The sequence below is a fragment of the Chelon labrosus genome, assembly GCF_963514085.1.
Source record: "Chelon labrosus genome assembly, chromosome: 9".
NCBI classification, from domain to species: Eukaryota; Metazoa; Chordata; class Actinopteri; order Mugiliformes; family Mugilidae; genus Chelon; species Chelon labrosus.
This window is the reverse complement of record NC_140359.1, coordinates 12007906-12277861: the sequence shown is the minus strand read 5'-3', so window position 1 is coordinate 12277861 and position 269956 is coordinate 12007906. Positions and strand designations below refer to the sequence as shown.

At 41.2% G+C, this 269956-nt stretch overlaps 7 protein-coding genes across 14 annotated transcripts; 2 read left to right on the top strand and 5 right to left on the bottom strand.

Annotated features, from left to right (window-relative positions):
- Positions 1-4: 4 nt before the first annotated feature.
- Positions 5-13949, bottom strand: lzts1 (leucine zipper, putative tumor suppressor 1; the record flags this gene model as incomplete). Its single annotated transcript, XM_084551746.1, has 9 exons — positions 13722-13949; positions 5513-5850; positions 5280-5408; positions 2643-2802; positions 2138-2538; positions 1862-2035; positions 1557-1688; positions 333-527; positions 5-46 (listed from the first exon to the last, which is right to left on the bottom strand). Coding segments are annotated over exons 2-9 (1464 nt in total), but the record flags the coding sequence as incomplete, so codon positions are not given.
- A 16723-nt stretch (positions 13950-30672) lies between these two features.
- Positions 30673-82237, bottom strand: LOC311493088 (GDNF family receptor alpha-2-like). Its single transcript, XM_084551627.1, has 8 exons — positions 80452-82237; positions 78860-79216; positions 69589-69675; positions 57838-58216; positions 46190-46302; positions 45146-45286; positions 39551-39693; positions 30673-34697 (listed from the first exon to the last, which is right to left on the bottom strand). Exons 1-8 carry the CDS (start codon positions 80501-80503, stop codon positions 34572-34574), a joined length of 1398 nt encoding a protein of 465 aa, XP_084407753.1. The 5' UTR covers positions 80504-82237; the 3' UTR covers positions 30673-34571.
- A 2576-nt stretch (positions 82238-84813) lies between these two features.
- On the bottom strand, positions 84814-95133 carry bco2l (beta-carotene 15, 15-dioxygenase 2, like; the record flags this gene model as incomplete). The annotated part of the gene is made up of 12 exons (XM_084552035.1): positions 95092-95133; positions 92876-93053; positions 92398-92609; positions 91799-91914; positions 91553-91655; positions 91178-91318; positions 89479-89639; positions 88997-89167; positions 88503-88640; positions 87630-87812; positions 86081-86191; positions 84814-84930 (listed from the first exon to the last, which is right to left on the bottom strand). Exons 1-12 carry the CDS (start codon positions 95123-95125, stop codon positions 84814-84816), a joined length of 1665 nt encoding a protein of 554 aa, XP_084408161.1. The 5' UTR covers positions 95126-95133.
- Positions 95134-98839: 3706 nt separating this feature from the next.
- On the top strand, positions 98840-101718 carry ela3l (elastase 3 like). The gene is made up of 7 exons (XM_084552394.1): positions 98840-98894; positions 99114-99202; positions 99400-99497; positions 99831-99959; positions 100384-100520; positions 100832-100977; positions 101333-101718. Exons 1-7 carry the CDS (start codon positions 98855-98857, stop codon positions 101510-101512), a joined length of 819 nt encoding a protein of 272 aa, XP_084408520.1. The 5' UTR covers positions 98840-98854; the 3' UTR covers positions 101513-101718.
- Positions 101719-117695: 15977 nt separating this feature from the next.
- fam219ab (family with sequence similarity 219 member Ab) lies at positions 117696-124441 on the top strand (the record flags this gene model as incomplete). Of its 3 annotated transcripts, none has more annotated exons than XM_084550640.1 (6): positions 117696-117817; positions 118772-118871; positions 121062-121167; positions 121733-121813; positions 121939-121993; positions 124286-124441. In XM_084550640.1, the coding sequence occupies 6 exons, from the start codon at positions 117740-117742 to the stop codon at positions 124439-124441; spliced, it is 576 nt and encodes a 191-aa protein (XP_084406766.1). The 3 variants fall into 3 exon arrangements, with proteins under 3 accessions (XP_084406766.1, XP_084406765.1, XP_084406767.1); XM_084550639.1 differs by having other exon boundaries at positions 124283-124441; XM_084550641.1 differs by having other exon boundaries at positions 117740-117766.
- A 2647-nt stretch (positions 124442-127088) lies between these two features.
- On the bottom strand, positions 127089-131456 carry klf9 (Kruppel like factor 9). Its single transcript, XM_084552308.1, has 2 exons — positions 130681-131456; positions 127089-129153 (listed from the first exon to the last, which is right to left on the bottom strand). Exons 1-2 carry the CDS (start codon positions 131075-131077, stop codon positions 128873-128875), a joined length of 678 nt encoding a protein of 225 aa, XP_084408434.1. The 5' UTR covers positions 131078-131456; the 3' UTR covers positions 127089-128872.
- Positions 131457-138449: 6993 nt separating this feature from the next.
- Positions 138450-258823, bottom strand: trpm3 (transient receptor potential cation channel, subfamily M, member 3; the record flags this gene model as incomplete). Of its 6 annotated transcripts, none has more annotated exons than XM_084552029.1 (27): positions 138450-140070; positions 140552-140684; positions 140831-141024; positions 141710-141857; positions 143411-143539; positions 144049-144223; positions 145209-145460; positions 146094-146222; positions 147358-147498; positions 149702-149905; positions 152882-153110; positions 154392-154684; positions 157550-157579; positions 159708-159848; positions 160027-160062; positions 163617-163667; positions 163766-163900; positions 164045-164145; positions 168028-168100; positions 175261-175384; positions 176544-176718; positions 187262-187433; positions 188831-188955; positions 190573-190786; positions 192482-192683; positions 194080-194159; positions 258620-258823. In XM_084552029.1, the coding sequence occupies 27 exons, from the start codon at positions 258821-258823 to the stop codon at positions 138450-138452; spliced, it is 5511 nt and encodes a 1836-aa protein (XP_084408155.1). The 6 variants fall into 6 exon arrangements, with proteins under 6 accessions (XP_084408155.1, XP_084408160.1, XP_084408158.1 ...); XM_084552034.1 differs by lacking the exon at positions 258620-258823 and adding an exon at positions 234208-234312; XM_084552032.1 differs by lacking the exon at positions 258620-258823 and adding an exon at positions 234208-234297 and having other exon boundaries at positions 143411-143529; positions 144045-144223.
- Positions 258824-269956: the final 11133 nt, after the last annotated feature.

The following is a 269956-nucleotide window of genomic DNA, read 5'->3' as shown; positions in this document are numbered from 1 at the left end:
GAAAATCCGCCTCATTCTTTTTGCGCTGGAGTTCGTTTTGGCACACCTGAATTAAAAATTGAAAATATTCAGACAAAGGCAGCAATTAAGGAAATTATTTTGAGCGAAATGACGGGCCCTAATTATGTGTCAAAGTCAAAACTCCCGTTTAAGACTGTGATTAGTCCCAGTAAAACATGGAAATTAAATACACTCTGCGCCACAGGTTGCAGCTGGATGTAGAGCATAATAGCAGGCATCCTTCCTAACTAGTAGTAGTGTATAGGCACCATGTGAGCATTTTATACACATCTCATCTCTAATACGGAATGAATCGGTAGCAAGGGACTAACCTCAACTTCTATAGTGCAAGAGTGGAGTTTGTTCTCATGGTCTCTGTTCTGTTTCTCAAGCATCTCCATCTTTGCTGTATTTTCCTTCAGCGACACCCTGAGGCTTACAATCTCGTTTAGCTTGTGGCTGACATCTGCTTGGCAATCCCTAAGTTGCTGCTTCAACAAAGAGATTTCTCCAGTCTTCTGGCACACCTACATTTGGACAGAGACAATTATGCAGATGAAACCTTGACTTACTGTCAGGTATATGTACTGAAGTGAGCAGTGAAAGGAAAAATGAACATGACACCGTTCTAGCTATATTTTCATTTTGATGAAAAAATGTATTCTGTCTCATATACATTTTTGCAATCATGTATTTCGTGTATTTCCATTTAAAACAACATCCATAAATTCCAGTAAACTGCACATTTGGTTGTGTAATCAGTCTTATAAAAAGCTCCTAAATGGTAAATAAAAGTAGTGAAATTTGAATATTATACATTGCAGGACAAGACAGGGTCATGTGACATTAATGTGAGATGTCAACATTTTCACCTCATACCAACAGCAAGCTGATGGTTTTGTTACATAAAATAAGTTGAGAATAGATTTCCCTTTTTGGGCCATGTGATGGCAGTGCAACCACCTGTAAACTCAACATTGGCATATTACCACCATACAAATTTACAGAAGTCCAAAGTGACAGTTGGCCATTTACACCTAACAGACACAGAGCAGCAGTGTGAGTCCAGTATTCATAATTTTAACATTCTGGTTTATAAGGTGTTAATACTCTGATCAAAATGAATCAAAACAGTATAGTTCATAAAATAATGAATATATGATTCCATATAATCATTTACTTAAATCCTATTTAGATGTCATTAAATATTGTTAAATGTTTATATAAGAAACCAATTAGCCCATCTCACAGTTTTATTGGAGCAAATTCTTGCAGCCGAACTATAGTGATACCCCTGCAAAAGGTTCGCAATGTAAGAAATAACGCTGCTGATGTAAAAGGGCAACAGCATAAACTACTTAGCAAAATCTAAAGTGACTCTTGTGACACATTTCTTTCTTATTAAACATGATGCAAAATGATGGATTTCTCCACTGGCGAAGGAAGAATGGATTTTATCGCGCCTCAGCACAGTCACTACAAGATTGCACCGCACAGTTTTGTATGCTACACGGTTTCATATCCAATTTATATCACATTTGTGACTCATGACTCACCTCCCACTGAGTTTCCTCGAGTGTCGGCGCGAGCTGTGTGCTCTCTGTCTCATAAGACCTCAGTCTGAGCTCGAAAAGATCCTTCTCCCGGGTCAGCCTGGAAACATCCTCCTGAAGTCTTTCTTTCTCAGCCTGCGCAATAGTTTATTTCTCATTTCACTTATTCATGCAGGTGAATAAGATATGCATCTGCTATTGGTTCAGCAACTAAAATGAAGGTAAAATATTGCATCTAATACGGATATTGGAAAGGAAGAGGACAATGAACCAATAATATAATAGTAGTGAATAAAGGGAGGGCTGACCTGGAGCTGGCTGACCTGCAGCTGAAGTGCTTGATGTGTTTTTGCTGCCATTTGAGACACTTGCCGTAGCTTTGTGGAGCACCGCTGCTTCAACCCTTCCATCTCTTCAGCACAGTACCTTTGTCTCTCCTCAAACAGCTGACAGGTGTCTTCCTCCTTCTCCTCAAAACTCACCTGTTGCGAAGTGAAGAATGATCAGAGATGTACAGTCAAACTATTCATGAGAAGCAGTCATATTGGTTTCTTCTTTTTTTTTGTCACATGACTTTTTGATACCTGTAGCTCCTGCAGTTCAGATTCTCTCTCCAGCAGCCTTTGTTCCAAGCGTTCAATCAGTGACTCATCTGTAGTAATGGGGGACCGAATCCCGCCTGTAGTTTCAGAGAGGGGGCTTGGCTCATGTGCAGAGAGAGAGAGAGCCGGAGAGCCAGCATCCCCATTAGCCTTAGATGCCAACCCGCTGCTGTTTAAACCAGCCGTATAACCACAGTCAAGGTTGGCGCTGTTCCTATTGACCCATGGAGGTATATTGGGTTGTTCTTTCTTGCCGAGGCCATTTGCGAGAGCTGAGCTGCCATCACTGTGACTGACAGGGCCCATGGAAGCACTTAGGCTGCCGCTGGTGCTGTGGGTGGGTATGCTTGACATAGAGTTACGTCCAGAGTCAGAAAGAGTCCCTGAAAGAAAAAGAAATGGCATTGTACTTTTGAGCAATTTATCATCCAACCTGAAAATTCTCATTCTTTGGCAGCAGTTTAACCAGGAGAATATAGACACAAACCTGTTGTGTCTTGCTTGTGCCTTATATTTGGACTGCTGGTTTTCTTCAGAGGATAGAGGATGTGATCCAGGCTGTTGTGGCCTGTCTCTGCGGAGGAAACCCTCATGGGATTCACAGGCTTGAATGCAGTGGAACGGACCAATGACTTCTCAGCAGAGGTCTAAAAGAGTGAAATGACACACAGTCAGGGGTGCTTTTCCCGATTTTTGTTTTTATATTCAGTGGCTCCTCTTAGTTGACAGCACAGCGAAAGGCAAGTCCCCTCGTACTACTACAGAGGGAAGAAAGGGCTGAGGATGTGTCACATTCTGAAGCTTAAAAATCATAATGACTGGCTTTCGCAGAGATAAATATTGTCACATGCTGCAAGTTGGTACAAATCAAAGGGATAGATTTTTCCACTTGTGTCTCTTCATATTAGAAATAAAAGCAGTGAAGCGTGCAGAATTGCTTCACTACAAACTGCCAGTATTAAAAGCCAACCAGCAGTAGTTGCAAGTAAAATTCACTAGACTGTCATAAAAGAGGGAACTCATTTCAAAGATGAACTTGTACTCCACATGCCCCATCTGTGCTGTCCAAGAATGTCACACGTAGTGCCATACCTCCCCTTCTTCCTGTCCTCTTCTCCCCTCAGCATCCCACATCTCTCCTCCATGTGCTGTCTGAGGGAAGATGAATAGCCCTTCTCTGTGATATTAATAATATGAGCTATTGCTGAAGTGTAAGAGGTAAAGCTTGTGAGCTCAGCATTCCTTCTCACTGACTTCATGGCTAGGAAGCCTCTCCCCGTTTTTTTTTCTTTCTATCCCTCAAACTCTCTTTGGCCCCGATCTCTCTTTTTCAGTTTTCTCCCTTATTCTGTGCTCTGTCTCTTTCGCAGCTGCCCCCTCTCTGTCCCTGAGGAATAAAGGCCCATTGAAGAAGATGCGGTCTGCCTACGTATTCTTGGCATAGAAATGACTTCTCTGAGAAGATCAAGGCATTCTTAGGTCATTAATCTGGGAGGGGGTGATTAATAAGCTGGGAGGGTTCAACAGAGGTTATGAGGAATAGCTGCTACCTATTAAACTACCTGCTGTGCATGTTTTATCCTCCACTTCGGTTTGAGCATTTCAAAGTCTGTTGCAGTTACGCCGAATGACTTCTTAATGGTTGTGAGAATAACCATAGCAACTGTTCCAGTTCAAAGCACATTGAAGCTGTATTCTATGAGGATGTGAAAAGGGACATAACACCTTAAGTTCAGTTATATCTAAATGTGGTACTCTTAAAGGAAATGTTCAGGGAAATGGGGTGATTGATGAGTTCATGGCTTCAGGTAGAAGGAGATGATTTATACAGTTTTGTGCAGCTCAACTCTTTGAGTGATCATGCAGATAGTTTGAAATTAATAACTTTTGTGGTATTTGTGTTTCACGTAATTGAAACAGTCTACACGGTCTGAGAGAATGTACAGCCATCTGTATCAAGGGCTTAGCACCCAAAGAGGTCCACAAGGAGATAGTGGCAACACAAGACAAGAGGGCCCCTTCTTACAGCTAGGTAAAGAGGTGTAAGATATATATAGATAGATAGACTTTATCAATCACTAAAATGGGAAATTTCAATGTAATTCAAAAAGTAAGAGGCTCGTGGTCGCCATTTTGACACGGATGGAAGATGTTATTTCTGCTGCGGATATGGACGACTTTCTGGATATCCAAGGCGAATTCTGTGCAGAAGGGATCCATGATTGCTTGACCAAGTGTAAAAGTTAGAGGGGTCTATGCTGAAAAATAGCTGTGTTGGCTTTTCTAAAATGTACTCCTCCTACCTTAGGCCTCAAATTTAACAATCACTCCCAGTACATTTAATCCCTTTAGAAATAGCTCAGCGAGGATATAATGCTCCCTCAAACATTTGGTTTGCTGTAAACAGGAAGGAAATGCTAGCCTGGTAACAAAATCTGCTCACGTCAGCATCCATGAATTTTAATAATGAGTGCATTAAAAAAACAACAACAGATCTTTTCCCGTGGCCGACATTTGACTGGTCACAGTAGGGAGAACACGGGTGAGTTAATGATGGCTGCATTCCACTTTGAGGAGGTTCTGCTTTTATACAGACTGGTTCACTGTCATGTCTTACTGGGGCACTTAATGAAATTAACCCATTATTAGTACTAATGTTATTTCCTGACTATGGCAAGCCAAAATGTCTGGAAATATTTTGTGTTTTGTGTTCTTTGCAGAGATCCCTAATTTCCTGGACTCTTCGTTGATTGCTTCCCGACACTTTCTCCATTTAACCCTTAAAACGATTAAATACCGCTTTAAAGCTTTTTTCTGTGGATTTGACGAACAGAGCAGACCATATTAATTTGTCAGATTTAAATGTGAATTATGGTGCCTTCGGACAGAGTCAGGCAGAGTCATTTCCGATCTTTATGCTAACCTAAGCTAACCACGCTGGCGCCAGCTGCATGTTTAGCATCAGATGTCCGTTTGCCATCAATCTTATTATTTAAATCTCAGCAAGAACGCAATTATGTACTTTAGCAAAATGTCAAAGCATTCTTTTAATGTCTATTTTATCTATATCTATCTATATTTTATCTTGCATGAGTTAGCATGAGAGAAGAAATACCACTCTCACCCTTTCCGTCATTTTCCCCGACTTAAATAGCAGTTTAGGTTGCAGCTGGCCATCTGATTCCCCATCTCTGTTCACCCAGTCCTCCATTGATCTTTCTCTGTGGTATGCTGCCCTTGGTTTATGGCTCACCTTGTGGGAAATAGGATAAATATTTTACCCAAGAGCAGAGCAATATGCCATACATTCATTTAAAGGAATATTACTGAACATGTTATAGGGAAACAGGATCTCACCTTGATGTAAAAAAAATCTTCACTTCTTCCTGAGCGGGAGTGGGAAAGTCCTTTAGAGGGATGAGTGGAGGATGAGGACCCCTGAGTGAAGCCGCACTTCAGTAACCCATCAAGGCTGCAACCTCCAATCTTCCTATGGTGGCTTGTTCTGTCTTTTAACCTATACTCGGATGCCTTGCAGTGTTTGCTGTTGAGGCTGTTGCCATTAATGAGGCTGCTGACACTACCCATGGTCCGGCACACATAGGTGAGGGCAGGACGGGGCTGAGGTCCAGACGATCGCGTTACAGAAGAAGAAAAGTCTCATGACCCCGGAGGAGTTCTGTCGGTGGCTTCATCTGCAAAACATGAAAGGGATGATAAATATTTAACACAGAGAATATACAGTATCAGATCCATAAAGGCATTTTTTTTTATGGGGACATGTCATATTTTACTGTGATGCTTATAGGTGTTTGAATTTTATTGTTTCCCGTTCAGTCTAGGCATGCACTGTTGAAGCAGGTGGTTCACATTTGCTAAACAAACAAACTGGAAAAAAACCTCCGTCTTGGCGCTCTGCCTGGCTTTGTGTGTCTAGATTTATGGCTCAGCCGTTGAATTTGACAAATAACCCTTTGGGCGCCCTTCCTCTAAACAAACTGACAATTAGGCTACTTACTGCCCACTCAACACTTGGCTGCTACCATCTGAATAACACTTTACAATCGTTTCCCATCTTGCTGTGTTACTTGATCACATACAGACAAACCGTGCTCAAATATTAAGTTTTACCGTCATGACTGATTGCAATTATGACAAAGATTTAGCACAGAGAGCATGGGTGGATTTATGTCATTTCCATTCACAATCATAGTCTACGAGGACATTTATTCATAGAGTTACAAGTGATGCTCCTCCTCCTTTGAAAGGAAAAAAGACCCCATATGTTGCTGCCGTGATCTCTAACCCACAGGGGAGAAGTCGCCTCAGTTGTGACTTCTAGTGGCAAAGGCCTCCATGCTGGCTGATCACTGTGGCTCTCCCAAACCACCTGGTCCTCAGCCTTTAAGCACTTTATAATGGGCACAAGAGCAAAGCATAGGACTAACTGCCTGTTATATGTCACACATTTGTGTACATCGCATTTGGCTCGGCTGCACTGTTGTGTCTGCAAGGAAGCACAAAGCTGTCATTGTCCCTTGCCTGAGCTGTGTGATGAGCATGCGTGAAGAGAAAAATGCTGAATGATGGGGGGTAGTGCTGATCAGGGCTGTCACATTTTATCACCCCGAAAAACCAATAAGTGAGATGAGACATCTACAAAATAGATGTTTCATCATGAGGAGAATAATAGTGGCATCAGAGACAGCAAGTGATGATAGAGCGCTGCTTAGAGACGGAAGAAGAAAAGTCTATTCTATGTGAATACAGGAAAAGAACATCTACAAAAAAGCCTACAGCACAGTTTTGATTCTCTGTTTTTTTCCCTCCCGCATTGAAGTTCAAAGTATATTCTACAAAGTAAACAGTCAGTGAAAATGTTGTGTAATGGCATATGTTGTTGAATTTGTACCCGCACATGTACAAAGCAGAGCGGTCCCCTGTGTCCCTGCAGTAAACAGTCTCTGACATGGCCCTGTCTGCCTCTGTGTTATTGTGCCTGGATGTCTGCTGCTAAATCTAAACTCCAGCCTTCACCACCACTTTTAAATATTAGCATCCACCACTGACGTGGGACTAATGTTATGAAACAATAGATTTTACTTACTGCCAGGTCAAACTAAGCATCCATCTCTAGCAAGGCCCCTGCAGAGTCATCTATCCAGTCCTGAAGAAAATAAACAGGCAGACGTGTGTATGTCTGTGTGTATGAATGAAAAAGGAGCAAATGCAAACACTATCACTGGAGCCAGGAGGGTCTTCTAACTGCTCTGTGGAGGGGGTGGGTCTTCCTGCTTTTCTAGCTGGCCTGTACCCAGCTTTGCATCATAACTGACATGTAAATGTGTGTGTTTTGGGACCTCCCTCTCCTCTCAGGGGGGCCGGTGTACAACATGTGCTCCCATAGAACCGGCGTGTGCCGCTCAAGTGATTAACTCCCAGCCTTCACAAAAGATCTTTTACACCCCCCCGTGCACCCCCCTCCTCTCCGCACAATCACCCTCAGACACCCCACATTTGTGCATCGACTAACTGTGTAATAACCATTCATCCTTCCCACTCTCCCTTCCTTTATCACTCCCTCCCTCCGTACGTCCGTCCCACTTGGTGCCCTGCACCCACCCTGAACAAACAACACTTCATCTGAAGGATGAAAAAAAAAAAAAAAAAGGCGCTCACCCTCTATCTTTTTGCTCTTTGTCTGTTGAAGTGTGCCTTCTTTGTGTGGACTCTCGGGTGCCAGTTGATGTATTCTCCCCAAACAGCCCAGGACCATATTTGAGTGTTAAATAAATGACTAGTGCTCACAATAAGAGGACTGGAGAGCCTCAGTTCTAGAGCGATTTACCACAATTCGGCCCTTATGGTGTTTGTTCAAACCTACACCCACAGATACACACTCTCTGTCTCTGTCTCTCTCTCTCTCTCTCTCTCTCTCTCTCTCTCACACACCTTTGCATGTTCACACAAATTATACACACTTTCACAGTGTCATTGCAAGTCTCTCGACGGTAGTAGAGCGTTCAGCATCCCACAGAGGACACACCGTTGACAAAACACCTTGTGGATGAAATACAATCACACACCACGACAGGAAAAGTTACAAGTCGCTGTGTTCCGACTGAACAGTTCATTTGTTCAGCTGCTGACAAAACAACTGTAAATCTTACACGCCAGTTTTGTCTCAAGTGAACGTATACTTTCTCTTAATTTGAAAAAAAGAGAGGTCCATTCCATGCATCCAGAGACGGAGCACAAATGATTCAATGATAGCATCGCACGAAATCAATAAACAATCAGTCTGTCAACGAATAAACTGTAAGAAAGCAGCATGACTCTACAGACAGAAATGCAGTGAAGTTTACATAATATTACATCATACTGTCTGAAAGCTCTTACCATGAAGTGTTTTCGGTCTTTCGACCCACATATAAAATATACAGCATCCCTGCAGATCTGGAATAATCTTTTTTAGAAGCACTGTTCACTCATCCTTTGAGCTGACGCCCATTGTTCCTCGATTAGTTCTATTCTGACCCTGAAGCCTGTTTGTCAGAACAATGCTCCTGACATGTCACTAGCACGCTCTCCATCACTTTCTGCTTGGAAGTGGTCAATCCTACTTCTATTTGATGCAAATAAAGAAGGGATTTTTATTGCTAAAAAGCTATTTATTGCTCCATCATTGCACATTTTAATAAGCAGTACAAACGATCTGACCTCACAGCTTTCGGGTGGACAGCGTGATTTAAGACCTTTGGTGAGGCGGGACGGTGGGGGCGAGCGTGTGTGGGTGCATGCATATGTGTAATCTTATATCTGATTGGCTGCATGTTTTTCAGTGTCTGCACAAAAGAGTGTTGTGCACTCACTTATTGAGAGTGTGGGTGTGTGTGTGTGTGTGTGTGTGTGTGTGTGTGGTTGTCGGAGGAGGTGTGTGTGTGTGGTGGGGGTCCCAGCTGACCCGCCTGACACAAAGCCCTGTGCCGCGCAAGACCAGCTGACAATGCCCCCACCCCAATCCACCCTAAAACACACACACACACTGAGACACACACTCACAGAGCATAGCCAATCCATTAGCATAGCTAGAGGAAGGCAGCAGTGTGTTATAAAGGTCCAGGATTTATACCTGTCACACAATGACCATGAAACTCTCCTCTATTCTCACTGTACCTCCACACTGCCTCTGTGCCAGATGGCATAATTTTAATTCTCACTGTCTACATGGTAATTTCAAACAGATGCATGTGTAATCTATCTAGTTCACTCTCTGTTTTTTTAGGTCAGACTTGGGCAGCTTATTGTTCTTTGTTCATGTGTGCAGTCTTAAGCACTTTTTTTTTTTTTAACTCTTTATTTAAGAGGCGCAGCCTGCTTCAGTTATGTAAATTTTCCACTATGGTTTATCTGTGAGGTTAAGCTAAATGCGTTTTTGAATCTCCCAGGTAAAAATATGTAACTTAAACTTGGATCTAAACATAAAGTTGAAATGGTTAGAAGATCATATATTCTGACTTTTAGTGCAGGGAAATTTCCAAAAACACTTCCAATAATGCAATGCTTAATTTTTTCTTTAAACCTTCCATGTTGGCAAAGGTCAGGATTTCTATCAAACAGTGAAAGTCTCAAAGCCCCAGCTAATCTGTGCGAAATCACTAAGGTTTTGTTGAGACTTTATCAAGAACCAAAGTTTTACAGGATATGAAACGCTGTCCACAATGACTAAATTATCTTGATGTGTAAAATTTCCCCTCATGTATTTGCAGTTTGATATTTCACTCAATACTTTTGACTTTTTTTTAAAGTCAAGGTTTGGTTGCAATAATAGAAGAGAAAGCACAGTTGTCTGCTTTGCGAATGCCTCCTGTCTCTTGTATTTAAGGCACACTGAAACTGACATCATCATTTCTACAGCATTTCAGGACAGCGTTTTAATGTAAAAAGGATAGAATTACAATGTGCATCGCACCCCTAATTCTGGAGGAGACATTAGTTTATATCATTCTTTATAGTGCTCCGTCCCATAAATGCAAAATAGTGAACATATTCCTCTCGGTGTGATGTAACACATTAGATAACTGGAATCGATCTGTGGTTCACACAAAGTAAGTAATGATTCACAGGTAATGAAGCAGGCACTTCCTATTATCCCTGGCATGACAGTGGAAATTAAACTCACAAATTACGGCGAGGAGAAGAAGAAACAGCTCGCATATGACAGGAGTGAGTATATTTCCAGAGAATGATGGGTTGGTAGGTAGAATTATTGAAAAGTAATTCTCTCTTTCTCAGTCATTCTGTGCAGCCTGTCAAGGACTTAGTAACACACGAGCACACACACACACACACACACACACACACACACACACACACACCGTCTCCTTCGTGGATCTTACTCACGAGGCTGTGAGTTGTGGGGATGAGTAATGTGGCCTCCAGCAGAACATCAACCAGGAATGAAGTGTGGGCTAGAGACAGTCATCTATCTTTCACTTTCACTGCTAACACATCTATCTACTGACCGAGCACACACATACATACACAATGACATCCAATAGCAGCTAATTGGGTAATCCTTTTAGTGCATTGTAAAGGAGATTGAGCATGAATAGGGCTTCAATGCTGAAGTGCAGAATACCAGACACTCATTACTGCCCGAGTGCAAGGAGATGGAATACCAGGCACGGCGTGGGATGCACGAGCAGAAAGAGAAAGAGACAGACATGAAAAGACAGAGTGAGTGTGAGAGAGATTTATATTCCTTGGAGCTAACATTATACACTGATAACGGTTGTATTGTCCACCATACAGCCAGTGTATCCTCTGTTCAAGGTATGAGGGATTCGGATGCGAGAGAGAGGCGTAATCATGAATCGTGCGAATGAACTTTTATTAAAGCAATCTCTGTGTCTTCTATTTGCAGCTAAATGTCTGCGTCTTTGACTAGAGGCCATCCTTTAGTGAAGGGTCCCTGTTGAGGTTAGATTGCATTCAGATGCTATTATGCGCATCCGAATGAGACATTAGGTCAACCAAACAATCGACCTCCTTGGGTTTTAATAGATAAGGAGGTTGTCTGTGCTGCTCGCTGGGTTTGTATGGCTGGCCAACTACTGCTCCTGTAGTGCATGCATTTGCATAACCTTGGCAGTTGGAGTATAGAGGAAAATGTATTTTTAATGGAGTCTAAATGGGGGCCTTTAGTGCCGCGACAAGAATTGGAATTGATGCTCATGAATTTAAGGAGTCCTAAAATTAAATATTTGAAATGCCCTTTTATATTTTCTTTATTAAGCTGCATCTGCCCGCGTAAGATTGATCATTCCCTTACAATGTGTTTCAGTAGCATTTCAAACTTGTGCAGTGCCTTGGAATCTGACCAAAAATGGTTTTAAAGATTTGTATGTGTCTTCTACTAGATACTGCAGTTCACCGGCCAGCTTCAAAATCATAAAATATTTACCTCTCGGGCTTTTATTCCACTCAAACAGCAGAGTGGTGAAAATGTATTGTAAAAAGTGGAAGTATTTTTAGACGTTTTGAATTATTGCTGATCCATTACCCATTAGTTTATACTTTTTCTATTACCCATTACTTGAGCGCTGTGTCATTTATGCATGATATGACAGCCTTGTTATCATGAAATTTAAACGTGATGGATTGCCCTAAAAGCTTTGTTGTCAGATTATTATTTGTTCAATTATTGAGCTTGCAGCAAGAAAGGCACGCTTACACTGATGTCAGATCAGTTTCAGATCAAATTCCTTCTTTAATAGAGTGCCACATCATAAAATTGTGTTCCAAATACAAATGAGAAATGTACATTTTAAAATTCACCTAGCCTGGTAACACATAGTCACTGCACCATGTATTTGATATGGTTTCACAGCGGGATGACATGCATAGGTAGGTGGAAAAGAATGAGGCTTTCCCTGGCACTGGGGCCCATTGACCCTGCAAGCTGAAGACTCAGTGATAAGCTTGTCATTCTTGAGCATAACCATCCTCCCATCCTCCTAATCTGCTGTGGCTGTGTGAGCGTGTGTGTGTGGATGGTGTAATGTGGGAGTAAGAGAAGACACAATGAGCTCACTTTAAGGGGTCTATATCATCCTGAAAGCAGCTGGAAATGTGTGCTTCGGGCGATACCTGTGCTCAGCTCCAAAATGAAAGCCCTCTGACCTTGTAATCCCACATTTTCCATTGTAGGAGAAACTGCATGGTTCTTTTAAGCAATCTAAGGTGTCATAGCGGACAAAAGCCACACCTGCTATTACAGAAAGAGTGAGAATCGTTACTGAGAAGTTGACGACTCTGCAACATCATTGTGCCGTGAGACTCGCGGCGACGATGGGATGCTGCGTTTCCCTGTCAGAGCCTTCATTCATGAGAGGATTCTGTATTTGGGTATCTGGGACAGTTATTTTAAGAAGCGTCTTCTTTAGCAGGTCATGACAGCTCCAACTGATTGTCACGTGGTACAGATGTGGAACTATTCTCACAATAAAATAAAAAGATATACAGTAGAGTGGCCTGCGAAGTCTAGATGTTCGCACCCAGAAAGGATTTCTGTGTTACGCATGAGGAAAAAAAAACAAAAAGCCGCTGAGCAAACCCAGAACTTAAGTTACTTTCATCCTTCACTGGTATTCATTGTGATAGTGTCTGTCCCCTTTGGCTTTATTTATGTAGTAAGTTAAAACGCAGGGCAAAGCTGAGCATGCCTTAACATGTACCTTATACTTACCCATTCACCTTGTCGCCAGCATAAATGGACAGTAATTCATGATCGCTGCAGGTCTCAACACATACATAACTGTACACACAGGTGTGACAGGAATGAAACTGAGAGGTAGTGAAGAAGCCAGTTTTTCCACTACAGAACTCCTCCTTGTGTCGCAATTTATTTTAAAACAAAATCATAAAAACACCGGGCCCACTTTGGAGAATCATAGGGCGGGACGTATACAGATGGACACTCTACAAATTCAGTGTTAAAAGACCTATAACAACAGTCTGTAGTTCAAAGGCATTTATTTTCCCAAATTGCTGTGTGTAGTGTAACATTTAAATTGAGCCCCAATGCCGGCCCCTGTGATTTTGCACTGTTCAAAACAATGGTTTGTCCTGTAATGACGGAGCCGAAAGTAAAAAAAAAATTAAAAAAATGTGATTGGCAGTTTCTGTAGAGAAACAAAGATAAAAGCAGACGTTTCATTAAGAGTTGGCACGGATATGCTTTTACTTTGAAATTCAGTTTGCATGTTAAAAATAGCCAAAGATTTGAACTGCTCCCATGTTGGGAAACTTCTGTCAGAATCTCAAGTCGTGTAAACAACAGGCATGATTCATCAGGATGCTAAAATGAACTTCAGCATTTTGTTTCCCTCTTAAAAAAGTGTCTGCTTAACAGCTCACAAATCTGCAGGATCTGCTTGTGTCAGACTGTCTCACCCCTGCTTGAAGTTGCAAGGTTGTGAGCCCCATGTCTCCCATCATTTGTCCCAGCCCACATCCAGTCAAACATCCATACTTGTTTCAAGTCTCTCTGGAAGTGACTTACCTCCATTATAGTCTGCCGGCCCCCACAGCCACAATCACTGCCGCTGCTGCTGTGTCTCCCAAAGCTGTGTGGATCAGTGTGGACAAACCACTGTTAGCTGGATTCCAGCTTGCAGTTCTGGTGTGGAAAGAAAAGAGATGTCTGCTTGTGTTGCTGATGTGCTCTCAGAGTCTTCTCTTCAGGTCTCTTCAACACCTGGTATGGCACAATCAGTCCGTCCCATCTCCCATACACTGAACACTGTCACATTCCTCCATAAACACTCTCTTTCTCTCTCTCTCTCTCTCTCTCTCTCTCTCTCTCTCTCTCTCTCTCTCTCTCTCTCTCTCTCTCCTCCCTCTCTTTACACTGTATCCTTGTTTCCTCCCCCCTGAACTCCCTCCCACTCTCTCCTTCACTCTGAACATCCACCACTCCGTCCCACCCTCCCTCGCTTTGCCGTGTGGCTCGTTCACCTCTTAAATGCAAGTTGTGCGCTGTTTCTGTTGTATTTTCACCCTTTAATCCCTTGTTCCCTGCATCCCCTCTTTCCCAGCATGCTTCTCACTCTCTTTTGTCTCTTCTCCTGGCAGTGAGTCACCCCCTTCCCTCTGTATATGGTACATCATTCCTGGCCACACAGTTTCTGTGGTATGTAACATACCTCTGTTACAGTATCAAAAAGTGTGGGAGGATGCACTCATTTTTCCTTGTAACAACACAATAAGGTGATAATGTGCAGCCTATATATATGTGCATGTGTGTGCACCAGCAAATAAGTCAGTCAGTGGCTGCTGGGTTGATGACTCACTCGTACTATTACCCACCATGCTCTGCTGCTGTAGATTTAGCCTGCTTCACTGCTCCAGCTGACTTCGGTGGCACACATGCACAGACACACACACACACAAAGGAAGCGCTGCTGTGTTTTGGTTTATTTATGTAACAGATGAGTTGAATAAATCATCGGGCTGGTGCAGGTTATAACCTCACAGTGAAGTCTTGGCAGAACACCCTTTTGACGCACACGTAAATCCTTGCATCTCCCTGCCTCAGCTCCCGTTTTCTCTTTATGTGTCCATCATGTTCCTCTGTGCTCCGTCGCTCTTGTTATTTTCCTCTTTCTTCTCTCCTTCCTCCTTTGCAGTCGAGTCTTGTCTCTCATTCCTAATCTGTAGCCCCAAAAAAGTTCGGCGGCTTCATAATTAGAAGCATCCAAACTTTCTGTCTCTCTCAGAATTAACGTAATAAAATAAAGTTTGGAGTTACTTTGCAGGCTGCGAACAAGGAGTACAATATTCCTCTTTGCTGCCTGGGCATGTTTGTTGGCAATATAAAGACTTCCCTCAGTGTTCCTGGTGTGCCAATTTGTCTCAAAATGATACCACCCCCCCTTTAGTCTGGATAATGATATGTAATCAGCAGCCAGGAACACAGTCAAAGATGTTGCCTTTAAGCTCAGTGGGTGCCAAAGATGTGCATGTCTGTATTTAGCTGTGTGTTTGGGTGCTCGACACAAGCCTGTAATTTTTGCTGTGACCAAGGTGCATGTGAATTATCTCATCTCAATAGACCACTGTATCATTTCCCCCCTTTTTAATATTACCCAGAGCAGCAAACATCCCCATATTGTTGTGTGTGCGTGTTTTATAATGACAAAACAAAAAGCTGTTGTCTTAACAAAGCACAGCCTGCTTTTGTACCTTAGTCTAACGGCACAAAAATGATGAGCACGGCTGTTAAAAATAGTCATTGACTATTGATGTACTTCAGCACACTAGCGTGCACGAGTGTGTGTTTTTAGGTGGTATATGCATATATGGTTCTTTGTGGATTAACACTGACTGTCATGTAAATCTTCTAGATTTCATCACAGGAAAACAATTAAGAGATGTTCATGTTTTCTGCCAAAGTGAATGAACAAGGATGAGTACTTGTGTGAGTTTGGCGTTTGGTGTTTTCTATACTTGGAGGAGCAGCTGAGGCTGTCAGATTGAGAACGGGCTGCAGCAATTGATTGGATTTTTATGTCAAATTTGTTCTTCCAGAACATGCCTCCTTTTCTTGGCCTGGCCCAGCTTGCTGCTTGCACACCCACACACACACACACACACACACACACGGAAGAAGATCAATACTTTGTTGAATAAAAAAGACCCAGCATAATGTTGTTGACCCAACTGACACAAGAAAATGACCCTAGGCATTGTTCTGTGGCAATAGGCGGGACAGAGCCGAGTTGCACACGCACACATGTCACCCTTGCATGCGAGTTTTCTCAACTAATGTACACATGTGAAGTAAGATATGCACATGCATGTGGACCATTTTGGACAACACGCACACACACACACACACGCGCAATCTCAAAATCCAATTTCTTATGTAAGCCTGCTCAATATTTGCACACAGGCCTCATTGGCAGCCTGGTGGATGTAGGCGAATACGATCCAGTACAAATCCATATTACATTGGTGACAAAATAGACACTGTCAAGTCACGATAGTATCACACATGGAATGGAACAAGCTTGTACAGTTGCTCCATGATTTACGACCATCTCTGTAAGCAGCTCTAAGTCTCTTTCAGAAATAGAGTGACAACAGCTTTGACAGACATTACTCTAATATTAAAGCTGTCTAAATGTTAGTATCAGTATCATTGTTTAAAAATTTGTGACTTATTTTTAATCTGATAGACAGAATAAGTGATAAAATAATGTAATTATACCAGAACAAATGTAAAGGTTTTTAGATTCCATCCCTTAATCTACACTTTACAGCTTTACTGTAACTATTATCTCTGAAGAATCATATTCATGGGGAATTATTTCCAAGAGAGATATTTCCCAAAATAAAATCCAAATAAAGTCCTTTGGATATCACAGCGGTAATCGACAGTCATAAATGAAAGCTGAACCTCTTCGCCATGGGAAACTGTTGCTCTTTTGGGTTGTAAACAGACAGCATTAACATTGACACTCCAGTTTAATTACTGTGAAATACTCCCCAATGCTCCTTCTATCTCTCTAATAGCGTTTCTACTGCTGTCTGAAATGGTTTGTGGGTACTACACAAGGTCCTCCATCATTTAAACTGTCTTTTTGGGGAACATTCAACCCTCGAGAACTTGAATCACCCTCTGAAAAAATTAAGTATGCATTTGTCTGATGTAGGTGCCTGTGCACTAACAAGCTGAATGGCCTTCGGTAATCCTCAGGCCTTGGTCTTTTCTTTCTTTCTGAAGTGCTTTTCTCTTTTTTTCATCTCCTGTCAAGGCCTGACAGCTCTGCTGTGTATCAGTATGTTCACCCGGGGCTGAGCAGAAGGGCAGATAGAGATAATATTGACAGAAGTTGTAGTCCGACACAGATAAATGATGTCACCTGAAAACGACAGAAGTGGAGAGAAAATTGGACAAGAAATTTAAGACGTGAAGAGAGAAAGAGATGGAATTTTTGAAGAAGAAAAAGAAGGTAAAGAGGCCAAGGTGAGGTCTGAGAGCATAAGAGTGGGGCTTGAGCTAAGGCTTTATTGATTCTGTTGGCTTTGTCTGTCACTGCCTCGGAGGACACAGTTGGCCTATGATGTATGGCTGCTTCATTCTCTGCCATTGCAACAAGGGACACGAGTCAGGGAGTCAGGCGCTACAGGGACCTTGTGTTACGCTGCTGGTACAGCAGGGCCAGGGCAGCCCTCTGAGCCATGTACATCAACTCCACTGAGAGCTGGCGAGACCCAGAGAGAGCCAGAAAAAGAAAAATTCACCAGCTGTTTGACCTGTAAGAATGTGGGTTCCTGATAAACTTGATTAATCCGCAGTTCTCATCTTGTGACAACATAAACTTGTCATAAATAGATTTTTATTTTTTCCCTGAGATAAAAATGTGCAACTTAACCCACTGCGAGGGATGAGGTGAGACTGAGCGCGCGCACACACACACACACCCACCCACACACACACACACACACGGATGCTCACACTTCAAAGCAGTGATGGCTGTCTCTCTCTGTGCAAAGGCAATTTGCTCTCCCCAAGATCTCTCTCCCCGGTAGCATATAAATAAGCTTGGCACCAAGCGGTCAGAGAGCACAGTCACAGCCTGTCAGGTTAGATGAGGACAATGAAGTTGTCTGTCTGTCTGTCTGTCTGTACAACCGATGAGTGACACGAGTTGGGAGTATAGTACGCCCGGATAGTGATGTTGTCTACAAGACACTCACACAAACACAGGGGGTATTAGAATTGATTTAATGTTGCTCAACACCGCTAAGCCACAGTTTGATGAAGCTTTAAGTCATCATCATACACTCTGTGTTTAAGGCATTGGGCTCAGAGCCAAGGAAATGTCTTCATAGAGGATAAAGGATTAGTTGAGTTCAGAGGGAAGTATAGGTCCAAATACGTACACATCTCCTCACATCAGTATACATCTTAACCCCTTGGAAATGTGTGGACATGAGAGGTTACTTGTAGGACAGGGATGCCTCTGGCACATGCTCAATCTTTGTTTGCAGCCTCCAGCTGATTTTCACCCTCATTTTACCTTTCACACTAGATTTGCATGTAATCCTATTAAGCCGTCTGGTTAATAAACAAACTGTTGCTGATAATTTAAGTTTCTGATGCTGGAGCACAAAGTTGCAGATTGACTGCCCATACGCAGCGCTCGTGTACCGCTGCTGAAGTCACTGTCATCTGCTCGTTTTGCCCTGCAGGTGTTATGTGTGCATTAAATTTCACAAATAAAGTCATCTATCTGTCCCTGTGGTTAACACTTCAGAGGCTAACAACAGTTAACTGTTTTGAGAAGACTTAAGCATCTGCTTATGGGGATTATATGGAGTGTAACTGCGCTATAAATTGCACCGAGGTGCACAGTCAAGTAGCGTGAACTGAATACAAGAATACGCACCACTCTACTACAAAATCTGTTTGCCTCACAGAGCATGGTCAAATGATGTTAGGTCAAGCTTGCAATTTTATTGGTTTATTTAGTTTCTTCCAAAGATGTATGTTATAATATATGTAAATTACAAGAGGCTAATAGCTAACCTGTAACTGCCTATTTGGCCCCATGCCAGCTCTCAACAACTGTCTCAATTGAATCATGAAAATAGCCGTCTGTAAGCCAGTAGTTATTACTTTGCAAAGAGGCCAAGCTGGTGAAAAATGGCCTTCTCTATCCTATAATCAAGCCTCTGCGAGCACTAGCGCAGCACTAAACAAATGTGTTAATACTTGCAACACTAATTAAAACTGAGGCCCTGCTGCACTAATGCACTTATAAAAATCCTGCTACGGACATAATGCCAGCTTGCAATTGCACTGTTCATACTGTTATTGTATCCGTATTTTATTCAGTGCCACAAGCTGCTCATGAACTTGTGTCTTAAAATAAACCCACTCCACATAACCCATTTTTCGTCAGCCGTTTTGCCAGTCCTGATCTTTCCTGATCACTTTATCCTTTTTGGCAGAGCTTAAGTCACTAAGGTGTGTTGACAGTATGAGGCTGAGAGCGAAAGAAAAGGAAAATTTGGAGCCACTGCAAATCTTTAGCTTTATAATGTCACTGAATGCAGAGAAGTAGCTTGCCAGTTTCACAAGGGGGCACTGTTGCCATTCACTTCATGAACCCAGGTCTTCCCATGCATTATTTTTCATTTGCTCTTCCTTGTAGATGATATCATAGACGAAATTAAATTATGTTATTCCTTATAAGCAGTAGGGAAGTATTAACAACAGCTTCCCCGTTTCTCTCCTTGGTTAAAATTAGCTGAGTGCTGATACAGGGGGCAGTCCCTCCATTGTGCTTGCAGCACACTGGGTCCCTGTTAATTTCCTAGCTCAGTGGTGAGGCAGTCATTATCTGAGGATGGGCATCTACAATGGATAATTATCCTGGGAAAAGGATTTCAAACTGTGGAGAAAATACTGCTTTCAGTAAGGGGGCCTGAATGCACAAAAACACTGGCCAGCAGTTAGTCACTGCCATTATGTCTTTCTATCTGCGGTTTTCCAAATGCCCAGTTGCGATTTGGACCAACCCATGTCAAAATAATTTTAAAATCACTCCCTCCCCCCTCATTTTTTTTTTTCTTTTTCAACCTTATTCCAAATTTGTTGCTGTTTTAAATCTCATTTCCAAATGAGCTGGCTGGCTGGAGAGACCAGATAATAGAGTGTGTAATTTGAGTGGACCACTAGGCAGAAAAGGAGACACAAACACAAATACAGGCAAACCAGTGAACACAGGTGCACACACATTAACATACACACAAATCCACTGCAACAGCTGTGACGTGTTTCACTCACTGTTGAGCTAATATCAGTAATTACTTTCTTTTGTTTCCAATTCAGCTTTTCGTCGGGTATGTGAGTTGTTTTAAATTATCTCTAGCCTTCACGAGAAAGTATGGTTAAATCCAACATCAAACATTGTCTGAGAGGGTGCATTTATCTGAACAGACACTCTCACTTTCATGCAGTGGCTTATAATTGTGATGAATAGGAAGCCTATGCAACCATGATAAGAATCCCTTTCTGCCGTCAATCATTTTTTACAAGTTGAAAGATAAATCACTTGACATAATGTCATGCCAATGTTATCTCTGTCTGTTACGTGCAGATCAATACTGTGGTCAATTTCCTTTTGTGTGAGGGGACTCTATTATTAAGCTCAGAGCGAAGGCTAAAAGTCAAAAGTTAAAAAACGGACCCTGGATCTGAACTGTTTAACCCGACAGTGCAGAGAGAAGTTCAGTTACCTCACATGAACTTGAATAAAAAGTACAATTTTATTCTGCTGTGGATTTTGCATCTTGCTGGGGAAAAAAAAAATCATATTGAATTGATGCCCGGCTGTTCTGTGTGGTATACCCAAATAAACTCAATCATATCAGAGCAAAAGAACATTATTAATGACTTGGAGCAACATCACACATACACAGACAGACACACACACACGCTCTACACTATTCCCTTTTCCATGTTGCAGTGGTGGTTGACCCTAGCGGGCGAGTGAAGAAGAAGAAGAAGCCAGATCTTGAAAAATACATTATATCCTAATAAGGTTATCCCCTGTAAACAGATATAGGTTCAATAAAATAACAGGAATTCTCTCTGGACTGGGAATACGCGGATGACAACACTGCGCTCTGATTTGTTTGCAGTACTAGTTTAGCCCTTTATAATTGGCCATACGGTCTGCAGAACACAGGTGATTTACAGATAAGTGGGTCTGCATGGGGCCTGGTTCAAGCTAATGCTCAGCCACTAACGTCAGCAGTTGGTCTCTTTTTCGTTTCAACTCATTAGACTTGAGTGCTTCAGAGGGATGAGGCTGGGAATTGTAGAGCTGCAACTCTTAGAGCAGCCTCGGAAGTCCAGATCTGTAATTTTTTAAACGGAGTAAAACTTTAGAGGGGGACTCGGCTCACTTAGTGTATTGTAACTCGCAGACGTGGGAGTTGGGAGAGAAAAAAAATGAGAAGAGACAGTGAGTGAAAATAAATATCGTAATAAATTTAAGGCTCCGCCACACTAAACCTGCCACTGTCACTTGAATACTGTAGTTAGGGATGTTTTAAATTTCCTCCGCTCTAACCTCCTCACAGTTTCAATCCCTCTCCCAAGATGCATCGATATTCTGGTGTCAGTGGATTACACGTCCCAGTTGGCTGCAGATTAAAGAAAGGATATGCAGAAGAAAGACAATTTCAGCCATATTTTCTTGATGTCTGATTATGCATCGTATAGTTTGTGTCTCTCCACGCTAGAGTCTTCTGTGCTGTCGTGTTTTTATATCTAAATGTTCCCGTATTTCTAAAGGCTACTCATTCACTTAAATGAATCACTTAGATAAGAAGACCAACCAGGCGTATGTAGGTTTTTGAATGCCACGGCCTTCGATGATGTGGTCTGCAGTGTGCTAGCTGTGACAATACTTGGATGTTAAACAGAAGGAGGCTTTACGCTGTCGTCTGGCCAGAAAATCTTTCTTTTAAATCAGATACAAGCACAACAGAGGCCTGCTTCTGTTGACAGGAAGCATTCAGAGGCACCATTTCTGCGAGAACACATCATCAGCCTTACGTTTGTCCATTATTGTCTCGCTGTCTTCCCCATTAACTGCAAGCATCAACAAGCATCTTCTCTTTCAGTCTACTTGACCTCCTCAATTAATCACCCCTCCTCTTACTTTTTCCATGAAATGTTTACGCCCTTCCTCTCTTCCTCTGTCCAGCTCTGTTACTCTTTATCTTATCTTTCCATCTCACCGAGTCTCCAGTGAGGTCTTTGTAAGAGATGGAGCACTCATCATGCCAGTGATTGAGAGCCAGTCATTTATGGTAAAGGCTTGTAGATTTGCCTCTTAAACACACTTAGTTTTCCTCCCAGTTGTGCATGTGTGTGTGATTTTTCTTCTTTTCTTGTAAAGAGTCACTGAAAAATACAGATAACAGCACAAAGCAACTAGCCTAAGTGGTTACAAAATATGCCCACAAGCCCTTTAAAGCTCACTACCAGATTACTACCAGATTACTCCTTGCCTGGGAATTGCCTGGGCGGGAAGATTATACTTCGGACTAGTTGCCTGTTTCCCTGTGTATGATAATATCCAATTGTAAATTATAAGATACATATATATTAAACTCATGAGACATCGCATACACAAATTGTTTGGCAAGTGATAACGTCGGCTGCTGAGGCGACAGTTTTGCAAAACCAGCAGGTGACGTAGGAAATGCAAAGACATGATGATCGTACGGAATGTGAGCATTTTCCTCAGGCATCCTCGGTTTCACGCATCACATAACTCGTGAATTCAGAGCGTTCAGAAAATGTCCACTTATGTATGGGGTTGTTTCATAAGAGGAGTGTGTTCATATGGATTGTAAACATGGCAAATGCTACCTGGCATCAATAGAACAAGCAGTTCCTGCTCCCAGTCTGGCAAATTCTTTCTGCTTTTGTATAGATTAAATAAACTCCACATAATGTGTTGTGTGCTTTTGGACTTAGCCGGGTGACACATTTCCCTCTGCATTCAGTCACTGTGCTGGAGTATTGGCTGATGGCTGGATTTCTCATCTAAATCTTCACCAGAAAACAAATATTTCCCTCCGTGTTGAAGTAATCCATTAACAACTGTGGTTCAAAATATTTCACAAACGTGATTTTCTTGCAGCTCGAAACTGACCATTACATGTAAGGCACAGTTTGTATAAGGTATTAATGCACCCCATCTTCAGCTGCAGAACTGCAGCTCTCATTGCACATGTGTGCTGTATCAGTATTCACCAAGAAACTGCTGTAGTCGAAGAAGGAGTCCAGAAAACTGACTTCTTCAGCCAGGTTTGTGATTTCCCACCTTTTTGTGTGTCTTTTTTTCTCTTGGTCTCTGCACATCTCTCCATATCTATCTCCCCCTTTGCTGCCTTTCTCCAGGACTCCACTTCATGCATACATATACACCAAACCACACACGCCCGCATGGTGTCCATATAACACTCCCCCTCGTCATCACTATCGAGCCGTTGCCCCCCTCCCCCAATGCACCTTTTATTTTTCCTCTGTTTCTCCAACTCTCTCATTATTTCTCAGTCTCTTTTCTTCCATCCTTCCTCCCTTCACTCACTCCCTCCCTCCCTCCTCTCTCTCTCTCTCTTTCTTGTGCTCTCTCTTGTTCCCCCTATCGCAGCAGCCTGGCGTGTGGTTGTAAGAGGAGGTGTTTTGACCTGACATTGGGTTTGTTCAGCACGTCTGTCCACAGCTGCTGGAGGCCCTTTGGGGTCCTGTGGGGTCGGGGTTTGTTGCTTGTGGAGTGCAGCTCTCCAGCCACTACACTCATTCAGAATACAAACCTGGAGCTCACTTCTAAAGGAGGGAGGCAGGGGCCGGGGTAAGCGCGGGATTTCAACACCACCTCTCCTCCCTCCATTCATATCTCTTCGGCACCCCTCTCTCTCTCTCTCTCTCTCTCTCTCTCTCTCTCTTTCTCTCACCCCACTTCTCCGTTCACCCCGCTCTCTATGCCTCAGTGCATACATAAAGTACACAGACTCAGGGTAGTACAACGGCCCTGGGCAAAGACCTAAAAATACAAGCTTCAACACACCCTTACATGAGGCTACACACACATATACATGAACTTGCGATATCACAGAGATTCCCAGAGCTGCTCTCTACAAATGCACCGGGCTCTGTATAATGCTCACCTTTACTCAGGCTTGCTGCCATTAAAATAAATCTCTGTCCACTCTTTCACTGCAGTTTTTGATCAAAACTTTACTCCCTTGTGTTTTTTTTATCCGCACTATAAATCAGACATAGAGAGGTTTTAGATGTCAGAATGGCATCTCTCCCTTTGCCGTTTTTTAATCCATCCAACACTAAAATGCTGCATAACTGTTTGAATTTTTTAATTTGTTAGCCTCGGATGCCAACAGTCCTGTACTATAATAATGCTTTTTTTATCATTACAGTTTGATATGCTGACATATCACCTCACTCATGATGAGGGATCTTCTAATAATTACCACCTTGTTCCAACAAGTCAGCTTCTGTAGGTTTTTCCCCTGCTTTTGGCGGTGCACCATACTTAAATATTTATAAATCATTAATATTATTTGCAGTTGTGATATGCCAGTTAACGCGGAGAAATAAATAAGACCACCACCACAGTTGCGGCAGATTTGCCAGAGCAGCAAAATACTCAGTTTTGCAATAATTGATGAAGCACTAGCGTACAGTATTTCATATGCTGAGTAATTTTCTAATTGCAAGTTGTTGTGCAGCCCTGCAGCACTCTCACTGAGGGGAAACTCTTGCTCGTCAGAGGGAAAGAAAAGGTGGAAAGAAAGTGTAATGAAATGTGAATCTCCTTAAGATATGCAGAGTGAACAGGGTCTCTGAATTTTTAATGAAAGTAATTTTTTTCTGAATACTCGTCGACAGATACAAACTGCCGGACTGCTCGCTGTGCCTTTTTTTCCTTCATTTTTAACAGTGATCTTTTTACTTTCAATTGGCCTACAAAGTCTTTCCCCACAGAATGGATCTCGTATAAAATTCCTGCCGGGATATGTACATATTCAGTTCATGTAAATATGATTACAAGTCTGGCAGAGACTTATGTCAGGTTGTACGCAGTATGTGATGTCCACAGAGAGAATGCAGAACCGCTCCTATATGTCCCCTTCAACATAGAAGTATGGACTGAATATTTTTGCATAATGGATTTTCACACTTATAGTGTATTTAGTTTTTACATACAGGAAGTTGAAGAGGTGCGACAGAATGAAGAATACACTGTGTGCTATCTTATGGAAAGGAGGGAAAGGCTGCAAAGGAGCGCAAAAAATGCAGATTTTTAAAAAGGTTTGCTGTCTGACAATACCTTGCAGAAACCAGTGTTTGTTAGTTTGTTCGTAGTTTTAGTTATTTTTTGCACTGACTTTTGTGCATCCTGATGGGTCATCCTCTTAAAATTCAGAAGTGAGGAAAACCAAAGCTTATTCTTTTTTTTAGAGCTCCTGAAATCCAAAAATATGCCCATGGCATTTTAAATCACCACGGGCCGCAGGAATAATGAATCTTTCACTATGCATGGACGTCATAAACATGTAAACGCACTGGACCGGAGGGTGCAAGAGTAATGAGGAGCGGTCTAAACAGTCTGTCATCATCTCTGCCTTTAGAGTGGGTCCTTTACCCAGGCTCCTGCAAAGTATATTGGTAGCATTATAGCATAGCGGTCCTCAATTTATCAATAAAAGAACCAATGTGTCACTCCAGCAAACACACAGCCAGCATTTGCATTCAAGATAACCAGACCTGTCATGTGAATTTTATACTCTGTCTCCTCGCTCTGTTTGTGCTGTTCCTCTTTCTCGCTCTCTTGCCTTTCATTTTTCCTCCCTTTGGAAATTCGGATGAAAGCTCGTCCCGTAGCCGCAGCGGCTTTTCATGGACCTGAGTCCACTGTAATATTCAGATTTCATTGTAGCTTATTGCAGATTTCGTGTGTTGTTTATTGTTTGTTTGTTTTGATTCCATTTTATCCGGGCTACTTTCCTGCTCCTCTCCCCATAATGCCACTTGCAGAACTCTTCCCACTTAACCGTCTGTTTTCTGATGCTTCCTGATACCAGCTCATTTCCTAGTTTCCACTCCGACTCTTCTCTGTCCATTATGTCTGGACGCTGTCGTTCTCTGTTGTGAGAGTCATACGTTTTTTAGAAATAGCAAACACAATTTAACTCCTGATTCAATTGCCACCATTCTTCTGAGAATAAAAAAACAGTATCAAAATGCAGTAAAATGCACTGCTGACAGACCAGCTCAGGGAGGGCAAACAACAGCTACATTGGTCAGAAGCAATGCAATCCCTATGAGCCGAACGCCATGCAGCACTGCGTCTTGTGTGTGTGTGTGTGTGTGTGTGTGTGCGCGTGTCTATATGTGACCGTGGCTGTGCAATAAAGACCGGGCTACAGCTGTGAGAAAGAGACAGAGATCCCATCACCAAATCCAATAAGAGGAGTAGAATTTCATAACAGATGTTCAGCCTGGATATGACGGCTCCATCAATAACCACTCCACATGTGAGAGGCAGAGGATTGAGCATGACGCAGTCAATGTCGTGCAGCCATGGCAGAATCCATATCTGAATGTTTCACAGTTCCACAAGCTCGAGTCCTTGTCTCCCTCCCTCGTTCTTTCCGAGGCTTTTTTGTTCATGCTGATGCCTCGCTTTCGGGCTCTGTCTTTTTTTTCTTTTCACCTTCACTTTTTTTTTTTTTTTGTTCTGTTGACAATTGAAATGTCCAGTCTTTCTTCAATGAAGCAAGGAATTACATCTCAAGTGGCCTGGCTCAATGCTGCTGTTTGCTCTTCTCACAAGGCAACGAAGATGTTAGTTTATGCGGCCATTGTTTTGATCTCCATTACTTTCTCTCTGCTTCTGAGTTCCTCTCCCCTCGACTGAAACAATTTTCACTTGTCAAACACGGCGTCTTAAGTAACACTCTTTCTTGTGTAGCAGCTAATTAGTCGTTATCAGAACACCATTATTTAACGGGAAGAGAACAGCCCTTTTTTGTCTATATGCATGTGCTCTTCTTTCTTTTCCAGCACCTTACATATTCAGGATGCTTCGCTTCTAAAACTGGTATTTTCTGCATATTCGAGGATAATGCTGATAAATATTTGAATAAATGTGTATGACATTTGCTGAAGCTTGGTAAACAGTCAATTGTGTTAATGCAGTCTCCCAGGGATACTGGAGCTCGTATGTATGAAGGTCCCCACAAGGTTAAACAAACTTCAGTGGAGACAGAAAGGACAGCAGCATCTGGCAGAGTTGTCATCCCACTCGAAACTTTTTGTTTCAACTGTCAGATGAAGTGATGAAGAAGCCTGAAGAAATCTTGCAATTTTTCCAACTCATTTCACTTTATTTTTTTTTTAAACGCATCAGATGTTCGCTTTTGTGTAGAAACATATATCTGAAGGATTTCAACTTTTTCTTTCAAAACCGTCTGTCACAGAGAGCCCTTTGTGTTCACTGTGATTTCATTCTTAAATCTATATTTCACAAAGCGGAGAAGTACTTGTCATTGTATCATGCTGTTGTCATTACATCACGAGTGACCTCCAACCAAATACGGCTTTAGTCGACTTGATTAAAAGTTTTTTCTTTGGAAATGACGTGGGCACATTAAACAGAAGTGGTCTTTTCAGCCGGTTAATACATATACAATGTGATTTTGTTAACGTGTCATTTCTATTGATCAGATGCGTCTTGTCATGCAGCAAATCTACTGGGAAGGCAGAAATATTTGTGCAGCCGTCGTTTTGGTTGCATGTGTGCGGGGGTTTGAGTTCACACTTTTCCAATTAACTATCGCTGCCATCTGGAACAACCACTGCACTGGATAGATCATTTGTTTTGTATGATTTGTGCTAGAAAAATACATTTAAGTAAATTAAGTAAGTAAAGTGCTGAAATTCCACAATGCAGTGTTTTGTAATTTATAGCCACCTGTAGCAGCAGTTAACATCACAGACTTTCCTATGTGGCGTGAGACTTGCGCTTGCTCTTTTTTAATTTCTATACAATTCCATTCATTGTTATATGCAACCTTTGTAGAAAAGATTGCTCAAGCAGTGTGAAGTGCTCTGTTCAAACATGACAGCTTCTAAATCTATCTTTATTAACCTTTCTGAAAAAATTCCAAAAGACTCGGTCTCTAATCACTTTATTTACCCAAAACTGCCATTAATACTGTTTTGTCTTCCAATCTGATAAGCCATACAGGATTTATGACATTATAGAAAAATATCATCACCTTCAGGGGAACAAATGAAGCCACAAAGAAACTAACATGGCTTATTGCTTTTGACAATAACATCTGAACATTATTTTTTTTTCTGCTGCCATTAAATGCTATTTAATCTCACACGAATAAACCATCACATCATCATTGTGAGCATTCCATTACACTAAATTTACTTGTCTGCTGCTCTTTCTTTTCCATTTTCTCCCTTTGATTTATGTTATGATATTCACAGTACTACTCAGTGCTAAGACTACATGCTGTGGCTGGGATATTTTTTTTTCTACCCGGGCATCAAAAAAAGGACTGTCATCCTCAGTTCCTATCATGTTGGTTTTGAGAACCATTAGTGCATGCCATACGTGTTTATCCCAAATCAGCACATCCAGAATGCGTATCGAACTCGATAAACATGAGTTTATATCAAACATCCAGTTCTGTCAAGCGTGAAAGTGATATGTTTTCGAGCACATCTCTATCTGTCACCAAATATTTTACTGCTGGATCTTACTCAGCCGTCAGTGCGCAGCCTGCTATACTTCGTCTGCTGCATGATGACATGAGCCACATTAACAACTTATTACGAGCGTTTACATCAGTTCCTGTGGTAATCTCCAAACAAAGAAAGTGATTCACACAGTGAACTCCACAGCCTCAGATGTATCCCACGTTTCTCTGACAAAAGTCACTGGCTCTTTACCGAACACAGGGCATAAAGGGTTCGGTTTCATCAGATAAAAACTGCTGCGGAGAGGAGAAGAAGAGAACCCCACAAAAACAGGTGGGCGAGCTAAGAAAGGGATGATGGGACGGCAATGGGAGCCATCTGTGATTGGAGCATTCCTAGCCCCGGTAAACCTTTCTTCTCCCTCTGCCATGTGCACAGTGTTGATAAGAGACATCATCCCACTGACTCATTAATCAACTGTGAAATGTACAGCTACCTGCCGCTTTCTTATTCCCGTGCCCCCAAAACCTCTACCTGCCTCCTCCGCTTCTCCTCTTCTAGTCGTCTATAAAGAGAAGAAACAAACTGGACTCCGCAAGGATTCCTTTTGAAAAAAAAAAAAGAAGAAGAAAACTGCTCTCCTAGCACATTTCCTGATTCAAGATTTTTTTTCCTCCCGATCATATCCACATGTGCGCCAGCTTTGTTTACACGTGCATTTGCACAGAGAGACAAGGCAGCGCACAAACACACTTTGTGTTTAAACACAGGGTTGCAAGGAAACTGGACACAGGACACAAGGCTGTGCAGGTGAGAACTTCGTTTTGCACACGGAGACACGTAGCCTGTGTAGTTTTGTTGCTTCAATTGTGCGTATGTAGACATATAACCAAATAGTTTTGACTTTATGTTTGACACTCAAACCCAGCTACAGTTCATAGTAGCACCCTTCTCCAGCTTTCACAAGGTGTCCCACTGCTGTTCGCTCTCACTGGTAACATGTCCAATGAAATCCCTACATTTCCAAATGGTTCTGTGTGATGTGTGGGTCTCCTGTATATACATTATCTTAAGCTGTGTAAGAAGTGCTGATCCACTGTCTTTTTTACCCCAAACTCAGACCCTCACTGGGGATGAGGGTATAAAGGGAGGGGAGGTTTGAATTTTGATGAGTTTATTTGCATTTTCAACATGTCAAAACCTCTAATTTATCCTCCGGTTTTGATCGCCTTTATGGGAAGCTGACTGCATAATCACTCACAGCGCGTCATCAATTTTTTTTTGAAAAGCAAGCAATAAACTGACCAAATCAAACTTTGATTTATAGGCAGAGGGTTATGGGTATGATTGTTCTGGTGACAGCTGCCTAAAGAGAGCTTTTAGCTCTACATTTTCTCATTGAGCAGAATGTAAAATATACACAACAGGGCAGAAGTTCGCTTGAATGTTCTATTTAATATATACTGAATATGTAAAGGGTGTCATTTTTATGCACACCAGTCAGGCATAACATTATGACCACCTTCCTAATATTGTGTACCAAATACGGCTTTAGTCGGCTTGATTAAAAGTTTTTTCTTTTGAAATGACGTGGGCACATTAAACAGAAGTGGTCTTTTCAGCCGGTTAATACATATACAATGTGATTTTGTTTATATAAATGTGTCATTTGTATTGATCAGATGCGTCTTGTCATGCAGCAAATCTACTGGGAAGGCAGAAATATTTGTGCAGCCGTCGTTTTGGTTGCATGTGTGCGGGGTTTTGAGTTCACACTTTTCCAATTAACTATCGCTGCCATCTGGAACAACCACTGCACTGGATAGATCATTTGTTTTGTATGATTTGTGCTAGAAAAATACATTTAAGTAAATTAAGTAAGTAAAGTGCTGAAATTCCACAATGCAGTGTTTTGTAATTCATAGCCACCTGTAGCAGCAGCTAAAATCACAGACTTTCCTATGTTGCTCTTTTTTAATTTCTATATATATTCCTTGCTTCATTCATTGTTATATGCAACCTTTGTAGAAAAGATTGCCCAAGCAATGTGAAGTGCTCTGTATTGTGTAGGTTTCTCTTGTTCTGCCAAAACAGTTGTGACACATCAGAGAATGGACATGGGCCTTCTGAGGGTGTCCTGTGGTGTCTGGCAACAGGATGTTGTTAGTGGGGGCTTTTGGGTCCTATGGGTTGAGGGGAGGGGTCTCTGTGGATCAGGCTTATCCAGTGAATCCCACAGATACTGGATCAGTTTGGGATGTCAGGAATTTGGAGTTGGAACTGTTTTTGTGTGTGTGTCTGTGTCAGGCTGCATCCTGCTGGGGATGGCTGCTGCCACCAAGGAGTGTCATTGCTATGGGGTGGGGGTGCCTGGTCTGGTCTAGGTGGGTGCTACATGTCTAAGTAACATCCACACAAATGCCAGGTTCAAAAGTTTCCCAGCAGAACATTGAATTGTCACAAGATAGTCAATGTTATTTACTTCTCCTGTCAGTGGTTTTAATGTTGTGGCTGACCGGTGTATGGCATAATGCAGGGACATAGAGTACTCTGTTTGGTTCCACATGGGGTGAATAGGGTGAAATCGTTGAGGTTGTCAAACGGATCGAACACGAGGTGTCACTCAGTCACTACTCACGGCACAAAAAACAGAAGTTCTTGTTACCGTCCAGGTGTAAATGCTGCAGTCTGTTTGCATTTTGACTTCTCCCAGTAATAAACCTGCTCTAGACTCCACTGAGCTCTAAATTATTCAGGTATAATGTAAAATACATAGAGGTGTAAGTGACTGCGGGCAAAGTAGAGGCCCAGTGTCAAACTGGACAAACACACCTTCCCGTAGTCAACTCACAAAAATACCGTGTATGTAATTTAATATGAAAATCCAAGTATATAAATAAAGAATTAGATTTTCTAGCTATAAAAAGAGCTTGTGTCTGTTGGGAGGAAAAGGTCTTGAGCAGTTGTATCTGTTATGAGGTCTGGACTCTATTAAGGCTGTATTGCATTATGGACTACTGAGGCTGTTCTTGCTGGAGAATTGGCAGCTCTGCTTCATCTTTGATGGATTTCTCCCTCTGAATGCTTTATTATTGATGCAAGATAAGAAACTGTTGCTGTTGTTTCATATTTTTATTTTTCAGACCGTCACGCAGCGTGCCTGACTTTTACTGTCGATGTGGTGGATATGTTTTACATTAGATAGATATTTATCTTGAACTATTTAGCCAACCAGAATTACTTGGTATTTTTTCTGAGGCAACCATATCACCAAATGTCCACGTTCAATTTTACAGAGGAACGAGGACTGTAGCAAGAGAAGAAGCAATAGCAGATAAAAAGAAGTACGTGTGTGTGGGTTGTGCACATATTTCTATTCTTGATACATTCTCTGTCATTTTATCCTTCAGAATATTTGGATTGTTTGAACTACTGACTGATGTGTCAAACGTGGGCCTGCTTGTTTTGAGACTGGTGAAAATGGATCAATCTGTACTTTTTACCTCATATAGCGTTACGAAAATGATACCGAGACCAAACATCAAACATGGTGTCACTATTCAAATTTGCTGAATGCAGAGCTCACAGAGAAAAAAAATATACATGCTATATTCAAGTCTTTGACATTTTATATTCTCCGAGGCCCAGAGTTGCAAACTCACCCATTTGAGGAAATGACTGTAATTTCTGCCAGACCTGACCGCAACCACAGTTAACGATAACATCGAGCAGAGTTTAATTTTTACATCTGTGACCCATGACAGTAGTAAACCTTTTTTTTCTAAATCAGCCGGTAACACAAGGCTGTTCGGTTCTGTAGCATGCATTTATGTGGCACAGCACTATACTTGAAGCGCTGCCTGAAGATATAAACATTTTGGGGAAATACTGGTTATGAGGTAAAAGTCAACATTCATTCACTGCATGGAGGGAAAAAAAGCATAAACATACAAAAATCTCTTTGTCATCTGCAAACATTTTTTTTCTCAGTGTAAGAAAGGCAATGCATCATGATTGAAATACAGTGATTATGGCCCAGTATTATTGATTGTACCTCATCTTGTTTGCCAAAAAGCGTGGTTTAGTCGAATGCTGAACTGTATGAGTTACACAGAAACACATCCTCAAACACATCAGCCCCTCTGGTTCAAAACAGTGAAACCTGCCTCTGGAACGCTTCCAACTCAAATTTGCCCATGTGACCCAATTGCCAGTCAGTAGGGAGGCCATTAAAAAAATAGCCTGACATTTTGTCTATCTAATGGCAATTATCTACCTCAATAAGGCCCACATGTAATACAGTATGTAGCACATCTATAAGCTACATATGCAATTACCAAGCCTTCCTGACAACCACCTGTAGTTACTGGTGGTGGCAACAAATGGACATTACTCTTTAGGTTACATAACTCTGGAGACAACAAAACTGGTATTGGGTAGTAAGGAAGTCAAGTAATGATGGGCTGTTTTAAATCATCCTGTCAGCAATCATTATCTAATTTAATGCCACACATGCCGTGATACTCTGAACAGCAGGACACAGCGAAAGGAGTTGGTCAGTGTGCAGCTCTTCATTTAATAGATCATTGTAGCTAGCTACTCCTTCTTGCTGAAACAAAAATGGCAGTAGTTTTGTACACTCAAACACAACCACAGATGCCACCAAAGACACCCAGTTCGCAATGATGCAATTATACAAATAGTGAAATTCTTCCATCGGTAGGCAGTCGTCTCAATCCTGATCGTATCACCTCATTTGACAATTTTTAACCGATGTGAGTCCATTAAAATTTGGAACAACAGAAGCAGTTCTTTTGGTTGGGATACGCAATCAAACACTCTCTGCTAATTACAATATGCATCATGACCTTTGCACTCTGAGGGGGCTAATTCAGCCTCCACAACCTTCACACAAACGACTTTTGTCCTGCATGTAAACACATATGCACATTGTGACAAGTGAGCGCGCGCACACACTCAGTAAACACAATTTGATGTTGACACACAGATTATGGCTTTCCAAGCAGTTTGAGCTCGTTTAATCTCATCCCTGTATACATTCTTTGTGATCAAACCTTATTAGACAAATATAAATGCAGATAATGGAGGCCTTCGTCAGTACCAATACAGAACCATCGTAGCTTAACAATAACGTCCTTTCAAGGTACTAGATATCATTAGATTGAATGAAATAGTAGTGTCGTTTATATACATAGAGCCAGAAATATACACATGTGCAGGTGAGCGTATGGCGAACACCCACAGTCACCAACAACAACATCTTAAATGACCACAGAACCATCAAGTGTTAACATCGCCGAATTTAGTTCTTTTCACCGCCTGCTTAAAAAGTATACTGTAGCACCCAAATGAAAGATCTGTACTGTAGATTGATTATGGTCACGGATACTATACCAACACTTAGAACACTGAGTAGGCTTTACAGTTTAGAGTTTACACTAGTGCTGAAGAGACAGAATGTAATCATCCCCCATCCCCACCCTTAAATTTGTCGTCCGTTCGTCCGAGAAAAGATTAAGTCAAGAGCCAGTTCAAGACAAAACAATGTGTTTCTCTCCTTTTTTTCGCTCTCACTATACGACATTTATCTCATGCTCATTCCGTTTCTCTCAGCAACAATTTCTTTTCTGTCAATCCCGTCCTCTTTTAATTATGTTGTTCATTTCCTCTCTTCCTCCTTTGGTGAGAAAAGTGCAGAAGTCTTTGACAAGAGCGGCTTCAGTCCTCCTGGAATCGGTGTCTCAGTAAGACGGAGAGTTGTTCCCAGAGAATGTTCTTCATGCCTTCTCAAACCAAGGGTCCTTTGTAAAGCCATGTGCTCTATCACAGTTGTGGTCTGCCCGAACAACACATCAAATGAACAACAAATTCACAGTTGTCAAAATTTCAGTAATGTCCACCTCTCTTACTCTTTTGTTTTCCTCTTTCATAAATGCCGTTCATGTCAACTGTCCAGAGACCTTCTGCCTTCTTAGTATCAGTCTCAGAAATAACACCTTCTGCATTTGGGATCAGCTTGTGGGTGGATGACCTCTTTTTTTTCTCCTCCTGGCACTTCTATAAGGCATGCTGGGCCAGGACCAGAGCCAAAGCCAGACTGGGAAGCAGAGCCCAGACGTTGGCACAGAGACAAGGAGAGTGATCCTCTTCCAGGTTCAGGCCACCGTTTATTGGTTCAGGATACTGGGCAGAGAGAGAGAGAGGGACACACAGAGGGAGAAAGATGTGTAAAGGTTAGACATGACTCAGACGCTCGTGCTGTTTTCCTGTCCTGGCATTTGATAAGGACGGGTAGGAGACAGGAGGGAGGTGAGACTGGACAGGGTCAGAGCTGAGGAAGAAAAAAACACAAGTCATAAAGTCAGGGTGAAAACACACGTATGCATGGAAGACCCACTTTGGCACGAACGTTGAGTGCTTGATCCACCAAATGTTTTGATATGTTAAGTATATTTTGAGCCCCTGCTGCTCAGTATGCTTCCTGCTTCTTAAACAAGTTGGCAACAAAGGAAAGCTTCTTGTGAGCACTTTTTTTTTTTCTTAAACTCTTTTAGGTCGTGCCAGCCAGTCTCTAAACACTTTTTAAAGCTATCATTACAGACTTTATTTACAAGAAAAACACGCTACGAAGCCAAACACATGCTACAGAAGCAGTGGCTGTGGAATTCTTTCAATATTTCATAAGGCATATCTTACAGCAAGTAGAGGCTGAACAAAACAGCTGCAAGACCCCTTGAACGCAGTTTGACTGTGCACAATCAAAACGCTACAATGTTTGTTTTTATGCACGAGAGAGGGAACTTATGTGCAGTGCGCAAACTGAGAGAAAGAGTTTACCACACTGGGAATCAGTCCAGATATTAAATTCTATGGCCTCCAGAGTCCCACTGTTATATCTACGCTAAAAATTGGCTTTATTATGTGGTGTTCCATAAAATTGTTTGCATTTTGAATACTTTTTCAATTTTCTCGGATTCTTGTCACACGAAGCATAACCATTTGCCTTCAAGTTAAAGTAGTCTTGCTCAATTTGCGGAGGCACCATTTTCAGTCCAGCACAGCAATACAGAGGCACATCATAAGGAACATGAAACATTTTCCTCCTCCTCCTCCTCCTCCTCCTCCTCCTCCTCCTCCACCTCCACCACCTACGCCATCCCCACACCTCATCTTCACCAATGCAACCTTTGCAGAGATTGCACTTTGGTCCATTTTCCTGAACATGGGAAAAAAACATGTATTTGAATGTTATCTACCAGCACCTCATCTTCCACCAGGACTAGGTAACACATAAAGGAGGAAATAAATAACGAATCAAGAAAATATTGTTGAATTATATTCACAAGACAGCCATATTTATTTTTTTTCCTGTAAAGGGAAAGAAGGAAGAAGACACACAAGGAAGAGAAAAGAAGGGTATCTGAAATAGCTGCAGTTATCACAGTACCTGGGCTTCTGCATTCACACTTTAGAAAGAAAAAATTAAAATGACAGCTGCCAAAAAAAGAGGGGTGTGTGGAGGGGCAGCAATGGGTAGCTTGACAATGCACCAAACACATCCGCGACTAAAAGCCAATTAATTAGCAAGGGCAGTGATGTGTGGCAGCAGCCTGTTGACATGAGTCCAGATCTCTGGCTGCAGCCAATATCCACACATATACCCAGGCTTGTGAGAAAGGTGCACACACACACGCACACACACAAGCGATGGATCCATAAACCTACACTGTGACAGAATACAGACAATGCTGAAACATTTTCTCATTTACTCCTGCTTTAACATAGCAGAGACAGAGATAGAGGATGGAAAAAAAACACTTCAGTACCCATTGAAACTGTTAATAATATTTATCTTGTCAGTGAACTGGGAGGACATGTTTCTATTATCAATCAGCTCGTTGTCAAATTTACAATGAAACGAGGCTGCGTGTCCCAAGGCTAGTTATTGAGTAACCCTGAGTTAGCTTCTGCCCACAGTCAATTCCACTCAGTCGAGCTGAAAATCAACCGTGTTACATGGAAACACAGACAACAATAGTTTGCTTCTGGTTACAAGGTTGGGTGGGGTTCACATACACAGGTTGATTTATATAACATCGTGATGAATGCAATCTGTGAAGTGAAGATATTAACATTCAGATCAGGATTACAATGTGAATACAGCAAATACATAATTGGGAGTTCAAGATTCCCTTCTTCAAACGTCATAGCAACACAGGTATATTGGAAAACATTGATCTTTCAGGACTTGTGACTTACACACGTATGAGTGTATCTGAATACGTTGAGCCACTGAGTGTATATGAAGATGGATGAACCCTAAGTGATCAGTACAAGTTCCCAAAGAGCAGATCTGAAACTCACTTAGGTTGGTTCTGGCCATCACCATTTTGCCAGTGTCTTAGTCTTCCTAAGGTTTGAGTGGAATGAGTGACGCCTGGGCCCACAGCTAGCAACCTATGAGAGCACGCAACTGTTACTCAAAGCAAATGATTCATTTATTTTCAACCAATTTGTTTTCCATACCAGGCTGGAAACAAGTTTATTTCTGCTGTAAAGTTGGACATTTTAACAATGACGTTCATGGGACGAACCTTTTGGAGCCAGCCTCAAGTGGCCACTTAAGGAACTGCAGTTCTTGGGACTTTTGTGTTTGTGTTAATTCTTGGTGTGCACATTACATATCATAGGTGTGGTACTCACCAAGTGAGAAAGCTATGGGCATCACCAACCATGTGTACTGTTTACAAAAACAGCCGAAATCAATTAGACTGAAGTCATAAAAAGTGTGTCGACTGTCCTCCTTGTCTGTGCATCTGAAACCAAAGCCGCTGCAACACGAACAAGCCTGTTTAATGGGATTTGGTGCATATTTTCACCCTGTAACCAAGTGTCGCACAGAGGATGATGTTAAGCATACTCAAAGACGATCCTTAATGTGAATGCTGGCCAGTGGAGGAGTTTGGAGAGGGGGGAAGTTATTGTCAGGCACTTTACGGATCAGTCGAAGCGAATCTGGAAGCGCCCTTAGGATGCTCAAACGACCAAGATTCAGCCTTTCGACAACTGGCAGTGACATTTTGAGTTATTATGCATCTAAATTAGGTGGAAATACTCTATAGGGAAAATAGAACAGAATGACTGGCATGAACAGTCACAAGCTGCAGATTATCCTATGCTCAATTATTCTTAGGTGTCATGGTGATTGTCTATCTACCCACCGCACACCTCATGTATTATTACAATTTGGAGACGTGCACAAACACACGCGTTTGTGTTCTACGGGACGACACTGGCCGCTGCGAGAATTACAGTTTTGGACAGTCAGTCTTCTGCCAAGAGGACTCATACCGTAACAACACTCCCCCAATTTATCTGCCATGGAACTTTGACAAGTTTTAATTGCCAGCCATAGTCGTCTGAGAACGCAGGGCCGCCCAAAATGTCCCTACTAGCTCCCTCTCTAATTATAAACTTCCTGCTTGAGTAATCACACGTCTTATTGTTTCCTAATTACCATTTTTACAATAAATTAAACACCATGCTGCAGTGAGACAGGCACTGAGCAGTGCATCAATACTGACGCACACACACACACACACAAAACCTTTGGAGAAAGAAGTTACACCATCCATTCTCTCTCTCTTTCTCTTGCTCTCTCTGCCTCTCTCTCTCTCTCTCTCTCTCTCTCCCTCTCTCTAGTTCTTTACCCAAGCGATACACACTGTTATTGTTATCAGGGGTGCTTGTTCATTAATTCTCCTCTTTGCAACATTTTTAAGGTTTTAATTTGCTGTCCTCACAACAATGAGAGTTTCTGCGTGAAGCACAATACCGCATGACTCGGGTGTAGCGTGGCTATTAAATAGCTGTGATGTGAGATGTCTTAATGGGAGTCATTCATTCAGCACACACACATTTGCATCCATAAACACTGCATGTTGCTTAGATTTTGAATCTGAAAAAGTGAAAAATGGTGTGAAACAATAACATCAGCAGCAGAATGTTTTACACAGGACAGTTTTGTACTCCGGTGTCTAATTCAGCCAAGCTTGGAAACTGGGTCTCCTGCAAAGGTGAAAAACGTCATTAGTCTTACACTAGAAGGCAGCCAGTCACATCTAAAATGCATCTGTACAACAGGACAATATTTCATTGTGAAAACTAATCAAACTCAACAGCTAGATAAAAAAGAAAAATCTCTCCTTGGCCCAAAGTGCAGGTGAAATATTTTGTTCCTGTTCAAGGGAGACAGTGAAGGAGAGGGAGTCTTTGGTGAACAATATGGTTCTGTCATATTCACATTAATTAGAAGAAAAAAAAGTACCCTTGTATTTAAAGACAAATACACACATTTGTGCAGCACAAACGCTCCAGACGGTGGACCCAGTTATAGACAAGTTGACTGCAGTCTTCAGAGTAGACAGCATTCAGCAGAGAACAGGCCCTGGGCCAGTATTTTAGAAGCCCTAATCCAGATTAAAGCCCCCACCTCCCATTCCTTTCACTATTTCATTGTCTGAGACAGAAATATTATATTTTCACCACATGTCATCATCCTGGGTGTAGCATAAACTGTCTTATCATTAAGTGTCTGTTTTGATGTGCCAGTTGCTTTAACAAGCATAGAGATTGAATGTGATGTGAATGTGTATAGTGTGGCACAGAGAGCTTCATGTTTTTGCCAATGTACAAAATCTCCCTTTCACAGAGGCAGAGTGGAGGAGTGTGTTTGTGATTCTTCTTGCAATCAGTCCATTTTGTCTAATTTATGTAAAGAAGTTGCTGGAAAGAGATGGAAATGTGTGGATAGATAGCGTTGTAACAACAACACATCTTTTTCTTTACAATTTTTACACAATGATGTGATCTACATCTGAAATTAAAGACTCCGTGAGTAACAACCTTGACTATAGGAGCCTACTTGATTGACAGGGACACAGTAAATAGTAACACTACATCCTGCATATAAATATAACATTTGTAATATTCCATGCAATAAATAAAAAAAAATAAAAAATGTGCAAACATATTACCTCAGGGATAGTGACAGAGGAACGTTCTGAGGTCACGGTTGACCAACCAGACCCCATCTTCGATGTCGCTGACGGGCCGGGGACAGACACATTTTTGTTCTGTGCGTTGTCTATCCCATAACCAAAGGCCTGAATGGCATTTCCTGCAGGGGCAGAGATATAAAGTCATTTGTTTGTGACTGCCTTCCCAGCAAGAAGCCATCTAGCAGACAGACAGCTCTAAGTCAACATCTTGGTCCCCAGCCCAATCTTCGGTAACCGAGGGAATGCAGCAGAGCCGAGTGGGATTGAGGAAATAAAGAGTAACAAGACTACAGAGAGACAGTCTTTTCCCCTCATCAGTAAGCTTCAGAGTTGTATGCCAAACTAATCACAAACAGCAATCAGAGATTTGTTGGTGAAATCCGTCGCTAGGGAGTCTGCTCTGGATTTTACCGCCTTACAAAATACCAATGCTGCCTTATTGTTAATATTATAAACTTGTATGTTGCATGTTAATGCCATCAATTTAGCTTGAATTATCTTTCACTAAGGGACTCATATCATGACACAATGGACCCATTTGTCAAATTCAAACAACGCTGGTTCCTGTTTTCAGCTCATTACAAAAACCCTTTCATGTTGCACCAGCCATTCTCAAATTGCAACAAGCTGACCAAATAGTGGCATAATGTCTGCACTTGAGATGATGAGCTCTAATTTGTTTGCTGCCATGGAATGGAAATATCTTTAAAAAGTGGCAAATCAGTCAGTTCAAACCGAGGCCAGCAGTCCGTGAATGCATATGACCGCGTGAATGTGTATCTCTGCCTGCAAATGTACTGTACGCATGTGTGTAACTTTGTGTTTAAGCGCATGTGTGAGTCTCTGCAAAAATGCGATAAATCCCTGTTCAGTCAGCTTTTCAGCTAGATATGGTAAAATAGGGGCTGAGTACCTTTTCACTGCTCATCCGTTTAAAACACGAGGCTTGTTTCTCTTTGTTCAGCCACAGAGAAGGCAAGGCATGTAATTGCTTGGCAACCACCTCCATTATAAGGTCAGCGTGCAGAGATGACTTTGAATAGATTCATGTGACTGATCAAATTCAAAACATTCCCAAACAAAAGAGGAGCGGCTTTTCCCCACCAACACACGAAGGACAACAAGGATAGTTGTGGAATGCACATGCATAATCAGATGGCCACACAGTGCCTAGTGCTCCCAATGCATGGCCGCATAGATTTGTCTGTCACATCCTCTATCCACCCACACACACAAGTATTTATACGCCGCAGCAAAAAAAAAGGAAAAGAAGAGAGAGAAACACACACACAAAAGCACACACACTGACACTCACACATACACCTGCACACATACAAAAACACGTTTTTTTTTTTTTTTTTATTCTGGCCAACATTTGTGATCTGAGCCTCTGCTGGAAAATATGAGCCCAGAGACGAACAGAGCTCACCAGTGAAGCCTAACAACTTCAGTGCTAGCAGTGAAGAGCTAATGGAGTATTGCTGAGACACGGGATGTTACGCTTCTTTCTGTCAGGGTCGGCTATGGCTTGCTATCTCTTTACAGATGCTGTAAGATGGGAGAATAAAGTCATAAATCAAACCACTTGGCTGGAGGGCCTCCACAAAGGATGTTTTACTGCACCCAAATGTTCCAGTGAGTGATTAAGCTCATTGCCAACAGCAATTCAATTTTTTAATGACTCTGGTTAAGTTTTCCTTTAACCCCTGGGCATAGCCTGCGTTTGTCTACCTGCAGGGACAGATGAAACAATGAAAAAAGAGATGAGGGAGGAGAGAACAAGAGAATGAGAGAAAGAGGGAGGAGGGAAATCAGGGTTTAGACCATGTTTGACTGCCATTAGCAGGAATGTTCTCCTCTGGCCTCCCCACATATTTTAATCAAATGAGTACTCTGAAGTATTCTTTGGCTTGAACTTGTGAGGAAAAATGAGTAATAGCACGAGGATAGCAAATGGTTAGTCTAACACATGGTATTCATTTGCAATGTGCTTTGATTTGACAGTCAGGGCAAAACATGATTTACTCAACAGAAACAGAAGAAAAAACATTGAAAGTGAAAAGATGGTGGGTGGGATGGCGGGGTTGATTGGGTCACATGGAACTGAAAGCTAATTATCTTTATATGCCGTTACAATCAAAATCATTGAACCCTGTTAAGCTTGTTAGGGTTCTAGCATAAAACCTTCTCTCATTATCTAGTGGGTTTAGGGACATTATAAAATTGTTAGGGAAAATATGGAACGTTACCTTTCTGAGTTAAAGGACTGTTTTGTAATAAATGAATAAATGTTAATAAGATCAGATCAGCTGTAAAGATAATTTGCATCAGTAATACAGATGCAAGGTGGCACGGTGGTGCAGAGCTTAGCACTGTTGCCACAGCAAGGGTTAAAACTTGCTTGTTACCTTTTCTGGGTGAACTTAACAAGTTTCCCCCGTGCCTGCCTGAGTTTTATCTGGGTGCTTCTGCTTGCTCCCGAAGTCCAAAGACCTGCATGTTAGGTTGACTGGTGACGTTAAATTGGCTGTAGGTGTGACTTTTATAGTGAATGGCTGATTGTCTCTCTGTGTTAGCCTCGTCAACCTGTCCAGGGTGTACCATGCCTCTCAGCCAACGCCAGCTAGGACGGGTACAACAGCGAATGTTTCAGGGCATTAAAGAAGGAGCATCATTTTTCCAGGTAGAATGAGACATCTGGAAACAAAAGCTGAGAAAACCTTTGCATTACTGTCAAAGACTTGCAGCGAAACTTGATAAATGCAAGCCCAGCTGAGAGGAGAACAATAAATACTTCAAAAAGCCTTGCTGGGTTTTATTCATGACCAAAAAGACCATAAAAGACTAGGAACTGTTTGGATTCATGGATTAGGAATATGTCTGGCATAACAAGGGCAAAGCATGCATTAAAGCAAGAACATATCCCAACAGACAAGCATGAAGTGTATACATTTTAGGGGGCATCTTTCTGTTTCAGGAACCAGTAAGAAGTTGAGTTTGGACTTCTGATTAATTTAACTTGTGTCCAAGGTGCACGGAAGAAACCAAAATCTAAGAAGAGCAACACTTGCACAATGTTCAAATAAGTCTATTGCTAGACCAGTGGCCTTTCAGCTTGTGGTCTTCTTCAGCATCGTCATCTAGGATTCTTTGCGATGCCAGTAATTGCTCTTGGAATGCCCTATGCGGCTATCTTAGTACCATGATTTAAATATCATTGAAAATATTTGGAGGAATTAAAAGAAAGCAGAGGCAGTGTGGAAATCTAAGAATATTAGTAAGCTGGAGGCTTGCATGACTGCCATAAAGGCCAAAGGATATAATTATTTAATTCATTTTATATGTGAACTATTATGCTCTTTTCCAGCTCTACAGTGCATGTTTATTCTGGGACTCCTTATTTATCTCTGTTGAGCCTCTGCCCGCACACGAGCAATGTTGGCTCTGGCCTCTCTTGTGCAATTCCAAAAATAAACTGGAAACCTACAAATAAACATAATTTCTCTGTCTTTATTGAAAAGGGAAGCTTCTTGAATCCATTTGTATTTGTTCTGAATCTATCCAGCGTAACCAGCACGAACATCCGCACAAACAACAATATTATGCTTTTGCCTGCCTACAGCACAACGCAACAAAGGTTATTGTATGTTGGGAGAATATTCAACATCTATAATATTACTCTAGACTAGACTGTTTTGAGATTTAAATTTTGTGGCATGGGAGCAGTGGGCCATAAGTTGATGATAATTTTAAAAAGTCAGCAATGAGCTGACAAGGTTGGAAACCAAGTGTTCAGAGCCGTCTAAAGCCTGAGCTTTTGCCTCTTTTACATATGTCATTATTTGAAACTTTGGTCATGTTTAATATGAACGTATGACACTATCACATTACATTTGATCTAAGACAGAAAATAGGAAAAAGCACAATAGGTTCCCCTTTTGTCTTGTAGGTAAAGGGTGTTGAATATATATCATACTGTGTTTGTATTTTTGTGTACATCCTTCTCGTTGGTGTGTCGAAGTTTATCGCCTGTTCCCCTTGACTGCAGAGAGGAGATGCTGCATTTTGTGTTATTTTTCAAGACGCCTCCTCAGCTCCCAGCCTCATCCCTCATCCTGCACACTCAGCTAAAACGGTAACCCGGCAATCTATTGAAATGGTCTGAAAGCATTATCCACACAAGAGAACATGTTAAAGGCAATGGTGTCTTGTAGCGCTGATGACACTGCTCAGAGGCCATAGCAAAGGAAGGCGCTTGCTGTATTTCACTTTCAAGTAAAAAAAAAAAAAAAAAAAGCATATTTGAAGTGTCTGCTCAGTCATGCTGCACCCTGTGTGTTATGTATTAGATGTACAGATTATATGTATTTTACCTTTTCCTATTATTCCATTTGGGCTAGTCTGTTCCTTTTCATGACATTTTTCTGCCGTAAGGGATGAGCCCTTTAACTCTCTCAGATTGAATGTGAAAATGACATGCAAATGGTTTCTTTTGTATTAAAGTCTGGGCAGATTTTGCCCACAGGAGGGATGAGAAATGATAAGAAATTACTTGCTTCTGAGAAACTAAGAACGTTTAATTCCAGCTTAATCAGTGAGTAAAGGGGTGACCGTGAAGTTGTATTGTACTATGTGGCAGACAAATTTTCATTAGGACTCCAGGTCCGTCCTTTTATCCATTCACCCATTGATTTATTCATTCATCCACAAAAATCGTCACCTATTCCTACTGGCTTTATTTTGTCTTTTGTTATAATCTCTATAAACAGATATCTGCATACATTATTATGCAGAATCTCCTGGCAGGGGACACGATTATGGTCCCAGAAGCTTTCTGGTGTCTGTTTGCAGTCCAAGTAATATTGACCAATCATGGTGGTTTTGTCAAGCAAGTATGCAGTAATGATTTAAAACTATTAACTGAGTTTTTAACTGACTGTTCGCCACTGAACCTGAACTTCATTCTCACATCTCAAGTTGCTTGTTGGACTTTAACAGAGACAGCGGTATGAAACTGGAAGTCGCGGCCTTGATATTCTATTATGTGTTATCCAGATGTCGGAAGCAGCGATGGATTGGCCATTGCCCCCGGAGACAAAGTCATTGCTGTTGAGTCCCCAGATTGCTTTTATCATAACCAAATAAACAAAATAATTTATTGTTTTCTGTTTCCTTTGAATGAAATTAATTCATCAAACTTCATTAAATAAAGAACTTCCTTTTGTAATGACATTTTAATACCTGATTGTCTGAAGACTATTTAATAATCCTCTCTCTCTCTCACCCCCCTCTACTTACTTCAGCATTCAGTCTCCTCCCCATTATCCACCCTTCAGTAACATTACAGCCACTGTTATGGGATGGCTCAACAACACTGAGAAGCAGAATCTGACATGAAACCATTAAAGTTGCATTAGATCGAAGTTCATGACACTACTCTGCTTGCAGCAAGAGTAACTACTGCATCGCACACTTGTCCTCTTATCAATATTACATGACTGTTCGACCCCTACAGGTTACAGAACACATTTCAAGATGTATGCAGTGTATGCATGTGTCAGGATAGCTTACTTAGGCATGTGTTGTCGGTGAAGTACCGCAGGAAGTTCAGACATTCCTCTTCTTGGTTTCCGCTGCCCTTGCAGGTGCACCACGGGGAGACGGTCCAATAGGAGAAGCTGTTGTCAACATAGTTGGGAGTCATGTCTGTCCCTGTGAGAACAAATAGTTACGAGTCACTAATGGACAATAATGGAATACATTTACTGCAAACAGTATAGAAAACAAACAACAAAATGTTAGTCATGGGAATGGGCTTGCACTGTCTGAGTTTACGGCAAGGTGAACCATTCTGTAATGCTTTGTTTTAGATGTAAAGAGGCCATTATGCTATAAATAATAAGTAGTTGCTTTAGGAAGTGTGTGCCCTGTCTGAACGTAACACTGCTGCACCAAAGCATTTTACCTTTCAAATGTCTCCTAGTGTCAATGCTTTTAGCTGGAGTTATAAGTGTTCCAGAGAAATCCAGGATGCACCGTGGCATATTATCACTTCATACTACATGATTTATGACACACGGAGGGGAAACTCTGACTGATGCTGAACTGTGGACACTTCAGTAACCACTAAGCAGCGAGTAGTTATATTGTGTAAATTTGCTTTTAGAAAATCTTTGTGAGCCCAGTGGTGCCAGCATGACTTCACCTACGCTACTGGCTGGGACTGAGAAATATGCATGTACTAGTCTGGGAATGTTGTTTGCACGACATTTATTATGAGCAAACAGATGGTCATCAAGTGTTTTAATTAAGTAAACACTCTCACAGTGCCTCTACTCCCTAATCACTCCTAGTAGTGAACTGATGTCCAGTGTGGAGTCATCAGGCCAGGATGGAAAAAAAAAGGAGAACGTAACTCCTGTCTCATCATCATGATAAAAGTATTCTCGTAAAACCCTCACTCTTTATTACACAATATATCTGAAATAAAAAAAATATATGACTCTGAATGTGCATTTCAGTACCTATCCACCTACTCTATGGCACACTTTTTCTTTAACACAGCACAAACACACTCTCAGTCCTTCACTGTGTCACCCACAGCCTTGTACTGACCGATGAGACCGGCATAGGAGGCCAAGCAGGCTTGATGATTGTCTTGGTTGGGACAGGTGCTCCCTGTGTGCGCAGTCTCCCAGCAGTTCACTATGTAATCAGCCAGCCTAGACCTGCACAACAAATACGATGCACAGACAGGGAAAGAGAGACAAGGGCTCAGTCATTAACTCCAAGCACATGACAGATGAACACACGCATCCACAAATTCAAAGCATATTTCTTGGCACCATTTTCACCACAGAGCAGCTGCCAGTTGTGACCAGCATCAAACTGGGAGAGTATAGGCAACATCTGCTTCCGGGCCACAACAACAGGTGTCCTGAAAAGCAACCAGCTCTTACTTATGCCTCGCTTCCAACAAGGTATTTACCGCCTTCATAGCATGCAGCATGAATGAAGCCATGGTGGTGCATTCACATATAGGGAAGAGACAAGATATCACACGCCTATCTTGGTCGCGGCGTTCATGGTTATCCCGGACATCTCAACTGCTCACTTTCAACACAAACCGAGGGAAACGATAAATATAGTATGTTCTGTTTCGGTGTGTTTGTGATAAGAGCTTAAAGTCTGCGGAGGCCCCCGGGGTGGCATTGCTAATCCACTTAAGTGGGTTTATTGGGAATAGCGTGTGCAAAGTTGCTCTGTCTGTACTATTCACATCACAGCTGCCCACTAAGTGAATCACAATCCGCTGCACATTCCTCTCCCTTTCCTTCTCTCTGTGTATCTGTAATGACTCAGTCACTCCGAGCTGGTCCGGCCACTTTTTTTAGTCTTAAGTTCAAAGGTACCATAATGCACCTCGGGCTGTCTTGTCATTAGTGAACACACACATATATAAACAAAGGAACAGATTTCTCAAAGGCAGCTGACCAAACACACCTGACATGTAAAAGTTAAAAGTGGTAGTAACTGTTATTTCTGCTGCTCTTAAAAAATCCTCTTCTCCTCTCCGTCTCATCATTTGTTATGGTATTTTCTAAAGGGCAGTGTGAGGGTGATTTTTTAATAGCGATACATCATTGTCAGATTAATTGTGACACATTTTAATTACCGTAGAGAAATGAATTGCCAGCCAGATGCCAGTGGCCTTTATTGCAAACCAGTGACGTTGGTGGTACTGCTTGTGTGTCACAATTATTTTGGTACAATGAGACATAACAAGACATTCACTCCTGTTTCCAGTCTTATGCTAAGCTAAGCTAAGCTAATGATCTCTTGCCTGTAGCTTCATGCAGACATGAGAGTTGCAGATCTTCTCATCTAACTATCAGTAAGAAAGAGAAGGGACTCCCCAGGATGTCAAACTATTTCCTATTTTCTTACCTTTTTTCTAATGGTTAAAAAATGTTTCCCGTCACAGTTATTTTTTCTTTCATTGTGCAGAAAAGGTAGACTTTATTCCCCCGAAGATTTTTTTCAATCTTACTCTATCAAATCTTAACACCCTGTCCACCCTGTCAGCATCGATGTAAGACATGGCTTGGTGCAACCAGATTTTTCATTTCTCTGACAAAACAGATTTGTTTCTGTTCTGTCAATGTGCAACCAATACAGCTGTCCAAACCGGGCACACTACAATTCTTGCGTCTTGCTGTGCATCCACATCAGACAAGACGGAAATATTTGGACCACCAGAACACTGTCCTCTTCGCGACTTTATTCTTTAAAATATAAAATAAGACTTTCCGTGACATTGAAGAAAAGTGGATGAAGACATTTCCTAATGAGCGTATCCTTCAGGTAATTAAGTGCCTCACAATGAAAGTGTGAAGATGATAGCACCTTTAAAACATTATAATTTTGCCTTTGCACATATTATGTTAACGTTTTGCTGATTAGAGAAAGTGTGAATGAGTCATTATAGAGTATTGCCAGTTATGCTGTAGATGGTGAGAAACTTTGACACTGAAGAGATTCAAGTAAACGAAATGCTGATGGTGCATATAAGACAAAAAAGGTGGAATGCTAATGTCACATATATTTACATACTTGCTTGTCTCTATATATGCATTGCATCACTTATTCATCATTTTGTACCTTTTTTCATAAAGTAATTGGATGAGTTGAGATGCATTGTAATGATACCAATCCTCTATCTGCATGTTTATCTGCAATCTAAGAGTCTTTGGCAGACAGGGACGCTGTGATTCAGGTAGCTTATGGAGGAGATTGCATACACTCACAGTACAGTCTATCAGAGAGAACATCCTCTCATTGTTGCAGTGAGTTACAAACTAATGTGCTGTTGGGATGCATCCTAAGTTAGCGAATAAGCAGATGAGCATATTTGGCTGAGGGGGAATACAGGGTTATGCGATAACAATCTCAATGTCTGTCTGTGTTGTTCTTTCTGCATCTTTCACTGTTCTAGAAATGCAGCTAGTGTGGTGTGATGGGCTTGGACCTCAAGCAGCAAACCCCACTTAGACACACTTCATTACTCTATCTCCATGCGTCCTCCTTACAAATCACCCAGAGAGCCCCTTGTCGTGTTGCTAGCATCACATGCAAAACCTCGCTTCAGAAAACCGGGCGCATACTTGCTCTATCACTGCTGCACATACACACACACTCAAATAGCGATACACAATTCAACCCTAACCCTGAGCACGAAATACAAAAGAGGCGCACATACACACCAACAAATGCAAAACTATCCCTCTCAACATCTGTCCTTCTCACTCAAAGCCCTCTCTTATCCACTTGTGTTCAGAGTGAAAAAAGCCACTTGTTTCCACAATTATGTTACAGATAATAAAAAAGATGCAACAGACACGGCGGAGGGGGGGCTCTATTGTGCCTACACAAAGCAACCTTCAGGACCAACGTATTCCATTTTTCTGTTTCTTATTGGCTTCTACTTTTTGCACTAATACAGAATGTGAACGTCAGATTTCTGTAGGAATGGCAAAGACCACCGAAGATTGAGGAAACCGAACAAGCGTGGTGTTTCTTTTTAGAAGCGGAGCTCTTTCAGACAATGATGGCTTAAAAACAGTAATTTAAAGTTTAGAGAGGTGTCCTGAGTGTTCAGACAATGGTGTTCCAACACCAGGATGCAGCGCATTTCATGGCTTCCACAGGCTTTCCATTATACCTCGCCGAAGCGTCTCTCGCTGCTGAAATTACAGGCTGTCTAGCTCAACAGAGTTTTATGGTCATTTCAGCCACTCAGCCCCCAGGGAAGTGGCAGGGGAGCCCCCACAGAGGTAGACTTCTTTCAGCCAACCTGACACTTTAAACACAGTGATTCGGCTGAGCACTGAGTGGCTGTCCATCCAGCTTGGCAGTAATAGAAAACTAATGGCTTTTTATATGGATTCTTATTCCTATCGCTTGATGCCCGTGACAAACAATGTGACTTAAATCAGATGAGTGTCAGTCTTGGAAACCATTTTCGTATAAATGAGGAGAGGCAGGAGGGAAAACTGTTATCAGACTCCAACGTCTTCTAATAGCTTCATTTTAAAAATACCAGTTCATTGGGAGTCCTGTCTGGTTTAGAGACTTCCCCTCTCTGCTCTGTCTACAAATATGAGTCCTCTTACGGATGATAATTTCTGTTAAATGTGAAATTACGGCTTATCACCTCCTCCGGTCTTCAGCCTAGAGAGGCTTTAGACTCAGTATCTCTAACTCATCTACAGAAAGCAAAACAATAACCATGACACAATAGCTGCCAACATAATAGCAGTTACATGAAGCGAAATGAGAAAAACAAAAGATGCTTCTGCCGTTCTTCTCCTGTCTGTTATTTGTCTCTGACTTTATCTCTCCTCTCCTCTCCTCTCCTCTCCATCTTCTCGTCACTCATCAATGCCTGTTGTCACTTTTGTATAAAGCGATTGTCCTTGATGCTTCGAGTGCACATGTGCAAACGTTGAGAGAATTTGACTCTGGCTCAATCAATAGGACTCAGCCTTGTGTTTCCTTTTGACACCTGATGCTAAATACCAACACAACAGCAAACAATGAGACCAGGAAAGGCTGAGACTTTACTCTCTTTTGACACATCTTTTTCCTCTGTATTGTGATGCACTGCTCAGTACGTCATAAAAACCATTGAAAATGTGAACAATGCAGCAGTGACCTTGGGAATAACATAGAGTTTTGTTGTTTTTTTCTTTCTTTCTGCAAATGCACAGTCTTAAGTGCTCCTCTTCTTTTTTTCACTTAAATCCCTGCTGATGATCCTGAGACAGCATCACCGTTCACCAGCTCTCATCAGAGGTGATTGTCCATTTTACCCACAGCTTTTTTTAGGTGTGTCTGGGTAGAGGCTTCTTTATTTTTATGTTTTTTACTATTATTATTATTATTATTATTTTGGACTGCCATACTCATTGGGATTCCCAGTCAATACTCTGAAAGGGCAATGTGGACAGATGGCATTCAGTCAAAACACAAGACTCTGTAGCTTAGCTGTCACATGACACAACCTTTCGTCCCCTTACTCAGCAGAGAATTGAAACCGACAAAAACTGGCGGGTGGCACGACCTCCCTTGCATTAATAAGCAGAAAATTCCAACAGGGAAACAAGCAACAATCTTAACTTTTTATTTAATTAGAGCTTGTTGTTAATTAAACCACTTCGTCTCTTATTTTGAAATTCTTACTTATGCGTCATTGTAATGTTCCTTGTTTGGTGACAGGAAAATTGGCTTACAAGCTCACTTGCTCACCTTCTCTCGCTTTGCGCCTCTTGCTTGTGTCTACACTAAACACTGCAGGTGTCTTACAACCTCCTACTGAATGTTATGTCATTGGGATGAATGCTAAATCAAGCATGCCACACACATTAGCCGCAACAGCATGTTCGATTAAGGGTGTGCAGTTTACTCAAGGTTATCTGAACTCCCCGAATTCTCTCCTAACAAAACAAATGGCCATCCCCCAGGCAGAGGGTGCCTGTCAAACAAAGGGATGAACCGTCTCTGAAAAATCTGCAGAATTAGTAGAAGGTTATAGTTTTAACTAATAATTAAAAAGCGATTAGTCTTATATACAGTAGTTCTGTGGCAAACATTTACAGAAATGTCCATGCTGCAGTTTTCAGTGAGACTCTTTAAGTACAGCGAGAGTTTCAGAGTAAGAATGATAAAAAGCGAAGGAGGAAGCCCTAATTGACACATTCAAAACCACACATCGACCTTCCTGTAGATGAGTCTGAAGCGCTATTGATAATGTTTGTATTAATAATAGATACAGTACCATAGAAGGAAGTGATTGTAAAGGATGAGGCCTTGTCAGTAATATGCCTGCTGTTTTCCGCTATATGTTCCCCTAGAGATTACACTTAGGAAGGTAATTGGGTGCATATTAATCCATGAATTAAACGCACAGCTCTTTCTTTCCAACTCCTGCCCCACTGCTCTCACTACCCTTTTAATACATCCTCACTGGCTCTTCCTTCCTTTCTCCCCTTTTGCCGCTGTCTTGTGTAGCCAGCAAGCTAAGCAGATCTCCACCACAGCCAGTGCGTGATTAAAGCCACACACTGCAGCAAACTGTACTATGTATGAGAAAAAGGTCACGTATTGACACATGCTTTGCTTGCAAAACCAGAGCTTAACACTATCAGAAATGAAACTTCAGTTTGATAGCTTGTAATGTAACCAGAGAAAAAGAAACGCTCCATGCACTGCCTTGGTCACAGACTTCTAAAAGTAAGTAAAAGAACATTTCCTGTCGAAAGTATAAGAACATACACTGCTCCTATACACTGATCAGGCATAACATTATGACCACCTTCCTAGTATTCTGTAGGTCTCCCTTGTGCCTCGAAAACAGTTGTGACTCATCAGTGAATGGACACGGGCCTTCTGAGGTTGTCCTGTGGTGTCTGGCGACAGAATGTTAGTTGGGGTCTTTGGGTCCTATGGGTTGAGGGGACGGGCCTCTGTGGATCAGAGTGTCATTGCTATGGGGTGGGGGTGTCTGGTCTGGTCTAGGTGGGTGCTACATGTCTAAGTAACATCCACACTAATGCCAGGTCCAAAATTTTCCCAGCAAAACATTGTATTATCACAAAATGGTCAGTGTCATTTACTTCTCCTGTTGGTGGTTTTTATGTACTAGTACTGATTGGTGTATTTAAGAGCCATCTTGAGTCCGTAAGAGTTTGTGGAAAGTGAGGACTGTTTGGCCAGTATTTGCTTCTAGAAACCAGTGAACACAGTGGAGCATTTAATGGTTTAACGGTGAGATGTTCTCTTAGGAGTTGGAGAGACAAGCTTAAGTTGCTCCTGGTGTGTACAGAAGCGTGACACCGTTTTAGCTTTATAAGGTAAACATATGTGAATGCTCTGCTGAATGAAACTAACTAAAAGACAAAAACTGAAAAATTTACATCTGACAGTTATATGTTCTCTGTTGACACTCATTACTATACAGTTTTGTGTGTATTTAGGTTGAACATATAATTTTATTGCCTAGCTCCATTTATGCATTTACTGTACTTACTTATCTGTTGCCACTATTCCCGTATACAGTGAGGAAGTTCCCTTCCTGGAAAATCTGTTTCCACACAGTCAAATCTAGGTTGCTCATTAAAGTTACAGTGCTTGCAGAGAACTGACCAAATGCATGAAGGGGAGGTTAGGGTGGAATCAGCGGCCAGGGAATACTTTGAGGGTCCTCACAAGTGCAAGAGCACAAAAGTATGTTGGTATGCGAGTGAATGTGAAAGAGAGGGAGAGAAATGATGATGAAAGTGCAGCAGCATCTCCATTTCTTCTAGGTTCCATCTCAGATGTTACACAGTGTTGCCATCTGGGCCAGTCATTCCCCCTACGCTGCTCCCCCTCAGTGGAGGCTTAGGTTGTCAGATACAGCAAAGCAGACTGTTGATTTAGGCTAGTGTGTGTAAATGTGTGTGTGTTTGGTGTGTGAAAGAAAGAGTGCAATATCCTTTGAGTTTTCTGTAAGCAAACTGTACTGTACATTTCACAAACTGGGTCAGGTTACCTGTAAAGTGATCGATTGTCTCTCAGCTGCCCACTTTGAAAACCAGTGGCCAAAGAACTCAATCAAAGAGCACCCAGTGAGCCCCGAGACTGGGGGAAATAAATCAAAGATAGAAGTGTTGCATTGATCCTTCAAACAATCAATACACTACACAAACGCAACTCAGTGCTCTTTGGGATTGGCTTCATTGGGCCTGTGTGCCGTGAACACGAAAATGGATAGGGATTTTCTCTGCATGCGTACTATACATGCACACATGCACACACACAAGCACACAAGCACACACTCACACACTCACACACAAGCTCTCTCTATGCTACCCCTAAAACAGAACTTCCAAATATAGCCTATTGTCACTCTGTGGACTCAGCAGTCCCAGATGAATAGATGTTGGATCCATTCGAATTATGGTGACAACACATTGTGTAGAAGCAGAAAGGCAAGGAAGTTAGGGAGGTAGGAGAACAGTAGCAAACGCATAGATGTCTGTTTTTGTCTGTTTGTGCAGGATTATGGAAGGTAATAATGTAATAACTACAGCAAACGTATCACCAGGTGTAAGAAATGAGAGCTGCTCCACTTCATGCTTGTTCTCTGTCCATCTATGTTCCCTAGACTTTCAGAGTGTGTCAACAATTGCCTCCACAGAGACCAGGAGGAAAATGAAATTGTACAGTGCAATATGGCGTCTAGGCCCAAGCCAAAATTATATATTTGAAATCTTTTCAAATATTTTGTTTTTCTTTGATTGAGCTCTGTGTTCCACATGGAACAATCTAAACAGTCTCCAAAGGTGAAACTATAGCCAAATTGGCAGCCCAAGTGCTCTGAGTAAAACTCCCAAATAGAAAGTATTTGACGGCATTTTTATTCGTATTAAATTGCTGGTCTTTACCCGTTCAATATAAATAATAAAACAGGCGAGTATACATTTTTAAATCTGTTTTGACTTGAGTGTGTTTTGGGCCATGACCCCTTCTTGACCAGAGTGTGTTACTGGGAGCTAAGCTTGTCTTCAAGATGACCTGCAGAGCCTGCTGCAGGGATCCATAGCTGTGTGACCAAACGACTAACCTCCAACCTGCTGCAGTAGCTTTGCGGCCCAGATCGATTCTGAGACCATCCCTCCCTCTCCACCCCCCGTCACCTTCTCATTATCTCTCCCTCCCTCTCTTCCTCCTACTATTCCGCCTCCTCTCTCATATGTCCCTTGGGTTAAAATGAAATAGGCTTGGGCAAGTTGTGTATTCCCTGTTTGGAGTCGGACGGGCTTCCCCAGGGGAAACAAGGCTGTCATTGAATGATCTTCCTCCTGCTTTTATCAACACATCTCTGAGACAGGAAAGCAGAGCTCAGGAAAGTTTCTTCTGGTGTTGGACTGGACTGTGTCTAGTGTGTGACGTTACGTAACACCCTCTAATGCTGCAGAAATCTAAACTTTATCTTCATTAGCTTGACAAATATTTTTTAAATTCAAACAACTTACACAACATACCAAGAGTGCAGAAAAATCTAAGGACATAATGTGTCAGTTAGAGCAATGCTTCAGTGAATTATCAGATAAAATAAAATAGATCAGTGTTTCCAGGGTCTTCTGGTACAGTCCTGTGATGGTGGCTGACATCATGTAACAGACAGAGGACACCAACACAGATAGAGGACACTTTAAGTATTTCTCATCAGATGGTAGACCCCCTCATGGCAGGATAAAATCCCCAATCAGAGAACAAGGGCAGCCCACCACCGACCTGATCTCACTTTAATTGAAACATGGAGACATTCTCTGGCACGGCGGCCGGGGAATGCACAAACAGTGAATTATTAGAATTACATTCAATCTGAAAGTGGCTGTTCGAGGCCGCATGTGCGGCTCCTGACTGGCTGTTCGTCCAGTGGTGCAGAGTCAAACGCGCGCCTCCGTGAATGTACTCATCGAGTTGTTGACCTCAGTGGGTCATTACGCAGCCACAGATAATGAGCTTTAACGTTCTATTTCATCTTTTCTCAATAAGGAGGTGCACGGCAGACACCCGAGGGCCTAGAGGTCAAAGAAAGCAACTCAGCCTGAAAACAGATTACACAATGCAGGCAAGAAGGTAATTATCCAGACAATCATAAACTGGAGGAGAGGTGACGGAGTTTCACTTCTTTAGCAGCGTGGTTGTAGGATTTAGTATTGGTGGAGAGGAGCCTTGGTCATTAACACTACACTGCGTGCGCAATTTTTAGGCAAGATGCACTTTTGAGGATTAGTTTTATTATTTAACAACAACAACAGTGCTCTTGGTCAATCCAAAATGTTAATAAACCTCAAATCTGAATACTTAAGGAAGTGAAAGTGAGGTTTTGACTTTTGTACGAGAATATCTGTGTGTGCACAATTATTAGGCAGCTATTAGTGTGCAGAATTACTTTGCAAATAAACATTATTTCAAAAAATAAATAAGTGACCAATATAACCACTATATCTTTTCAATCACACTCAAAAGTCTTCTGTCCATGGAGTCTGTCAGTTTCTTGATCACTTGACCATCAACGAGCAGTGTACTGCTTTCCTGCACGGTACATCTCCGTTCAATAGGGTTTAGGTCAGGTGAAGAAGGGGGCATGACATTATTTTTTCATCTTTATGGCCTTTACTGGCTAGCCACACAGTGGAGTACTTTGATGCATGCGATGGAGCATTGCCCTGCATAAAAATCATGGTCTTCTTGAAAGATGCAGACTTTTTCCTGTACCACTGTGTGAAGAAAGTGTCTTCTAGAAACTGGCAGTAGGTTTGGGAGTTGAGTTAGCGTCCATCTTCAACCCGAAAAGGTCCAACAAGCTCATCTTTAATAATTCCAGATCATACCAGTACCCCACCTCCACCTTGCTGCCGTATGAGAGTCACTCTCATCTCATCTGTCCATAAAACCTTTGAAAAATCTATCTTCAGATATTTCTTGGCCCAGTCGTGGCGTTTCGACTTGTGTGTCTTGTTCAGTGGTGGTTGGGTTTCAGCCTTTCTTACCTTGGCCACGCCTCTGAGCACTGAACACCTTGTACTTCTGGCTACTCCAGGTAGGTTGCAGTTCTGGCATATGACAGCACTGGAGGATAATGGGTTCCTGGTAGCTTCACATTTGATTCTTCTCAAATTGTTGATTGATGGCTCTGTGGTCACGTCCTAATATCTTGGTAATTTCAAGAGTGCTGGATCCCTCTGAAAGATGTTTTATAGTTTTTGACTTTTCAGAGTCTGTTAGATCTCTTTTCTGGACCATTTTGCCAGAGGAAAAGAAGCTGCCAAATAATTGTGCACACCTGATATAGGTAGCTCACCTCTACGTAAACAAGATGTAAAGTAAGTGAACATCCAGACAAATGCTGGTCTTAAAAATATTTGAACATCATGAGGTGGACTAATTTTAATTTTTGAGGTAGTATATATTACTTTTAAGAGAGAGGACATGGTATTTTTTATGGCCCATATAACAAACGTGTCACGTATTTATTGTTTCTTTTTCCTGTGGGGGAAATTAATTAACAAAATGTTTGAAGATGCTTCAAGTAAATTATTCTAACATAACCTGTAACATTAAATCAAGCACTGCAGATAATTAAAAGTACTTCTCTGAAGACATGGCTGATTTTGAGGCAGTTACTGCAACTAACGAACCAGGAAGGAAATATCACCTTCTGTGTCTTCTGAGATTAGACAACTACTAGGTGTATTACAAACACTGTCAAGACCCGTCACTGAATTGTGTCAGCTGTCTAATCATCTGTCACTCTGGGGAATGAAAAAGTAGCCGAAAGTTCTCTGTTGTGTTAATTCTCTCATCATGAGTGTTATTTTTAGCAGTACGCTTTCAAGGGTCTAACACTTGGTTGAACTCCATTAGGTTCACAAATGAGCTTTTAAATGCTTGGAATTATTCAAAGGTCCCACATTTTTATGCTATCAGACTAATGAATGCAGAGCATATCTCCTTCAACTGACTGGGTGGGCAGACTGTCGATGGCCAGACATGGTTCTGGGGTTAGAAAGATCTTGACAGCTGATTTGGCTACGACCGCTGTGTTTCACCTGCTCTCAGCAGTACTAACACAAGGAAACATGTCACGGCTGGGTGGGTGTGAATTGAATCTGGCCAGTTGAATCCAATAGAGGCCCTGTGCAGCCAAAGTGATCCACTAATGTTTTGTTCAGCTTAATTGAGCGTTGTCCCTTCAACTTAGCCTCACATCTTCATCCTGCGTCTAATAGCCACAGCTTCTCTGAAAGTCTAATTACTTCACTGGCAAAGTTACAACAGAGAAATAAAAAGTTTAGGATGGCACGGGTGGAAGGGAACTGCCATTTCTAAGGAACACTCTCTTATGCATAGATTGAAATTTCTTTGTTCTCATATTCCCCGAAGATGATAATGAATCAGATGTGTTTGGTGATAGCTTGCTTGTCTTGCAGCACTATCTTTCCATCTATTGATTAAACCATCAAATCAAAAACCTATTTGCACACACACACACACACACACACACACACACACACACACACACACACACACACACACGCACACATGCAGAATTATACAAACAAATGCATATGAGTGTACATAAACTCAATGCCACCACCCGCACTAACCCCACTATACAGCACGCCCCACTTCTACCCACTGGCCTTCACCTGCAGAGTGTGTCCTGGTTACAGATCCTCCGTAGCTCCAGACAGTTGGGTTTCTCCTTATCGTTATAGGAGCAATCAGGCACAATCGTTTGCCTGCGTCGCTCAGCACAGCCCTCAGTCTGGCAGGGGCAGAACAGCAGCCGATGGCTGAACTCAGCGGGCACGCGGTCCAGGAACTGCCTCAGGGCCTTGTGGCAGCGCTTCTTGCTGCAGGTCTCGCCCTTGTTGGGGTCCTCTCTGCTGCAGGTAGCGATGTAGCTGAAGCGTTGCCTCTTGCAGCTGCTGTTGAGGTTGCAAGCTTTGACAGCATCGAGGCAGGGGTTGCAGTTTCTCTCAGTGTCAGGACAGTGGAAACCTTTTGGAGCCACTGTGAGCATACCTGACAGTAAATACAAGAAAAGCAGAGAGAGAGAGAGAGAGAGAGGCAACTTAGTGATTCACAAGAAGAAGTGTACACTCTGGTCAAAACTGTTTGAGCCTCCTGACTTCTGTCTTTGTGTAGCTTTAGGAAACATCAGATAGCATCTTTGGTAAAGTTTAAGAAAAGATTTGTTTTTATTTTTTTTAATCACAATTATCAAATTTCATAACACCAATTAGATTTGATATAATAATAGTATAGTCCAGTGGTGTCAAACTCAATCAGAGAGAGGGCCAAAATTAAGAACTGACTCCAAATCATGGGCCAGCCAGAATGGATATTTATTTAAAATGAGACACAATTGTCTTTTCATTATTAGAATTCATTCATACAGTTTTACCGACTGTTTTACCAGCTGGGACCAATACGACGATATTTGTCATAAGACATTGTGAGATTAATAATCCACAGCAGTTTCCTGACATTTTCTGTATGTTATATGAATTTGTTATTATTGACACTTTGAATTGACGCCAGAATAAAATGAGACTAGCGGGGCTAAGTTAGCATGCTAATGCCGAGTTAACCATGCTGCTGTTATTTGGCCAACGGACACATTCAGCGTGTCTGTATGTTAACTGACTGTTGTTTAGCTGTGGTCGTGTTGTCATTTATATTTTATTATAGTTTTATAGTTTTCTATTTGCTGTGTGTGCTCTCGTGGAACAGTAGGCTAACCCATTTAGCCCGTTGTCTACTAACTGGTACAGCGTTATTAAGTCTTTGTGTAAGAATCTCCGTTTATACAGTTACTGCTCTAATGCTTGTGGTTTGAGCTTTTATGGGTCAACCGTATGGACTGATGTAGCTTCAGAGCGTCGCGCTAGCGTACTCTACCTATAGGCCGCCGAAGCAACCATGACACTGATGAGTTTGTCAATAAAGTTGAGAGGGGGAGCTGATTGACGTACCTGCCTGATGCAAAAAGTTCAACTATTGCAATGCAGTCTGGGATTTGTAGCATCAACGGTGCGCACACAAAATACCTGGGGCATTTTTGCGGGCAAATTTTGATAGATATAAAATATTATCTTGCTGGCTGAACACAGTTGAGTTTGACATATCTGGTGTAGTCATTTTAAGTTGCTGCCGTTGTGCGTGATATTTGGTGAAAAACACAAATTATCTGTGACCATCTTACTGATAAGTTAACTTATATTACAAAGAAGTGGTGTATAAACATTATATCTGGGAGATGCACAGCTCATATACAGTCACGTCGGATGGATAAAAATCTTTCCAGAGAACCTCAGACTCAACATCATTAATCTGACACAGTTCAGAGTGGGCTGCAAAGTGCTCTGAACAATAATCCTTGAATCTCTGACTTGAACACTGACAGAGGCTCTTCAATATCATCCATGCTTCTCTGTTTCTCCAACCATCAGTAAGGCACTGGAGGGATGCCTGCAGCCAGCTCCATCCACTCTAACTGAATTATTGATTCAGTCGGTTTCAACCTTGAGTGAAATATGAATGAATTAAGCTATGATTCCAAATTGGATGTTAATACATTATTCATTTCCAGGTAATATTATGATGTGATTATTGTATGAAAACATTACACACATTATCAAGTAGTTACCTAAATTTAATACGATTGCTTATTTTGTTTTTTGTTTTTTGACTTACAGTGAGTAAGCCGCCATGCAAGTAAACTAGCCCCCATAAATTCAATAGAAATAAAGCAAATATGAGACCTTGGGTAAATATTGACAGGACCACTTATTGATAAGAATAGTGGGAAACAACACTAAATACTTTAACATCTGGTAAAAACATGCTAAGGTCAAAGACAAATACTCCATGTTGTTCATCCACTTATTTGGGGGTTCAAGTACCACATTAAGTTCCTGTGTTTCGTTTTAGCGTAATCACAAATAGAAACATTGTCAGTAGCCCCCAGGGTGCACATCATAGTTGTGGTAGACAGATTATGTTAATAGATATGTTTGGTTGTTCTGAGATACTGCGTATGCCACAGTCACAGAAAAAAAAGAAAAAAATTGCTTTCCTAAAATATGCCAGTAATAAAGAAGGTGCATGTTCGCTTGTGGCACCCCTCTCTTGTACTCACTCTATATTAGAGAAGTTAACCTCCCTCCCCTGTAGATAATGATATTTCAGGGGTTGTGGCGGCATGGTGACACTTCGAGAGATTCATCTCTTATTCAACAGAACCAATCTCAGTCTGTGTCTATCAGACAGCCTGGAGCAGGAAGAAGACTATTTATTTTAGAGGGGTGTGCTAGAGACGCTATATTGTTTCCAAGTGGTGCATTGCACGTTATCAATCCTAGAAATGGGCATACCTGGAACACAGCACATTGCAACAGTGAGAGTAAAATAAGCAAACCCCCCCAAATTAATGATTTCGTGGTTTCAGATCACACCAGATAAAACAGAACTCCCAACCGCTGAGGAATAACAGAGGTAGAATATCAGGAGTTTATCACAGAAAGAAGAAAGCGCACTAAATCTAGCTTTCCGTTAACCAGAGCTTTCATTTAAAAGTATCAAGGTTAATGCAGCAGGCACTCTGATAAATGGTCAGGGTCTTGGGAGAAATGCGCAGTTTAACAGATGTAGGTGTTCAGACCACTGCTGTCTTTTCCATTATTTGTCACAGGCCACCAGGGAGGACATTGTCTTCTTTACTAATACTAACCAAGCATGTCTTATTAAAATAAGACATCACTGAATCATTAAAAGTAACTTGTTTATCCTTGCACTCTGTGAGGGTAGACGATAAAAACTCCACAGCAGTTGTGTTGCAGCTTAACACCCTCAGTCTTGTCTAAATGGCAAAAAAAAAAAAAGGCAGACAGAATTTTACTTGGATAATTTTCTTGTGCAACCTTAACAAACATCAAATCTTATTGGCAGAATATTAGACAATTAGCCAGCCTTGCGTAACAGGAGCAATTTAGGTCAACAGTGATTACAATGAGATCTGAGACTAGAGCTCACTTTGGTCAAGAAGAGGCCAAAGCAAGGCCAAAGTTTTACCAAAGTGGGCCAAGCTTGCCTGAAGCAGGCCCGAAGGGGGGGCGGTATAGTCCAGCTGGAGGAGAGGTTAGCAGGGCGGCAGCCCAGTGGTTCAGGCTGCATTACATTGATGGATTGCAGCTCCTAAATCTCCACTGGCCATCTGCAGGCGCTAATGTGGGCCACTGGGGGGGTCCAGGATGAAAATAAAATAGGAGAAGGATGAGCTACTGAGATTTATCTGACCAAGAAGGGCTGAAGCAGCTTCTGAGGCTGCAACGATGGACGGGTTTTTACTACCTTTGATTGGGGAGCTGAGATTGAATTTGGTGCTCAACCCACAAAGATGTCCTGGGGCAAACATAAGAAGCAAAGCCCACTTGATGGTTCTGACGTGCTTACACACAAACAGGATGATAGCACGAGCAGGGGGGGAAGAGGAAGGAAACAAAGGAGCGGAGATGGAAATGTTCAGTATTGTGTTACAGAGATGTAATTGATTTTCCAAGTGCATTACTATAAAGGTTTTCAGCGAACATATTTTGCCGTAATGTGACGAGAAAGAGGTTGATAAGCTAATGATACAAGACGTGCAAAAATGGAAAATGCTTTAAGAGGGGAGAGGAAACTTGCGCAGTTGATTACAGGATCCGATCATGACAGATATATGAAATGAGAGGACACAAACTAACAGATTGGACAGCCACTTACAGAGACATGCTGGAGAGCTTTCAATTAATCCAGCCTAATTCGGGAAAGATGCGCAACTCTTGCTCAGAATAATTAACCCAGCTCATCAGTGGTGCAATCAACAGCACTCAGCATCACAATAGCTTGCACATACCTATTAACTTACCTCGCTGGCTTTTGTGCTATACATTAATGACTGAATGAATAGATACACACACTGTCTGTTACAGCCAGTGTCATTAAGTTCAGGTGAAGTCATAAATTATTTTTCCCATAACATTATTGTAATTTTTGGCAGAGGTGTTTTACATGCGCATGAAGCACGATGCCACAAATTAATTGCGGGTAGTACAAAACCTGAATTCACACAGAGATTGTTCTGTGTTATTTACTCACAAACACCTCGTCTGCCTCGGAAATGATTGCTTCATAACATTTAGTTGATATCAACAGCAGCTAAAGAAAGCACTGTCATTGCTTTTGGAGATCTTACTGTTTGAGTGTAAATAGGATTTTAATAGGACTCCTCTATGAGCATTGTAAATTAGACCCCACCGGTGGCAATGTAGTTGAAATAACCATCTATTTGTTCTGCACTTAAAGCACACAGGGAGAAAAAAATAGAGGGAAAGGAGTAAAGAAAAGGAAGTGAGAAAGAATTGGGGCGATAAGAGACACCTATTGGGAAACAGAAGGAGAGAAACAGAATTACCTAAGACCCGCGTGCCAGTGAGCAAAAAGAGAGGAGCATAATAAAGAGAACGAGAGGTGGACAAAGTGAGCATGAATGGGAGGAAGGATAAAATGTTCACGCACTTTGTATCAGGATTTTGATACCTTTTTTTCCCAAAGTGTAAGGGATCTTCTTTGCCCAGTAATTGCTCTCCGTCAGCCTAATTTGAATTCTGCATTTCATATATCATCCCATACTCAAGGGACGCAGTGCTGCAGAAGGGAGTTCAGCCCAGGTTAGGAAGAGGCTCTTGGCTCTGGGTATGTTCTCAGTAATTAGGAAAGGTGCCAAAGTTTGGATTTAATACGGCCCTGGGTGAGTGTGCGAGAGCTTGTTAGGGAAGTCTTTAGTCTGAACCCCGAAGAGCATGTCAAGCATTTCCGTGTCAAAGGGCTCATCAGTCATTAGCTCTGTACTCTGTGTCGCAGTGGGGTTTCCAGAGGGGAGGAAGAGGGTGCACTGAATCTACAACATCATCTCCCTGAGCTTTACCGAGCGCGTTGTGTAGATGTCGTCAAAAGGAAGATCAGCGGAGTTCACAAAAAATTCTGTTCTGGGGGAGGATGTTTTTTTTTCTCCGAGCATGAAATTATTGCTGGAAAATGAACCAGCATGTGACAGAGAGAACGTGAGGAGACACGGAAACAATGAGAGAAGACTAAATATTTGTGTGTGAAAATAAATCTGTGTGCACAGAGGTGTGGAAATAGGTCTCCAAAGGAATTTTAAATAACTGAGAACACACTTGTAAATGAAATTCAAAGCCCCAGAATCCAGAAGCTAGCCCTTTAGCTCCTTCACTGGCAGAATGTATTTAAATTATCTAAGGAGATGTTCATTTAAGGTCAGCACACCCAGTATTTTATCAATGATCTGTTTCCTTGTTCATTACCCGCGTGCAAGCAGGGAATAACTGCGCTAACAAGTTAAAACAACAAACATGTTCTTTTTTTACTGCTGTTTAATTCAAACTTGTCGGAAAAATGCTGACTCTCACAAAGGGCATCTGATAAGTGAGCTAGGAACAACTCTCATTACTGACCCACAGAGAGACGAGCTAAGGCTGGACTAAGGGTAAACTGATTAGAAAATTCACACAGAATAATGAAGCATATAAACAAAGTGGAGTAAATGTACACAAGCACAATCGTGGGCAAAACCAATCAGGCACAAACAAGCAAATGCAAAGATGTGCTTAGACCTCCAATAACCTAAAACGAGTTTAAATAAAGGTAAAAGAAAGAAAAGAAAGAAAGAAAAACCCTACATGCAAAAAAAAAAAAACTTCAGTGTTTGCCAAAGCAATAGTAATCTTTACAAGAGTAACGTGAATGTGTCAAAAGATCCAACAGCCTGTTCAGCAGTGCTGTTGCTCTGTTTCCTTTTTCCTCAGCTGTAGAAACAGCTTTCTGGATTTAATTGGATGGTGGGATGGTGAACTGAGAGGTGAGAGGCTTAGTGTGGGGAGTTAGGAGGTCTAACTGAGGGATGTTAAACTTAATTCCTGGAGGGACCCCTGAAGGCGGGATTCTCTTCGGCCCTTTGCTCCTAATAAGTTAATTAGCTCAGCGCTGGGTCAAGAGAAGACAATACATTTCACATGGAGCATATTAACAACTAAGAGTCAATGATATCTATGCATCCTGTAAGTTACGGGCTGCATACATTTGGGCTTTAATAAGAGTGTATCCTCCCACACATTCTTCACACATGGTGTGTTATTGATCTGAGGACGGGACCATTGAGTTGAAACTGTGAAAAAAGTGGTTATATATTGTGACTCCAGTTCTGTGAATGTGGCCAGAGCCATGGAAAGAAGACAAACAAACAGCGGAAGTTGTTGTGTTAGTTAACTGACAAAGCATGCAATGCGAAGACATCTGCTCTGCATTCAGGGGAACTGTGATGAATGTTGTTCACTATTTTCAGAAGGATTTATTGATTAACCGAGAAACTAATGTGCAGATTAACGGGTAAAATGATCAAAAGGAATGGTCAAAGTATTAATTGTTAGCGGCAGCCATCCAAGGTATCTTACAGACTACATCAGTGAGAGATGGTGATTAATTTTTCTAAGCTAACAAAACACGTTTGACGGCGACATGTCTATTACTGGCGGGGGTTGTAAACAAAACAGATGTGCCTCCTTGTAGCAACCCCATGTTTCATCTTTTTGTTTGGTTTGTTAGATTCCCGCTGGTGCTCAGTCCAATTTGATTAGAACAGAGAAAAGATATATTAATATTGCTCAGTGTGCTCAACTCTTACAGAACTGAAAGGGCTTTCGGTAGAGAAGTGATTATAAGCAGATTTCCTCTGGGTAACACTCACTCAGCGTTCCCTATCAGTTGGTGATGAAGATTTTTCCAGTGGCAAAAAGTTATATGTATGCACCTTACTTTTGACAAAGCTCAGAGTACTCATTGCACCCAAGCTTTCAGGAAACAAGCTTTTCAGCAGAAGCAATAAAATAATATTTTAATTTTTTCTTTAACAAGATTAGTGGTCTAAATGAGTGGGGAAAAAAACAGGCTACATACTGTTATATAGTATAAAATTGTCTGATTTACACATTATGCACAGGACTTGAGCAGTTGCAAGTTTGAATGCAAAGAAAAATATCTTGTTTAATTAATCAAACAGTTGTGAAGAGTATTCAGGATAGAAGTCAATAAACTAATAATATACTACTGTGAACATCATGTTAAAATACTACTGTTATTGTACATGATGTGTTTTTACGCTGTTGTTTTGGGTTTTTGAACAGACAGTAGCTGTGTGGTGCACTTTGCATGCATGCTTTAATTTGATGCAGTATTCTCCTCTTCTGTCATTGAGGTGGTTTTAATTGTGCTACTGCAGCTCAAATGCTGATTAAAAAGGAGGCAGAGCTGTCCAATCTCTCTGATTCTTAATCACTTGTGCAGTCACACTTTCTGAATGGCTCATTTTTGGTATTATTTAAATTTGTCCTGCACTCCAGGTTGAATCTAGTGCTGTCTAGTGTGTTTCCGTAGAGCAGAGGTGTTGCTTATTGGTTGTTTCACAGTCATATTAACAACGCCCTGTTTATCTTCAAGTAGTATCAAGATCTCTTCTTTTCTGCATGTTTAGTTCACATTTTCTTATTAATATTTCTTTGGCACATAGTGGTTTCAGGAATTTACTGTGATAAGAGTTTGACTGTTGAATCTTTTCACAGGGCTTCCTTGCTACAGTATAAGCATCTCTGTAAAGAAGACTAAGATTTTACAACACATAACCATCATCATATTACAGATTCAGTGCCAACAGTCTTGGAAGCTGACCAGGCTGTGTTTACTGTTATCTGGAGTTATCCATTATTAACACCCAAAGAAGAACACTGACTTCTTCACAGCATTCCTTCTTGCTGGTAACCAGGGGTAGCAAAGATACCTAGTGTGAAACTAAACACTAAACCCATGTCTTCACAGGTGCCCTTCTTTGGTCATTGTATGGCAATAGGTGTATACATTTTTGTGACTTTCTAGGCAATTTCTGGTTTCTCATGTTACTTACTGTTACAGATTTGCTTAGTACTAACTTACCATCACTCTTTAGTGGTGGTATGTGCTAGGTAGTGGAACAATAGGGCTTTTGTGAGTGCCACCGCGCTGTCATGGCAGTAAGGAGATCGCTGCATAAAGCCCCCACTGCTGTCAACAAGGCCACTCGTCGCAGCCCAGGATGCAACCGTGCTGAGTGCTAAGGTGACAAAACACTGCTGATGCAGGTGCACATTTGCAGCCAAGCCAGGGCAGGAAGAGCACAATTCATCTTTGTGTTTTTGACAAAGCCATCCTTGGCTATGCTGTCATAACTGTTGCTGAAGAAATATGGATGAGGATGCTCTTATTTTAAGGGACAGGTCCCACAGGGCTAAATGTTCTCCTTGTGATTTTGTCTCTGAGTGTACAGTGCAAGCAAATTGCAAGAGTAAACCAAGATACAGTATGCAAAAATGAGCACCTGTGACTACACATTTCCAATCAGAGTGTGAAGCACGTGTGGAATAGGTTCGCAGGAACAAAGTCTCCACATATTTCCGTTTCATTTTAACTTCATTGTACGTAAGTTTTTTTCGTTTTTATCTTAACTTCTGTCCCTTATCTTTGTTCGGCACAAAAACTTTCAAAATAGCAGAGATTATTTTCCAATTTTCATCCTTTCCTCTTGGAGAATATACATTCCCCTGTCCTCATCAGCCAGCCAGATATCATATATTCCCTGGGTCTCTATACAGTTTAACATTTACAGACGTGATTATGAATCCTTTTGTGCGCTGGAGTGTTCCTAGTGAGAAGTATTTCCATAAAACAAGTGTGTAATTACTTATCTGTTTGCCCGTGGTTTTCTCTCAGTGCCACAATCAATTACTCTGTCCTCAGAAATGATAAATAATGAGGGAAGCTTGCGGCTAAACTGATTTTGGAGAGCAAATCCAATATTTCACCTTGGAGAGAATGGAGGAAACAGCTGAAGCAAAATGGATACAGTAATAAGTCCCCCGTTGTGTCTTAATATTTCTATGCGCATTGTATTGCACTCCTTGTCTCACCAGGGCACTTGCACTTGTACCCTTGTAGCCTAAACATAACAAGCTGTACTTCTGATTATTATTTTGTTAGATTGATAGTAACAGGAAATCTCACCAGGGACACCCTGCATTCAGATTTGTAAGTGTAACAACCACACAGCATTTTTCGCAGAGGTTGGATCCACAGGATCCAATTTATCTGTTCTTATTTTACGAGATCTAGTGTTGGATGGATACAACAGGTCAAGCCATCATTTATTATTGCATTTAACAGCAATATTGAACTAAAAATGTCAATGAATAGGCTTTCTTCACAGAAGTAGTGGCAGGTTACCGTGCCAAGAACTGAAAAGTATTAAAGGTACTGTTAGTTGTAAAAAAAAAAATACAAAATTAAGGAAGCTGATATTGTAAACATGAAAGCCAGCTGCTTTTACTTATTTAATTTCTGTCTGTTTGTAAAAAAAAAAAGAAAAAGAAAGAAAGAAAAAAGAAGTGAATCCCTCTGCAGGATGAAATTCTGATAATAAAAAAAGAAAACTATTACCCTGACAGCAAGCAACACAATTAACAGGATTACGCACGTAATTACATGACAATAATAACATTATCACAAAACACATTCACCAAATTATCCGTCAGAAGTGTGTTCATCAATATGAATCAATATTCTACAGCCATGTGTGCGTCCGAGTCATTTTAAAAGACTTTATTTATTTCTCTTTGGGTTAACCACTGATTCATTCTGAAGCTTTTTGTAATTTACAAATATATTAAAGTCATACTGTTTTCCCGGTGTGAGCTGAGATTGTTTACTCATCCCTCACACCTCACACTGTGATTAACACCACAGTTAGGAACAAACGACATGACGTCCACCGCCATGTGGCTGAGCGGCTCCACAAGTTCCACTACACCAGACACCAAAATGCCTAAACAGATGTATACCAGTCAAAGTTAGATGTTGATATAAACGCAAGTAAAAGATTTGCTTTCTTAATTATGTTTATAAAGCTTAAATACTAACTGTTAATACTAAGATTTTAACAATTTCTGCAGCCATCACATCTCAGCATCTCAAAACTACTAAACAGGCCTAAATTTTTTTATTTAGTTTTTTAATTTTCCCACACAACAGAAAAGTGTAGCATGTGCTCACTTCTATTTTTATTAATTGCTATCCATACATGCCACACATATTTTGACATATTTTTTGATACATAATATTCAATTTTTTTGCATTTTATTGTTTTTCCTTAAACAGTGTGCCTAATTTGCGAACGCACGTTTTAAAAAAATATAGCCATAAAAGTAAAATTCATAAATTAAGATGATTGTGTGTGACTTTAGATATTTTGGTTCCTATCTTAAATCCAAGTGCACCTTCCAACATTTCTGTTAATAAAGCAACTAATTTTGAGGACTGTGCAGCCTTGGCTAAAATCAGAATATTTTCTAGATGAAGATTTGCTTCAATCAGGCATGGCAGTTTGCCATCATCTCTAAAAACTCCAAACAAATCAAAGCCTGCACTTTTTCATATTTATTCTGGTAGGCTCTCCCTCTTTCAATATATCAAAAAAGCACACTTTCAGAGAAAAGTGATACAGTGCTGATTTTTAGCTAAGGGGATTATGCAAAAAAAAGCATGTCTTTCTTGTTCCTCCCAGTTATAAAACAAAGCAGCAAAGAGAAAAGGAAAATGTGCCATCTTCGGTGTTTCTAGAATTGCTTTTGGCTAAAAAGAAAAAGAAAAAAAAAGCAGACGAGAACACCCTTAGGAAATTTCTGTCAGAACTGGATGAAAGAAAAACACTGAATTTTCAAGTGATTGTAGCCTGTAGCTCTGGACTGAGGAGAAGTGGTTCCTGTGTCCAGTCACATCTATTGTACAACTCCATTGCATGCATCTACAATGCATTAACTATTGGAGCGGGATCTTGTAATAAGATCTCCATTGATTAGTGATACCATGACGATAGTAACCAGTAGATTAAATAGCAGGCTATAGCTCTCCTGCGGAGTCCTCGACTGTTTAATTAGTAAACCAAAGAGGAAATCAAACTGAAAGTAAAATCAATGACTGGAAAAAAATGTGTGGTGGTGCACTGAGAGTGTATGGCTTACCTCAGAACCCCACAGCAACCATTGCATATCCCAAGACAGATTAAACAATGAGCAGTCAATTTATTCAAAGCCAAGGACAGATGACTGGTGGACAGCCAGTGAGGAATGATCGACACAGGCTCTTTAGACCACTGCACTTTTCTTGTTTTTTTTTTTTTTTTTTGTGCAGCACCCCCCAAGTCAATTACACCACATTTTTACACAAACAATAAAATCTGTGTTCAGTTAAGGTACCTGAAGAGATGGAAGCCAAGCGCAACGTGTCAGGGTGCCAGTTGGTTGTGACAGGTTCGTACGGAGATGTGTCCTCCATACCTTCACCTGAAACAACAAAGGGGATAACAAAGGTTCATTCTAACAGCGCTCAAGGGGACCTGCTCGAGCCTTAACCTGATCTTTAGAAAACATGCAGGAATGTGTTTTAGCGCCAACAGAAACAGAGGAAATTTAATACACACTTTTCTTAGCCGGCTGAATTTGTGTGTGCAACAATGTCATTACACATTACTGAGCTGGCTAACCGACAATGGACGGCTCTTGTAACAGACGTAGTTTTTTTTTTTATTATTATTATTTATTTATGGCAAACAGGTTCTTCAGTGTGATGAAATCATTTCCCCTTGAAGAGAGTATTTGTACCTGCCGTGGTTTGATTAGGGGGAGGACTTGAAGGCCTAAAGCACAAGCAATGCATCTTCCCTTCTAACAATGTGTTGCCAAAGCTGTTTGTTTAAAAAAAAAAGCCAAAGAAAAATCAAATCAGCACTAGGCTGACTGAGTCTCTCCCATGTGCCTGCTTCTCTGTAGGCCCTAATCCCACATTTAAAATTCATAGCCATTCGGTGTGATTGAGACAAACCCTCCAGTGTGTAATAGCTTTGCATTCTGATCCTAACAGAAACACAGTGAGGGTGTTGTGAGGAAGGCTTCGAGGCCCGCTGCAACAAATTACAAAATCTGAAACCTGTTGGTACAAGATTGTTCTTCCAGGACAACCAATCAGCAGAACTGATCAATAGACATACCACATTTTGTTCATCACCATATTTTAGAGGAAAAAAAGATGACGCAAGCTGATAAAATCGTACTGCTGTGATAATAGGTGAGGCTATTGTGGAAGGTGTGTTTGTCAGTATGTACAGTGCTGTTGTATTCATAGCCTCCATAGCCATCAAACAGAAATCGGTAAAGAAAAAGCAGCCTACATCTGCAGAGCCACTGCTCTGTGTATAGGTCTACATCACCCAGTTCCATCAATATTGACAATCATAACAAGATGGAGCAGCTCAGCTGGCCATTTTCTGAGCACATATAGGTATTGACATCTGGCTCAGTTCAGGTTTGGATGTGTGTTTTAGAGAGGGATAATAGAGCAGGGGGGAGAGAGAGAGAGAGAGAGAGAGAGAGAGACAAAGGGAGAATAGAAAAGACATACAAACAAAATCACAGAGGAAGACAGAAATACTTCTTAAACTTTATATATGCTTGTTCTGAAATTGTTGTATTTGTATCTTCTATCTATTTTTGCAGTTACAGTCAATGTAGAGACTACAGCTATGTCTGTCCAGAATCAGACTGTACAATAAATCAAATGAATTTTATAAAAGTGTTTTTGAAGAATATTATGATGCCACAGTGAAGATTAACTTTTTATTCTACTGGATATAAAACGTAAAGTTGTGATCTCTCACAGCCAAAACATTTGTGGCAATTTTAAGTTTATTCCCTTGAGGCGCGTGGGAAAAACTGTGTCAAGAAAATGGGACAGCCCCAAAAGCATACCTCCAACCATGGCTGGCTTTATGGAGGCATACAAATGTAGGCATCCAGGTTTTTATTTTCATTCTTTGAACGTGTATTCCTGTCTTTCCACCCGCCTTTCAATTAATCTCTGTTCATGCTGGTCTTCACATTTCTATCAGAAAAGAGAGACTTGAGGGGCTGCAGGTCTTGCGATCTCTCAGTATGTCTAATTACAACAATTACCTTCAAAAACTATAATGCTTTGAAGCCTCTCAAGAGTTCGAGACAACCACTTACTCAGCAAACTGCCACCTTAACCCTCCCTCCATGTCTTTTCTCAGCAGCACCCACCGCTATTGTACATTTCAAAAAGGCGGCAAATGTTACACAGAGAAGCGTAATGCTTCTCCCAGCACCCTGAGAACAGTTTGTACTGTACAGAACAAAACAGAATAGAGGCTGGCCTATCTTCCTATCTTCTGCTCGCCATTGTGTTCAGGCAGCTTCTAACGGTATAGTAAAGCGTCACTGTACATTAAGTCCACATCAAACTGTGAGAAAGCACATTGAATTCCACACTAGTCAGTAGGGGTGTACAGCGTGTTCTCTGGTGAGCCTATAAAACAATAATATCAAACTGCAACACTAGCTGCAGTTAATGAATTTTAAAAGCTTATTTACATGGATGTTACAAGACATGCTGAATTTGATCACACACCCCCTTAGGATGTAAAAAAAAAAAAAAAACAAGGAAAAAGCAGCAGCAGGAAGCCGTGTTGTACTTTAAAAAAAAAAAAAAATGCTCTTTGACAGTCACCCTAGACCCAATTATGCATTCATCAAGTAATAGAAAATTCTTCCCAGCTGTTTAGTGATAAGATGTTTTTAGCCGCAGGGCAACAACTTATCGCTGTAATTAAGCCTCCGTTTGACTTCATTTGCTCTGACAGTATGGAGCATGACCAGCACCGGCTCAGACAGACAATCAGGCCCTTTCCTATACAGCCTGAGAAGAACATTGCTTTTAAGTAGATTCACAGTTTTCTCCCTGGCCATAAGGGTTTTTTTATGAGGCCGTTAGGCACCATTACTCATCCTTTTCATATGCATTATCAGTGAAGTTCAACTCCAGAGGTGATGGAAACTGTCCTATGGACATTTAGTGACATTCTTGGCAAACAGCTTATTGCTGGAAGCAAAGTCAATTTTAATGAGTGTCACTCACACTGCGTTGTTAAAGGTGCCCTACACTGATTATTTTGTATTTATTTGATACTGTTCCTTATTTTTGCTGTAAGCACTGCAGAAAAATCCCACATACTCATATGGATACAGATTGCATACTCCTTATTCATATAATAACAATACATTACAACGTGGCTTCTGTTCTCGTATTAATTAAAATGAAGTTTAGCACAGCCCGAGCAGCCTGGGGCACAGCCGGAGGTCCTCTGCAGAGCCCTGCTGGCTCCTGCACGAACTCAGCTGGAACCAAAAGGTGACCGAGCCTTTGCCGTACCAAAAGTTTCAGATGAGCTGCCAGTGGAGTTCAGGCTTGCCAGACCAGTCTCCTTTTAAATCACGTCTTAAGGTATACTAGGATTATAGAAACGTATCAGAGGAAGCACTGGCATATGGTTATTCTTTTTCTTATTACATTAGAATAAAATGCATTAATCTTTCCCCTCAACTTCCTCCCATTACGTGTTCATTCCAGCGAAGAAAAGATGGAGCGATGCGATACCGCAAATGCATCTTCTTTTTTTTTTCAAATTGTGCTTAACAGAACGCAAGCTGAGGCATAAATTCAGTTAACGGCTCGGCTTTTGAAGTGATATTGACATTTTAAACTCAATTTCAAACCATACAAATAGAATATTGGATTAGCTCAGAATAATATTTCAAGTCACAATTCCAATCCAGCGTGGCGCGGTGGGCAAACACAGCTGAGGAAATGAGTGCTGAAATTTTCAGCCTTCCCTTTGGCTATGCGAATGTAATGTTAATAATAATAATCAAAAAAAAAAAAAAAAAAAACACACCTTGTTACCTAAATCATCACTATACTTAATGTCAGGTGCTAAATGTCGAATATTGATGGATAAAAACTCTTTCTCTTTTCACCCACTTTAGAGGCGCCACAAGGAAAAAGAGAGTTGAGCAAATCCCACAATAATTTCTGATACCAATTTATGCAGTAAACATGATTACTGCTGCTGTATATACAAACTGGTTATCAAGGTATGGCTGTAAAAAGAAAAAAAATAGTTTAACTCCTAGCTGTGCTTTGAATTCCTCCATATGCAAGACGGAAAAAAAGCAAGCAGCTCTTTCACGACGCAGAGAGAGTGACAGACGGAGAAAGAAAGAGGCCGGCGGGCCTGGTAGTTGACTTCTATGACGCGCATTCATCCAGCACTGCTGTGAACCTTTCTGCCAGGAGTGAGTCTTAATGCCCACATCATGACAGTATTCAGTGAGCAGAATGGCCCGCCACTCACTCGCCTCTGATCGAGGGCCTGAGAACTCACTCTCCTGTAAAAGGCTAATCTGAGCCCCACTACCTGTCTCCCATTTCTGCCGCACTGTCACACTATATACCAGCCTCGCGGTGTGCAGGAGTCATCCGGGGCAGTTCACCTTACAGTGTGGAAAATCATTAGACAGATTTACGAAGACAAACAGTGACTGTTTTATCGTCGTGTGTCACTCATCCTTTACACATCTTAGGTTAGGAGACGAAAAGGGGAGAAGGAGGGATGGAAAGGACGATGAGGGGAATGCTCTAAAAGACCTTATTGATCACTTCCAGAAGCTATCGACAGGTCCCTTCCTCTGATGATGAAGTAGCCACCTAGCGAGCGCCGGATGGGTCTCCAGTGCAGGGAGGGAGAAAGCAGAGAGGACACATTCAGCATGCAGGAGCCTGCTCCCCCTATCCCCTGACATGCGGGGCAGACTGGAAAAATGTTCTGCTTATGACAGTGGATGGCTAAGGTAATGGCCGGTGACTGCTACCATTGCTCATAGTAATGATGGTTTCACCCAGGAATACTGTGTACCTTTGTAACCCCCCTTCCCCCACGACTCTCTCTTTCTTCGTCTCACTCTTTCATTCTTTGGTTTTTCTCCATCTCTCTCTTAAATTTCTCTCTCCCCTCATCACTTATCCTCCGCCCCTGCCCTCGCCTCCTGTCCTCACCTCCTGTCTTCTCTCTCGTTCTCTCCATTACTCCTCCTCCCTGCCTGACTCTATCATGATGCACGCAGAATACTCACACTGTCCATTTCAAGCCACTTCCCACAGCATTATAGTCCAACTCGTGGTATTAGAATGATGTGGCGACATATTCAGCGGGTGACCTTTGAAATGCTGACATTCATAAAAACTGAGAAAATAAATCATTCTACAAAATTGTCTAGTATTCTGGTAATTCCATGTAAAGATACAGTCTCCTTTCACAATGAGCTTGGACAAACCGGCGCAGAGCCCTGACGGAGCACTCCTTTCTCTCTCTGAGGTGAAAGTTAGCTCGGCTAATTAAACTGCTCTGAAAGGTCCTCATAAAAAGTTCTTCGATTCCTACTTTGAGACTCAGGTTGTGATTTCATAGCCGAGGCTGCGAAATAATGTATGTTGAAGGTGTGGAACTTATAGTTTAAATGACCAATTCCACTGCAAACCTGCAAGGCTATATTCACATGAGGCCCAGGGCGGAATTGAAGGAGAACCACAGCCACCAATACAATATTCCTATGTGTAGCAGCCAATATTTCTTTCTTAGTAATTACTTCTTTTATAGATTCAAACTGCCGTATAGACCCCACTGCCTCACACAGGCCCATTCAGAGAAGAAAGCACCCATTATCCATCAAGGACGGCTGCATTGACACATTGAATTCAGCTGCCATTTTCCGTTAGAAAACACAATTAACGGGTCACCATTAGCACAGTCATGGATGATTCAGACATCGGCGTTATAACACCTTTTAGCTGGGGGTTTTAAGCCAAACTGGGCAGTACAGTAGTGTAAAGGCAAACGATAGTAATCAAGAAGGAAAACTGAGCCCACATTATGTCTGCAGGACCTCATTATTCAGACACACTCGTATGGATAAAGAATGTGTTTTAAAACTGAAAAAGTTGCTATCACCTGCTGAAATGTGTCACTGTGCACTTTTCCCTGATATTTCAAGACAACACATCAAGCAACACTTGATGACGGTAATGAATCACGTCATTGTCACTTTGGCAGTCGGTACTTTAAGTGTTTTTTCGCAGCAACACTTTATTGTTTCAACTCGCATATTGTCAAATTTTAAACACATTTCATTCCCTTGTTTGCTATCACGGATGTAATTTACAAGCGCGTCTCACAGACACTGGACCCACAGCAGCTCGAGGTGAACGCTTAACATTTCAGCCCCTGGGCAGACTCTCCCGTTTGCTTTCAAACACGGATGACATTTTCAGTCGGCTGAAGGAACAGTGAAGCGTCACAAGAAAAAGCAGCAGGGGTTTAAAACAGATGTTTTAAATAATCACTCTGAAATTCACAGTACTGGTCGCAGAAAGCAGCCATTACATTTACTGACGACACACCACATGACAACTGGTGATGCTGTTGGAGGTGATCATATAACATCCCATAATGCATGGGGTCTTGCAATTAAACTAAACCTACGTGAAGAAAAAACAAACTTGTGTTGATTTTTTAATTTCTTTAGACAATTAGTCCATGTACAGCATTTTCATTCAATTTTAAACCACAATGTGCTCAAATACTAACATATCTTGCTTTAGATTATGGTGCTAGTGCGATCATTATGTGGCTGGACCGAGAAAGAGGAGCGAGGAGCAGGTTAAGCGGGGTAAGGAATTTAAAGAAGCATATACTTACAAGGTTGTTTTAAACTTTTGAATAATTGAAAACTTTAAATCTTGGTTAAACTCCTGGAGTAATTTACATAATATTACGTGATAAGGTCCTCCAGCTGGCAAAGTCCATTCGATTTGGAAAGAGTACAAACCCTGACTTGTACTGTTCTTGATATTCTGGAAGTGATCATTCCTTCATCCACACATGAAAAATAAACGCTTTCTGTGATCCTGCATAAATGTATTATGCATATATTTTTTTTTTTTTTAAATTGAATCTGTCTGTTTTGTACCTTTTGAAATGGATACGAAGTAATGATCATAGAATCATTAGATGCCCATTTTAAAACGAGTTTGAAGTAAAACGCCTCTTTGAACCGTCTTTTCGTCCTGCAAAAGTTAAACTGTGTGTGTGTTTTTTTTATTTCAGATTTATAAAGCCAAACACATAAAAATAAATTAAATTAATATGCTCACTCTAAAAAAACAAACGAAAAACACATCACCTGTTTTCCATTTATCCACTGCTAAATCATTCATACACTTTTAACTTAACTGTTTTCAATATTCACTTGGTTCTGTGTTTGCAAAGAATATTAGTACACGCACAAGTTAATGGGTTAACCTTGCCCTAGGCAGCAGAGTATCTTTGTGCTGTTTGTGCAGGGCCGGTCAGGGAGCTGGGTGTTGTATCAATCCCAGACCATCCCTAGTCGACATCAGCTTTCTCTTCACGGATATAATGGTTTAACCCTCAGTCTTGCAGGCACCCTTCTTGCTCCTAGTCAACATGGGTCATAAGCAACATACCAAGTTCCAGCCATAGGGTGAGATTTCTTTACAGCTTTTTACTGTTACTGAACTACTATGACTTGGCCGTAGGTATAAATATGTCTGCCCTCAAGCCATTAACCAGATGATACTCTTCATACAGAGCTCATCAGTATTTTTCACATCAGTGAAAACTACATGGCCTCCGTCTCCTCCTTTGATTCATGTTCTTTCACCTTCTCTAGCTTCACTCCTTTGAATCCCGTGAACCTTCATCCTCTTCGTTTCCCTCTCACACACTCTTGCACCCACCACTTTTCCACAAATACTTTACTAAAATAAAACTTTTAAAGGTACATCTAACCTAACATCTACATCAACACCTTCCTGTTCTGTCCACAAACGATTTTTAAAGTTGTTTAGCACCATTTTGAGGGCGTCTGCTGGGATTCAGCCTTTCGTGTTTGTTTCCAGAGATGGATGTTGTACATAGATTGTTTCCAGTTAACAAAAGCCTGCTTGACTGCACAATGGATCGTGATTAGATTAAAGCGCCACTGTAAGAGCTTTTCGTTGTGTGTTAAATCGGGTTTTATCTCCGAGGGCGACAAGGCCAAAACGGGACATGGCTGAGGAGCATTCTTCGGAAAGAAACGAGTGCTCCATGAAGGACATAGCCCACTGCAGGCAGAGGAGGTCTGTATCCATGACAGCAACACAACTTACATGATGCATTCAAACATAAACCCTTTGACTGACTGTATTTGTTAAGGAAAGGAGAAGGAGGATATGAATCTGAAGGGAGAACAGAAATATCATTACAAAGGAGAAAGAGCTCGAAAAAGAAAGAATAACAGGAAGGGAAGCAGAAGGCCTGAGGAACATCCATGTCATTACATTTCCCTTGAACTCATGTCAGGGACCCTCTGCTACCATCAGTCTGATGAAGTGTAGCTGGTGCTATGAGCAGTCAGCCTGGCGAGTCACTTCACGGATCACCACACAAAAGCTCAGAATGCTCAAAGCTTAGAGTCTTTGCAACATTTCCTCCATTACCACATGTGTCAAAGCAGGCGAGTACATTATGTCCTCCATGTTTACATGGACACTTGACATCAGTCACAGGGACTTTGACCACATGTAGAAGCGCTGTGAAATGTCACTCTTGGGTTACGGTCCCCTTTTAGGGTGATGCCCAGGATGCAGCATCTGAAGCAGCTCTGATTCAGTCAGATTCCTCTTAATAGAAAACTGTGTGCGGTTTACCCTTCTGGATGGACAAAGACTAATGTCAGCCCAGGCATCTGCTTCAGTGTAAAAACCACAAGTTTGGGATCTAACAACAAGAGTGCCATTTTAAGTCCAGCATAAGTGGACACATAAGGACCACTGCGCTATATGACTGTAACATAATTACATGGAATAATGGAACACTTTAGGTGAAAACCAATAAGTCTACCATAACAGGTCTACCTAATGTAATCCCATTATAGCTCCATTATATCTGGGAGGGTGAGGAAAGTAGGGAAGTGTACATATATTTTTCATCAAGTCCTTCTGGGCATCACTACAAGAGGACATCAGGGAATAGGGCATCAACAGTGGGTGTGGTAAACATCCTTACTGTCTTTGCTTGGAAAAAAACACTCTGGTGCTGGGGATCGGAAGATTCATTTAAAATAAATGTTACAGTGCTGGAGAAACAGCAAAGTCATACACATTAATATCAGTGACGGTGCAGTGGATATCTGCAGCGACGGCTTCACTTCACAGTAGTTACTGCAGCAGTGAACATGGGTGTTGTTGTATGCGCGTCGTGTTGTTCTTGACCGTGAGGTTCATGCTGAGCTCTGCAATACAACTCCAGCTAAAACATGGTGTGAGCTGAATTCACAGAGGGAGTACAGAAGGAGACAAATGAGACAGAGACTGACCATAATAAGCTGACAAATAATTAAAAAAGAAAAGTGATAATTTTACATGAACAACTATTTTACAAAGAAGCTGCATGACTTAAAGAGGTATCCTTTTATTACTGATGATGACACTGCCGCACAATTAATAGCGATGCTACAGGGATTGTCCTAGACCATGAAACCATCTGCTTCCTACCTTCAGTAAGTCCCATATGGATGGTCCAGTAGTTCTGCAGACACTGCAGCTCCTTCTTCATGCCTCTCTTGCAGCGGCAGTCATACAGAGGGCTTACTTGCAGCACTTCCAAGGCGGCCTGGCACTCCCTGTTGCTATCCAGCATGGCTTCCTTCTCTTTGCCCACAAGGCACTGGCGCATCACCCGGTACCGAGAGCTGCAGTAAGAGTTCTGATTGCACATGTCATTTGCCTGGATGCAATCCACCACTTCTGGCTGAGCTCCATGCTCAGACCCAGTGCTTGGAGATCCTGGAGCACTGTTGGCTAAGGACGCAGATAAAGCTGAGGGGCCATCCAAAGAACTTGCTGCCTCATCTGGGTAGGGACAAGGAGATAGGTGTGGGGGTGACAAGAAAATGGGGGCTCAGACATTGCAAATAAATGTGTGCAGGACTTTGTGCTTGAATTTATCATAAATATTTAGTTTTGTTCATGCAACAAGTTGTATGTGGTCCCTTAAACAGGGCTGATGCATTATTATATGTACACACATGCCAAAGAGTCTTTTATCAAAGTTTATATTCTGCCTGGTTCACATTAAAACCTCTTGTCTTGTTATGACTCATTCACTTTAAACACGGTGTTTTGCATACCTGTATTGACATTGGTGCATCTGAGGCGCCAAAACAAATCTGACTGCACCTTTAATATTCTTGCAAAATCTTACCAAAGCAAAGCCTTGTTCATTGAAGAATATCTAATTATCTCATGTCAAGCGAGCACGTAATCAAGAACTGCACTTAATTTGCATCTAGGTGAGCAGAAAATGAGCACACGTTGAGTAAACACAGATCCAAAGGGAGAGTCAGGTGTTGCCGATTGACTGGAGTCAAGATTCAAACGCACCCTAAGACACGAACCAAAGCACACAGTTCTGGTGAAATGACAAGAGAGACCCCTTGTGGTGATCTGGTGCACTGAGCTCGGCGGAGAAGAGGGGATTTCAGCGACGGGTAAGAAAAGAGTTGCGTGAAGTTGAGTGTAAAAATGATTGTGTCAGTCAGATGATTTTAATTACGCGCCAGTGTGGAAAATATCGACAAAGACAACTGTGATGGTTAAGATGACTGTGATGACCATGATGACGAGAAAGATGATGATGGTGGATTTTGTCGTATTCCAGCAAGAAAACCCAAATGTGTAAATGAGAAATCACTCAGGAATCTGTTCTTCTGACTGATCTTTTTCTCTCTCTTTTTTTTTCCTCCAATGAGCTTTTTATGTCCACGGTGGAACCTGTTGATGTTTAATGGATCAAATACAGACGACTGAGTCGCACAGATCAAGTTCCGTCCGTAACTAAAAATCAAACATAATCTAATCAAACCGTCCGCCTTTAACGCGAACGCCCATCTGAATTGTACTGCACACAGTACAAAAGCAGAATAACCTTGCGCTCTCAGACAAACCCTGCATGAGAAAAGTGGTTGAATACATGAACATTTTCTTCTGTAACTATAACTACTGATGTAATAATGCACCTCTGTGACCTAAAAAATTCACAATCCGCGGTCAATTTGCACGTGTTATGTCCGTATGCCACTTCTTACCTAGGAGCAGAAATAAGATGCAGACGCACATCCACACAGTGAGAGACTTCATGCTGGACTCAGCGGCGGGAGAGATGAGTTGTGGTCCAATTAGACTAATATTTCCACCTTTTGAAAGGTTAATTCCCTTCTCCGGATCCTTGACCCAGGCGTAGTCTAACTGTTAAAAAAAAAAAATCAATATCCTCATCCAACTCCCAAATAAACACGCACCCTTTCAACCAAAAAAGAAAAATAATCCTCGACTCCCAATAAGATAATAATCCACAATTTTTTGGCAACAAAAGCCTAACCCCGACACAGAAAAATCCCCTGAAATGGATAAAAAGAAAAAAAAAGACCAAATGGCAATCAAGACACCAATCAGTCAGTCAATCCATGAAAGCAGTTTCTCGGGGTCCTTCTGCGCTGCGTACATACCGACAAACTACTGAGACTTGATCTCTCCGCATTATAAGGGACTCAGACTGCCTGCTCCAATTGATCCTTGGAGACAAATTTGTCCCTAAAACAGTCCTCAAACTGGCGTAAAATGATCTGCCAGTATCTCTGAAGAACTCATCTGAAAGTGCTACTAAACGCTGACAGGAATCTTTTCTTTTTTCTTCCTCACCACTGGCTCTGTCAAAAAGCTTTGCGCTCCTCTGGAGGGAGTGAACGCTCCTTTTTCACTGACTGCATGCGTGTCGAGGCATCACAGCAGTTTATAAAGAGGGGCTTCTGCGTGTCGACAGAGGGCGCTGCAGACGGACGCTCTCATTGGAAAGCGTGGCACACAGAAGCCCAATAATAAATGTTACCCCCACAGAACAATCGCCACAGCATTCTTGTAATTTTCCTGCTGGGAGAAGATGCACCTGTGGTCTTCAGCATGTGAAACTACAGTGACCCCACCTGGCCTGTGTGGCCTGTTTATTATATTTCCTGTGGTACTGCTAAAGGATGTTGTGTGAAAGGCTATGCATCCTTCTTATTGGTATTCTTTTCTTAAGAGAGTTTTTGCAGCTCTGTTTAGTATTCATCTGTAGAAGAGAGGACGCTACAACTGCATCATATCAAGGAGGGAATTCTGAAGAGATAATAAGTGTATTGGCAACTTGCACTCATAGCAGGACTGTCCAGTCAGCTAACACATAGTGAATCTTTTATTCAGGAATTCTGCAAGGTCACTCGGCCAATTCGTTTCTGGCTGACATCAGGGGTTCATTCCCACAACCCACAGAATTCTGCAAATGATTCTTAAGGATAGGGTTCAAAGGTGGACTCGGCAATGGTGATGGAAATGTCACCATTTATTTCAACAATAAACCAACACTTCACAAAACATATGTGGTTCCTCTGATTGAAAGAAAGATATTTACAAAAAAAAAATGAACACAATGTCTCATATTATATTCACACTCAAAGGAAATAGCAAAGCCCACAAACCGCAGAATCTGCCATTTTTCAAAGTGGCTTCACATTAAACAAAATGACTATGTTGTGCATCGCTGCTTAAATGGTGTCTAGAATGTCATAAATCTCTACAAATCTTGAAAACAAAGTCTCTATTTAGCGGTCGTGACAGTGACAAATGGCAGGGCCACTGGCTTGTAATGATGTTTGACTGTCAGTCCAGGCTTTCATCCAACAGGGAAAAGAGCTTGCTATTATAATGGCAACATCAGCCCCATTCTGCCCATATTGGCCCAGCCTTATTCTCCACTCTCGAGTTTGAAGTTGCTGTCATTATGACGACAGTGTAAAGCATCATCGTGCATCTGTCCTGAATTAGCGCTGCACTGACTGGTATTCCTCTCATGCACATTTCAGTGAAACCATTTGCTTTTCAAGCGTTTCCTCCAAACACCAGACAATTTTATTCTTTTATTTGAGCAGAGAACAGAGAGTTGTTCAAATATTTTCTCACTGAAGATCAGTTGCATAAACTGTATAAAGTTTACAGTTGCTTGAGCAGTAGACTCCGAAGCAAGGCGACATTTCTAATAACACAAAAAGGCATGAAATCAAGGGAGAGACATTAGCTGCATACACAGTGAATGAAACAGCTACAGCTACATTTGCATTGCGAATTCTTATTGAGGCATCACATTATGTCTGTCAAAGATAGTGTGCAATATGGATAAGCCTTCGCCTCATTTTTTTCTTTTTTTTTTTCTTGTCAGGTCCGGGCCTGGATTTTATTCTTGATGACACTGCAGGATTCACCCCCCTCTGTGCTTATTTAATTGCTCCATTCTGACTTCATAAAGCATCTGCAGTTTTTTCACGTGTAGAATTAGCCCACAGAGAAACACGCTCACACACACACTTGCATGGTACCACATCTGTACACTCTTTCATAAATAAGCATATATTTATGTGCACAGTGGAAAGAGCATGCAGGGAGATGCACGTAATCCATATGTCAGATAAGTGTGCTCCCACAAGATTGCTCGAGACCGTGAAGATAGGGAATGACAAATCTGGATATGGAAGACACTGTTCTCACTGCTGAGGGAAATCACTCACCGCCTTTCAGAAGTGTGTCTAATATGGTGAATATAGATGGTATCATCGTGAGTTCATGGGATATGAAATGATGATACATATAACAGTCATATTTAAGACTCCGCGCAATAACTTGTGCTTAGTGAGACAGAAGGACGTTTGAGATGCTTACTATAAAATAAGAAGGCCCACACTGTCATTTTGAAAGACTGGCATATAAATGTGCATGTGATTTTATTTATTTCAGTGTGTGCATGTTTCAGCGATGACTGTGGCCAGTGTGTTTGACCGTCATTTAAATTCCACATCCTACAAATTTAACCGGTAATGTGTTAACTATCTAGAATAACACCTTGACTGAGCCATCGATCCTCATCATCTGATGATTCGTTAAATTTGGGCAACGCTGATAACATAAAGTGTAGCATGAGATCTATTTGAGGGAAAAGGTTACTGTATTTTTTCTGCCGGTCAAGCCCATTGGAGAGAGCACTAATGAACCCGAGAATACATTATATGCACACACACACATGCAGACACACATGCAAGCACTCACAGAGGTTAAGCACGACTGATTAGATTAGGAATTATGGGCTAATTAATGTGTATCTTGGGAGACCTGTACAGCATGCTTATTAGAAAACACAGCCGGAGTTGAGCGGAGAACATGACAAGAACATAAGTGTTCATAATCCCCAGCATTAAAGTCACTTAAACAATAGATTATAGCTCTGCTCCTTCCTATTTTATTCACATCAGTGTTATACGAAGCTGAAAGTCAAACCCCTGTCTGATAAGGTCGGTGAAATACCTTTAAAATATTCCCACTAAAATTCTTGACTAAAAGTCAATATTGAAATATTAAATAAGGAAAAAAAATATTTGAGTGACAATATATATGAAACCTCTCAGCTTCCACACAGTGCCCAAAGTCAGTTCAAATCAGTCCTTTGAAATCAATGAGAGAAAGAAAATAGCCAGTCAATAAGTCGATTGTGGAGATGGTGGAGTGACAAATGCAGCTTTAGGCTACTTCACATAATATGCAGGGCCTGTGTGTTATAATCTTCTCTTTTCTGTTCAGCTCACAGTCTGCTGCAGTGAAACAACAAGCGGCCGTTGTTCACACATATGGTCCCAAATGTCAGTGTTTGTGTATATGACAACTTTGTTTTGGGTTGTTTTGAGCGGACAGAACAACGTTTCTGATGTGACCTCCGCTAGACTCTCTGGAGGCTATCGACCAGTTAGATCCATTTGTTTTCCAGGCATTTCAGACGTTGTCCATTTCTATCACATTACTGTGACATAAATTGAATTTTCTCTGATGCATTTTTATGTATCCTAAGTGCTGTTCTGTTCTCCCTGGGAGTATAGCGTTTCCAGTGGTGTGATGAGGCAAAAACACTTTGCGTTTTAACAGAAAAAAGGGAAACATATTTTATTTTAATGTGTGTACTGATTTTAATGCATTTTTCCTACTGAAAATATTAGTCCTTCCAAGTAAGTAGCCTTATTACGCATTTGGTGCCTAAAGGGGTTTTTAAAATTCTTACAAGATCACACAGAGGACAATCTTCATCTGTGTGCTGATACCATGCTGGGCTAGTTGCCTTGTTATTGTCCAAAAGACTGTCATCTTTCTTACTGTAACGGCAGCAAACTGAGGACATGCACCTATTCCTACCAAGCAAACACAAAGAAATAGCACGAGTCTGCAGTTTTCTCCCCCTGTTCCTTTCCTTCTGTCTTTTACAGTTCAAGAGTTTCACAGGCAACGGCATCAACGGAGATATTCTTTTCAGTGGATAAAGTGGCTGGTTGCTGGTTCAGTTTCAGCAATTTGCCACAGAGTTGCAAGCAGCGGCACATCTAGACCATCTTGTTAAACACGCCGTGGGTCCCAGCTGGGATATTGACAGGGACCTCAGCTCTGCCCAGCTCAGTGAAGGTCTTGGCATCCAGAACGAGCAGGAAACTACTTTTCTCCTGGATACAGATAGGGAGGAGATCAAATGCGTTATGTAAAAATAAGGTCACAGAACACCCTTCAAAACATAATGATAGTGAAAGTACCAACGGATTTACCTTCCCCGTGCACAGCAGAAATATATATATGGTGCTCAAGTTGCAGAGAAAGTCTGTTGTTATGTAACTGATTTTTCTTTACGAATCTCACACCGCAAAGATACCATATAACGTCAGCATCACTCAAAGTAAAGTTAATAATGGTTCAAGCTGCTTGTGGGAGAAAAATTCTCCACTGTAGATGGAAATGGCTGAGGCTAAAGTAAAACATAAAATGCGTGCATCCAAAATTCATTATATTACAGTAGATTATATATTAACTGAAGCCATATAATTCTGGTCTATACATGATTTGCCTTAATATGTTGATTTAGTTAAACAATACACGGTCGAGTAGGTTCAGTTTGGTCTGTTTTCTATTTGTTTTGTTGCATTTACAGTCTTGTTATTCTTGGCTGCATGTCTATTTGTGTCACGCATTGATGACTTTAGGTTGTTAGGCCTAGTGGGAGACAGATTGTGTGAGATAGGGATAACAGTCATGTCAACAGGGCATGAAGTTTGAACATCTAGATACCTGAAATTGGGAAAAACAAAGTAGAAAGTGAATCCGATCATGTAACTAAAATCCCCTCCCTGACACCCACATCGGCCAGCTGAGAGATAGAACCGCATAGTCATAATAGAAAGTGTAATGTTTGTGAATAAAACAGAAAATTACTCTCACTCAAAGGTGTCTGAGATAATAATTTTACGGCCTATCGGTGGTCCATCATGTCGTGCCCATTGTTCTACTAGTTGGCAGAAGTTTAATGGACAGATGAAGCTCTCCACTTTGAGAGCAGGTGGGCCTTCTGGTAATAGGATAGGTAATGATCAAATCATCTGAGAAAATTAAAACAGTCTGCTCTCATTACAGCTAAGCTGCAGAGCTGATCAGAAGTTGTCGCAGGAAAGTGTTTCACGTCTCGTTGTCAGTAATTTGCTTCAAGTCACTGAATGGTGGAGGGTTTCTGCGCTCCCTCAAATTTCAGATAAGAATGTTGAATTAGCTGCATCTTTAAATGTCAGCATCGCCACATGCCCTTGTACACATTCGCTGCAAAATTACCTCTCTGGGTGTGATGATGACTGACAAGACCACTCCATCATCTTCTTCAGTAGCTTTGGGCGACGCAACAAAGACAGGCTCAGACGGGTACAAGCCAGGATAACGCCACACCTAGTCAGGGAAAATCACACAAACATACCCTTCACTCTGAACTGTTTCATGTCAGAAAACCAACTCCCAACCCACTGCTGCCCTCTCAGTGATAGATAGAACAGCAGCAGAAATACACTATATTACCAAAAGTATTCGCTCACCTGCCTTTACTCATTCTATGAACTGAAGTGCCATCCCATTCCTAACTCATAGAATTCAATATGATGTCGGTCCACCTTTTGCAGCTATTACAGCTTCAACTCTTCTGGGAAGACTGTCCACAAGGTTGAGGAGAGTGTTTATAGGAATTTTTGACCATTCTTCCAAAAGCGCATTGGTGAGGTCACACACTGATGTTGGTCGAGAAGGCCTGGCTCTCAGTCTCCGCTCTAATTCATCCCAAAGGTGTTCTATCGGGTTCAGGTCAGGACTCTGTGCAGGCCAGTCAAGTTCATCCACACCAGACTCTGTCATCCACGTCTTTATGGACCTTGCTTTGTGCACTGGTGCACAGTCATGTTGGAAGAGGAAGGGGCCCGCTCCAAACTGTTCCCACAAGGTTGGGAGCATGGAATTGTCCAAAATGTTTTGGTATCCTGAAGCATTCAATGTTCCTTTCACTGGAACTAAGGGGCCAAGCCCAGCTCCTGAAAAACAACCCCATACCATAATTCCTCCTCCACCAAATTTCACAGTTGGCACAATGCAATCTGAAATGTACCGTTCTCCTGGCAACCTCCAAACCCAGACTCGTCCATCAGATTGCCAGATGGAAAAGCGTGATTCATCACTCCAGAGAACGCGTCTCCACTGCTCTAGAGGCCAGTGGCGGCGTGCTTTACACCATTGCATCCGACGCCTTGCATTGCACTTGGTGATGTGTGGCTTGGCTGCAGCTGCTCGGCCATGGAAACCCATTCCATGAAGCTCTCTGCGTACTGTACTTGGGCTAATCTGAAGGTCACATGAAGTTTGTAGCTCTGTAGCAATTGACTGTGCAGAAAGTCGGCGACCTCTTTGCACTATGCGCTTCAGCATCCGCTGACCCCTCTCCGTCACTTTACGTGGCCTACCACTTCGTGGCTGAGTTGCTGTTTTTCCCAAACGCTTCCATTTTGTTATAATAGAGCTGACAGTTGACTGTGGAATATTTAGGAGCGAGGAAATTTCACGACTGGATTTGTTGCACAAGTGGCATCCTATGACAGTTCCACGCTGGAATTCACTGAGCTCCTGAGAGCGGCCCATTCTTTCACACATGTCTTGTTTCACAGTCTGCATGCCTGAGTGCTTGAATTTATACACCTGGGGCCAGGCCAAGTGATTAGAACACCTGATTCTGATCATTTGAATGGGTGAGCGAATACTTTTGGTAATATAGTGTAACTTTGATGTGGTAATACCCGACCCAGGTAACAATGAGGTCTCTCTAAGCGCTCTCTGATTGATAGGGAACCTTAAGCTCCTTGGTGTGGACATCCATTTTGAGCAGGGAGTCGCCGAAGACGTGTCCAAAGCCACAGGAGTAGAAGTAGCGGTAAGGTCTGCCGTTGCACTTCTCATAATTGATCTGGGGGAACTCAAGGCCGCCGTACTGCAGCAGCTCATCACTGTGGAGCTCCTCGTGCGTCATGTAAACCTGTAGGTCGAAATTTTGCTGAAATCAGTGCAAGTTAAACATTTCAGTCAGAAGTTGATGCACACCAGTGGACTTGATTTACCTCACGGTGCATCTTTACATTGTTATGCTGTTAGCACAGGAAATCAATACTGCATTATTCTCTCTAACGGGTAAATGGATACCCGAACATTTCATAGTTCAATAATCAATTTCTTTTCATTTCATTATAAAATACATGTATGTACTTTTGATTGCAGCGACCAGCTTATATATTTCTGCCTGTTTTCAGTGACTGCAACAATTGCATTTCACCTATTACGTATAGCGCCATTCTCTCTGAGAACTGAGACTGAGGACAGAGTCACTTAGGTAGTCATGACAACTAAGACATCACCTTTTTTTTCAGATTTGTTCTGCCTTAAGAAAATGGTGGACACTGAGTGCGTGTGTGGGCCACGCATGAGCTGTTAAAAGACAATTGTTCAGCTGCATGGTGGACATAATTTTTATCTCATGAAATTACTGTCTTGCAGACGGTAACGTAACCATCCCATCATGCTGGGTAATAACACGGAGTGTGTGGGAGTGAACTGGCTGCATTGATTATAGGCCTGATTCCTTATCTGATCTCAGTTGAAACAGTAATGTACGGTAAAACATATGCCTTAATAAATGCATAACTGCACTCTGCATGCTGCGTAATCGTACCTCTCCAGGTTGTGTCTTTGTTGCTGTGGCTGTATAGTTATGCAGAGTGACAAGGTTTTGGTTCAAAGGAGTTTGTTCATCCACATTTAGAGGCAGGACGTATCTCCTTGGGAGGTTTCTGCACAATGAGTTGTAAAACTGCCAAAAGACATCAGACAGACATGAAAAACAGTAATTGTGGCTCCTTTGAATAAACAGCGCATTGCAACTTCAGGAACAAATATCAATCCCACACAGATGCAAAGCACTGACACAGTTTTAATGTTTTGATCAGCGTTTGTTTTGATTGAAGCAGTGCACTCTGTATTACTTCAATCACATATGAAATCACAGGGAATTCAGAAGTTCATCGCATCTGTAATGTGGTAAGTAAAATAAAAAATAAGACAATGTCAAATTTAACAATCTACGCCTCAGAGACCGACACGGATGGATGGATGGAGTAATACACTGTATGAAAAACACTTGTGTTGTGGCAAACTGATTGCATTCACCTTGTCTGTTTCCTCTCCAGATTCTCTTCTGAGGTTCTCCAGGGTGAAGTCCCCAATGACCTCACCATCGTCCCCACAGCACAAGTCCATCACCAAGAACCCATTGTCCTCAAAAGCATTGATCTGATGCAGCGTGAACATTGGTGCTGCTTTGTACTTGACTTCACTCTCCTGTCAGACCGGACATAATATACATAAAAACATTGTTGAACAAGCAAGATGAAGCTGCTGTCCTCTTCTTAACATTTGCCGACAAGGCTATTATTGTGTTGCACCTTAACATTTTGAAAGTTTGTTATTGCATGCTTAATGGATATGCTGTGTAATGAGATGAAAAAAATTGAGAACGGCAGTGTATGAAGAAAGGCTGCACCATTAGAGTGTGACTTCATCAAAATAAATAACTGTTCATCAGCTGTATGTTGCCTGCTTCACGTTTTGTTGTAGCTATGTACACGTGAAGTAAATTTATCTTTACAAACCTTGCCGGTGTGTCTGTCCACAAGGTGGAAGATGGTGCCATACTGAGGCTCCCAGGACATGATCTTGTGAAAGCTCTTTCCCATTATTCTGTACGCCATGATCATCATCACGTTCAGCTTGATGGGCTGCTCAATGAACACGATGTAGTTCTCCGACATGACTATAGAGGTAGGGCACACACAGGAGGAAAGGTATATGCAATCAAACACATATGTATTTTCAAGGTTGTATGTTATGGACTTACTGTGTGGATAGTGGACTTATGTTGGGATGGTGAATTTCATTGTGGTTACATATGGTGTGTCATTCATGTATGAAGTAGGAATTTCAGCCCATTATTGGAAGGGCCATGTGACGTGTCAACATATTTCTGTTGTGACTTCCAGTGTGTATCTCTGTAAGGCAGGGGTGAACCGTCAAGACATGCAAACCAAGCAATAGATGGCCCCCCCTTCTATCTAGATTTCATATTTTTGTTAGATTGGACAGGGGACAGGGGACGGTGCACATACTGTATGTCTTTGCCCAGGGCCCTCCAGAACCTAAGATCACCTCTAGGCAATTAGTGTGTGGCCATGCTGTCTAATTGGATTAGCAGTTGATGGTTTGCAAAATGCATAAATGGTGCTGTTTGACACTTCTTCACTTATCAGAAAGTCACATTCAGTTCTAACCTTTCTGTCAATTTGCAGATTTAATCTTTCTTGTCCTGGGACTGACACTGGCTTCAATTCCGGGGGAAAACACGAGACAGAAACATTGTTTTCTCACATAAACACATCAAACTGGCACTAAACATAACCCCCATGTACTGTAACTCTTCTGGGAAAATGTAATATGTGGTATGCCGTGAATAGTTGTACAATACTCCCCTGCTTCTTCTTGGTGCCAGTAAGTCTGGCAGGGCATGGGTGGTTCACTGGCAATAGAGACTGAGATATAATCACGGTATTGGTGCAGTGCAACTAAATAAATAGAGCTATATCTTTGTCAGATAAGGGAAAGAATGAATTCTGACAGGCACCGGTTTAGCGTTCAATCATCAGTGGCCTCTTCATTAACTGTTAGACTGTCAGCTAATTTCCATTCATAGTCTGTGAGAACATTATAACCTGAATTCTGTCTGCTGATACAGTAATTCTCTGCCGCAGTTTCCTCCACCTCCCCAACCTTTAAATAATGCGCTAAGCTTTTGATACTGTTGACTTCACTGAGATCCAGTGTTCATGTGTTTGTTTATTAGGGGGATTAGTTCTCCCAGCAGAAATCTAGTTCCTGGTGGGATTCTTTTGAGAACTCCCTCAAAGAGCAGAGCTGTTTCCACAAAACATAGCTGTCTACAAATGATCCTCAAAAGTTTGAGTGAATCATAGAAAAACAGTAGGCCTATACAAAAAATCTGGATAGCTTGCTGAGTGGCATTGTATATATTGAGTTATAGACAGAGTGAGATAGTGAGAAGATTAACAGAAAGACAAAGGAACTGTGATTGACAAGAAGAAGCAGGACAAGGCCAGAATTCAAACAGTAGTTAATGTTAGCACGAAAAGGGTTCCTGTGAGGCAGCTTCACCTGGTCAGTGCAGGCAATAGGTAAAATATCTCACTCCAAAATCTCTCATAGAATTTAATTTCACTTTGCCTTTGCCATGCAGACAACTGAAGGCGTTTTTATTTTGCTGTTGTGTGTACATCTCACCAAAGCTGTGATAATAGGAAGGTTTTCTGGGTTCGGCTGCAGGGATGGAGCAGATCACTTGGGCTCCAGTCAGGTCTGCTGAGTCCTGCGTCGCTGCATTCTCCTCAGGAGGAGGCACACGGATGATGTTGTAGAAAAAGCCTAGCAATTCCAGAAACACAACATGTTGCTAAAGCTGTGAGGATGTATAACACACAGTTTGTTGAAATGTGGATACAGTTGTGACAGATTTCAGGTCATCTCGTTCAGCAGTGCCAAAGTAGCTGAACGCACGCTCACCAGGTCTGGGTAATATTACAGAAAACTATAAGCTGATAATAATCTGGTTTGAGGTCAGTGAACATGCAGGCATTCATGAGGGAGAGGTAAGGTTACCATTTCTGCCATAGGAATTTCCCATATTGTACGTGGCTCCTTCACGGTCATAGTGTGGGTGAGCCGTGGCTGAGTTGACAGCGACAAACTTACTCCAGTCCACCTGATAATGAAATGAAAAACACATCATCCTCCTCATTGTCCTTCTCATAATTATTGCCTCCATCTTAGTAACTTAAATTCTTCTGATTATTCATCAACACTGAAAGGAGACTTAATATATAGAATCTGTAATATCTGCCTCACCTTCTCCTTTGTCTCCAGACTTTCTGGATCTATTCTCCTCATGTAGTTGGTCTCCGTACTGACGTAATAGTCTCCTTTGTACTTGACAAAGTTCACACCAGCATTATCTGTGGCCTCTGTTCACACATATGGATGTCAGGAACATATTAAATATAGCATTTTCAGAGAAACTCATCTCTCTCACAGATGTAACTGGAAACTTTTTCTTAAATCTGTTCCTTTCCCCTTAATATTTCAGAAGCTGTATGTCATGCTTCAGATTGATCTATATATACACAGCTACACGTACACACAGATATTGACTTGTCTTCCCTTTATCTCAATAAAAAATATGATAAAATGTAACAAAAGCTTTCATTAGTCTGCAAAAACATTTCACAATACACCACTTCAAGGACATGAGCACTGAAGAATATATAGTATATATACAGTTTATGTGTATGGTGCATATAAATATACTATTTCCTCTGTCTATTTGAGTTATGCCTAATATGGTAGAGCTACCTTGCTACTTATATGCATAAATAAATGGTTTAGTAATGCATTTAGGACATTATGCTGCACTGAAGTGAATTACACATACACACAGACACACATACCAGGGATCTGAAAGTATGAAAAGAATCGTGCAAAGATGTTCTTGCAGGGATCGGGCATGGCTAATGTCCCGAACTCTGAAACCACGATGCGGTTCTTCTCCGAGTTCTGGACATATGAGTCACTTCTGAGGAAGCGGCTGCTGTAGGTGACATTGCCCTCACAGATGTGAAAGCGGTGCATCAATGCCATGCCGTCAAACCAGTGGATGTATCTGAGAGAGAAAAAGACAATTCATTTCCCACCAGGGTGTTTGCGTAAGAAAAAAAAAAAATAGAGAGAGGCAAGGATGTGAGCTCTGTGGGACAATGGAGACTGAAAAATATTCATTATTTGAGGAATCAGTCTTTTGTTAATCAAACACTGAGAGGGGAAAACCCTCATTTCTCTCTACAAGGATGTGTTCAAACTATCATCCCAATAAAGCTGAGTGAGTTTATGCACTTCGTAAAATATTCTTTCATAGTATTCCTCAAATACCTGTCGTTTCCAAATTCAAATTTCCCAGGGCCATTTCTCAGGAAGCTCCCATTGATCCAGGTTGGAATAGTTCCCTTGATGGTGGTGGGGATGGGATCAGGGGTTTCTGCCACAGAACTTACCAGAGGCGCCAGGCTCTCCAGCCCACTGGCCTGTGGACACCTCTGCCTACTGGATACTGGGAGAGGAGAGGAGAGGAGAGGAGAGGAGAGGAGGTTACTGAAAGGTTGCGTTTTGACTGAAGTACTATCTTCAAAAATCTCTGAAGATGATACATGAGCAGCGCCTGAACAGCACTTGGCTTGTAACCTCACACTTTTCCAACCAACTTTCTCAGCCTTTCTCATCCTTTCTCATGCACACGCCACAACAATATGCATAATGATGTGTTGTGTAGGATTTACAGCTTTGGAACTTTGAACAAGTGAGAATGGGGAAGTGATATAAGAACAACTTGTGCAAAAAGCAGGTTTTATCATGCATGTGGCTGATTAGCATACAAGGTCTTGATGAACTTTATTTTTATGGAAGAGTTTATTAAAACCTCATTTTTCATTACAAACAGCAGCACATCTATCTTTCTGTTTCCATATGTTTTCATAAAAACAAACAAACTAATCGAACACGTTGCATGTAATTGAAAATGGTCTTGTGACACTTACAGCAACAGCTCTGTAGTAGGTGAGAGTTTCTACTGTAACAGCTCCTGCTAGTGTGAACTCATGACTCTCTGGGGTCATGCACTATAAATGACACCAGCACTGCTGCCTTATCTGTTTTTCAATAATCCATCCCTGTTCATTGCCTCATACCTCCGCACATAATGGAGACAGTAAAATATACATGAGAGTTACGTGATTAGCAAGAGCAAATCACAGAGGTTCAATACGGAACCACATGCTGAGCTCAGGTTTAAACATCAGAGCTTCTCTGACCGCGCGAACAGTTATTGCAACCAATCGGCAGAGAATAGAGTCTTGTTCAGTCCCATGACAAGTACAGCGGACAATAAAAACGAGAATGTGCAATAGAGAGATAACCACTATAGGCTGTAACGATCTCTTACAATGTTGACTTTGTGAGTTTTGAATGTGATTACTGCAGCTTTGCAAACGATGCCTGGGTGTGTGCTTTTTCTTCTGCCACATTCAAAATTGAGTCTCTTGATAACAAAGCAGCAACACTGCTGAGCCCAGAACAGTTGTGGATAATAGCTTCAGGTATACATATATATATAGATATATATTTCTAGATATATATACCTATGTATATTCATTCATTAATTTTCTGTAACCACTGTCATTGGGCGAGAGGCAGGGTACACCCTGGACAGGTCGGCAGTCTATTGCAGGGCTAACACAGAGAGATAGATAACCATTCACACTCACGCCTACGGCCAATTTAGAATCACCAATTAACCTAAGGAGCATGTATGTATATATATATATATATATACTACTGGATATATTTCTGGATAATCACAATTACCACAGTCATTAATTTGTAACAGCTGTTTCTTAATGAATTGTTTTCCTCGTGTTTTCCTTGTGGCACCAACACTATGTCAGCATACAAATAAACGACCTTGTTGGAATTCACTATCATAATCCTGCACATCATTTTATTTTCTGTTCTTTTCATTCTTGCTGCGTAGAAACCTGTCAGCTATTCTTTTAGTCACAGCTGAGAATGACTAAAAGCTTTTAATGAGACATTGTCCATATTCTTTCACTAGCTCTGATTTCAATGGGAGTCCTTGACGCACCAACAGTGGAGAATGCCAACTTATTTTAAGTGCAACAGATTGGCATTGTGACTGGCTGGATAAATGTAAAATGCATACCTTTAAAAAGGTCACACATTGCGCCTTATTACTTATATTTAAGATTTTGATTCCGTTAGATGTGCATTTTCAAAGGTAATAAAAATCAGGATTTGCAGGCTGATCAGGTTTACTCCTTATGCAGAAACAGCACGAGTGTGAAGTCACCAGTCACTTAAAACAAATTATGTATACCTTTTATTATACAATGAAAAGGAATACAAAGGAAAAGGTTCCCTTCTTTTATAGATTAGACCAGCTTCCTTCACAATTGTCTTTAGAAATAATTAAATCAATGACTTGGAAGTAAATATAATATTTGGCCTGGTCCTTTTTCATTCTTAAACTGATGTGCATATGTTGTCATCATATCCGAAAGATTGTTTCTACTCACAGCTCTCTGCCTGGGGCTCTACGGTCTTCGACATGGCTGGTCGTTCTGTGGTTGTAATCAGAGCAACACACAGGGTTTATATAAGCCCTGAGAAAAATAACCTTTGAACCACTGGATCCAAGTTACGGAAGAGATTTCAGGTACTCAGCAACAGTGCAATGTAGACTAAACTAATAAAGCGATCCTTTATTGACATAGTATATTTATTGATCTAGCTGCTTTTTAGTCACCCAAATGTCACCCAATATTGTCTAGACATGTGCAGTTTGCATGTGTTACAGCACATTCAGGTTTCATGTGCGTTTGTAATAAATCAAATTACACCAAATGTCCATAATAATTGTAAACGTTACAGCATGTAGGACTGTGTTGAACTGATTCATTAGCTTCAGCCCTGTGCAGCCCTGAAATACAAGTAGGGAGAACATAGAGTTGCTGTATAAATAAACAAAGATGATGAGGAAGTTTTTAACAAGCCTTAGTGTTTGTTAATTGCGTGTGGAATATTCTGTTCATGTGCCCAATTGTGATATGCATGCATTTTCAAGTTCCATGATATTACATTCTAGCTAAGTAACACTGCAAAGAAAAAAGAAAAAAGAAAAGAAACAGTTCCAACACCAAATTACTGTGAATAACATTGCAGATATGCGTGTACAAGTTTAAGACTTGTTTTAATCCAGACATAATTATGGATTGTAAAAAAAAATGTTGTAAAAATGACTACGTGACACAAAGAGAAGCCAAAAAAAAAAAAAAAAAAAAAAAGATGTGGGTTTCTAAACTTCAAGTGTTCTATAAATGTACAATTAGATAACAGTAAGCAGTTTTATATGTATGTGGTAAGAGCCTTTTCCCCTAGGCCCACTATTCCCATGCTACTTTCTCTCTCTCACTGAACAAGTATGTACAAGACCTGTAAGAGGGCCAGTTGGGTCATGATGTACTCATGAGATTTAATCAAATTTGTAGTTCCCAACCTGGGAATTTTAAGGCATGGGGATTCAAACGCAAGAAGCAAAGACATCAAAATGAACTGCGCTGCCAAGAATCGAAAAGTGAAAGTAAGGAAGGCCTTCTGTTAACATCAGTACGAACAATAAAAGCAAATCAGAGGCAGACAGTCGATGGATTTATTTCAACCCTCTGGCTCAGAAAACACTGCCTGTGGCAAATGAGGCAACCACTGGAAAATACTGCTGTATATTTTTGAAGGCAAGAGACTTAACAGTATGGACATTAGCGGGCTCAGAGTGGGATAAACATTAGACTATTGAAACAGGAGGTATGCACGGGAAATTAGTTTAAAACCACACAGCTGGCTGCAACTGCTAACGCAACCCTGTCACAATAATATTTATACATGATTACAAAATCGTTCTCCCTTGCTCCACATGGAAAATGACCAGTTAAGTGTTTACTGCCCCAGCGGGATATAAACCAACCATAAACCTCACACATGGTGTCATTCTGAGTTTAGCTGTTTTTCTGATCGGGACGACAGTCTGAAGTTACCTGCTACAAAACCCCAGGGGAGAAGATCGGGTGTTCTGCTTTGCTCAGCCATGAAACTGGCAAGCCTCATTCCAGGACGTGTCAGACTGCCTAGGACTGCATATACACATATCTCAGTGGTAAGAAGAAGATGTGGGAGATCAGAGGGTTTTAACTCAATGTGAAGTTTTGGCAGTATTTCAGATCAGGTTAATATATTTTGTTACAAAACCTACATTAACTATCATTTACATAATATTTACATAAAATTTTTTCGTATTCAGAATAGTTATATCAGTTCAGTGCACACCTCACTTAATTATCTTCTGTCATCAGGCCATTATCAAATTAATGAATACAAGATGTTTAATTGGAAAATGGGGAAAGGGAGGCACCTAGTCTGGACACTGGACTATAATAGGTTTAACTATGTTTTATAGATTTGAGGAGCAATTTTAATTAGATTTCAATTACTTGCACATCACAGCTGTAGAGAAGCTCATGCGTGCGTGCACTCTCACAGAGCCACACTTAAACACGTACGCCGAGATAGAGTCTGGGGATGTCTGAGCCGCTTTTGTTGCTGTGGTTGCCTTTCAAGTGTTTTTCATCCCATCGAGAATTTGCTTCACTCTGTAAACGGTAAATGGGCAAATGGGATCAAACTTTAATACAAAACTTTAAAAGCAAAGCTGTTCTGTAGATTCAGCTGTTATGACTTATATCTTCATGGTGGAGGCATTCTCTGTGGAGTGTGAAGGTCTCTTGCTATCATTTTCAGTGTCAGAGTTTTGTCTGATCTCCTTTTCAGAGGCAGCAGTCCAGTTAAATTGAGGATTGATTTTCTAAATGACTTCCTCTGCGAAGCTTGCATGTTGTTCGTTAAAGCAAATACGACCAAATGCGGCACGAATGGGCCTTTTTGCTCCTTTGCAGGAAAATGCAACACAGTTTGGTGGCTAAACAGATAAATTGTCCCATCTAGTGGTGAACTGAGAAAGTAAATGATTCATGACCAAAAAGTCTAGTCTGAGAAATGGAGGAGTCTGATGTTTTTATTTTCCATCTGAAATACGTTTGAGGGCAGCAAAACATTTAGCGCTGCAGAAAACTCAGGAATATTTTGAAGATCATCACATGAACTGCATTTTGTGTTCAAATTCAAAGTGTACCTGTCCAGGGTGTACCCCGCCTCTCGCCTGATGACAGCTGGGATAGGCTCCAGCCCCCCCGCGACCCCCCAGAGGACAAGCGGTTACAGAAAATGAATGAATGAATGTGGAAAGTGTTTCTCACCACCTTGCCTTCTGACTCTACCTGTTTACTGCACAGTAACACCCAAACTTTACTGTGCTCTGTAATATTACCCAAGCAGCCAGTGACAGATTTACAGTGTCTCCATGCTGAGTCACCTCAGGCTTGTACACTCTGACACTTTCATACCTCAGGAGTTGTGTCTGTGTCCTCCAAGTCTCATAATTTATTCAAGTTCATTTCATTCAAGTCATTATAACAACCTCATGACACACAGCGTCGGTGTTTTAGGACTGCGTTTGACTTTACATCAGCAAATATACTGCGTAAAACAAATGAAATATGCTGAGTGCCACGTCTGATCATACGTCTCAGAAATATTTCACGTTCCTGACGCTGCAGAATTTCACTGCAGAACTGGGCACTTTGTAAGATGTCAAGAGGATTGTAAGTAGCTATCAATATTTTCAGCATCATTGACACCATCTGTTCATCATTGTTGTTTATCACAGTAACACCTCTTCATTAGGTTTTTGTTTTATATTTTAGAGTAAACAGGACAGTTAATCCAGATGTTGGCTTCCCGTGCTCTTACGCAAGCATTTAATTCCATGTTTCAGGGAAAATGGCTCTATTGTGGAAAAAAGTTAAGTTGTGATTTAATGCACAATTTGATGTGGAGGGTGTCGGGAATGTCCCTTCAGCTTTTACTAACATACACACTACACACTACATGCATGTATACATGTGAATGCTTTTAAACATGCATGGTTACTGAACATTGTGTTCTCATCATCCATGAAGGTCATGGGAAATGTTCCAGAAAATACACCTGTGTGAACCTTCAGCTACCTGGATGCATTGACCCCGTTTGCCATTGGTCCATCTTCATCCTCTGGAGGCCATGACGAACCAATAGGAGACTGTTTTGTAGCTCTCAGAGCGGGTGTTGCCTGTGGTAGAAAGTTTAAAAGAGTGTGTGTCCCGCTGTCCCTCAGCAGAAGCATCAATCAACATGATCCCCATTGTGCTGGCCTCAGTGCTCATCGCTAGCGGTAAGAACATCTGGCATTTTCTAAATCTGTGTGTAATTGTTTCTGTGCATTTGCAAGATTGTGCGAGCGAGTTTGCCTGTTTGCTTATTACCACACAGGGAGCCAGCCCTCTGCAAATCTTCTGCAAAAAGAAAAATGGTGCAGTTTGTTTCTGATGTGTAAATCCAAAATCCTTTTTGTCATGTCCATCACACTATCTTCGGTCTCCTCCTCTGTCAGCCCTCGGGTGCGGCACCCCACCTATTGAGCCCCTGACTACCCGCGTGGTCAACGGAGAAGATGCCAAGCCCCACAGCTGGCCCTGGCAGGTACGCTAATACTTACACATCTGTCTGTGTTTTTATTTTCACCAGCATCTGGCTATTAGATGTCAAACTCAATGCTTGGTGAAAATCTTGCATTTAAAGAGCTGCTTTTGAATCGAATCAGTAAATTATGCCAACCACCTTTACATCCACAATCTGCTACTTATGGTATCCTTTATGTTGCCGCGTTTTGTCCCCAGATCTCTCTGCAGTACGAGAGGGACGGTGTGTGGAGGCACACTTGTGGAGGATCTCTGATTGCTGCCAACTGGGTCATGACTGCGGCTCACTGCATCAAGTACGAGGAGCAAAACTATATAAAGACACAAACACAGCAACACGGCTGCCACTACACACACATCTACAAATGCTCAAAGGGCTCTTGTTAACACTACTTTTCTTATTATACATCAAACTACATGTCTAATTCTAGCCTGAAACTTTCTCCCAGAAATAAAAAATGGGCAAGTCCCAAACTTCAAAGGTTTAAGAGATCATCCAGACCACTGCGCAGTTTAAATCCTCTGCCGGCGCAGTTAATTATCAATTCAAACACCTCAAATCATTCAACTGTGCAACTAAATCTTCTGTCAAGTTGCTTTGGGCCTCATCAGTCTGTTCTCTCCCACAGCACCGACTTGTCCTACAGGGTGTTTGTGGGCAAACACAACCTGGTTGAGACAGAGATTGGCTCCAAGGCTATCCTGCCCGAGACGATTATTGTCCATGAGAAATGGAACCCTATCTTCGTGGCCTTCGGGTAACGCAACCAATGTGTTTCCTATATATCATGATTTTGTACATTATATGTCAACGTGACTAAGTATACTAACGCTCATATTCCATGCATTAACTTTAGTTTAACTCATACCTGTGACAGAAATCTTCCATCATTCAAGTCTATAATAAAAATAATAATAACTTTTTTAAGCATGCTACTACTATGTTGGTCACCTTCAAATATGCAGCTATACTTTTTCCACTGTGGAATTTAAAGAGATGAGATTAAACATTCAATAGATTAATTACTTGCACACAGAAGGAATGAAATACAGATTGCACTAATTTATTCATTATCTCGCCTCGCTCTCTCTCGCTCTCCTTTCTGGTTTTGGAGGACGATTTTAAATTGCCTGTCAGTGTGACCACCTTCCTCAGTCTCTCTCTTTCTGTCTTTCTTGAAGTAACGACATTGCCCTGATTAAGCTGTCAGAGCCTGTGACTTTGAGCGACCAGGTGCAGTTGGCATGTATCCCTCGTGCTGGCACTGTGCTGAGCAACCTCTACCCGTGCTACATCACTGGATGGGGCAGGCTGTACAGTAAGTCCCTCAAACCTGTGTTTAGGCAATTTGTTGGTGTTTATTATGAGCTTTGCGCCTCTGAAATGTCTTCATGCTACTGTCCTTCAGGGTGTTCAACTGGTGTGCACACATGATGTCTGGATTTATAACCATGTATAAGATTTAACTGAAACGTTTTTTTTCCTTTTTTGGGGGGTAGGGGGATTATTCCTAAATTGAAAATTTGGGTCAGACTGTGAATTTACCGCTTGGGGAAATGCCGTAAAGCAGCTTTGACAGCCTCCTAGTGTATGTGGATGACGGTAATAGACTCTGCCTGTGTGTTTTAGCCGGCGGCCCCATTGCTGATAAGCTGCAGCAGGCTTTGATGCCTGTGGCCGACCATGCCACCTGCTCCCAGCCTGACTGGTGGGGCATTGCTGTCAGGACCTCTATGGTGTGTGCAGGCGGAGATGGGATTGTGGCTGGATGCAACGTAAGTTTGTACTCTACTCTACATCATACTATTGTCAATTATGTGTTTTGTAAGCTTGTTTTCCTAAAAGACTATTACGCTTGAATTTTATGCAAGAAGCTTTTGGACCACATTATGCCACTGCAATGATTGTGTTCAAATAAAAATATATTCATGTAATCAAAGTGTTTTTTTTTTTTTAAATCAAACCCATGTGTTGTCTAGCTGCCAAGAAACATGCAAAAGGTGTTTCTTGTGTCCCCATTATAGTCAATGAAACAATTTTCATACTTTCTTCCTGGCCAGTATGCCAGTATCTCCGTATGAGTAAAACATAACTCATCTTCTTCCTCCTCTCTTGTTTTATTTTTTCCAGGGTGACTCTGGTGGCCCTTTGAACTGTAAGAACACTGAAGGTGTTTGGGAGGTGCACGGCATTGCCAGCTTTGTCTCTGGCCTTGGCTGCAACTATGAGAAGAAACCCACTGTCTTCACCAGAGTCTCTGCTTTCAATGACTGGATCGACATGGTAAAAGAAACACACACTCATCTGTAAAAAAAAACAAAACATCTTCCATCTTCCTCAATGTTCGTTTCTTGTTTGATTTTCAAGTCTTGATTGATTGATCCTCTTCTCTTCTTTGCAGACTATGACGAACAACTAGAAGATCTCATAACATCTCAATAAACAGACCCAGTAAATTTGTCTTGTGTGTGACGTGTGTGTGTTTCAGTATCCACCCAGTTCTAGAAAACTCTATTCTAACAAACTTAAATCTAAATTAAAAATAATAAATCGTGTCCTCAGAGGTTTGCCAGAAATTGAAACAATGTCAACAACTCTCCAGCAGGTGTCCTCAAACCCTCGTGGTAGGGAACTGTACAGAAGAACCAATGTTTCTGTCTGTCTAGCATCAATGATCATATGTGCTGTTTGCTCATAAATTTTCCAAATGTATGTTAAATAATACCAAGTTGCACACTGGACAATAAGAATGAAGGACCCGTGCAATAAAAAAATGTGAATCTAATAACCGTGCATGGAACTGACCTGGTCAGTCTCTGTGTCCTCTCAAGGAGAGCTTTATGAAAACCCTAATACTTCCCTTGGGAGTATATTTGCTCATTATATCTGTTCCCTGAAAAAGACAACGTTGAGATTAACATTTCTGTCAGCTTTTTATTTTTTTTATTTTTCCCACACTGTGATAAGATGAGGATGAAAGAGTAAAGGGGGAAAAATAGGAAGGAAATCAAATTGCCTCTCGCTACTTTCTTTTCCATCTCACTCTTTCTCCTTTCTCTCCGTCACATTTGCAAGACACACACAGTGATGAGTTTTGACAGGGTAATGGAGGTGTGTGAACATCTTCATTGACATAAGATGTAGTGATCAGACATGACACGTCCTGCGAGAGCAAGGAATAATGACTTTGTGTGTGTTTGTGTGCGTTGACATGCATGTGTCTCTGTCCTGAATATTATGAGCAGACAGAGAGTTTCACTGAGTGTCCATGATTCCCTCAGGCTGTATTTGAATCCGTATTTGTGATGTGATGAAACACACATCTGAAGGAGGTTTTTTTTTTTTTTGGAATATCAGCCTGCGATCCAAGATAACTATCTCAGCTAAGCTACAGCACAAAGGGACAGAGTCTGACTTCAAGGAAAAATACTAGGACTTCTTGTTTACTTTTGAAGCAGCTTTAATAACAAACTTCATAAAAGAGCTTCTTTTAGTGAATTAATTTTTGAATTAAATGAATGAATTGTGAATAATGTAATACTCAGAAGTGTAATCAAAACCAAACTTTAATAAAATAACCAGGTTAATCACGTCATTAATTCTATTAATGTGACTGGCCATGTCATGAAATCATCTCGGCTATAGAAAGTAAAACATTTACCTGGTGCTGAAATCATTACAGTGACTAATGATGTAATAACTTGTAGGAATAAGATGAATGCATCAACTGCTTTTAATACAGATTTTACATATAACATTGGAATAGGTAGCTGCTTGGTGTTTAAGGTTTAATTACATTTTAGCCGATTTAGCGCTGTGTTTAATTACATTTATCAGGCTACTACATCATCGGACAGTCGTTACATTGTCAGTCACTGCATTCATTTTTAATTCAAATGATTCAGCCATTGAAATATAGCCAAGATGTGCACCAGTATGTGCCAGTTTGATTAAACTGCTGTGGTCTGGATCTGTTCCCAGTGAGAGTGAGGCCTCAAAAGAGTTCTTTGTCTCTGCCTGAACTCTGGGTCAGGGTACCCCACTCCCATCTCTCTCTCTCTCTCTCTCTCTCTCTCTCACACACACACACACACACACACACACACACACACACACACACACACACACATGCATGTCTTTCAGTCTTGGTATGGACACAAATTCACATAATGCATCCTGTATACCGGAAACCTTTAAACCCAATCTTAACCCTCGAAAGGCAATTTTGAATGTTTCAAAGTGAAGACCAGACAAATTTTCCTCACTTTAGTACATACTCTTCCAAAGAAATTGGTCTCGCAAAGATAGATGTGCAAGTACACACACACACACACACACACACATACAAAGAGAGGCAAACAAAGAGAGGGAGTAGAACAGACTCCCCCCTGAACACCCCGCTGTTGTGCTGAATACCAACGAGGGAAAGAGAGGGCAACAAGTTTGAAGTCTGTGCAGCTTTGTGCAACTTGTTTTAAGTGTAATGAGCAGATAAGAAAGCCTTTGTGATCCAGAGCAACTCTGCACAGTGTAATTATGTGTCTTGTTCCGGACTGAATGCCTACGGTGGCCTGGAGGTGCAAATCAACATTACAAAACATAAAACACTTTTACAAATTCTGAAACAAATTTACATTTCAGAAAACAAAACTACAAGTCTTAAAACAAAATTACATTTCAGAAAACAAATTTACATTTTAGAAAACAAAATTACATCTCAGAAAACACATTTACAAGTTGCAAAACAAAATTACAATTCAGAAAACAAATTTACAAGATGCAAAACAAATTTACATTTCAGAAAACAAAATACAAGTTGTAAAACAAAATTACATTTCAGAAAAAAAATTACAAGTTGTAAAACAAAATTACATTTCAGAAAACAAATTTACAAATTGCAAAACAAATTTACATTTCAGAAAACAAAATGACAAATAACATAACACTTTTACAAAGACCAAAACACTTTTACAATATCTGAAACAAATTTACATTTCAGAAAACAAATTTACAAGACACCAAACACTTTGACAAACTGCAGAAACAAATTTACAAAAAGGCCAACATCAACCGGAAAGGGAATGTACCAACCCCGGGGTTGACCCGGAAGTGAACGAGGAGCGGTCATGACGAGTTCTAGTCGCCAATGGAGAAGCTAATGGAGACCTGAGATGAGCGAAAGAGTAATGTTTTGCCCCTATTGTGGCAAGCACATGAGCCGACTGTCACGTTTTTGTTTTTCGTGTGGGCGATCCCTTGAGTTTTTAAATGGCATGGACCAGTCGGAAGGACCGGGGACGTCATCTACACCAACAACCAGCAACCAACAGCGGCAGCCGGTTGATGCTAAACCAAGTAAGTTAGCCTGAGTGCAGTCAGATATTGTAAAAGTGTTTTGGTCTTTGTAAAAGTGTTATGTTATTTGTCATTTTGTTTTCTGAAATGTAAATTTGTTTTGCAATTTGTAAATTTGTTTTCTGAAATGTAATTTTGTTTTACAACTTGTAATTTTTTTTTCTGAAATGTAATTTTGTTTTACAACTTGTATTTTGTTTTCTGAAATGTAAATTTGTTTTGCATCTTGTAAATTTGTTTTCTGAATTGTAATTTTGTTTTGCAACTTGTAAATGTGTTTTCTGAGATGTAATTTTGTTTTCTAAAATGTAAATTTGTTTTCTGAAATGTAATTTTGTTTTAAGACTTGTAGTTTTGTTTTCTGAAATGTAAATTTGTTTCAGAATTTGTAAAAGTGTTTTATGTTTTGTAATGTTGATTTGCACCTCCAGGCCACCGTAGAATGCGACCTTCTGCATTTAATTTGACAATAATTTTAGCTTTTTGTTCCGAGGGCATAAAATAGTCAACAAAAAGGAAGAGAAGCTCTTTGCAAAGCTGACTCCCAAATATCCCTATAAGGTTCAAAGAAGAATTAGATTATTGATAGGGTGCACTGGTGCATCTTTCATGCTTTTTTTCCCTTTCTTTCGTTTCTTGCTTTCTTCCTCCCGGCCAGATCTGTGCTGTTGCACTGCACGTCTGATTGTTTGGGTTGTTGCTGACCTCTTGCACCGTGCAGACGCGTTGACCGTTGGATCTTACCAGAGGAGGTGAGAGGAAAAGCGCTTGATAGGATGTTCCAAGAGCGTCTTTAAATAGTTAGTAGAGGTGGGCGGATCGATCCAAATATCGATAATATCGATACCAACGTTGGTATCGAGATTGATCGATACCAATGTAATGATATCGATACTTAAGTTTCAGTTTCTCTCGTTTCATTAAAGAAGCGACCTGACTCTGTTTGTCTAGATGCCGCTGCTGTCAGAGCAGATCTGGCTCATTTTGCTCCCCCTCCCCCTCGCGTGTGTTTGTTGTACTGTCATGTGACTCTGCAGCGCCAGGTGACCGAACACCGCCCACCGCTACCAGCCAGGCTCGGCCAGCAGCAAGGCATTACACACAACGAGAGAAAGAATGGAGCTGTTTGGTTATATTTTCGGGCCGAAAATGAAACGATAGCAAGTTGTGTTATTTGTAAAAAGGTGGTAAGATACAGTGGTAACACAACAAACTTGTAAAAGCATATAGAAATTTTTAAAATTGCCGCCCACTTGGCCCTATACAGATCGATGATAGGCTACGACGAAAAAAAGTGCACGAAAGGGGAGAAATGTTGTCTTATTTTTGTATTGTATTGTACTTCCTAAACACTTCCTTACATTATTTATAATATTTGTTGTGGAGTGATAATTTTCTACACTTTGTTTATTTAAGAAAAAAAAATCCAGAAAGAAGTTAAATGAAGGGAGAGATTTAGTTTTTATTGTAGTTTCTGAACACTGCCTGAAAAATAATTTGTTTTTATTTGTCCTCAAGTGATCATTTTGTGTTGTTTCTGAACAAAAACTTTTATTGTGATAAAGTATTTTCTATTTACTTATAAACCAAATGTACTGAACTTTAATTGATTAATAATCCAAAAGGCAAATCACGAAAACACTTAAAATGTCATGAGAATTAATTCAGATTTAGATTGATTCAGATTGATGGTGCGTCCACCTTAATTTTTAAAAAGTATCGATATCGGTATCGGTATCGGCGATACTGGCCCAGTATTTACTTGGTATCGGATCGATACCAAATCTAGCGGTATCGCACACCTCTAATAGTTAGGCAGTAGTAACAGACTGAGAGAGAGAGAGTAAGAGAGAGAGAGAGACAGACAGAGAGGGAGAGTGTGTGTGTGTGTGTGAGAGAGAGAGAGAGAGAGAGAGAGAGAGAGAGAGAGAGAGAGAGGGAGGGATGGGGGCGGGGGATGATGATCAGCCACACTGACAGTGGCATCTCCGCTCTGTCGCCTTGCGCCTGTCAGCAGTCACTGGAAACCGGCTCGGACATAGCCAGCCCGACTTGATTACAAGTCCGAAAGTCCAGTGTTGACCGTCCGAGCGTGCTGCTGCTGCAGAGTTTGGTGACCTAATTTACCGCAAAAGTTTCCGTTTTACAAACATCGAGGAAAAGTTGCTGAAAAAAAATAATTTATATCAACAATATATCAACCGTGTTGCGTCTGAGAAGAGGAGCGCCACAAAGAGGAGGAGGGGTACAACAAAAGTACAAGCGCATGGACACACGCATGGAATCAGAGACTTGGGTAGGTTGCTCTTCATGTTTATGTGCTTTGAGGTAGTTTAGAAACATGAGATGGAGGCCTCTGGTTCCAGTAGCTCTCTGGCCAGGTTATGCATTATGCACCAGCATCCGCCTGCTTTCCATGTGGTCTCTGCAAACTCTCCCGTGAATGTGCTTGTTTCTTTGCATGAAACGCCCACTTGTCGCCTCCTGTAAAAAACTATGTAGCATTTCCATACATTCAAATTTGATTATTTGCATGTTTGCACAGTGGGCCTTTATTTCGGACAATGGCACCACTCACAAATTCACCCATGCAGAAACTCACTCCAGTTAAAGACCTAAAGCTTAACTCTTTCCTGCTGCAGCCACAGAGCACAGAGTCATTGCACAACTTTGTAGTTATCCTGTTACCCACTTTAGCCCCAGCATGTGTGTTTGTGTGGGGTCACTCATGAGCTTTGAACCTCTGAACCTTTTAATCTACCAAAGATTTTAACATCTGATTCACTTAACTGACCTATTGACACATAAGTAAACCAATGACATGTTGGCTGCATGCCATATTTACTTTACCTGTCAATAGCTGTGAAGCATTGTCATTTTTGTCAGAATTAAAACAAACAACTGCATGGTTCTGTTATATCTGTAATACTGTGACTCAGCTATTTTGGTACCAACATAACAATGCCTCTAAAAACCTTTTATTCTAATCTGATTTGTGTATCTTCCCTTTTACATTGGAAAACACAATGTGTCGATGTTGTTAGTTACTAAAATGCATTTATCTTGCAAATGAGAGCAAATTAAACCTTGTAGTTATAAATATGATTAATTACAATGACCTACTTTGGAAAACATACATTTAGCAAATGTTTTATAATTGGTGACAATGAATAACCGGGCAGCTATATGTGCGCCAAAGATCATTTGAAATCAATATAGGCATGCAAACATTCATCAGCTCTAATAACTGCTCCAACTCATTAGATTTCTAGCTCTCTCTTTCATGCGGACTATTCCCTGTCACATTCTCCCATCTCTTTGGCCTCTTGTGCCTCTGTGCGATAGTTGTTAGTGAGGAGAGACGGGTCTTCTAAAAGCCGACACATTCCTTATTTGTGCTCTAATTGAAGTTGCAAACGGTATGACATCAAGTGTCGCCTGACTTTTGAGAAAAACTCCTCAGGATGTTTTGGAAAATAGTTTGCAGGACTGTGTTTGTATTGACAGTCATCCCAGTTAGTGATTATGAGGGTCACTTTCCCCACAGTAATGCCACCAGCATCCTGAGAGGGACCCATCTGGTACAAACAGAGACCAAGTTTGCTTGCTGGCGAGCAGAACAAATGCATCACTGCCACAAACACTAACTTGTAGCTATCCATCTATATTTGACTTGGTCATAAAATGTCTATAAAGGGAAGGATAACTTTGAAATGAGTTCTCAGCGGCAGCCCTGGAATGTTGTGCTATTGCCCTCGGTTGGAGAGTGGAGGAAATATGTGGTCTCATTAGAAATGCATTAGAGGCGAGGGAGAGAGAGGTATAGAAGTGTAGAGATGAGCTCAAGTTTTTATCTGTTAAACTCTGACAGGGAAAATATTCACACCTTCCATCTCATGCTTGAACCGACTTCTCTCTCTCTCTCTTTGTCAGTCTCTCTCTCACTCTATCACACACACACACACACACACATACACACACACCAGTACACCTCAGTGACCCATTTAATATCAGCTGCAAAACTGGCAGCTATATTCCCACATGTTCCTCCTGAAAACACATTACTGCTAAGCCTCATTCAAAATAATTCAGCAGGAAAAGTGCTTACTGGCCCCTTCTTTATCAGTTTAATAACTCTTTCGCTCGCTGCCTGCATAAATGAAATGAATAAAAAAGGATGTTGTGACACACAACTGCAGCAGAGAGCCACTTTCTGGTCCTGTAATACTCCTCTGTTATCCACAGATTATTAGACGTAGCAGTTGACCTAGAATACATTTTTCTCTGCATTTGTCCGAGGCTATTCTTGTACATCACTAGTCCTGAAATATTAGAGTAGTACTCCGTTTATAGAAACCCTTGTAATGTTCTGTATTTGACACTGAAATAGTACTTATTGTCGCTAAACACACCGATCCGGCATAACATTAAAACCACTGACAGGAGAATTGAATTCAGTTTCTGTTTTGGAGGCACAAGGGAGACCTACGCAATATTAGGAAGGTGGTTTTAATGTTGTGGCTGATCGATGTATACATAGTCTTGAGAATCAAAGCTAGACTTAAAGCGAGCATATGTGGGTTGTTCCATATATAGCATCTGGAGGCTTAAGGCACCTCAGCCGAGTGAGTAACATGTCAGAGACACGATAATCTTTACTGAGGTGACCTCACGAGTGTACTCAGGCTGGCCATATGACAGGCTGGTTAACTGTGGCCAAGTGTGCCACACTGTGCGTGCTCTAGCATGTGCCTGAAAAATAAACTCATTATATTCATGTATTTTTCTTTCATTCAGGGAGAGACTGCTGAGATGGAGTAACCCAGGTGGCACTTGTTGCAGACATCAAACCCCCCTCGGAAATCTGATTTAAGCGCAGAGGTTGCTGTCCAGTCGACATATGGAGCATGATCTAAGGATGGGCCTGTCTGTGTGGGCCATTTTGGCCATTGCTTGTAACTCTGCGGTGGGCATCCTCATCCTCATTCTCTTCGTCATCCTCTACAAGGCCTGCAAGGTGCCTTCGCACCAAGGGAAACTGCCAGTTTTCATAGCGGAGCTGGAACAGAAGACGGATGAGCAGAAGTATATTCTGACTGCAGCCTAATCTTGTAGACAAATTTCAACTTTGGCAAATGTAATGGAGTTCAAAAGTTGAGCTATGGAGTGTAAGGAGACCATCTGGACCGCCTCATTCTCAGACAGTCATTATTTTCACTCACTGTCTCCTTTTGTGTTACACACTGTTAACGCCTCTCCGCCACCGTCACTATTTCATCTATGCCATTCAGTGGAGCCGACTGTAAGCTAACTGCATTAAGAGTTGCGGCAAGACCAGCAACAACAACCAGCAAGCCCAATCCTCTTATCTCTGCTGTGCGTCACTGGGACTGTCCATCTGTCAGTCAGTTTGGTTTGCTCCACACAGACCGACCATGATCTCCTCCTCTGCTTCATCCCTCATATTGAGCGGGTATGGAGGAGAAACGGCAAAATCACAATTATTAGGAATAGAAGAGTCGGAGTGAAGAGGTTAGTTAAGAAACACGATCACATTGTAGAGGTAAAGAGAAAAAATATCTCAGAGGATGTTAGTGTGCTTTCCCCCCCTGTGAAGCACTGACCCTGAAGAATATTAGTGCACTAATATCGGCAGAAAACAAACAGCAGGTCGGCACTAAAAGCCTAAACGAGGCACAAGGAAAAGTGATGTGGCTGGAAGGAAGTTTGCTTGTCAAGACAGACAAAGATAGAGTTTGGTTTATATTTGGTGGGGATGATACAGTGCAAGGGAAGAATTGGAGCAGGGATGCTTTGATGTGTTGTCGACAGAGAAGGAAGCTCGGGGGCTCGGTTTGAAAGTCTCCCCGTTTGACGCACAAGTCTCTACTCCCACAGGATTAAAAGTAACTGTTACTTGTGTCCCGATGTGCCTCTCTGTCGTTCTGTGGGCTCTTCTATAAGATATTTATAGACAGCCATCAGCAGAAATGACGGACTGACAGAACACACACAGCTGTTGACACTGTGTTTATTGCAGCGAATGAACTGGAGCTGCTAACGGTGTGATATCAAGATTATGTTAAAGACTGAACAGACCCCAGACTGATTCATAAAATGATGAGCCAGTCATAATTTCAGCGCCATGCCATCAGAAGAAAAAGTGCTGCATTGATCTGTTTTGTGTAATAGATACTATTTTGATTAATGAAAGGGCTCCGTGTGGATGTTTTTTATTTTTTCTATTCATGAAATAAATGTTGAAATCTAATCCAATTAGATAAAACTATGTTTGGTTTTCTGTGTTAACTTATGTGTTAACTTCTTAACTTATTCAAATGAATGCAGCCTATGTGTGAGGATTTGCAGATTTTTCCATTTCATATCATTATAAACCAAATAATTTTGTTTTTGCTCATGCAAACCTCTGAAGGCATCACTTGGGACTTAAGCAACCTGCACAGATGATTTTTTATTTTTATGGACTAAACGATAAATAAAAATAATCACTTGTTGCAGCCCTACACAGCCATGGTAGCCATTATGCATTTTACTGAGGGGAATTGATTTTTTTACGGACACAATAAACTTATTTATTTCTGTTTATAACTTGTGTGGTCCACAGTTAATGTTTCTATACCATTTAGGTCTGTATTACTATCAGTGGTTTTCCAGTTTCTTTAAACATCAGAGCATGAATTAAAACAGCAACTCAGTTCAGTCTGCTGAAAGTAATCAATGAGGAACATATTGACCTCAACAGTGACCCATATCCTGTTGTTAGTCAGCTGCCATCATTTAATCCTTATCTTTCAACCACAGTGAAGCGTTGTATGGTGAGATAAAAGTGCTGATGTATATTGTGACAATTATCATCATTATACAGAGTGCATTATTTTTCTATCCCTTTCTTCTTCACACAAAATGTGGCGGTGGAGCGTAAGCTAGCACTCAAGATAAGTGCAATATTTAGGTATGTTTTTTTGTCATTTTTAAAGCTACTTCAGTGCATTTCAAGTGGATTTGAGCACTCTCAGATTTTGATATATACAAAACAATTAGTGTGGATGCTATTTAGACACGTACCACCCACCTAGACCAGACTAGGCACCCCCACTCCATAGCAATGGCACCTCTTGATGGCAGCAGCCATCCCCAGCAGGATGCAGCCTGACACAGACACAAACACAAAAACGGTTTAGGAACAACTCAAAAAGCATGAAAATTCCCTAGATCCCAAACTGATCTAGCATCTGTGGGATACACTGGAACAAGCCTGATCCACAGAGGCCCCTCCCCTCAACCCATAGGACCCAAAGGCCCCCACTAACAACATCCTGTTGCCAGACACCACAGGACACCCTCAGAAGGCCCATGTCCATTCTCTGATGAAACTGTTTTGGAGGCGCAAGGGAGACCTACACAATATAAGGAAGGTGTCATAATGTTACGGCTGCTCAGTGTATTATAAATTACAAATGATAAAGTATAAGAATGTATGAAGACACAATAAGGCTAAAAGAGAATTGACATATCTGCAGATATGTACAGCTATGTGCATAAGCAATTATAAACTCTAGTAGTGATTGAATAAACAGGAATTCATTTGAATAAGATGTAACCTTGTAGTGTATTCCACAGTAAGAGTAGAGAACCAAGAAAGGCCTTGTGAGGCAGCCTCTGGGACTAAAAATGAAAAACTGCTCTGGATGTTTTGGGCTCATGGTGCTGAAGCACCAGCTGGAGGCCAGCAGATCAAAGTGGTTGTAGCCTTGGTGTGAGGAATCTGAAAGGATTTTTCCTGTCTTTTTCTTCAATCTGGAAAAGTGGTGGTTGAGCTTGACAGCTGACTCTGAAGTGTACAGAACAAACACAATCGTCTGTACAATATTATGAATACACTTTTAAAATATTTTTTACATATTGTACTGATTATATATACTACATTGTACTTATAACTATACATACAAGTAACATTTTAAACATTTTTTACATAAATATTTAGAATTCATGCAACTTAAATTTCCAAATGAAAGCATGACACTGATTTCGAAGGTACACAGGATTATAAGAGTCACAGATTTATCGCTGATCCTATTAGATGAGATAAAGAGTGTCTCGTGACATATATATATAATGAGTGTGTGTTTGAGAACTAAAGGGGATACACGTATGCATGTGTAAAACAATGGTTTATAGCACGTAGGAGACAGATGGTTAGAGCCTTCGGTGGCCTGTTGATTTGAAACTGCTCATCAGGAAGGCGGCCCCACAGCTGTATCGTGTTTATCTGCTTCACTTCCATTTATCTGCCTGCCAGTTTCTCTCTCTATCTCTGTCTCTTTGGCTGTCTTTGCCTTACTTCTTTTTTCTGTTTCCCTCTAATGAGACCACTGCCAGACTCATGCAAACCGGCCAGCACAGATTCAGCGATCCACTCCACAATGAGCTGTTCAAATGAGAAGGTCAGCACATTCTGACTCACACAGTGTACGAACCACTGCGCTAATCTTCCCCGGTTTTCAAATCAGGTCTTCCATTCAAGACCGCAGGGAGTCCATAAACTGATGCTGCTGTGTATTACCAATGAACACAAACTCACAGTAAGCATCCATGGAGTCTTTCATCTGCTTTTCCAACCATCACACTTCAACTGATCCCGCCTTCTTGGGTTTGATGTTTACTGTGAGTTCCTCCACTTTAGATTAGACATGGCCACTGAACTCTGCAGCAGTCACTCCATCTCTCCACCTTGGGAACGCATTACACAGCAGCGGGGCAATTTTCCCTGTCTTCTAGGGGTAGTTGAGATGGAAGAGGGTCACTGAAGTCAACAAGGTCTTATATAATGATTGGGACAAACATTGCAGACACAGAGATTACTAATAACGATACGAGGGGCCGGTAATCTGCAAGTCCATCTGCACCGCTGGAGGGATTGCATAACCCACATCAGCCCAGACTGAGTCATTGGTAGGGTGAGTGTGTGTGTGTGTGTGTGTTGTTCAGCACAATCACTACAGGATCAAATGTTGATCTGTCTTTGGACACTAAATACCCAAAACTGTGTGGGAATTCGGCATAACTTGAATATTACGCAGTCTATCATTTTAATTTTAAGGCTCCATTTAAAGCCTTTTGAATTTGTGATATCGAGAGAGAGAGTACATGCACTCGAGTCTCATTTTGAGGCTGTGGTTGTAAGTATGAATTTATGCGGAATATTTAATGAACACTGCGCAGGTATCCTTGTGTGCCGCTGTCTTAATGTCCTTGAGTATGAATAATTAATCATCAAATTCTGATCACATCTAATCAGTTCCTCAAAAAAAGGACCCCAGCAGAGATACAAACACTCTTCGCAATTACATGCACACACACACGCAGCCGGTAAATTGATTTTAACAACAGTGGAGCGCTGATATTAAAGCAATTGTAATTCAGCGCAATGTAGTCAGTGGGAATGTGTATTCTGTCAGCAGAGGACTAATTATAGTATGAAACACGCTGAAGCAATGTTTGCAAAAGCATTAGTATGCAAGACATGGCAAGAATAACTGAACATGGTGTAAGTGTGTGTGTGCGCGCGCGTGTGCATGTAAGTGTGTGTGTGTGCAATGAGGGAAAATAAAAGATGATCTTTAATTTGCAAAGTCACATTTTTCATTATTTTTCATTACCAGCACCTCACTCTGAAAAAACTAAAGCCTGACAGATTCACAGATAAAATATTCATATTTAATACGCATGCATTAGTATGGACCTCAAACTGCTTGGGTTTAACAGGCTAAAACGCTATGACCTACTTGACCCTGCACACACCTCATTGTCATTCAACCTCCATGTGGCCAGTGTCCCTGCCCTCGGTAGAGTTAGACTGCCACCTGCTGGTTCAACCTTTAACGTGGGCTGCCTCAAGACGTAACCAGGCTGGCTGCAGCAGCGGCTCAGCGCTGCCAACATCGTTCGCCATTATTGCGCAGCAGAGCATGCTATTGCTGCTCTCTGCTGGTATTTCGAGGTACGGACAATGTGCAGTCGGACGTGTCAGTGGCTTCCATTAAGAGCAAGTCACGTTTTCTTGCAGGTCATCATTAGCCAGGGGTTATTTTCCTCAGAATTTATAATTAATGTGCTCCATGATGGCCATTTGATTGCCTAATTCAGTGTATTAAAAGATGCATGCAAATGCTCGTTCTCCTTGCCAAAATGTATGTTCATCCAGTAATAGTTAGAGGCATGCCAGACATTGTAACTGTAATTTAAAATAGTAGGCTTAATTAGTTTTATAATTAATTTAGAGACCTACAGCAACGAAGGTAATCTGGGGTTGAAACCCTTAAAGGACACACGGGGGATGGACAGAAGGTTGAAATTGTGTTTCTTATCGACACTTCGGAGCCAAGTCTAATCTGTTTTGATTTTGTTGACGGTGTCGTTCAATGGTGGAGGAGATACTGAGACATCGAAGTCTAAGTTACCAAAGTCCTTCTTTCGCAATTTGACATGAGTGCATTAGCAGAAATATTTTCAGTAAAAAGTTCTAAATCTAAATCTCAAAAGTAGTATTCATTATGTAGGAACCCCTGTGAACTCTTCAAATTGCTGTATATACTGCTGAGTAGTTTGTGGTTTGCCTCTTATTTTAAAAGTGGATATAGTATGTGTGTAGCATAAAATGTCAGTGCTCAAGTGAAGCACATTAACCTCAGAAATGTACATGACTAAATGTGTTTGTATTGCCGTATGTTGTCAGCTGTCCCTGGTTATTTGGACGTCACTTTTTTTTTCTTCGGGCTCTGTGCTTTTCATGAGAAGGCATTTTGAAGTAAATGTCTGAAGTCATCAAGGGATGCCTTTAACCTTCCCTGGCAAGGCTTTTCAAGGCTTTCAGTAATGCCATCTTCAGATTTTGCTTGTTCGTTTCTCTGCCTTTAGTGAAGTCTTCACTAAGTGGAATGTAACTCACTCAGATTTAGTTCAGGTGATTAAATATAGTCAATGAGATATTCCACGTCTTAACCTTGAAAACTTGCTCTTTTTTTCTTTTTTGCTCTGGCTGCACGTTTAGGACTGTTATCCTGCTGAATGATGAAATGATGTCCAGTGAGCTTCTCCACACCTGTCTGAGCACACTGAATGTTCCTGTATAAATCTTTTTTTTTTTTTTTTTCATCCTGCAGAGAAATCATCAATAAATACCAGTGTGCCAATTCAACTGGCAGCCAAAGGCTACATATCCAAGTCAAAAGGACGACACCTTGTTTGGCATATGAGGTGAGGGTCTGGGTCGGGTCCCATCACAGTAGAGATTGATTTTTCTTTCATCAGGTTATAGAGCTTTGTACCAGAAGTCCAAAGGTTTATTTTTGTGTGTGTCTTTTTTCAAACAGCAAGCTGTCTTTCTGGTTTGAGGCCTGGCCTGGTTTGCATCTTTTGGCAAATCACAGATGGTTGTAATCATCAAGTATTTTCCTCATATTTGACAAGGAAACGTGCACATCCTGGGGTGAGTTCTCGGCTTGCTGTGCAGTCATAAGCATTAAAAACATCTCAGTCAACTCATTTAGCAAAATCTAAAAGATTAAGAAATAAATGGTTTTCTGGTCATCCATAAGACTAGCTCCTAGCTCATAGTCTATAGGGTTTTGTGTAGTTTTTTTGTTTACCTGTGAGCAGTTGGGTTTTTGTGAACGTGAAACCTTGCAATTTGAGCACTTTGTTACATCCCTCTGCATTCTCATGGACATTCGCAGTGCTTCTGTTTTTGGGGTGGTTCATGGGTTAAATAAAAGACACGGCTCGCTTTCATTGCAAGACCATGCCACATCTCACCCATCGCCTGTTTTAAAGAACCTCTTTACTATTATTACTCCGTCTGTCTCCACTTCGTGTTGCAGCCCTCGAGCTGGTTCTTGGCGATGTTTTAAAATAGCAGTAGCCTATTCCCCACACAAAGCTTGCTGTCACTTTCGTGTGGTGTCATTATTTTATTTTATTTTTAATTAGATGTGCTGAACTACAGAGCCTGAATAACAACAATAATATACAACGATCAGGCATAACATTATGGTATATATCCTATATCCTAATATTGTGTAGGTCTCCCTTGTGCCTCCCAAACAGCTGTGACTCATCAGAGAATGGACATGGGCCTTCTGAGGGTGTCCTGTGGTGTCTGGCAACAGGATGTTGTGTTGGCATTTAGGTCCTATGGGTTGAGGGGCGGGGCCTCTGTGGATCAGACTTGTTCCAGTGCATCCCACAGATACTTGGTCAATTTGGGATCTCGTGAATTTGGAGGCCAGGTCAACAGCTTGTGCTGTTTTTCACGTTTTTATTTATGTGTGTGCCTGTGTCAGGCTGCATCCTGCTGGGGATGGCTGCTGCCATCAAGGAGTGTCATTGCTATGGGTTGGGGGTGTCTGGTCTGGTCTAGGTGGGTGGTACATGTCTAAGTGGCATCCACATGAATGGCAGGTCCAAAAGTTTCCCAGCAGAACATTGTAATGTCACAAGATGGTCAATGTTATTTAGTTCTCCTGTCAATGGTTTAAATGTAGTGGCTGATTGGTGTTTTATTAGCTGATTGAGTGATTTTTTGTGGAAATGTAAATGTATATGTAAATACTACTACTACTAAATAATACTACTATATACTGTATGCCACAGATAATACGTTAATAAAATATCAATTTCTCACTGAAATGCAGTAGAGTAGAGGTGTTAAGGAGCTTTTTAAAGTTTAAATACTAAGTGGACTCACTGTTTACAGGAAGCATGACACCTGAGGTTTCTTTGGGAAAAAAAGCTAAACACAAACTTCCAGTAGAATTACCAACAAATATGTTCACTAATGGTCATGATTTTATAACAGCGAGTCATTCATACAGCATATTAAAATAAAAACACGCCGGTATTAATCTCACTTTGCTGGAGGCCCCCGTAGGGTCCGCGGACCCTACCTTGGGATACCCCACCCGGAAGTGGGTGGTGGAGTCACCGTCACCCAACTGGTCACACCACCGTCGACATAATGCCTGCTGGGATGTAGCTCGCCACCGGGGAACTACAAAGATTGTTACAAGCCAGATATCGCACACAGCATCGGCGATAAGTCGTAAAAGACTCGCTACCGTCTTTTGGTTTGTTGGAGAAGGAGGAAAGAGGCGCGCCGTCAAAATGATGGAAGAAATAGATAGATTTCAAGTGCCGAGTGCGGTGCAGGAGGCGGAGATGCAGGCTGAGATGCAGCCGCTGGTAAGTCAGATTTGTAGGTTTTTATCTGCTGGAGCCGATCTGTCAGTGATGAAGGTCTGTTTTCTTATTTAAATTGTCATTAAAACTGATGGAGACTCCCAGAAAGAGGCCTGCCATCATTTATGTTGTGCTCCGAGATCAGGACAAATCCATCAGCTGCCATGTGTGATATTGGTTGATGCCCGTGGAACATTTTGATTAAGTTTATTTTTTTCGACTTGTGTCAGAGATGTAATCGTTGAAATGTCATTGTGGGACGTCAGGTAATGAACGGTTTGCTCGCAAACAGTCGTTTTTGTGGCTCTGTGTAATACAAGCAGCGTCCGGTCTGCTGCGCAGCATCCGTCATGTCTGGCGAAAACAAGCATCCCATCCCAACACTGCTGCTACATCCTCAGCATCCATGCAGCAAGTTGTCAGTTGCGTGGCTTTATCGAGATTAACGAGCGAGTCCTGACCTCGAATATATTTTTGTATGTGCCATCAAACCTCGCCTTTTTCTTTTTTTAATAAAACAAATAAAATAAATCAATGTAAATGATTTAGCGGTGCGCTTCGTGGCCTGTAGCGGGGCCCTGGGTTACTGCAGCCTGCAGGGCGGCCTCTGCTGCCGCCAGAGAACCCGTCTAGACCCAAAGCTATTTGACCTGCTGTCTCCAGGTGTCCCCACACCTCCATTCATCACCAGGATTCATGTGGCCACTGATTAATTAGGATTTCTCCTCCTCTTTGCTTTGTTAGTAGACCAATTCTCCAGATGATCCCTGAATTACATAAAGACATCAAGTATAATTTAAGTTCAGTATATTTCATTCTCTACCAATGACCACTTTGTTCACACTGTTTGGGCATTGCAGGGTTTATTATGCATTACAAAAAGACATTAATTATTCAGTACTGCCTCTGTAAGGCACATTTCTGCTCATCCTTCTGTTCCACGCTGTTTGTCTCCAGGACCCGGCCTCGTCCACGGCTTCAGAAGCAGACTCAGACACCAGAGAGGGGGAGCCGGTCACCATCAACTACAAGCCCTCACCTCTGCAGATGAAAATAGGTAAGAGCTTCAGTGTTTGTGCGATCAAGCCTCTGTTTTTTAAAAAAAATTTAAAATCCAGTCAAGAGATAGGGTGTAATCTGTAGATATGTCAGAGGCTGTGTACAGACTGTGTCGCTGTGCTGAGATTTAGAGGAGGATGGCATCTGAACAGTGAGTTCAGTTCAGTTTTCAGACAAAAACGCCAAAAATGAACTTTGTATGAAAACTCACAATCTGTGATAACACTGTTTGTTAAGATGATGTGACTTCGAGAAATCCATATGGGAACCTGTCACCTTCATTTCTCAGGGCAACGGTTAGAGCTGCGGGTCTTCCAGTGTTGCCAATAGATATACGAAAAACAGATCATAGATATCCAGACCAAGACTTACTGATTTACAGTCTGACTCGCAACTTGAGACTCTAGAAGAGAATTGGAGTTGAGAGATGACATGTTAAAACCTTGTCAGATGCATTTTTTTAAGGTACGACCTGTTAAGTTGTTTGTCAACATTGTAAGACGTGCATCTTTTTCACTCCATATGGGACTGTTGCACAACCAAGGACTGCCAAAGATAGGTCAATACTACTAGTAAAAAACAATAATACAACTACAAATGAAAACCCAAAGTCTTGTCCCCTGCCTGCACAAACGCTCCATATTAACCCCTTAACGCCTAGTGTTGCAAATTCCCGACGCACTGTTTCTGCTCTGACTGCAGCCGAAATAACGCATGTAATACTCCAACTCCAATTTGTGCACATTCAAAAAATTCCTAGGAACCTTTTGCAAGCACTAGTTTCTCGTAGGACCGGTCGGAGTGGTAAGCAAAAACACAAATAATTAATTTCTTTATATAATTGAAAAATCAATTAAGGCGTTAAGGGGTTAATTTGGGGTCCATAAGTGTGCTACGTCAGTTTCCCCACTCTTCTGTACTTGCTCAGCCAACATGCTAGCTAACCTCTTGATTGATTTAATCTGGCGGTATCTAACAGCTAGCTGGTTGCTTTATTTGATTGGCCAAATGATGTGAAAGCATGACCCATGTATACACTGCTGACGGGTTGAATGTTCACAACCTGAGTGGGAATATTAAATTATTAAACATTATCCTTATTCATTGCGTTTCAGGCAGTGGAAATTGCATGTTAGTTTGTTCAGCGGCGGTGAAAATGCGATTGAATGAGGCTGATTTATTCTTACTGTGTCACAATGTTCACCCATGCAGGCCTGCAGATCCAGATTATTCTCATCGGGATCTGTTGATTATTTTGACAATTGGCCGACTTATTATTTGACCTATAAATTTGTTGTTGTTGATGTTTCAAAGGTGGTGCCAAATTGAAACCTCAAGGCAATAAATAGTAGTCACTCTGGCCTGCTTAATGTATGTGAAATTTAGTCTATTAAAAGCCACACATAGGTTAATTTCAGCACCTTGGACAGAGTACAGTGGTGAGAAGCAGCACTTCTTTTACTCTTACTGTAATATAATACAATAAAAGAAACAATAATAGATTGAGTAAGTGATTACTTTTAGGATATAAACGTCAGCTACTGCAGATGTTGAATTCGGCCATGTAAACCTTATTTGTTTAATTAGGCATGTTTATTAAAGTAATCTCTTTGCCTCTGTGGCCTCTAATCTACATTATACATAATTTTGTCTTTCCTGGATTAAGAGTGTAATGCCATTAACCGGCAGTTCAATACAAATGAGATATAACTCTTTGTGCTGTCACTAATGTATTACATTCTAGTTCACTGCTGGCTCAGACTAGGCCAGCAGCATTAGTGTCTGTCAAGTGGCCGCTGATGAGAATCAAACAGGAGAGAAGAGGAAGGTTACATGGAGAGTTTCTGAATTTATTGCTCTTGCTTTTAGGATTTTATATTGTATTACATAAAGCGAAGCAAAGCCTATCAGTGTGTTAAGTAAGAAAGCAGGCCTTGAAAAGTGGGAACTGACTAATGAATGGAAAATGTGTTCCTGATCATCAGACACCCTGATGAGTCTGTATCCGAAGTATACAGTTTTCTTCTAATCAAATAAAATCAAGTAAATCCGTTAACGTCAGCAGACTTCAGTGTTTACAGCGTTATTTTAAACCTGCCTGTAAAGTCTTACTTATCTTTATCCTAAGTGGATGCTAATGATGTTAGTTGACGTCACTTTTGGCCGTTCCTGTGTATTTGTCATACAGAGAAACAAAGAGAGTTGGCCAGGAAAGGCTCATTGAAGAACAGCAACACTGTAGGTAGTCCAGTCAACCAACAGCCCAAGAAGAACAATGTCATGGCCAGAACACGGTAAGAAGTCAGCACTACGATCTTGGGTTAATTGAGAAAGTGAGAGCTGCTATTTTCTTTCCAAGTGTTCAGTAATAGACTCAAAACCCATGTTAGTGTTTAGTATTTCATTAGCATTACTTTCATTGATTAGCCTCTCACATCCAAACTACATACTGGGTGTTGTACAGTTTTCATAACACTGTACAAAGATTTGTACTTACGGCTAATTATACAATAATCCAATACACAATTATCAGTACTATATTCCACTTAAACCCTACATATTACAAATACAGTGGAGTGAAACAGTCTATTTTATAAATGTGTTTTAATACATCCGCAAAATGTCACATATCAAATTTAAAATACATTTTGTTCATACTAAAGTCGCAAGTTGTGCATGAATTTTGAGGCCATAAAATAGTTTAATTGATTTTGACCTCAGTTGTTACTGTAATTTAGGCTCACCTTTTCTTTTCTTTACATCTTTCTGCCATTTATTTTCCATCACCTGTTTTTCTGCAACATCCCCTTTCATCCCATGATCATTTCTCCTTTGTTTCCACCTTTTTCCTCCATGCAGGTTGGTAGTGCCCAATAAAGGCTATTCCTCTTTAGATCAGAGCCCCGATGAGAAGCCCTTGGTGGCCCTAGACACAGACAGGTAAGCACACACACGCAAACTAATGCACAACTTAATGTCCTTCTTGCCTCGGTTTAATTTCTTGTAGAGAAGCACACAAACACACATACACTAATATGCTGCTAACTTTTGTATTTCTGTTTCAGTGATGATGATTTCGACATGTCTAGATACTCATCGTCAGGATATTCCTCTGCTGAGGTGAGATGTGTGCTAGATTTCAATGCGCTGTGCTTCTTTTCTTGATTCCCCTTACCTTTCTTCCCTCTCCTTCCTTCCTTCCTTCCCTGTCAAGAGGCCAAGAGTCAAGCCTTTATAAGTCAGTCTTGAAGCAAGCTCATTATTATCCATCCTGCCCATCCATGATAATTCTGTAGGCAGCTGCTCTTCCTGCTAGTGTGTGATTGCATTGCAGGTGGAGACACGAAGCAGGATACAAATGAAATGTGATCTCAAGGTGTCTGCTACTGTTTGCCAATATAAGTGTAAATCACAGACGCATTTTCACGTTTGTTCTTCAGTGGAAACCTAATTCCTGCCCTTGACATTAGCCCTCTATTTGTAACAAGTTCAGGCTTGAGGATATATTGTAGGTTATATTTAAAATCCCCCAAGTGTTTGGATCTCAAGCTAGCATGTCATCATAAATAAATAGCTAATCCACAGCAAATGTCATGGCCCAGTTTAGTTGTTGCCTCCTCTTTATTAGTTTTAGGAGCAAGTTGTGAGCAAGAAAGTATGGCTGTTGTGTGCGTTGTTTATAAATCACATGTGGATCTATTGAAGCAAAGACAGCTTATATGTAAACTGAAAAATGATGGGATTTTAAATCAGAACATTGTTTTTACTTTGCATACAAAGGAAGAAATATAACTGAAGAAAGAATCACTCCTGAATAGTTGTCATGTTCATGACAAAGCTCGAAGTGATGATGCTTACAGCCATCTGCGACAGAGCTGACTCCGACTTCGCCATGGTTACCATTATGACTTTTAGCCAGTCACAAATAGACATAGACATAGTTATTTATTGTACGTCGTCTGAATCTAATAAGGTCAGAGGAGAGATGTGTTTGTTCTCATGAAAGACGTCGTGTACAGCTGGTGGATTTCTTTTTCCGTGCAGGGCTTGTTAAATCAGACCTTTCCCATATTTAGCACCAAGTTTATATGAACAGTTTTGTTGCGGTGCTGCCAATGAGGTGGGATGCAGCAAAAACACACAATTGTCCCTTTCCTACCCTACCCTCTCCAGAGAAGCTCTTTAACTAATAGTTCAACATTTCAGCAAGTACTAGCTTGGTTTCCAGGCAACCAGTAGAGACTTCAGGATGTTACTGGTACCAGCCAAGAACTGGTCTTAACACAAAGGAGGGGTTTGTGCCAGCCCTGTTTGTGGCTAAAACAGGGTCAGTTTTCACACTTACGTCATTGCACAAATCAATCAAACGAGGTATAGTCATGTACAACCTGAACATTTCAGATGCTGGTTGGCGGATTTTGTTACATTTTGGACAGATCCTGTTTGTTTCCCTATGTGTCCACTCATTATGATGAGCTTAGCTAAGTGGCTGCTTCCTTCAGCTACATGTTAATCATACAGAAATGGTACTGCTATAGATCTTGTAATGTAATTTACTGTAGCAAAGTGAATAAGTTGATTATTACTATAAGCTCTATTCTGGGGGGGAAAAAAAAGTGTGTTCTGGATATAGCTTGATTTGAATGACACAGACATACACAATCAGCCACAACATTAAAACCGCTGACAGGAGAAGTAAATAACATTGAACATCTTGTGACAATACAATGTTCTACTTAGACATGTACCACCCATCCAGGCCAGACCAGGCACCCCCACCCCATAGCAATGACACTCCTTGATGGCAGCAGCCATCCCCAGCAGGATGCAGCCTGACACAGGCACACACACACAAACAGTTTAGGAACAACTCAAAAAACATGAAGAACAGCACAAGGTGTTGACCTGGCCTCCAAATTCACTAGATCCCAAACTGATCAAGTGGGATGCACTGGAACAAGCCTGATCCACAGAGCCCCCTCCCCTCAACCCATAGGACCCAAAGCCCCCCACTAACAACATTCTGTTGCCAGATGCCACAGGACACCCAAAGAAGGTCCATTCTCTGATGAGTCGCGACAGTTTTCCAAGCTAGTGGGTAACAAACTACCAGAGTAGTCGTGGTCACCATTTTGACTAGATATAGTTGGTACTGTTAAATGTGACATCCATTTGGACCCAAGAGCTAAAGATATATTTTTTGTCACATCCCATTTATTATTGGCTGTTAGCTCACCAAACTGTGCTAATGCAGCACATTTGCTATAGTATCTACTACTTGCATCCCATGACTTTCATTTAATAAGCTCTTGTGGGAGTCATGGGGAGGGAAAGGTCTTCTACTCTGTAAATACTCCGTAGCCCGGTGCTCTAACAATCAATCTCCTCTGTCAATCCTCTCTTCTTCAGCAAATCAATCAGGATCTGAACATTCAGCTGCTAAAAGATGGCTACCGCCTAGACGAAATCCCAGACGACGAGGACCTGGATCTGATCCCGCCTAAATCAGTCAACCCTACCTGCATGTGCTGCCAGGCAACCTCCTCCACTACCTGTCAAATACAGTAACCCAGCCCCCCCACCCCATTCCACTCGACATAACCCCCCGTCTTCATCCGCTCTGAGTTTCCTTCGCCAACAGAGTGGCGACAGTGAGGCATTGGTAGAATATTGTAATGACAGTTAAGTGCAATGATAATGACAATGACAAATAATCTAATTAACGTATAGAAGCTTTGGTTCAAAATCTAGGAGAAGGGACACACGTGAAAATAATATGTATTTAAAATATTAGTAAAGTGGTGGTTTCCTCCTATGGCAGGACGTACACTTGTGTTTGAGAGCTCTTCTCCTGTGAACATGATGTAACATAACACATTAATATTAGCTGACACAGAGACGGAAAGCGCAGTTGATGCTGTAAAGTGATTTCAATTTCCCGAAAGTATAAGAAACCTTATCATAACTGCTGAATCAACTGTTCTGCTTACCTGAAATCTGGGTTGCATTTTTGCATTTTTCTAGTTTTGTTTTTGTTTAAATGCTTACTTTTCTTAACCTGAAGGATCAGTGTGGTTGTATGCATTGGTGTTCAGATATGTACAGATAAGTGTGAACTGCGGTCTTGGAACACAAAATAACGGACTACTGTATTAATTGTACTGTACAGGGTTGATGTAGCACAGGCCAGTTCATTGCACTCATTCACACCACCTTCACTTTTAGCTTTCTTTGCCATTCTCGCTTGAGATGTTTGATCACAGAGTTTAGGGATGAATGTAAGAATAGATGAGGATCAAATTGCGTGAAGACCGAATAGCTGAACGGAAACTTAGCAAGTACCACATTCAATTTTCACCCCATTTCTATTCTGTACAATCTGTTGTCGTGGCACAAGCTTGATTTGCATTGTTTTGAATTTGCACATGTTGTTGTACTTTTTTTTCTTTGGGCCCATATCTGTGCACTCTTTCCTGCGCACTAGTGACAGTGGCTTATCTGAAATGAACTGTGTCAAAAGGGAAGATTACATGTCGTTGCACAGACCCTCTAACACGATCCCCATGTTATCAAGGCCAAAGGAACTGGAGGGGGGGGACCTCAGATAGATATTTGAGCACAGTCTGTTGTGTTACGCCCTCACTTTTATCACGATCACTGGACAGGACACTCCCTCCTTCCCATTTCTATCATGACACCACAGAAAGAGTTTCCCTCTTTCGCTCTCTCACACACACACGTGTGCACATGCATGCATACAGACATACAATGCCAAAAGAATGAGTGATATGGCATCTCTTTCTCTTTTGACTAATAGGATGGGAATAGTTTTGTAATTGCAACATCAAGGATCGTTGACTTGGAGCACTAATATCCATTTACGACCCTGTCTCTCCTCTAAATCAGTTGTTTATTTGCAATTAGAGTATGCCTTAAGTACAGAGAAATTTGAAAGATGTGTGTATTTATTGTCAGTATTATTTCTATTCATTTAGTTTATTTGAAGGACACTTGCTGTCTGTTACATTATGCTTTTTTAGACACAGGTGATTGTTTTTTTAATTTCCCTTTCTTTCTTTCTTTCTTTCTTTCTATTTTTTTAGATTTTCTTGTATTGTAAGCATTTCCATTACAGTATTTAACAATGTTATTGTTATGTGCAGTGTATGAAGACAATAAATAAACACAAAGCAAATGGATCACTCCATGTTCTGACTCACTGGTTCATATTAAAGTGGCAATCTTCAGGATGTGAGTCCCGGTTGATTGATGGTGACGGCCAACAAGGTTTAATGATACAGGTCGTAGAATTTTGAGGACCGACAATTGACTCTTTTGGTCTTTTTCCATCATTCTGTGCGTCACCATGATCTGATTTTATTGTGCACAAGGCATGAGTCTGTGAACAGCTGGGCACAGTGAACAGAGTTGGTTATCTTTCTGAGAAGTCGGAGGTGTGCAGCCTATCGCCCGGACATTAAAACCACTGACAGGTGAAGCGAATAACATTGACCATCTTGTGACAATACAGTGTTCTGCTGGAAGACCTTTGGCCCTAGCATTCATGTGGATGTTACTTAAGCATGTACCACCCACCTAAACACTCCCACCACATAGCAATGAGACTCCCCAGCAGCAGCAGGCATCCCTAGACCTGACACACCAAAAAAAGATGTCCCAGCCTCCAAACTCCACAGATTCCAAACTGACCTGAGTATGGGTGGCTGTGGCTCAGTAGGTAGAGCGGGTTGTCCACGAACCAGAGGGTTAGCGGTTCGATCCCCGGAATGTGCCACATGCCGAAGTGTCCTTGAGCAAGACACTGAACCCCCAGTTGCTCCCAGTGCGTGGCACTGGTGTGTGAATGTGTGTGAGCGAATGGGTAGATGTGTCTATGACTGTAAAGCGCTTTGAGTACCAATAGGTAGAAAAGCGCTATATAAAAGCAAGGCCATCTGCGGGATGCACTGGAGCATGCCTGATCTACTAGGCCCCTTGCCTCCACCTATAGGACCCTCCACTCTGAGTCAGGACTGTTCTGGAGGCACAATACTTGCAGTACTTTCATCAGTGTGTCATTGGCTTAGACACTATTGTTTAATAGTAACTTAAAAGACATTTGTTTAAATGAAGATCTTTGAGATTGTCTCATTAATCACATATAGTCAGATATAAGTGAGCAATGTGCGAAATAAGTGAAGAACAACTCTTTAGAAAGAAAAGAAAGTTTTTTAATGTTAAAACTTTTAAGCAGTAATTATTATTACAGTTGTGTGTATTGCAATAATATGGGATTTGAATTGACAGTCCCTGATTACAGTACAGTAGCATCAGAAATAAGGGATCCAACCTGAAAGGCACCAGCATCTAATCACAGTTCTCTTAATGCCAGAAAAGAAACAAAAAAAAAAAAACCCAAAAACAAGCATTTAGCACGTAGTTTCTGCCCTGCAAGGCTAACTACACCCAACTTTAGATTCCATCTGGACATTTTAATGCATTATATTTCAAGTATAAAAAAAACAATGACATCAACAATGTATCTGGCTCCTGTAGTAGTGGATTAATATGATCTAACAGCCCATTAGTAATATTATAAAAGATTACCAGACCAATAAAACATACATTGTACCAAAGAAATATATATATATATAACATGCTACATGATGGAATTCATTCATTCACAAACTAATCAGACAAATAAGAAATGGTTTCTGTTGTGAGGGATGTTGTGCTTCCATGTCACCACCAGGGGGTGTGTGTGTTTGACTGGCATGGCAAAACATTACATTATTCCCTGAAAAAGAATGCAGTCCAGATACAAACAAAAGCTAGTTTCAGCACACAGCAACTGGCACTGATGGTATAAGAGATAGTCACTGAAGTATTAGCAAATACATAACATAAAGAATCTGACGATGTTCATTCAGGTAGTATTAGTAGTAACCCATTAAAAGGCACAGACTTTTACTGAAACATAAACCATTGTTGTCTTAACACAAAACATGTTTCAGCTGCTTTACCCTGTTATGTTTCCCTGCACTACTGGTGCATCGGAAGCCTGAAATAAAACCAGACATTGTAATGTAAAGTGTAATTTCCCATGAGATTTGCTCACATACTATGGCCTTTATTGAGTATTGTGGTGCATTTGTTTGCATATGAAACATCCATTATGTTTCAACACTGGAAACACACTGCTTATACCTATAGGCTCATTGCACACCTGATTACAACAGAAGTCCATGGTCAGAGAAATGAAATTAAATAGCTTTAGATTTTTCTATATTACAGTTCATCTTATTACTCTCCAATAACACTAAACTACACTATAGTGAGTATATCATCCAACTGAACGGAAGTCTGTTTAATCTATTTACATGGTAATACTGCTATGCTGTACATTCACCTTGTCCTGGACTGAAAAGCAACTGTACAAATGTCTGAAAGTCTATGTGTGCAATATTCACTAAAAGACTATTTCCTAAACACAACTAAGCATGTATCAGTCGTAGGAGTTTGTTGACATGTTTTCTTGTCATTTTCTTCATCTGCAAATGACTTCTGCGATGCAAAGTTGTGTAGTGTTAATGAATGAATACTATATATGTACATGAATACCACTTGGATGGTAGATTCTTTCAAAAAAACAAAACAAAAAAAGCAAACAGCACAAAGTAAAATGATTACAAAACAACTAGACATTCCTGACAGACCCAGAAAAACTCTTAATAAATACCAATCACCGCAGGGAATGGGGAGGGTCTCTTTGATTACAGTCAGGTTCAGTACGTTTCTGTATGTTTCTATTGCACAATGTTACATGTGTAGTATAAACACTTTCTGACTAGTGGTCTGGCTGGTTGAGTTCTCTGACTTGACGGGACTTGTGTAAATATACACACAATACACTGCTCGCGTGGGCGGGTTTACAGTATGTTTACCTCTGTATCCACTGCATGTACCTTTATGTGTGTATGCGGATGATGCGGGCGTGTCTCACACCCCAGCAGGGCTTTGGTCTCCCGAATCAGAGGAGGACATGGACACGGAGCAGCGGCGTCTCTTGGCCAAGCTCGAGCCCTGCAGCATGCTGGGATGGAAGCCCGCGTGTCGCCGGGCGTGTTTGGTCAGGTGGTCGCTCCTCATGAAGCACTTGTCACACATTGGGCAGTTGAAGCGCTTCTCGCCCGTGTGCGTGCGATAGTGACGCGTCAGCTCGTCTGACCGGGAGAACTTCTTGCCACAGTCTTGCCAGGTACACTCAAAGGGGCGTTCACCTGAGGAGACACACAAATTTTTTGTATTTGTCAATTATAGTGCATCTTAAGTATTGTGTTTTGTTATTAACTTTTCTTCATAAATGCAAAATCAACCATTTCATTCCTTTGTTTCCTGACTCATTAAAAATAACCAAAGCACTGTCTCTTTACATTCCATGTGTTACAACTATGTCTGTATGAGCTACTACCGAGGGGGGGCGCCAAAGATCACAGTGGGGGCACAAAGGGTTCTCTGCTTTAAGAGATGCGCACATAAATATAAACTATGGTTTAAAAAAGATATTTTCTGGTTCTCACTGAAAACTCACAGGCCACACACCCCTGGGACCCCTTAACTTTTGTGACATGGTTCTCAGTCAGTTTAATCAGGTTGGACAGTAGCTAGCCAGTGACAGTTATGGATCAAAATAATAAGGATCCATAAAAGCTAGGCTGCTATTAACACCAATCACAGATACAGAGCAGATGGAAGTCCATTAATAATCAAGTAATAAGAACAAATATAAACAGAGAAAGAGGAGGAGGAGGAGAAAAGGTGTGGGTACATGAGTTGTTTCGAAGAGAAGTGTGACAAATCCAGGTCACACCTGTGTGAACTGTTTTTCCAAAGAACAATAACACAACATATTGATTGAGAAACGGAGGGTGGAGATACCAGTCCTGTGAATAATAATAATAAAAAAAAAGAGTGGCCACCCCTGCTCCTCCTCCACGTGTTCCTCTGAACCACATGTCTGCTCTTGTTTACAACCCGATATGAGGGGAGGGGAGGAGGGAGATGACGTATGAGGAAATGAAGGCGCAAGGAGGGTTACCTCCGGACAAGAACATGTGGGGACAACAATGTCGCAGTGACCTGCATGAGAATCATGTCTACCTAATCTGGGCCGTCCCTCGCTGCCCTTAAAACGCAGGTTTATCTCCGAGATTAAATGTTAAATTCATCCTTTGAGGCGCTCGGATAACATGGCGTGTCACGGTCATGGGTGAATTATTATACCACCAGGCATCACAAATATGAGAGGCTGCACGTGATGTTCCCACAGGAGCTCGCGGTGTGGCTGCGTGTCCGTAACACATTAAGATACAACTTTATCGCGCACACACGCCTCCCCTCTCCTCTCAGCCAGTCTCCGGCCCAATGTGGCCAGGACAGTCACACCCCCACCCACCCACCCTCCCAGCAGGCCACTTCATGGGACGACCTTTCCTATAATCTGTTACTCATTTGCAGGAACATGTGGTCACTGACACTCCTCAACACACTCCTCACACAACACGAACTGGATGCCCTCCAAATACCAGCTGGTTCAATTATGACTTGGTAGCAATCGCGTTATATTTGTGTTTTCTCTCTTGTCGTCATAATTATGTGTTCACATTTACTGGCAGGTATAACCAGTATTGACGCAAACACATAATGATAGCATTGGTGACGCAGAGCAGTTTTGCTGTCGTCAACAGAACCGAGCCGGTGAGTTTCGTAGGCGTGTCACCCAAGCACCCAGAGGAGCCTCCACTTACCGGTATGGACCCTCAGATGGGCTTTGAGGTGGGACGACTTGCCGTACATCTTCCCGCAGCCAGTGAAGGGGCAGCAGTGCCTCTTCTCGGGGGACTCTTGCCTCGCCGCCGTCGCCTTCTTGCTCCTGGGCTGTTTGGGTGCCGTCGAGCCCCGGCTGTCCCCGGCGTTCAACCGGCAACTCCCCCTGTCCACCTTCTCCTGCGCGCCGGCTTCGCCGCCGCCGAGACACACGCTGCTCCCGGCGCCGATGGCGTTGGGATTGCATTTGTTCAAGTCCAGTAGAATCATAGCCACCATCAGTAAAGTCCTGTTCTCCTGGCTCTCTTTCAATATGTCCTCTGTCCGCCCCGGTGGTCGGCTGGGGACGCAGTCTGCAGAGACATCAACCTCCGACATCACTACAGCAGCAGATCCGGCTGGGGCGAGGAAAACAATGTATCAAAAGTGTCTATATCCTCCTAAAAACAACACGGATACAGTAATCAGGTCGCAGTCCTCAAATGAGACATGTGGCAAATCATCCACACGTGTCGTCTTCAATGTGACTATTCCGCAAAGACTGCGTTTTCTTCTTGAGGTTGCAGGGCGGATAAATAAACACCCCCCTCAGGAAAGCTAGCAGTTTGAATCGTCCCCCGGTTCTTCCTCTTTTTCCTTCTCCCTCTAGACTTCCTTTCTCCTAAATGCCGGCTCAATAAAACACGGCACTTGCGACTGAGCTATTGTGTTTATTCCGCCTTTCTGTGCGCTCCCACACATGCGTCAACTTGTCCTATTTTACTGCGAACCGCACTTCTTCCAACTCCAAGAAACAATTTCGCGGAATCCCACGGTGTCATAATAAAGCGGCGCTGTGATTGGCCGAGAGAAAACGTGACTAGTTTTTTTGGAATTGCCGATTCAGCTGAGTGAGTGAAGAGACAGCGAACCAATCACAAGGCAGGGACACCGGGGGGGAAAAGAGGGCGGGACCAGACTGATGCTACCTTCAAGTACCTAATACATGACTTGGAAATATGGGCGTCAGTTTAAAATAGACGTTTCAGCTAGAAAGTCCAGTGCAGTTACTTATCTAGTTATTTAATTATGTAAGGACATTTTGTTGGAAAAAAACACATTTAGAATTATTGATTCAAAGGTCAAACACTTAATATTGATGATTTATATATAAACAGCATGTATGATAGAATACAAATATGTGTGTCTTTGATCAGAAATTATAGCAACAATCTAAAAAGTGACAGAAACAGTTTAATTCTCTTAGATTGTCGGAATATGGAGTCAATTCAAACTTTGACATTGCTCTTCCTTTCTAAAGTTTGACACATTTGCCCCACTGACTTTCATAATTTGGGGACTTTACTAAAGACGCACACTTATATGACCAAACTGCTAAAACATTGCATTGTTATTGTGCATTGTGGGAAAAAACATAGCTTAATATCATATGAGTATTTACATTTTGTCCTCATAATTCTACAAGGGCAAATAACTTGTTTATTGGCCTCTTAAATACTCTTGTCACTGTGCCCATCTTCTGTCGTACACAATGGTGTTTACAGCCATCAGATCAGTGATGATGACACAGAAATCTGCATCATGTAGAGGGAGGCCCATTATTCTTCAGCTGTGGACAGGTCTAACTTTGTGTCCCAGTTTCACAACCATGGTCTGCTCCTAAATTAGCCCAGCCCTCAGTCGTCCTCACCGCTCCTCTTGAACTCCTCAGAGCAAATATGAACTCTTTTGTACAATATTTGCAACAGTTCTTGCACATTCAACAAGTAAAACCAGACGAATGCACAACTTGCTGTTTTTATTTACATTGAAAGTATATGGTGACACATATGTTCAGGATCCCCATCAATTTACAGGACTGAGGACTTCTGCAGTAGCTCACACTGTACTTTGCCTGCCAAGCTATTATTACCACTTATTTAATTGTAAAGGCTGTAGTTCTCTTTCTTCCGTCTAAAATGTTTCCTGTAGCCTATGCATTCACCAAATTTCTGGTGCCAAGCAGCAAGTTCACTTGAAAGTGTAACAGGACCCTGGCAGTTTAAAAAAAAAAAAAAAGGAAAAAAAGCAAGGTTTCCAGTGCAGTGGGTGGTTCGTCCAAAGTTCCTAGAAAATCCTACTCAGCTTTGGGGGTGCTGGGATTGAGCAATGCTGCTTCTGGACAGTTTTCCTCCACATCTTTAAAATTTATTGGATGCATGCCCTTCCCTAGGGTTGTTTATGAGAGAATTAGCCACACAGAGTCTTTCCTGGATTTTTGTAGCACATGGCCCTTGGAAAGTAAGGTCTTTAAATGACCTACATTTGTGAATCGTGATGAATGCTGATGTGGCAATGATACAGTGCACACATTTTAAACTACAAGACTATCGTGTTTCTGGCCAGCAGAGAATGCCACGCCTCTGCAAAAATATCCTCTTTAGCCGAGGCTCTCTGCACTGCAGGAATGAGTCACTACATTTAAGCAGATTTTTCTACACCCCTCTATGTGCATGTCCTGTATTCACACGATATGAGAGAGGGAAGGTTCAGGAGGGCTGCAGAAGTAATGACACAATGTTCCTATTTGTGCAACACAGACGCACAAACACCGCTGGAACTTTTCGTCCCTTCCCAGTCTCGCCCCATGTTGGAACTCCGCCTCCCAGTTTGCTCGAGCCCCCCAAATTTCCAAGAAAAAAAAAGTGGTTGAATCTAGGGTCTTGGCCGGGGCCACCCTCCCGCTCCCCCCCTTTTGGATGAGCTGTAAACATTTCAGTGGAAGAGGAGGCGCTTCCGCGGCTGCTGCAGTCGCTGCTCCCGCTTCCCTTTCTCACCGAAGTGCAAGAGTTCACGGGTGCACGGCGCATCTGGGTCATGTTGTTGTGCTGCTGACACGGTACGCTGGCTGTTGCATAGGCGAAGCTGAAGTGTGGAGCGCGTGGGCGCGTGCGTGCGACGTAAAAGAGGGAAGGAGGCGGGCACGTGCGCAAACCTCGATCGGTACAAAATGTTCCTTAACCACGTGCGGAGTACGAGCTGACACACCACTAGCTCTCCACGCACGCACGCACGCACCCACCCACCCACACACACACACACACACATACACATAGACAGCCGGACAGACTGGAAGACCCAGTCCAAAAGAGGCCTTCCGTCAGCTCAGTCCTGCACAGACAGGACAGATGCAACAGAGCAAGGTGGAGCCTGTGCTGAATTATAAAGTTAGTAATTAAAGTGCTCAAGTGTTTAAATATTTTACGCCAACATTTCTATCACAGAAGAAGTTTTCCATCCAGAGAGCAGCAACTCAAGGTTGAGTTTCTGCCTCATGGTCTCAGGTCTTAAAAACGTCCACGCAGGAGCACCTGTCCCACTCATTTCACCAGCAACCAGGGGAGGAAGGGGGAGGAAGGGTGAGGAAGGGCGAGTCTAACTGCAGAACAGGATGTGCCTCATTACTTAATGGTTTATACTGCAAGTCTTTGTTTTTTTATGTGTTCTAGCAGCTCTTGGCACATTTGCGGCTTGCATCATAAAGGGAGTCGTAGAAAACATGTTCCTGGTGTTTAGCTCCAGCAAAGTGAAAGTGAAGCAAAGTGAACAAACAATTCTCTTCGCCTCTGCTTGGTGCTTTTTTCATGGTGCCTGCCAGAACAGGCGTACACAACACACACATTATTTCTCTGTCTTCTGTCATCGACTGCCTTAAAGATCTAGGAGAGGTAAAAACAGACAAGACATACCAATCTATTTAATTGTTTATTTAACAATGCATGCCAGACATGAGCCTATTCACATTGAAGAATACAGATTTGTATTTGCATCCAAATACTCACTACTTTGATTTCGTATAATAATCTCTCTCTATCTTTCTCTCAGTCATCATTACAGGTCATCTCTGTACAGTCTGAGTGGAAGAACTGCATGCATTTAAAGGACAATAAATAAAGTGTGACCAGTAGAGACATAAAGCCCCCTTTAGTTAAACAACATCAGCAATTATTGCAGAAAAAAAAAACATGTGCGTGAAACTCTCTGTAGCTGACGAGTCACAGGTTTATAGGAGCCGAGCAGATCAGTTGATTATCATCTCATGAGTCCCCAAAAACTGTAAGATATAGTGTAGGAAAATATTTTAAAAATACTGTACACTGAGATTGGGTTGAGTTGTTTGTGTTGGCGTGCCTCCCTGTATTTCTTAGTGTCATCTACATGTCTGGGTTGACATGCAGTTGATTTATACACGCATACGCACGCATACACACCTCTAATCAATAGCTTCCACAACAGCCATGTCAACATTTAAATGTACAGAGTTTATACAACCCATGGATACTATCTTATATTCCTTACTATAAGGATAAAGAAATTCTAAAAGAATATGTTCACTTTCTTTGATAGTGGTTCAAATTGGAGGGCCTGCACTTTCAGTCCCACACAGTCATCTGTTTTCACACTTTGTCATGTAAAACTGAGCTTTGCTTGGCTAACCCTGTGTGCCACAGCTGTGTAGACAACTGGTCAGTAGAGCACGACTCAGCTTGTTGCCATTTGGTTTGACAAAGTTTTGTTTGGTTCCAAACACACTTCTTCACACACCAAACACAGTCTTTAGTTGGTTCTGTTGGAATTTGAAACCTCTGTGGGTGAACAAATCGACCAAGACATTCATTCATACTACTATTGCCATTTCTGAGGACATCAAATATATAGGTTTCCTATGATCACAAAGATTCTGGGTTAGACTCATAAAGCACAGTGATAATATTGGATGCCTTCTGCTCAAGACAAACTTATATCTTTCTTTCTTTCTCTCTTTCCGTGCCTCCATGATATACTCCTTGCATCACTGGGGTAATATTGTCCCTGAGCACTGACCTGGGGTCAACCTTTCATATCTTAACCACACTAACCCACAAATTAGGTAACAGGTTTTAGTAGGTCATGTAGCGGAAATACCAAATCTGATCTTTTGTATGTGTCGCCTGACCACAACATGCCACTGAGGTGTTTTATAGTCATCTATCTGTCCAACCTTCCCGATCCTTACCAGGTTGAATGAACAGCCCATGGATTTTACAAAGAAGAGTTGTTAAATATCTTTTTTTTCTTTTTTTTTTAGCTCTAAATAAATTAAGCAATATCAACTGGGGCCATTTAACAGTCTAGATGTTGGGATCATCAGATTGGGTTGTGACACACATAAGTCAGATCTTTCAGTTCAAAAAAGAAAGAAGATTTACTGCAACAGCACCATGTATGGAGACGCTATATCCTTATGTCTCAATTTCTCGTGCAAACAGATTATTATTTTCCTAATCTATTAAAGTATTATTCTCAGTGAGATGTTTTTTTTTTGTTTTTTTTTGGTGAATTCAAATAAATGCCCATACAAGCAATGATACAGTCAACTAGTAACAACATTTCATCCACTCTGTACATCAGATGAAAACAACGAATGTCTATAAGAAAATAAATCACTGATATTTTGGCCTCTATGAAAAGAGAAGAAAAGACAAAGATGAGAAATTTCACAGATTTTTGAATCACTTCAGTCCCCACATACTCCATCCATGCCCAAAAGGCACCCTAAGTTTGGTATACTGGCAACTAGCGTATTGCCATGTCAACATTAGAAAATTCTCATAAGCTGCTTGATAAAACATACGATAAAAACTACTTTAAATACTTTAAATATGATTGAAATGTACAGTATATCAGACAATTCTATATTCAATAAATAATATAATACATCATCATTTAGTGCATGTAGATGATCATCTTTTATTAATTTTAAAAGGTTAATTAGAAAATACTTAAAATTTGACAAAAATATCACTGAGAAGATATAAATATTAATTTTGTAATTCAAACAGGCATTTTACCGTAATTATCGATAGTGAGCAAGAAAAAAAATGTCAATAAATAGAATCAATCAATCTCAAAAGAAATGCAACATGATTAAACTGAGTTGTAATAGTGAGAAAATATAAAACAAACATTAAAAATCAGTAAGAATGCTATTAATTTCACCTTATCTTATTTGTTTTTACAAAGCTATCAGAGAAAGACATCTTTTCCTCCAGACTTCTTTCGTTACAATAAAAAAGAGAAAATTTAAAACACTGATCTGGCTTTCGTCTTTTAATAATAATTATAATTATACTAACCCCATGTTTCCTCCTCCACGTCACTTAAAACCTTTCTTAAATCACTTTTCTTAAATCTCAACTAGAATGCATATACTTGACAGCTTTTCCCCAAGCTTTTGTTAAGTAAATCCATAAATTTGCTCTTTCTCTTCATTACCTATGTATGATTAAAAACCACCTTAACCACTGGACAGTTGCTTTCTTTTTAAGTCTCCCTTTGCACTGGTTTGGTTTGAATGCAATAAAATAAAGTAAAGGTGAAAAACAAATGCGTGACAGGTATGGAACAGATGAAGGACGGATCCGTTAGATGTAGTTGGATGTAAAACCATTGCAAAATAATGCCACCGCCGAAACCTGAAGGGCTACAAGAGAGCTACGATTCAGTGTGGAGAGATTTTTGGTGTCAGGTGCAGGCAAAGAAGGTTCACATCAGTTTCGCCCAGCAAGCATTGCTTCTGACATGGGCTCATGGCGCCCTCTTGTCCTCATCTTTTGCAATTGCACTTGTTAAAGCTCTCTGGGAACGGGTGTGAACATGTCTCCTAGTGATATGTAGGATTTCCCTGACCACGTATGTGTGATAGTAGATAATATGCATGCGAATGTCACCGTACCACAACATTTTCATTGGCCTTCAAAGCAGAGACTGTACTCCTTACTTGAGAAGCGTGAGCTGACTGGAGACACATGACAGAGAAATTACTTTTTGACTAGAGTGAGTTCACGAGCTGCTTTCTGTTTCTAGCTGAACTGACAAAAGACAGTTCTGTAGGCGTTATTTTAGCCCACAGACCAAAATGAGTGCCATCTCCTCTCTGATGCTACAAAATATGAGTCAAAGACAAATTTCATATTCGCTTGAAAAATGAACTTAATATTGATCAGTTGAAAAGTGTATTTGTGTATCCAGAGGTAAGTCGTTGCCATGTTACGGGTATGTGGAAGTGCTGTTAAATCCAAAACCTTAATGATTCATGAAGCAGCCAGAAATGTTGGCTTGTTTCTGCATTTTAGTGGGATGGTCTTGTTGGAGTTAGGCTATATAAAGAGAGGACAGTGGGGTAATGACTCTATGCTTAGACAGAATGACAAGATGAGGTGGCTATCTTTTCGTTCTTCCTCCTCTCTCACTCTGAAGACTTGACAGTGTCTACCATATAATGCAGCTATAGGAGTAACGGTACACTTTGACTAGCCTGACTGATATGTGATGTAACACAGTGACAGATGTCTACTTGATGTAAAGGTGGCAGGTGGAAGACATACAGTACAAATACACCTTCCATTTTCATATCACTTCACTGAGAGTTACTTAGCTACAAGAGGTAAAAACTAGTCTAGATTCATAGCTCTTTGTTTTGACTGGTGTACAGAAGGACCCCTATATCTTCCTTCCTGTTCCCCATTGATTTTTTGATTCAGGGTAAAGCTGCCCTTCAGTACTGTCTATGAATAAACCTTTCTAACCTAAAACGTTAAGTGAAAAAAACTCTAGATCTGGACCAGACCAGCATCTAAGGGCAACTTCACCCTGCTCTCACTTTTGCCCTGGGCCCTTTCAGTTTTCCTCTCTGGTCCTAACAGTGTGTAAGTGCACTGACGTGTCCTTGTCACGTGTAGTTTTGTCTATCAAAGCTGCGGAACGCTGACGGAGTAGCCAGCTTCCTCATGGAGAGGCTGTCAGTCTTAGCTGTTTCAGGCCTTGCTCCTGACTTGCTCCTGAGGAAGGGGTTTCTGGTTCCTGCCAGACCCCGCCCCCCAGGCCCAGGCCCCCTATCTGCCCCCAGACTCGACCCCCTCTCCATCCTCTCACTCACCGACAGGCTCTTCCGGTGCGGAGGGGCCAGCGTGAGGGAAGGATGGGAGTCATCTGAAGAGCAGCTGTTTGCTCGCTCCAGCTTGGAGAAGGGGGAGCAGAGAGGGGCCCCACTGGGCCCACCAAGACCCCCTAGGCGAGGGGTATCAGGGGCTGGAATCAGGTCCTCAGGGTCTTCTGGATCAGACTCTGTGTGACTAAGCTCTGCCTCTCTTTCTGGGTGAGAGGAACCAATGTCTGACGGCTTATCAAAGGGGAATGAAGTAGAACCTCCAGGTGATTGTGAGCGTTCTGCAGGGGTGTATGGAGCTGAGACGCAGCGTGTATCGATGCAGTCAGTAATGCTGGTGTACTCTGCAGCCTTAACCTGGACACCTGCCCCAAGTCCACCATAGCAGCCTCTCGGTGTGAACATGAGGCTGTGGGACTTGACCAGGGGAGGCTCATCCAGGAATGCTGTGCCTGCTGCGGAGAGGTAGCGGCTGCTCTTAGAGCGTTCAAGCAGACCTGCTGAGGGTGGCGGGGATGGTTCCATATCCCAAGGAGGTAAGGTGGTGTCTGGTAAGAGGTGTGCTGAGCACAATGACAAATCAGCAGCTGCACTGTCATCAAACATTGCTCCAGCTGTCCCACTACTGCCCACACCGCCCTCCGAGTGCCTGTCGCCCAAACCGCTGGTGGCAGCGCTGCTGAACTCCCGGCCTCCAGGCAGCATCGTCTCCATGATATCTGACTGCAGCGAGGAGTCTCTCAGGAGTGGTGGGACCACACGGAGAGGATCTAGAAAGACCTCCGCTGGGCCCACCTCCTCAGAAGTTGAGACATAGATATCAATGCATGATGAAGGACGGTGCTGCTGGGAGACCGACAGCGTCGCCAGAGGGAGGGGCTTAGACTCCTTGGTGGCGGCAGCTGAGGACACAGACTGTGAGCTGTTGGCTCGGTGGAGACTGAGTGAGCGCTCTTTGAAGAAGCTTTCAGCTCGCTCAGCCCCACTTGAACGTTCACTAACACGACCACCCCCAACATAAAATGAGTGACTCCTTGTCCGTGTAGCCATGCCAGTGGGTGAGGGAGGGGACATGGAGCCCTCAGCTGTTCCCTCAAGTGCTTCCTGTAGGCGGTAGGCATTCCCCTCTGTGCTATTAAAGCTGCTCTGACGGAGGATGTATGCTGCTTCTGGGCACTCAGCCTGGCGGAGAATGTATGCAGAGTCTGTGCAATCAGATGAAGTCCGTGAACGTACTTTGTTGACCTCCCCACGCTCGACACCTGTCACGCGCTCCAACGCCACGGCGATTCGTCCAATCAGCTCCTCCATTTGGGCCAGTCGAATATCAACAGTTTGCAGTGACGCCTTCATGAAATGTTCCCTCTCATTGACTTCCTCCAAACGCATTGCCATGTTCTCCACCCTAAGAGAGTGTAGGGAAAAAAAAGATAGAAGAAGAGAAAGGATAATAAAATCATTCGAGAAGAATGAGAAGGGTGGTGGTGAGATGTTGAAATGTGCACAAAAAAGAAGAAAAGGAGGCACAGTGGAATCTGATGTTAAAGACAGAAATCAGTATCAGTCGTACAAAAAATAACATCTTTAGTTTAATTTCTGGAGCAGAAGTTCAGTAACTGATTTTCCTAGAACCATTTATATTGGTTTTGTTTTGGCATCACCTACACGACCGCAGCATTTCTTTGGTCATGTTTCCTGTATTTGCAACGAATGAATTGTCTGTTTTTTCCATTTCTAGTGGCAGTGTATTGGACTCTTAGTCATAATTCACAAAAGGAGAAATAAAAAAATACGATTAATGATATGGATTAAATACAGTATGTACAGTTTATTTTTGTATCAAGATTAGAAGAGAGACATAATATTGCACGGTAGCCAGGTCTGACCTTTCAGAGGTGACTCTGATTCTCTCGTCATTAGAGGAGTGGAACCTGTCATCTTTCTCTCTGAAGTACTCCTCTATACATTGCTCCTCAAAATCATGGACTTTCTTCAGCTCATCCTCTGTGATGAAAAGCTCTGTGGATCAAAGAGTTCGACAGCGTTAGTGCTACTGCACCACATTTAACTGACAGTGTAATGACAGGACATTTTCCAAATTACAAAATCTATGGTAACTGTATCACATTCTCCTGTATCATTATTGCTAATGTGATGCCACTCACTCAGTCCGTAGTCCCTCTCGTCATCATCATGCTTGCGCCAGCGACAGCACAGATGCTTGAGGACCATAGTTATGTGGCTGAAGATGATGAGGGGCGGAGGGAGGACTGGGCGTTCATGGAAGGTCATAATGAGCTGGTAGCGCTGGAACTTCCACACCTGGTTGGAGATGGACTTCACCTCGAAGAATGTATTACTATGGACAGTCAAAGACAGATATGCCTCACCACCAATATCACATCCACTGAAAACTAAGCTAAAGTGAAAGTCATCAGTGGCCCAACAAAAGATTTGAACAACTTGTGATAGTATACAGACGACTGACTCCTTTACTTTGCATGCTGCTGTGCCGCTGAGCCAAGTTCAGACACTGAGAATAATGTGCAGATATTGTAGAGACATTAATGCAAAAACCTACTGCAAACCAACTGCTTTAATGTATAATTTAATTCAACCTTAATTCAAAACATTGTTTTTTCCATCGTGCACTTTTTCTGTAATTACACAGGCAAATGTGAAAAAGGGGAAAACTGCCCTTTCTACATGGATTATAGAGGCACACTCACAGATCATTAGTAAGGAAGAAAAAAACATCAGATTGTCTTAATACAATTTGCTCATAGCCTCTAATTAGAATGTGGCTTAACAGCACTCCAAACAGAAAATAATACCATTTCTAACAGGAAAAGCCTGGAAGACAGTTAGGCTTAATTTGCTGTAAACAGTATAAATCTGCTATTTAGAGACTGTTTTTGTTTTGCAGTACAAAGAAAAATGATTCCCATTAGCATTCTACCAAAATACATTAGTTTCATGTCCTGTGGTGCTGGTTAGGCATCTTTAGTTTGTTGCAAGAGGGAAATCTGAAATTATTTACGTACTTGAACACAGCAATGAGCAGGTTGACCAGCAGGATGTTGGCCACGAGCAAATAGCAAGCCATGATCGCTGGGACAATCCAAGCACCTGTCTTGCAGGGAGGCAGGGTCACCACCACCCCATCCTCTGTGATGTTCTGCCCACATGGAGCTGCACGACGCCACAAAACGAACACACATACAAGTTAATACAAGGTAAAATACTGTATGTCTTTAGATGCAGGGACTTCCATCCATCATTGATGATAGTTTAGTGGAAAATGTGGATGCACAACTGATTAGAAACACATGCAAACATGTAACATCAGAAAGAAATAAAGAAATAAAATGTAGAATAAAATAAAATCTAAGCATATAAATGACAACATAAAAACATTCAGACGTACTGAGTACAAGACCACAGCAACAAACAAAATGACAAGCAGACCTCAAAATGCCAAACAAATGCATAATTAATACTTTGCAAACAAACAAGAAGCATAATTATTTTTATGCTTCTTTTCTTAAAGGAGGGAAAGAGTGGACACTCTAATGGCAGTGGCTAATGTGCATCTGAAAACATAACACAAAAAATACACATTTATTATGTGTCAGCACAATTTGTGTTCACAATATATTTAAACATGTAGTCCGTGTTTAAAATATATTGTCACTTATGTGAGCCATAGCTTCATTCAGCAATGGTTGATTGCTCGGAATCATTTGAAATGTGTTTAGCATACACATGTTTTTTCCATCTGTGATGGTTCAGTTGCTGTGGCTTATCTGGGGAACATTCAGCATTTTTTTTTTCTTGGTTTGTTTGCCTTTGAGATTCATTCTAGTCATGCTCATCATTGCTTGGTTTTCAATTGTTTCACACAATGCAGCCCAAAGACAGAGAACTGAAGTAATTTTTCCTATTATTTTTTTTTTTTACCTTGAAAAAAATTTGGATTTAAAAAACTCTGACAACTGAACCACGTGAAAAAACAGATTACAGATGATGAAAGGCGGTTAATAAATATGTTCTGGTGAGGAATATTTGTATGCTTGTGTTTCTTCCTGCGTGATGTGATATTGCCGTTTAAAGTTCAGTGGCCTGTCATGTTAAATGTTGGCTATGCTGGTTGAAATATTTTGGCAATATTGCAATTGCTCTAGCGAGAAGGGAGGGTGACATGGTTCATGTGACGGACTGTGTTGCCATGGCAGGGTTGCCTCTTCAAATGAAACTAAGTTAATGTCAAGTAACATGATGAGGAGAAGAAACATCAAGGGAACATCAAGTTTTAAAACTCTGATAGTTCCTCTTGATGTGACAACTGACCAAAAACAAAGACCATAGAAATATTAAAACGCATTTGAAAAGTGCAACTGCCATGAAACAGCGTCATTTGCCAGCCAGTACCAAAATTAGTCAGGGTAAAGTTGCTTATAGGATATAACTATAGGTCAAGCTACTAGTTGTCTCAGTCAAAAATTTGGAGGCGATAGATAATGATAGTAACAGATGATAATACTAGATACTGACATCTAGTAACTGACCCAAGATACCAAAACATGAGGGCAACTTTAGCCTTAGAGCAAGGAGCCGCATGCACGCTTTTGTCTCAAGTGGCCTCTAGAGGTAGGAGTGGGCATGACATGGTGGTAACGTGAGGATGATGAAGGAGAGGTGGGATAGGTTGATGTGGTTATATTGATCTATATCTATTGATTTACTGGGATTTTGACTGCACTGGGCAATGTGGAATGGACCATTATTACGCCAGGTTCCGTGAGTTCGAAAGTAATTTTCGACCAGCCAGAGTTTTTCATTCAGCCTGTGCTGTAACTTCCTACTATGCATATCTGAAACAAAGAATGAAAACATTATTTCAGATCTCTTCTCTTTGGGCCACTCCCCACACTCTGTACACACCAACACATATACAGTGCGATCATACGAACAGACAGAACAGCACAGTCACAAACAGACTCATACTCTCAGGACATTTTCTCCCAGACACAGCTCACACTTTTGATTTATTGAGTCAATATGTCTGCATGGTATAAAATAATCTAGAGACACAAAATATAAAGGCAAACTGACTGTACATATTAATGTTGTTACGTATGAGAGACATTCTTTGTCGAGAATTTTGCAAATTTATATTCAAGGTGACTGTAAGTGCAATTTGTCTTGCCAAACAGTGTTTTTAATGAAAGGATATGTTCAGGTTACAAAAGCATATTTTCAAGTTATATTTCAAGTTGTAGACTTGGCTGAATGCGCATTCTGTCAGAGTCAGGGACTATCCTCCCCTGAGTTAACAAAAACGTATTTTATTCAGTAGCTTACGCCCTAGCCCTGAACTTACGGTCAATCTGGTCGGCAAACACCTCTCCGTAGATCATCCAGTAAGGCATGAAGAAGATGTTCCTAGCTAGCATCCAGGATGGATCCTCATTAGGGTGGAGGATGGCCTGACGCGCCACCCCAAAGCTCATCAGCACCACCAACATGATGATTACAAAGTACATCATGTCGATCATCTGACAGTGGGAGGGAGGTGTAGGGGGGTTGTTGGAGAGAGAAGGGAAGGGGTGAGTGGTTTCAGAAGAGAAAAAAAAAAAAAACGGGGAGCAGTTGATAAGAATATTTGTAGGAAATGTGTTTAAAAAATCTCATTCATACAGTCTTCATTTACATTTTTTTTGATTACTTTTCCTCCCAGCCTCACAGTTGGTCAATTAAACTTTAATTTAATTTGTTGTGGTATGAAATAATAATTAAAATGCACTTAATATAGGTTAATCTCAGGTTGATTACAGAAGTTAGAGCAAGGGAACGTTCTCCCCTCAGGTAATTTATAATCCATTAGCCTCTAAAACACAATATTTCAGTCATGCTTTCTAGAATGATGAAACACATAGTATTTAGATATAGTCACATTTTTACCTATATTACTTGGCAAACAACGTAAGGTGCAGAAACAATAAGAAGCGTTTCAGATTTTTCCAGAAAAACAGGTCAAAAGCTGGCATTTTTTAAAGAATGACGAATGCAGCTATTTGTTATATTTACAACTACCATTTGTTTTTGAACTAGCTCATGGTGAAGCAACGTCACATTTTCCAATTAACTGACTAAATCACTTAATGCCAATCCAAGACTCTCTCCCTCTAACTAACTGCTGATTTTCATATCAAAGAGTTCGTGTCCAGTGGTACCACAGCCCACGTCAAAGACAGATTTGGGTCTTTGATCCCCTCTGTAGTTTTTGTACAGTATCAGAGGCTCCCATCTTGAGCTCTAGGAGATCAAACAACAAAGTTAGGAGGCACAGAAGCTGTGTTACAACTATGCTTCGATGCCATTTATAGATTACATCTTTGTGCGGCTTCACGCGACTCACCTACAATCAGTATAGATCACGTTGAAAAAAGTCAAAATGTAAAATATGAGCCATACAGCACAAAGAAAAGAAAGACGGGCAGACATACACGCACACAGATGACAACCCCTGCCTCCTCTCACCATCTTGCCAATCATCATCACATAGGGACCCAGGTACTTGTTGACTCCAAAGATGTCGAGCAGCCGGATGTACCAATAGATGATGTTGACGCAGTAGATGACCCGGCCGTAGTTCATGAGCGGCGGATCCTGGAGACGCAGAACCATGCCAACAGAGAATATGAGGATGGCCATGAGGTCTGTGATGTTCCAGTACTCCTGGAGCCACACCTTCACCTTCTGTAACAACTTTCCTGGCTCTGACATCAGGATCTAGAAGATGATTAGATGGAAAGTAACACAGCAAGGAAGATGAGGATGCTTAAAGTGGTGATCATTAATATAGACACTGAGGGAGGGAAATTGAGAGGTGATTTGGAAAAGAGCCTGAAATAGAGGAATAGAAAAGAAGTGCATTCTATAATTGTGGCCATAAGAGGGCAGTATGAGTTCACCAATCAGACCAGCCACTTAGTGCAGCTGCGAATGACATGACACAATGATTAATGCTTTTCATACACTTACAGTACGAACAAAGGCACACAGTGGGGCTAAATGTATTTTATGGGCACATACCTGTATTTTCTATTTACTTTGCTATTTACTTTTTCCTTTCTTTGTTTTCCCATTTTCTACGTCCCACTTTCATTTCCACCACCTTCCCTTCACCTTTCTCTTCCTCTTTGACATGCTCTTTTGCTTCACCTACACTGAACTGTCAGTGCTTGCTCTATTTGTTTTGAGCTGTTTGACGACATGGACATAATGCTCACTGAGTCAAACTGGAGGTGACATTACGGCGACACACTTTGTGCCTTCAGTTCACTGGGCAGTGGCGAAGAATTACTTAATGGGTCGTACAGTGCTGCGTTAACGGTGCACATTCGCATGCAGGATCTATCGCACCTCTCTCATCTTCTCAATGCCGTTGGTGAAGATGTAAGCGATGACAATCCACTCTTGGGGAGAAGGCCACAGGTCCATCTTGACCAGGACGATGTAGTTAAACAACATCAGGTAGCCCACGTATGCCATCTGCGTTAAAATACAACATCAGAACAAAATCAGCCTGGCCATCTCTTGTATTTTTCACACATTAGCAAACTGTACATAAATATTTGTTTTCAATATGCTGACTTTCCACTTACATTTTTTCATATCTAAGCGTGCACTAATTGGAAAGGCTATGCAGTATCATTAACTGCAGCTTCATGTTTAGAACAGTAACAAATGCTTCATCATATTTAAACTCCAAATTAAAGCAGGAACAAACAAACAAGTTTCTTTTTCAACTGCAAATCAAGCATTCCAGCAAGTAAAGCAATTTTAATAATGGTTAACCAGGACTGTTCTCATTCAATCCCACATGTGGTTCGTATGATAGATTTGGGTAATATTATAAAAAATATTGCAGCACTACAGCGGATGACAGGTATGAATACAAATTGGGTAATGAGTTGAAAACCCATGTTGTGAAACCCTGGCATCTGTCCTACAAGCGCAATCATTTAAATGGATAGTTCTTTCTTTAACCTGAAGGGCAGAAAGGAGACGTGGGGAGAGAGGAGGAGGAGGAGTAAACAGCCAAAGACAAAAATGGGTGAAACAAAGGGAAGTCAAAATAATTTCTCAGTGAAATCCCTGCTGGTGCTAAAGAGATGTTTTCACTGGGCAAGCAAACTGAAGGACTCCAAGATGCTCACAGGCTGATACAAGCCCAAACACAAGCTACGCACAGACTTCAAAAGATATCTGGTTTTAAATGAATGTAGACGTTTAAAACACTCACTTTCCCACAAATGTAAATCAATTTGCTTATTGTAATCCAGAGGCAGAATGTAATGACTCAGAGATTTCACTGTATATTTATACTGTCGATACAAAACCTCCCTGCGTGATTCGATGCTTCTCCTGCTGCCACTCCGTAGTACTTTTCTCACCATGTTGCTTCCATTCGTCTATCTAGTTCTTTCACACTTAACTTTCCCACCCCAGTAAAGCTGGGTAATGACGGGGTGGAACAGGAGGTTAATGACAATGGAGGCAGTGTGAAAGTAGGAGCTAACGGGAAGGAACCAGCAATTGATGCTGTTGTAGAAATACATTAAGCAATGGCAGTGCCAGCTGGAAGACTGAACATGTAGGTGGTGTTGCTGAAGCCGACACTGACCGTATGGAACCAGAACTTGACAATTGGAGCGTTGTAGAACTCGTATATCTTGCGTCCCATGGGGATAAGACGGTGGCGGTTCTGAACCTCCTCAACATCCTTCTTTCTGGATGTCTCTGTGGTTACCTTACCCAGCATAGCCTGGGCGAATGCAAACCCAACATGGAGCGAGGGAGGAAGGAGCCAAAGGCGTGAGGGATTACGGGATGGAGAGTGTGGGAAGAGGGAAGTGTGATGGATTGGAAAGGTGTGGGAGGAGGAAGAGATACAGAGGAGTTGAAGAAGCATTTGGAGGGAAGGAGGTGGGATGGGAGGAGTCAAATAAAGAAATAAGGAGAAAAAAAAAGAGAAGGGGGAGAGGGTTATAGTATGGGCTACAGCACAGTTTTAATACCACAATCAAAGAAGCAAGCACAGGCAATGTTGTCATTCCAAAATGTGAAATGTGTGTTTGAGGTGGAGTTTGGGTGAAGGCTGGTAACACAATATGACGCAGACACTGACACTCATGGATTGTGTCTCAGACAACAATTAAGAGGCAGAGCAGAGACAAGATAGTGACAGGAAGGAGACAGAAAAAGAACAGGAAGAAGAAAAGACATAGATATCAAGTTTCAATCTGTGACACATTTCCTCATCCATGAGAGAGGGTTCGGAGCCCACTGTTTTTATGGGTCATGGTCTTAATGTCAAAGCAACACCTGACCTCTGAGGGAGCTCAGTGACGGAATTGTATTGCAAGTCAAGAAATATCACAGACCTGGGCAATGCTAAATGTTTGAAAGCTGGTCCAAATATATTAACTGTGTCTATGTCCCCAGGCCTTTGAATAGGTACAATAGTAATAAAACCATTGCTTAGAAATCTTCAAAAAAAATCAAAGAAGAAGTCACTACTCGTAAGGAATTAATCTATTTTTCCTCAAATATGTGAAACATATATATAAAACCGAAGTTTTACCCAAGGTACACACAGACAGGGCCTTCACGAAGAACATTTTCAGATGCCAGTGTGTAAATCACACCATGCCTTTACTGCACTGAACATGCACGTTGTCCAAAAAGCAAGTGGACACAAGCTATCACACGAGCTATTACATTCATTATAGTGTGGTTTATCTAAAGGATCTGAGGATACAACAATACAATCTCCCTCTGTGGTGTAGCAGTGTGTGTAATATCTGTATGAATCTTTGTGTGATTCATAAGTATCTGAAGGTGCATTTGTACAGCCAGAAGCCAGGGCAATAGGAAGGGGCTCATTGCAGACGCACCTTCAGGCAGTGGTGTTCCTTATTTAACACCACGGAGCCTGTGGTGGACTGCAAGTGTAAAACAGCCCCTTCTGTGAATGTTTGCGCTGGCTTGCTTGCTGCGTTCAATGCAGATGGAGAGTATGTACAGTCGTGCTGAAAGGTGTTCAACTTCAGTTCAATCACTTCATGGGACAGCCGCAGATCCAATTTATGTATTCAAATTCCTTTTCAAACTTTGGTCTTCATTTAAACACACAAACTGGATCTTGACATGATCTCCAGAGCTGATTGGATTGAAATGATATGAGGCCTAATCCTGCTGTACATCCATGTCTATGCAGATGGACCAACTCTTCCACTGTGAGCTGGGAGAAGGTGCTCAGACTCTGCATGAATTAGGCTCTGCAGCAGCAGGCGAACATGGTTATATAATGCAAAAGCCTGGGCCTCCCATGCTCAGCAGCCGACATGCTGAGTGGTATGCTGCAGCAAGCCATCACTGATGGGATAGAGTGAGGGGCAGCAATCAGCTAGCATACAGTACTGTACCTCAATCAGACCTGAGCTTGGAAAGGAGAAAGGAAGGAAAAGAGAAAGAACTAGAGAGCGGGGGAGATTTGCAGAACAAGAGATAGAGAGCGAGAGAAATAAAGAAAAGAGAAGCAAAGAGAGAACAAGAGGGAAAGAGAGGGGAAGGCAGAGAGAGAAAAAGAATAGGAGATAGATGGAGGGAGAAACATACACGAGGGAACCCACAAGCGGCGACAGACTGAGACGCTACAACTCCACAACTATGTCTTTGCTGAGACAACGAGAAACAGGGAAGGCCGATTTGGCTGGAGTGGTCCAATTGGCCAGAATAGAGAAATGAGTGTGTGTGTGTGTATATGTGTGTGCATATCATCATCTCATTGTGGGCAGAAACATTGAACTGGCCCATGAGAGATATTTACAAGCGACACAGAATCTGAGCTATGTATTCAGTAATCAGCTATAGAGTCAAACAAAGAGTGTGTGTATTGTCTTGTTTGATGTTGAATATGTGTGTGTATATATTCTGCGATGCGGGGCTGAGGTGGGTTCTCTCACCACGGAGTTGTACTGCGTCTCACAGTAAGATCTTACTGTGAACTCCATGTCTTCTTCCTCCTTCTCCTTTACTGGTTTCTCAGGCTCCTCTTCCTCCTTCTCTTGCAGATAGGTATCCTGATCCTGGGGCATGTAGGACATCTCATCCTTGTTTTTGAATTCCAGACTCAGGATGGATGGTGGCAGAAGCAGCCCCAAGATTACCTAGGTGTTTAGGGAGAGAGGAAGTGGAGTTTTAAAGAGTTTGGGAGAAGAGATGGAAGCGGCGAATCACACATGTGACATGCAGTAGATGTACAGTTTCATGAGCCGCACTGCGGAAATGAGTACTTTCCTAACATGCCCCCGGCCTGAATGCAGCTGAACGACAAAGCTTTGGTATTTACAACAGCTCAGACAAGCGCTCTCCTTGCGGATGTCAGTTATAAAAGCATTACTCTAGACAGTCAGCAAGCATACCGTGCTGCTATGATGGATGAGAAGGACACACTCACAGCAGCTAAAGGAAGCAGGCAAGCTGTAAACACTTCAGATGCGTAACAGTCAACAAGAAAAGTAAGCAGTTAGGGAGAGACACTGTAACCAGGGCGGGGAGGTGAAGAACAATGGAAAGAAAAGAAGATGGAGAGCAGCGTAATCATCGTTGTTATCTCTGGAAGCAGCTGTCTTTGGCCAAATTAAGAGTGAAATTTCCACTGCTCATCATTACACTGATGACTGCCTCATAAGTGATGTGAAATTGGATTCTTCATTTCTGATCAGTAATCATAATATAATGTAAGGTCCCCATAAAACAGCTGGCAGGGTGTTGCATATTTTTGTGATTCCTGTAAAAACAGAGCAAGCTGAAAATTTGAAAAGGCGTTTCATTAGTATGTGCCCCTGAGTCCAAGATGAGATCAACTTTAAAAAAAAAATTGATTTCCAGGAAAAGACAAACTCTAAAATGTGAAAAAAAGACCTATTGAAAGGGCAGACCTCAAATGTGATTTGATGGGAATGTCACAACAAATGCTTCAGTGACGTCTATATGAATAGTTTTGATGACTGAATACACAAAAGGGACAGTGCATGAAAGTGATGTCTCTGATTTTCTTGTCATCCGTTATATTAACATATTAATATTATGTGTGGAGAAAGCAGTATACTCATATTTGCACTTCCATGGCCCTTAGTAGCCTCCAGTAACCACATGAGTGTTGAGGTTCAAAGCTGACTTCCCTTACAACTACATCAAAACGTACACACATATTATTTTGACAACCTCTTGACAATGTTATTTTCTGTGTATCATGAACTCCTGTGGGCACTGAATCTTGTTTGTTCCACTTGTGGTTTCCTTTCTGTCTTTCTACTTCAATGAGTTTGCCTTAGCAGCTCCCCCCTCTCTCTCTCCGTCCTGCAAAGGCCAAACCGTACTTAAAGCACTTGCAGTGTGCCCTGCTCCGAGAGGCTAGCCAGCCAGACCCATCACCCTGTCTCACTAGGTGTATGTATGAGTGTGAGCCCAGCCTTCGGCTAATCCCAGGGCAGCTCTTCATTATAAATAACTCTAACCTCTCTGATCTGAGCAGATGCCTCCTATCACCCTACCACCACACGTCTGGGAGCCCTGCATGAGCAAACATTGCTAAAAAACCCGACCACCAGTCTTAACTGAAACCTCTCCCATTGACCCAATGGGATGTTCACCATATGAGTGTCAATGCAGAATATATGGGACATGATTTCAAGTTTTTTTTTTTTTTTTAGTAATTAAGGTCAGTTCTTCCGTCCCCTCTGTCTTAAGAGAACATTTTATAGGCTGAGACTAATTAAATTTTGACAGAAGTTCAACCATAAGACTTCCTTGCCCAGACACTCATCAGTCTTATTTGTCTAATAAACCTCTTTCCTCTGGCTGACTGTCCTCCCCCACCTTCACAGTATCTTTAATTACATAATTACACCTACATAAACCCACCTGAATAACTAATCTGTTATCAATAAATGGTCTATTTAATTTTATTGAGCTGTTTATACAGTATATGAACAATCTCTGTTCTGTTATGAACCAAACCGGAGGTTTTAAATGAGCTCATCAGGAGGCGGGTGCGGGTAGTGGCAGTGTTCTACTGTCAGCTGTGACATGTCTTCTTTTCACAGTGCAGTGCACATTCTCTAAATCTCTGAGAGTGATTCATCATGGCCACGCTCCATTTTTAACCTCGCTGATTCCTTATCAGCAAAACTTTCTGGATTAAGTTGCTCTTTTTTTCACCAGGACAGGACTATACACGGTATACCTATATACCTTTGAGTTGCTCTGGATTTGAAACTGACTGACAGTTGAGTTGATTATGTCTATACAATAGTTTAAATAATGTATTTGATGAGATTTTACATTTACATTTTACGGCAGAAAAATACTTCGGTGGTGCTCTCTAGTGGGCAAAATACATCACGGCAAGACTCTTTCTAAAATACGGACACCTATCAGGCACAGCATTATGACCACTGACAGATGAAGTGAATGACATTGACCATCTTATAATATAATATAATATAATATAATACAATGCTCTGCTGGGATACTTTGGACCTGTCATTCATGTGGATGTTACTCAGACATGTACCACCCACCTAGACCAGACCAGGCACCCCCACCCCATAGCAATGACACGCCTCGATGGCAGCACTCATCCCCAGCAGGATGCAGCTTGTCACAGGCACACACAAGACAATGGTTTAGGAACAACTCAAAAAACATGAAGAACAGCACAAGCTGTTGACCTGGCCTCCAGATTCCCTAGATCCCAAACTGATCAAGTATCTGTGGGATGCACTGGATGGGTCAGAACTGTTTTGGAGGAACAAGGGAGACCTACACAATATTAGGAAGGTGGTCATAATGTTATGCCTGATCAGTGTATCTGGCATTTCTGTGCTGCATTGTCTTATTACTTACCTGCCAGCACACACGTCAATACCAACAGTATATCTATAATACGCTAATATTGGACAGGTTTCACTTCTAATATTGGAAGATGTGATGTCCAAAGCATCTTCTCTCTGCTTCACGTCCTCGCATCTCCACACAACACAACTGATTGCTGTCATTGCTGTCAACAATTCATGCGCACATTTTCTCAGGCAGCCGATGCAAGCACTGATAAAAAGCATCTGCCCCACTTGTACTACCTTCAGGCCTGAGTTCTTGCGCATGCGCAGGCGCCCCATCCACATGTCGGTCAGCAGCATCTGACTGCAGGTGTGAGCGATGAAATCTCGGTGCTTCGCTGCTACCGCCAGCTGCAGGCAGGTGGCGTTGCTCCAGTTCTTCAGCTCGTATGTCAGCAGCTTCATGGCCATCTGCTCGTCTTGTTTATAGGACTGATCCAGGAGCTCCACTGCCAGTTGGGCAAACTCCCTGGGAAAATATATGCAGGACATATACAGACACAGCGAGTCATGAACAGAGACACTGATATACTTTCTAAATGTGAAAATGTAATTAAACTGGTCAGGACATCAATGACCATCTGGCCAAAATTCGGAAAGAGATTATACTGGCAGGCACAAATGCTTCTTCGTCATTATTATTTATTAAAACTAACACTAACACTAACTAGAACACTGATTATGTTGAGAGTTCAAAGTCATGATTAGAGGCCAATACTTCCTTAATACTTCCTTGAGAACCGAAACCAGAATGTGAGAAAAATGAGGATGCATGAGAATGTAATATGGGGCACAATGAAACATTCATAGCAGCAGTCGATCTTAAACCACCAACCCTTGCACTGGCATTTTAACAAGTCCCCTTCCAGGCAATAAAAACTTAAATCAATACTCCTCGCTCTAATTTCAGCCTCCGAACGGATATTTTCTAAACATGCACAGCACACGGCACAGTTCAGCAGTGTTGTACAAATAGATGAATGAGTTTCTTTGACTTTTAGAGCGCTTTTCACATAACTTTTATCATATTCTGTCTTACATAAAAAGCAACGATTGTAGTATTTCCAAAGCTTGTTTGAAAGTGCCAGGGAAATCAAAAGCTCCCTACAGATTGTAGACATTACTGTACACACACACACACACACATATGTATCATAAATAACATAAGCGCACACTATTATCCCCTGAGTTTATACAAACATTCACAGAGCCACACGCCCACACGCACAGAGACATTCACAAACACCACAGCCACACGTTATGTACATGGAGATATAACAATGTATGTAGTTAAATGAGCTCTTCGAAGGAAGCCAGCCAAATTCTCTGTGGAAAGAGAACTCAGAATACATCAGCTTTAAGGCTATCCTTTGAAACTTTGCTGTGAGAGTTTGTGAGTGTGCTGGGGGAGTTTGGGTTGGTGTGGCTGTGCTTCATTTGTGTTTTCTCCAAAGTAATATTTATTTCTGTAGCAGCATTTTCATTTCAAGTATTACCTTAATCTGAAATACGTACATAACAATGATGGATGTTATTAGACTTCTGTATGTATATGTTTACTTCCCATGAGAGCGTAGACTAGTCTAAAATACACCAGTTTGCAGGGAATAAGGCATGTTAGTGTCTTTGTGCGAGTGCCTACATACATTACACACAGCATACAAGAGTGTAGAGGCAAATGTTCCCATCTAGACTCTAAAGAGAGAGCATGTGTGAGTGTGCACATAATCACATAATCCCCGTCTCCCACCTGGAGTTGTGGTTCAGTTCTTGGGAGATGTCGTCCACCATGTCGTTCTCGGATGCTTCGTGGGCCATGGCCTTACAGAGCTTACACGCCACCAAGGCCTTGGCCATGGCCTCCTCGCCGTGCTGCCAAAAGAACAGCGCCATTTTCTGCCGTTTCATAAGCACAGCCCACACCATCAGCTCATGGAAGGGGAAAGGGAAGTGATTGATTTCCGGGTCGTCCAAGTCGATGTCCACCTCCTCTTCTCGTTTACGCGTCGTCTTCTGGCGGCCTCTGCGGATCGGCATGTCATCCTAATGGAGATCCATAACACGTGAGACGTCTATATAGACACTTTATTCATGAATACTCATTGCCCTACTATCAGTACAGCAGAGAAACATGAGAGTATTTAGGGTTGATCCTGAGCTAGTTGTTGTCTGTAAGGTCAGTGTTTGGAGTCTGAAGCTGTGTTCACACAACTGGTGAAAAAGCAACATGCTACAAGTCATTTTTCAGTGGAAGCAGACCTGATAAGATATAAATCAAATCTGAGCTGGCTTCAACTTATTCTCAACACTTCAATGGCAGTGATACACCAGCCAATCATGTTTGTTTCACCAGTTCACTTTTAAATGGAAAACAACACTTGAACAACACTTTTCGACAATGTTGCCTGCCTCGCTTGGCCAGTTTGTAAGTTTTGTTGCTCTTAGTGTGAACATCGCACTTCAGCCCCACCTGGGTTTGACCACATCAGACACATGTCTAAACTCATCCTGACCTGGTTTAGGCTTTCAGACTATATTCATAAAGGGTGTTCCATGTGCAGTGGGAAAGTCAGATTTTGGTAGAGACAGGTGGGGGTACACAGTTCTCCACACAAAGCAATTCAGAGGAAACATAGAGGGTCTCATACGTTTTCATTGCATCTTTTCTGAGGATTTTGCTGTCTCTGGAGATATAGGCACTGTCAGTTATTCTCTAAATGGCATGTCAGCAGGGCTGCATTGATCTCCAATAATTTCACATTTTAACCGTTGAGGACTACTGACAGTTGGTCAATAACAAATGTTTGAAAAATGACTTTCAGTGCAACCTTGCTTTAAGGGGATTTTCACAAGAGAAGACAAAAAAAATAGCACAGCAGCAGACTATTCTGGATTGTGACACTTGATAAATATTTTATTTCTGGATGTTTGGAAATGATTGCAGTGTCATAGACGTAAATCTCCAGTAATCACAGTTGTCAGTAGTAAATTTAATATACACGGCCTGGCCAAAAAAAAGGTCACACACTCTAATATTTTGTTGGACCACCTTTAGCTTTGATTACAGCAGCATTCACTGTTGCATTGTTTCCATAAGCTTCCTCAATGTCACAAGATTTATTTCCATCCAGTGTTGCATTCATTTTTCACCAAGATCCTGTATTGATGATGGGAGAGTCTGACCACTGCACAAAGCCTTCTCCAGCACATCCCATGGATTCTCAGTAAGGTTAAGGTCTGGACTCTGTGGTGGCCAATCCATCCTCATGCTCCCTGAACCACTCTTTCACAATTTGAGCCTGATGAATCCTGGGATTGTCATCTTGAAATATGCCAGTGCCATCAGGGAAGAAAAAATTCATTGATGGAATAACCTGGTTATTCAGTATATTCATGTAGTCAGCTGACCTCATTCTTTGGACACATAATGTTGCTGAACCTAGACCTGAGCAACTGCAGCAACCCCAGATCATAGCACTGCCCCCACAGGCTTATACAGTAGGCACTAGGCATGATGGGTGCATCACTTCATCTGCCTCTCTTCTTACCCTGATGCCCCCATCACTCTGGAACAGGGTAAATCTGGACTCATCAGACCATATGACCTTCTTCCATTGCTCCAGAATCCAATCTTTATGCTCTGAATAAAGAAACTGAAGCCTTTTTTTTCTGGTTAGCCTCACTGATTAGTGGTTTTCTTAAGGCTACACATCTGTTCAGTCCCACTCCCTTGAGTTCCCTTCACATTGTACGTGTGGAAATGCTCTTACTTTCACTATTAAACATAGCCCTGAGCTCTGCGGCTGTTTTTCTTTGATTTGATTTCACCAAACGTTTAAGTGATCGCCGATCACGATCAATCGGGATTTTTTTCCGACCACATTTCTTCCTCACAGAAGATGGTCCCCCACTATGCTTCCAGTTTTTAATAATGTGTTGGACAGTTCTTAACCTAATTTTAGTTAGTTTAGTTTCTACAATCTCCTTAGATGTTTTCTCTGCTTGATGCATGCCAGTGATTTGACCCTTCTCAAACAGACTAACATCTTTTCCACGACCACGGGATGTGTCTTGGTTGTTTAAGAAATGAGAAGTTACTCATTGTATCAGTTAAATAACTTATTTCCAGCTGAAAGATAATCACCCATGCAGTAATTATCCAATAGGAGGCTCATACCTATTTGCTCAGTTAAATCCAGGTGGCGACTTTTTTTTTTGGCCAGGCAGTGTATATTGTTTCACAGATCGGCTACCACACTGATTTAATTATAAACTGTCTAACAAAGTGGGAGTAAAGCATTAAAAGAAATAATTCGATTGTAACAGGCGAAAACAAGACAGAACACACACTGGCAAACAGGGGGATGGATTTCAAACGGGCAGAAACACAAAGGAACGGACAGCCATGCATGTTAGATATAAATATCTCCGAGATACATGCTGTGATAAAAGCTTTATGATGTGGATCCTGCGCGGTGCGTACACCATGGATACATGTGAGCACATATACCATTTTTTACATAACCATGTTACTGTAGTTGAGTCATTTCCAATTTACTTAAATATTACTGGACTGCTCAGAAGATAAATGACATACTTGTGGACAAAAGCTTCATTTCATAAATTATTTCATAAAGGAGAAAAACATAAGCTGAAAATATCTTTTTCATTTTGTTAACTGTTAATTTGACAACTAGCCTTACGCTGACTAAGAAGTGCACTAAGAATGTCAGTATACCTCAAGGTTGTCTTTCAAAGACTGCGAGACGCACTTAAGAGCTAGCTTGCCGAACGGATCGCAGGTTGACTCAAACTCAACACACGTTACAAGTGAGAGGACTTGAGGGATGAGGGAGAGGAACAGCGAAGGAGTGACTGAACAAGAACGGTGATGAAATCAAGACTCACCTCCATCCCCAGCAGTTTCAGGGCTTTGGGCTAGAAAAGCAAAACAAACAAACAAATAGAACAAGACCATGTCGAATGCATTTCATGGTGCAGCTTAGTCTATAAGCACAACACAGCTCAGACTTAAAGACAGACACACTCACTCACACGGGGACAGAAGTATTATTTAATAAAGTAAGTCACTTGGCTTCAGTTTTGTGCATTTCCTGCTTACAAAATAGAAATAGATAGAGTAGCATTGTGTGTTGGTGTGATAGACAGTACACTATACATTACGGCAATAATCTCTTGCAAGTTGCACGTTTGCACGTATTAAAGTTGAATGTAATTGTGCATTTGGTACAGTACTCTGTATCTGTGTAAAAGCAGGGCGTCTATGAATTATACATTCATGAGCCATCATCTGAGCTGGTAAAAATAACCCAGGTCTCCTGTGGGGATTTTGATATCTACATCTATTTCAAGGCTTTGTTCTGACTTAACATGTGTTTGTGTGTGCATGCACATGACTATGCAACGGCGCATTCAGTTGATCTAGAAAATCACAGCTAAACTGGAACTGACTCCCCCTCCTTCTCTTCCTCTCATTCATCACGTCTCTCTGCTCAGTCTCTGTCCCGTTTCTTTACTCGCGCATTATCTGCGCCTTTCCAGTTGCTTTGTTGCTGCCATGCCATCTCATACAATGAGATAAACAGGCAAACAAAGACACACTTACACACACACACACACACACCCTAACACACAAACACTGTAGTGCAGCATTAAGCAGAAATATGCAGTTTCAGACACAGCTGTGTATATTTCTATTTTCATCACACCTGTGGCGGTGTGTGAGTTGTTGAAGCAGAGAGAGGGAAATATCACAACAACAGAACATGAACATTTACCATGTGATGTGCAGTATGTGTGGGGTAAAACACACAACAACCAAACACTATCGCATGATTTCAGTAATCACTTCCCCCACTTTGGTTGAGTGTGCTAATCAGTGACATTAGTTGTTGCAATATGTATTCTTGAGATCATAATAGTACATGATGAAGAGCCAGTGCTTTGGACGGATGATTGGATGCATAGAGTTTATAATATAGCCTGTGCTATGCTGGCACTCCACTTTATATGTAAATGATTATATGGGATACAAGACTCTTGTGTTTGACCTGTGCTGATGAACGGTGCTATAATCACATGAAATTAGAGTTTTTATGTGAATTTAACAAGCTTGCTGCAGTTTAAACATTACAGTAAGTTCCTTAACCAGCCAGACTTCTGACGAAAACCAGGCTCTCTTCTGACATATCTCTAGTTTTAGCCTCATCGCACCGGTTCCCCTCTCCTCATAGAATACATTTTAAAACTCTACTCATGGCATGCGAGACTTCACAGTGACAGGTGCCAGAGTACACTGGCGAACTCTTGAATCAGCATTGTTATAAAAGGCCTCTTGGGTCTTCTGTGTTTGACTTGTTAGCTAAACCAGAGTCCAGGTTAAGGTCAAAGGTCAACTCACACCTAACCGTTGAACAGTCTTCTAGTTAGGATTCAATCTGCCGGCACTTTTTAAGACACATTTTGACAAACTTGCTTTCTTGCCTGACAATTGGTGTTTTTTTTGTTTGTTTTTTTTACATACAGTTATACAGCTATGTTGTGCAACTGTTTAATTTGTTTATTAATCATGCTCTTGTAATTTTATTCTTTTGTGCTCTTCGTTTCTTAACAAATACAATGATGCTGATGATAATTTGCTATTACTACTATTACTATTTAACAGTTTTATTTACATGTTCTATTTATTTCTAGACAAAATATTTATGTGTATCAATTTCAGTCAAATATTCATCATCTGAGGAAATTAAAGATCATAATCCTCATATAAATTTCTTGCTCATTGTCACATCACGGACCTCAACATTTATATGTACTTGTGAATAAAGTACTTGTATTAGCAAGGTGGAATTTACCCTTAAGCGCACAATTCCTGATTATTTTATCATTAAAGTATATTTTGCTTGTATTAATCATCTTACGCCTTGTGTAAATTTGATCAGGAGGCTCATTTAACTCACTCTGTCCATTTGCTTAATGACATTAGTGTTGAAATAGATTCAGTGGTACTGTTGGATGCTAATGAAGGTGAGGATCATTCACTCACCCTCTTGGGTCCAAAGAGGTTATGGTATAGTGTCCTGAATCTCTTCCTGGTGTAGTTACACCGATATGCACCGCCCATAAGGTATTCAATGACCAGTCCAATATCGATGAGGCTGATGCGGTAGTCCGGGGGCAGGTTTCCCTAAAAAATATAAAAAGAAAAACAGACGGTGTTAAAAGGCAACAACCCACACCAGCTGCTTAATAAAGGAAGGGACACAAGAGTACAAAACAAAATCACACAGTCATACACACTCACGTCACAAACTCCATATCAAACTGTTTTTGGCTACGAAAGGAAACGTGATTATCGGATTCACCTTGAAGTAGATCCAACTGAACCCTGGATATTCTTGCTTGGAAAGAACACACAGTGTCAGTGAGTAAACCGCACGATAAGCAAGAGCAGGGGAAATGAGGTACACAGAAACTCTCAGGAAAGATCTCTCATCCAGTCCCTTTATCAAATTTGATCACAGACTTTAGTTCATTTAATCTCTTTATATTTTAGGGAGCTATTCCCCCGGTGTTGTCAACAAAATGACTCTTTAAAAACTCAGCTTGCGACTTCTTCTTCTTCTAGGGTCAATGAAGGAGCTAAAACGAAGTGACAATGTACAAAGGATGAAAAATCTTAACTATTTATCATAATTTGCTTTCGGGGGAATAATGAGATCTTCACTATGAGATTCAATGCAGTCTTGAAGAGAGGGGAAAGAGAAAGAAAGTGGAAATGACTCATTAGCCTGGAAGAGAGCGGCAATAGCACGGAAAGATAGACAGATAGCTATTAAAGCTGGAGGGGAGACGCATTATTGAAACACAAGTTCTTTCATGTGAGGAATATAACCATGTCAACACTCGTTCCTCCTCATGCCCTCAACATAAACCCCAGACCCTGCAGTCATTATGCTGGCCCTCACTGTTCCTTTGAAATGCAGCAGTTACCTGACATATCGATACACAATTACGTCATCCACTCTTCTGCAATCAGATGTGGGAGCCGAGAAATCCTCTCCTACTCATCGCTATTTGATGCTTGATGCCCTACATGCCATTCAAATCTAAAATCTACCTTTATTATACATGTTGTGTACATATTTTTGAAAAGAAAAACATTTGATTCTCAATATTAAAAGGTGTAATATCGACCTTGACTTTGACCTTGACCTCACAAGCTAGTATTGCAACTTTGTCGAAATTTTTGACCACTCTCCCATGCAAAATTCCTTCAGTAGCAAGATTTTTGATGGTTTTCTTGCACGTACTGCCCACTATAACATGTTAGTGGTATTCAAATCTGGGCTTTGTCTAGGCCTTTCCATAACCCTAAATTTTATCGTTTGGAGACATTTCCTGCAGGATTTCCTAGAGTTTGACTTCGCATTATCTTCAAGCACTCCTTAATATGATGTAAAATTTAACAATCGATGACTGCAAGCTGTCCAGTCCATGAGTCAGCGCAGCAACAACAAACCGTGACATTTCTGCAGACAGGTAATACGACAGGTTTCTCCGGTCATTCCCCACGGAGGTCCCAATCACTGACACCAATTTTGGAACCCCTAAATCTATTTTTATGGATTAGCATGTGTGATAAATGTAGGGGTAAACACACATTTTTATTTATTTATTTATCTAAATTGTGAAATTGACCTCTTAATTGTATTTGTCTGTTCTTTGAGTAAATCAAATAGGCATTGTTTCAAGAGGATAAAACATCTGCTTGTCCAAGTATGTTGATTATTTTTCTCCAACAGCTTTTATTTCTATGGTGCTGATTTTGCACACACATACACAGTACGTAGTCCGTGGTAAGCCAAGCCCTATTTTTATTAGCTGTGGCCTTGAAGCTCTTTGTTACTAATGGGGAAGTTGTTCTACTGAAAAACTTGTTTCCTGTCTTCATACATCACAGACCAGGAATTAACAACTGTTTCAGACCAACTGTTCTGTTTAGGTGTTTTCCCTAAACCACGAAAAATGAATCTACACTTGTTCCAATATTTCTCAACCCAGTACTCATGTTAGCTGATGATCTACAAACTAATCTACAAACATATTCTAGCTGCTTTCCGTATTTTCTATTAACAGAGCAAGCTCAGAAGTAAAACCTCACAGTCCCATCTGGATTTCTTCCTCGTATGTAACACTCAATGCACAAGGTGTATTGCTCCAAAAACCTTTGGTGGCAAACCTGCATTGTTCATTAACTCTGCAGGAAAACCAATTTCTGCTCTGGCAGCTGTATTCCACAAGGCATTGTCTGTGATTCTCCTGTTTCTTGATTCAACTTTGATACAATGAATAGACCAGATTAAACCTGAAAGCAACCTACATTGGGCCTCACCACTGATATTAACACAACTAATGCCATTTGAATCAAAAATAACAAGTGCCACCTGCTGACAGCATGGCACACAGAGAATAATGAGAAAGAAAGACAACAGCGATGACATGGAGGCTCAACCAGAGGGATAGCAGTTAAATGTAATTAGCATCGTACTAGGATACAACAATGACGCACAAACACTCTACGCTACACTACTGCAATTACACACAGCTCTGCAAAAAGAAGATGATAAAATTATGCCATGCACTACAGTGTGTGTTTTGCACATCAGTGAAATTGCCAAGTGAGAAGTCAGGTATTGCTGACAGTGTATTTGTTCGACATCAGCATGAGATCAGAGTTGTGTTTAAAGACGAGGAGAAGGTAAAAGACGGGTGTCTCCAGTGTAGAGCTCCTACAGCTACTTTCGGGAGGAGCATGCAGCATCACTATAATCAGTAACACGTTAATTAATGAATGCCTCTCAATGCTAATGGTGAAGCTGCTGACCCCTTCATCATCTCCTAATTGGTATGCTCATCATCAAAGTGTTATATACAGTCATAGGCGCCGAAACTGTGGGTGCTCCGGTGCTCGAGCACCCACGGAAAATACTGAGCACCCACGTGTGCCAGACAAGTGGCATTGATTCTTAATTTCCCACGAAGCTGATCGCGTTTAGTTCAACCTTTCATCTCCAATCCTATCTGTATTTTTGAAGAGTGGGCTGTCCTGAAAAATAGCCTACTTTACGGCTTTAGTATCGAGTCTATGCATGTGTGTTCATGTCGGCCGCTGTCCATTTGCTAAGGTTCTGAAATGCGAAACGGCTGTTTTTTTTTTGTGTTTTTTTTAAAGGGCGTGCGCTCATGAGCACCCACGGAAGAAAACAGAAATCGGCGCCTATGTATACAGTATATATAGATATATATATATCTATATATTTATAGATATATAGAGAGAGAAGATTAGACTATTTCTTCATCTAAACACATAAATAACACACCCCTGGTGCAGAAATGATTGTGCAATAACAGTATTTGAGGAGTCAGCTGACAGTCAATTTAAAAAAGACCAGAATAAAAACTAGTGTTAGTAATAATGATCAAAACTATAAGAGAAATAATTTGGGGGTCTACTGTGTTTGTCTTCACTAACTTCACAGCAGTTCCACTGCGGCCTCACTTTTCTCAAATTCAAGTTCTGCGGATAAAGCTAAAGTTATAACATGTGGTTTCGTTTGTTTACCATGGTGGTGCGTGCCATAGAGAAAGAACAGAGTAAATTGCGCAACAGTCATGAGAGGGATGAGAGTCGTGCATACTAGCTCTACACAGCCACTGCAGCCCGCAACTCCAGCTGAAAGAGAAAAGCCGGCCTCTATTTGCATTTAACAGCAACTAGGGCTACCAGAATGTAGATACACAAACTGATGCAAACAGAGTAACAACACAAGGCGCAAAAAAAAAAAGCAACTTAAACTCTAAGTAGTCAACCATGTCTTCTTTAATACATAACATTCCCACACAGTGTGCTCGAACAGCCACAGAGCTAAAAGGACGGCAGTGATGTTCATACCTTTTTGACATCTCTGACAAGGTGGTACAGCGTGTTTGATGGTCCATGTCGCTGTTGAAAAATGGGGGAGGGGAGGAAATAATACGGCATGTAATATATGTTTTTAAAGAATGCCATGCTGTCACCACCGTGAGTGTGCTCGTTAGTACCGTGTTGTAGAGCTCCTCAAGTCTGGAAAGCGTGAGGAAACGGTGCATGCTGACTCCATTTTCAATCAGCAGCTTGACAAAGTCCACTCTGTCCAGGACTAAGGCATCCAGCATCGCCTGCTCCAGAGAACCAACCTAAGGCATGTAGAGGAGAGAAGACATTTAATATATACTATACATACTCTTTAGTATATTCGAGTTCAAGTGCTGGATAAAAACAAAAATGAGAGACAGTGCTGCAGCATGTACATGGTGGTTTTAACTGTATGTGCTCCTTACAGGCCACTGCTGTCCATAGATGAAGATCTGGCTGCGTGCGATGTCCACTCTGTTCCATGCTAGAGCCAAACTCAACTGGTCCGGGGCCGAAGCATTGGCACCTAGTGTGGGTATATGATAGATATGATTAAGTTTTAACTGAGAGACAACTACAGAAAATTATATTTAGGGTTGATTGTGATGTGATGTTCACGTGTGTTGTCACTGGTAAGGAACAGTATATACATGGGAATGAGATGTGTTCTTTGTACATAATTTCAAGTCAAAATTGTTTTGCTTTCGTCAATACACAGGACTAGATGTTACAATTCCTTGTGCCAATTTAATGAATTTTCTGTTATTTTAAACGACTAATTGCTAAACTGGAAATGCCCAGTTTGTTAATGACGGTTTCTTTTGCTGATGCACTGGGGTGGGTGGGAAAATTGTATGATATGCATCCGTTCCATCCAACTTCAGACTTTGGAGGTTCTGCTCTGTTCCTGCCTTTGGCTGTTCCTGTTACATGTGCGCATAGACAAGAAAACATCTTTGCACTGGAGATGATGGCAAGTCCTTTTTTCTTTGATGTGCAAACTTAATTTAATACTCAGCCTCATCCCTGCATAGAATGTGTTTGATTTTCTGAGCCCATGAAAACCATTTACAGTACTCAAGTCTTCTAGTAACATCAACACACCTGTAATGTAGTCAGAAGAAGAGGAATAAGACAGCACAAAGAAATAGAAGATGAAAAACGGGTGTTCTGTGTTCTGATCAGATCGAATTAGCGAAATGTAATACTGGAGGAAAGACATCTTGTTAACAAGATTCAAGGGCAGACTGACAATAAGGGTAACAGAGAAGTATTAGATAGAAAGAAAAGTAATTTCTCTCATCACTGTCACAGCTTTGCTTTGTCGCGTTGTTGCTTGTTAAATGGCAGGCTGGAAAATGTAAATGTGGAGAGATCTTAACTTCAAAATGTAAACAGCAATGTCTGTGATTCAAATCTATCCAGGGACACTTGCTACCTACAGTGTGAGCCTTTCTCTATCTCACTCTTTCCTCTTTTGGAAGATAAGATAAAGAAGATGAATAAAACTTTAACCCTTAACCCTATCAAAATATGTTGTTAATTAAATTGTTACTTGGGAAACACCCTACAAATGAGATTGTATAATAATTTATAACAATCTGAATCTTAGTCTGACTCAAAATATCAAATAAACCTCACTACCTTTAACTGACCTGCACAATACAATGTGCTGCAGCTTCAATATAATATGTTACAAAAAACATTAGCTTCATTTAAATGTTCACAGTTAACCTGAGAGATGTTATTTGTAGCTGTTCACTTTTGTACTGGCATACCTAGTTAACGTTTTATTAGTGAGGAGATCCAACACAAAGTCACAAGTCTGATATTCACATTAATCATTCACCTGCATACTGGGAGAAGACATAAGATAGAGAAGGAACCAATTCATCTGTGACTTATTTTTTAATCTGCAGTAAAGTAGGCTATAGTAGTAAGCCCCAGAGTGTAGACAAGATAGTAGTAATTTTTAATAAGCAGTAATATCATCATTTTATGCAGCGCTCTATCTGACTCAAAGGCCTGTACAGCAGCTTAATGGTGTGAGTTCAGACGGACTCCCACTAATAGGAGCTTTAGTGGAGATATGTGTATATTAAAAGGTAATGCTTTGTCAAAGGCCTGTGACGGTATTCTGTCTGCCTGCAGGGAGGTTGAACTGCAGCCAGCCAAGTTTATATATACCCAATCTTCAGGATATTGACTACCTCAGACAGCAGACCATCAATTACACCCAACTCCCCTCACTTACACCATGTGACATTAGCCACTGTTTCCTTCCGGCTCTGTCTCTTCCCTCCTCTCTTAATCCCTCTCTTTCCCTCACACTGACTCCTTCTATTCTTTCTACCTATTCTTGCTCTGTTCTCTCTGCACCACGTATTCCTGACTGTGCTGTATTTTGTTGGGCTCCAGGCAGTAGCTTAGTTCTTTGGGAAAGGAGTCTAATCCAGTGTTTTTTTTAAAAAAAGAGCTCTCAGGCACGATGTGAGTGATTTCATTTTACACTAAAAGCCTTAACACATCTCATTCACTCAGCCGCAGAATGAGACTGGTACACAAAATGACCCTCATGCTGTTGACCATAAATCATTTCTTGCCAGGTTTCTTGGTGTTCCTGTCTTACTTTCTACCTTTTTTTTCTCATTTCAAATCATTTCTTCACTCAACAGAATACATGCGTGAGGCATGCATATATAAGAAAAATAACAGAGCATAAGCCCAGATGAAGGTAAAGATCAGGGAGTGATGCATGGGCCAAAGACATGCATCATAAATTATTGGAAACACGTTTCTCTTTCGCTCTCTCCCTCTCCAAACCCTAGTTTTGTCTCTTCCGCCATCTCTGAGGACCGAAATGTTTCTCTGAAGAACAATTCCTGAGATAGTCAATCATATGCTCTGAATTGTTAAGCAGTCCCACAGGACTCTGTACACATGCATGAGTGTGTGCCGCCTGTGTTCACATGCAGAGGTGTTTGTTTGAGAGAGAGAATGAGACTCTAAAGTCCAGTGGGTCATATTACTGGAAGAGGCAAGAGCCCCTGTAATCAATACAAGCTACTGACCAACCAATCGATAGCATGGATCCATGAGTATGTGTGTAGAGGAGTAGTATGGGAAACAGTAAACATGGTAGGATGGAGAACAATACAGGCTTTAATTTATAAGTCTACACTTGACAGATTTTCAATATGGTAACCCAGTTTAATCTAATTCATTGTCCCTATTGGTGAATACATAACAGTTTGTTACAACATGTGGACATGAAGCTTCTGCTAAATATATGTAGCTTCCTGTGCCATGCCTCAAGCCTGTGTGACACAGTTGCAATGCTGACTATTTTGTGTTGCAGGGTCATATGTGGAGGAAGCCAACCACAAAGATATGAGCCTTCAAATTACTGTTTGCTTGCCTGCACCTATTGCCCCTGAATGTAACATTACCTGTAAACCTGTGCCAACATCTAAAGGTACTTTTAGTGTGAACTGGACAATACAACCCACAATGCAGGTGCTTAGTTAGTTCAGTGAAATTAAAACCTAATGTGACATCCCTTTTACAAAGTATCTATTGACCTCATAAATTTCTAATTTATAAATACAAGACAAATAAAAAAAAACATACTTTAAAAGAGGTGGTATAAAAGAGATGGCACTTTTCATAATTTATTAGCTGTCTTCCTGTAATTATTGGCTACAGAGCTAATGAGCAGCTGTGTTCATACTAATTCATGATTGTACAGGTGTTATTTTTACTGCAGGTTTTTATTAGCATGCCAAGTTTGAAACATTAACTCACTGTAAGCTAAAGGGACTTTAAAGCTTTAGCTGTTTGGAAACTGGAGCCTGCTTTTATTTAAAGGAACAAATGGACATGTTTCACGTCTGTACAATAAATATACTGTAGCGGCATTCAACTTACATAGCACGAAGAGTGAAAACTGTTAGTGTGGTTGTGTCCAAGGGTAATAAAAGAACCTGTAAGGCTTACAAATTAAAATGAATATATAGTTTGTTCAACTTGTACAAATGGGAATTGGATATGTGTTTGTTTTTTGGGTGGTCATGTGATGGACAAGAAGTTACTGAGCCACACCAGTGAACAATGGACTTAAACTAGACATGCAGAGGACTCCACCATATATCCACAACTTTCTTTTCTATGTAAGCAAAAGCAAATTTGCTGTAGAGTGTATATTTTGTTCTTGAGCTATGAACCGTAACAATAAAAAGCTTTGAACATACACCTAAACTGGGACAGCAAGGGGGATGCTCATCCTTTTATGTATGTCCAAACAACTATATTTTCCCCGAGGTGGTAGTGAAATGGAAGCCGCTTACTGTACTGTACACTCATGCTCCAGCCCGCCCACACACACACACACACAAATGCCCACACCCACCTTTGAGCAATGCAGTGAGGATGGCAAGGTCAATGTCCTGATGACCCTCCGAACCCATCCGGAAAACTGTTATCTGAGAGAGAGTGAGAGGCAGACACAGAGAGAGAGAAACAGACAGACAGACAAGGAGATACACAAGTGAGTGTGTCTGTGAAATGGGGTGTTTTTTTGTTTTTTTTTCTAAGCAAGCAAAACTGTGGCTTTACTCTTGAATCCCATTGTTGTCTGAGTGTGTATCAAGGCTAGTAGCATAAATAAATTCAGTCACATCTCGAGAAGAAGTGCTCTCATATGCTGATGTAAAATGCCTCTCTCCCATCTGAGGAGCTCAGAGGATGGGAGACAGGAGAAAAGATGAATTGCTCTGCTCTGTAGTGTATCCCCGCTCCCTTCTCTTTGGAGCAGGGAACACCACAAAACCCACATACAGCTTGTTCACTGGAAGGAGGGAAATGAAGAGATTTGCTGAGGAGGGAACTGAGGAGGACCGCAGTAGAAGCATGACAAAAGGGGAAGATCGAATGAATATGAACTACTGATGATCTCCATTACTGTAGACCGCCCTCTTCTTTTTCTTCTGCCATGTCCTCCATTTTTTATTTTTTTTTTTTGATTAGACTTTTAAGGAAATATTTTACTCTGCAACCAGTTTAGATCTTCATCTGTGTATTTAGATGCATCTTCTAACTGCATATTTTATATATTGTGTGAGATAAACTAATGGTGCAATGATGAAAGCTGGAGTCAGCTAAGAGGAAAGTCAAAGAAATTTGTCGGATTTTCTGCATTTTTTTTAATTCTTACACAGTGAGCACGCCTGCACATACTGTACATGTGTGCGGGGCACACACGCTCAAATGTGTGCATGCGTGAAGGGCACCTTGTGGGAGCTGTTTATGGGGGAACGCGTGTTCTGAATGCCTGATGAGCTGTTCCTCTAATCCTTACAACCACCCATCCATCTCCTCCCACCTCCCTCCCAGCAGCCCATCTCCTTTCCCATCTCCCCCCTCTAAATGGCTTCATTTCGTGGAGCTCCAGGAATCTGCAGGCTTTGGTGCTGCTGCTGCTGCTGCTGCCGCTGCCGCTGCTGTTGCTTCCCTTTGGCAATGCTGCAGTGTTGTGGGCTAGCCCTCCTCTTTTTCACTCTGTCTTTCTCCCTTTACACACTAATATAAACGCGCAAAAGTAATTCAATTCACAAAGATGATTTACAGTATCTGTTGGGCTGACTCATTCATCATGTGCACACCGTGATGTCTCCTCCCTGACTAAGATATAAACAGTGAGGCATTATGTAACCCGTGTCAAGTATTGTAAAAGCAATCGCTAATAAGGGCAGCTTTTAAGTGTGTGTGCTTATGTGTATGTGGTGGTCACATGGCTGTCTAATCAAAGGTCCCTTCTCCAGGTTAAATAGGAGTGCGCTGAGACGTGAACGTATCGACTGAGACTGTCTTCAGCAGAGACACAAATGAGTCGCTGGGGCAGTGCGTAATTTGATTTGCTTCTCCAAGTTGTGTTGTGTTACAGTGTTGGTAACTGGCTTGAAAATGATTTGCTAGAATGCATCTTTGCCTTAAGCCTAATGCATTTAGGAAGGCAGCTGTTAAACGCACAACACTATGATCTCACAAAGAGCCTGTGAGCAGTCTTGCGCGCTCTCAAGTAGTGACGAGATGAGGTCAGAATATATGTATGCAAAGCTGTGATCTCCTAACAAGATCAGTTCAGTATCACTCCACATAAAGAAGGAGAAGGAGAGACAAAGAGGGAGGGCTATCGACAGTCTTAAAACGTGTGGTCATACGCCTGCTTAATTTAATCCAATCAGTGCAGATTTCTGTTGTGGCCACTTTTCCGTCTTACCCTGCAGTTATCATTATAGGGGAATGGAGGGTTACTCTACACACACGCACACACACACACAATTCTCCATTTCCATCAGGACTTAGATGGATTATGGCGTGATAGATGAAAGATGATGATAGAAGGTGGTCCCCATTTTTTGTATTGCTTCTCTACCTTTACCTCAGCCCCCTTTTTTTTTAACATGTCATCTTTTCCAACCACCAATCTTCCAAGCTGCCTCCCACTAGCATGCCATTAGCCACCATCTTTTGCCTACAAACTTTCTACTTCTTCTTCCCTCCTCACGTCCTCCAATTACACACCCCAAGGTGACCCCTCGGCTATGCACTACCTGTTATCAGAGAGCCTCTACAGCTCGGAGGGCGACCAACATGTCCTCTGCGACATTGCAAGGTTGCTAGTTTAATGTCAGCAAACCCACAGAGAGTCTTCAATAAGTGTGGGCGAAGGTAAACAGACAGCATCTCCCTCATCTGTTTTCTTCATAGAGTACAAGCAAAGGTGCTCTTGAGTACTTACTGTGAGCAAACAAGTTTAGCACAGTGGAAGGGGTTTTTACTCACGGTATAATTTCGCCCATCTGTTCTACACTCCAGCTGTCTTTTTACAATAACACAAGAGTAAGGAAGGAACGGGATGTGAATGATAAGAAGAGGGAGATGAGAGGAGGTAGGGGTGGGAGAACATACATGAGCCAGCAGGAAGGAGGAAGTGTGTGTAAACCACATGGAAGATTCGCTGTTGACAAATTGAAGATGGAAAAGCAGCGTTACGTTTCACAGTGCGACCGAGTTCTGTCGAAGGCATCCAGCATCTTCAGAGGCGCTGAGCTACGCGCTCAAAGGAACAGAAAACTGCTCTTCACACTCCGGCGAGCCAAATGGATTGCAAAACATTCATCTTCATTTAACAGACAAAGACCTTGCTGATGCTGGTACGTGTCCATAGAAGACACGTGGCAGCCACCGCCCATGTGCAATACATACACACAAACAGTCCAGAGAGGTTTTAAAGCATCTTGCGTAGCCCACACATTAACAATGGTGGAAGCTGATGGTTTCATTTCATCTGTGTGAATTTAAGCATAAAATATTTAGATGTGAATCTATTTATTTCTGGCACAAACCATAAACTAACGGTCTCCAGCTCAGCCAGAACAAAGGAAAGAGGGAACTATGTCATGAAATTTTAAACTCATAAACTGCCCTGCTGATTATCAGCAGAGGAATTTTATCTTTCTGTCTATGTTTGTAGCTCAGACTTTTAGCTCTACCTCATTGTTCCATTTAAAAGCCACCCAAACCATCTCCCACATTTCTTTCCCCCCTCGCTCTCTCTCTCTCTGCCTATTTAAGTCCCTCTTCCATTCGCTGTCCTCATCTTCCTCCTACTCGTTCTACTACTCATTCTTAGTTTCTCTTGTCAGGAAAGCGGAGGACCACTGTGGGCTGGTGGTACCTCTTCAATATTTGATCTAAATTAAACATATAAGGACGGATCCACATTAAATTTTTTATACCAACCTCAGAGATACCAGCACCCCACCCTCACACACACACACAGACACAACGAAGAAGAATGAGAGGTGGAAAGACATAGCACAATTAGACATAACGCTGGAATAAGACATTTTTAGCTAAGTGTCATCAGGCTGTGACAATATTTAAAGACATGCAGCCTTTCTGTGAACTTGTTTGACATTCATATGAAAGTGTCTACAAGAGATAGAAGAAACAGGATGTGTATAAATTAGTCCAATAATTACTTTTATTAGCCTGAACATGCGCCATATGCGTTCTTCTCAAAACTTCTTTCATAGCACAACTCAAGAGCTTACACATTAGACGTTGATTAGATTCAGCAATTATTTCCCCTCTGTTTCCTTTTGCCATAGACTGTAGTAATCTATCATCAGAACAGATTTTATTTTACTGCGAAATGAGGCAGCACACTCGAAACTAAAGGATAACGCAGATCATTTGGACTATTGTTTGTTGCGGCAAGGAGCGACTCTCAGTTTTATCTTTTTCTGCCTTACAGAAATCATAGTAATGTTATCATTATTAATTATAACTCTGTATTCAGACTGTGGCAGAAAATGGTTACAAGGTTTGAATACGTGTGTGTTCCGCTTCTGGTAAAATAAAGACATAAAACACAGATGCTTCCTACGTACGTGTTTCAGTGTGCACACACTGAAGATTACATGTTTACTGAATCTTTATATACAAAGCAGAGGCACCGAGAAAATAGGTGAAGCACAAAATGTCCACATGAATAAAGACACCGACAGACAGACTTTCTTAAATCTTCTTCCTATTCTGCACTTGAGTGGAGACACACACTCTGTTTCCCTCTCTCATACATGATCCCATCCAGTGTCCTTCACTCACTTTTCTTTCCACTCTTGCCTTTCCTGCCATGGAGCCAAAAAAAGAAAAGAAAAGGAAAGCACATGCATACTGGAAAAGATACAATGAGAAACACACCCTCATAGTCTCTCTCACACATGTACCCCTTGCACAAGGATGCACTGACTCAGGATAAACTTGCATTTGCTGCCAGTGTAAAGGAGTCGACACATTATGTAACCTGGCCTTGTGACCTGGCTCCTGACCAGAATGTTAACATGGGATGTCAGTACAAACAGGCCGTGATCTGTTAGCAACACAGAAGACGAGGCACAGAGTAGCTAGGTGACTGGGGGACATGCTGAACAATTTGTTCAAATTTGGTCTTTGCTGTTTTTGTTTTAGTCAAAATTTTCAGGTCTTTGTTGGACAGATCCGTAGAGGTCTCAAACCTGAACAACTGCACTGAGGACTGGAGCCTCAGTTTGTTCAGCTCCCACTCAGCCAGGTGAGCTAGATTTTGTTTTTTAATATAGAAAAGCCTTTCATTCACACCTTCACGGGTGTGGCTCACCAAAGTAATCAAACCCATGCATCACCAAACGACACTTGGCACTACCACTGAAAAGGCCAGTGGGGCTTCAGAGGGGTGTAGCACTCACTGTGCAGTTTCATCTGGCAATTGAATATTTAAACTGATCATAAATCGACTGAATCTGAGTGACTTCATTACTGCAAGACATCTGCAGATTTACTAAAACCTTATAAAACAGGTTAACTGAACTCATAGGATAATGGAAACTCTTTCACACAGAATCTCCTTTCCAGTCTCACAAACTATTGTAAATTGCAGGGCAGTTCTCAGTGCACAATAAATCCTTATAGCTACATGTGTAAAACGAAGGACTTGAAGAGCAAAAAGGCATTTGGGGCAATGTTTACAGCAAGAAAAGCGGGAGCTATTATCCATGTGTGCAGACAGCTGGACTCATTAAAACAGGCTCTGTTTTGTGAGCCAGACAGCTGAAAAAGGAGAAGAGCTCTATCTCTACATTCAGGGTGTGAGTGCGAGCTGGAGGGGATTGCCCATGTGATGCCTATCAGGCTGATACGTAGGAGAGTGGTAAAATCACCTCAGCTAGGAAGGTGCTAGACAGCACAGAGACGCTGCCTCTACTTCTCTATTTCCCAGAAACCACAATTAACACATAACTTCGGCTTTTAGCGACTCACAGCACGGTGCATGGATACTAATGACTGCAGTGTGTGTCCTTAGAGAAAAGTCTGACTTTTTATGGAAGACACACAAAAAAGAGGATTTGCTGCTTCTGAATACATTATTAGAGTTTTCTGTTGATGTCACTGGTAAACATTTTATGACACTGTAAAGGTTATAAGTCAAATATGACTCTTTATTTGATACAAAGGTGAGTCCTGTATGACTTAACTGTTGGTTTAACCGTATGCAATGTTTATACTCAATCCCTGCCAGCCACATCAAAAGATACCTAACTGGTCTTCATAATGCACATATGTTAATGCAAAAGTGAAGCATGGTTGTGGACTGATAATTTTTCGGAGACACACTTTTTGGTGCTCAGCTCAGAGGAGAGGCAGCATGCGATTATCTGAACTTTACAGCTGCTCCATGTTGAATGATTCACACCACATTGTTCTGGTCTGGTGTATTCTGTTCAGAAGGTCAATAAATGTGACCATCAGTCGGCCATTATAACCCCACTGAGGGTCTAATCAATCCACTTACATGCTGTGCAGCCATGACTACGGCTGGTCTGCCCTTACAATACTCATGCTATGTAGTATATTGTAGTACATAAAAAAAATGTAACCAGCAATACATACTATTTCTGTGAACATATTATAGTGTGCAAGCACCATATACTGGCACAAATATCCCACAATGCAATGCAGCAGTGACCACTGCAAGAAAACAATGGCAGCAACTAATGCAGCTTTGGCATATTATCAGTAACTCATTTAAAGTCAATTTAATTCGCCAAAGAAGTGATCTCAGTAACAGACTTGGGTAGATATTACTTACTAAGGAGGGTTAGGTAAGTCTACCTGTCTACACTGTGGTGATAATCAACACTCTCAAGAGTTTAAAGGCCAGCTGCTGCAGACGCTCACAAACAGACTGCTAAACGTGTGACGTCACTGTGCATGCCTGCCTGTATTTGTTGTTTGGTGTGTGGTCGTGTCTCTTTCGTTTCATACTAGGCCCAGTCAGTGCTCATAATCATCAGCAGCAGCAGAGTGCAGCTGCTACATGCAGAGGAGAAACACTGATTATCTATAATGACTGCTGGCCCAAGCTTTACCCCTAACTGTAAATGTAACCTCCTCATTATTAATCTTAAACCACTGCTTCCCCCATTAACTTTAATGATGAACTGTACATTTTGAGGATACAGACACACAGAGGAACACACACACACACACATGCACATACATTTAAGAGCATTTCTAATGGTTTCATTAGACCGGCTGTGCTCTGAATGGACAGGGACTCCTCCCCAGGAGAGAGGGAGGGTGTGTGTGTGTGTGTGTCACTGCCGTGCTTGACGTGACGTGTTCTTGACTTAAAACACTGCCAAAGGGGTAAGACTCTCAAGGTGGAGGCCGTTTGGTCCCCAAGGTAATCTGAATATATTTACATCTACTTAACATTACATGTCATACATAAAAGATCGAGTAATAATTGCTTCAATAAAAGTTTCATGATGAGAAAGCTCCATTTGACAAATCCATTTTGTTCCACCCACTACATATATTTTTCATTTTCATAAACCGGAGACATCAAGGCTTAAGTAAATGGTGACATTTTGGCATTGTTAGGGGTTTAATAGCATGTCTGAGTTTTAACGTTTCATGTACTGCTCATCAACTTCATTTTTCTGCATCTGCACACCTACAATGCATATCCAAATACATTATAAATGTGTATGTTATGCATGTGTACGTGTGTCGGTTAAAGAGAATGACTCACCAGCTCCTTCTTCTTCATGCACTCCATGAGGATGATGAACAGATGTTGGGCTTGTGTGCGGCTGTAGGTAAAAGTCTTCTGGATGGTCACCAGCAACTGGTCTCTTAGAGACTCATTAATTATTCTGCAGAGGCAGAGAGGTGTGGAGAAAGAAAAAAGAGAGTCAGGAAGGGGGTCAGGTAGAGGTAAAGAGAAGCAAACGGTGACAGGAAAACAGGCAAATTAGATTTGTTTGTCAGTAAGTGAAACCAAGGTTGACTGGGACTGTTTGTCTGTCTGAGTCCTTGGTGGGATGTGGATTTGCAAGATGCCTTCTTTTGCCACTGGACAAATGAAGGTGCAACATTTCTGAATTTATTTGAGAATAGCGACAAATTGTTTAGTTCTGTGATATTAAAGGGGAACTACTGTTTTTTACAACCTGGACCTGGAATAAAATACAGTTGTTTACTTACCCATATAACTTTTGTGTAATTGGTATTCCTTCGGGAGATAATTAGATCTGCATGAGAGTGACTGGGGCACCGAAACGCAGGCTCTAAATAACACATTATCTGCCGCGAAACTCGTTCATTTCACCAATATTTTGTTATCGTACGCTAGTGCTATTCCCCTTTGAGTCTGGAGTTACGAGTTATCATCATCCAGGGTCTTTAGGTCAATCTACAGACAATCTACAGATGATGATAACAGACCTTCTGACCCGGATGATGTCGTCTCTGAGCGTCGTGCGCACCTGGTCAGAAGACATCATCCGTGGTCGGTAGGTCAATCTACTGACCTCGGATGATGATAACAGGTAACTCCGGACTCAACGGGGAACAGCACTAGCGTACAATAATAAAATATTGGTGAAATGAACGAGTTTCGCGGCAGCAGAGGCTGCGTTTCGGTGCCCCAGTCACTCCCACTACATGGATATACGCTGATCTAAATAGCTCCCGAAGGAATACCAATTACACAAAAGTTATATGGGTGAGTAAACAACCGTATTTTATGCCAGAAATAAGGTCCAGGTTGTAAAAAACAGTACTTCTCCTTTAAAGTAGTAGATCAAAACTGTTTCTTCAAGTCACTTTATTCCAATGCCATGTCTTAGCTGTCATAGCTGCTGAATTATATTGTACTTATTATACAGTAACAAGTACAGAAGGACACATTAATAATGAACACACATAAATATTGTTGGATATTGTGATCCCATAAAACTACTGAATTAGATTTTAAATAATGTATGTGTATTGTCTTGCATTAAAGCATAACATGCACATATGAGTGCATACCCTCCCTCCTCAGAGTATTTGTGTCCAAAGGCCAAGATGTCTGAGGCTCTGCCACTGCCATCACACACCACCACAGGGACTGGAGGAGTGTCCCTGAGGTACTCCAGCACTATGGAGATGACATTAGGGCCTCCCTCTACGATGAGAGCCACCACCGGCACACCCTGGCCAATACCTGCACATGACAACAAGTGGAAGCAGGAGGAACAGGAAGCCAAGAGTGATTGCAAAGAGGAAAAGGAGGGGAGGAACGTTGCAGAAAAAAAGGGACAGAAATGTAAAGAGGGAAGAAAGAAGGGAGTTAAGGTGAGAAAAAACAGAAGTGATAAACACACATCACTACACCAGAAATACGGGAGCCATAAATAGAAAACTGTTCTAAATTTGTTAAAAACAAGGTGTAAGTTTGACACTTGTGGTGTCACATGAGTCTATTGTCACAACACTTTCTAATTATGGGTGACACGTTTTCAAAAACCATTGGTTCCAAAAATATCCAGCTCTCTTTTGGCTTTGTGCTGACTTCCATGGAGATATGTGCATGTGTGTCTGAGCGTGTGTCAGAGAGAAAGAGGGTTTCACTGATTCATGTTCCACACAAAACGACTCCTTGCCTGCTAATCACAGGCTAATCAGTGTCATTACGCATGATTAGAGGGTGAGTTATCTGTACACGGTGAAACTATAGAAGAACATAGTAAAATTTCATTTGTCAGTTTTTAAAGTTTTTTTTGGCAAACTCTCAAAGAAAGTATTTTTCGTTCTGTTTTTGCTTATTTTTGCTTCTCTATTTCGAGTTTCTGTTTTCCTCTCTGTATTCTATTTCCCATTATACCACTGAACATCGGCTTATAAACCAGTAAACCCCAGAGTCCCATTCTCTCTTACTCCCTTTTAGTGATCTCTGCCCAGTCCATTTTCTAAACCATTCTTCCCTCGTGCTGTCTCACATCCTGTCTTCCTCTCTAAAGTCTTTCTGCCCATAGTCACTCCAGTCTCATCCTTTCCCTCCCACTCTGTTTAATGTGGTTACGTTTTATACAGAGTGTTTTGGCTCTTCTAATTCAAAAGCTGTGTAACTGCCTGATCTTCCCCGTCCTGTACCCCCGCCCTGGTCTGCATAATTCACAGAGGAGAGAGCATGGTATGTCTCTCAAACACGCAGACAAATGGGCACATACAAACGCATACTCTATGCACACACTCACACAAGCGCACTCAACGGTTTGGTAGCATCCCCACCATTACGCGTTTCCTCACACAGCCTTGTGCGGCCTCGCAACAGGGACAGTTACATAAGGAGAATATTTTCGGGGCCTTGCCTACTTCAAAGAGGTAGAACGTCACTGTGACACAAGACATCACACGACCATACAAAACCAGAGCAGAATGTGAGAGCGAGGCGGACTAGTGACTTAGTTTTTGTATCTTGATTCTTCCGTTTCTATTTCTGTCGCTATCTACATGTGTGTGTGTGTGTGTGTGTGTGTGTGAGCTCGCCATTGCGTCAGATCAAGCATTGATATTGATGATGAGGCGTTGCCGCAGTATCTAAAGCAGATTATCGTTCAACTGAAACCCACCGCAGAGCAGATGAGGAGGGGAAAGCACAGCTGCGTCATGACTAATTGGCAGAAGGAAATTCTGCCTGTGCGCTCACACACAGACATTCACACAATTACACCAACACAGATAGAGGCACACACACACAGACACAGACACGGACACATAGACTAACCACGAATCAAATAAAATTCTCTTGACTAACCTAAACCAGCGCACACATTTTAGGATGACTTTTGACCTCTCATTCATGGTTATATATTTTTTAATTAGCTAATTAACTACTGCATTTATTCCTATGGGAACATGGATGTGTTTTGGTAACAGACATTTCTGAATACTTAATTTGCAAAAGTATGTATGTAAAACTCTATTTATCACCTGACAATTCTGCAATTTGCTGCATTGTGCGTAATGTGCATCATGCAGGGTGTTTTGTAGTTGTACAGTGATTAACAGTGTATCCCTTTGGGATCAGCTTTCCTTCTGTCTTGTTCTCCATTGCCTTAATCCCACAGATAAATTATTTTCTCATGGGGGTGCAAAGTTTGTGACAAACAACTAGATGATCAGATATAAATACTGTAAGCAATAAGTGCAGGATGCCTGGACTGCCAGATTGCAGGAGGACTGCCAAGGATGGATTAGATAGAAATAAAGGTTTCTCAGGTGTGTTGCGACAACACACTCTAAGATGTAATGTCAGTGAGAACAAGAGGGGCTAGCACGTTTTCTTCTTTTCCATATCTGAAGGTACGACATACTCTACATGAATGTAAAATATAAGTAGTTTTATATTAAGACACTGCAATTAAGACAAAGCACTTAAATGAAAGGTGACTTGCTGACAGTGGAGCTTGCCATGCTTGACTGTTTTCTATCTTTGGCTTATACTGACAACATAGCATAATAGTTCATCCTGAAACGTGTATAAAGAAAAGAAAAACATGTTTTCTTTTTGAAAAGTTCAGTATTAAGAACTAACTGTAAAATAGGGGTGAGAAATCAAAACCTGGTGGCTCTGATTCTAATTAAAATCTGTCCACAGTGCACACAGTGAAACAGTTTCTCCTGCTTGCTGCTGTGAGTCCACATGACGCATATGAAAACATGTTATTAGTACAGTTTTATTGTCTTTGCATTTTATTACCCTTGATTGCTATAATTGTGATCATCCAATTAGTAATCTCTCTCTATCTGATGCTAGGAACTTAGTTTTTAAGACATCTGGGTGGAAGGTTTTTCCAAGGACTTACCTGAATTTTTGTTGTGTGCTGAAAAAGAAGTCTTAAACATAGCACTGTTAATGGTCAGCCAACTTCTACAGTACTTGTTTTGTACTCTTGTACTAGAAAATTAAATCGTGCCATTGCTAGAAAGTTGAGAGTTCTTTGAATTATTTTAGAGGCAGATTTTGAGGTCTAATCTATCCATTTATATCCAATAAAACACCAATAAAGTATGAGAAAACTGTTTTGTGTCCTTCTATGTCTGTGTTTTCTGTTTCTCTTTTCTTTTTAAACTTTCTGTGTTCATGTCTGTTGGACTCAGCCATCTATTATTGAACAATGCACAGTATGTAATTTCTGCTGCTTCTAATTCCCAATCATAAACATAGCAAACAAAATAGTTTGATGATGTTGTGAAGTAGCATAGGAACATATGTAGGATCTTCACCATCACTGCTTATGAAAGTCTGTCTGAAGTGATGTTTGGTCATGCGTCTTTTCAAGTCATGTCACTATGGTATGACTATCTGTATAGCTCTATAGCTAAAGTCATTTGGAAAACTCAATGGGTAGACCAGCTGTGTAATCCCAACTGTCCAACTAAAAACGGACAAAGGGGATATGATGCCGTTGGCAGGTGACCACAACAAAATACACCCTTAACTCTGAACAAAACTGTATATTGCGCTGTGTTCGGACAATGTTGGAAACATTTGTGATAATATAAACAGACAAGTCAACAAAATATATAACATGATGTAGAGTTACACACAGATATTTGTAATACATAAACAATGTCTCTGAAACCGTTCTTTCTTCTGCTCTCCACTCAAATAAGCAATCGATGAATGGCGAGAAAATGCGAGGGAGCTGCTAATTATGATTCCTTCTAAGTAACTAAAAATCAATAAAGAAGAGTAAAGGGCGTCTGAGCTGTAAATGCCACTTTTAAATCCGATCTTTACATCTGCGTTAGAGACGAATCTATATTCATCTCTTGTGTGATGATGAAAAAAAATAATTTATACCTAAACTTGACATAACTATATGTATTATATAATGATACATTTACAAAATATATTCATAGAAAACATCTCAACAGTACATTCTGCACCCTTTGTATTGTCTGTTTCAATGTATTCAACCCTTACAACCACTTTCCCTGCACTGAGTGTATGCTAAATTCACACACTCACACATCACATCCAATAACATAATCGTCTATTCCCTACATAGTTTAAACCCAGTGCCCGCACCTTATTTCTAGATTTAAAAAAAAAAGTAGAGAAAAAAAGGAGGGGGCTGAAGGCCACAATTTTCTATATTTATCCAGCCTGGGAGCCGAGGAAGTAACGAGGAACAGAAGGAATTAGGGAGGGAAAGAGTAGCGTGTAAGCGAGACACACATAACATGCTTAAATGGTCCTAATTAAGGATCCAGCAGTGACTCATGCTCTGCGTGTGCGTGTGTCTGTGTGTGCGTAGGTGTGTGCCAATGTCTGTGAATTTGTCCTCGTATGTGTCAAATTAGTATCAGCTTGACTGGAGGAGGTGTGGTACGGCATGTGGGTCCTTGCATTTGCACCCCTAACCCCACAACAAATAAAACATAAAAAGTCACACTCACTCCCTCACACACACACACACACACACACACACACACATACATAAACACCAATATCCCAGCAACCGCTAAAGCAGACAGGAAACATCAGATCTGTGAAGCCAACAGGACTCGACAGGCTACAGAACAAAGGGTTAGGAGGTAGGGAACATAAAAAGGGCAAAGCCTCTCTCAAACACTACTTTTTCAGTCATGTTGTGGCATCACATCAAAATATCCTGTTTTTTTTTTTTTTTTTGACAACCTACTCGATGAATTCAGATTAAATCAGATGGTCTGTGCCACCTTAGTAACAGTGAGTTGAGTCAGGTTTTTGTTGAGTCAGGTTTCTGAACATTCAGGCAGAGTGAGCCTGAGACCATCAATCATGAATGGTGTCACTTACTGAGAGAAGACCTTTAAAGCTTTGGGTTAAAGGAATTTTACCCTATTAATTTGTGTGGTGATTTGCATATGTGCCTATAAAAGAGCTCTATCTGCTATAAAGACAAGCACATTTAGTCATGCTGAAAGTTATTTCTATTCTATTCACAGATCAGGCACAACATTATTAAACATTGACCATCTTGTTACAATGTTCTGCTGGGAAACTTTTGGACCTGCTATTCATGCGGATGCTTAGACATGTACCACCCACCTAGACCAGACACCCACACCCCATAGCAATGACACTCCTTGATAGCAGCAGCCATCCCCAGCAGGATGCAGCCTGACACACAAAAACGATCTTGTCATTGACCTGGCCTCCAAATTCCCTCAATCCCAATCTGATCAAGTATCTGTGAGATGCACTGGAACAAGCCTGATCCACAGAGGCCCATCCACTCAACCCATTGGACCCAAAGACTCCCACTAACAATATTCTATTGCCAGACACCACAGGACACCCTCAGAAGGCCCATGTCCATTCTCTGATGAGTCACAACTCCTACACCTCCTACTCCTACAGAGACTTATACAATATTACAATATTATATACATATTGTACACATATACAATATTAGGTCATAATGTTATGCCTGATCGATGTATATTATTGTGTACTCATGAATTGATAACCTTTATATACTGAAGAAACTGGATTATACTTTTAAGTAAAACTTTTGCAAGTAAAAATGTATTTAGTGCCATAGGAGGAGTGGGGCTTTAAGTGTACATAGAAGTGCAGATTTAACTATAAATAACATCTGTTATTCTAATAACAATTATAAATGAGTTTTTAGTTTGCGACCTTATACCTCAATCTCTACCTACCCACTCCACCTAGTGGGTGACTGTGACTCAGTAGGTGTAGTGAGTTGTACCACATGAAAATGTGTCCTTGAGCAAGATGTGTGTGAATATGTGTGCACTTGTGTGAACAAGTAGGTGAATTTGACACTTTGACAAGTACGCTTGACTTTTCTTTGCCAGATGTTTTGGATTCAGCCTGGCTGGCTTTCTTTAAGTAATGGAATACAACGTAACTCTACTCTTCACTGGCATTAAATGACTTATAAGCAAAAAACATCACTATCAACATAATGCTACAGTCCCCTTTGTCAGATGCCGAAGCACCACAAAGTACTGCCTGCTTCCTTTCAGTATCAATGTAAATCAACGGTGCTTTCCCCTCCTATGTACACCCAGCAACGCTCCAGCTGGTCACCGAAAATAGCTAGCTACATTGACCAGCACAAAGTTATTACAGCGTCCATTATAGTCCATTGTTTTTCACTGAATATGTGTGTCATTTCAGAGAGAAAGACTACACTATTTATACATGAGCAATCTACTAGGATGTTTCTGACCCTTTAACCACTTCTACAGTTACATAAGACATTTATCACATTTCACACTACTGATGCAGCACTCACTTTCTTTCCACACCACATAACATGTTGTCATCCATGCACATCCCTAACCTGGAACCATACCTGCAGCAAGTCTGGTATCAAACCCACTAGTGACTCTGTTATCTCTGCACCACAGGGCTGAACACTCTGGTGGCTCAGCTTTATTATTTTGACTTTTTTATTTTTTTTTTTTTTTTTAAATATCCATTCATGCATAAACACACCTCACCCCAAATGACTTCAACTGTCCCCAGACACTGTAAATACCTGCGCACATATATCCACACCAAAAACGTTGGTTTTAGATAGAGGACTGTAAAAAATGAATATTAGTTGCTTTATTTGACCAGTCACGTTCAGTAAGGGTGTCATTCATAAACTGACTTTGTCCAGGCATGTGCAGCCCTCGGGAGAAGTACAATCTCCTTGACTTCCCATGTACCATAGCTATAACTATAATTTCTTCTATGTGCGCCGGTGGAGGTCACAGAGTCATGGCTAATCTGCAACGCAAGGCCTTATGGCTTCTGGATTCAATTACCTCAGCTACTTCTTTTACGTATGCTGTGATTAATGAAACCACAGTCACAGGAGGGTCAGTGAAGGTTACGCAGTTGCGCACACACGCCTGCGTGCACGCACTCAACATACAGTACTTATGCACCCATGTCAATATCTCGAGTAATTTAGGAGAGGGGGACATACTCAAGGTGAACTGTTTATTCTGGCCGACTTTATCTAAACTCGCACAAATTCGTATATTTTATTTCTGTTTGGGTGGGGCCTACGCATTCAATTTAAAATGTCTATGTAGACAAGAGCTACAGCGAATATGATGCAGGGTTTTATTAATTTACTCAGTGGTCACTTGAATTTATAGATGAAGCCTATTCAATTACTTTCTCTCACAGCCTCTCAAGTGAAGACAGGTCCAGGTAATGTCTTGATTCACTGTCTCCTCCTCTGCTACTTCTCACTTTATGATTTATAATTTCCCTTGCTTCTCGCCTTCAGTCCCTTTTCTCTGTCTTCAGAGTGACAAAAACTCTGCCCTCCATCTCTCTCAGTTCTCCTCTCTCTGAGGCAGGCGTGTGATTAAATGGCATTGTAGACACTTGTGACTTGAGACATGTCAAAAGAGCTGGGCAGTGGTTGAGTCAACAGTGTCGAACGGCGCCAATCCTTTCATTGATTTACTCCGTCTTTGAGTCTGACAGTAGGTTCAGGAAAAGGTGAGGAGGAGAAAGAAATGCCCTTGTGTCTGTTTTTAAATTGAAAATTATATTTGTATTTAATTATGCAATGAGCATGCACCGTTACTTGGTAAGTCAAGTCAAGTGTCATGCTGCTTGAGCTGATCCCTTGTCACGGTAATCCAGGGACATTTGTATCTACATCTTTGTCCATGCCCTATCAAGTTAGACTACATCTGGCTGGCGAACTCATGACAGGGTCGTGAATATACACCAGCTCACAGCACTGAGCATTAGCGCTAGCGTGTCCAGAAGTGACCCGCGTTTCTTGTCTTAGGACTTTTTTTCCACGCGGTCCCTTTCCTATCCAGTGCTCTTTCCACTGAAGAGGATACAAAACCGCAGGAGGCGACCACTTTCACAACATCAAATATACATACAGTAACGACTGGAGGAAAAAGTAAGCAGAGGGAAAACACAGGTTCTGTCCCCAAATGTGGTGTTAAGACGTTTAAGACCTTTAAAGCCCCAGTGATGGGTTTTGACAGATGCCAATGGTAAGTACATTCAGAGTGGAATGTGCCATGTGCAAAATTACTATAATTATCTTCTGGTAACAGAATATCAAAATATAGCAGGATTTTGGTAAAATGAGCGGCACAGCGATACAACAATTTTCTGTGAGCACATTTTTTTCTGTGCGGAGTCTTCTGCCTGTGCCTGTGCCTGTGTGCGGGTTCTCCAGGTGCAGGTTCTCCCGCAGTTCAAAGACACGAGTGTTAGGTTCATTTCATGGTTCTAAAGTGGTCGTATTTGTGCATGTGATGTGAGTATTGTTTGTTTGCTCTTTATGTTACATAGGATTGATTTCCACTTTTAAAAACTGTGTCATAATATTGTTAAGCCAATTTGATTGCCACAGCATTTCTGGCAGTTGCATGGTGATAGCCGTTGCATGGAAATTCACACACAGGCACAGTAGGATTAGCTACAGGATTGCCCAGACATCACAAAAATACCACAGGGGGAGATTACGCATATCTATCCACCACACGTCTTTCTTCTTGTGTTTATGTGCAGTATGTGGGACTGTGTGAAAAATAAGAGCTGGTGGTTACGTGTGGTCTACAACCCACATGTAGGGCCATTCACGCTGAACTGCGTTTTCCTCTCTTCACTGTCTTTAGTCTCCTTTTCATGACAGCACCTCAGGACACACTTAGATCCCACGAGAGCGCCGCTGTGAAGAAAATTGATGCAGTCCTCGATTGACCATGGACAGGTAATCAAATTAAGAAATTGCTCTTGACTGCAAACCCCACAGCAGTGAATCAGGAAGTAAAAGGTACACACCCAGCAATAAGATGCAGTACATCATACAGACACAGACACAAACGGTGTGTGTTGTTCAAAAGCTGTGTAATATACCTCACGGCTACAACAGAATTGATTCTCGACACTTTAAGAAGCTTAAAACTGTTCACAATTTACTCACTTTCTTTATTTGTTTTCAGAATTACATTGTGTGAGTGTGCTTTGTATGAATCATTTCAAATGTTCTTCCAACTTTAAAACAAATTCCTGACCTTTTTTATGGGTAGTCAGTGGCATTACACATGGTCATTGTTCACCTTGCTTTATTAGTAGATCCCCACAAATATTAGTGCTCACCTTGGATCTAAATATAAGATAAAGATAATCGCAGGATGGATTTGAATTAGAGATGGTGCATTAGATGCTGGCATGACAACTGGGCGTCCCTTTGCCTTCCCAGCCCCTTTTGTATCAGTCCAGGCATAGGATGACAAAGGGAAGTCCATAAGTCACATGACTGGATGGTGGATGAAGGAGGAAGTACATTTGTGTGTTCTTACAACCCTGGGAACATTTCTTAAATCCTTGGATTTAAGGCGTTAAGAGGATGACGGTGGCAGTGGTAACACTTGTAGAGAAGTAAAACAGGTTTTCATTCCGACATGAAGTCACTATCAGCAACGTCAGAGCTCTGACAATGAACAGAAACCGCGTCGACTAAGGCATGGTCTGAATCATGGCATTGCTCTCGACATTAAGAATACATCCTGCTTACTGACACTCTGGGTCAGTAAGCAGGCGTAGGGGTGTGCGCTCCTGTCAACCAAACAGTGAGAAAATTAATACAAAATGGCTTCATGTTGACAGCAAAAGAAGGTAATGACAAACAAATCATGGCTGCGAACAGCAATTCTCTGACTCAAATTTGATTCTGGCTGCGAGAGGCTATTGAGAAATGTATTTAAAGGGGATCAGTGAGATTTGTGTGTGCTTGTGTCTTTGTGTCTGTGTGTGAGAGAATGAGAGTGGGATAGAAAAACAGAGAAAAGCATTTTCAAATCCATTCGGCTTCTAGCTAAGGTGTAATGTGAAAATTGAAAACTGAGAAGAGAAATGCAATGTGACCAGGACGCAGCGGTGGATGAACGCTACACGGAGACAAACAAGTACCCCTGCAGACTCAGATACACAAACACTTATGTCTTTGGACACACAAACAAGCATTCACGTACACTCTTGCAACCATTTATGAGCACAGTGTACTATTGGTGCAATAAAGTGGAAAATAAAAACGTGTTTGGAGCTGCACAAAAAAATAAAGAGGAGAGTAAAATTCTGTTGAGTTACAGCAACAGTATGTTATAATACTATTGTTTATGTGTCAGTTTAAATATATATGAAGTCAGCACAATGATTTAAAATGTTTTGGATGATTTGTTAGTCTGGACTATCAAGTATGAAATACTGATAAAACTAGCATAATTTTTTCAAGCCTTTAGCGCACATTAGGTGCACATTGTGTCACTATGCACACATACACAAGTTTATTGCTGGCCATTATTTCTGTATTTGGTAGCTGTAAGCACTCCACCACAAGAGAACAGGCAGATTTATTTGAGGAAAGAGTTCATCTGAGCTGTCAGAAACCTTTGAAGGAAAAAATAAACTCCTCCTAAAGGGAAGGACAGTTTCAAAGGCTCATCAAGTTATATCGAGCCGGCTAAAAATACCCTCTCTGACAGCATGTGTTCAGTATAAAGCAGGTGATGATCTGGTTGCAGCTTTGAATTAGAGCGAACCCAATTAACCCTGAGTGGTGAAGTTGATAAAATATGGATTACAGTTTCATTATGTAGTTAATCACTCGCTGCATCATTTTAAAAACACACCCTCTAATTTAAGGTAAGTAGGTCAGTTTGGCAGAAAGCCTTGACAGACGGATAAAGTAAATTCTACTCACGCGTGTTAATCTTCTGGAGGGAGATATGTTTCTCCAGCTGGCGTCGAAGTTTGACCTCAGCGCCGTACTTTCCCGTAGTGCCATTGTCTGCCAGGATGAAGTGGGAATGGAGGCTGTTTAGGACCGTCAGCTTGCTCAGAGGGTTGGACATGGTCTGGTATGGGCGCACCACCTAGCCAAGGGAGGACAACATTTAATAGTTAACATATGAACTATGAATATATATATGAATATGTTAATGTCACTGACAGGGGTATGTGGTATCTTGACAAAGTAAATGTGGTTCAACAAGGTCATTGCTAGCACCAAACTAAATAAAAAACGAATTTGGTAAACATTGCAGTATGTTGTCATTTAGAAGAATCTCAATTAAAGGCACAGTCTATTGGTTTTACTACGCCTGAAGTTCAATTTAGTTTGTAAGGAGAGAACCACTCAGTTGTAGAAGGTCCTCTGTGGATCTTAACCGTGATTATCTGAGGGATTATCTTGATTTGGGCTTGGTTAATGGCAAGCCTGTGTTACACACTGGACAAAATAATTTGAAAGAAACCAGCATTTACCAGAACATAATGACTATACCATATACATGTTTTTGGAATGATTCAAAAAGGCACTCTGATGCTTTAACACGATTTTATATCGAGACTTTTACATTCAAGCCTTTGCCAAATGCGTTCACACAATACTGATTAAGCTAATCGTCACCAGGGAAATCTCTCTGTACTTCAGTTTTGTTTCCATGGCGACATTGCCATGCTGTTGCAAAGGTAGTGAGCCGTTCTACATCGACGTGCCGGAGCTGAGGAGGTAAGCAACTACAGCAATAAAGACGGAGTAGCTTACAATAACTAGCCGTAGAGTGGAGCCTTAAGCAGAAAAACAAAATTTACAACTGTTAACTAAGAGAAATTTCTAACGCTGCAGATTGTAAAGGAACCCAGCCCTCAGAAGAAGGACTACAGTGTGAAGCGATTGATATCAAGGACTAGCACAGACTACCAGTGGCGTGGCTGCCTTATTGAAGAGTACTGAATGAAGAGAAGGGGCAGTAGATTATAAAATAAATGCATCCTACATATATAGAACAGCAAAACATTTAATTTACTGTTATTAAAGTTACTACACTCCAATATCATACAAGACTATCGAGAGTTTCTCAGCAGCACTGGCGGCGCGCCTGACAGTCTGATGTAAACTCCTTTACTCATCAGGCATACAGTTGAAGCCAATGAAGCATGAAAAGCAAGCCTCCGCACTTAATCATCTCATTTTAGCCACCAGAGTAATCGTCTCTGCCTGAATTGTTCCTTTGGACAGATTGAGATGAAAATGTAACTATAACACTGATTCCTCGTGATCTGAATGAGTCAGCATGCGCTCCGTCGTCAGCTACCCAAGTGGGAGATTGATGCAGACTGGATTAGCTTACTCAGCATCTCAGTTAATAAGCCGTCTTTCACAGTTTGCAGGCTTTGGGAATTGTGGATCGCATCATGCGACATTTTTTTTTACATATATACACACACACACAAAGCAAGTTTAAAGCATGTGCGCTCAGTGACTTACATCTTTGCCAACTAGGTCCTCTTGATTTTCAACGATGCCCCATGGAGCAATACCGATGGTGCAGATCTTCCCCCTTGACTTGGAGGCGTGGTCCTTCAGTGCATCACCCACATGGCGAATGACCCCTGTGTGTGTGCATAAATGTTTACGAGTTTTTGTAGAGAAGGACAGATATAAGGATTTGTTTTGTCATGATCAATACACAACCTTAAGGCAGATAATGGTACAGTTTGCTGTGATGGATAAACAGAATCTATTAAGTGTGGCACGCTGCAGCATGGCAGCCAACATACACACACAAACACACACACACACACACACAGCTTCAAACACAGACGGGTTATAGCTCCAGGCTTCTAGTTGTTGTCCTCGGGGGAGCAGCAGTCAGACCTGGAGGCCATCTTATCCCATCTCTCCTGCTGACATTTATTCTTTCTCCACCTCCACCAACTGTCCCTCCAATCCAGCCATCCATCCATTATTCAGGCCTCCCTCTTACTCTTTGTTGCCTCTGCACCCATTCTGTCACTAAATCTTACTTTCTACTTCTTTCTGTATTCAGGTGTGGCCACTCCACAACAACCAATATGGTATCATTTTCCGCATCTGTTCTTATCTCTCAAATTGAACATCATTACTGTCAAACCTTTTCTCTAAGACACAACTTGACAAAATGATCAATCTATACAGAAGACAAAGTGAAGCCGTACTGATAAGAATATCAATAGTACAAAGGCTAAGAAATTAGGATTCTGTGCTATCCGAGTATATAAATAACATATCACGATTTTGCAGTCATTTGTGTTTATGTATGGTGAAGACTGATACATTGAAAGCAGCCAAGCGTAGGTGTACCATAACTAATGCAAAGAAGTCATGCCCCCCACCCCCCCAAAAAAAAAAAGCTGTCAGGAAACAGACTTCACTCGCTTAGACTACTTTCCATATAGATGATTACACAATTTTTTGCATAATTCATGTGCTGTCAGTCTGTCAGCTGACTTTACAGTTTTCCCAGTCTTATTTTATCACATACAATTTAGCTGGTATTACTTTCTTCCCTCCAGCTCCTACGTTCAAGATCCAGTTCACACATAGGCCAAATTCCCGTAGCTACTCAGTATTTGCAGGAACAGACCTCCTTTTTCTTAAGCAATAGTCTCCATAGCTGTGACTCTTCTAGACTCAAACAGGGCTCTAATTTCTGCCTCGGTTATTTCTGTCATGCTACTAATGAAAAAATAATATCTCTCCGGCTTGTTTGAAGCACCTTTTGATCTAAATGCCACTTCCTTTCATTCATGCTCAGTTGTAAAAATAAGCAGTCTAGACTGCTTGAAATTATTTTCAGTCAAGATGCATGAACTGCTGACTGAGAGCTTCCATTTCAAGGGTCTGGTCTGAGTTTAAGTGTCTGTCTGTAAAGTCGAGTGCTCATAATAGACTGAAATAACCATTTTACAGTGATCCAGTGGTTCAACATATTTGAAGCCCAGAGCAGGATGACAAATGATTATTTAACAGTGATAACTTATGAGGAACATTTGAACACATTTGGACTAATCATACTCGTAACAGAAGTGCCCACTTCATTTCTATAAAAAGAAATGAGGCTATGAGTAAAATGTTCACTTAAAACATTTTTTTCATAATTTATATTGACATTTAACAGAATTTATACCGAAATAAGAGATTTTATGTCCATTTTCAAAACAAACTGGTTTATCTGTAGGGTACTTCACCTGTGTTAACCCCTCCGGTGAATATCCAGGCTCCCGTTGTCATGGCAGCCTTGATGAGCCCTTTGCCAAAGACCTGCTTGAGTTTAGGCTGTAATTCAAAGTTCTGCAGGCCCCCGTGGACTGAGATAAGCAGCTTGGGCAGATCCAGCTGCCACTCCTTGGTCATCAGGTGGAGCAGCAGGTCAGGTTTGGTGTCATATGACACTCGCACGTACTGCAAGCGGTAAGAAATGTGTCAGTGATGCACATCTGAATCACTCTCAGGCACACATGGTGACTAAGGATCTGCATGTACCTGAGACATAAACATACAAAGGGAGCTAACACATACATAGATGTGCAAACACATTGTATCACATGTGAAAGAAATTGTGAAGACAAGGCACAATTGTGTCTTTGAACAAGACTGTAGATCTGTTAGTGCGAAGGGTTTTCACTTTTCAGGTTACAGAAAGTATTGAACAGATGTTTGCAATGATTGAAGAGCTGCATGCATATTGGAGCATCTGTTTATCTATCTAATTCAGCCTCAGAAACCCAACCTGACATGCTCCTGGATAAATAATTTATCAGTGGAAATAACTACCACATAATTCATGTTGAATCGTCTGAGTCCCCAGAATGCTACAGTATGTTACCATGGTTATCATCGACAGAGACTATGCCATCAGAGTGCTTTGGGGATTGGATATATTAATCAGGCAAAGACGTACCTGCTACAGTCTCCAGACATTTAACTCTATGAAAGCAATGATTATATGAATTTACATAACGGCTTTATTAATTTGATTTGATTTTGCTGTTATCTAAAGGCATTCTAATACAATACATTTTATCATTCACTGTAAGGATAAGCACACAAGGATACTGAGTCCTCTTGTCAATGTCATGTTGTATTTGTACTTTGTATGAAAGCTATTGAATGACAAAACCATAGCTAACAATGAGATATTTACAACCTTGGCATAACTGCCATCCTTGCAAATTGATTTCAGTCACTCAAGCATCTAACACTTCCTACCTCTGTTCCTGTGTGCCTGTTTACTGCAGTTGAGCAGAATATCTACAGATCACAGCTACAGTTTTCATTGTCAGTGAGTTTCACTACTTCAACTTTGTCCACTCATGTCTGAAGAATATGACATCCATGTTTATGTGTCCATATTTTCACAAGTTCACATACTGAGCATCATTATAGAAAATTGTTCCATTTTCAGAGCAACACTTGTTTACACATGGGAGCGCTTCTTATAAGAGGGCAAAAACCCGGTGCCACATGTCTAAGCATTAATCATTTAACATCTGGTTCCCTTGTACTGTTCAAATGTTTGTGTATGACCTCAGATACACAAATGCAGACATTTTTGAGCTCCGCAAGATCAATTTCATGCATTGCTGCATTTTTTTCTGTGTGTCACCTACAATGTCTTAACTCAGTGCACATGTGAGCTGCAGTCTGGTTGAAGGCAGTGTCACTATGGCATGAAACAATAAATGAATGCCGACCTCTTTCATTTCGGTTCACTTTCCCTCAGAAATATCAGGCTATAAGAAATCTGCTGCGTTTTTCTGTTTGTGACTCGGTTGCACGCCACATCTGCTGTCTTTGCTTTTTTTCTGTCTTTGGTGCAGTTAAGTATAGCAGGACACATTCCTCAACTGACAGCATGTTTTCTTACTATCATTAAAACACTCAGATTAGCTTTAACTAGCCTACGTAACCTACTACACGGCTGCTTGATGACATCCACTGGTACATAAGAGCAAACCAGGAGCATGTTCACCCAGGGTTATGCTTTTGAATAAACTGAGCCAAGCACTGCCATTAGTGTATTTGTGTGGATTGTGTTTCTGACCTTGAAGAGAACATTGACAAAGTACAACACAACGGATAAGTGAAGGGAGTCACCATGGCTTTGTTGGAGTGTCCTCCTCCCTGGAACTCAATGGTGCCGAAGGCATCAGTGGGGCTGAGCTGTGTGTGCTTGCTGATTGACCACTTCTCTGACAGGCTGTCATTCTTGGCCAAACGCTCTGCCTTATCGTTCTGACTGGAGGAGATGCCTGGCGGTAAGCCCACATGCTGACCTATCAGACGACCACAACAGCACCTGAATAAGAGGGTAAAGCAAAAGTGAATGTATGACTGGCACATTACAGTCCTTACAGAGAATAATTGAAATCTTGAGAAGTCTGAGCCTCAAGCAAAACTACTGTAACATTGGAAGGGAAAAAAGAGTGTGAGAAAGAGATTGTGTGTGACTGAAAGTGGGAGAGAAAAGAGCGTGAAAGCTGCCACAGACATGTGCCTAGCAGTAAGAGGTGGGCAAGGCTGAAGTGACAGCTTGTCAGCTGACTTTCATCTTCTGATTGGGACGAGAGAGGAAGAGGATTTACATGCCCATATGGTTTTTACTGCCTCTGTCATTTTTTGTTTTCTGTTCTTCAAACTTCTGTCTGTTCTGCACCTTTGTACACCTTCTCCCTTTCTGCAACTCCAGGAGTTAGGAGAATGACAGCTCTGAAATGTAGTATTTCTACATGAGTACAGTACTGAATGCCGCGTTCATATTCATTTTTGTTTTGTTTTTTTACCTTACAAGGCGGAGAGGGAGCCCTGGGAGGACTGGAGTCAGGAGGATTTGATTTTCATTTCATGTTTCCATCATCTCTTATCAAAGGAGTTTTGCCTTGCTCTGCCTTATGAAACAGCACACGAGTTTTTGACTAAAAGGGAGGATTTGATCTTGAGGAACAAGATCCCTTCCTCCTGCTCCTGGCTTTCACTCAGTTTCCTCAAGTTATGCTAATGTTGTTTACTTAACAAGTACTTGTTATTTCCTCTGTGTGTGTATAAGAGTGTGTAAGATGGACTGTACTGCAGGGGTTACACTTGACTTTGCAAATTTGTCTTCCAAAGGCAACAACATCAGAGATTTAGATAAAGTCACTGTGACTTTGGAGAGTGGAATGAGAGGGATGTTGAGATAATAAGTTCAAAGGTGTCTCTCTCCAAACTACAATTCATTTTCCTGAAGTGATTTTATCATTACAATCCTTTTATAGTGTGAGAATTATACAGAGATGGCCTTCATGAATGTACTTTAACATACACGTTGACACACTGATAAGCCACACGTTTATGCTCTGTCTTAGCGGTGTTGAATGAATAGCCTCTTAAAATGACGTGGAGCCCTTTAGTTTTTTTTTTGTCTTTATGATGTGGTATGTATCTGAATTTCAGTCATAACTGAGTTTGCTCTTTGTGGTTTTCAAAATGTATAATGCCATTACTGTGGCTTAGTAGTCTAGAGAGCATCTACTTTGGACGCAAATTCAGTAGAGGCCACTGTGATGTTACTCTGAGGTATGTTTAAAAAGGTCAGGGTCTTAATCTTTCTATTGTAGGCGGGCTTTCACACCATTAACGTCTTGCATTTCTTCCAGCAAAATATGTTATTTCTTTGAATAAAAAAAACATGTTGCTTTACATGCATTTGTACTCACCTATGGGGGTCTTTGGCGCTCACTATGATATGAACACATTCTCTCTTGCTGAATGCTCTTTCTATCCACGATTTCTGTGCCTGCAGCAGAAGAGAGAGAGGAACTGAGTCAGTCTTTGTCAAATAATGGAGCCATGACCCCAGTATGGTGACGTGACAGCGGATAGACAGCGGAAACAGGCTCACGTCATGAGCACGCTTCTGTCTGTCTAGTTTTAGGTGATGGCAAACAGAACGTGCGCCATGAGATTTTGGACGTAATGTCCAAAATGCACTTTGAAAAGATAAAAAATTTAAAGAAGAATCTGTAATTGCATGTACAAAAGCGAGAAAGAACAGAAATCACAGCACTCGGGAAACCGAATGACACACAAGGACGCGAACACAGAAACCAGACGCACAGCCGCTCACACATAATTCAAACGTAGAAGACACGCTGACAGAAATGTTTTATGTTATTCAGTGACTCCAGCCCAAACCGGATGAGATGAAGAGCTGGGGGAGAGAAAGCGGATGTTAAATGCACTGAGGCGGTAAATTATGTCAGAGCTCTAGTCCTTGGATACGTGGCTGCGCAGCCGTCTCAGTGCGTGCATGCCCACTGCATACACGTGTGCACATTTATGAGAGAATGTGGGTGGGTGTTTCTTTGTGTTGCACGAAGTCAATGGTGCGTGCATTTGTGAGACTGTGATGCTCTGCTGTCACATCTGCTGCAGGTCTGAGTGACACAGTGACTGACTGGAGCCAATTATCCTGCCACGGACACGACCAGAGAGACAGTGTGGAAGCGCAGAGGGATACACATTCAGCAGAGGATTAGAAACCAACACGCATCTGTATAGATGTCTCCACACAAAACCAGGATACAGTTACAATAATCCAGCTGATACATTGCTTTGTGTGTAGAAAACTCCTTGTTAAAATGATAATTTACTATGCAAGCTTTATCAGCAACCACACAGTTGTAGATAGTCTCTGACAGACTTCATTTAAAGTTATAATGGTGCATTTTCACAAGAGATAAGAGTAAACTAGCTAATAGGTACCAGGAAATGTCACAAGGTGAAAATTTTAATTTCATCTCTTAATTTGTCAGACCACAACACTAAGAGATAACAGCGCTGTTTTTGATAGTATCTGCTTTGATGTCTGCCTGCTCTCTAGCGCAACTGCTACAGAATAAATCATCTTAACAACGTAGACACTTGCCCCTTAATAGTTTAATGGTGTCATTAGAGTAACTGGATGTGATTGTGGGCGGAGAATCTGACAGCTTAAGTGTCCCTTCTTTGATTTGTAATAGACACATTTTATTTTGAGTTGCTTTCCCTGTTTTTCTATTATAGTGCAGTTGAAAATGGAAATAGCAAAAGTTGGGAAAAAAGGAAGCACTGTGCTGAAGAGTGGGCTTCATGATTTCACCTTAAGATAAGTTCCTTTAGGGTTAAAGATGATAAGACAAAGTATTAATACTACTAAGCTGATGGCAAAATCCACCAACATATACATCATTTTCATTCAAGGCCACCCAGAAGAAGCATATTCTAACTGAGTATAAGTACTAAATCCAGAGACAACATGCTGCGGACTGATTAGATTCTGATTAGATTTGAGTCAATAGGCAACTTCAAGAACACAAAGTTAATTTACCAAAATAGACACGGATTAATCAAAGAAAATTGCATTGGTCATTTAAACCACAATCAGTGATTAGACTCTCACTCACAGCATGCTGCAGTGTTTTCCCAGATTTGTTGTATTTCTTTCTTAAAAATACCATAATAACAAAAGACCCGAGTACAGGTGAGGACCAACTCGTTTCATTTGTTGTCACACCCAAATCATATGTACTCAGTTAATCAACCATAATGTGTGTCTGTGAAGTGTGAAATCAGTATCTGTCTTTTCTTTGTTTAATGCTTTTATGTGTTACTGAATTATCTGCCATTTAACTACTTTGTGGTTCAAAGGTTGTACTTCCTGGGTCAAATCGCCATTCGAGGAAGTGGCAACACCAGAGGTCCAGAACACGACTAAATGTCATTTTCACAGACAAGCAGGAGGCCACACAGACCAGACCCCCAAACCCACAGCAGAGGGAACACAACAGCCATGAAAACAAAAGGACAGAGCGTTTTTTTTTTCTGCTTTTTACTCTGGGAGAGCGGTCCCAGCTCTTCTCCCAGCAAGCAGAGGTGAGAGCTGCTTGTACAGGGCTTTCCCCACTGTCACGGCTACAACAACACACGCCCCATCCGCCTGACTGGCCCTGTCACACCAAGGCACGCCAAAACCCACCGCAACCGTTCACCATCAGGCCAGGCCTGCACACAGGCACACTTACCCTAACACCAGACTTCCCACGATTAACCATTACTCTGGGGGGCTGAGGGGGCTGCTTTTACAGATCACCCTGACCGCGATGACTCAGCAGGCCACAACAACACCCCCAGCCCCATTCTTTCTCTGACATGCTAAAACTCTGTATTCATCCGCCAGCTACTCCTGGCACAAAATAGACCCATTCAACGGTTGCAGCACCAGAGGTTTTTACATATGATTAATTCAACAGAACTAAACAGTCTTTTATGCTCTAACCACAGTAAAACAGGAACCACAGTAGCTCAACGCCAGAGCCTCAAATACAAAGATTTCTCTGCCTTTACATCCCATTATTCTCCTTCTGTTTTCTTTACATACTGTTTGCACATTCTCTCACTCTCCCTGTCTCATACTGTCGCAGCTCCGTGTCTCGCTCTTCCTCTCACACTCTTCAGAGTTGCTTATGAGATTTGACATGGTATGATGAGATGGCACATGGCCTGCACACCATTGTGTAATTAAGATTTATCACTGGGGCGCACTCACATGCACACTCACAAACACACCAGCTGTCCAGCAAAACTGTGGATTGATTCTTATGCGTGCGCGTGGTGTGAGCGTGCAGCAAGTGAGCAGCATCTGACAGCCTGTTAGGGGTCTTGACTCCATTACACTCAACCACGACGACCTCCCCCCCTCCTCCCCTGTTTCCTCTTCCCCCTCCTTCTCTATTGTATCTCCTTTTTGTTATTGGCACTGGCAGGGAGCTGAATTGAGAACCATATCCAATCAACAGCCCTAATCTCTCGGCTCTCTCCCCTTTCCTACCATTTTATTTTCTCTTTTCCTTTTTAACCAACACGAATGGCTCAGCTTGAAAATGAACATACAGGTGAGCCTGTAGAAATGTAATATAATCATTTATAGCCTATAATACAGGATATAACATTAAATAAAAGACCCCTTCAGCTGCTTCACAATGAATTTAGTTTTACTGCCAGTTCAGAGATGAAAAACTTTACACACATTGAGAATGACAGTATAAGTGAGTTATTAAATTTTTAAACAATGGTTCTCAGCAGATGGTGGGCTAATACACACCAATTTGCCAAATCATTAGGTACACTAGTGAAAACAAATGCATTCTAAAATAACTGCAGTAAATCCTCCTTCGGGACTGTAATAGTGTTAGGTTTATGTTGAAACAACGTGCTAATTCGACTGTATGATCAATGTGTCGGTACAACATAATACAGTTCAATAATACGATAAACCACAGCCTCCAAAATAGAAACACAGCGGAATCAACAGCTCTATCAGGTATTTTAAAGAAATGCTGAAAACTGTAACCTTCATGAGGATAAGATTTAGTGCACTACCGTTATATAAGAACGCTTTGATTTTCACTAGTGTACCAAACTGGCAAGTGAGTGTATGAAGAAATCAAGATGGCCCACAATGGTAAGGCACAGTTGATGCAATTGTATTGTAGCAAACAGTTAAAGAACTATAAATTAACATTTCACCATATATTTAGTACTTATTCTCATCTTTCCTATATTTATTTGCCACTGAAAATAATTGAATAAATATATTTCGTTCCTTAGATCATACAGAAATTGACACTGTCCATAAAGCTGTATAAGGTTCCATTATTTTAAACACAGAACATTGATTTTTGAATATATGTTTTTAAATTCGGTTGAACTATTAGTAAATTAAGATATATAGAAGGTAATGGACACGATAGGGAAGACGTAGATTTGAGAAGGTTCAACAGAGTGACAGTGTCCTGTTTTCTTGACTCACCTGTGTCGGGTGATGTGCAGCATTGCTGTGGTCTTTCCTCCACACTCAATGATGATTGTGGTGCAAGAGGCATGATCCTGCATATAAACTAAAAGGCACTAAATTAATCTAATCAGAGCAAATATGACCAGGCCACGTCTCTGTCCACAGGCAACTGATCTGCTCCGAGACTACTGGCACTGCCGGAACGTGTGTGTTTGCATGTGTTGGCGGGTGTGTGTATTCACAGCAGTGTAGTTATGTTGAACTATCTCTCGCTGTCTCCTCCCTGCTCCCGAGGCCACACGACCACTAAAGTGAAGACATATTATAAAATCTCACATGTGGCACAGTCAATTAACCGATACATGACGCCACAATAGTGTCCAACTCAGTCTCAGTTATTAAATTTTTTATACTTTCCCAGACACAGTGAACTTAAGAGAATTAAACATTGTCTTCCATTTCTCTCCAGCACATTTAAGCTTTATATTAAAGTTGGAGAGAGAGAGAAAGAGACAGAGTGTGTGTGTGTGCGTGTGCGTGCGGGTGTGCATGCGTGTGTGCGTGCATGTGTGTGTCATCTCCCTTAGCTGCATTTCTGTCAGAGATCAAGACCAAAGGGAGACTCTGAATGGCAACAGAGCCTATTAGGTGGAGCAACATGACATCCGTCTGGCCTGCTCACCATCTTTATCTTGTCCTAAATGACTCACACAGATACACACACATTTTTGTACATGAGTTTTTCTCATTGCACTTGCTGTTCCCCTGGTGGCCATATTACAGTGCAAGGGTGGTTTCCTGCCTGTTTTCATCAAGAGGATTAACAAACCTGTAGATAATACAGACCGCGTTTAATGACCAGGAGCAGCGGGGGAAACTGGGCACATTGGGCTCTAATCTCAACTAAATGAATTCTGCACAATGCACAAAGCACAAGCGGGAAGAAAACAGAAAGGAAAGAGATTATTCTTTGCAAAAATTGTAATCCCAGTTAATATAAAAAGAAAAACACCTACACTTACACACTAACAAAAAAACGCAAATGCAAGCAAAAACAAGATTGCTTCTCCAAATGTGATGTAAACTAAAGGACACCCTAATGTATGCAGTGTCGTGACAGACCCAGAATGCTTGGAGGAGTGCACCTGAGTCCAAACCATCCAGATGCTGTAGGATACCAGAGGCCGGTGTGTGTACAATGAAAACTCCACACGCAAACACACACCTATGAGCAAGCAGCGAGGATGGCAGGGTCATATTTTTTGACCTTCTCAATTATTGTCAGGTAGGGACATACACACGTACATATGCAAACGCTAACACACAAGCAAATCCAAGCTACAGCTGTTTACAGATAAACAACATTTGCATTTGTCATCTGAGACAAGTGCATTTAGGTAATGAGAGACTAATTACGCAAACACTGTGAAGGCATCATTTGCTAAGAGCACAGGGATGTGCACGACATACAGTGCCTCCATCTGTCGTCAATCAGCCATTTCTTTCTGTGTTTTACAAAAAGTAAAGTCTTTGACAGCCTTTGACAGCAATCCTTCCACCAAGTTTCTTTTTCATCTTCTTCAGAAAACTTCTTTTGACGTGTCCAAGGTTCTATATCATTCTTTTTGACTGACAGAGAGAGCGGATTCATACATCCTTAGTTAGAGCCATAGCTCTTGTTTTTTCGCCTTGTTTTCTTTGCCATAGTGGTTGCTTCGCTCAGCTCCAGCAAACATCTTTGCTGGTGGATGTAAAACACATTACCGCTGGTGCACCACAGTGCCAACATGATTTAAAACTGCAATACACAGTGAGATTTACATGCCACTGACTGTCTTATTCATTATATCACTGTATGAACTTGAATGTAATAGATGTTCCTCTACATGTAAAAAAATAAATAAATAACTAAATGACTACACTATTGGAGTTAGTTTGGGGCCATAAAATAACCAAATCTGTCCTCCTAGAAGACGCTGACTTCATATGGAACTCACAAAGTCATGGGAAGTCATGTATACAAAATGCTTGGCTTTCAAGCAAACTAACAACCGGGTAACCTAATGGGAAATAGGAAATGAAGAGGGATACTGAAAGGATGAGCCCATTGGGAATATTAACATTTTCCTCAAGCATATTCCAAAATTATAATATAACAACTTGACTTCCACTTCCACCATTTCTAGAAATGTCAACAAACACATCACAACTCTAACCCCGTCCAGTGTCTTGCGAACATGGTAAACCCCATTATATGCTGCCACACATTTAAAAAGAAAATGCAACATACACCAATCAGACATAACATTATGATCACCTTCCCTTGTGCCTTCCCTTGTGCCTCCAAAACAGTTGTGACTCATCAGAGAATGGACACGGGCCTTCTGAGGGTGTCCTGTGGTGTCTGGCAACAGGATGTTGTTAGTGGGGGCCTCTGTGGATCAGGCTTGTTCCAGTGCATCCCACAGATACTTGATCAGTTTGAGATCTAGTGAATTTGGAGGCCAGGTCAACACCTTGTGCTGTTTTTCATGGTTTTTGAGTTGTTCCTAAAGCGTTTTTGTGTGTGTCCCTGTGTCAGGCTGCATCCTGCTGGGGATGGCTGCTGTCATCAAGGAGTGTCATTGCTATGGGGTGGGGGTGTCTGGTCTGGTCTGGTCTAGGTGGGTGGTACATGTCTAAGTAACATCCACATGAATACCAGGTCCAAAAGAACACTGTATTATCACAAGATGGTCAATGTTATTTACTTCACCTGTCAGTGGTCATAATGTTACACCTGATTGGTGTATACACAACACGTGGTTTGTATGTGCATAAGCACCTACAAGAGGAAGTTTCCATTGTCATATGCCAGTGATCATCTTAGACTGAATACAGTATTAGAGCACTGTCACTGGTAAGGAATACATGTTGTTTTATTTCCAGTTTGAACTTAGAAGCATACTTTTGAAGGCTACCTGTACTGTAAATCACAATCTTGTCTGATGTGCGAGGATCCTGTCACTGGTAAGTTGTGGCGAGAAACAGAAAAACTGCGTTGTTAACTTTACAACAGCGGGTTATTGCAGTGAACATAACTTCTAAATGAAACTGTGTGAAAATTATCTTCCCCGACACAAACAGTAAAAATGGCACTATACAGACTTTATACAGATAAATAAACCTATACACATGACACATAGGTGTAAGTTAGTATTTTCATAATTCATCCTGTTATGTTATATACAAAAAAATAAAATAATCACATTTAATTCACACTAATAATGGGATAAACTCAAACCAAGGCGGCACAAGGAATCCATATAAACCAACTCGTTCTGCTCATGTATGTCATTAACATATTTTTCTGACACTTCCAAGGCTAGTGTCTCTTTCTTCTGCCTCAGCCTGAATGCGCAGTGAGGAAATGCATATACCTTCCCCGACATGCCTCCAGCTCATTATTTGATCTGTGTACAGCACGCTGTTAAAAAAAAAGCCTGTCAAATGAACAAATAAGGCACGTCTTTCAGGTCTCTCTAATTCCATTTCTATTATATCTGGTGACAATAACAGCAGTTAATCACTACTACCATCGTTTAACTCGTTTTATTTCCTATATGCGACGACATCAGAATAATGATGACTGCAGCTTTTGCTGACAGCAAATAGTGACTGACTGACTCAGGCAAATGAAGACCTTTCTCCTAATGAGTCTCTAATGAACTCGATGGGTGCTTTCCATTCAAATTGTCCATCTAATGGATGAGATGAGAAGCAGGGGTCGCGTGTACCGTCCCCTTCCATCCACTGAGTGTTCTGGACATGAATGGGATTCTTTTATGCCCTGATGAAATTCAGATCGGACACTGTGTGATGTATGAGCCTGTTAAAATATAGAGATGGCAAATGAAGAGATGGCACTGTAATACAGAGGACACGTAGCACATTATCAGTTCAGAGTAAAGTGGATATGTGTCCCTACAGACTTTTTTGTTTAGCTCTGGACCCAGGATGGTCAAAGCACACTTGAACTGAACAGCACTACAGTTAAAGTAGATTCAGCAAAGCAATTTCACCTTTCATCTCAATCACTCTCATCTACTAAATGCCACTATGAGCCCCCCTCTCTCTCTCTCTCTTCTCTATCAGGTAACCCCCATTATAAAGGGACAGTACAAAAATGTCTAGGAGCAGACCATGCACACCATAACAAATCCCACAGATGGGCGATGACCTTCACAAGATAGCCTATCTTGAGCAAGTCAATGCAATGCCATCTAGACACTTGATTGTGACTTAACACTTGATCCAGAAGACCAATGACAGCTCCGTGCAGTTACTGCTTCCATGAAGGATTCGGTCATTGCCTCTAAATACAACCTTGTTACGGGGAGGAACCATTTAAATGCAAGTGAAGTGTAGCACCCACTGACCTGAACACACAAGCAAACACCGGCTTTATCTTCCTGGAGGGTAGCCAGCTCGTACGAGCACGGGCCACATAAACATGCATGCACGCACTCCCTCTCTCTCGCTGACACACATGCAGCACACACACCAGTGAGGTTTTCCACTAGTTTCAGCATTTTTGAGCTTAAGAGGGATTTACAACATGTAGGGAAAAAATAAAATCATGGCAACGAAGCTGATTTACAGGAGCACACCTGAATGCGTGTGTGCGTTTGTGTGTTCCCATGAGTCGAGTCGGGCAAGTGTGCTTATTTTGACCCAATTAGTCAGTCGTCCAGGTAAACACAACTGGAGGCTCTTTGTCTATCTGCTAGTACAAATGGCCCAGCAGCTTGTTTATGCACATATAAACCAACCAATTTTCCATTGAGGCTGTAAAACGATGTAAGCAACTTTTCACAGCAAAATAAAGCAGGGGCAAATACAATCATAACTGGCAAAAGCACTGGAGTTAAATCATACACAACACTATCTACACTAATTAATGGCAGAATATAGTAAACAACATATTTACTAATTAGGCTTACACTGAGGAATTGCATCATTAGGTGAAAGTAAAGGTTTTAAATGCTTAAAATATGTTTGAGAAAAAAGTTTAATGGTAGAAGTAAAGTCAACTACAAGATTAACTGACAAAACAATAACTGATGGATCACATGATAAAAAAAAAAAAAAGAATAGATTTTTGCAGTTGTAAAAGGACTGAATCTCGGTCCAAACCAACATTACCACCGTCATATCAGCAGCTCTTTGCTGGTCTGACAGATTGGAAGAAACTGCCCCAATCTTCTCCTCCAGCCCTATTGTAAAATGGGCAGTACACAAGATAACCAGTATGGTGTGTGTGTGTGTGTGGGGAGGGGTCCTCTGGTGTGTTATATGAGAGAAATGGCTCAATCTCAACCAGCCTTTTCTACCTCTGTTCCGCTGCTCTTCTTCCACCAGGTATATTGGACGATAGCTGCAAATTGGTCAACACACAAGATAACCCAGTGCAGTTCAACTATCCTCTTTCTGCTCTGCTCGCTATGAACTGAGAAGCAACACGTTGGAACCAAATATTGAGAATACACCCACTTCTCTGTGACAGAAAGTGTGGTAAACTCACAAACACAAGACTTAAGAGTAAGGACTTCCGCCTCATGAGGCAATTGCCGATAGTTTCATCATGCTTGTTATGTTGTCCAATCAGAACTGAGAAACAACTCTACCCAAAAAGTAGTTTATTTAAATTTGTTTAACACTAATAAGCACGGAAAATAAACTCAGACATTTATGTAAACCATGTAATTTGTTATGTGCCACTGGGATTCTTTGTTTTGATTTCACACAATGCACCCATTCACCCAGTCTAATCTTCAAGTGCTGAATAACAAGCCTGACAGTGTTTTTTATTTATTTTTTTATTTTATCACTATCCTGCACGTATTATTTAACATCCACCTGCCAAAAACTGACAAACAAAGCACTCCACACTTTGCAAATTGGCTGATATTTCCTCCAAAGTGATTTTTTTCCAAAGAAATCCAGGCCTACATAAATATTTAAACACATTTTCAGCAATTTTAGTTTTACTAGATGAAAGACTGCGTAATGTAAGGTAATACAGTATAAATCTAGTTTACCAACCCCCAATTTCCAGCTCCAGTGTCGGGGTCTATGTGATGTAACTTGCTGCTCTATATAACATACAACGTCGTATAAATGACAAGTTATCAGAAACCTCAACCCAATGGCCTCGAGCAGACCTTCACTGAAATGATCAGGAATGGGATTTCTGCAACACTGATGGAAGACTACGGCAGGTTGAACTCCGATTTATGGGGCATCTTAAATGTAATTTATGGATTTCACTGCAACTGTGTGATGTCCTGGAAGAGTGTAGCTAGGAAAACCATCACAGTAGTATTTCATCTTCGGCCAGCTCTATATGTACTCAGCCTGATTTATATAAATTTTAATAGAAATAAAGATAAAATAAATCACCCCACCAACATTTCATTTATTAATGGCTTTCTGGGAAGTAGACCTAAGTGCACTGTGCCTACCGTGACGCGTGTTCCCAGTAATTGTACTGTAAATCAGAACGTGATATGATAATAATAAATAAAAATCCTGTGGTACAGTTATGTGGGAGTAGTGAACAAGAAAGAAAGAAAGAAAGAAAGAAAGAAAGAAAGGGAGACAGCTGAGAACAGTGAGAAAATAAAGATGCATCCAGCATTGCATTTATCAGTTGCATCAATGTGACCCACAAGACTAATGTTGGCACTAATATTGGCCTCATTATTAGTAACCAAGTAGAATCTATCCCATCTGAATTAAATTAACTTTCTAAGTAACCAAGATATTAGGACTAAAACTACCTCTTCCAACAGGTTTCCTTATGACAGTGTAAGGAGAGCATTGGCTATCTTAATCAGATCAGAAATTATTTCATGAAACTGACCAGAAGGAATTTTCAGTTGAATGAAGAGGGGTGGTGTAACCAAATGATAATCCACTGAACAGAAAAATATCAGTGTATAATATCCATGTCAAAGTTTGGGCAAACATCAGGGGATGTGACGAGTTTCCATGAGGGACCAGAGCATGGAGGGAGCAAAATCAGTTTTAAAACAAAAATCTTTCTCGGCTGGTCTTGCCCGTCGACATCTGTTGAATGTATTCAGTCTTGTCAATAAAGCTGGGGGACAAAACCAAAACCACTTTGTTCAGGTATATTCTGATTGATGTTTTTTGTCACACGCCACTGAATCAGTTTATAATTAAGTACACAACATCGAATGCAAAATGCATGAGGAGAAAAACAATGTTCTCACAACGTGCGCGCATCTGTGTTCTTCTTGAGTCGATGGCTGTGTGTCGTTCATGGTCACTTGTGTGTGTCGGTGTGTGTTGAATGTGCGAGTGTAATGAGCGAATGCTTGCTTGTTTTAGCTCCCGTCGTTTTCAATCCATCTCCTGAGGCTAGAATAAGCAGCTCTCTTTCCCACAGGCCTCCACTAAGCCTAGCTGAGCATCTGGCCATGCGGGCTCTAATCAACAGTGGCATGGCCATTCTGTCTGTGACAGAGGGGTGAAAGGAGGGGGGGGGGACAGGTTTGCACTGTTGGGGAGATTGGGGGAGAGGGGTCGATGTCAGAAAGAGAGCGTATGTGGAGGAGGGAAGGGCTTAGATTGAGAGTGGAGAAGATGGGAGCAGAGGCAGGTGTAGGAGAGATGAGAGGTGAGGGAGAGGTGAAGGAGGGCATAAACTGTTCAGAGTGAGAAAAGGGGGAGAGAGTGGGAGGATGTGACATAAATTGTATTGTATCAGGTTGTGTGAGAGACACAAGGGTCAAAATGCCACTATAGATATTGAAAGCGCGGAAGGGAAGGTAAATCTCAGATGTAGAAAAAAAAGATTAAAAAAGGAGGTGAATCAACGACCATGTGCAAATACAGTGGAGGGTTTTGAAGCGCAACGGTAACAGAAACGCTGCAGAAAAAGTAGATTTACAAAAAGAGAAAGGGATGAGAGCAGAACAATAAACAGACCAGTTTGTCTGATGTCAAGAAGAGAGCAGAAAATGGAGAAACTTTACCTGACAAGGACCAAAAAGGGAGAGGAAGCGGCACAAGCCACGGTGAATGACAAGCACAGCAACCAGCCGGTTAACTGCAGTCAGCCTGATGATCACTTATCGTTTCATTTAACCGCAGATTGACTGGCATGAGTAGTCTCAGAGAAATTAAGCTTCTAACACTGGCAAGAGGAGGCAAGGAACAATTTTTTTTTTTTCTTAGTGCTGATGTTTTTAGGTGTGTCTGCACTAAGGTTAGCATTGTTACACTGGGTTGTCATGTTGCATCATGATGTGTTTGCTGTTGTGTCATACTGATTTGCACTGTAGTTTTTTTCTTGCTGTGCCATGTTGGTTTGTTGTTAGGTCGTGTCAAATTTCATTAGGTGCGTAATGTGTCGCCCTAATTCAATTCGAATCAGACTCTAGGTTAATAACAGCTTGTTATATTTCAGTCTGACTAATCTCTAGCAAGTGTTTGAGTGATGTATAAGTTAATTTACACTATTTACACTTTTTTACATACAGTGCATACTAGTATTCTGCTAATAATTATAGCACAATGAGAACAAATATGCCTCAGGTAACCATTTCAAACATGCTTCTAGAGGAATTTTCAATCATTCTGACAGGGAAATAAAAGTTTTGCAAATGGTTGATCCTTTTTTCTTTCTGGCAGGAATGAATACGCTCCGCATATGTGCACTGGATGTGTGCTAAACATCCGGTGACAGAAACACGGCAGCAGCAAAAAACAGCAAAATATATATCATCCATGTAAACGCAGCCACATTTAAATGTAGCCACAGACGAGTTGGTAGGGAAGGACCTCTGCTCTGATTGGTCGGTTGCCGTCCGAAGCCTTGAGTGAACAGCCCGATCGACTGCATCCCGTTGGCTGAGTGACTTCTTTTAAACAGCCCACAGCCTGGTTTTTATCAAAGAGCCTTTTCCTGAAGTCACATAACTGTGGCAAATGCTCACATACAAGATCTGATTAAAGCCCCAGAAGCAATCAGAGACGTGAAAGGCAATCTGAACATCTGGATCCAGTGGTTCATCTAGTTCAGTTCCTCCTCTGTATGCTTTTTTTTTTTTATCTTTAAGCTGTGCCTCAGCCTGTCTACCACATTTGTACTACTATTCTGTGGATTCTGCTGTTGCGACAAAAAATATGATTTGCTGCTTTCTAGACCACTGTCAAGGGGACTTGAGCACTCTGTCACCACCATTATCATGAAGTGCCACATTCAAAGCCAAAACAAGAGTTGCTGCACTTCGCTGTGTTATGTGTGCGTCTTCAGATAAGTGTGTATAGCAGGCTGGTGCCAGGGCACTGTGATGAAGTTTCAGGTGCTTCAGACCAGCAGCTGTGAAATTGCCTCTTATGTGACCACTATATTCTTGCCAACAGGGATTTTGAAAACGTGTGTGTGTGGAAAATGCCGACAGTGGAAGAAAGAGAGGAAAGAATGCTCCGCAGAATCTGGAAAGGGCTGCAACAAAATGGTCTGTGTCACAAAGGCTCTTATTGATTGGGTTTGACCCCGTGTGATCTCCTCCACAGCTTCGTCCTTCCGAGTTCTCACTCTTCCTTGTCTCTTTCATCAATTTATGATGGATGTATTTCTCAGGTCAAGTGTACATGGCCATATAGTTCATTTTTAATGCGACAACCGGCACAGCGGTCACACTGTGATTCAAATGTGCTTCCATTAGAGACACTCGCATTCTGTCTGTAGGGAAACCCCGCACGAGTCAGATATTTTAAATGGCTCTCTAAAAATTCTATTACAACCAGACAAACGGTGAAATACAGAAGCTTTTCTTCCACTTGGTCATCAACGGCTGTTTGGGAACTATTTTGGACATAGTCTTGGGATCACTAGCTGGGTTAAATAAATCATATGTGAGAGAAAGAAAGGATGTTCTGTTATAAAATAATAGATGGAAAAGAAATTACATATTTTAAAGAGTGTGCCCGTGTCTAACCATCCAAAAGAGGGAGAGGGACAGAGAGAGAGACATTATTTCCTTCATTCAACATCTCATTTTGGAAAGTGTGGTGTGGATGGGGATTTTTTTTGTCGCCATATTAGAGCTTGTATTTACGGTTACTGAGCTGAAGCACAAATGAGCGGCTAAATCCATTTATCACAATCACAGACACAGCGCTCACTCACACACACACACACACACAGACACACACACACTAATACAAACACATGCAATATCTGTCTCTTGTTCTCTCTCTGTCTGTCTCCCTGTTGTTTTCAGCACAGCGGGAACAGCTGACAAGTTTCCTCTTCTGGCATGCCATCAGTATTATTTCACAACACACAAGCACAAAACACACACACAGAGAAAAAAAAAAACTCACACCAAAACTGTTATATACCCAGACTTTCCCCTAACACCAATACAAAACCAACCCTGTGCTGTATTTGAATTAAGTCAATACACCTGCATTGCATTATAGACCCCCTCCTACGCCCGTTGTTTTAAATCAATAAGCAGTTTGGCCGGATGCTAAAACTCAATCAGACTCCCACACTGGAGACATGCGGCTAGAGTAGACCTACAGATAGGGCGACAGGAAGGGAGGTAAAAGGAGGAAGGAAGTCACAGCTTGTCCCCTTTAGTCAAAATGCATAATGTCAGTGTTAGCCATGCTGCCAGAGAGAGAGAGGGATGTGTGTGTGTTGGGTGTAGGGGTGGAAGGTGCAGCGATGTAAGAGGCACTACTTTATTGTGCAGTGAACTAGCAGGTATAACTCAAGTCACTGAACCTTGTCAGATTTCCTCCTAAATATCCCTCCCTCATGCCTGTCTCTTTATTTGTCCATTTATCAACTGACCACAACTTCACAAACGCCACGCTCCACTCCGTCCCATCTACGTTTCTCTCCGTCTCATACGTCTCTTCGCCCTCTTTTTCCCTTCCTGTCATTTTCTTTAAATTCTCCCTCCCTTTTTTTTCCATATTCCCTCCCTCGATCCCTTCTTCCGTCTCTCTGCAGCCCATCTCAGCACCACTGACACAGATCCTGGCAGGGCAAGATGCTGTTGCCATGGATACTGAAAACCGGGAGGAACCTGCCTCCTTGCTTCCTGTGCCCCCCTCCTCTGGGCCCTAGGGCATAGCTGGGAACTGGAGTGGTGATCTCTGGAGCATGCCCACATGCGTAAGCGCATTGGTACAAGAGCACACACACCAGCCAGCACGCTGAGAGAAACTGGTACGGAAGGACACATTTGTCTAACAGTGTTTTCTCACAGCCGTGCGGAAAATGAGTTAAAATAGAAATAACATATTAATTGAAGGGCATGCAAAGACGCGTCAGTGGACCTGTTTATCTGCTCTTCTGTCCATCAAACATGATCCTGTGTGTCAGGTGATATTTGACAAGCCTGGGAGGACAGCTCCCGACAAAACAACAATGACTGGCATCAAAGAAGCAGGCGCGAAAAATTAAAGGTTAAAACATCTAACTCACATGTGATGACTTATTGTGATGACAGACAGGCTGATACTGATTGACCCAAGGTTGGTCTTTTGCAGAAAAGAACAGCACAATCTACTTTGCTTGTATGCATTCCTTGTTCTTTTGCTTATTCTGATTGTTTATTGATGCTAGACACTGTGAAGGGTTTTGTGAGTGTTTAAAAATGTGCAACAAAAGTCCAATTATTTCTTCTTTTTTTTTCTGGTTACAGTCCCTCTTGTCATTGACTACATAGGATACTTGTATATGCTGAGCAGTTTTACAAATTGTAGCTGCTGACATTTCTGAGAAATGCTTTTGTCAGTGGAAGTCACACAACACAGTGATTTGTGATAAGACCTGTAATGATTCAGTCTGTCAGAGGAATGACTTGGGTACATAGCGATGTTTTGTGAACAGCCTGTCACAACTGAGCCTTATCTAAATAGTGTGGAAACAGAAATGCAAATACGTTTTACAACCTATTTCAGTTTTTTTTTTGCAAATGTTCATAAGAACTAGAATTAATCATCCAGCGGTTATGTAACCCCGCTGACAAGATGCATTTTACTTCTATGTTTGTCTAGACTCATGTATGTGGTGGACTTTGAAGGTATTTAATTAAAGTGTTTTTGCAGGGCATTATCATGTCACTGTATTGGATATGAAATGTCATCACTTCTTCATTTTTGTGTCATTGTCAATACATGAATTCATGTGTTATGGTCAAATACGCGGTCACTTTCACCTTTTACTACCCGTCCATTCATTCTTATGTTGAAGTGGACATTGGTACCAAATATGAAGAAATTTCCTCACAAGTTACACAAGAATAGAAGGGATGGGCATACATAGAGAGAGACAACATAAAAACATTATGATCTGGTCAATGTGGAGGTATACAAACGGATCCAGCTGAACTGAATGAACCCATATCCAGCAAATTACTCAGGGACATCGTATTCACTTCTACTGAAAATGCATGTTTGAAATATCGGCAAGATTAAGTCAATAAAATATCTACATTTTCCTGCAGAGGGCATGTCACCAGAAACTCATCTGCGTGAATCACATCTACCTCACCTGTGTTTGGATACAGACTCAGTAACAAATGAGTGGCCAAACCCACACTGACACAAAGCTCCTTACTGAAACCTGACCCTTAATTGTATTGTCCATATCTGTCTTTCTGAGTGTACATTACCCTGAGTCTAACCCGGCATTTTTTTGTATATGTTTGTGGAAAGTGACAGGGACTGAAAGACTTGCAGTGAGGCACTGTAACAGCACGGCACAGAATGAATTACAAAACATGTCAGGACACACTGTATATGAACAGACACACAACCATGATTTGCAACCCATTTATCTGTTTATCTGTCTTTCTCTACTTCTTTCACAAAAAAAGGAGAGTTTGCTGGGCGCCTAGCACCTCTTTCACTTCGTGAGGACTGTGCTTCAAAATTTAACAAAGCATAACTTTTTTCTGAATCACAGTGAGGGGCGATCTGCTAAAAGGCAGCTGTTAACAGCCTCTCTAAAATAAATATCTCGCTGTGTCTTTCTCATTTGCAAGTCAATAGTTCTGGGTGTGACATGAAAGGTCAAAATGACCTCTTAGTCGGGGGGCTGGAGAACTGAATCAGTTGCGTGTGCTTTGTAGCAGGGCTACACTAGAAGATATTTTTTTATGTTTTGCCAGCAGGCAGGTTCTGCTTTCAGGATGAATCAGAGCTGTGGTGATGTCTGTGACTTTGATCCCACAGTCACTGCTACTGTACTGGTACTTTAGTAAAGGGTTTCTGGTCTAACCTTTAGCTGCTAGTGACCACAGGGCCACATATTCATCAATGCATTGAATATGAGATTTTATCTCATATTTATTCTCAATCATTATTATTATACATGTTCTTGTCAGAATATCTAGCAGTCCAAAACAAGACACAGCCTGAGGGTGGTCAGTGTAAAACAGATGGAGCAGAATCAGGTACAGTGGTGGACTTGAAAGAAGCATGGTGAGGCTGAAAGAGGAGAGCAAGAGAGCTGAGGGACAATACTCTGTCTACGCCAAGGGCCAGCTGCAGACTTGGAAATGTAGGGGGTTAATGGAGGAAGGAGAAGATAGAAGAAAGAGTTATACACCGATCAGCCACAACATTAAAACCACTTACAGGAGAAGTAAATGACATTGACCATACTGTGACAATGTTGGGAAATGTTTGGACCTGGCATTCATGTGGATGTTACTTAGACATGTACCACCCACCTAGACCAGACCAGCCAACCCCACCCCATAGCAATGACACTCCTTGATGGCAGCAGCCATCCCCAGCAGGATGCAGCCTGACATAGACACACACAAAGACGGTTTAGGAACAACTCAAAAAAGCATGAAAAACAGCACAAAGTGTTGACCTGGCCTCCAAATTCACTAGATCCCAAACTGATCAAGTATCTGTGGGATGCACTGGAACAAGCCTGACCCACAGAGGCACCTCCCCTCAACCGATAGGATCCAAAGGCCCCCATTAACAACGTTGTGTTGCCAGACACCACAGGACACCCTCAGAAGGACCATGTCCATTCTCTGATGAGTCACAACTGTTTTGGAGGAACAAGAGAAACCTAAACAATATTGGGAAGGCTTAAGGAACTCTGCATAAAAATCGTTTGCCGCTGCAAATAGGCCCTTATATCGTTGGAAAACAGTGACGTGTGTAGAACCAAAGCACAAATTATGTTCAACATCTGGCCTCTAATTTAGCAAGGACATAATGTTATGCCTGATCGGTGTATGTATGGATGTCAGATCACGTTTTATAGATATATCTGTGAGCTTGCTTCTGAAATGAAAAAGAATCTAGTATTTGTTAAAATTTCATAGAATACATTTGGCAGTGGAGCTGTTACTTTTTGTGTAACAAGTTTTCTTCCCCAACATCAAAGTCTCCAGCGTCGGAGGCACAAAGGAGGCAGAGAAATTTGTTAATAACAGTTCTCCCTTTAGTCACTTCAGTTACGGAAGTCGGTTATGACTTTTATGTAATTTGTTAAAACACTGCACAGTACTATTTTTTACTGACTTCATGTTGGATGGGGGGGGGGGTTGCAAGTGATAGGAAAAGGTTTCCCACTTTCAGCCCAAACTCACACTTGTGTCACCTTCGCTGTGACTAATGAGGAGGAAGTTAGAGAAACTAAGTTCAGTTGAGCTGGAGATTAGACTGACAGGAGAATACCGGAGATCAGAAAGATAAGTCTCCAGGATGTGAAGGATATAATCTTAGGCAACTGAGGCAAGATTGTCTAAGTAGAAGTGTCTGTTCTTTCAGCTGTCACCCACTGGAAGGGGGCTGATAATTAACGGCTCAGTAACTTCATGTCTGTTACATCTCCAGGTGAGACTAAACCTTTTTGCAGAGCTCTGGCACTAATCCAGAAGCAGGGGAAGCTCTCTGGGTTAGGTCAGCATTTGCCAGGGCAGGAGTGCAGTCAAGCTCTGTTGACCTAGAGAGAAGAGTGGCAGGTTTCTGACTTCAGGCAGTACAATCACCTTAGGATCATTAGACTGGATCTCCAGCTGTTATCTGAGAAGCAGAACAACCTACAAGATCACTGAATCTGTGCCAAGGGCCAACCACCTCCCGCCGGTACATATGTAATACCAAACAAGCTTGTCTTTAAAAATTACCTCTAGTCCACCCTACGCAACACACCAACACAAATTGTTGTGAGGGTACTTTCTACACACAAACGCACACCCTCTCAGTGGGTCAGGCTGACACGTTTCGTTTATTTGCAAGTGCATGCTGTCAGCTCGGCGGCAGAATAAAAACATGTCACAGTTTCCGCTAATCCAGTTTCAAAGCCAGTATAACCTACCCATACCCACACACACTCACGACAAGAACCTGTCAGCTGAGTCAAGATGAACCTTGGCCTTAAAGACAGGCTGTGGGAAGAAGAAGCATAGCAGGGGCTCATTAAAATGTTTTGTCCCACCTACACTTTGAGACCAAAGTCAGTTAAGGACGTTGAAATATGTTGGGAAGTTAAATAAAGGGAGGAGATAACTCTTTCATATCAGAAAGCTAATTTTGCTGTTGCATGTTTTTGTAAATTATATTTTCTCGAACAAAATTCAAAACAGAACTGTGTGAAACCCACTAATGATTCGCTGTGACATTAAACTTAAGTCCATGTCACTTGGCTTGATTATCCATTTTTGCCCCTAAGGTAAAGCATTGGCATTTATAAAATCACAAAAACAATTACACATGTCCATGTAATACTTTCAGAACATCAAAATTCTGGGTTTTATTCATGATTCCTGTGCGACTTCTTTCTATCCATGCACATTTTTAGCTCCAGGATGGAACATGAATTACTGACAGTGAAGCTCTCTGACACGCAGCAATTTAACAATTATCAGCCTTTTCTTTTTTTTTTCTCAGGGAAATATAAAATAAAACCCTCTGACATTTGTGTGGTATGTTGCACACAGTATAAATACACTAATTCCGTAAATCTCTCACATATTGTTCTGCAAACCGTATTTATATTTCTGTGAGAGAAAAAAAAAAAATCTCAAATCCCAGCCATCAGATCCATACTCATCCATCCACAAATAAGCCCTCTATTATACAGCATTTGTCATGTGTTTATCCGTGAATGCCTGCATGCATGAAAGAGGAGCATCATATTAATTGGACACATTAGGCGGAGAACTTGGGGTTGTCTTTTGAACCTTGCGACCAGACTTGTCACAGCAGCGGCAGCAGCAGTCAGCTCTATACAAATAACAGAATATTCATTGCACTGCATGAATTATTATTGGCCAGTTGTGTCTCCTGTAGGCTGTTTACGATAGGCAGACATGAAAACCAGCCAAGTGAGGACACGAAACATTAAGTAAATTGTCAGACAGGCCAAATTCTTGGGGAAATATTCATATCGTTCAATGGATTCATGGCTGGATTGACTTTGTGTCTGCTAACGATGCCTCAAAAGGCAGCTTTAAAAAAAATGAAAAACTAGAGGAAGGCCAAATGTCTCACCCCTCTCCTGTCTCAGGGTCTCTCCCCATCCATCTCCGTCACTGTTAATGGATTGTCTGTTCATGTGTCATCGGCGGTGTGCTGTGGGAATCGAGCTCTAATTGGACGGGCAGGGGCAGCGTTTTGTTTAACTACGGACAAGACAGGATAATGAGGACAAAAGCCCTGGCACAAAATAACCTTGTACCCTCTCTGTGATACATACAGTTAGTGATGTATACATATCACCATTAATGAGTGTGTGTTTGACTCATAAACAGCCAGTGATGCACATTTACCAAACATACACAGACAGCCACATACTGTCTGCGTGCCAGATTGTGGATGAGGCAAAAAGCATCTCTTGATTTGAAATCATCATATGGATGTTTACATCATCTGCTGATGAATATTAATACTTTTCTGCATCTCTTATATTCTTCATCTCTGGCTCTCTATCTCACTCTGACTCAACCCTGATGCAAATCTATAAAGGTGCATTTATGAAAATGAAAGTAGTATAGTAGGCTATATTATTCATAACACATGAATGCTGTATGTGTGCATGATAGTGGGAATGGGAGAGTGGGGGAGGGGGTTACATGGCTTTGACGTGTGTCGTACAGACTTATCTCAATCTTCTACAAACAATCACGATTCCTCTGCCAGCAGCATCCTGACTGCTTTTGCAGATAATCACCAGTTTGTGTGCTATTTGTCCTTGCTCAGTGGGGATTTGTGTCAGGCCCTCTAATTGGACAAAAAGGAAGTGGATGGTACAGTAAATGCCCTGTATTTACACATCATTACTTCAGTAAGAAAAATCTCCTGCAGTGAAAGCATACAAACACCTATTAATTAGTGAGGCAAGGAGAAAGTGGGGGAGCAAGAGAGAGAGAGAGCATAGAAAGACATATGTAAGTTGAGGCCGGGAAATTAAAGAAACAGATGCTGAACATAATTTGTACTTTGGTTATACACACATATCACCTTTACCTAACGATATAAAGGCCTATTTGCAGCACCAAAAGTTTTTTTGCAGAGTTCCTTAAGCCAAATGAACATAAAGATGGATTTAGGTGACATATCTGGATTAAAAAAAAGGTCAGTAGTTCTGTCTATGTGCTTCAGCCCCACTTAGGCTCCACCTCTTCGCCCATTTCTGAATTAACCAGGAGAATCCGTAAATCTAACACCGGGTCCTGCTGAGCTGGTGTTTGGTACCAGGCGAGTTTTGTTACCAAATAAATTAAACACGAACATCAGAAATTGTTAGGACCCATCTAGTTACTCCACAAACGAATATTCTGTCTGACCGTCACCATTATGTTAATGGTTGCGTTTTCAAAATAATGATTTGTATTTCAACATTTTTTTTTCTATGTGTACAACATAAGGTGTCCACATATATTTATATTAAATCACAAACTTATACATTTGTGAAATTAGACTTTTTGACTATAAGCATAATATGTCTTCCCATATTTCTGTCGAAAGTAATTTTTTTTTTAGTACTGATTTCAAATACCCGAACTATCACAACCCCCAGCACCTTGTCATCACCTACGCCCTGTGAAAATGCATTTTATTATGTGATCAGTTATACTATACCATGCAGCGACAAATTCAACAGGAATAACCATCATGGTCAAGACCTGTTTAACCGACCAGTTAATAAACAGAGCTGAGTTCAACCCGTAATGAATTATTCCTCCTGAGGGAGAGGTAAGGATTAATGTGAAACCACTGCGATGAGCTTTAAACTGTGGACAGTGTGCATAAACCTAATTTACTTTTTTTTTAAATGTATGACTTTAAAAAAGGTAGCATTCATTTTATCAACATTGAATAAAGATAAAACTACACCAGCAAAATGAACAGTCAGACCAGCTACGCCTCAGAGGGCAGCACCATTAACTACATAATCAGACAATCAGCCCTGCCACCAATCACACACACGCTCTATCATAGTAATCACAGCTGGTGTCTCATTATATTCTTTCACTCCTTCTCTCTCCCTCTCTGCCGGGTGGACATCACCTAGGGTTTTGTTAAAAAGCACATGCATGTCAGTCTGATTCCACATTGAGCTGGCTTCACAGCAAATTACCCATTATTTAAAAGTTCAGAATCACAATTGGAGCTAAATGCCTGTGGATTTCTCCAGCATGTCTGATGGCTGGGCTCTTGTATAGGCACACAGACGGACACAGATCCCATGTGTCTTCGTATGTAGACACGTGTTTAGATATTTTTACTCATAGCAGATATGATTTTAGATAAACAATTTCAGTTACAAACTATACAAGCACTGCTTATGAGTCCTCAATGAAACAGCTAAATTAATGTTGAAAATTCACATCTTTGAAAACCTGAAAACAAAGTTTGACTTTCAGAGGAGACACCCACTAGTTCTACGGTGTCCTACTTACTGACCTGGGCCTTATTTTTGATCTTTAGTATGTCAAAAGGTATTTACACATTTATTTAAGAGATTTAGGTTATGAAAATGAAACGATCACAAGTGGATTCGTTAGGAAGTGTTTTCTATGCTGTTTTGACAAATTAGTCAGCTTCATGAATTTCAGCTTCATGAGTCTCAAACCAACAAAAACAGTCAAAGTATGCAGTATACAATTAAGCCACAGTACAGTATTATTTTATTATTTACCTGAAGTCCTGTTTCTCCTAGCTTCTGCAAAATCAGCAGCCAATAACAACAAACAGCAATGAACAGATGGCCTGCTTTTATGTTCCTCCATTTTTTTCCCCTTTTTTATTCCATCTAGATGACCTACGGTGTATGTAACAGGTGCGCTTCAGTCAGCACCTTGACAACAGACAGTAACATGTGGTTGGCAGAAATGAGACAGGCAGGTTAATCTGCAACAGATGGCCAGAAACAATAGGACATCCAGAACTCGCCACAGACACACACGATGTCACGCAGTCACCTATCGACCAGAGAATACTTTCAGAGATCCGATGAAACAAAGCAGGAATGTAATGATCCACAATGAGAAGGTAGATGCAGTGTTATTTTTTAACATAAGATCACTAGCTGTTACGTTTTTTTTTTTTTTTGTATGCCACAGAAGAATCTCATCTCATCACAGTGTAATTTCCATGCAGATTTTTAAGACATCACATCCTTGCGCACACAGTGCATAAGTCAGGCCCAACCGCCCCCGCCCCCCCCCAGTCTGTTTCTTGCTCCCATACCGTGCACAATATCTAATTTGAAATGGAAGATGACGGATTCAAAAGGCTTTTATGTTCATTTTTCACGCACACACTCTTGGCTCTTACCATCTGGCAAAGGAAATGACTTCACAAACTCATCAACTGCCTCATCAAGGTCAGTAAAATATTCCTTGATTCCACATGGAGGGTGGACACACACACACACACACACTGAGTGAAATAAAACAAAACACAAGCCTAACTAGTCTGTAAATGCACATAAGGCAAGTGGGGTCATTGGAAATTATATGTCACTAAACGAGCCCTGTGATAAATGTGGTGGCACTAAGTAACATGAGCATTTAGAAACCACACTCATCAGCTACTCTCAATATTGCCAGGGGTTGTAAGTCAGTGCAGCTGAGTTGTGTTTCATGACAGGTTGGCATACATGTGTACTCATTTCTGCAGTGTCCATTCAGGCATGTGAGTAATAGAAATGTACGAACACCTCTAATTTCTCTCTAATAAAATGAAATAAATAAATATCTGGGGCGGCACAGTGCTGTAGTGGTTAGCTCTGATGCCTTACAGCAAGAAGGTTCTGGGTTTGCATGTTCGCTTCCATCTGGCTTGAAATTGAGTTAATTATTACCACGAAGCAAAGAGGAAACTTTGTTGTATTGTGTATGAATGACGAACAAAATATAGACCGTGACCTGAACTCAATATTTCTGGGGCATACACGCATGTTTTCGCATATATGTGTGTGTGTGTGTTCGCGTGTGTGTTCCTGTGCGCCCAGCTCAACACACAAATCTTTCCCTGAATCCGGAGATGAAGAGCCATTGGTGCTGGCAGCTGACCTCTGAGCTGATAGGACGGGGTTAGGGGTTCTTTCCAGGCGGATGGGCGAGAGCCACAGTGCATTGCGGGTACATGTTTTTCTCCCACGTCTGGACTAGCCTGATAAGGCAAAAAGAGCTGGCTAAGGACCAGGCAGAGTGAAACCTCTGTCTTTCTTTCTCTCTGTTTAGCATCCTTCCTCTTTCACACTCTCTCATTCATTACCAGGTTTTCATTCCCTATTTCTTCTTTCTCTCATGTTCACTGTCCTCCCCTGCTCTAGGGCTCTCTTGCTAATCCCACTGTTTTTCTGTCTTTTACACCCGACCTCTTCACTCCGTTCCCTTTCTTGACTTATCGCCTCATTTTCTCAGAAAGCCATTACAGCCTTGCGTCCTCAGTGTCTCTCTATTTCTCTGTCTTTCTGAAAATGGAATTTTTTCCCCTCTTCCTCCACTGTTGAAACACCTCTTCACCTCCTACCTCTCTAGTGCCACACTCTCTTCTCTCCTTTTCTTTGGGTGTCTTTTTTCTCTCCTATCTAGCTGTCAGGCTGTCAGCCCTCAGACATGTTGCTGTAAGACAAACACTGAGAAATAAGGACATGTGAAGGATCTGGAGGACTTGGGAGAGGGGGCAAATGAATACAATAGGGTTGGAAGGTATGAACCAATGCTGGAAATTTCATAGTGTGATTATATTTGATTCAGAGTGTTGCAATTTATCAATTTCTGAGCTATATCCATATATTTCGCTTGCTATGTCATCTATAATACACTGCCTGGCCAAGGTCGCCACCAAAAAAAAGGTTGCACACTCTAGTATTTTGTTGGACCGCCTTTAGCTTTGATTACAGCAGCATTCGCTGCGGCGTTGTTTCAATAAGCTTCTGCATTGTCCCGAGATTTATTTCCATCCAGTGTTGCATTCATTTTTCACCAAGATCTTGTACTGATGATGGGAGAGTCTGACCGCTGTGCAAATCCTTCTCCAGCATAATCCAGAGATTCTCAATGGGTTAAGGTCTAGACTTGAAAATGAGGTCTCATGCTCCCTGAACCACTCTTTCACAGTTTGAGCCTGATAAATCCTGGCATCCTGGAATATGCCTGTGCCGTCAGGGAAGAAAAAATCCATTGATGGAATAACCTGGTCATTCAGTATATTCAGGTAGTCAGCTGACCTCATTCTTTGGACACATAATGTTGCTGAACCTAGACCTGAGCAACTGCAGCAACCCCAGATCATAGCACTGCCCCCACAGGCTTGTACAGTAGGCACTAGGCATGATGGGTGCATCACTTCATCTGCCTCTCTTCTTACCCTGATGCCCACATCACTCTGGAACAGGGTAAATCTGGACTCATCAGACCATATGACCTTCTTCCATTGCTCCAGAGTCTAATCTTTACGCTCCCTAGCAAATTGAAGCACTTTTTGTTTTCAGTTTTTGGTCCTCCAAGCTGCCAACACTGAATCACAGTGATCTCACCGATTAACTTGTTCAAACTCAACATCCAGCAGGGCACATCAGAAAAAAAATAGGTTCAGAGATGTTCACCGATGCCCGTCTATAGGCACTTCACAAGCAAGCCTCCTCTTATTGGTGACAGTTTTCCTCCTTCCTCACGATACCAAATGGGATACACTAGCGTCAGGCACATGGATGAATTACAGGAAGTAAATGCTGGTCTATAAACTGTGTATGAAAGATGGATGTCATCAGAGAAGTTGAACATTTTTAAACAGGAGTCACTGAAAGCAGCATCTGTGGTATTGACTCTAAATCACTTCTCCAGCGGCTTCGCTTTTCAGACTTTGCGGCAACAACAATACTTCATACGCAGCCTATGTACTGTATTCAAACACAGTGTCCACTTTTTATTGCAATACGGCAAGTGGCCAGCGAGAAAAAAAAAATAGCAGCAAGGCAAATACAATCTCAGCCAGTACACCGCGAAACCTCATCACATGATCTGGTGTGTCGTAATGACACATCTCGTGGTGACAGCTAAGCATAATTAAGCCAGGGATTGACTGCATCCAATGCTCCGCTGCACCACTACCTTTTGCCACTACCACATTAATTGCTTTTCTTCCCCCTATTCCCACCTCACCCGCCTGCACCGTTCTATCAATCTATTCAATTCATTGGGGAAAATTCCTCCACACAAACATGCAAATGTGGGAGTGATGGGTAGATAGTGTGTGTATGTGTGTGTGTATTCCTGCATGTTTAATTCCAACTTGACATACAACGTTACGCGCACATAAACATTAATGCATGCGCATGTCTCTGTGAATGTGTACTGTGCATCCTCATGCGTGCTCATGAGCTGGTGTCTGCCCATGAAATGAGTCATGTGTGTGTCTCTCTCTGCACCTGTGGTGCAGAGCTGTGGACTGTGAGGTTTCCCCAAATAGCTACTCTCATTTACAGCCTCTCTGTGGTCTGGCTTTCTTTGTCTGCCTCTCTTGGCAGCTGATACTGTGAAGCACCTGACCCCTTTTAGTAGCGGCACACTCACACACTCGTGTAATACACTTATATTTCAGGAAAGCGGGTTCTGCAGAGCTTGCAAACACAAGGGGCATGAAGACAGCCAACCGTGTGCTCAGATGTGGCAGATGTTTCAAAAACATATAATATGAATCCGTTCCCATAGGACAGCATGTAGCACAAGTTAAAAGCATATATGAAGTGCCACAAGGGATGGTAGTAAATGGACCAACTTTGTGCATTACTGGCTCTCCACATGCCTCATAGCACATACTGCTGAACTAAATATGACCTTTCCTGATCAACAAGTAAAATATGGGTTGTTGTTTTTTTCTGCTGTTTCACAGCCGCTCCACTAGACCATGCTGTGCCTTTCCTCCTGACCTTTTGACTTTGACCTGAATTAGGGCTGTTAAAATCATGTATAAGAGTGGTTGTGATCCTTAAAAAAAGACGACAATGCATAATATTCAACAACGAAAAGAGACAAAGCTGGACTCCTATGATAAATGAGCATTTAATGTACTACAGCCTGTACCCAGATTATAAACTGTATGTATCCAGAAAGAACATGTCATTCTTTTGAGAACAGTTTGCTGCCTGTTTTGCACCAAGACAAGCAACTCCTCATATTTCCAGTTCATTATTATTATTTTTTTATTACTTTATTTCAAGGACAAAGTCTGCTTAGCACATTTGTATTTTTTACAAAAAGTTATATCCGAAATGAAATAATGCTCACAGCAAAAAAAAAATATTTGTAATTTTATGGTTCAGTGGGCTCCAGCTGGCTGTGGGGCCAACTGTTCCACATATTGTGATTTACACAACTGGCGTTGGACTGTAATTAAGAGCCAAGAAAAGTAATTTATTTACAATAATATATGAAACACCAGACTCACCAGGACACAGCAGTCAGCTCATTACATTGATTACCATATTAATGGTTCAGCAACCAATCCAAATGCAAATGGCGAGAAACGACCTTTAAAGACAAATGCACCAGACCATTCACATCTGAACAAGGTTCTCCTGGAGTGAACCCATTTTCACATGAGTGATTTAGTCACAGTAAGAGATGTAATCTATTAGGAGCCAAAATTGAGAAGCTGAGAAAGCAATTCCCATTCATGTTTTCCTTTAATGATCTCCAGCTCGATATTTCTTTGTGGCACTGTGCCGCGGTACCTCTCACCCTTGTGGAGTGACAGGGATAAAGCTTCATTACATAAGGCTGCTGGCAGAACCGGTGCTGGTGCTCAGCGGCACAGCACCTGCCAACAACCCCGCAGAACACCGGGCACACACACTTAGCGTTACACTTCCTGCATCCTATTTTCTGTACCTCTTTCCATCTGCTCATTCATTCATTTCTCCTCGCTTAGATAGTTCCATTATTTTCCATCTATCATCGTTCCTATTCTTCTCTTTTGTATTTTTCTGCCTACCTCTTCATCTCCTATTTTATCTCCCTTTTCTCTCTGGGAATGTGATGCATCCTACTTTCCCCCTGCCTTCCGGGATCAGGCTGAACGGCAGGCAGAGAGAGAGCAGCGCTGTTTAAGTCTCTGGTTGTCCTCACAGAGTGTATAATCCTCTTGATGTTCTGCCACTGTTGTTGCACACTCTAAAGGCGAGGCACAGCGATGGAACATACACACTGAACGTATGCATTTAAGAACAGAAAAAATAATCACTTCTTTTGAAATATCCAAACTATGACAGATCAGCTGTGGCGTAAAATTATGTTTAGGCTGCACAGGACTGTTTGTACAAATGACAATCCATGCTTTGTGTTACATCTGTGCCTTCGCTGCACTCATGGGATCTACCATTCAGAAGTATTTACGCCAAAATGCCAGCAAGCTGCTCAGTGAAATAACAATCTGTTTCATACAGTAACAGTTCATATAAATGACCTTCTGACTATACTGTGATTTAATTCTCCAGCTCTCCTGTCGAATAGGCTCTAATCTATCTGGTTGGAGAGATCCCCATCTCTTTCTGTAGCTGAGGAGAAAACTGAATTTTCAAAGATACCGATTAATGTACCATAACCGAGCCGTCTACTGTAGAAGTGGGTAAGGAAAAGATGAAAAGAAGTGGAGGGAAATCCTGCATAAACTATTGCCGATTTTTCCAAAAGGATTCTGCTCAAGGGCATAACAACAGCGCTACTTCGGCGCAGAGAGAATGTAGAGGAAAAACCTGATGACATAACTGAATATTATGCAATACATTTAGGAAAAAGAAGCTCACTTTTGGAAGCAGAACTTAGCATCATTTAAAAGCCGTTTGTGCAAATGATTCATGAGAGGACCGCAGAAAGTGCAATATTTTTAGACAAAATATTGCACTTTCAAAGTCAAAGTGGAGTGCTTCTAAGACCACTTTTCAGATCTAAAATGACGTGCATCCCTTTAGGGTAGGAGCCGTAAGTTGACGATGGAAAGGTGACAGGATGTTTAGAGGGCGGACTGGTTTGACTGGGCTGCTACGGCCACAGATATGTCACATATGTCCGATACATTGGATGAGAGCCGAGAGGAGAAGATGACGGGGGGGAGAAAAAAAAGGGAGGCGTAAACTTGGGGAGCAGGAGGGGGGGTGAGATGAATTCAGAGCTGAGAGAGCATGAGGCGGACTGAGAGATGGATGAAGGGACAAAAATAGCCCTGTGTGGCCATGCTGTTCACTTCCATTTTCCATGTCCCAGTATCCAATTTATAGCCACACACAGGCACATATTCACACATTTCCACACATCTCCCCCCCAATGTCTCTCACATACACAACTTTGCCTCACATCCTCCATCTCTCCCACACACACAACATAATTGCACATATAAAAGCACACGCGCATTTTCCTTTGTGATAAAGCTGGTCTATTCCCACCTTTGTTCACACCTCCACATTCGCCGTTTTTTTTCTCAGCCCCACCTCCATCCTGTAGATTTTCAACAGATGGTAAGTTGTACCCATGCACTAGGAAAAATGTATATACTGGAACATCAACAGATTTAAACAGAGAGTGTACGTGCTCGCTCACAGAGGCTAAGTGCAGCAGCTACAACTCCCCAGGGCGCTGTCCTATAGCTATGCCATGAGATTTAGAGCTGCTCATCCCAGTTAAAGGGGACAAAAGTTTGAGGGACGGATAGCAAGAGGCTGAGGGGCGAACACTGAGAGCAAAACAATCAGAAGTGTAGAGATAATGGTTGCGGTGCAGGAAAGGAAAGATGGAAAGGGAAGAGAAACTGGATGGGACGATTTGCATGTATGTGGTGTTCACTCCTCCGAGGCCCGTAGTGACACACAGGAACCCAGCCTATTTTTCACCAGATTTAGAAATTGAGGCTTAGTGTTACAGCTGATCTTCAAAGACCCTTCATGCTCGTTGTGATTCACGTGCATGTATGCGTGCTTGCACATGAGCATGTCTGTGTCATTTTAGACGAAGAAAAAACACTGATTCCTAGTTGTACATGCAGAGGGAATGCACATCTATTAAAAGCAGCTCATTACAGCCCTAAGCCTGAAAGCAGGCTAATCACACCTGTGCCATAAAACAACGCCGCCTCTCTGATTCACCTGTTTAAGGTACTTTTTGGGGGGTAATTTTGTTTTTGGAGTTCCAGTGTGTATTTGCAGATCCACAAATGAAAGCACAGGGAATGACTTTGGAGAAGACATTTGGGGAAGCTAAAGCTGCCCCAGCATGATTTAAGATCCCACCACTCGCAGCTAATGACCTGAGTGAGATCACAAACGTCGAAACAATCAGCTGCATGAGCCGCAGAAGACTGAGCTGGTGGGGAAGTGAATACAAAGTGAGACACAACAGCTGAAGAGAGGAGTGAAAAACTGTGCAGAGACAGTGGGAAGTGTTGAAGAAGAAGTTTTTTGTTTTTTTAAATAGAGAAATTAGGAAATAGAAAAGGGAGAATGGGCGCATATGTGTGTGCAGCAGAGTGCGTCTTATAGTGACGGGGCCACTGCACAACATAACAAAATTATGGTTGGATTATAGTAATGTTAGGGGCTAGCTCATTTGTTGAGCTGTAAACATATTTGAAAATGTCAGACCATTTCAACGATTTGAGATACAGGCTTATTGCGGAGCTCCGTATAAAAGTTAATGCTTGTAAGAGCCAGCAGTCTGATTCGTTTATCACAGCATAAAGGCTGGAAGCCGGGAGAAACAGCGTGACCGGATCATTTGCTTAACACAAACAGAAATGTAAAAAGCGACAATCTGTTTTACAAAGAGCTCTGTGTATTGAAACTATTTGTTGATAAGAAACCAGATCCAGAGACTTTCTGGCGACTTATCATTACTGTTATTTTGCCAACGTGTAAGGACTTTCAGTCTTATGTCTCTCTTCAGGAGAAGAATCCTTCAAGGGACATGGTCTATGGAAGCCAGTCCTTTGTAGACCAAGGAAGCTGAACAGAGCAGGATTTCCTATTCGCATCAACAGTTTATTTCCGTCAACAAGCGGCGCTCCTGTTGCCTAACTAGACAATCTGGACACATCTGGAACACAGCAGATCAGTACACAATTAATCTTGGGAAAGGTTGGGACACTTCTTTTCCCAGGTAGCATAACATCCAATAGTGGGATCCTTAGTCACCTCAGAAAAGGAGGCCACATTTAGTCTTCAAAATGGGATAATCACACATGGGATCATTGTGATGATCTACAAATGCAGCCTTTTAAGAATGTGCAACATACAGACCCACCGAAACAAAAGCTTACCTTTTACATAGAGCAAGAATGATTTTCAAAGTTTTCCACTGGTGGCTCACTTTTTGGACCCTTCTTTCATTCCTTCCTGCTGCACATATCTAAAATCTTTTGATATCCAAATGTTTCATAACCTTAACCAAAGAAGATGTGTGAAAAACTGTTGGCTAGTTGGTTTGTGTACAGCACACAACCGCAATGGACAAGCGTATTACAAATCCATTGTGTCCAAAAATGCTGCTAAAACCCAAACAACAAATCCCACATTGGGAATGTACTGTTTATACGAGCAGTATCAAATGTGGAAAATAGCCGTGTTTTGAACAATAGTGGAATATAAATGTGCTTGAAAATGTACTGACTGAGAGTGGACAGCCAGACAGACAGGCAGGCAGACAGGTACAGATCAAGAGAGTGATGATGCCCAGCACACTGTTCTAGTGCACCCTTCCTATCAGAAGTTATTTTATACTTTTCTTTGCATATAATGAAAACCTTTTACTCACTCCTCTTCATTTTGCTGACACACTGAAGCAGCAGTCCTCCAACACAACAGAGAAGGTGCCAGATATCTTTTCATGACGACCAGACTAAGAACTATGTTCTTTTTTTTTTTTTAGTATACAGTTAAAATCTAATAAACTTGTTCACAGTGATGAATGTGTACTCCCAACCCTAAAATAATAATAAAAAAAAACTAATTAAAACAACACCTTCTGTATTTATGTGACACGTTAAAACGACAAAGCCCATGCTGCTATAACAGTTTATGGAAGAAAAAGCTCTGTGTTTAGCTCTGAACATTCAATCCTATTCAGCTCTGAGAAATAATAATAATAATAATAATACTGTATATAGAGTGAAGACAATAACATTCAGTCTTCTCAGTCTGCTGTCTCTGCATGATAAGAAGAACCTCAATTTCAGCAACCAGGTCGGTTGTATGTGGAAAATATTAATTCTCTACAACAGTCTTGAACTGCGTTGACAAACAGCGAAGGCTACTCTACAGTAAACTTCAAAGGTGCTCAGAATCTGAAGACGTTACAACATGACTCAGCCTACCATTCACTCACAGACTAAAATACACAACCACAATTACCAAGGCCACATCAAATATTCACAGACTACCACATGCTCGGACATGAACAGACAGTGGATCTGTGCCCAAGAGTGTGTCTGAGGTTCAAACAGGTATCAATATAGCTTTTAACAAAGCTTCGTATGTAATCTCAAGGATCACACACTGACACTCGCCACTCCATAAAAAGGAAAGTCCCAGTCTACTCTAAAAATCTACTGTATTCATTATTTCTTGACATGACATGAAGTGTCAGTTAAACACAGTAATCAATATTAAATATATGTTAACCATGTGACGGTGGAGTGTTTTTTATTTGAATGTACAGTATACAAGCATTTGTTTTAAATGTCAGATTTTAAAAACTGATGAATATGGTTTTTGTTTAGTTTGTTTAGTTTAAAACAAAGACAACATTGGTAGAATACTTCATAATTAATGAAAATACTGTAAATCTTAACTCATGTTAACAATCATTGGGTTTATCCTAAGTGAATAACATTCACTGTAGCGGATCACAGTAAAATGTAGCTGGGATATGGACTCCATCTGTGTCAGAGCTCTGCGATGCCGAGCTGTCGCTGGCCATGGTGCTGATTTTCAGATTTGGTGTAATCTGGCTGCATTTCACTGCACCGTCAAAGAAACACTGATTCTCTGGCTTCAGTTCAACATGAACAACATCTTGATTGATTACACACGCCTCAGTAACAATATGGCTGCAGCTCTCAGATGATTAGAGAGCCTCTAATTTTAGTTTCCCATGCTCCCGTATATTTCCCATCCTCCTTTCACACCCCAGCGTGCCTTTTCATTATCTTAACAGCCCTGATAATTATATGTGAGAGCATCTTGATGGAAACTTATTGATTTTTTATTGATTCCTTGTTGACCTATTGATTAGATTGCTATTGAGTGCACACTATCTTCAAACGATCTGTGCATATGAATATTCAAAAGGGCAAAAAGTGATGCATGGGTTGGTTGTGCACACAGTAAAAAATCCAGACAAGTGGGAGATGACAAGATGACAAGTGGGAATTTATTGGAGAAAGCCTTTTCACAGGTAATAAAGTATCGGCAGAAGGACTAGTAAAATCATTAAATCTGAGCATCTGTTCATATTTAAAGAGGATACAAATAAAATGCAACAGCTTCAAACTTTTGCACCAACCTCTGCAACATAAATAGGGAAGACAAATTTTCACAGTTCGATATGAAGAGTATATAACGGATAGCAGGAGGATTCATGACATATCGACCTCATACATAATTAGCAACTCCTCCATCTCCAGCACATATTCCCCCTAACAGCTTACAGGCCAGAGGTCAATGTTCAGAGTTCATAACTCCACTGCTAGTGTCACGGATCCTGCGGCGCTAACTACAAAGTGGGAGCTGTGTGTAATTTGCATTTCTGCGTGTGTGTCACTACTACTTGTACACTAGCACCTGAGAAAGTCCAAGAGTAAAAGCTGGGGGTGGTTTGCAAATTCTACATTTATTCTGAAACTGTAGGTCCTTTCAGAATCAGTTCTCATAAATTATTCAGCACCTGGTAGGTAGAATCATTCTGTACTATCTGCTGCATTAATCCAGGACAAATCCTTTCATGGACAAAGACTACAAAACCCATTACCATTGTTTCCTCGAAACAGTTTCCTATTTTAATATCCAAATATTTTAGAAGGCATTAAAAAGCAAATCTACCAACGGCTTGTTTCACTTCCCATGATGTTGCGTGGAAGAGTGCCAAATAGGAAATATGAAGTCTTTGTGTGCCTGAATAAAGGAATGAGGTGATAATTGGCAGCTTATGTTCTCATTTTGGCTCATTAGTAAGATAATGTTTTAATTGAAATCTCATAAATGCAGCATTTGCTGGTTAATTGAGACATAAGCAAGCCTGAAGACATCCTGCAACTCTGAGGCCTGTTGACACAGGAAAAAAAAAAGAGTGAGGAGGAGGGAAATGGACCATCCTCAAGGCATGTGTGACAACACATCGTTTCTTGTACTTTCATTCTACACTCAAGTAGCATTAGTTGTCAACACGTTTGGCTCTGCCGGTATGTGAGGAAGTTAGGAGTGTGGCGACTTTGGGAGAAACAGGACTGACGTTGAATGCACTGAAAAATATAAATAGAAAAGGCAGCATGTAGGATTACTGGTTGAGCAGCTAGTGTTATCTGTACTGTACGCATGTTGAATTTCTATCCACTTCATGTACTTCAAGGCAAAATTGGTAAGGAATGTTAAAAGGCACTCAAAATGGTCAAAAAATCACCAGAATGTGAAGAAATAATAGTATGATGTTATGTGAAAGACATCTATGATGCAGAGATATCTACTTGAGTTAGCATGCTAACCAGCTACGGCAGCCCGCCATATCTCATAATACCACTTTGTACCACTAGAAAGTAGTGAGTCAATGTAGCATTGAGTCTACCCTCAGTCTAATATGAGAGCAAGAAGAGGACGTCATTCATACAGTCTACGATCACACCATATTAATGGACAGATTATCAATGAAGGAAAGCGTAAAAGCAACAATGGCTGAAGCTCTTTGAAAACAACTTTTGAAGAACAGGAAATATGGAAAAGCCAAACAGCTAGGGTTTGCTTTCACACAGTAACGTACTCCTGCCACACCTCCTCGGACACCGCCTTCGTTATCCCCTCCCCCGACCACCAGCAACAAGGGAAAGGGGCCTTGAGGCTGCAGCAAGCCCCGATCACGCAGCTTTTTCAAAAGATCATCATGGAGGTCTGATGTTGGATGATTTCTTTGCTGTATCAGTGTCTGAACATTGGTTACTCCACACATTTTGTAGAAATGGAAGCGGCCGCTGCGTGCTACTGCTGCGATGCGCCAACAATTTGACATATTGCTGACCTGAGTGGTAACTCTATTTTCTATTCTTCTTCACTGGTTTAAGTAGCCACCGTGTCAGCACGTAAACATAAATGTGTACATCATAGAACAGCACAACACACTGAAAGTAGCTTCAGTATTTCAGAGACATTGAATTCAATTCCATCTGGGAAAAGGCACTGCACTGTGTTTACAAACCGTTTTACAAATTGCTCCCCAATGTTTCATGTTTTTGTATTGAAACAGAGCATTTTAGAGTAGTTTTTAAAGTTACATCTTTACTGCGTTGTTTGATTTGTGAACCTGTCCTTCGCTGTAATGTGTCCTTTGCATGAGTAACTGTGTTTTTATGTTTGTCTCCACAGTGACTACAGATAGACAGTAGCTATTATTTTAATGCTGCAGAACAACACTATTGAGACCAACACATCATTTGTCATTGATTTACTATGCAATGCACACTTCCTGGTTCCCTGGTTTAATAAACAGAACACACACAGAGATGCTAATGTAACATGTGTATGATGGGTGTCATTAACCGTGGAAAATCACATAATCAGAGCTTCATAATTGTTACCATCCCTGTTGCCACAATCTTAATGATTTATCAGAATGTGTAAATGAAGCACAAAGGGTGTTACAGAGAGAGAGACTGATGCAAGATACGCCCACGAAAGTTCAGTTTCAGCACTTTATCTGCTCCAACAATCACATAACATCCGATATTTAAAAGACCCCACCAGCACTGTGCTAAGACACCAACACAAAATATAGATTAGTATTGCAAGTTGTAAAAAGTTCCTGTCTCATTGAATCTAATCTAAATACACTACTTAAATAATATACATTAAAGGATTACATATGTTTTGGTGCAAAGAAGCTCAAAATAAGATTAGTTAGTCCCACAACAATCTTTGATGAGATCTGATGTATCTACTGTCAATACAAAAATGGGTGGTGCCACCTATGGGTGATAGAGCGTATCTGCTCCTTGGTTATACTGTAAATTGTAGGTGTCAGAATTCACACTTAGAGATTTTTATAAATTCATTAAGCTAGATTGCAGTGTAAGATGAAGTCCCGTCCACAGTCACTCCTCGGCTAAACTAGACGATAGAAAGCGCTGCATCAGTGTACCTTTTTATGTAACAGGTTTATTTTTAGAAATAAGAGAGCTATATTTAATTTTTTTAGCAGCACATTCCACCCCCCATGTATTTTCCATAAAACAGAGTGTTATCTATGCTTTATGATTATGGGAAACAATGGAATAATAAATGAAGAGGGAGGAGGTGGTAACAAAACGAGAAGGGAGCAGAAAAAGATGATGAAAGACGGAAAGACGCGCAGAGAAACGATGCAATGTAGAAAGGAGAAAGGAAGGGCAGAAAACTTTACAGAGAGAACCAGAGAGAGGATATTTGCTGCATTTTTTAACACAATTACAGCAAAGTAGTGCAAAATGTCTGTTCTTCACAGAGTGTGAGGAGAGATGAATTAAAAATTAAAACTGATAGGAAAGACGTGGTTTGGATAACTCATTGTAGTCTGGTGATCAAAGATAACAAGGCACACAATCAAAATGATGAAGATAAAAGAGACTGTCATCATAAAAGCCCGAAGAAAAGAGAGAGGTGAATTTGAAACTAATAGAATTGAAAGATGTCTTAAAGCCACCAAGGGGATGAAAGACCATTTTCCATTTCTCTTTCCAATATTGTTTCCGTTTCACACTTTATCCCGCTGAGACTACACAGAATCCCAGGCTTAAACTTGTGCAAATCTCAGCTGTCAGCGCTGCAAATATATGATTATTTCAGAAAGAAGCTTTGACAGGTACAACATTTTTATTAAATCTGCATTTCCATTTCCATCTAGTAAAGAGAACTGTCTCTGTGTCCACATCAGACCATAGAAGAAACACTGGCTGGCTGTGTATCAAGAGATTATGAGATATTTGTCTTATAAGATTAAACATGAAGATTCCAGCTTCTTCAATTTACTTTTTGTAACTTCCCCACTCTGAGCAGACCACAGGGATACAATCATAAGCTCACAAACTAGCGCTTGCACAGTACCCATTTGCTGCATTGTAAACCGAGCCTATGCTTTTCAATAAGTATGTACATACTTATTGAAAAGCATGTACACAGACGCAAGCACACACCTACGCACAAACAGAGACGTGCACACACAATCTGTCCGACATATTTTCTTTCCAAAGGAAGACACGAACATCTCAGACACTCTGTAAATTGCAGTCACACTCACATGCGCACGCAAGCATAAGTATGCAAGTTGACAGCAGGGGGGCAGGTAATGAGTCGGAGGGACATGGGAGGAAAGTGCTTGTCATGCAGAAATTTCCAACAATAATAGCAGGCCATTAGGTCAATTTTACACTGACAGCCTGATGTCTCCCTAGGAGAATTCACACAACGTGTACAGAGTTCTAGGAGCTCTATAGCTTCACCCTGGGCGCTAACACAGGCATAGCTTAAGATTCAGCCTCCAGCGTAGATGCCCAAATTGTAGACCTCAAAAAATCTGCTATTCACAAGAGCAACAGCTTTTAAAGGAGTCATTTCAAAGCAAAGATCTGCCCTGAATTGGAAATCCCGAGTTTAACACCACTGTGGTAATAATGTTGTCAATCAGTCCTCACAGAGTGAATTTAAAAAGTCTCACTTGATCCTCATCTCAGGGAGAAAATAATTAATTAAATCCAACTTGTGTAAATTCCCTTACACTTGTGGGTCTTTTTGGAGGGGATTTCTTCTTCGGATTTCTGTATGTGCACAAATGTTTATCTTTGGCAATAAAATCACCTGTAAGAAATCGCATCCACAGGCACATGTCAGCAGCGACACTTTGAACACCCTCAGACAGCCAAACACACACGCACACACACAAACAGACTCTATGCACATTCACTCAAGGATTACACTGATGCTCATTTAACCAGGCTATACAAATGCAAATGCCTGACACGTGAGCCAATGCACTCTGGTTGTGTGGTTCAACATCACAGCGACACTCTTCTGTGAGACACTTTGATAAAGCCAGATCAAAGGAGAGTGGAGAAGAGGCATTCAAGACCTCAGACAATAGCCCTTCTCACAGAGTGGCTGTAACTGGTTTATAAAAGCACATGAATGCATAAAGATGAGGTTTTTGGCTACAAACGTCTGTAAGCGAGCATTATGAAGGGGCTGTGGATTTATAGAGTGTACGAAACACACAATGATGCGCCCACACATGCTCAGATACACAGATGAGAACACATTCATCCACAAATTACGCAACTCTGGACAGGTGTGAAAACGTTTAGTTTGCCAACTAAACCAGGTAGGAAAAATACACAGGTCCAACGCGGATTGTCAACATCAAGGTCCATTATGGAATTCATTTTAACACCTGTCTCATGTGTTTTCATCAGTCCTTTCTACATCTCTTCCGTCCTGACCATCACCTCCAGTTAAATGTTTCTGCTCACCCATTTTCACAAATACTCTCATACGTCTATCACATCCTGCCTCTTTACTTCAACACCTTCCCCTTCTTTTCCCCTCTCTCATTCCTTTTGCATACTCTCTTTATCTGTCGACATTTCATGTTTCCATCTTCACCCTTTGTGTAATCCTCTAGCTATTTTAAGATTGGACCCCATTTATCAGCACTTACCATTTCTTTCCATCTCTCAATGTTTGTTTTTTTTGTTTGCTTTTTTTTCTCACTCGATACATTAAAATAATCTGTTATATCTCTTTTAGCATACTTTTTGTCACCTCCTCTCCCAGTTCTCTATCACCCTCTCTATGTGCATCTCTGAAGCATCAAGCTCCCGCTCTTCCCCGTCTCCATTTTTATCCTCCACTCTCTGCGCATCCCTATACTTCCAGACCTATAAGCTTCCCAGTGAGAGGGTTGTGCTGGTAGCTTTGCCACACTTCTCTTCATTTTGAACATCATTATTCTCTCTATCCTTTCTTAATGACTGCCTAACACCCAATGATTTATGCACTAAGTACACACTAAGGAAATCAAAGATGAGGCATAACAGCTTTAATTTTTTCATCCCTCTTGCTACTTATCTTCCTTTGGAAAGCAGCAAGATTGCAGAAGAGCAGCCTGACATATTTTACAACATCTCCCCGAGCATGTATTTTTAGTTCATTCCCAGTCTCCCCTGTCTTGTCATTATTTATTTATTCATTTTTATTTATTTATTTTACCTTTAGAAGGCGTACAGATGGCAGGAAGGCTGCATGGCACAGTTTTCTGATGGTCCAGTTGAGTGGCCGTGGTGCGTCCAGCTGGTTCATGGTGTCCACTTTTCACGATGCAGCCACTGGTGCCCCAAGGTTTTTCCCGGCACCAGGATCAGTGCTGCCCCACTAGGGGGGCAAAAATGGGAGAGGGTCTCCAACTCCAACTGCCGAAAAGCTCGCAAGTCCCAGGGCATGACCCTTGACGGACAACCATCAACCGCTACCGCCACCACCTTGAAGCCTTTACTTCCCCAAGCAGATGAAGCTCTCACAAGGGCAGCTCTGTGCCCTCTCGCCTCTCTCTTCCTGCCCTCTTCTACTCTCTGGCTCACACAGATCCAAAGAATCCAAGGCAAGTGAAACCTGGAGCGCCAGGAGCATCTGGTTCCTCTTCCACCAGCAGCTGAAGTGTACTCAGCTCTGGCGCGAAAAAACCCAGAGTGTACAGTATTTTCCCAAAGAACGGAGCAGAGCGCAGCAATGCACAACAGAGATAAGAGCGGGTAGTGGGTGAGGGATGCAGGTAGAGAAAGAGAAGGAGAGAAAGCGAAGGAGGAGAGATGGAGATGTGAGGAGAGGAGAAACGAGCAGTGCAATGCAGTGCAGTATAGCACAGAGGGGAGAGGAGAGGAGAGGAGAGGAGAGGAAAGGAGAGCAGCGCAGAGCAGAGCGCATAAACGGAGCAGCCTGACAGGCAGTGGCTTAGATATGAAGCTGCATGCACACCACTGTCTCCAAGATGAAAACAGGGAAAATAGAGGAGCGAGACAGAGACAGAGAGATAGAGAGGGAGAGGGAAAGAGAGCGAGAGAGAGTGAGAGAGAGAGAGAAGAGGATGATAAAATAAAATCCAATACAACTGATGAACAAGCTGAAATTGAAACTATGGAGATAGGATGTAAGAGAAAAAGACTGCTTCCAGGCATGGGGGTAAAAAAAAACGTATGGAGAGACAGAGAGAGAGAAAGAAAGAAGGCAAGATGGAGAGAATGAAAAGAAGGAAGAGATGCGATCAGGCACTGGATGGTGGTCGAAAGGGAAATGGGTAAAGCAAAGTCAAAGCTGTGTCTTATACAGTGAATTCAGATGGAGCTTGAAGATGGAAACACATTAAACAACTTGGCGCTGTGGCACCGCAGAGGAGACCGACCTACTTACAAATTTGCATGTCAGACATATTTATGCATAACAGTCACTGAAGTGGTGAATCAATGGGGAAGACGGGATTGTTGGTGTGATTGTTGGTGCGAGTGTCATATTACATGGACACTTTTAATGGGCCCCAAGCAGACAGTTTTATATAATATTAATTAATGACTTTTTAACTTTATAGCATCCTTTAACCTCTATGAAGCAAATTTTTAGACTAAATAAATACCAGGAATAAATGTAATGTATCAACAAACAATTAATTAAGTGCTGTAGCATTAGTCTCAGAAGAGACAGTTTTCTTTGAAGACAGACGTAGCACCCCACTGCTCCACAGAGTTTAGACACCATTGGGTCAAGGACATCCTCCGTTCACAGCACACAGCTTCCTGAACAAGTCGAGCAGGCTAGTAGCGTTGGACTCCTATTCAGTCTGAGCTCCTCCACATCTGTCTATCTGCCACTGGTTGCGTCCAGTGATTGAGGTTTATTACCCGTTTCTCCAGTGCACGTTTCAGAGGGTCATTGTACCACTCACAGTATTTAGTGCATAAACCGTTCTTGTGCCAACTGAGAGCTGTGAGTAATGCGTTTGTTTTGTTTTGCTGGTCAGGTGTTTATCCTTCTGTAGGTGTGGCTAACCCACCTCAGCCGATTGCAGAGGCGAGATGATGTATTTCTTGTTGGCAAAATCTGCTTCTGATCAGTGACCAGTGGAGACGTGTGGGTAATAATGTTCATGTGAGTTTGTTTGCGGTTGTTGTCACAGACCTTCCAGTTGGAAGTTATTTCATTCTGGGGTGGTTGTGCTGATTCCAAGTCCAGGGAGGTGTTGCTGGAGATGTTGATGCCAAGATATTTGTAGCTATATACTGCATTAAAATACTTCACCAGTGATAATCTAGGAAGGGAAACAAAGACTTGTTCATGCTGTGGAGCAGCATCTTGACCTTGATGTTAAGGAGGAGGCAAGCTGGTGTACGTAGTAGAGAATGAATAGTTGAACAACGGTTTGAAAAGATACCTTTGCTTTGGCTTGGAGTGTCTGGCCAATAAGCCAATGCTAGCTACTAGTCGTTGCATTCTTATCATCATTAAGTGGAAAGGGTTTAGTGGTCTCGCCATCTAACAGGAAAGCACCTGTCATCTCTTTGTGGAGGTGATGGATCATTTTCACAAGCTTCTCTAGGTAGCAGTACTTCACAAGCATTTGCCAGAGAGTGTCCCGAGGGGATCCCGATGGAAATTCTACAAGAGTAATGCAGAGGAATAAACATTGCGCCCCACATTTTTCCCGTATCTGTCGGTACATGGAGAAGGTTGAAACCTACATTGGCTTTGTGGAAGCACCTCTTCTGTGATGGAGGTGTTGGATGATTAGGGTTTACAGGTATAAATGAACAGTGTAAAAAAGGTTTACTGTGCACCACTGAATATGATATTCTTTACAATACGGTGTTTTTAAAGAAATGAGCAACAGCTAATCAGGCTCTTCGCACCAATGAGCTACATATTTTTAGTTGCACCACCTTTCAGCACCATAGGAATAATGTCTGTGGTCACTTCACATTATATGAAATATGTATATTTACCATGTATCACTACAAAAACCTGAGCTTATCCAGTTTATTTAAAGGCTGATTGATTATTCCCACCGTCTTGGGGCAAAAGGAGAACTGTATTCTGTAAAAGCTATTGGTTCCCATGACCATTCACACAACTGTAGCAATGTGAGCAATGGCAAACCATGTCAGCATAGACTGTGTGAAACATACTAAGAAAAAAATAAGAAAAATGACCATGAGTCATCTATTTTTGCTTCATCTTTGTTGGTCTATTTCTATTTCTGTTTGTCAGCTGCTAATTATTGACACACAATAATCAAACACCCAGAATGTTGTCAAAACAGACATTTTTGCGAGAGATTTGACATGTTTGGACAGGCTGAAGAGTGAGTCAGTGTGATCTTCTGATATAGACATAAAAGCACGGAGGTTTCAGAGGTGTTGATGACAAAACAAGATGCCTCCTGTTTGATGCAGCGCACTGTCATTGGTTTAAAATGGGTCGAATTATTCTCTTTATGCGTCCAGCTTAAACAAGTCTACGAATATCTTAAAGTACATGTACAACAAATACTCTAGGTGGGCTGAGACACTGAATCAGTGCAAATAAAAATGCTTCATACTGATATAACATGGACACAAAACACAAAGTGAGACGTTTGCCTTGAGCTTTCATAAAAGGGAAACTTGAGGGCACCTGAGTTCAGTGAAGCAAGACGTGCTGTCTCAGTTATACTGGAAGCAAAATGAAAAATAATTTTTTTTTTTTTTCTTAAAATGATGACAAAGCTATAGCTGCTGCAATGCAACACAATTTAACAAAAAATTAATGGTCCGCTTCCACATCTCATCAATTTTGCAAGCACGGTACTTAAAGGCATCAATAATTGTATAGAACTTTATTAGTAAATGCACTAATTACTCTCCTGAGACGTGACCTGACAGTTAGTAGGTGTTTTGCTCTGAAAACTAAGCACTGACATTAAGAGTGTTCACCCCACTGACCAGAGGCTCCCCTGAGGGCTGCTGAGGCCTCTGCATGTCAACCGTATGTGTGTGTGTGAAGGAATAGGGCATGGTAGAAAGGGAAGGCGTGAGGGTGTCTTTTACCCCCTAACCCTCTCAGTTCACACTTCTGCTCCTCACCCCATGAAATGGTTCAGCAAACACAACAGCTCAGTGCGTCACCCTGCACTGCTGGCTTCCTGACTCTAGATGGCAACGTTCTAATGCACAATACCCGTCTCAGGCTCAGCCTCAAACTTGACACATAATACTCCCGGAACTAAACTTAACCATCATCAAAATGCCAGATACTATTACTGCAACAGACCCAGGGCGACTGCCTTTTTGTTACTTAAAGACAAAAAATAAAAAATAAAAAATAAAAAACACTGGACACAGGAGGTCAAGTAAGCTTTATCCTTTGAAATAAAGGCAACATACGCACTTCTACCAAAAGAGGGCACCTGTTCAACACACACACAAAACTGAGACAGCCTTGTTTATTCTGTCCTCTCTCTCTTCATGGCTACACTAATTATCACAACACTAAAAGGTATTAAAGCTCTGGTGAAGAACAAGACCAGACAAGATGAGATTTAATTCTCTCACAAGGATTCATTTCTCCCAGTGGGAACTTAACTTGGCAGATGAGGGAGGCAATTTACTGTGAATTACTTGAAAGTGCTTCCAGCGCCGAGAGCTTGTATCAGATCCTGAAGGCAGCAAACAATAAATATCCCGAAATGTTTTGCTGCTAAAGTTTTCTGATGGAGTGGAAAGAAGAAGCTTTATATGGTAATTTATCTTAGAGCGAGTTAAGACGAGGCGAATGACTTTTTTATATTCAGAAATCACAACAGGATACACTGTGGATTTAAAAAGAAGCACATGGCGTGATTAATATGCCAACTAAAGGCACTACGCCTGTAATGCTTGTAGATTTGTGTAGTATCGTGTAAAAGTGGGCATATGTCAATGTGTAAATATGCGCACTGGTGAATTATTCATTCACAGCCCACAACTCGTCATGATCCCCTGTTAAGTACGAGAGAGGATGTGTTAGCACCTATACATGTTACAACAGGGAGTGGGTGTTTTCCGTGGCCCATTTATTCCCTGAGACATCTCTGCTACAGGTCGACCTTGTGACATGGCCTATCTGGCTGTGACAGGTGTGAGAAAGAAGCCCATTTCCACCTGTCATTCAAGCAAAGCCAGGAGCTGCCGAGAAGCTGCTCACTCATTGAAAATGTGAATCTTCTCTGCCGGTGTTGTCCAATGTAGTCTTGTGAAGATAAGTGGGTATCTGTTAGTGTGAATGAGACATCGCAGTAAAATTTTCTTCTTAAATTTAGCAACACTGTAATGAGAATCCTGGCAATATTTTTAATACAACGTATTGAACTTGAAGCACCTGACACGAGCAACAAGAGAGCAGGCCTGCACAGGGAGCTTGGAGCTCTGCATATGAGGATCCACCGCTTCAGTAGTAAGATCGGTAAAGCATGTTTATTTGTTTGAACTCAGAACAGAAAAGCAGCCATTTGAATCCCCCTGACAGCTGTGATTCAGTTGATAAAGAGGATCGTGCTGATTTAATTCCCATTTGCAGTGACTCATAACAGTTAATAGGTTAACTGTAATTACATTTATGTAAGCACAAAGTTTTTTGTTGGAGCAATAGTCGTTCTTTCTGTATCAAGGTAGAACTGTAGGCCATGATTAGTTGTTCATCTCCCTTTTCATCAATCATGACAAAAATAAAACCTTCGGGATAATTGGGTCGACCGAACAGACAAACGCAGACGATGACACTGTCAGTTTTTCAGGGCAACGAGTGACTGAAGGTGTGCGTTAACACAGTTGTCCGGTGCAGATTGATGGTACCAAAAGTCTCAATCTAATTTGGCTTCCTCTCCCTCTTCTCTGTGTGATGCTAAAGCCCCGGAGGATTCTCGGTAAGTGACAGTTCAATATTTCCCACACGTCCCACAAACACACATATGCACACACTCACGCGCACGAACACAAAAGGTACCACCCCCTACTGCCCGTGCCCCGAAGAGGCAGGAAGACTTCTGCTGAGTCGGGTACACTCCTCCATCTGGAGAAAAGCAATGATTATTAGCCTGTGGGATGGAGCCACGTGCACACATAGGCACACACTCACGCGTACATAATATGGTTCTCAAAATGTGTTGTTTTCTCAGGTATTTTCTGCTGCTCACCTTCACTCACTACCAGTTGTCTGTGTTGTCAAATTTCTCTTAAGCAGTTTAACACTTCCTAAAATGCCTTTACCCTTCTAAACTCAAATTAGAAAAAGTTGTCACAAATTTGTCTTCACATCTCTAAAATTAGGCCTGCCTTTTTCGTCTCTCACATTTAGCCCCAAGCAGCGCTGCTAAATGTTATCAGCATGTGCAAACGGCTGTTGACAAACAGCGCTGTTATCGGTTAAACCAGAGGAGATGGTACTAATTGAAAAAAATTACCTGCAGGGATTGTTCACGTAGCAACCACTTATACCAGACTTTTTCACAGCTAATCAAAATGTTGTTTCAGGTCATAAAGATTGATAAATATTCAGACCCATCAGCCTCTGAATACCAACACACTTTACCTGCCACATCAAATTTACTTGGGCATGTCTGTCAAGCCTCCACATTGGTTCAATTACAGCCTTTCATTCTTAAAATGTTACAACACTCTTAAAATTCCCTTTACTCTAGCAGTTAAAATGTGTAGGTTATACTCCAAAGATTATGCAAATTATGTCATGACATTTGAGATGATGACTTTCAGTCACGGTCCATTTAATATGCTGCCATTCAAATAAAATTTGTGAACTTGTGGTCAGGTACACAAAACTGGGATTCAAATGGTAACATCAACTGTAAATTGTGACAAGACTACTGCTACACAGCTGCCGGCATCTAGAAGGCTAACAATTGGCACATAATGATCAGGTAACTTAAAGTAGGGGATATCAGCAATTTACTCATAAAAGTACACCTCTATACCACTAAATTACAATATATGAACTTACCTAACATGGTGAACATGGCATATTTTGAAAGCATCATAGACTATAAAGCACAATATGCTTTATGTGCATCGCTACATGGGAATTGACATTTCTCTACAGGGCAGTTGCATAGTGTCCTTTGGTTCTATTAGATCCACCCCATTCTCCTTGCTGATGGTTACTTCTGCTTCCAAAAAACGAAGACGCTGACGGCTAATATGCTAAAATGCTAATATGCTAATATGCCGACATCTTATAGCAGGCTTCAAAATGGCCGTCCACACACCAGTGGGTGACGTCACAGTGGCTGCCTCCACTCCACACTTCAAGGATCTGCTGCTAATGTTTTCAGAGGTTTTCAGAGAACATGTCTCAGCAGGGCAGAACTGTTTTCATGACATGTAAAGGACTGGCAGCATGTGAAACAGGGGTGGACACAATGTTTTGGCTCATTAGAGTACATTTTACCAGGAGCTCATTGAAACCCTTTCACTGTGACATTATCGGCATCATTTCACCCATCTCAAACTAGCAGTCTTTACATTCCTTGCAAAATAATACCTGAATATTATCTTTAGCTTTGTATTAATGTCTATCATCTATGCTGGGGAGCTAACGCCAAAAAAAAAATGTGTCCGGTAAGAGACACAAAAGTGACACTAATAGGACAGGGGTGGAAGGTAAGAGGACAGCAGAAGAGGTGAAAAGCACCATTTATATGGGAGTAAATGGTGTGCTGTGGACAGATACAGTAGATGTGACAGAGATTCAATATGACAGGGTTGCTGAACACCAGACGAGAGTGAAGAGACAGAGAAGCATAGGAAAAGATTGGATTAAAAGTTAAATGTTGAAAGTTTGAAGTTGTGAAGAGAAATAACAAAACTTACACAGTCTTCCTTCCACATAAAGTCAACCTTTTAGTTTAGCACATATTATGTCATGCTGTGAGGGAGTAAAAAAGAAACAGCAAGAGTCAGTCGTCTTTTCTTTGCAGCAGAAATTATTTATGTGGCATTTGGCCTTGCCCCATAATAGAAAGTAATAAACGCACAAATATATCCAGCTACATACAGTGGGTACGGAAAGTATTCAGACCCAATTAAATTGTTCATATTGCGGCCATTTGCTAAAATCATTTAAGTTTTTTTTCCTCATCTTTTTTTTCTTCATCAATGTACACACAGTACCCCATACTGGCAGAAAAACACAGAATTGTAGACATTTTTACAAATTTATTAAAGAACAAAAACTGAAATATCACGTGGTCACACGTTTTCAGAACCTTTGCTCAGTATTGAGTAGTAGCACCCTTTTGAGCTAATACACCCATGAGTCTTCTTGGGAAAGATGCAACAAGTTTTTCACACCTGGATATGGGGATCCTCTGCCATTCCACCTTGCAGATCCTCTCCAGTTCTGTCAGGGTGGATGGTGAACATTGGTGGACAGCAATTTTCAGGTCTCTCCAGAGATGCTCAGTTGGGTTTAAATTACGGTTCTGGCTGGGAAAATTCAAGGACAGTCACTGAGTTGTTCCAAAGCAACTCGTCCATTATTTTAGCTGCGTCCTTACGGTCATTGTCTTGTTTCACGGTGAACCTTCGGCCTAGTCTGAGGTCCTGAGCAGTCTGGAAAAGGTTTTCGTCCAGGATATCTGTGTAATTGGCTGCATTCATCTTTCCTTTAATTGCAACCAGTTGTCCTGTCCCTGCAGCTGAAAAACACCCCCACAGCATGATGCTGCCACCACCACGCTTCACTGTTGGGATGGTATCGGGCAGGTGATGAGCAGTGCCTGGTTTTCTCCACGCATGCCGCTTAGAATTCAGGCCAAAAAGTTCAATTTTGGTCTCATCAGACCAGAGAATCTTATTTCTTCTCCTGGCAAACTCTATGTAGGTTTTCATGTGTCTTGGACTGAGGAGAGGCTTCCGTCGGGCCACTCCGCCATAAAGCCCCGACTGGTGGAGGGCTGCAGTGATGGTTGACTTTCTTGAACTTTCTGTGTTTTTCTGTCAATATGGGGTGCTGTGTGTACACTGATGAGGAAAAATGAACTTAAATGATTTTAGCAAATGGCTGCAATATAACAATGTGTGAAAATTGAAGCAGGTCTGAATACTTTAAACTGTACCCACTGTACAAGGAGAAGCATCATTAGATTTATGGTTGTGTCTAGTTGTTTCATCATACAAACTAAATGACAGACTAACAAATCTAATACAGCTTTCATTAAGTGATCAGCTTAAACACTAATGTATAAACTATGAGGGAAAAAGTGAAAGCATTTGCCCAGAAGCCTTGATCTGTTTTTAAAACATATCATACATTAAATAGGAGTAAATCGAAGTAATTCCCTTTGGCATCACAATCGTTTTAGATGTGTGAAGGTTAAAATCAAGTTTGCAACAAATGAGGCAATTACAGTGAAGTGCGCAGCATATTTGGCCTGCGTGTAGGTGTATGTAAATTACATGGAAGCATTCGTTTGTATGGGTGGATCAGGAGTTACATTTGAGTGTAAAAAGCATCTTCAAACTGCCCCAGAAATGAGAAGGACATAAACAGCACACAGCATGGTGCAATTATGGGAACCCTGTTCCCGTAATTGGCAATGAATAATGTACAATAACTACTGGTGGTCTTTGGAGAAGGAATAATTTTGCAGTAAGGCAATATGCCAACGAGTCTGTGAGCCGTATGCATAGATTCAAATAAACATCTGCTGACAATTTGCTATGAATGATAATGTCCATAGTTCAGTGGTTAGCCTTTAAGCGCTGAGGGTGCACCGGCAAAAAATTATTATTTATATTGTTTATGAAGGAAATCTGTGAACTAGAACCTCTATGTCTCAATTTGTGATGCTTATTAAATATAGTTGCCACATTATGTGATGCTATTCTGGAGTTCTCCACAGTTTCACTACTGTAGTGTAATACAGATGTCCAATGAACAACAATGTAGTGATTTTACTCAAAATATTCAAGTACATGAAAATGCCGCTAACATCAGTACACAAAAGGAGTTAATCTACACCTTTACCAGCATTTCTTGGTAGTCTGCGATACACTGTCTTTGATGTGTCTCTGCATAAACTATTGGTGCGGAGAACATACAGAGTACATTTGTGTGCGTATTTTTTTATTTATCAATTTGTAACTTGTTTCTGTGCTTTTGAGCTACTGCAATAAAATTACTTTATCCAATTTTTATCTTATGTTATCTTATCCTTGTGTTTACTGTCATCATTAGTACGCTTCTAATGAACAGCGCCCTCTTGTGGTATTCACAGCCTCATAAATGGAAATTGGAGCGGTCCAAGCTCACAAGTGGTGACTTTTATATACAGTCTATGGTTGTCACATGTTTGCTAGTTTTCAGAAATCTCAGAAGTAGATGGTAACATTTTAATTTAGTCACACACAGTATCTTTATAATATAGCATGTCCAAGGACAATTACGATATTCCCATTGGCCTCATCATTTGATTATGCCTTGGCATTTCCTAAATTAAGTTACCCAGTTATTAGTTTAAACTGTTTGCCTCTGCGGTCTCCAGATGCCAATAGCTGCCTAGCAGAGACTTACAGCTGATCTTACCACTTGAACACGAAGCACTATGTGTACACAGATTCCCATGTTGTAACCACAAGCTCACAAGTTCCAGCTGAAGGCAGCATAAACTTAACACATTTTGACTAAAATCATTCTAATAGATTCAGCATGGATCAATGTGAAAACGGTTTGTGCAAAACCCCACAATTGATCAATGAGAAGAGACACTGGTAGAGATCTAGCCTTCAGGCTTTTTGAAAAGTACTATTAGTGAAGAGTTTTTCTTGTGTTCGATGAGGCAAACAAGTGTGACAGGGGAACAACTGTGCAGTCTGATACAGGCTGAGACGGAAGAATTAGAGAGAGGAGTGTGAAGGCAAAGAGTGAAGATGAGGGAATGGACTGAGAAAAATTATAATGGCATGGCAGAGAGAGAAAGAAAAGGACCCAGCAGATTAAGATAAACATTATGGTACAGACATTCTATGCATATTTTGCGCGTTCGCATGTGTCATAATGTGTCTGCATTAAAGCGACTGGAGTGAACAGCTTCTAAAGTTTTTCCATTTCTGTCAGCAAACATTCAGCTGAGAATGATATTGATTTTATGTTTTATTTGTGTTTAGCAACATTAACTACATACTGGGGCTATTTAGATCGAGCTCAAGAAGAACTTTATTGTCATTATATTGAGAGAAACAGTGAGAGCAATATAATCCAGTTTGGTTCCAAGCCTCAAGCCCTACTTCCTCATCTGGTGAGTGGTTCATTAGGAGGGATAACTGACAACTGTCTCTCTACTTTGGTTTGGTTAGATTTGGTTGAGCTTTGGTTTACCTTTTGTTTTCTTATTCTAGCATTTACTCACTTAAACACACACTACAAACATGATTTACTGACTATTTGAGTGAAGTTAATACAATAAATTTACTTTATTTAAAAGATTCACGTGTGATATCCACATTTTTGTCCTTCCTTTGAGCCGGGTCGTGACAATGCATCGAATCAGATACAGTATTTCAAAACTCTGACAACAAATTTGAGCCACAGTTTCTAACATTAAGTCTTTTCAAAGCACTTTTGTTGGTTGCAGTGAACACTTCCCCCTCATAACGTGGTCTACGTTTAAATACAGTGGCCAAACCAGATGCTGCAATCGATCAGACAAAAGAATACAGAATCAACAGTGCTAACACTGAAGATAAGGGGTGAGTGAAGATGCAGGACCTAGGAAATGTTAACTGTACTACAGTGGATGGCAATGCAATGTCTGTATGTGCCTCAGGGAAATAATAAGATTACCCCAAAAACTGCTGCACACTATTACCCGATTATCTGGCTTATGGTGGAGTTATTATTGCCAGTGGTGAGGAAATTGACACCAGGAGGAAAGATAACCATCAGAAAGCTGTGAAATATGCGGACCCACTGCTGGACTGCTTTATCAGAATACCAGCATCTACTGTGTCAGTATCAGCTCTGTGATTCAGGATTCGCAGGAGACAATACAAATTGTGGAGATGGTGCAGAAAACGTAAGCCAGAGATTTTATGGTTAGTTCAACAATAATTTGTTTTTTTGTTATTTATCTAATCATTAACTCTTTATATTTACTAAAGAAAAAGTGTTCAGTCTTCATTGTTGTTAAGATACGTTTAGTTTCATATCAAGTACAGAAAATAAACATCCAACATGAGCAGACAGCAGTGGAAGAAAATAGAAGTCACCTTCACACAAGAATTTGTCTGCATACCATCGTTTCATACAAAAAGGTAAGGTAGCGCAGCCTCTTGCTCTTCTATGCGACCCTCTCTCTCATTCTCACTCGCTCTCTCAAGAGAGAGACAGCAGATCAGTGTAGTGCCCCTTCGGTAATACCTGAAGCCCACAAGACCCTGTCAGCCCAGTGCTCAAAGGAGAGATAGAGCATACACACATACCCACACAAAGAAATCTATAAATGCCAGATTAGCTTTAGTGCTTGCCGATCTAATCTTCTGATTCAACAGAGCAATGCAGCCACGGCTCAGTGTCACAAGCCAGTATAATGAACAGTCACTCATTTTTACTCCCATACTGCAGAGTAGACTGCCGCCTTCAGCCCAAGACCTTATCCAGCACTAACTATTGACTTTGCTATATAATAATAATGGATTCAATCAATGACCAAGCTGTGAAACTTTTAATGAAATTTTCAGACTGAACAAAAATCAAAGGCACATGTAAAACCTTTATGAAAAGACCCCCTTTACTTAACTTTCCACAAACCTGCTAAAATTAACTAATGAATTTGATGAAATAGTTCCCCTCTGGGTGTTTGGGAGTTAGGACTAGTTTAGCTTAGGCTAGTTGCATCTAAAAGCTTGTGTGTTTAATGTAGCTTGTGGTTCAAGTGTTTGCAGCTTGTCCTAAAAATCAGGCGTCAGTGCTCAGCTGTGTGGATGGAACCAGTGAGGTGAAACAGTGGACAGTACAACTAATGGGTCAACCCCTTCCATTTTGTCCCTCTGTCTCTGAAATGAGCCTCGGCAGCGTGTGAAAACAAAATGCTACACTCCCCTGACATAAACTCTGCATTAGCCGTTGAGAACCTCCACGTTGCCGTAGCAACGTAGTCATAGTGTAATTACCGTCTTGCGGGATTGAGTAATAAAGCTAGACCCACAGACCGGTGGCCCCGGGGCCCCTGGTAATGGCTTTTATGGCATATTGTTACTGCCACCCCGCTACACCAGGAAATACATATGAGGATTCGCTCAGCCTCAAAGCTCGGAGCTGATGGCATCAGACAGAAGAGCTTCAAAGCCACAGTTCAAAGTGAGGGTGCAACACAGGTTTCAGATCGACACATCTCCATTCGTTTAAATTAACATAGATAAAAAAATGTCGACATCAACATAAAAGAGACTGAGCACCGCATTGAAGAATTTCCCAATTCTGGACGGGCAACAGGTTTGTGGACCATTAGAAGTAAACACAAAGTAGATGAGTGACACCTGAATCCTTTCTGCTTAATTTGTGCTCCATCGGATATAAATATCAACCAGCCATGAAAACATTAGAATTCCTAACATCAGACTATGGGGTAAGCATCTCTGCTCTATGAAATATAATATTACGTTTCAGCTTCATTGATAACAAGATAAGATGTGTCAGCTCATCAGGGGACATTGACTATCAGATCACATTTAATAGGCTGCAGCTAATCTGAGCAATGTTGGGGAATGACTTTAAATCTGTGCTGTGGCAGGCTCAAGTTAGTTTGATACTCACCAGATACACTTACAGTGTTTGCATTGAGTTCAAGTTAGTTTGTATTTGCCAACTGAACTTTTATCACATAGTTTTGTTTTTGCTAATGTATTCACAGCAGGATGAGCGCTACCCATCTCCACTCCAAGCAATTCCTGGGAGAAACCCTGAATACCGATGAGCAATATTAAAATGTGGAGGCTGCAGAGATCTCATCGTCCAGTCTTGTTCATGAAATCAATACACAGCCCCAAACCCTGTGAGGAGAAATGGAAATGAAAAAATAGTAATAAAATAATTTTTTCAGCCTACAAAAAAAAATAAATAAATGTAATTTAATGTGAGCTACCTAATGGAAGCTGTTTTGTTTGAGGCATGACTGAGCATCTCTGAAACATTTCTATCTGCATCTCCTTCCACTTCTGTTCCTCTCCTCCTCTGTCTCAGTGAGTAGAGAGAGGATAAATTAGCGGAAGGAATTTGGAGCGGGGTTGCTTAGAGGAGGGTTTAAAAAAGCTTTGATCAGGACCCATGCCAGTAATCTGACAAATCCATAAGGGGAGAAACTCAAATCATGCTTTTTTTGTAAGAGGCTATATATTGCTTTGGCGACCATTCCTTGTGCATAAATATTTTACATCCTTTTCTTATAGTGATGAACACAAGTGTCTCTAATTTATTATTTAAGTAATTAGAGAATCTTAGAACATGTCTTTCCTTTTGGTTATTGCAGTTTTTAGATGTTTTAGGCAACATGTCTGTTTTTAATTTAGTTTCCTTTCAATGCTCATGTTGCTCTATATGTGTGCCGTACATGTGTCACAGCTGTGGAGTAGATAAGGAACCCAGGGCGAAGCTAGTTTTTAATCCTGCACTCCAGGTAGAGCAGATTTCACTTCACATTTCTTTCACTTGAAAACATGCATGTACAAGTGATTTCACCTCTGTATCGCTGCCACTCAGTATTAGTGCTCTGGCCTGGAAGGCAAAGAGCATAATGTGTAGACAAAGTGAACTAAGGACAATGGCAAACTTCAATCGCTGTGCAGCGATAAATAAAAAAGATCTTCTCAGTTTAATTCATTAGCACCTCACGGTGTTCTTTTACAGTTTATTTCAACAAATGATCCAAAAGCTTTGCAGACAGAAAGGATTATAGAGCTGTCATAGTACCATTTCATAAAAAACAATGGAGAGAAGAGAGGGGATGACAGGATGAGCAGATTATCTATCTGATAGAAAGAAGATAAACAAAAGCCCAATTAAATCTAGAACACCGGTGTTTCTTGACATCATGCTCTTGTCTGCATGACATTTTCATTATGTGGTATTTCATCTACAATAAAGCTATTTTTTTTTTCTATTTTAAGCATTTTAACTAGACAAAGGGAGACAGCGGAGAAAAACTCACTAATAGTTCAGAAAAATTTAGTGGGTTGTAGCGAAAAGAGTCAAGTCGAGTCAAACTGTAGTAACAATGATGAGTGCTTTTAAGGTCAGAAAACGGCATTCGTTAGGCAGCTTCATTTCCTCAGCAAGGTAAGTTGGGGAATCATTGCCACAGCAACAAAAGTAAGCCATGTGACCTTATCAAAGCCTGTACTCCTGCTTTCCCTTTCCCTCTCTTTTCCTTTTCATGGCCAGAGTTCATTTTGCCCTTTCAATTCCCCAGCCCGAAAAGTTCACCATCCACATCATGGCTCTGAATGGTATCTAGGGAGAAGATCTTTTTAGTTAGGCTTCAACAAGAGAAGGGTTGTGCTACACCCTACAATGTATGTGTGAGGGAGGGCGAAAGATGGGGAGAAAGTAACTAAGTGTATTTACTTAAGTACTCCTTAAGGCCTTATTCCCAGACTTATGAAAATGACATGCACAAAGAGTATATTTCAGCAACTACAGGGCTTATTTGTAAAACGTTTGTTTCATAATAACGGTAACGCTTCTATGTGTACTGCAGATCAGTATACCGTGTATGATGTTACTGAACAGCTGAAGGTGGAACTTTAACATTTGATTTCCACCTTTTGAGATAATACTGCTTTGGGATAATTTAGCAGAATGCCCCAAATCCTCTACAAAACAATAACACAAAATTATGCCATAATTATTGTGTTTAAGATATAGTAGGCATATTTAGTTGCTTGGTGTTAGATTTGTGTTTTATTTGGGCAGAAATGGTTGTTATGGCCAGCTGCCTGAGCTTCTTCACGTTAAGTGTGTACGCTGCATGTGTAGGTTGCTACATGGTTAGCATGCCCTTACGTGGTGTTTGTTCACAGATGTGTAGTGCCCCCTCTAAATGGGGCTTTAAAAAGATGGTGAAATCTGTTGAGAGGAACGGAAATGCTGAACTTTTTACTCCACTAGATACCCTTGTCAGCTTTAGTACCTAGTATACTTCGAACAATCTTATAAGAAGCTTTTAAAATGAAACATAAACTTTTAAAGTTTAAATCAGTGTTTTCCAAACTTTTTAGCTTTTGACATCTTAAAAAAAAAGCAGGGTCACATATTGAATAGATTCTATTGTAAGAGTTGCTAACAGCTCCGTCAAATAGTGATTTTTCCTTTTAAACTTCTCCCATGGTTTCATTCCAATAAATGCTCAACTGATCCTATATCTCAGTTCAAATCAAACGCTAGAGAAAGTGTCCAAAGCCTAAAAAAAAATTGCTTCGTGTAACAGAATTGTGTTGTTTCTTCTGTCTTCTCCTATCAGTTGTCCCATTACTCCTTAGATTTACCTGGGGTCCCTGTTCACAAAGATGTAAACCAGCTCCATCACCGACAGCTAGAACAATGTTACACAATAATGCTTCAGTGTTAATCTAATACAGACATTTATAATAATAAATCATCCAGGAGGACATAATAATACATATTGCATAATACTTGTGTATTTTTCTTAATTGTTATTTTCCTTAATGGAGTATTCTTACATGCCATTATTGATACTATTACTCAAGAGAAAGGTCTGAATGTTTTTTCACAAGAAAAAAAAGGTAAAATGAACTCTTTCATTTGTAACACCTAACATCCTTAGACTGCCATGCCTGCTCAATCCTCTCACACTTAAAGCTCCATCTGTATCACACACTCGCTCTCCATCGCTGTCTCGTATATACACACAAAGACAATTGCATACAAATAGCTGCTTTCATCATCCCAAAAGATGCTTTGTCTTCTCAGAACATTCTCCCACTATCTAACACCTCCCACCGTGTTCAGTGCTTAAACAAACTCTACATGATACTTCAGGCTGTTTCCAAGCTACTGTTGCTACGGATGTCAGTCAACACCCTCCTCACACACACACGCACACACACACCATCACTGCCATCAAATACCTAGCTTATTTGTACTTCCAGTCTGCCACTGAAATGTGTTTTAAGCAGATTAAATATGTTGAGGACTTAGCTGTGCCGGCAGCCTTCCGGCCCAGCCTCGGATTTATTGTGACTCAGCCCCACTGCCGTGATAACACAAAGTGAAGTAAAGGTCTCAAGTGTGGTATGATTCTGATGGAGACAGACCAATTACTGAGATGTATAAGACAATTAAAGCAACTCTCAAATGAAACAAAAAAAAAACACCTTATTTACGTTCTTTGTTTTGCTGCAGGTATTAAACTCCCGGTTTATTCATTGCTGTGGTTACAAAGCACTGTAGGGATTGATGTGCTCACATTTCCCAACATCTGTCTTTGTCCGGCTGCCACCCACTGGCCTTTCTCCAGATGGCTCTCTTATTTCCCTCTTCCCTTTGCTACTTAATTCTTCTTTAATTAGCATGAGACACATCACAATAGCCTAATGATTTACAAATAGGCCATGGGCCCTTTCCACATACGCTGTTGACTCTGTACTACTATGAAGGATGCCTCTAAAACAATGTATTGAACAGAAAAATTGGTGCTTTTATAATTAGGATAGTTGTAACTTACAGTTACAAGGGATTACTCTGGTGGCAGCTTCCAAGGTTTTTGATGTTATGCTGAACATGCCGTAGTGAAAAGGTTCTGGTAGCAGGCTTGGGGTTAGCAGTGAAAATGGAAAGATAACAAGTTCAGAAAAAAAGAAAGTTGTCAAGAGACTGGCAAGCTTAAAAAGAAACAACAGAAAGTTTTACTGAGACAATAATAGTATTAGTAGGATTCAAACAAATACCATTACCAGACCATCTGTACTATCCACCCTCTTTCACACTTGGTTTTAGCACTACCTTGCAGTGGCTAGCCACATTTCCCACGTATGTAAGTAAATAAGCTATTGTTAGCCTGTCAAATAAAGGTGAGATCACACACAATTTAATGTTGGACTAGTAAATGCATGCTCAGTATTTTTCTTTTTCTTTTTTTTAAATCTTAGTGCCGCCTTGTGAAAGGGGAAGAGCCACAAGGGGGCAGTACAAGCACCGCAGAAATGAACAGTTTAGTTATATGAACTACATAGTTTTATTCATTTATTGACTTGCTGAATATTAAGAGCAAGAGAGAGAATTTGAAAAAAAAAATCCTCTCACACTTTATTTTTCCAGAATTTCAGAGCTACAGCCTCACTAACAGTCTACCCTGGTGGTTGATTCATTTCTCGGAAGATACTTGAGACAACTGTATCTATCAATATAGTCTGTAGCTGGCCTGCAAAACTAAAATGGGAACATATGGCTTATTGTCTCATCAATCTTCTGTCCACAAACTCAAAATCTACAGAAAATCATATTGCTGCTCAAAAAAAAGAAAATAGTGCATACAGTAAGATAGAGTTAGACCTGTGACTGTGAAATGACTACCAGGAGCTGACTGACTTCATTTGTCATTGAATCATAAACTCAGAAACCTTAGTCCAGCACTTGTGTGATAGGACTGGGTATCCCGAGTGTGGGCTCTTGCCACTACTCTCCTACCCAACAGTGGCTGTCTGTATCAGAATTTCTACCCTTGTAAAGTAGTTGTATGTTTTTGGAACTGCTTACAGCTAAGTGCATGTCACTGAAACTGGGGTTAAATGAAAGGGCCTAAATTCAGGCTTGTGGTAGGAGAGATATTTTCATCTGTAGCTGTAGCTCCGACAAACTAACCCTTCAGCTGTGTTTCGTTGTACTTGATCTTTAATTTGTTGCCTATATTATTGTAGGATGCTATGTTGTCAGACACATAAGTGCTACAATGTTCAATGCCTGTCTTTATCTATAACAATAGAGACATTAAAACGCTTGTTCCATGCTACTGTTTTTCAGAACCAAAATTAGTCGAAAATTAATCATTTGCCTGCTTGTTCAACTGAGCAGCAAAAGAACAAACGCCAACCTTTCTACTGTAACTGACGGAAAACACTTTTAACTGTGCGAGCCACTGATCTTCGCTCAAAAAGCATTTCTCCAAAAAGCACAATGCTGAACCTTGCGCCGTTTCCATAGGAACTGACAAAACTCTTTGATTCTTTGTGACCTCTGCCTCATGAAGTAATATCACACTTGGGTTCATTATAATGAGAATCCAACGCAACCATTCACACATTTTCAGTTTTGTTTCCCTGGGGAGCAGAAGATTCAAAAAGAACAAATTGAATTTTTAGCAAAACTGATCCTCTTCGCCTTCATGTAGTGAAGCTGAGAGAACTTATTTACTTGAGGTTCAAAAGGTTATTTCCCAAATTTTAAAAAAGCTGCTAAATAAAACCGGTCGTCCCTTGAGAAAGTGCGTCCATACTCCATTAAAAGTATCTGGAACGTGGCCATTATTAATATAAAGTACAACACCTGTGACCATCTGGATACCAGAGGGCTATTGTCTGATGAATTAGTCTTTGGATGCAACAGTCAATCCTTTGGGGCTTCCAGCAGCCAGTGGCTATCCACTTTTATTACCAAAAACAGGTGTCCATGCCAAGGGTTCACATTTTGTGTGATGATTATTGTTTACAGTCTGACTAGTAACCTCATACACGAGAATGGATTTGGAGCCGAGCTAAGATGCCTATGACAGGACAGTTTACACTTGGTTAATAATTTAAAGCCACACGCTTTGGGCCAACAATGTGTGAAAGGTATCTGCCACCTTTTCTTTCCACACATAATGTTTACCTGCATGCAACTGAAGGAAGACCAATTGCCAAATGTCAAAGACGAGTGAGAAAAGTGTAAGCACTGTTTGGTTGCACTCTAGTCATCAGCCAACAACATATCATATATCCTCCTCCACTGGTTAAAAGATGAAATGTAGGAAGATGAGTAGCAGAGAAAACAGGTGAGAAACAGCAGGAAAGAGATTCACCAACTACCAGATACAACTCAGTTCATAAAACCCTGGAAGTAGGATCAATGACAAAGCAAAGGATAAGACATCAAGGGTTAAAGTTGCAAAAGACAATGCACAAAAAAGACTGCAGGTTTAGGTGGCCTTTGTTATTTTTGGATGAGTTCTATTAAACCTACAAATACAGAGCCAAGGGAAGATGAAACCAGACTACACTGAGGTTACAGTACAGCAAGGTTACAGCCATGAATTCCAATATACAGAGGAACTTCAAATGCAAACTTCTTTGCTGGCTCTACACATGGCCCTAGTTTTTCTTTTCACTGTCACTAGTCTGAACCTGATCGCTGGTTTGTCAAACCATTCATTCCACATTTTTATCTAATATGAACATTCAGATGCACAGTTATATTCACAATGACATGTGAAAGTCCTGAACGAATCGTTCAAGATATGAGTCATTTTACAGACTCGTGAGTCATGATTTCTCGTCTCTATTACCTTCACACTTTTTTCACAATGAAACGGAAAATCTTCCCATTTCAAATCAGTGGTTTCTATACGGATTTCCACACACACTGGGTGACTGACTCAGTGACTCAAATGACTCAATAACCACATTCTCTACAGCTTCCCAGCTCCCCAGCTAGTAGTAGCTCTTACGGCTTCCTGCAAGACTTATTTCCTTTTACATCGGCACAGATCATATGTGCCAGCTGGCTGTTGGACGTAGTTTTTGAGTTGTGTTCAAGTGCACATTTTTGGCCCTGATAGTAGGCTGTCACTGCCCGTAGCTCTTTGATATCAGTTTGGTGTGTCCATACCTTTACAGGAGTCAGCCAAAAAAATCATTAAAGCAACAGAAGTGGATCTCCCAGAAACCGCCCGCTGAACCCAGGAGAACATTAAAGTCTTAGAAGACAGGTGCATTCACATTAATAAGGTAGAGCTGTTAATTACTAGAAACATAATCAGGGCAGAGAATGAAGAACTTGTAACATGTGAACATGTGAGTGCATACCTAAAATACAATAAAATATTCTGGAAATAATCATTGGTGTATATAGAGCAAATATAATTATTATGTATTTTTTTCTGTCAGGTATACTTTCAGGGGTGAAATAATCAGATTAAAAGTATTTTTAAATGTAACTGTTATGAAGATAATTAGTGTGATAAGCCTGCTTTCACTTGTATTTTCAAGTGAATGAGACTGACAGCTTCCTGCTGTGGTCAAAGGCTATTTCATGTTTGGTATAACTTTTAATTAGTTATTTCTTTTTCCTAACATGAAAGCAATTCGGGGTAACACATAGTGAGTCGCAATGTGCCTGATCAGAGCAACTAAAGGCCTATGAGGAAACGAGACAAATGGCTATGGGAGCTTTGATGTCATGCTTCAGTGCCAGGGGCGATCACAAGGGGTGAAAATCTGTCTTCAAGACCATTGTGGTCCCACTGTGACATGAGATGAGACTCATTACATCGGGGTGATGGTGTGAGCTGCAAAGCGTTGACGCTACCAGCCCATTACGAATACCCTCAGTCCTCATACTGGTTCACATGTTTAAACACACACAGAATCAAGCACACAAAACACAGAAACAGACACAAGCAATGTAAACCAGAAAAACATTTCCTTTGTCCATTTAATAAGGACAGTGGATTTGTCTAGCTGTACTGAGCAGAAGGTCTCTGTGATCCACAGATGGCTTGATCAACTGCAGGGCATTCGCATGGCAATGAAGAAAAACACGAACTGACACACACACAGTTAATCAAACACTCTCAAAGCTTTGTACATAGAAAGAAGGGAAGGTCTGAAAAGAAGAAAATACCTTACATTAATCGTTGAAATATTAACTAATACTATGAAATAAATACACTCAGACTGAAGGTTACACTGATTTAAAACATATCAATATCTAAAAAACATGTGGGAAAAAAACGGGGATCACATCAGCACCAACACCTCCCAATATGTTGATGCTCTAACCTACAAGTACTCAGTGGGTACTCGGACCACACCCATCAAACTCTGCCTTCATTTTGATCTCAGCTACACACCTATAATGTTCCATGTTTGTGACTTAATCATGTTGGCAAAATCTGTCCATAGATTGACATATATGACGCCAATCAGCCAGAACTGACAGCACACTTTTAAATGAAGCCACTATCACTACCAAGCCCAACAACTTTAAATGTAAAAACATGTCCTCAGTCAGAGGACACTAGGGGGTGTACCGACTGGACTTTACTGCTTGTCGTGACGCTTTAAGCAGGAAGTCGACTAGTCAACGATCACATGACAATAACAACATGGACGCTTCCAAGAAGACAGGTGAGGAACCCAGTGGATCATGGCAGCAAACTGGCAGCAGTTCATCAGGTGTGTGGAAATACTTCTTAATACTCTTAAGATGAAGCCCATTCTACTTTGACATGAAGAACATGCAAGTCAGTCCTGAAATACAACAAACTGCAATACACACTCATCTGAAAAGGCATCCTACATTACTTTATACTGTGTTTTTATGTGTGACGTCATCAACTAATCAACGTCGACTCGACTTTCGTTCAACCCCTAGAGGACACACCTCTACGTCTCAGTTTTTATTATTTTGTCTGAATGCAAAGTGATTATTCTGAGAGGACTAGATTCCTAACCCCTGTAATAACATACAGACTTCCACTGTGGATTTAAAGAAACACTCTTAAATAATTCAGTGAATTCTCTTAAAGCTCTTTACCTCTATTTCTGCACATCTCTCATTCATTCAGCTGATTCCAGTTTAGTAATTCTCCATCTCTCACGGATTACCTTTTTCAAGTTGTCGCACACACGGTTACTCACACAATGAATCGTTCAAATCTCCCCCAGTAACACACACAAACAAGCACACACATACCTGGTCATTATAAATGACTAATGATTCAAAGTGTCTAATGATTTGAGACAAGCACTGGTGTTCCAGTAGTACAATATATCCAAGCAACATAAATCCCAGAGGACCAAGCTTGTCCTCTTTTTGTGCACGCAGACATAAACACAACGCGGGCAAGAGAAAACATATTGTTCTGCTGTTAGAAAATATATTACATTTGTTTTTTAAAACCCACAAATTTGTCTGGGAGCCCACTGCCTTGCAGGTCACATTGCTAGAAAGAAACAATCCCTTTGAGATATTTATTTCAGAATATGAGTGCACTATAAAACAGCACTGGTTACTGGGGCACAACTGAAAAACCACCGTGCATATCTCTGTCTCCCACACATCTCCCAGCTTAGATACTGCTGCCAAATATCACTCCGCAGATTGGCTGTGCGATAGTCCAACAGCAAGCAGACAGCTTTAGTTATTCTGACCTTGATCCATAAACATCAGTGAAGTTCTACATTACAAAAATAGAGCGGACAGGACCCCACATCCACCAGATCCATATTGCAGAGAGGTTTCATCACTGTTTTCTGACCAGTGTGACACAAGGTGCAAAAAAATGCCCAACACCTTGAACCAGGAGAAAAATAATTATATGCCAAGTGAAATAACACAAAAAGAAACATAAGACAGAGTCCGAGTATATGTGTGCAAGCAGTTTTCAAAACAGGCAGTGGTGCCTCTTTTACCATTGTAACCACCTGTTGCACTGTGTCCTTCAACGTACCATTTACAAGTTTTGCATGTGCAGTATCCTCAAACTACTACCACATACTACAAACATGATGCTAGTAATGTTACTTTATCACTTCGTATAAAGAACAGTATAGTTCGTTGACCATGTTAATCCTCAAGGAGGTTATAATTCACGATAGCCATGATTGAATTTTTCCTGATTTCCCAAGCATCTATACAGATGTGCGTATTATTTTAAAGTCTGAAAACCAACAGCTGCCATGCAGACAATGTCCAACTTGGCACACGTGTCTCCTTTTTCATTTGTTTGAGACTCCAGTTAAGTTATTTCAAAGGTTGAGTCACTGTTGCGAGCTACAGCTGTGCCTACTTTTTTTCCATTAAATATCGCTGTGTTGGTCGTTTGGTCATTTTACTCATTACGTACAGCAAGCACAGACACCACAATCACCAGTGGTCTTTGGTAGATAATGTGTTGTGCCGCTCCCGTAGCATTTACTGAAGTTAGAAAGCGAGAACAAGCTTTGAAGCTAAATTGTAAATGATCCATTTGTGTAGTTAAATGTTCAATATATAATTATAATGCGGCGTTCTGACTGCAGTTTCCAAGGTAACAAGTGATAGACGACTATAAAGCTAAAAACAGCAGCATTATGGCAAAAGCAGCCTCTAAGTTGACCATACTACATTAGTTTTATCATTTAATATTTCAAACTAAACTAGCGAATTAACCAGCAAGTTACAAATTCTTCCACCCCTTTCACCTCCTAATCCCTCACAGATGCTTAACACCCACCCACGCTACGAGCTACCTTGACAGCAGCCTTTCCTGTCCCATTTCCCTCCCAGCACCCAGGCCATTGATTAATCTTTGGGGGAACAAGTAGAGGGGGGCCTGTGTGTCCTCGAAACATCTTACCGGTGGCTGCTGAGAGTTGAGCGCCCCCCTCTTGGTGGACCCCCCTCTGGAGCTGAGCCTCTTCCACGACTCTGAGAAACGCCCCCTGGTGGTGGGACGTCCTGGCCCAGATGTCCCGGACGCAACAGATGAATCATCCCGGGTGGAGAAGGGCCGATCCCTTCTTAGCTCCCTCCGCTCTGCCCACTTCTTCTTGGAAGCCATTGGTGTTAAAGATTCTGTCAAGAGATGTGGGAAGTAGGGCAGCCACGCTGAGTCGAGGAGGCTGTTCTTTAATCAAACTAAAGCCACAGGTGGCATCGTCACTTCATTCTCAACTACTTGCTTGGCTTCTGTGTCTCTCCTCGCTCTTTTTTCTTCTTTTTTTTTTTATTTCAAAAGGTTGTGCAAGTTGCTACGTCCAACTCCTTCCTCCCTGTTTCCTTTACTTTTTCACTCTTCTGATGTGATGATCAAACGGAGTTGCTCAACAGATCTCCACCTGCTCGGGCTGCACCCCTGTACTCTTCTTTTCTTCTCTGTAGCCTTCTTCTGGGAGGAATGAGAGGAGGGAAGGTGGCGAAGCAGAAGGTGCTGCCTGCACCCTGTTGCATGTGCCGTTAACTGTGGCTCAGCCGTTGATGCTGTTTTTCCTCATCGCAGAGAGAGAGAGAGAGTGAGAGAGAGTGAGAGAGAGAGAGAGAAAAATAGGGAAAGAAGGCAAAGGGAGGGAGGGTGAGAGGACGATGAGGAGGAGGTGGGGGTTGAAGAGTACAATATTTAGAGGATAGCAAAAGGGGCTTCAAAACAGAGATGAAAATATAACAGGGAGGAGAGGTGGGGAGGAATGAAAATAAGACAGGTGGAGAGTGGAAAAATGTCAAGGAAAGACAAGAAAAACGAAGAGACAAGCAAGAGCCTCTGGAGTGCAGGACTCCTGTTGAGCATAGCGCAGAACTGCTTTAAACTGACTGAGAGACACAAAAACAGACAACCCATTCAGTAAGTCTCTCTCTCTCTCTTTCTCTCTGAACTGACTGTCCTTTGAATATCCACAGCCACTAAATCTCCAACTTCTCTTCCTCTCGCTCCCTGAGCTTTCATTCACCATCTCACTCTCTCCTTGTTTTTTTTTTTGGTCTTCTTCTGTCTCTTTAAGTACTTCGAGCACACCGTTTAAAGTTTTTCCAGTGTCCTGCCGCTTTGCTGGTCTTCCTCTTCTTTTTCTTCCTCCACTCTGCAACTCCAAGTCTCCAGATGTGTCAATATACACGCCATGCTGTGGAGTTGTGCAGTTGACAGAAGGTAAGAATTTGAACAGTCTTTTTCGGGTGCAATAGTGGGACAATTTAATAGTGTAATGCTATTGGAAACTAAAATGCGTCCAACTGTATGGTGGCAGAAGACAACAACGAGAGAGAGAAGATGAGAAAGATTCAATGGGAGTTGGACAGAGACAGAGAGAGAGAGAGAACAACTGAGATAACAGGATAAAGACAGGGAGACAGAGTAAGGAGCGGTGACAGCGTCTGAACACCAGGGACATTGATGTCGTCGCTCCCAGCAACCACTCCCCACCTGGGAGTCCAGTGTGTGTTTATGTGTGTGTGTGGGTGTGTGTGCGTGTGTGTGCGTGTGGGGAGAGAATGTGAAGGATAGAGATAGTGAAAAAGCAAGACGGGAGATCCCCTGAAGGAGGAGAGTAGGTAGAAGAAACAGTGCAGACAGTGGAAGCAATAACACACATTCACTATTCTGATGAAACGAAGACCGACACCACTGGGTTCTTAAAGTCTGCCCCAACTGTTCTTTTGTATAACTGACACGTCATTGATCAGAAATGTTGTTGTTGTAAAATGCTCAAGAATCGATCTGAATAATGACAGAGTTGGAGCAGGATCAGCCTGATGATAATTCAGTCTTCACGCTTCAGAAAAGAAAAGGGCATTTGAGCAGAAATGCCGAATCTTCAATGATTTTTATATAAATGTAAGCTGAACATCTCTGGGTGGTTGCACGGAAAAAGTAATAACTTACAAAATGATAATAATCTTTAAATAATTGTTGCAGAATTGCTGGAACAATTTTTAAAGGTATTAGAGAGTGATAAGTAAAGGTTTTTTTTCAATTACCCACTGTTGACTTCAATTACACTAAAAGCAGCATAATCATCTAAGTGGGCAACATTAGCAAAATATAAAATGGCAAATATAATTTTAATGCTCGATGCTCAGTTAAATATTTTATTCCTGATAAATTGTTTTGAATAATACAAGTTAAATTTACACATTATGTCATTTTACTGCCCTGTAACTCATAGTGGAGGTTTAGCTAATTAGGCTAGAAAAACAGCTGTGTCGCTTAGCTCACTAGCATGCTAACTGCATGTGTATAGCGAAATAAAGCAGTAGAACAATGAGTACATTGTTCGAAATAAAAAATAAATTGATGTGTGTAAATATTGACCTTAGCTTACCTGACTGTATGTTGGAGTAAACCAGGACTAGCCAACAAATCTGGTTTCCTCCCTCCTTTGTGAGCTGTTGACTGACGCGTAACTGTTCTAAATTCTACCACTAGGAGGCGCCAAAGTAAACTATTCACATTCTAGAACACCGTTAGCGCACTGACGTTGCAATACATGACGTACTGCTACTTAATTCGAATATCCGGAAGTCGCCATCATGGACTACAGGAAAAACCTATCCACCTTATTCCTGGGGGCGCTGATGTAGAAACGATTATGGGCGCAACTTCCGGTGACAGACCGGAAGTAGCAGTGAGCCATTGGTTGCTAGCGGTTGCTAGCGGTTTTCGTTTCCCGTAGCGGTTTATTTGGAAGTTTACTGGTCTTTACTGTTATTTACTAAACGATTATCAGCTCCCACAGCATTTAAAAATGTTCTTGCGCAGCTCGGGAACATGTTGCGCTGTTCGCGGTTGTACTAATAACCAGGCGAAGCTGAATCTGTGGCTACAAGAGCAGTGTTTTGATCATGCACCCGGACGAAGAGGGAATGTTGTTGTGAGAGTCGGTACAGCTTCTATCGCCTACCGAGGGATGAGGAACTCAGAAGGATGTGGCTGAAACAACTCAACTTGGAAAAAAAACAATAAAAAAACACCGAAAACATTGTACATGTGCTCGTTTCATTTTGTTGACAAAAAGCCCACGGAGAGCCCGTACCCTACTTGTGGTTGTGAGAGACCACTGGGTGCTAAAGAGGACTGACAGCAGTGTCACGAGAATAACAGTGTATAATATATACAGTAATAGTCAAAGGTTTGGACACACCCTCTCATTTAATGGTTTTTCTTTATTTTCATGACAATTTACATTGTAGATTCTCACTGAAGACGTCAAAACTATGAATGAACACATTGAATTATGTAGTAAACAAAAAAGTGTTTAATAACTCTAAATATGATTCATATTTTAGATTCTTCAGAGTAGCCACCCTTTGCTTTGATCACTGCTTTTCACACTCTTGGCATTCTCTTGATGAGCTTCATGAAGTTGTCACCTGAAATGGTTTTCCAACAGTCTTGAAGGAGTTCCCAGAGATGCTGAGCACTTGTTGGCCCTTCTGCCTTCACTCTGCGGTCCATCTCATCCCAAACCATCTCCATTGGGTTTAGGTCAGGTGACTGTGGAGGCCAGGTCATCTGGTGCAGCTCCATCACTCTCCTTCTTGGTCAAATAGCCCTTACACAGCCTGGAGGTCTGTGTGCGGTCATTGTCCTGTGTCCTGGTTCAGTGTGCCTTCAGTTTTGAATAAATCCCCAACAGTGTCACCAGCAAAGCCCCCCCACACCATCACACCTCCTCCTCCATGCTTCACGGTTGGAACCATGCATGTAGAGACCATCCGTTCACCTTTTCTGCGTCGCACAAAGACACGTTGGTTGGAACCAAAGATCTCAAATTTGGACTCATCAGACCAAAGCACAGATTTGGTCTAATGTCCATTCCTTGTGTTTCTTGACCCAAACAAATCTCTTCTGCTTGTTGCTTTTCCTTAGTGGTGGTTTTCTAGCAGCTATTTGACCATAAAGGCCTGATTGGTGCAGTCTCCTCTGAACAGCTGATGTAGAGATGTGTCTGCTAATAGAACTCTGTGAGGGATCGATCTGGGCTCTAATCTGAGGTGATGTTAACTTGTGCTTTCTGAGGCTGGTGACTCTGATGAACTTATCCTCAGCAGCAGAGGTGACTCTTGGTCTTCCTCTCCTGGGGCGGTCCTCATGTGAGCCAGTTTCGTCGTAGCGCTTGATGATTTTTGCAAATGCACTTGGGGACACAGTCAAAGTTTTTGCAATTTTCTGGACTGACTGACCTTCAGTTCTTAAAGTAATGATGGACTGTCATTTCTCTTTACTTATCTGATTGGTTCTTGTCATAATATGAATTCTAACAGTTGTCAAATAGGGCTGTCAGCTGTGTACCAACCTGACTTCTGTACAACACAACTGATGGTCCCAACCCCATTAAAGAGGCAAGAAATTCCACAAATGAACCCTGACAAGGCACAGCTGTGAAGTGAAAACCATTTCAGGGGACTACATCATGAAGCTCATTGGATTTGCAGCGCTGTCAACAAAGCAAAGGGTGGCTACTTTGAGGAATCTAAAATATGAATCATATTTAGTTATTTCACACTTTGTTTACTACATAATTCCATACATTTTCATTCATAGTTTTGACGTCTTCAGTAAGAATCTACAATGTAAAAAATAAAATAAAGAAAAACCATTAAATGAGAGGGTGTGTCCGAACTTTTGACTGGTACTGTAATATTTTGTTCAATAGAATAATTCCACTTTCTCTGTGCATCACTGCATGGTGTCCCTGTCTTTCCCTGTCTCACAGCATTCTCAACCTGAATTGAAAATAAATTAAAGATTCATTCGTTCATTCATATCTATTTATTCCATTCATAGATTAAACACGTTACATGATTATATACGTAACACCATCAATGAAAAGGAGCAGGAAGAAGAAAACTTATGATACCTGCCCCTTAATTATAGTTTTATTTACATTTAATTGACTACAAAAATGATCGTTTGTTGCAGCCCTCCATTAAAAGCAATGAAAATTATCATTAAAACTACCAGAACAATAAACATATACCTTCCAGAGGATGGCAGCAGCCTGGCTGCAAGCTCTGCTGATGATGACACTAATACCAAGGCTCGGTGATGAGTTGGGCTCTACGTCTGCTTTAAGGTAAATAAGATTGTGTCCCACGCCACGATCTCTTTTAACAAAACGCGTCCAACCTTATTACTGTGCAGGTACTGATGCGCCTCAGAGCTTTTTAGATGATGCCTCCCCGTCCGAAGCGGCACAGTTAAAGTAGCTAATTACGCCACTGTATGTTATTTTAGGCCACTTCTTCATGTCATCCTCCCACCCCTCTATATTATCAGGCAGCGGGATTGTAATGTCGTCTTGTTTGAGCTGGTGTTCCCACATGATTTACGTGTCGAAGCAGTCAGAGAAAGTGGATTCGCGCTGACAGCTAGCATGTAAAAATACCGCTTCCGGTCCGTACTGGAAGTCTCGCCCATAATTCACGCAAGGGCTCATGGGAGCTAGGAATAAGGTGGATAGCCTACAGTCAATGGGAAAAACTGCAAAGTCGTCCAAGAAAACAGCCAGTTCAAATCTGACTGGACTGATGAGTTTGTTTTATTTTACTGGACCACGGCAATGCTAAGTGAACTAGCAAGATATGCTGCATGCATGCTTCCAGTTTTTACGGCAGCTACTTCAGAAGGATTGCCTCAGACCATGGCTGTCATTCTCTCAGTGATTCTCAAGTGAGTGAAAGTCCATTTATTTTGGACCTTTTGTAAGTCTTGTGGTGGTATAGTGATAATTACAACAACTACACTAAGAATAATTTAATTTGCGCACACCACATTGTATACTTCAAATGCTATAGAGCTTAATTAAAAGAACAATTGGAAGAGAGAACAGAAACAGTGGACAGGGCAGCATTAAACTTCAAATAATGAACTATAAAAGACATTAAAATAACACACAACAAAATAATAATTGCTCTTTGCCACAAAATGTCTAATAATTTGTTGTTGTTGTTTTGTAGAGGTATTTAATCTTGTATTTCAAAAGTGGCAAACTGAACAGCTTGTTCTATCTGTCTCTGTCTTTGCAGTCACTTGACTCTTCTAGAGATGAATGTGGTTGTAGAGATGCGGCCGACACTGGTCTCTGTGGAATAGTTGTCTCTTAGGACATCTGGCTGATGGGTACACTGTTTAACAATCAGCCTTTGTTGTTATTGATGCTGTTGGTGGTACGCAGAGATATATCTGGCCTTTGTAGAAAAGTTGTCTGAGTTATCTTTGCCTCAGGGTCCTCCTTTCCTGCTGTGTGCCACTTGATGTAGGGCTGTTATTTTTTATTAGTTCATACATTGGCATTAACATCATGAAAACAGTGGTTTGGGACTTTTTTCATTTTGGGATTTTTTTCCCCTGGTTTGATGCTCAAAATATCAACCCCAGGCCTAAATGAACACCATTACTACTACTACTAATAATAATGATAGCAATAGCAGCAAAAACAGCATTTCCAAATTAAACAAGTGTTATTGGTGCAAGGGGAAAAAAAATGTCATGTTTTGGCACTTGGCTCGGCTTGCTTCACAATATCCAGCCTTTGGGTAAAATTAATTGGGAGATCCTGTTCTGGACAGACCCCGTGCAATTTTTGACCATAGTTAACATTAGACAAATATTTATTCCTGTTTTCTGATGTGGCTTGGTCTCCACAAACTCTAGAGCAAAACATTCTTCAGTAGTCACAGACTTCTCTTCGTTCATCTGTCTGCTTTTCGCTGGTGGAACGGAACGATAGCTTTTGCTTCCTGCAGTTCACATGCTGCGGCATGTTGACGAGGTGAAAGGTAAGTTAATATATTGTAGTTTAGTCACATACAGTTTCACTGTTAATTTCACAACATGTCCGAGGAAAATAATAACATTCTAAACGTTATTAATAACTTTGCATTTTCTATCTTAAAATCACTCAGTTGCTAGCTTTCCAAACTGTGAGCCTCTGTGGCTCCACCTTGTAACAGTGTTCTCACAACTTGCACATTACCCCTCCTGAATGCCAAGCACTTTGTGTATATGAGTTTCCATGTTGTAACCAGAAGTCCACAAGCTCCATTTGAATCCATTTGAGGCATTGTTAAAATAAACCTGAACGTTAATGTAACTATTCTGTTTAATATCCAGGTGTGATGGCTGGTTTGCTGTTGATTAACAGAAATACAAATTCTGGCTAGGCTTTTGATGCAGACGTAGTATGATATATACCAAACAGGCATAACATTATGACCACCTTCCTAATATTGTCTAGGTCTCCCTTGTGCTTCCAAAACAGTTGTGACTCATCAGGGGATGGACATGGGTCTTCTGAGGTTGTCTAGTGGTGTCTGACAACAGAAGGTTGTTAGTGGGGGCTTTTGGGTCCTGTTGGTTGAGGGGAGGTGCCTCTGTGGATCATCCCACAGACACTTGATCAGTTTGGGATCTAGGGAATTTGGAGGCCAGGTCAACACCTTGTGCTGTTCTTCATGTTTTTTTGAGTTGTCCCTAAACAGTTTTTGTGCACATGCCTGTGTCAGGCTGCATGCTGCTGGGGATGGCTGCTGCCATCAAGGAGTGTCATTACTATGGGGTGGGGATGTCTGCTCTGGTCTGGTCTAGGTGGGTGGCACATGTCTGAGTAACGAATAACAGGTCCAAAAGTTTCCCAGCAGAACATTAAATTGTCACAAGATGTCCAGTATTATTTACTATCAGTGATTTTAATGTTGTGGCTGGTCGGTGTACGTAGTGTATGAAATGTGTGTTTTTTTGTAGGGTATGTATGAACCGGAGATGGCTGGAGGAACTGTGGGGCTCAGATAATGGTATCTGCACTCACATATTCATGCAAAAGCACAGTTATTCAATTCAATTCAATTTTATTTATATAGCGTCAATAACAATACGAATCGTCTCAAGACGCTTTACAAAAACCCGGCCTGAAACCCCCAGAGCAAGCCTGAAGGCGACGGTGGTACAGACAACAATACGACAGTGTTTAGATTGGTTTTATCCAACGCCATAATTTATTTAATGCTTATTTTCAGCTGGCTCTTGAACAAACAAATCAAGATGTCACACCGAATCAGTGCTTTCCGTGTAACAGATATTATATATATATTTTTTTTTTTCTACAGCATACATTTTGACTGGTGTATTAACAGTGGCTGCATTCCACTCGAGGAAGATGCTGCTTTTGCCCGTGTTGATTCACTGTCATGACTTAAATGCATGTGTAATAGAACATCCCTCCTGTGCGTGTTCCCCAGTGAGACAAGTCAAAATGTCCACCGTGAAAAAAGGGTCTCATCTGACTGGGTTCACAAACGAACGCTGAGCTTTGGAAATCTGACACAGATGTGTGTTTTAAAGTTTGGACTAGTCTTTCCAGCCGCCCTCTCTATTTACTTAACATCAAAGATCCGCCTCCACAGTATCGTGTGGTTGCCGTGGTAACTAACCCGAAAACTAAAATGTTGCATCATCAGGGCATCAGTGCAATCTTCCCGTGCATCACTGCTTTTCACATGATTAGCCTACGGCCACTAAAACAAGTTTCCCTACTCCACATCACATGCAAACACACACACACACACACACACGCACACTGCAATCATCTTACAGGATTCAAATATATCTGTCGCCCATGTCGCCCACACAGCGTGGAAGGTATCTTAAAAGAGTTAACATTTAACATATAATAACAATGCATTTTATTTGGGTTTAGGTAAAGTGACACTTACATGACAATCCAAAGAAAAATAAAGTTATTTTCTGGATCAAGTGTACCCATTCATTCCAGGTCATCTCATTAGACAAGTGTCTTTTTGGAAAGGCTTTTTAATTATCTGATAAGCTGAGTATTTTTTCTTCTTCTGGGGTTGTGTAAGAGTCACGCTTTAACAAGTTACATGAAAAAGAAAGAAAAGAGCAAAGCGTGCCCCTGAATAACGAGCTGCCATTAGCTGAGGGAATTACAGAATACTGGAGAAAAATTGCTTCGATGGTTTCTAATCTCCCACAAATACTGTTTGACTTTTTTTAAACAGGACATTATTTTCTCGCCTAAATTGCGATGATGATCATGCGTTCATGTCCACATCAATGACATTGAAGAAATGTATATGAACCAGAGCTGCTGTAAAGGCTGTCGCCACAGCACAACCAAATTAGAAGAAATTCTGGCGTGTTATTATTTAATTGTTTCAGCTGTAAGCCATCATCAGAGTCTTTCCAATGTGGTATTATTTCAACCACCTCGGAAAACGCTTTTGCACCGATGAGTGATTTATTCCTTCCCTGCTAAATGCCAATCTTCCCCGAATACATCCAGACGTTTCTAAAGCCAAGAATTTAAAAACATTGCACATTAAATCTACAAGAAAAAAACAACATTTCTCACAACTTTTGATGAATCTGAATATCCGAGTAAGAAATCCTTGAACCACAAATGGAACTGTGATCCGCGCTGGCATTAAAGTCAAGCTGTAAAAAAATGACTTGCTGAAAATACGTATGTTATAGAATTTGAATAAAGTCTTTTCGATTTCTCATTGCCATCAGTGTTCGCTTGTATTTGTGCTTAAAATTCAGCAGTTGTAATCTTAATAAGTTCAACAATGTCGTAAAGTCTTTTTCAATTAAATTGGTGGTAATTAATTATATGAGTAAGAATCCCGCTGAAATGAACTGGCAACTGTTGATGAACTTCGAAATTAATTGGCCATTCATTTTCAAATCATTTTATATTGTGAACAGGAGTAAATGAACGTAAATATAAAGAGCAGAGACGGGGCTAATTATTAGACGATAACGTGTTTTGTGATTCAGTGCTTTTTGAATGGTTTAAAGGTTTTAGGTGGAAGAGATGGATCGTTCCTACCTTAATTTCCGTGCACAGCGGAGTCAGAACTCTTCTGGTGTGAGATTTCCTCGTCATTTTACTCTGGAGGAAAAAAAACAATAATAATAAAACGGGAGAGACAAACAGAGAAGAACATTAGAAATGATCTGAGAATCCAAACAGGAAACAGTTCAGTGACGTTCTTAAAATTAAAAAATATATATATATTGAAATATCACAATGTTTGACCTTTTAAATTTAGATTTCTTTCCATCAGTTTGTGTTGTAAAAACATAACGAGTTCAACCAATAAATCTTACAACTTTTTTTATTTTTGTTATTCAGTCTGCTCCTTTTCTAGCTGATCACAGCTGGTTTATAATGGAATGAATTACAGAAGTTAACAGAAGAAGGAAATGAATGTGGATTTAATAGTCAAACAGGCCACAGATGTATATTGAAAAATCCACTGTCAGTAGCAGGTTGTACAATACCAAAAAGCCAAACAGAGAAGAAGCCATGCAAAGTTTACTCTCTGATGATCCAGTAACTGCAGTTATGAGTTTTTTTTTTCTTCTGTATACTGGCTGTATGCATAACAAGAACACATTGATAAATATAGTGATTTATAACAGCAAATGTGTCTCTGAAGGAGGAAAATAATGAAAAATGACTGAACACTTTTTGTTTTTCATTCGGTTCAACTGTGTGTGTTTAAACCATTGCACTAAAGAAAAAATATTACATTGGTATCTGTATCTGGTTTCCAAATGACAAACCTGAATCCATCCAGGAGCTTCATACTAATACCACATAATTTGCATCATTTAATAGGAGAGGGGCAGGTGTGACAGACTCCATCAGCCTCAGCTCTCACCTGTCATTCCTGCCCTCCTCACTAGATTTGCCCGTCAATTTCTGAAGCTTCGGCACAACTAGACTAGCGCAAGCAGCAACGGCTCCCCTTCCCCATCCAGCCATACCTCCATGGCTTATTTAATTTATTCAGCCGTGAGTGCCGCACTCAGCCTGGTGTGTGGCCAAATTGCTCAAAAGAGCAAATCATTGTAGGAAATTTGTGTATGCAAGATCGTCATTCTCATAATCTTTCCCTTCCTTGAAACCAAACCAGCTGGATCATGTGAGGAAAATTAGAGTCGATAATTAACAATATAACAAACAGTCGTAATACATATACCTGTAGGATCTATTGGAGATGAAAAAGAACATTTATCCCAAAAAGAGGTGGCTGTGTTTACCCCACTGATAATTAGCCTGTCTCCTCTCATATCCTAACACTAATTACCGTTTCCTCTCTCTGTGCGACAGAAAGGTTGGGGATGCATTTTTAAGCAGGCCGACGCCATTAATAATTCACACACAGCATTCAC

Excerpts from the sequence above, each read along its gene's own strand:
- klf9 (XM_084552308.1), bottom strand. The coding sequence starts at position 131,077 with ATGTCGGAGGTTGATGTCTCTGCAGACTGCGTCCCCAGCCGACCACCG. Across the intron at positions 129,154-130,680 it reads CCATCTGAGGGTCCATACCG|GTGAACGCCCCTTTGAGTGT; the intron begins GTAAGTGGAGGC and ends GTGTCTCCTCAG.
- ela3l (XM_084552394.1), top strand. The coding sequence starts at position 98,855 with ATGATCCCCATTGTGCTGGCCTCAGTGCTCATCGCTAGCG. Across the intron at positions 100,521-100,831 it reads TGGATGGGGCAGGCTGTACA|CCGGCGGCCCCATTGCTGAT; the intron begins GTAAGTCCCTCA and ends TGTGTGTTTTAG. Across the intron at positions 100,978-101,332 it reads GGATTGTGGCTGGATGCAAC|GGTGACTCTGGTGGCCCTTT; the intron begins GTAAGTTTGTAC and ends TATTTTTTCCAG.
- LOC311493088 (XM_084551627.1), bottom strand. The coding sequence starts at position 80,503 with ATGAAGTCTCTCACTGTGTGGATGTGCGTCTGCATCTTATTTCTGCTC. Across the intron at positions 39,694-45,145 it reads CACCGACAACACATGCCTAA|GAAATGCCATTCAGGCCTTT; the intron begins GTAAGCTATCCT and ends CTGCCCCTGCAG. Across the intron at positions 34,698-39,550 it reads CCTCTGTCACTATCCCTGAG|TATCCTGAACCAATAAACGG; the intron begins GTAATATGTTTG and ends CTCTCTGCCCAG.